Here is a 248,971-nt window from a genome sequence, read left to right on the forward strand (position 1 = left end):
TTCTCTGATCGTCTAACGGCGGAGCTGTATGCCATTTCTCCTATCCGTGGGGATCGTTAACAAAAAAAATTCCCCTCGGCCTTTAGGAGAGGGGGACACTGCTAAGCTAAGAAGTGTGTGAGAAAGTCGGGAGGAGGCAAGGAGCCCACGAGCAGGTGTTGGGAGTCGCACCTCAAGAAAAGTCCCCCGCATTTCCCCGAGGGGGAGAATGTGAAAGCGCGAATGCACGGTTGTCGGCCCGCTTGCGGCGCTTGCGCTCGGCACCCGGAGCCCACCGCCTCGCCGCCTTCTCTTCCATCTCTTCCATCGGGTTTGTAGAATCACGTGTACACCACGCAGTTATCAAGCCGCTATAACGCCGCTGAGTCGCCAACGCAACGCCGCTGACGACGTAGTTTGAATGCGTTAAAGATATAAGGAGCGTTCCTAAGAAATCAGCGTGGCTTCCGTGGCTTTTCACGTAGCGCGAAGTGTCTTGCAGTGCTGTGACATGTTTTTTCGTAAAGTAGCCATGTTACAAGTAGATTTTGAGAAAGCCTTTGAAATCGTCTGTCATGGGATCCTTTTTTCAGTTTTGAAGCATATAAACGTTGGAGATGTTATTTTAAAGGGCGTTAAGATGGCGTATCATGATTGTTTCACGCAGCTGATAATTAACAAAAGTGTTACCGAGTACATTCCAGTGTTGTCATCAGTGAGGCAAGGGTGCCCTGCTTCCCCATTGTTGTTTTGTATTTTTCTAGAGCCCTTTTGTTTAAAGATTATCAATGATAGTTATGTACGAGGTTTTGTGTTGGATGCAAGTGAAGTCAAGCTGCTAACGTATGCTGATGATGTGGCCATATTCTGCACAGACGAACAAAGTGTGAGTAGAGCTGTCATGATAACCAAAGAATTTTGTGACGTCACCCAAAGCTCAGTCAATTGGCAGAAGTGTGCCGGGTTTTGGCACGGAACCTGGGAATCAACACCGACTGTATTTGAACGTGTAAACTGGACCACCACGCCTGGGCGGTACCTGGGAGTACCGATGGAGAGTTATTTGGACAGCAATCAGTACTGGCAAGGCGAAACCCAAAGACTGCGTGACAAAGCCACAAAGTGGGGAGGCCGTGCATTGTCCGTCTTTGCAAGGGCCACTGTCTGCAACTTGTTTTTTCTGGCGAAAGTGTGGTTCGTTATGCAAGCTATTCACTGTTCCCGTGTTCATGTGAATAAGTTGCATCGTATTTTTGCTGTCTTTATTTGGAATTCAACATGGGAACGCACGAGCCGAAGTTCTCTTTTTCGAAGAGTGAAGCTGGGAGGGCTCGGGCTATCGCATATATACGTAAGACAAATTGTTAATCGTTTTATGTTCTTCAGGGACTCAAATGACCCTTTCTTGCGAAGTTTTTTCCAAGTTGCACTTGCCAATGCTTTACCGCAGTTCATCGTTTCTTCATGCAACGAGGAACGGCCTACAATTAGAAGTTATCTGAAAGAAGTAATTGACGCAGTTAGATTCCTTTCTGTGCGTTTTTCTTTTGATTATCTCTCAAATGTTTCCAGGAAGGGTTTGAAAAAAGATCTGAATGAAATTCTCTTTCCTGTACCTCTGTACCGAGCAGTGTACTCTGCAGGCCGAGGACAGGATGTGTTGTCCAGGGTGAAAGCTATGGTAATCCCAGCCTCTGTGAAAACCTTCTTTTTTAAATTGCACACCAACACACTCTCTGTGAAAACATGGATGGAAGAGCGAGGTCTTTTTGTTGCTTGGAACAACTTGTGCGTTCTTTGTCAAAAACCTGAAACTACAGAACATGTGTTTATAGACTGTTGGGATGCCATTTTCTTTTGGGACGTCCTCATGAGAACCCTAAAGGAGGAGTATCTGGTGACACCCTATGGAATCAGGTTCCTCAGTGTAAACAATGAAGACGATGTACCGCATGATATGATCATTCTTTTGGGATTGTATAGTATCTGGCGCTCTCGAATGGCGGTGCGCCATGCGGATGTCAATGCGCAAACTGTGAGCGCATATTTCAGGGGAAAAGTGAACTATCTGTGCGAGTTGTACGAAGTGGAAAATCCTGACGCGGGAATTTTGCCAGTGCTTCAAAAATTGACATGATTTGATGTTTACAATAGTTTCCGCCAGCCAAAGCATGGCAGGCGCTTTTTATTACATCGCTGACTTGTAAAAATGTTAAAAAAAGGAAATAAAGACAAAAAGTGGCTTCCGCGGCTTAGTCGGTAGAGCGTCGCGCTGCGGCCGCAACGTCCTCGGATCGAAACCGGGCGCCGGATGCTGTTATTTTTTTATATACGCCTCGAGCTTCGCGATCGCTGCGCCGCCTGCCGCCGCTTCTCCGCGGCGTTGACGGGATTTGCGCTGCGTGGCTGACAGGGGCTCGTGCAGTGTTTTGGTTCTGTTTTGCTTCTTTTCGCCTTTCCACACCCTAAAAAAACTGGTTATGGTGACGTCTATATGCAAATCGCACGTTTAGGTCACTTAAAAAGCAGCTGCGTCTTCGTAGAGTACGCGATCGCCTGCAAGAGCTACCCGGGGACGCAGTTCTGCGCGCTTCGTCGCCGCTCTTCTGGGCGTCGGCGACGGCAGCAACATACCACCCTTGTCACCTCCAAAACATCAGGCGCAAATGAATTCTACTGTCGCCTCGTTTAGACCTGATACTGGCACAATGAGAGGCTGGCTTCATTTTGCGGCGTGGACAACGAATGCGGCTTCGTTTCGCATATATACTTCGCAGAAAAATATGTTTCGGGGATGTGATTACCCAATCCCAGACAATAACTTATGCCTTTTATAAGAATATAAGCCATGCGAAAATGTTAAGTATATTCCAAGCCTGTGCGTCGTTAAATATGTGCCCGCACACGCCATATAGCAAGAACCAAGGCAAGTTAATGAAACCACGGAAAAATAAATACTGTGCAAGTACGGAATTAAGAAACAATAGCTCTAACGGAAATGAAAAAAAAAAAACAGTGCAGCTTCTGACATGCTAAAGACGTTCGTAGAAACTTAAGCCAGGTAGGGTTCAGTAGACCAACTATACGCGAAATGCACTGCTATTTCGCGAGACATCGGGGGGGGGGGGGGGGAGGGGGATGCTGTGTACAAATGTGGAGCGGAATCAAGCAATGAACGTTTTAGTAATCCCACACACAAATCTCGCGTTCACTTTCCTTTTATTTTTCTACTTCAACTAACAGCTGATCGTACGGTGGACGCATTTCTGGAAGTATACAGGGTAGGCTGTTCAACAAGCGATTAAAGGTGTTGGAAGAATGTGGTATGCGATAAGGCCCTCTGATTTCAGTTTCTGGTTTATTCTGCAGGCTCCCTGTGCCATATGACGATATTTCGAAGAAGCATTTAGTTGCGGACGCAGATTATATTATAAGACCATCTCCGCGCTGCTCGCAGAGGATATATGTAGCAGATGAATGTTTGCGGGCGCTCACCTCACGACAACACGACTCTGTCGTGTGCTGATCTCGGAGTATAATTATGCATTGTCCATCGTACTGTTGTTGAATATCCCCAAAATTAAGACAGACTGGGTTGTAAATGGTGGTGATCAATATCTGAGGTATAATATTGGCAAACGTAACTGGCGTGCTGTCAGGTATGAGTGCTCTACTGATTATGTAAGCACACAAAACCGATTTAAATCGTAGTGTATAACCGGTGGTTATCGGAGACACGGCTAGTAAATTCAGGTTAGTGTAACTACAATCGGCTACATACGCCGGTTCCGCGACGCTGGCCTGTGACACACACCTGGCGCTTATACTGACCGAATATACCACACTAAGATCGCGTCGGAAACATTTACACTCTCGTAAACACAGTACCCCATTTGCGAACAGAGCAACTGCTCCACATAAACATGGAATTCAAACGCCCGCAAACGGTAAATCTCAGTCGTGAACGGGCCGCAAAAGCAGCGGCGGCACTCGGGAGCGGGACGGAGACTCCCGCGGCTGCTTTCGAAACGGGCCGCTAGAGGGATTTCAGTGGCGCCCCTACAGGCCGCGCTCGAGGCGTATAGTGTAGTGGCCTGGCTGGCGTGCCGAGAGAGGGTGTTGCGAGCTGGAGAGTAGGCGAGGGGGGAGAGGAGGCGCTACGCGAGCGCCCTCACGCGTCGGAAATCCGGCGCCGTTGCTAGGCACGCTAGCTAGCTCCGTTGCTAGGCTGCGGACGGACGGACGGCGGACGCGTGATTCAGGGTCGCTTAAGAAGTGCATTCGCACTTAAAAATTGGACGCCATCCCGCCCTGTGAAAGTGGATGTCCAGCGAATCTGTTGTAAACCACAACACATGCTGATGGTGGAGGGTATGGCACGTTCCTAGTTGTCTCAGCAGCTCCTCTGGCGGAAAATGCTGGGCTCTGACGCACGTGCTCGGCGTCTATGGCGAGAACTGCTGGGTCCTGCATAGCTTGACGCATGCGCTAGCCTTCGAACGAGCTGCAAACCTAATATTTACCAGAACACATGGGGGGTTCCAATGTTCACCGGGACCTTATTATCTATCATGCGGTTTTCATGCTTATTTTCTGGTTTTTATTTACACAAATACTGAGCTCTATGCTGCACGCTCGATTATATAGCCGCACGCATGCGCTCGGCGCCTTGGGCGAGAACTGCTTGGTCCTGCCTGGGTTTTTGGTCAAAATTTTCCCAGCAACGAGAGGTTAACCGCGTCGCTGCAAAACGGTTCCCGCGGTCAGAATCAAACTTCCATCCCTCGAGTTATGAAACCAGAGTCTATCCTATCGCGCTATTATCGCATTCAGGGCGAGCAGCGTTTTCTTTGGGTTCGTATCGCAGGCGATGGCTGAAGTGGACTTTGGCTTCAGACTTTGGTAGTCTGCATTTTGGATTTTACGATGGGCTGACTCTGCACTTTGATTTACGTCTTTATTCATCGATAAAGCTTCCTTTTTAACCATTTTCTTTTAAGAAAGGGGCAGGCCTAAGGAAAGCTAAGTTAGAGCTAGTGAAGACCAGCAGCTCTGCTATTTCCCCAGTGTTCGCATCGCAATGGCGAAGGTGGCTGAATATTTTTGCTATTGCTTCTCGCTTTTGGTAGATATGCATTTGGATTTAGATAAAAGTGGTGGTTAATACCGGTCTTTTATTTGCTATTTAATGTAGGAATGTTGGGTGGTGGGTTTGTGTGCAGTTTATGAGCGTGCATTTTTCATACCAAAATTACGGGTATTCTCGCCTAACGAATCATTGTAAAGGTGGGCAGCACGGTTTTGAATTGACACTGGTTTGTTAACGGGCACCTTTCGGCCACGTTGCCACGGAGAAGTGGCGTATTCCAGTATAGCGGGCACATTCGTGTTGCCCAGAGTCTCCTTAGCATCCTGGGGTACTTTTTTTAAATGCGGAGCATTTCTTAGGCTCGCCTGGTCGTCCGTCGTTGATGGCGGCGCCGTCCACACGCTCACTGCGCACGCGCAACTCTCCTCCTTACACCCACAGCTCCGCGATACTACACTATAAAAAAAGAAATAGTTAGCGGCGCCCGGTTTCGATCCCACGACTCTCTAGCCACAACGGGAGGTACGCGGTGCTCTTCCCACTACGCTACAAATCCGTCGGGGCTCGTCGTTCATCGGGGCTCTCTCTGATTTGTCTATTTTTTGGCGGCAGGTTCAAATTCATTTCTTTTCTTCTTCGTCCTCGGCTCTTCGTTTGCCTACGTCATTCAAATACCTTCGGAGATTGCCCCTTGACGCGTGACAATGAAAGAGGGAAGAACGGAACAAACGACTCCGCAAAAGAATAAAAAAATATCACGGAAAAGGCTAAAGAATACTGAGACAAAATTATGAAGCGAAAATCGGAAGAGTTTTGTCCGAAACTTCGAGAGCACCCTTAGCACTTCTAGGCCACGGGCAATTTTGAGAAGTAGGCTAGATCCAAACAGCACATAAAGGGCAAACCAACGGGGCGAAAAACATTAGCCCATACGTTCCAAGGAAACGAAAGCTCTCAGAAGCATTAGAGAGAGTCTGGTGACAGGAACACCATTGCCCATATCCAAACGCAGGACAAGGGTGCAAGAACGCCATATTCGATCAGCACATAAACGCAGAGGGTGTTTTTGATGCAACGATCGCCGCAAAAAGAAAGGCCGGTCCAGGCACAGAGGAGATAACAAGCATAACCAGAAACATCAGTAATCAGCAACTACAAGAGTTAACCGAATATATTTATAACTAAAACTGAAAATGAGGCTCCATCCCGCAAGACTGGAATCATTGGGAAATGAACTGCTGCACTGGCTATTTATTTATGTTCACAGTCATCTGTGCAGTGAAAACATATGAAATGTACGCATGAAAATGTGGGAAGGGCGAGCCGGCAGGAAGCAGCGTGAGCGGTTACGGGAAGAAAAAAGACATCGAGTTATTTTGAAAGTTACAGAATGCAATAGTACCTATGAAAAATTCAAGCTTGTGATAGTTTGTACATACCTTTAGAATAAAGCTGCGCGTAAGACGGGACAAGAGGAATGAAGTGTTCAACACTTCTCTTTACTTTGCAAAACTCCATCATATCCATCCCACACTATTTGCTTCCCTCAACTGCCTCTCGTGCGGTTCTGATGCCACCGTGTCCCACGCCATGTGAGCTCGTAGAAATAATTCATTTCTCTCGGCAAGATCAGAAGACCAGTGGGAGGGAGCGCGGGGCAGCTCGGATTCAGCGACCCAAATCTCCTTGTTGAACCAAGCCATCTCTGTCGCCGTCATGCCCATGCCGGCTACCACACCGACATCTTAACTGCGTTTTGAAACAATTTAGTTCTCTCTATTTCTGGTTACGTCATAATCCTAACCCGTATAACGCGCTGTCACCCAATTTCCCGGAATAGTGTTTGAACGACATTTGTCGCAAAAGAAGAAGATCTGGCCCACTTTTCCTCTTTCCTTTCATGGCAAGAAATTGCTTCGTGGCTTCTTTCTGGGAGACCTAAGGATTTTGGAGATTCCGTGTACGCACAGCAACAAGTATCCGTGCACGCCAGAGAAAAGGTAAAAGGCATTCGCTGAAAAAAAAATTACACCATCTTGAGGATGCGAGGATGCGATGAGGATGAGGATGCGAAGCATCGTGGCGGTTCCGTGTGGTTCCATTGTGTTGCATTTATGTTGAGTGATCTGGTTTTTACTAGCGCCAGAGGGAATTCCGCGTCCGGGTCCACACCGGTGGCAAAGGCACGCAAGTGCTGTTGTGTTACGGTGAGTAGGAGGTGGTTCTCGAGGCGCCGAAACTCGTCCATCATGTTCTTGTCGATGTTGTATCTGTGGTAGAATCGGTAGCCTCCGTCAGCTTTGGTGAGGAAAGGTTGTTGACATTGGTGCACCGGCTGAGAGCAATGTACACGCCCTCCTCTTCGCAGCTTTGTCTTCTCGTTCTTCTTCTTCTTCTTCGGCGGTTCCCCTACGGGAAGATGACGACGGTGGTTGAACGCGAACCTATCTCGTGATGGATTCTTTGGTCGGCCAATCCCTAGGGGCATCCTGCCACAATCAGCATCAGAGGCGCTGCGGACGGGGCTGGTTGAGCTGCAAGGCGAAGTTCGAAGTCGTTAAGGCACTGTTTTCCGCTGACGGCCCCGATTACACGGAGGTACTTAAGCAGCCAGGCGTGCGGTTTCTTCCGCGAATATCCCCTAGTTTGTTCTGAGCAGCGACTTTCGGTCGCGTAGCCGAGCGCTCCTCGCTGAATACCCCGGTGGATGAAGGCCTTACATTGGAATTAGGCATGCCAGGAGGGAAACGGGCCCCCAAGGGAGAGTAGGTGCGCTTTCCGGGCAGAATTCCTCTAGAATTCCTCTACCTCTAGGCAAAATCCTTGGATGGTTTTCGGAGCAAGTGGTTGCCTTTGTCGCCGTGCATGACAGCTAGAGAATTTTTTTTGGGGGGGGAGAGGGGGGGAAGGGGGCTTAAGCTCCCTAAGCCCCTCGCCCTCCCTACGGCCCTGCTTCTACTCTCAAGAAGGATAACCGACAAAGCTGGCCACATTGAAAGTACTGCACGACACAACAAGCGTTTTTTTTGGGGATTTGCGACTAAGCAGGGTTCCTAGCTAATTATCAGAATAAAACATGGAAGAACTCAAGCGTTATTGCAAGGGATAACATGGGGCTGTCCGGTTTCCTTCCACATCGTAGGTGTCTTAGTGCCTGTGTAACACGCCAACCTAAACCGCTCGACCAGGGAGGGGAGCGGCCAGGCCCCATTTCCCCAAAGTTCCCCACAGCAGAACGACTTTGTCAAAGGTGAGCTCGAGAATCTGCCTGCGCATAGACTCCCCACTCCCGCAGCCCAGATGCACGCATAAACGAGCAACTGGTATTGTGCGCCTACTTAGACATGAAAGACGCCGGCTGAAGCGTCACTCCAGGACCCCTTAAAGAATCAAACAGAAAGGAAGCTGTAGCGGCGGCGGGGTTAGCTATGGTTGGGTTTTGCGTTAGCGAATTTATATGTTATCTCTATCGGCTCGCGTTATCTTTCAAGCGGCGAACTTGCTCTTCATCCGTGAGGCATTCGAAGCTACTTGACGAGGTTGAACTCGAGGCGGGAACGACGAGAGCACGTTACAGGCACCCGCTTTTCGTTGTTATCACGCCCAGTCGCGCTTCTTTGCGTCCGACGCTCTTTTAATTTCCACTCTTTGCCCTCCAACTGAACGACACGCGACTGTTGAATAGTGAGTTATACACACAACTGGTGATAACGGCGCCAGCGCCGTTATCAACCGATTGCGCAACCTGTGAAAGAGGCATCGGTGGTCGCAAGGAGTTTGAATTTGCGGAAGTATCAGGAGTATATGAAAGTACGAGGAGTACAAACTCGCCGGTGGCAATGAGGAGGAGGTCAAAGGCGCTGATGAGTAAATCGTCGCCTCCAGAAGAGAAACCCTTCATTCTAGCCATATTCAGCTCCGCTCCAAAAAAATAAAATTAGATAAAAGTCGTGCAGGTTCTCATTACACATGTCTTTAGAGAAGAGTAAGCTTCACACCCCAGCGGCTTTCTCAACCGCATGGGAATTTCGATGCCGATGTTCGGATAACACACTGAAAGGCTCACAACACGTTAAATAGGGCACATGAGTGCAGCAGCGGGCGTGCGCGAGAAGTCGCTACACCATGCACATGATGCGACGCTGTCGCGAATGGGTCGTAAGAAGAGTTTATTGAAAGAACACAAGGAGCACAAATGTTGTCAGGATACAATGTTTCTTAGTTCTGTAGTCTCGTATGCGTGTCTTTTGAACGACACTGTAACCAACAGCAATACAAACAATCCAGTAAAGTCGATAGAAACTCCCATGCTGCACACGTGAGAGCTATGTTAAGTGCACGCATTATTGGTAGGAGTATGGAGCAAAACATAACATGTCCGGGTTGTTTTATACTGCGCCTAGAAAGAGAACCAAAAATCAGGTGCCCGACCAGCTGTCGCACTATCTTGCCTCTGGTTAGAATTCTAAGCTCACTAAAGCACAGAATATGCTGGATGATATCCCGTCTAATCCTCCAACCAGACGACGGAGTGCACTTGGGACTTAAAGGAGTACTGACACCAAATTTAGAGGCCTAAATAACGATATAATTGGCTTCAGTAGTTTGTACAGATTACCCACAGAAATTTTTGGAGCGATCCGAGGCTGGAAACGCATCAAAAATCGATTTTAATTGCCCTGGCCGCGAACTATTACAAATCGGCAGCACTAGCGAAATCGCTTAGGGTGTGACGTCAGGCTATCCGCGATTTTGCGGCCGATTCAGCATGACGTCATACAGTTGTTTCCGGAACCGGAAGCGATAGCCTGCGCTGTTGTTGTGGGCGGTCTCGCTTCGATAGGAGGTTTGGCTTGGCTGCGGTACCGCTGTGAGCAAGGCTTGCGAAGTGCGCACTTCACGTTTCCGCGCAGGTATTGCCATCTCTCGACCGGTCGGCGCACCGCCCGCCGCGTGCCGCGGGGGGCCGGTCAGCGTATACGCTTGCATCGCGGCAGATATCTGATCGCCGCTTTTAAAATAAGCCCTGATAACAATCCCAAGCACAATTTTTCACCACACTAACACCTACTTTCTCGCATGTGGAACTTCATTTTAACGATCAGATTGATTCAGAAGAGCAGCGACAAGCGGTTGCTACCGTCTTGCTACCGTGGTCTGCGCCGGATCGAGCCGCTGAGTGTCCGAGCTGGCAGGCGCGGCCGGCGTGTGCGCGAACTGTTTCCGAAGGCAGGAAACGCTTCACGATTGCCTGCTTTATCCATTTTTTGCGATTAAACGCGCGGGATCTACAAATTCAGCTCAGCGATAGTCGTAGTTGACCATGGAGCAAAAACGGTGGGCGGAGCGACGCCGACGACGCATCGCATGCACGCATCGGGTCATGTGTCTCAAATTCACGCGTACGACTAGTCGTGGTGACAGTCGTAACGATCAGTCGCATGCGAATCGAGTGTACAAATCGTACATGTGTCCAGCGCTTTAGTGTGAACCGCGTGCAATCCGTAGCAGACGATGCAGCGAACGTCCCTGACGTCACGGAGACCATGACGTCACGGTCCGACGTCACGGAGACCGTGACGTCAGGCAGTCCGCTTGCAGGCTCTCCTTCGAACGGCCATTTTCCCGCGCGGCGACCGAATTTGAAAGTGGTTGCAATAAACGTGCTATAATTAATTATATGTTGGTGGCTGACGCCTTTCGGTTCGATTTTCGTAATTACTGGGACCATAGGTATTCTTTACAGCATAAAAACTGAAAGCGAGAAATTTCGTGTCAGTACTCCTTTAATACCTAGTTGCCCGGATTAAAATAGAGCTGCTTTCTCCATCCATACGTCTCTGTGTTTGGCGTTTGCATCAACTTTCCAGGAGCGGAAAGCTGCATAACCTGGCTTGCGACTTTACGCATGAGGCCTTCCAGATCTGTAGTAGAAGCGTGTTGGGAAAATACGTCGTAGACGGCTGACAAAAACCATGAACCCATCTCTTGGTCCCTGACTGCCATGTACTCCGGAAGAGTTGCGTGGGCGCAGTACATGTCAGACCATTCGGCTAAAAAACCCGGTGGTGCTGTGTCAGCAGCTGTGAAATGCTGAGCATTGTCGGTGGCATAGTTGTTGTTTCCTGCACAGAATAAGAATGCAAATTATGACGTTCAAAAGTGGGTACGTAAATACTACAACTTCGCTTGGAGCGCAGCCGCTACCAAAATTGAAAATGGTGATTAGTGTTGTTTGTGTAGGCGCAACAACTATACATCCAGAGGTTTTACATGCTTTCGATCTGCACCACTGCCTCGTGTATCTATAGAAGTAATGACAAACAAAAAGTATTTTGAGATCCGGGACAACATAAAATAATAACTAAAATATATTAGGTACGTAACTCTTTCCAGTAAAACGTTGCAGAAAACATTTACACAGACAATAAAAGAGAGTAGAATTCTGCCTGCCTAGACGCTAACCAGCATATCACTAGTATTTAAACCAGTAATCTCTCCGATACTTCCAATTATCGCCCACTTTCTCTAAAATATTTTCCTTTTAAGCTCCTTGAGCACATAGTCTATTAGAACATGGAAACTCATCTTGAAGAAATTTTTTTCTTTTCAAAAACCAGCATGGCCTTCGCCGAAGCCATTCCTGTGAATCAAAACTTGCCCAGTTTCGTACGGACCTTCGTAACCTCGATTTATTGGTCCAAACCTAAGTCGTGCTCCTCGAATTAATTAAGGTGTTTCATGGCGTTCATCATAACTACTTCTGTTTAAACCGTCCTCATTTAATATCGACCCGTTCATACTATCATGCATACGATTTCTCTCTGACAAATCGATCCCAATATACAGTAACCGGAGGTCATAGTTCTTCGACTAAAAACGTTATTTTAGGCGTACCTCAAGGTCCAGTGCATGTCCCTCTATTCTTTCTAAATTTCATTAAACGGACACGTAAGACAAAAACGAAGTTGTTCTGCATAGACTGGCATCCGCAGAAATTGAATATATCGGTCTCTGGGTCAGTACCCCGAAAACAACCGCGTAAGGAATAAAAAAAAAAAGAATCTATGTGCCGTCCAGCAGATCTGACGTTCACGGGGACTGAGCGGATGTGCCAAGTGTGAAGAAGGAGGACAGCGCACACACGCTTTCAAAGAAGTAGATAAAATTTTTCTTTGTACGTTCACTTTCATAAGACATAAACAGTTATGAATCTACAGGTAAAATTCAAGCCGTGCCGACATTCGCAAGCTGCGAATCCTTGGCGCCGGTGGCGGTTGAGTTGGTTATTGCAGGTTAGGCGAAGTCACATGTCTGTTATCTCCTTGTTTATATCATGGCTGCAGGTAGCGGGTCGGCATTCGACAATAGAGTCGCTTAGTATAATTACTAGAGAGGAATCGGGCGCTAGCATCCGCACGGCTCACATCAAGGCTGCCTGTGTCGTCATAGGGCATCCATTATGACGTGCGCTCCCCTTTTTGTCATCATTGCCGGGGATTGAAACGTTTTAATGGCGGTAAATTCAAATACCATGCCGCAAAAACGGAAAGAAGAATGTGTAATTAGGTCATTATAAAATAAAGTACGAAGTTTTAAAGCCAAAGAAATAAAAAAATAACACTTGCTCCTTGCCACTGTCAATGGCAAGGAGCAAGTGCTTCCCTTACGACGAACAGGAGGCAATCGATCACTGGTTAATTTCGCGCTTCGGCATCAGTGCGCAGGCCATGACAATGTGTTTGTTTGAAACCACTTCTTGATTTCTTGAAGTTGAATAAAATAAAATGTGTGCGTCAAACCACGTGTTTTGATACAGGGAGTTGTGTGCTGCTATGCTTGCGCTGCTGTGCGTACTTTGGTAAAATGATAATTGCATCACGTTATGCACGTTTTAGATTCCATACTGGCGCCAAGGCGCTTCTTAGTAGTGGTTTGGGCGCTCGTAAAAGTTGCAGGCTCACTTCTGGAGATGGGCTAACAGGAAACTCGCTTCGCAAAACATTCAACAAATGGAGCAATAAGGGTTACCATATCGTGCCGGAAAAAATTAGTGTTCCATGCTGTTCGAAGTTAATTAACAGGTGGCACCACATTGTTAAGCCTAGTGTATCGATGCGACTAAAACCCGACCATCAATAACGAGTATGCAAACCAAAAGAGCGCCCCTGTCGTCGTTCTCGCTGCGGTTGCGCTGTCCGCTAGACGTTTAGTAGGTAAACAAAAGCCCGACTTGCACATTGACATTGTTTTGCCACCATCTGACGTGCCATACGGCACCACGATTGACGCACAGAGAGTGGCAGGTGACAGAAGTGTGGGGTGGGCTAGTTGTCTCGTCGTATGCACCGAGTGCGCGACCAGTGGGTTCTGCGGCCGTGATGGTTCGCTCGGTAGGTTTTAGTTTTCCTGGCGTACCACGCCGCTGTCTCACTCGCTTCCGGCAACCGTTGACGTCACGCGAAACGCCATGCAATAGCGATGGGAATAAAATTCGGTTTTCTTCAAATTTTTTGCCAATTAAAGCATCTTTCACCCCGAATAAACCGCGAGAGGGCTTTGGGGCAGTTGAACTTAGGTCAAAGTCCAACTTGTTATTGGCTTTCAAGGTCCCTTTAATCACCTTCCTTCGGGTGTTACATCTTCCATGCGTCGTTCTGCAGAAAACTGCGTCTTTTGCCGCCCTATGCATGGTAGGTCTGACCAACTAGCACTCGAAAATGATTTTCCATCTCAACTTCAATTAATGTACTCTAACCACCTTTGTTTACCTAAATAAAACTACCTTACAATCATTGCCATGAATCAACATTGAACAAATAGTTTTTCCCTTCCTTTGCGCTCGGTATTGGAAACGATAACTTGTAAATTCTTCGCGATAAGCTTTTCGAACTGAAAGAAAAATTCATTCCAAGAATTAGTATCAGGTCATCGACACAAAGCACGTGGTTTCCCAACGGGGTAAACGAAGCCGCTGCAGCTTCATTTCATTTATTTCACCTTAAGGGACCTGAGGGTATTACATAAGGGGGGGCGTGCCGAAAGGTATGACACAGCGCTAAAATAATCACAAGGCAACAAAGAAAAAAAGGAACTAGTGACAAATGTACAGCAATATTAGCAGCAAATACAAAATTACAGTACAAAAATACAGCATTAACGAAAGGAAACACATAAAGCACATTTGATACGCAGGTACTATGAAACATGCTTCGCTATTTTACGCCGTTTCGCAATGGTTCCATCCTTCCGCGACTTAGTGCAGGCTTCGCCAGTTGAGTTAGGCGAACTCTACACTACTGAGGATGGCTCTGCATGCACCACTCACCGTGGAGAAGACGACGATCTCTTCGATGCATATGACGACAATTGCTGGCACCGCAACTATGAAAATAAACAATGATACTGAAACTTAACTTCGTGTCCGGAAATGCTCACCTACAAAAGTTTCGCCATTGAAGTCTAAGGCGTGAGATGAAGCTGCACGGCAAATACAATATTACGTGATTTGACACTGCCGATTATTTCGCATTTAAGGCCTCTTATCGACCTGAGAGGAAAGGTTAATATTAAATCAATCATCCTGTGCTGTTTTCACTCCATACTAGTGGCCGCTAAAATTAGCCATCACCAAGCCATACACCCGCTGTAGAGAACAGAGTGTGCGGTTTACGTGTTGACGGTGTACCACTGAACCGCAGCAGTGCGCTAAATGGAAGCGGCTACTGTGTATAAAAGAAACGAAGCCCTGGTTTTCATCAGTTTACATTCCGCCATCCTTTTAACCGCGCCAAGCCAACCGTCTGCTACCGACTGGAGATATAATACTATAAAAATGCATCCTACTTGGGCTCTTTGTGTGTGCTAAGGGCCACTTCAGGTATAAACCAAGCTGCAATAATTAAAAATGTCTTACGTTGCCGTTTTTACTCGAAATAAATGGTTTCCTTGGAGCACTCTGGCGAAGGTTTTTCTGTTTCTTATCACACATCAAAACAAAGGAAGCCAATGTTGGTCTTTTAAAAATCAAGGTGTTACTAATGAACGCCTGTTTTTTTTTATATTGCATGCGCCCCACAAATATGCGCTTGCTTTTAGTTGCCGTTTACACTCTCAACATTTCGCGTAGTGAGTTGCGGCTATAACGAACAGTTTATGTAGTTATAACGAATGATGCGCAGTTCGTCCTGCATAAATGTCAACAGCTTTCTTCGTTCCAACTGTTCAGACAGAAGGTGGTCGGGCCAACCTTTGGAATTTTCAATGGATAAAACAGAGGTCTCGTGGAGCCTTCACAGCTGACCCACAAAATGATGTACGCGACTGGATGATAGGGTTTCAATTTCAGTTTATTAGTGATTTTAAAAGACAGTGCAATGTAATATACAGAAGACGGGCTCAAAACTAAAACCTATAACGGGGCAAACGATGAGCAATTGGAAACAATGAATTCACTACAAATAAACAAGTAACACCTAATGCAAGTGAATGGCAGGAAAGTATACAATTCCTATCAATAAGTAGTAAATATATTCTAAGCAAAATCACAAGCAATACAACAACGCAAAGAATGAAGGGGAATGAGCTAAATATCGAGTGCTAGTATTCGTAGGACATTTTGACTACAAATAAAAGTCTCTAGATGGTAAATTACAAAAACAGACAATAAATAAGCGTAACGAATGTACTCGACTTTTGAAATATGACAACGTATACAGATATTTATACAAAGAGGCAGCTAATTTCTTAGAATAATGGCCGCAGAGGCAGGAATCACATTGTCACATTTTTTCCGCAGAGCAGGTAAGAAAGGAATTGAGGCTGGTTGTAAACCTGTTCACATTATTTTATTGTACAGGGAATCAGTGAAATCAAGCAATATTTCCGAATTTCCCAAATGAAACAAGCAATGTACAATACTATAAAATTCACCTGCGAACAGGTAGGAATGTATTCTCATGGAGTAGATGTTTTGCTTTACATTGCGGAAATCTTTTTGCAAAGATGTTCATCGCTTGGTTTTGTATTCTCCGAATTGATATATGCAAGTCATATGTGTTTGCCTATCCTGAAATAACGTACAATGTACGAGAATGATTGAAGGTAAAATACAGGGTAAGAAGTATTCTGCATTTTCAAGGGTTGGAAGAGAGATGTATTCCTGTGCAGCGCATCGAAGGGTATGCACAGCACTAGTTTGTGGTTTGAGGTGTAAGATTGGTGGTAGCAATGGCGGTTCACGCCACCATGCACACGCCAGTAATAGCTTGTTGATGGCCATCGTGTTCACAAAGGCCATAACATACATCTGGTACGACTCGTCACTAGAAAAAACAATTGTGCAGGTTTCAGCACACTAATAAAAAATTTAAATGTGTCGTGTTACCGGTGCACCTTTACTCAACTCAGCCAAGCTTGATCGCTCTCAATTTGTTTCGCCCTGAAGGAACGCCACCAGTCATGCAACTGTGATGTGTAAATGAATGGGTGCCTAAACCACTATAAAAGTGCGACAGTACCTTCCAAACTTCACTACACATAACGACCAGGGTTAAAATAAAGTTCTTTAGTCCATCCATCCATGTGAAGACGCGGCGTCTGCATGCTTCCGTCATGAGTCGAACGTTCCATCACCTTTTTTTGGACTTCCCGCATCAGACCATCCAGGGACATGCTGTAGGCGTATTTAGAAAACACGTCACTCACAGCAGCGAGAAACCACGATCCTACATGATTGTTCTTGAGTGCGACGTAACCTGGAATCGTAGCGTAGGCGATGTACCTGTCTGACACAAGAGGTATCCGCTTGCATGTTTGCCGGGAAGTCGATGAAGTCCGCCGGCGTGGTGAAAGGGGAGTATCCGATGTTTCCCGCACATCTTTAGTTCCGCAGTCCCACTGATCTGCATGAAAATGGTTGACTTTAAAACTTCCTGTAAAATTTATTGCACTGTATGATTGAGGAAGAGATAAGAAGCTAATAAACGTATAACTGTTTATTACCAACACGCCCGATGTGTGCTTTCACAAGGCCTGAAATGGATTTTTACAGGTAAATGTGATAGCATCAAAAACTTCAGACTTCATGGTATCTAAGTAAAATTTTTTGCCCCATCATCTACCCAGCTGGCCAACGCGCTGGAGGACATTGTTAACGAATGATGGCTTTTTGGAAGAAAACAGCACTGCACTACAACGTCCGTATGGGTGTCGCGGCCTAAATGCTCCCAGGTGCAATCTCACTGAGAATCTTGTTAATGCATTAGGCTTACTGATGCAGTGTTTGTAATTGCTTTGTGCGTAAATATTCCTAAAGTAAAAGAAATTGCGATGTCCGCGAGAGCACGTGTTGTATAGAAGGCACTGAGCAAGTTGCACTGAACAAGACGTTGACTGACTGACCGCACAAGCAGCTTACTATAGCCTAGCATTAATAACTGCAACGAACGACTACAATAGGGAAAGTAGCCCTTAAGTGCCGAAGTGGTATAATGTTTTATAACTTGAACTATTAAGAGTGCGAAAAAAGTACAAACATCTTTTGAAGTCATTGCCGTTTCTTTAAAAATCTTTAAATGTATCGTGACGTTTCATGTCTGTAGATTTCTCATACAAACTTGCCAAACTAATTTTTTGGTTGTACTGAAATATTTACTGATAATGATGATGAGTGAACAAAGACAAGTGGCTGAAACTTCTTAGACCACTAATATCTCGTCGCCTTTGGGAGTTGTCAAGATAGTTCCTGTATTCAGAAATCAATAAATTGATAAGCAGCTCAAGATTTGTGGGATTTTTACACATCCGATATTTGCCTTTGGAGCATTGCTTGTTCCCTCAACAAATTATGGCAAGTACATTATTCTGTTGTCTCATAAAGACAATTTTTGTGTTGAAAGACTACGGAATACAATGTATACAAATCCAGTTATTGATTTCATTTTCAACATTCCAAAAGCACTCAAACTGTGTTAAGTTGGGGAAGATATGGAAAATATTTGCTCTCATATTATTCGGTAAGAACGTTTTCAAAGGAAGTAGTGGTGCCAATAGAATTTACTATAGTGACGAAATATAAAGGCGTGCCGAATTTTGATTTTTGACGAAGCTTTGGATAATCTTGGACTAATAAATTCATGATGTCCTCGTCGCATCCTGCTGTGGTGTAACTTTGGGCTATCGTGTTAAAAAATGGCTGCTCGCTGTCGTTCGGTAGTGCAGAGCGCTGAAAGTGAGAAAAACGTTGACAGCAGCAACTCACGGATGCTTATCGTTCGAGTAAACCAGGTCCTTCAGGGCGAGCGATGCACGCCGGGGATAATGGTGAGGTATTTAAAAATAATCATGTCTCGACAATCCCCCCAAAAGTGAAGGAGAATGGGAGCAATATGTATTCAACGGCATCAAAACACACTGTCCTTCCTGACACCTCCTTCTGTGCCTTTCTTAAACCACCGTCTTTTGTCTCCTGTCTGTAGTTCTCGTATTTTATCGTTGTTTACCGATGTGCAAGAACCAACTTGCAAGCTATGCATTCTATTGAACTGCCGTTAACGAGCCCTTCAAGGCATCGGAGGGCGAAAGGATTTGTGGTGACGGTGCACAAAACAAGCACATTCCGTGGGGCCGTTCTTCAATGCAGTTGTTTGCATCACCTCCGCAGTTGATTCAGAAGACCATGAGTTGCATGCATTATCAGAAGTAAGACAATGTCACTTGCTTATCACCTTGTTCAAGGGCAAGTTACCTGGATCTTAGTGACGTGAGACCGAACGACGACAGGGTGAACTTCAGGTAACAGTTTTATTCGGTATCAATCACCTACATGGTGCTCACTAAACGACCGGTAGCCCTATGCCAACTGGTGCTGCACCACTAACCATCAATGGAGAAGGTTCTGTGGACCATCCCAAATACGCAGGTTCGATTCGCGGCCGCGGTGGCTGCTGTTCTGACGAAAGCGAAAATACAAACGGCCGTGTGTACTAGATTTCTGCGCACAGTAAAGAGCCCCAGGTGGTCAGACTTAATCCGGAGCCCTCCACTGCGACGCGGCTCATCGCCTGAATTGCGCTCGCCGCGTCAAAGCCTACAATCAGTCAATCATCAGTCAGTGGACCGTTCGTGCAGCTGCGAAGCATAGCTGCGAGCTATGGCAGACATACCAGTGTAAAATATTTCACTTGCCGTGTCTGACTTTGGTGGACGTAATTATATCTTGTGCTCCATTTTACTGCCTCTTCCATCCTATTGCTTTATCCACTTTTATTTCGCCATTCCGACTTTAGTAGGCACTGCATAAAGGGCTGTTTAATGGACTTTATCACTTAATTTGGCTCTCCGTAATGTTCCGAAAGAACTCGAAAAAATTCCGCATCTTTTTTAGCCACTACGTGGATAATATCACGATGTTGGTCACTGGCGTAGCGATGTACTCATGGAAGACACATTGCATCAGGGAGCACGTGTCGGAAACGCGAGAGCACAATTGGCGGGCCAGGAGAGATCATCCAAAAAATCGGAGCTTCTCGTTTTACGAGCCAGAGTGACCTTTTAAAATTCTTTTGAGATCTGAAGTTTACAGATAAACATCGGAGTCAGGATGTGCGAACGCTCAAGGTTCGTCTCTCATATTTCTCGCAAATATATCTTGTAGTTAGGATCGCACGTTGCTCAAAGGACTTCAGTATTTCGATGAACTCGATTACACCATGTTTGAAAAGAGGCCAAATAAGGCTTCTCCCGACTCCAAACCTTGGTGTTTAAAAGGCAGAATTCTTGATAATTAACTGTACTCTGAGAAAGGTCCATACATCTGCCAGACATGAGCCCGTCGAGGCGCATAAAATCGCAGAGGTACTGGTCGAGGCGCATCATATCAATCCGCTTCATCACCTCTGAATTGCAGCAACTGGTCAACGTATACCAGTTATGTTCGTATCGGGGCCAGAGTCTGTTCTAAATCCGTTCAATTCCTTTCGCCAATCCACGGCTGCCTCCGCTTGCACCCCCGACCGAGGAACATGCACCGCACATACCTCAAAGGTATTAGGAATACCCATCATTTCCGACATCATATACGTGGATGCGACAAAACACCGTCACCTCGAAGCCATTTTCCTTGCAGTCGCCAGCAACCCAAATGACCTCGGTTAACTTCCTAATGACTGCACCACCACCCAGGAAGCGGAAACATCCCCAACCGACCCATACTGTCATGAATTCGAAAACGGCCATCCAAAACTTTGCCGGCGGGTACATAAAGCCCGTGGCTTCCAAGATTTTTGTTCTGAATTCCCTGGGCTCCCTCGGAGATATAGTCGTGACCACGGTGGACACCGCTCTGACATTTGGGAAAGGTATGTGTTGGGAAAGGACCATTTATGCTCCCTACGTCCTCCAGCAGCCTCCAAGTCAGTCCAACATGGGCCAGCCGCCGACAGCAAGCTTTACCGCACCAGTGTGGTCTCCTCCCAGAAGGACCCAGGAGAAGTAGCTCTGCAACAAATACTATGGTGCAAGAATGAACTTCACCAATCGTCTAGCAACAGCCTCGGGAACCACCATCGTTTCGGGGAGCGCCAGCTGAAAATCTCGAAGAGTGTTTGGAGAAACGGAGCGCATTCGGATTTTCAACAGAGTACGCCCATCCTACGTTTTTTTTAAAACGATGAGAATACACTAACATCCTCAAGCCTATGCAAGACTCAATTTCTGAAAAAAATTCACTGCGGTTGTTCGAAATGAACGAGCTGAGAACTCCAGCACAGGTATTGTGTTACCCGTTGCAAAATTGAAGAAGCTGGAAATAGGCTTCCTGAGATAGAGCAGGAGAAAACGCAGCTCTTCCAAATGCCACGTATAAACCAGAATCTGTTTGCTGGGCTCTTGCGTCATCAGCCGAAAGCCGTTCCCGAGTTTGCGTCCAATGCTGCTGTGATTGAGAATACTCTGAAAGCGCACGCAATACAGCACGACCGCTATTTTAAGGTGTTTACGGGAAACCGGGCCGATGCTTATGGAGCATCAACGGATACCTTGCGTGAAGCTATCTGTAGCGTAGTTCGGGAAGATCTCCAGCATCTTTTCCCAACCATACCGCAACCACAAGTAACTACTGTTGGTCCGCTGTGGGTCCGGCTGCGGCATGATATGCAGGCGCTACAGTGTCTTCTGCTTCATTTTGCAGATGGCCATCAGTCTGGGAAACCACTATCGCCACTTGCACGCCCCTTCGAAAAGCCACGTTTGCAACGCGCCCTTCAATCAGCATCATGATCCCCTCGATGACAGAACATGCGCCAAATCATCAACTCTCTTGGACGTCAACGCTGTGACGTGGAGCTCACCCGTCGGCTGGTCCATGATCAGCTATCCAAATTAACCATGACGTGGGACGGCAGCGACACCTACCAGGAGGTAAACCGCCATAAATGCATCGTAGCCGACGCTCCCATTCAGTGGGTCCGGCAGCGGCATGATGTGGAGGCGGTACAGTGTCGTCTGCTTCGTTTCCGGTATGAATCCCATAGAAGTGACGACCGTTTTTGCTGCTTGTGTTGAACCCTACCTTCGTATTGCTTTTGAGTGTTCTCTCTAGTGTAAAAACGTTTTGAAGATTTTTATTACTTTTTTCTGGTGACGTTGAGACCGATGCCGCCCCCATATCTAAAACTGAAGAGATGTTATTAGGCATGGTAGCTGGTCAAACCCACATTAGCGAAAAATATTAGCCCTCACCGCAAGGATTGCAGCGTTTGTAGCACGTTTAATAAAGTTGGAGTTCAGTGTCACTTACAACAACGATCTTGTGAAACGTGTGTGGGAATTAGAGAATAAATTGGATGATCTAAGCAAATCAGCACACACACTTCATCGCAAGAACAGAAAATCGACCACGACGGTATAACTTTGTAATACATGGATTGCTGGAACCACGTGATAAAAAACGCCAGCACCTACTATCGTCGGTCCTCAATCTTTAACAAACGAAACCTAATATTCAATGTGACGACATCGAACGGTGTCTTCGAGTCAGAACAAGCAGAAGCAAAAATCAAAGCCCGTTTTTATCAAGCTACTTTATTTTCGAACCAAAAGTGACATCTTAAGCAAGGCCAGCAAATTAAAGGGGATGGATATCTACACCAACAAAGCTTTTTAGTAATGGTACAACAAATTCGCAAGGAACTATGGCAATACTATGGTGACTTAAGAAGAGTAGCCGAGAAAGTACGCATACAGTACGATCAGTTGATAGTTAACAGTGTTCGGTACGTATGGGATGACATCACCAAGTCAGTTGTTAAAACGTTTAGCACTTGCGTTCCCCGTAGCAATGAATGACTGTCCCGAAACTTGCGAAAATAATACTGCTGAATGTTAATGCCCGTACTTTGGGGAATAAGAATGTAGATTTCATTGGCTTATCCAGACCTAAGCCTCATCACTAATTTGTGTCTCTGAGACGTGGCTGAACAATACTATTTAAGAGGCTGAATTTCTACCCGCGGTGGCGGTTAAAGAATAGCATTAAGTTCTACCCATTAGCTGACCTTCCCAAGTATGACTCTCTATGGTGCAAAATCAGCATTTGGAAAAAAATAACCATATTAGGTGTAATATACCAGCCTGGAGGCGCAAATCATATTGTTATTCCTGCTGTTAGCCAATATATTTTGAAAAACAGGCCTCAGAAATGTAAACTGATTTTATGTGGTGACTTTTTTATACCCTATGTTTACCGGAGTTCACCGGAACCTATGTTGACCGGAAAGGGTATTTACGCACTGGTCGCGATAGGGCACCTTGTGAAGCTTTGATTTGTCTGGTGCCCTTTAGTCTGACCCAAGTAGTCGATGTTCCTACCGCGAAAATGCCGTTTTAGACCTTGTAATATAACATTAGGCTGTACAGCGGAATGGATTTGAATGTTAAACTGTGGATGGTGTGTCTTACAGCAAGGCAGTTCTTGTAAGCTTGAATTTTGCCTGTGAACCTGAGTTTCCGACGTACAAAACTGTTGTAGATTTTACCCACGCAGACCACAATTGAATTCTTGCAGTTCTAGCATCAACGTTTGATGATTGTTTTGTTAAATTGCAACCAATGTAGTCTGGACTTTGCTAGTTGTGCAGTTTTATAAGATTGCTGAACACTGCATTACACACATATGCCCCACAGAAGTGCCTAAAACGAAGCCCTCGACATCCTTGTCTAAACAGGAAAATTATATAGCTTACTTAGCACATAAAGTGACTTCGAAGGTATTGTAGAACTCTTCCAAACAACCAGAATATACTGAACTCCCTAAAACAGAGATAAGAGAAAAATCTATGCTGCCAGTAAATTCTACTATGAAACTTCGTCAATGACCTTTAATAAAACTACCCCTCTAAATTCTGGAAAACTCTTTATCTTGAATGCCCGACATCTTTCTTACTTATTGTGAACGCACAGCCCTTTTAGGATTCCTTAGCTATCTGAGTAGCCTTCAAACGTTATTTCAAAAATCAGTGTTTGGTATAGATGACGGCACCAGTCCTGCTTTCGGTCTTCAGAGCACATTGCCTGCCTTACCAGAACTAGAGATTAGTTACGCCGAGTTGTAATGTACTACTGAATATTCACAAAAATACTAGTGCGGGCCGTGATAACACCCGAAAAACATTTTTAAAACGGTACGCTGAATGGAATGCTGGGTATTTAACGGTCATTTTTCAGAGATCCCTTGAAACAGGAATCGTACCTTAGATTTGGAAAAATGTGAAAGTTGTTGCGGTATTTATTTAAATTGCGGGACAAGCAAGTAATTTCGAACTGTCGAACTATTTCGTTAGTCTGCACATGCTGCAATATTCTAGAACACAATATTCACAAACATGTACTTGCAAATTTAATTGAAAACAACCTCCTCTCCCGAAATTGACACCACTTTTTCGCTGGATTTTCGACAGTCTCGGTGTTATTGGAGCTCACGCAGGACACCGCTTCAACTTTAAAATACCGAGGTAAAGTGTAAGCCATTTTTATTGACTACTCGAAAGCTGTTCATACCGTTTGCCACAAAAATCTTCTACTCAAGATAAAAACCTCTCTGCACGGCACTCACGGCATTCGCTCGTTATCTTTGCTCTGAGTTGAAATAAATTTATGCAGCAGTTTGTCACATTTAACAGTTCACAGTCGCCATCCATCCCTGTCACATCGGGCGTACCGCAAGGCTCAGTCCTTGGGCCACTGCTTTTATTAAGTTATCTAAATGATGTATTTGAGATTACAAATAAAGAACACTAGTCAAATGACGTCTGTGCGCCGACGACTGCGTCCGCTATTCTTGTATCAGTAAATCAAGCAGCATGGGAAAATCGTGAAGAACCAGTATAAGCAGAGAGGGAAAGTTTTACAAAGTCGGGCGTACGGCGACTAAAAATATTGTACAGATTTTTTCTTATTACTGGACAGTGCCTAATTCTTATTGCACAGTCTTCGATTCATTATGTTTTTTTTTTCATTCTCACCGGGAAACCCTGGAAGTTCCTCCAACGAGGCGTCGGTGCCCCAGCCCACTCGCCGGCTCGCCGGACAGAAAAAGACAAAAATACAATCCCGGCCGCTCAGGTTTCGTCGAAGCTTCGAGCGCCTTCAGTAGAGTTGTTGTTGTTGAACACATTTATTTCACGTTTTGAAGCCAATCGAGGGCTGCTGTGAAAAAAAAGGGTAAACGGTTCGTCGTTTGATCACTGGCTTCGGCCGTGACGGGCTGTGGTTCTGGCAGTGTGTCCGAGCCGGGAACCGGTGGCAGGAGCTTCTGCACCATCCATGAACTCGTTTAGCGACCGCCAAAGTTCATTGGCGACCGCTGCAGCTGTACACGGGGGCGGTGCAGCCCAGATTTGAAGGGAGTTCGGCCTTATATCACCCGGGAGTGAGGCGAGGGCCCGATCTCTGGGAGCCGAGTACAGCAGGCAGAACCACAGGAGGTGTTCCAGGTCAGCCCGGGTTCCACACTGGCTGCACATTCCAGTGTTGGGCTGGTCGAGGGAACGGCTGCTTTCCTTGCTTCGGAAGCGCTGCAAGAGGTAGGGGGTAAGGAGGGTGCCAGTCTGTACCCGCCGGAGCATAACTTGCTGCCAGCGGGTAGCAGCCTTGCGAGGAAGTGGAGGTATAATAAGTGGATTGTCCGCGCTACGTAGAAAGCTGCGTCGGTGCTGCTTGGCAAAAGATACCGTTATTGCGGGATCTAGCCACTGATTGTGCGTCTCCACGTAGTCGGCTAACTGGCTGGAAAATCGCTCGGGTGGTTTCGACTGCCCGGATAGAAGTAAAGCGCGCGCTAGTCGGTGGGCCCGGTCGTTTCCTGGTATTCCGGAGTGTCCTGGGATCCAGTGTACATGGAAGTCGTGTCCCAGAGCACGGAGGTAGCTAACGTGGAGACGAAGTTTCTTGACAACGACGGTAGTAGTGCGAGTGTTCTGGCAGGCACGACAGGCTTCCTGCGAGTCCGTGTAGACTCGGTAGTAGTGATGGGAGCAATGTTCCCCCGTTTGGTGTTGAGCCAAACTGACGTGCTCGGGAAAATCTACAATGGCGCACAGTTCTGCAAGGGAACTGCTGACGGCTTCACAGGTGAGGTGGAGTTTGTTTCCTCGTGTTGTTGCGTCATGGCTTGTCCATGCCGTGGTGAACATTGGCTGCTGCTCCTGCTCACCGATTGCTGCATCTACATAGATGACATGGGTCTTGCGAGTAAGGTCGTTGCCATCGATGAGTGGTCTTGCTTAGGTGTCGTGTCGTTTTGCGAAAGCTTGTCTCCTTGCCATTTGTTCGTGTCCGATGTACTGGGGTAGCGGCTTGGAGTCTACGATGTCGATGTGCTCCCAGGGGGGAGATATTTCTGGGAGTGTTGGTAATGTCGAGGTGCCGAAACCACATTTTTCCAGAGTAAATCTGACTGCTTTGGTGGACTTTAATCGCGCAATATGCGTCAGTTTATGAGTAGACATTAGGTCCGCTATGTCACTCAACGCGCTGCAGCTTTTGAGAGCCGGAAGGGGCGTATATTTCGGAAGACCGGTTATTACCCTCCTGGCTTCATTATTTAGGCGCTCAAGAAGGCTTAGCTGCGTGCGCGTGATCGGATGGAACGGTGCTCCGTATATTATACGGGAGTGTACAAGCGCACGTACAAAATGTCGCAGTTTGTCCTCTCTGACTCCTCTCGTGCGGCTGGCGATCCTGCGTAATACTTGGATGACTTGTTTGGTGACACGAACTGTCCGGCCAAACCAGGTGGATGCTATGCACTGCTCGTCGAGAAATATCCCAAGTATGCGTATGGAGCGTTTTCTAAGGATTGCCCTTTTCCCAATTGTGAGGTGAACGCTAGCCTTGTCCTCATCCTTGGATGGAGTTTTCCTGCCACTGTGGATGACCACATTCTCTGTCTTCTCGGGTGCCAGCGTTAGCCCTATCTGCTCTGTGTAGCTTTCGACAGTATCCAGGGCCGCTTGTAGTGCCTGCTCTTGTGCACCTAAAGAACCTTGCTTTGTCCAGAGCGTCACATCGTCTGCGTGAAGTGCATGTTCGACGTTTTCGATGTTGGAAGCATAGCGTTAGCACTGTAAAGAACCGCCGACCATTCTACAAAGGAGAAAGAGGGAAGTTGTGCGGTTGACATTGGCTGGCTGTTTTTGTGTGTTGTTACCTCTTTCTTAGCGCTGCCGCGGTTATAAAAAAAGAGCCCACGTCGAAAGTCGAGATAACTTATTTATGTTTGGACTTTGTGAGGTGAGAATAGCTTCTGCTTGCGTGTGAACTGTCATCGGTAACCCGCGCCGTAGAGCCCTCCATCGTACTCCCGGGTCTTGGGTCAGCGTGGAGATGATCGCACGGTCTGGCCTACGTCGAAGCATCGCTTCATAAGTAGCCGAATCGCCTCCGTCAGCGTTGCATCGTCGATGAATATTGCAGGCGTTTGTCTCTGATATGCATCGAACTGTTTTCTTTTAGGTAACTCAATACCTCGTAAAATCCGTTGTTAATGCTCTTTGTACCCTCTGTATCTTTTCGTCTAACCGAGAGCGCTCTCTCGCAGTTGTATTTGTTTCTAAGGTACCTCTGGTGTAGTTTCAGATCCTCGTGCTGGTATCGTAGTTGGCGTGTTTACTATACGTTTTTCTGTTGTTGTTTTGTTCAGTGCTGTGTCTCATTCTTACCGCTCTCGCCAGCGAAAGCTGCACTTCAGACGGCCACCCCCCGTGTCACCGGCGCCCTGCAGATTCGGTGGGGTGCTTGCTCGCCCGAGTGGACTCCTCATATCTTCTTAACCAGCGCACCCTCTTAAAGAAGCGGTGACACAAAAGTAAAGGCAAAATGTTGACCACTTTGTGAAAAGTCAAGCGCAGTGTGTGGACATAAAGATTATACTGCGGCAGCTACGAAATCTTCAGGAGTGTCTGTTGTCAACAAGTAGAAGTTCAACTAAGGGTACAGAAGCAAATAGAACGAGAACAAAGGGAGCCATGCTGGTGTTTTTGGCCCAGTTTTAAATGAAACCTCAAGGTGGCGTAACTTTTTATATGCGGAGCATCTTAGGGTCGGGGCTATGTCCCTCCCTCCGCCTTGCGGTGTCCACACCCCCACTGCGCATGCCTGGCCAGACACCGCTGATGATGATTGTGGCAGTATGCCCCTATAGATTGGCCAACCAAAGAATCCATCACAAGTTAGCTTCGCGTTTAACCACCGTCGTCACCTTCGCGTAGGGGAACCCTGAGTAGTATGCGAGGCATTCGTCCTCTCCTCTCCTACGTTCCTCTCCTCTCCTCTCCGAAGCTCCTCTCCTCTCCGGGATTGCGCAACAAATGGCAACACCTGCGGTAGCCGCTGCATTCTCCGCTGAGGTCGCCACTGTAGTTCCGCGGTATGAATGACTCATTCCACACCCCTCATTCTCCTCCCGCAATGCCGCGATGAGTCAGCGTCAACGCCAGTGTCAGTGCCGCGGACAGCGCCGCGGAGAAGAGGGCTTGAGGCCCTGCCACGAAACGGCAGCGGCGACAGGTCGATACCGAACTTCGGGCTCGCGAAGCCGAACGAAAACGTCAACGCCGCCAAGAAGCTGCTACTGATGCAACGAGGGCTCGCGCAGCTGAACTAATGACAACTTGAGTCGACCCCATGGCTGTTCCGCATACTACCCAGGGTTCCCCTACAAGAAGATGGTGAAATTTGTTTGCCCGAAAGTTTACATCTGCCAGAAATACGCAACCGTGTGGCTACAAAGGAAAGCAATAAAGCTTCATCACAAACTTCGCAGTTGAAGAAAATGTCATCCTCGTCTAGGATCCTGGTGCTGGTCTTAGGATCTTCAGCCTAAGATTGTCCTTGTCCTGGCCTCAGGTTTGTGAAAGCTGTCTAGCTTTCCTTTGTAGCCTCCCCATTTCAGACGGGTGTGAAATTTTTAGACGCAGTGCTGTCATTGTAAGAATTTCAAATGCTGCAGGCATATAAATTGCCAGGTAACCCTACAGATCGCATTACATTCAACAAAGGCAAAGCGTTTTTGCAAATGCAATATCCAAGACCAATGAAACGAAGAGAGAAAGCTTTAAAAGCTTCAGAATGAGCGACCTGGCACAATTAAATTCAACACCAGCTTTCATACCTGAAAAGAAGATATGATAGTTGAGCATAGCTTCGACTTCGCTTCTGGTAATATGTGGGTGGTTTCGGTAGAGTTTCTTCTATGCCGCAAGTGCCCTCTTACTGCCCGCTCTGCATACATATACCCTGAACAGTTGAGGGCAACGGAGGCGACCTAATTCAGGGCCTTGAGCCGCCCCTTGTCACTCTTGCTCGGGAACAAAGTATTTGTAGCCGGTGTCTTTAACGATTAAGGTGGTAATGAAGACGTCACGGACTTGTCGCTCAGGTGGCAGAAGACGCGAACTTACACTGGCAAACAACATCGTTTCATTCACTAGAACGGGCCTGCATGCGGGTCAACGAGACACCACGCTGGATTTGTATTTTGTCACGGAAGAGGCAATTGAGCGATGGCGCTGCAGTGAAGACCCATGGAGGAGCGTATATGTTCAAATATGGTTTGTTCGTCTTGTTGACAAGGCGAATACAAAAGAACAAGGGAAGTGTCAGGTTTGAATAAAGATTGAATGAAGCCGCGGCCCTCGATCTTGGTAGAACAATCCGCAGAACAGCAACCATAAAAAAGTCGTGTACTGCCGCTCACAGAACCATCTCCTGGTGAGCTTGTGGTTTAAAGAAGACGAATAGCAGGACTATGCACACCTAATCAACGTGTGCTCTGCGCGGCTCATACACGAAGGCACAAAACACTCCTAACGGGACAGCGCTGGGAGTGTGCGTCCTTCATTAACCCCACAAGCTTCTGGAAGTTCTGGAGAATCTTTCTAACCGTAGCACAACATGGAAAGATCGGAGGCATTGACAAGTTGATAATGTGTTCACCGAATAATTACAAATATACCCGGTAGTTTGTTTATTGGCGCAGGGACAGGAAAGGACAAGGAGCGCCGATACAAGTTAATTCATTAAGAGTAGAGGAATGACCGGTGTAAACTAATTAATGTGGATGGGAGTGCAATTGTCTGTAGTGCGCTGACAGTGGAGGGCAACGACTCTCAGTTCACAAGCGCAGAATCTGCCGCAGCAAGTGACGATGAGCAGGGGAAGGGCGACGCACTATTACGTCCATCCGCTCGGAATTCATGACTGGATGGATTTCTCCCTCCTCCTCCCAGTTTTGTAGCGTAAGCTACAGTACGCTACCTCAGGCAGTATTCGCGTGGTGACCAGTTTTGCTCTTGAGCGCGCAAGCCGCCGGCACGGAGCAGTGGCCGGATGGCGAGGAGAGACAGAAGGCAGGGGAGAGATTGGCTAGAAGGGAAATGAAATGTGCGTGGGGCCCGTGCACGGGACGTGACGGAGGAAGGAGAGGAGGACGCCGCAGCCGGAAGGATAAGTGTGCGCCACGAAAGAAGGCCAGGAGGCCACGTGCGGCGCAGTGCCCTGTGCGGTGGAGGAAGAAGACATCCATCTCTGGTCCCTCGTGCAGCGGCAAGGCTTAAACGACGACGTAAGGCAAAAAAGAGGAAAAGCGATACTGTTGCGTACAGCTTCGCTGTTTTCACGTCTTACGCATTAGTGTGAGCTTCCTTCATGTTTTCTTTCGTTTTGAAGACGGCAAAGAGAAGCTTTTCCGCTACAATCGCTCGGGAGAGGAAGAAGTGCTACCTGTCGCTTTGAAGGACTCAAAGCCGACTACAATCACAAGACTTTTTAAGCAATGAAATGTTGACGCGCTCTCCTGCTTTGCGATCGCAGTGTATGTTGTTAATGATTGCTTTCATTATTTCGAACTGTCTTTATTTCAAACTCAGATTGCATCCTTTTCGGGTTCTGATAAACGAACGTTTATTGTACGCAATGAAGTTGGCTTTGCTGCAAGGAATGTTAGCACACCTAGAATACAAATGTGCAGAACCTTATCCTATCTGTGTTCCACGCGGTTGCTTCAACACACAAACAATGTTATGACGCGTTCTGGGCATGTGACGCTCTCAAACACAAGTCCCAAATTCCTGTCTTGAATAATATTAGCAGCCCGCTGTGTTATTAACTGTGCGGTCTCGATCGATATCACACGCGGTTAAAGTCATTACAGGACAGACTGCAGCATTCGTTTCTCGACACCTCGCACTTAAAGGATAGCAAAAGCGACCAAAAATTGGATTTTTCATTATTGTGCCAAAATATTCTACCACTCTTACAGAACGTCCCCACGAATTGGCATCCTCAGATGCGTCCCATAAAACATTTAAAAGTGGCGCTAAAGGTGCCCCTTGTGGCCGTGCCTAGTTACTGCAAAATTCGTGTTGACGCACAGTGGTAATTAAATTGTTATTTCTTCTTTAAAAACGCATGATAACATTTATTTCTATTATTACAAATGTAGTGCATAGTTACCTTATTCTTTCTGTAGTTCACTGTATGCCGCAATGGCGCTGCGTTAGTTGATATACCATTGCGCATGCATTGCGAAACGATTGTTTACATCAGTTCGGTCGCCCATCATACTGGTTGCGGGCACGTAATTGTTTTTTTTTTCGACATTTTCGAGTAATCTTTCAAGCCTAAAGTCCAGTGTGCTAGTAGCATTGCCTCGCGTTTCTCAGAATCCGTGCAAGATGCGACAATTTGAAAAAATCAAACCACAACTGCGAAAACTTTGAATAGCGATTGCTCAAAACACCATTACCGCGGAGAAAACAAACATTTGCTCTTGAAATATTTGAGTTTATGAAACCATTTTTTGTGAGGTCTCTATCAATGCTACGAGCACATTCGGAACCAGCATAAGCATGGTAGCGGGAATATTTGTTTTTTTATACACACTTTTTTCTCTAAAAATTCCAGAAAATTTGTGTTCGCGCTGTGTAAATATTTATTTTTAGATTACCCTTACAGTCACCATTATAATTTTGGTTCAGAAGAAAGTCTGAGGCTTTTAACACATATAGAAAACGTTTCAGCTGTGTACCTGCAAAAACATTCTCGAAAATATTCCTTACGCGGAGAAAAAAAAGTTAGAAAACTCTTGATTTTTGTCTGAAAAATTTTCAGCATGTCTGTATGAAATATTGTACACCGTTAGTAGGCATTTATTTTACATTCCCCCCAAAAATGTAAGCCAATTACCCGAAAAGAAGCGGTTAGCCTTTTACATAGTTGAACACCTACGTTCACTATGTATCGCCCTTTAAAACGGCTCGCGCTTCGAAGGCAGGTGCAGCCTCGGAAGTTATTGTTCGTAAACGCGTGAAATAGTCAAAATCCTCACCGTATAACCTCCACTATCTTAAACGATCGACTGCGGTTCACCAATCAGCCGCGGCAGGTGCGGTATTGAACCTGTAGTTATAACGCACGCCCGGATGCACACACATGGGCATATTATACATGGATGTTTTTGCGAGAACGCATATGCTTAAAAATGGGTGTGATTTGTAGAGTTTATTCACAGGATATAGTAAAACGTATTACCTTTTGTACAATATTTGCTTTAAATTCGTGCACAGGTGACGTAGGCTAAGCATGTGATAAAATATAAAATAAACTGTGAGCCACGACTTTCCAAGACCAAAATAACGGGAAAAAGCAAAAAACGGAAGTCACGTGAGCAGCTGGAGGCGCATCGCATTAGACTGAAGCGCACAATGCATTAGTTATACTTTGGTGATACTGTTCAACGTTGAGGTGCGATTCTTAGATAAATTCTCTCGATAACGCTTGTTGGCACGTCTATTGCGCATGTGTGGATTTAGCTATAAATGTACGATGCTAATAAACAGTTGGAAGTGTAGCCCCTGTTTCGTGTCCTCTTTCTTGTGTGTGTTTCTTTGCGCTAACTCAGTATGTTCTCAGTCCAAAACCAACACGCCCAGCAAAAAGTTCTCTTGATAAAATATAGCATAAGGTCACAAGACCATGCGCGTCTTGTGAAATTCTTCTGTGTCCCTCGTTATTTACGACGCTGTTACATTCCATCATGAATATGTGCCAACTCGCCCAACTTTCAATCTTCTTAGAATAAGAAGGTGTCCGAGCTATCATGCACCAGTGGTTTTAAAAAGGGCAATTACGTCAGTCCAAAAAACCTAGTGTGTAATGTTTCCAGTACATAGCAGTATCGGTCAGTATTTTTTTCGTTAATGAGATCTGATCAATTGTTCATGAATATTTTTCAACTAGGGAAGTACTGTCATAATCAAATATGGTAATCAGGAACTTTTAAGTACTCCCAAGGCACATCTGCAAACAGGACAGCCGGAAGTGGACGTGGAGGAGCCCGAATGGGGAGGATAAAAATAAACTTCATATTATGTGATAACCCTGGCGTCGTGTAGGATCTGGGAGTGCTCGGAAGGGTAAGGTGTAGTGACAGCCGTATGGTAAGATATCTAATTAGGGTAGATTTGAGGAGGAAATGTCACAAGCTAGTACGCAGGAAGTTGATCAATGAGCTTAGGGTAAAACGTAAAGTTGAAGAATTCGGGATCGCGCTGCAGAACCCATGTTCAGCTCTTTCAGAAGAAGCAGAGTTGACGACACTGGATGCCCGCGACAATCATACACGCATTATCACGGAGTGTTCAGCAGACGTCGGGGCATATGATGGCATGACAGGATACTGGTAAACTTTCCCAGGAGACGAAAGATCTAATTAAGAAATGCCAAACCATGACAATCTCCACCCCAGCTGACAGAATACAACTAGCGGAGCTTTCGAAGTTAACCAATAAGCATAAAACAGCTGAAATACGGAAATGTAATATGGAGACGATCGAATATGCTCTAAAGAACGGCGGGAGCCTGAAAGCAGTGAGCAGGCGTTTCGGCGTGGGGAAAATCACATGTATGCACTTCAAGACAAGCAAGGCAATTTAATCACCAATAGGAATAAAATATTCCTAGTGTCCGAGGAGTTTTTTAGATATCTGTACACTAGCCAGTACATCCAGGATAATGTCGAGTGAGAACGTAGTACAGAGGAGATAGACATCCCTCCAGTAACGACGGAAAAAGTAAGGAAGGCATTCAAAGAAATGAAAGGGGGAAACATCTGGAGAAGATCAGATAACAGCAGACCTCTTGAAATATGGCGCGAAAATTGTGCTAGTAAAACTTGAAAACCTGTACACGCAATGCCTAATGACCGCGAGTGTACCGGAATCTTGGAAGAACGCGAACGGCATCCTAATCTATAAGAAATGTACATGAAGGACTTGAAAAATTACACGCCGATCAACGTACTGTCAGTCGTCTTTAAGGTACTTACCAAATTAATCGCTAAGAGTATTTTTGACACCTTAAATGTCAGTCAATCTAAATAACAAGAAAGGTTTCGTAAAGGCTATTTGACAATAGACCATATTCCCATGATTAATCAGGTGCTAGAGAAGTGCGCGGAGTATACTGAACCCCTATATATAGTTTCCATGGGTTATGAGAAAGTATTTGACTGAGTGGAAACCTCAGCAGTCATACAGGCATGGCGGAACCAGGGTGTAGATAAGCAGTATGTAAGAATAACACAGGTTATTTACAATGGGTCCACAGCTACCATCCTCCTCCATAAGGAGAGCAGTAAAATACCCATGAGGAAGGACGTCAGACAAAGACACGCAATCTCTCCGAAGTTATTCACAGCATGTTGGCAAGAAGTATTCAGAACACTGGATTAGGGAGAAGTGGGAGTAAGGGGTAATGAAGAATACCTCAGTAACCAGAGATTTGCTGATGACGTTGCCTTGCTAAGTAACTCTGGGGACGAATTGCAAAACATGATTTCTGCACTGGACGAACAGAGTAGAGCCGTGGGCTTGAAAATTATTATGCAGAAAACCAAAGTAATGATCAATAACCTCGGGACAGCACAGCAGTTTGGGATAGGGGGCGAGGCCGTGGAAGTGGTAAGCCAATATATCTACTTAGGCCAAGTTGTTACCCCAGATCCCAACCATGAGGCAGAGATAATTAGAAAGATCCGAATGGGGTGGAGTGCATACAGCAGGCATTCTCAGATAATGAATGCAAAGCTGACATTGTCCCGGAAGAAGAAAGTGTGTGACAGCTGCTTCTTACCGGTAATCACCTACGGGGCAGAACTAGAGGTTGACTAAGAGGGTCCAACTTAAATTGAGGACGACTCAGAGGGCAATGGAGCTGAAATGATAGGTGTAACATTAGGGACAAGAACAGAGCGGAGTGGGTCAAGGAACACAGGCGTGTTAAGAATATATTAGTAGAAATTAAGAAGAAATGAACGTGGGCAGGGCATGTAATGCGAAGGCAAGAAAACCGTTGGTCATTAAGGGTAACAGAGTTGATCTCTAGAAAAGGCAAGCGTGGCTGGGGCCGGCAGAAGCTGATATGGGCAGATGAGATGAAGAACTTTGCTGGGATAAATTGGTCGTAGTTAGCACGGTAGCGGGATAATCGGAGATGAATGGGAGAGGCCTTTGCCTTGCAGTGAGCGTAGATAGGCTGGCGATGATGGTGATGGTGATGATGATGGGGAGGATAACAGAAGGAGCAGGAGGAGCTGGAGAAGAAGAAGGAGGGACATCTAATTGCGAAATTTTCAGCAATGAACCATTACGTACTCATATATTTAAAGTTGTAAAGAAAGCCTGCGAAACATCAAAAACATCACGTGACGGCACTCCCCCCCCCAGATCGTAGGGCAATGCCCTTGAACTGGCTCCCTCTGAGTGAGCGGGAATTAAAAAAACGAATGAACGTAAACTGAAATCGCGACCGAGTTTCTGCCTTAGTTGTCACAAGCGCCCGGCGAAACGTGTTGTTGGAGTTCTTTTCATGCATGCCATTACCAAGGTGATGCCTTGTCTCGTCGGGCGTGCGATAGACAAAGCAGTTGCTTTCAATCAGCTAATTGGAGGGCGCCTATTTATGAAGCAATTTGGAGCGCCGCCACGTGGTATTACTAATATTTCGCGGGCTTTCTTTATCAGCCAAAATAAATGAGTACTTAAATAGTTCTTCGCTGAAAATTCCACAGTTTGATACCTCTTGGGTTGCTCAAAGTGGCTCATTGACACATTAATTATTACAACAGTACTTCTCGAGTTATAAAATTAATTGCAAATAATAATATCTTCACAACACGAATGAATTTCACTACACTGGACACATTGCGCGATAGGTTTTGCTGTAGAAACTCTGTTACGCTATGTTTAAACCTTGGTGCATTCTAGCTTGGACACCGTGTAGATTTCCGAGCAAACCAAGGCCATATTGTCTTGTAGTGGCAAAATATGAGGGAAAAAGTGGACTTACTTCCGCGGCATGCTTGCACGAAGAAAATCTTTGGCTTGCCTTGAAGATGGGGGCAATTTTCATTGTTGAAGGGGTCGAACACATGACTATCTAGAGGTACCTTTTCATTTTCAATGTCATGTATAGCTCCTTCCTCTCCGTGGGACATAAGTATGACTACGAGGCACTGTGCGTCCTTTTGAGATTCCGCTTTTGAGACGTCGATGAAGAGACGTCTTGTTTCCTGCGTGATGCAAAGAGGGGGGGGCAGTAAAAACTTTGCATATGCTGATATGACCGAAGTGTGTTAAAAGGGGTGACACGTGCTACGGATTTCATGCTGTCTTTTGTGCGGTTGGTGGTTGTCATATTACATAAAAATCGTATGGACATGCGGGTGTTTCTAGAGCGGAGAGTCCGGGAAACGTTCAGATTGGCGTTTGAGAGAGTATCTATAGTAGGGAAAGCATACAAAGCGACAATCTCTGACAATCATTAAAAGCATCGTTATCATCCTAAATGCAAAGACACCTATGTGTGCCGCATCCGGGAATAAATGTGTCTGCTGATATTTTAGTACATAAGCAATAGTACGTGACGCCATCAATCAGTCTTATTGCTCCCGTCTGCCATCCGTCAAGTGTCCCCTTGTGCACTTCCTAGGTGATGAATTTATGACGGTTGAGAAAGACCTGCCGGCAGACCACCATTTCAGAATTTACGGTCTTGGACAAGCTGCAGTTTTTTTACTGCATTTATAAATATCAAAGCTGAAATCAATAACTTACAGCAGCTGAGAGGTCGGTTCTGACGATGACTGTGAAGAGAAGCTGGGTGAAGAGAGCTTTCATGCGATCTACATCGAGCTCGGATCCCTCCCTATAGTCTTCAGGCCTGTTGAAATTGGCGTTGTTGAGGATGATGCACATGCCTCTTGGATTCCGTGTCATTGCATAGATCTAGGAAAAACGACAGCAAAGTAAAAGACCTCCAAAAATGCCGAGCTAGTGCTCCACATGTCCCACGCTCCTAGGGCGGCAACTTTCGGAATGAACACAAGCCTTTAGATCAGGAAAGCACCACGCATCTCCGACAATAATCTTATCATCATGATTCAATAATGTAAATGCTATTGTAGAAATTGTCCCTGCGCCTCAAAGCTATCCCTTTAGTGTGAATGTAACGCAAAACCTGTAAATTGTTGTTATCCTTTCATTAGAGATAGTTTTCATTAGATTACCTGAACGGTAAAATTTGTCTTCGTCTGCCTGTCTGTCTATCAGTACATTTAGCCATAAGGCAAAGGTGCAACGATATCCGACCACAATGATTACGGAGAGAGGATCGTTATAAAAACTAAAACAGCTTGCATAGGTCCTACATCTCCACACCATTAAGAGCAAAAGAAACCTCACGGTAATTTGATGCAAAGTTCGTAAAAATGGCGTAGAAACCTTATCTTTATAGCGTGCACTTCGGGTTTATTTTCATAATAGGGTAACAATAAATGACGAAAGAAAAACAAACAATAAATGCCCATCGTTATTGTAGATTGCGAAGGTTGTGCCAATATAAAGAGAAGGCGACCCTTCGAACCCTCTAAACTACAGGCCAATTTCAATTCTGAGTATAAGTAGCGACATTTTTGAAGAAGTTCTTGCCAACAGGTACAACAAGTTTCTAAATAAATACAATGCACTCTGCCCACAACAACATGGTTTTCGTCAACACCGCTCCACTTCAACTGCAGTCCTGGCCCTACCGGAGTTAAACAATACGGGGCTAAGTAATCGTAAGCATGTGTGCGTCATTTTCCTGGATTTATCAAAAGAATTTGATACGCTCAATCACATTATTTTAATTAAAGAACTTCAGCAATATGCCTCGGTAACAGTGCATCACACATCTACTAGATTACCTGAGTGAACGCCAAGAGATAGTAATAGGAAAAAAACGTTTCAGCTTCATCAAAATGTCTCAAAGCCGGGGTTCCGCAGGGATTAGTTCTCGGGCCTCTGCTATTTTTCATTACACGTCAATTATTTTCCATCAGCGCTTCACACTAAAGTGAGTGAGCTAGAACGCAGACGGGTTCAACCGCCTATACTCTCAATACATCAAAAGTAAAGCAAAAAACGGCCAAAATACGTTAGGGGCGCTGCGATCGCAAGACCTGCAAATGTGGGGCAGTTATAGAATACTCGCTTCACACGCAAAAGGCCTGGGTTCGATTCCCAACAGCACCACGGTGTTTACCTTTCTTTTTTCAGTTTTTTTATTGTTCGCCAAACTATGAGTACATACGCTTAAGGGTTCCTGTGTAGACATTTAGTACTTATTATCGGTATACTTTGACAGTGAGAAAAATATTCAAGCTTGCATAGGAAATATTCATGCTTGCAAATTTGTAGTTTGCGATTATAAGAAAAAGGAGCACCGCAAATTTCTTAGCACCGAATACGTCGTATGCATATTTACACCTACCTATAGACAAAGAGTTTCATACAAATATTATTGTATGAAACTCTAATATTTTATGCCTATACATGCTTTTCTTCAATGCAACGTCACATTTGCCGAATGTTCGCCTCATAAGTTCGGGTTCATGCAGCGAGGTGCTAGTCAGAACCCGGCAGCGCTTTTCACTAACCGTTGAAAACCGAGGGTAGATAAGGCGAAGAAACATATATTTGACGAACTGATGCTCTACCGATTCATAAATTAGGCGCGCGGACTATTCGCTTCACTCCCGTTTTTAACATGTATGCGCTGTCTTCAAGCCACGGGGTACAGTAGCGTCCATGCGATGGCTCCGCGTCGCAAAAGTTCATGTAACCGACGACGCAAGATTTGGGGGTGGCAGCCGCATGGCGGCGCCGCCATCGCAACAATTCAGGAAATTTCTCTTCACTTTAGCAGTAATAATATTAAAGTGCAATTTTTAAGGTAACTAATTGTTTGCTTTCTTATTTTCTTGTACAATTTCACAAATACTTATTCGTTTTGTTTGTTAGTTTTTAAATTATCTGCGCAGAAGCTGAAATATCCACTTGCCACCACGTGGCGGTGAGACGATCACAAGACTTCAGGGGATTCCTATTCTGTTACGATATTTTTTCTTAATTTTTGCGGCTCGTTTGAACCACTCTGTGTTGTAGTTCACTCTAATTCACACTGCTGAAGCACTGATGTATGATGATGATGATGGTTGGTGTTTAATGGCGCAAGGCCAACAAGGGCACATAGTGCCAGAAAAGAAGCTATTTAATGGTTGGTGAGAACCAATACTAAAACGCGCGAGTAGAAGTGAAAGTGACGCAAAACAAAAGACAATGGAGATGGCTAGTGTATAGGGGCAGGATGATTACACGTGATATGACAAGAGTTGCAGAAACTTTACCTCAGCTAACAACTACTAGAAAACATTGGTTCGTCGGCTAAAAAGTATAATGGGTGCAGTGGAATGTGTCCTTTGTATATTTCAGAGAAATGTTTTTATCGTGGTGTGTGAAGTGCCTTGAATGTGATTAGTATGTGGACTACGGATAGGTCTCTTCCACACCTGCTACACATGGGTCGCGAAGATCCAGTGAGTAGGTGGGAGTGCGTTACATGTCTGTGGCCTAGGCGCAGCCCAGCCAGGGTGACTTCAGTGTATCTGTTGTGTGAGTCAGTTGCATAGCATCCCAATTGTAGTTTTATTACGTGCACTTTGTTGTCTGTTTGTTGAATGAAGTGTAGTTGCCATGTGTTACGAAGCTGTCACCTGATGTGTGTCTTCAGGTCGATGTAAGGTACTGTTGTTATGTCAACTATGGTCATAAGAGCAGCAGTACCAGCGATTTGATAAGCGGTCTCATTGCCAGGGATCCCACAGTGACCTGGTACCCAGCATATAAGGTTTTCTAAATTTGAAGCATATGTCGTCATTATAATCTTTAAAAGAACATTGACAACATAGTTTTTAGCCGAACATCCTGATGACAGTTCCTGCACAACGCTTAGAGAATCTGTGTACACAATAGACTTGGGAATTTTTTCTTTGATTATGTGATTTGAAACAAGATGCCACAGGCTTGTTACGTGTAAATACTGCTATGAACATTTATTGTTTTAGTAACGCCAAAATGTGGTCCTCACGTTGCACAAGAGACAGCAGAAGCAGTTTTCGACTCGTCGCTGAAGTATTCTGCGCACCTGCACTTGTCCTGAAGGAACAGGAAATGCTGCGGAATTGCACTCCTGGGTACTCTATCTTTTTCTAGTTGCGGGAATGACAGGTCGCACGATATAGATCGTAGATGCCATGGTGGAATTAAATTATGGTTAAGTGTCTTGTGCGTGTCTCACAGAGGGACCTTGAGTGCAGAAGCCTTCTCCCTAACACTGAGAGAGAAAGGTAAGGAGATAGATGGCCTGCTTGAAAAGAGTTGCAAATTTTATGTATCGTTCAAGAGAGGATTAAAAGGATGGTTGGTGAGATATACGATGTTAGATGCATACAGCAAGTCAACATACACCCGCTGATGCCCTAGGCACTATTTGTCACACTCGACATACAGACTCTCGACAGGGCTAGTGCGAAAGCGCTGCATGAGAGGCGAAGGCCAAGATATATTACTGGGTCGAGCATTTTAAGGGCTGTTTTTGAGGCTGACCCATATACGACACTGCCGTAGTCAAGCCGAGACCCTACCAAAACCATGTAAAGGCGCAGTAGGAGTTGTTTGTCGGCCCCATAGGATTGGTATGAGAGGACCTTTAGAATGTTCATTTTTTTCATGCTTTTGCGTTTGAGCTGTTTGATATAAGGAGTAAATAAAGGCTTTTCATCGAATAAAATACCTATAAACTTGTGCTCCTTGTTCACAGGAATCGGCACGTTCTTAAGAGTGATGTCTGTGTCTGGGTGGAGCCCACCCTTCCTACAGAACACAACACGAGAGCTCTTTCCAGGATTAATTTTAAAACCATTCTTGTCTGCCCAGCCGGAACGTTTCGTGACGGCGACCTGGACTCGACTTTCGTAGGTGGACATATTACATGATTTAAGGATATCTGGATGTCATATACATACATGAAATAAGAGATTGTAGGTGGCAATTTAAAGAAAGTTCTCCTTAACTATGAAGAGCATGCAGCTAAACACTCCCCCTTGCAGCACGCCATTTTCTTGCACATGAACTTTTGAGAGTGCACAACCACCTCTCACTCGAAACGTTCTGTCTGACAAGTAACTAAAACGGGTGTATAACATGTTACCCGAAACACCGAATGAATTGAGGTCACTAAGGATCCCGTATTGCCAAGCAATGTCGTAAGCCTTGTATCATAGGTGTTGTATCATAGTATATGTGATGTTGTTTGGGCCTGGAGCGGAGGGTTTACATTGTGCTCATAGCAACCCTCAGCTCATGCAGTGAAAACTCTGAGTTATAAGAGGATGTTGACCTATTGTTTTACAGCCAATTGTTTGTGTTTTATGAAAGTGTTTGCTGTGCTGGACTAGACACGTGTTGGAAGTGTTGTGTGAGTGTGTCAGCCTGTTCTTCGAGAGTGTCCCTTGTTGTGCTGGCCAGAGGAAAGCTGTGTGTTTGCTGTTCATTGAGTTCGTGTATTCGTGTCCATACGTATTGTGTGTCTATGTAGAAGTTTATTGATGTTATCAATGTACGCCAACTATCTCGTTTTGCCTCATGGCGCTCACGTTTTCCTAACGCCTTGGCCCGTTTGAAAAAAAGCAGGTTACCCGACGGGGGGTACCGACGGAGGATACCCCACGCCTTGTTCTCGGCCTCTCGCGCTCGCCTAAAGTGCTCATTCCAGAGTCGTGGGGAATGGACTTTTCGGGGGCGACGAGGATGTGCGCCCTGAGGACTTGGGTAGCTTCTTCAACGTGTAGGTGTCCAATAGATACGTGGTGTAGTTTGGATGTCTTTGTAAATGTATTTCTGTTAGCTGTTGCTTCATTGAAACTGTTTTGGCGAGATAGACGGTGTGGGCCTTTACCTATATATATATATATATATATATATATATATATATATATATATATATATATATATATATATATATATATATATATATATATATATATATATATATATATATATATATATATATATATATATATATATATATATATATATATATATATCTAAGTGAGGTGGGGAAGTGGTCACTGTAGAAAAGAAGGACGAAGCGGGCGTGAGCACGCGCCGCGATCGTCATCGGTAGTTGTTCGAGGACAGCCAATAAAGAAACACGTATCGCTCCGTCTAGGGCTCTGGGCCGTGACTCGCGGTAGGTTCCGCGACATCTTTGGTGCCGATCAACCCGGGAAATCGCCCTTCGGAGCATCATCCGCATGGCTTCGTCCATCGACCGCCTTCGGAAGGCTCGTGGCGTCGTCAGGAGCGGCGTCACGCGAGCGCTCAACCAGCTGAATGACCTGCTGCAGCAGCCGTCTCCCGACGCGGCTACACTGAGCTCCCACGTCGAGTACATCGTACAGCGAGAGCCGGAGCTCACCGCCCTCAACGAGAAAATCGCCGATGCCACGGATGATGACGGGCTGGAGCAGGAGCTCGAAGGAGCGGCCGAGTATACCCGCAAGATATCCTACGCCGTATCTCAAGCACGCTTCCTCCTACGAAACGCCCAGCAAGTGCCCAGCGCGACCGATTCCAGCGCCAGCGGATGGACAGCCGCTCCAGTGTCTGCTCCCACGGGTGCGTCAGGCGGGCACACGCATGCTTCACGTCATCGGACGGTTATGCTTCCCAAGCTCCAGATCCCAGCGTTTTCGGGAAATCTGCATGACTGGCAAGCGTTTTGGGATCATTTTAATGTGACGATCCACGAAAATCCCGAGCTGCCGAAGATTGAGAAGTTCAAGTACTTATTGACATACTTGATCGGCGACGCCAAACGAGCCATTGAGGGAATCCGGCTTGCTGACGCGAACTACGACCTCGCGGTGAAGACCTTAGTTCAGCGGTTCGGCCGACGAGACTTGCTCATCAATGAGCACATTGATCAACTCATGGCAACGAAGCCGATCAGAAGCTCAATGGACATCGAGAGGCTCCGCGAAATGTACGACAAGGTGCAATTCCGTGTGAGCGCCCTCGAAGCCTTGGGAGTTCCGCGAGAGCAGTACGCCGTAATCCTGAACCGTGTGCTCCTCCGATGCCTGCCGGATGACCTGACTCTAATGTACCGGCAGAGGGTTAAGGAGACGGACAAGGGGCTAACGGACGAATCCGCGACGCGGCAACAAGGAGCTGGCCAGGTGAAAGAGCTAATGGAATTCCTAAGAATTCAAATCGAAATTCGCGAGGAAGGAAGACAAGGACAGCCTCCATCTAACGCAGCTCGTCGATCCGTCCAAAACGCCGATTTGATCTCCCCAGGACAACCGGAGACACCCGTCCCCTCAGCGTCAGCCTTGGCCGCGAAGTCCGAGTCCATAATAATACCGGCGTGTCCCTTGTGTGACAGCCATGGTCACAAGGTGGCGGACTGCCTAGTTGACATGTCGGCGAACGAGAAGAGGACGCGATTGCGCAACGCTCACTGCTGTCTTCGGTGCGGCCGACGCAACCACGTGGCGCGTCAGTGCAGAGCTTCCCGCAACCTGACCTGCAGCAGTTGTAATCGGCGCCACCTAACCGTCCTGTGTGACTTGTTCAATCCGACTGGCAGCAGCACGCCCAGATCAACACACCAGGTACAAGCTAGAGAAAGCGCACCTGCCGTCATGACGGCTTCGAGCGGACACTCCGGGGCAACGTCCGTGTTGCTCCAGACGGCCCGAGCCTTGGCAGAGGGTATACGGCGACGCCTTGTTGTTCGAGTGCTGTTAGACACTGGCAGCCAACGCACCTTCATTCGCCAGGATGCGGCTAGGGCCCTGAAATGCACGGTTCTCGGCACGGAAGACCTATCCTTAGTAACGTTCGGGACTGCGAAGTCACCCAAGGTTCTACGGTGCCGGCGAGTACAGGTGACGCTACGCGGACAAGCTCGTGGAAGGTCGGTCGTGTTGGAAGCTTTAGAGGTTCCGAAGATCTGCTCCCTTACGAGCCCGGAACTCGACACCGCGACCGTAAAAACCCTTATAGAAAAGCGGTACGACATAGCCGACGCCTTCCATCCGAGCACATGGAAGGCAAATGAAATCAGCGTACTGGTTGGTTCCGACGCCTACTGGAAGGTGGCCACGGGCAGGGTGGACAGAATCAACGGAGACCTCACAGCGGTAGAAACAGTTCTAGGCTGGACCGTTCAAGGAAGGCTCGCTTCTACCGCATGCCCTTTTACCAGTGCCATGTTCCTGTCGTGCACCTCACCCGGACATTTGGACTTTGACGCGTCTGCCATGTGGCGGCTGGATGCCATTGGCATTGATGACCCGAGTCACAAAAAGTCGCTGCAGGATAGCCCGATGGAAACGTTCGAGCGAAAAATCACCCGTATCGAAGGCCGGTACCAAGTACCCCTCATGATCCAGGCTCCTGGTTTACCTCCTGGCAGCGACAATCGTCAGCTCGCGGAGCACCGTCTGCGAACGCAACTGAACCGATTCCGGGAACAACCTGAGTTGATCGAGCAGTATGACAGGGCAATTCGAGCATATTTTGACGAAAACCACGCGGAACGAGTTGCGGAACAGCAGCGTCCAGGCGATAACTTGTATTACATGCCCCACCATGCCGTCATCCGAAAGGACGCAGTGACAACAAAACTCCGAGTAGTGTTCGACGCTTCTTCGCATACAGCCGGCCAGCCATGCCTAAATGACGTCCTTTGCAAGGGCATGAAGCTTGGGGTCGAAGTCGTTCAGCTGCTCATGACTTTTCGTTGTCACCCTGTTGTCATCGTCGCAGACATAAAAAAGGCGTACCTGCAGTTGCTGATTCGACCAGAAGATCGCGACGCGTTGAGATTCCTCTGGGTGGAACGACTGCCCACGCGAGATAATCCGGCGTCCCCCATTGTAACCTGGAGGATGACCCGTGTACCGTTTGGCGCGTCATCCAGCCCATTCCTTCTGGCTGCCACGATTCGCCACCATCTCCAGGCCTGTCGGGAGCAGTACCCGGAAACAGTAGCGCTGCTGGAAAGGGCATTCTACGTGGATGACCTCATAATTGGTGTACCTAGCGTCGGAAAGGCAATTCAAGTGTACGAGGAAGCTCGCAAAATATTCTCCGAGGCCGGAATGGAGATACGAAAATGGGCATCAAACTCAGAGGAGCTCGGACATCAGTTTGTGCGGGACAACGTCGCAATCGAAAATGAAGCGGGAGACGCAATCAGGATGAAGGTGCTGGGAGTCCCATGGGAGCGTGCTGGAGACTGCATTTACCTGTCGACGAAGGACGCATCAGAATTTGCGGCAGCCAATCCGTCAGCCAAGCGCACCGTGCTGCAGACGTTTGCGAGGATGTATGATCCCTTGGGATACTTTGCACCATTCACCGTAACGGCCAAGCTTGTGTTCCAGGACCTCTGGAAAAAGAGCCGCTCATGGGATGAACGCCTTCCAGATGACGAACAAGCGCGATGGAACAGCTGGTGCGTCCAATTAACAGAGTTGAATGAGGTCCAGGTTTCACGGTTCATGTTCTCGCACTCGTTCGATGTGGAGGGTTCAATTGAGATCCACGCTTTTTGCGATGCAAGCCCGCGAGCTTACGGCGTTTCTCTATACGTCCGAAAGCTGGGTGACAATGGCCTATATGACACCAGATTGTTAATTAGCAAGAGCCGAGTCGCCCCTATCAAGCCCATCTCCCTGCCTCGGCTAGAGCTTCTTGCCTGCGTTATTGGAGCACGACTCGTACGTTATGCCAAAACAACTGCAATTCTGGAAGACTCCCCCGTCAGTTTGTGGACGGACTCTCTTGTCGCGCTGCACTGGATTACTAGCGCCGCCACAAAGCGTGACCAGTTCGTAGAACACCGCGTGGCCGAAATACGACGACTAACTGCTCCTACAGACTGGAACCATTGCAGCGGGAAAGACAACCCGGCAGATTTAGTCACACGAGGTATATCGGCGGCGGCTCTTCTGCACTCAACCCAATGGTGGCACGGACCTTCGTGGCTCCTAGGTCCAAAACAGGAGTTCCCTGAAACGCAGATTGATCATGTTGACCCGAAGGAGCTCGCAGTGTCACAGGGAACTTTGGTTTGCCGTTGCGATGTCACAAAGCACGAACAGCTACTGAATGTAGAGAATTACAGCACCCTCAGGCGCCTTTTGCGGGTCACGGCCTGGATTCTACGTTTTCTGCAAAATGCCCAGCGGCGAGGGCCATCAGTAAGCGGTCCCCTCACAGCAACTGAGATAATGAAGGCCGAACGCTACTGGATGCGGCACGTACAGCTGGAGTTATTCAGCACTGAAGTACGCGCACTGTCAGTCGGTCAGACCGTTCCTTCTACATCAGCGGTGCTTCGACTTTCACCCTTCATGGATGACGAAGGTCTGCTCCGCGTAGGAGGCCGATTACACCAATTGAATTGCAGCATCGACGTCAAGCACCCGATTCTGCTACCTGCGCGGCACAAGTTTACGTACCTCGTTGTTTTGGCGGCCCATCACCACACTCTTCACGGTGGAGTCGAAGCCACGCTCACGGAGACACGAGAACGGTTCTGGATTGTGAAGGGACGCCAAACCGTCAAAAGGGTGCTGGCCCAATGTCTGATGTGCAGACGCCGGAGGCTGACTGCCCAAACCGCACCGTTTGCTCCATTGCCAAGCGACAGAATCACGGCAGCACACCCGTTCTCTGTGGTAGGCCTGGATTTCTGTGGACCACTCTCCGTGCGTGGAAAAGCTCCTCCGGAAAAAGCCTACATTTTATTATTTTCATGTGCTGTCACTCGTGCCATACATTTGGAGCTGACGTCGGATATGACAGCGGCTACCACGCTACTGGCCTTCCGTCGGTTCGTTTCAAGACGCGGCATACCGAACACTGTTTACTCTGACAACGCTCAGTCGTTTCATAGTTGCGCTCGAGCATTTAAGGCCGCTGCGTCAGCCCTTCAAGAATATACGACTGGGCTCAACGTGCACTGGAAATTCATCGTTGAGCGAGCCCCTTGGTGGGGTGGTTGGTGGGAGCGTCTCATTCGCTCCACCAAGGACGTTCTCAAGCGTTACCTTGGGCGCAGTAGCCTTACTGCCGAAGCTCTGTCCACCACCCTTTGCGAAGTGGAAGCTGTTATTAATAGCCGACCTCTAACCTACGTCGAAGACCACCCCGATGAAGGAGTGCCACTTACGCCTTCCCACTTCCTGACAGGTAGGCGTGCGATCTGCATGCCCCAAGAGTTAGCGGTGACCGAGACGTCGTCCACCCCAGCTGACCTACGGCGACGAGCACGCTACCGTCAAAGGCTGACGGCTGAGTTTTGTCGCAGATGGAGGAACGCATACTTGCTGTTACTGCGTTCAGCTCACAGCCGTCCCCAGGCTACTTCACCGCAGCTGAAGGTGGGCGACGTCGTAATAGTGCATGACGACAACGCTCCGCCAATGCAGTGGAAACTGGGACGAGTGACAATGCTGCACCACGGCGTCGACGGCGTCGCTAGAGCGTGCTCGGTGCGGACAGCAACGGGTCACGTGATAAACCGCCCAGTGCAAAAACTTTACCTGTTAGAATCAGCTGCCTAATCATCTTGGGCCCTCGGGAGGATGTAGAAAAGAAGGACGAAGCGGGCGTGAGCACGCGCCACGATCGTCATCGGTAGTTGTTCGAGGACAGCCAATAAAGAAACACGTATCGCTCCGTCTAGGGCTCTGGGCCGTGACTCGCGGTAGGTTCCGCGACAGTCACTATCGTATAGGCGTATAGGGCAGTGCCGACACCCCATTCGAGAAGAGGAAAGAGGACTGCGGAGCCAATAACCAAGTCAGGAAATGAGTGCTTGTTGTGTCCTATGTTATGGTATGCAGGCTGTTTCTTATTGAAAAGGCATGCTCACGAGGATGTTAACAACTTCCCTATCAGGCAACCTCTGGAATCTGTGAGAGAAGATCGCCAAAAAGAATTGTGTGCATTAATGTCGCCTGTGAGGATGTATGGTTCCGGCAGCTGGTCAATGAGTGCCTCGAAGTCGGAGCTCGAAAATGCAAGATCGGGAGGAATGTATATATAGAGCATACCGTTATCAACCTAATAAATATTATTTTGCCGATTGCTACAGCCTCAAGGACGGTGTTCAAAGTGACAGCGTGGCATGCTAAGGATTTCCAGGCGTTTATGGCCGCACCGCCCGAAGAGTATGTGCAGCCATCCCTGTCGTTTCTGCATACCAGTTAACTATTCCAGAAATTTGTATGTTTGGAATTCAAATGAGTATCTTGGACACACATTACACTTTGCTGATTAGCATGCAGAATCTCGTACACGTCGTCAAGATTATTCAGAAGGCCTCTGCAGTTTCACTGCAGAGTCCTTATGTGTGCAGAGGCCTTAAGTGTGAAATATTAAGTGTGCAGAGCTACTGGAGTGTGACTATTTATGTAAGGTCTTTCGGGGCTTGTACTCTTGGAAGTGGTTTTTTACCCTCTACGTAAGTTTGGATGAAGCGACCCGCTCCTTCAGCTTCAAAACAGACAGAAAAGGTCCCGAATCTATCTCGTCAACAGATTTGTTGGGAGTAGCCGGCGGACCAGACCCCTTTGGTCTGACACCTGTCCCTGTGACTTTCGTTGGAGCCGCGACCGCCGAGGGCATCAGGAGCGCTCCGGGTGGCAGATGCGATGCGGCGGGGGTGGGACCTGCCCTGGGTGTATCCGTCTCCACCTCCTCCGTACCCTCGCGTGTGCTCTGGGCCGGTAGAGAAGAAGCAGTGGATGCAGCGGCATCCCCAACAGACGTGGTTGCCACCACAGCCTCTGATGACTGAGCGAGCGGTGCAGAGGCGGTTTCGGCTGCCCGAAGCAACCTTGGGGGGGGGGGGAGCGGGGGGGGGGACCAAGTCCGACCGGACGTACTGGGTGCCCGCCGAAACCAGACCCCGCTTCAGCCCCCGGCGAGCCGCGTTGGCGTACCTCACAAGAGGGAAAGAGGCGAACCTCTTTCGCGCCTCTGGGAAGGTGATGTTCTACTTCAATTTTCAGGCAATGATTTGTTTTTCTTGCTTCACCTTTTCACAATTAGTAGAAAAGGCAGCGTGTGGTCCCTGGCAGTTCGAAGAGGTGAATCTGTCGGATGCACAATTGCCGGTTCGGTGATCATGTGCTGCACATTTTCACGGTCTTTGAATGCGCCGACTGATAAGGTATAAGGTATACCAGTTGCAAAGGATCTTTTACCTTATCAGTCGGCGCATTCAAGGACCGTGAAAACAGGTATTGCTTCAATGTGCCCTGAGTCTTCTCTTATGAAGTCGTGCTCGCCCAGAATGGTGGAAAGTTTTAAAAACCAAGTGTCCCGGTCAGACGATGCTGGCTTTCCCTGTACGATCGTGGCAGCGGTGAGTGAAACACTCGTCCAAAAGACAAAAGGAAGAACGCGCAAGAAGGTTTCAAAGGATGGTGCGAAGTCAGTGGTGGTTTCATAACATGCATAAAGTCGCCAACAATTTAAAAAAAGTGGCTAATAGGTACGGAGTACCTGTAGTGTTCTTTGCTTCTGTGAAGCTGGGACAGCTTTGTTCTCTGACTGCAAAGGAGAGAACCAAAAGGAGCGGTTGCGCCAAAAAACATTCCAAGCTCTTTGTGAAATGCGCGAAAGGCTTCGTTTACGAAATTACGCTCACATGTGGAAAGGCCTATATTGACCAAACTGGACGCTGCGTGAACGGTCGTGCAGGGGAGCATGAGCGTACATTGGGAGATATAGATGCTAGAACTAATTTGACGGAGCATTGCAGAAATTGCTAAAAAAGGGGTGCAGGGGAGGTTAAAGGAGCCATGAAGAGAAAACACGTTTGGTTCATTCAAAAGATTGTCTCGTTAGAATCACACTGACACCACTTTTAACGTAAACTTCGCTCAAATAAGCTACATAATTAGGAAAAACGGGAATGGTCATGCGACCCACCAGCTCATTTCCCGCAACAGAACCTATGTCGTCACATGAGCTAAGCTCTGCGATTTGCGGAGGCTGGCAGAAGCAGACGCAAATTAGGTAGAACTTACAAACTAGACGAACGAGCGATTTGCGCTTAAATTTTAGGCACATTCTTTACAAAGCAATAAGAATGATGGGACAAACAGTGGAAGTTACGAAAGCACATGTAAACATAGAAGTACTGATGCGTTCTGCTGTTCGTACTGCGCACAGCATGCTTGGTTTAGCTGCACAGCACTACGGGGCTTGGGGTTGTCTCAGACGACACTGGCCGATTGACGGAAGCAACGGTGTCTTACGTGACCCCATTTGTCGAGCGGGCACTGTTTCAGGGAACGAATATTTTCTCCCAGAACAAAAACAAGCCAGGTTTAAATGCGGGCAAAAACAAACCAAACGCTTGCCACGGTATGGTGGCGCCATCTAGGTTACGGAACGTAAAGAAACGCGGGAACAAACCAACACCGCTGTACAGGGTGGAGACAACCTTTGAACGGTCCCGTGCCGCCGCAATTGGGCCAGAGGGCTCAACGCGTTATTCTTTTCGTTTCCCACGAGACCTAGCAACGCGAAACAGACAATATGATTCAAACTTCTTCAGTAAACCGCGTTGCGGCGATAATTTTAGCGCGGTTTTGACACAATGACTTGCCTCGGCGGCGAGGGAACAACAGAAAATGGCGGCGCCAGCGTATACGTGTCTACCCTGTACGGCAGATGCGTGAATGAAGGTATTCTAGGCTGCCGAGCGGTCGGTTCCAGTGATGTCACTTGGGACCACCAAAACGCACGATTGAGCGGGAAAATCAAAATGTTAACCTAAATTGTTTAATTTCTCAGTGAATAAAGCACCGTTTGTATCCGGACAAGCGCTGGGGGCACTATAAAACACGAAATCTTTCGAATAAAACCAACTTGCATTTTCTCTTCATGGCTCCTTTAAGATTCTTTGCCTGGGCAGCAGGGATGTCGCGCGTGAGATAATGGAAGCCTTCTTGATAAATAATGCGCACAATTGCGTGAGTGACGCATCTTTGGCTTTGTATAAAAGAGAGTCTGAATTGTTAAAATCTTGTCTGTAGGATTGACGATGAACATGTTCTTTCTTTGGCGTTTTGAACATCTTTTTTCGGCGCTTGAGCTAATTTGTTTTATATTTGGGGGCGTAAGCCCTTGAATAAATTAGTTGTTAGTTGCGCTCGTCCTCTTGTCTCCTCGCTGTGTCGTCGTTCCGCGGAATCCTCATGGCGTTTCAAACACGTCTATGTATTTACTTCATGTTACGCGAGACTAGCCTTTGGCTACGGGTCCGCGCAGTGTTATGCATACTTGTTGATTACTTTTTGCTGAATAAAACTGAAAAGTGAAAGCGGAAGGTCGAGTTTGGGATGTTACAGGCACAAGAAAAAATTGTAAAAAGACACACTGACGCTCTCCTAAGAGAATGCGCCCGAGGAGTTGGGCGGTGCAATCTTTCCTTTTTTCGTTCACCTCACTCGCTACCATTCATCATCATCGTCAGAGAAAGTTGGCTTTTCTGCATTACGTATTGGCGTAAAACGGCATCAGTAAGGACACTGAAGGTTCGCTTTAGTAAAGCAAAAACCATGAACGGCCGCCTTATGTGCAGCTCACTACGGTGTGCCCGGGTACGTTGCGTAGATTTGAAGTCGATTTCTTATGCTGGGATGGAACGATCCTTTCTCTTGTTTAAGCCTAGCCGCTCCAGATAAAGGCGTGAAGTGAAGTTTTCTCCTTTTGATGTGCGCCTGCACTGCTCCGGTTATTTGTGCGCAACGTCGGAACGGAGGACTCGGCGACGGCGGCTGATGATACAACCTCGTGCTTAAAACAACACTTTGGTGCTGAAGCAGGTGCTTCTTGAAGTTCAGGCTTCGCTTTTGTAATACAAAGGACGGAATCCCTTTTACAGCGAAGCTGCATGGGCCTCGTGTTCCACTTACAGCATAAAGAGCTCCTGGTGTACTGCCGGTTCAATTTACTGCGATGTTGTGCAAGAACTGCGGGAGAGATATTTTTGCCAGTGGTTTTAACGTCTAGCACACCAACACCACCCACTGCCGGTAATGCGTTCTTCCGTGGAAGGTGAAGGCGGTGGCGTAGACGCGTCGTAAGGCTTATTGCTCTCCTTATTGACATGCCGGTTGCGCTGGTGGGAGATTTCAAATAGGTTGGCGTATAATACGGACAGTAAGATGTCCACGAGGCGAGCGAGGAACGGCCAAAATGTTCGTTAGCCAGAAAAAAACCAAGTTCTTTCGCAATTCGTTCCGCTAATTAGCTGCTAGATCACAGGCAGAACGCCAAAGAGCAAAGTACAAACAAGCGTGTTTTGTTTCCTGCACTCCTTGGGCTGCGCCCAGGGTTGCTGGTTTCTTTTTCTTCACAGACTGTACGGGAAGTGAAGGTTTTTCCGAAGTTTGTCCTTGAAGTTACCGACTTCGTACCTACGTTTTTGGGATGGCGCGTGCAGTTTGAATAGCGTAGGAACACAGTATAGGTAAAATCGCCAAGCTGGCTACAGAACCGTAAGTACGTGCCTCGGGCTCGTGGTCGCCAACGTCAATTGCATGCGTAGTGCGAATCAAAAGTAGTTTGAACGAAGACAATGAGTGCCGGGATAGGCGCACTACGAAAGACTATTGAGGTCAAGAATTGAGTCTTCCACCCTCCACCCGATGAAGCTCTGATGAACAACGAGGTAACTGCTGACCGGTTCTGCGGTGCTGGGTGCACTGAAATGAAGTGCTGGCACCAGCGGATGTGCGTGGGCTTTCTAAACACAAGGAAAAATGCCGCGCGTAGTCAAACGTCACAAAATGTCCAGAGATGCCACGCTAACATCGACCTCATTTTTCTGTTATAAACAGTTAGGAAGCTCGCTACTGAGAAATGCAGGTGACCGAGACGGACAAGCCAACAGGCTTTGCCGTGCTTTCGGTACCATGACAACACACCGGAAGCCCATCATCATCCCCAGCTACCCAGAATCTTGCGAGGACGGTTTCTTTGAGCTGTAGCTGAGGCTTGGGCAGATTGAAAAAGCAGCAATCACATGTTAGGGAAGAGACAAGCCGTCCCGCACTATAAGGTAAGCAATAGATGTGGCATAATGGCAAAGTGTTCAGGCTCGTGCACGTCGATCCGCGAACATAGCGAGGTATTGCAGCACACAGAACGAATATACTGGATAGAGCTCACTTCACAAAACATGACAACGTTGTCAGGAAGACGGCAAGGCCAAGCTAGACTCGCCAGATTCCTCCTACTCTAAGCTTCCCTTTACAAAAACCAACCCTTGTAGACGTTCTGCAAGAAAGATTTCAGAGAGTGCAGCCGGCTGAAGAAGAAAGAACTGGAATGAAGGCGACAATAGACCAATACTGATAGGCAGCAGGAGGAGCGACAGGCAGTGATTACCGCTGCAAATGCGTGTGAAAAGTGCCACAGAGGCGGTGTCTGGTTAATAGGGTGGATACCAAGTACAACGGAAGTGGAAAAATGCCGTGTTGTTTACTTATAAACCGCGTGCGTAAGTGAACTAGTCCCCCCACCCTCTTAGAGGTAACTTACATACGGCAGTCAAGCAGGGCCTGCTGGCCATGGAAAGACCAGAAAAGAGTGATAAATGGGCTGCGTTGTGGGCTGCCCGTATTTGTTCAAGTGGTGAAAGGCATGGCTGCAAAGGTAAACAAAGTAATAAATGGCAGATCAACAGAACTTCTATGTTTCCCCGTCACATTTCTACAAATTTATAAACGTTCCCAGTACCTATTTAACCACTGGCCTGTTTAAGCTTTGAGTTCCGCTGTAGAGCCTTACCAGAAAAGTCAGCCCAGCTGTGCGCCGCCTCGCTTTGCCTAGCAGCCACCTGCTCTAGCTGCGCCTACCCAGCCTGGCTTAGGTACCACGTACATGGTCATGTAACATCACGCAAACCTAGGCACATGACCTAAGTCACGTAACATCCCGCAATCCTTGTCCCATGACGCCAATCATGCAACAACCGTGTCCAACTTGCGTAACTTGGATGCCACATGTATGACTGCGTATTATGACATAAGTCACGTCAACAAAATCTCGTGACATCAAGTAAAGCTAGTGACAGGACATGTCCCCGCCAAAATCTGGTAATCTTATGTAAAGCTGGCAACGTGACATGTTCCCGGCAAAATAACATACCGCCACGTTAATCTAGTCACGTGAAATGTTGCCACCAAAAGCGCGTAACGCTATTCCCATGACTTGGCCTACTAACAAGAATTCTTCACCAAAGGCCTCCGAGAGCACCGAGTCACGTAACCTCATCGCACCCCACGGGATTGGGGCGCAGCGCGCGCCATGTGTGTTCTCCGTTTCCCTATCTGCGACCGACAGACGGCAAGTGTGAAGGCAGAGCCTGCCCATGTCGTCACAGGTGAGTAAAAGCCCGAAACAGCCGGCGCGGGAACAAAGCTCTCGCCTCCTCTACACCATGCGCACGTGGTGCTGCAGTGGGAACACCGAAGAAAGCCCTAGCGCCCGAAGAAGCAGCGGCTTACCGGGAAGAGCACACTAAACTCCGCTGTTGACTTCTGCCTCGCCCCACTAGTGGAAGCTATGCATATATTAGATGCGATGCTGAGAGGAGCATCTCTTGCCGGCGGCCCTGTCCTGCGTGCGTCGGCGTCCGCGTCCGCACAGCTGCGCCTCTCCCCCGCTCACCCCCTCTGCTCTGTCCGATAGCGAACACTCTCTCTCTCATCATCTGCGGGCGCGTGGCGCAGCGCACTCTCACTCCGCCGGTGGGCAGCGCTGCGCGCGGAGCTGCACGCTGTGCGCATGTTCAGTACTCTCTCTCCCGCGATCTCCTCTCCTTCGGGTGCGCTTCGCATATACGCGGAGTGCCGCGCTCCAGCCGGTCTCTCATTCGACGGTCGTCCGCGCTACGCATGCTCTCTCTCTCTCGCAGTACCCGACGATTGCTCACGCAATTCGAGTAATCGACCCAACGGAAACGCACAATGGAACCCCCTTCAGCGTCGCATCACACCAGGGTTCCCGCGAGGGGAGGTGGCCGTTATTTTTTTATTGCAATATAGACATGCAGTAGGCTCAAACGATCAACACTAAACAAATAAATAAAATACCAAACCACGCACTTGAGTTATACAACTGCGTACCCTTCACAACTGAATGAACAGCTTTAGTAAAAATGATATGAGTACGCGTATTTGCAGTATTTTATGATGTTAATCAAGGTAAAAATGAAGCAGGACTTATTATGTCAGAAATTGCAATGAGGTATACCCGTGATTCGAACATAGTGATCGGAATATATGGCTGCCATTGAAACGAGGTTTATTAAATGGCAAAGTGGAAACTTCGCTCGTAAACACCGCAAACTTTGAACGATAAATTTTTCCCCACAAGATGCTATTAAACTAGTGCGTCTTTATGATACGCTCTAAAATATTTTCATACACTCCGGAGTGCACTGTTGTAAAAAATAGAATACGACAGATGCAACCACTTTCTGCGGAAATCACAGACCCAGATAATTTAAGGAAGGTATAAGTGGACACTTTTCGAGGAGGGGTTATCTTGATGCACGTCACGAGCCCTTCTTACCCAAGCACTACGTACATAATCGGCTGCACGTGTAGGTTAGTTCAAAAGTTTAAGAGTAGAGAAAAACAAAGTGTCCTAGCACAAATTTTGTAAACCAAAACAGGAAGCCTGTGCCACACCCTGCGTAAAAACACTGCACCATTTTGTGGCACTTGATAGAGTCCTCTGTTCCAGGGAAAAGTCTTGAAATATATGTAATTAACCGCGTTGTTAAGAAGATAATAAAAAAGAAAGGAAACGGCGGCTAGCAACGTTTTGTGAATTTTTTGCTATCTTCAAGGTCACCAACGTCCGAATTGCTAACTCATACCAAAACACCCGCAAAAACAGACACCTACGTGTTTTCGAAATTGAATATTTGCGAACCAGAAAAAATCGCGTATACAGTTTGTGGCAACGGAAGGGTACTGTCGCCATATTCAACTCGGGCGGAGTAGGTGGTGGCTAATTACCCGACCACCGTGCACGGGGCATAAACAATAAAGCAAGGCACGATGCACTCGATACCAGCGGAATGTGGCGGGGATTAGGACAGTGGCACGAGACAGTAAGTTTCCTAGCCGGGACTTTCGTAACGCACTTTAGGAAACCTCGTTCCTCTGACGAGTATTCATCCGTCGTTGTAGCCATGGTCGGCTGTGTGAACTCGTAGTGTGAAACTCGCAAGGTTAATAGGCGAAGCAAAAAAACAGAGAGAAAACGAGAAATACAGGCGCCATTTGGCACCTGTTTTGATTGTTTCTAACACTATATCGTGCTGTAGTATACATATATAGCCACAAAGTCCGATGACGTCTTCCTTCCTCTCGGGAACATAATCCATGAAGGGGTTAGGAAACGCCACCATAAATTCTGTTCGCGTTCGCATGAGTGAGGTTACGCTTGTTTAGTAGAACAGAATATGCAGTCATCTAAATAAAAATTGTACGCAGATTTTATGTTCAAGTGTTAGTCTACAACCCTTCTCTGGTGTATAAGTTTTTCCTATACGTTTTCGTTCGAGTGCGCATCGATAATGTAGGACGGCTTCTGCTTTTAATGAACCATTGTTATTGCAGGGTATTGTTTCGTTGTTAACAAAGTGTGCAGAGCTTGGTCACTAAACGTTCACAATTTTGCCTGTGATGCGAGTCAAGAGGATCATGTGTATGTGCATTGTTGGTTGGCAGAGTTGTAAACATCGCAACTGATTGCAAACATGCGAATATTCATCAACCACCCGTCTACACAACTAGAGTGACAAATTAAAGTATATCGGCAACAAAGCAAGCATCACCTTTGGTCCTTTCTTCAAAGTCTTTGCCTTGATGACTGGCTCATTTTGTGGCCATATTTCTTCCACGGGCAATGAAGCTGGAACTGAAAAAGAAATAATTACTTCTTTGTCTCCCCTTTTCAGGGAGAAAAGATAAAGCACGATGAGCCACAAACCATTGCGCAGGCAAGCTGCGAGAGAAGTGAATCAAGTCCAGAACACGTTTTATCAAGACGCGTACATTGTTTAGAGTGTTTAAAAAAAAAGCAACCGAAATATCGCACGAAGGGATTATCCATGCACCCCTCCCAAGGCAGTCACAGAATCGCTGCACACATCGGTAAGAATTTCACAATGTCGCGGGAGATCGGACGCAAATATAACAAAAACATTTTAAAAGAGATGAGCATTCATTGCTGGGACGATGGGTACAAATAGATATTTATTTAATGTCCTGTGGTAAAAACACTTCTCAGCAATCCATGTCGGCCTCATAATTACTTCTTGTATTCTAGTGTGCCGTTATTACTTCAGACGTCTGTGTATTTTAGATTCACTGGTATTGCATGTTGTAGCCGATATTGATGTGGTCTCGCAAAATGAATCTGAAGAAAAGACCTAAGGAAGTTCTGAGTTCATTTTGCACTGATGGATGAAACGTTTTTGCAGTAAAATTGCTTAAACATTTAGTTTCTTCTTTTTACAAGGCCTACCCGAAGTACGCGCCCTGTGGGTCAGCTGAAAGGCAGTGTATTTTATAGTGAGGACCCACAAGAAATTTCTAAATAAATAGGCCGAAATAGTATTATTGTGGTGCTGAACGTTTTGAAATCTAAAATTTGGAGCAATGCAGTGTCTAAAATGAAACTACTGGGCTTATACAAACCAATCAGGCGTTTCACATTTGTCAATAAAAAACCCATAGAAAAGTAGGAAAAAAAAGCAATTGTTATGGTTTTATGTGGGGACGGATTTTCGGACACGCCTTCTCATCAGGTGCAATTAGAGGTATGTGCCCGCACGGCTCACTGCCATGGTTCCCAGCATTCTTCTAGGCAGTATAAGCCAGGCTGGCAGATCTACGAATCCCGCTTTTAAACGTTCTGGTGTTCCATAAAAATTAGTTTCTGTTCGTTTCATTTCCTTTCCTTTGTATTATTTCAGTTTTATTCATTTTAAGGAAGGGACACAAATTGAAAGCCCATTTTCTAGTGTGGCTGTTAGTGAAGTGAGAAATGGTTTAAGTAAAAATGTGTTTGCCTCAAATATACCTCAAAAAATGAGCGCCCTTCTGACTGACTGATTTACCAACTTCCAGCCGAAGCTCCTTAACCGTGATGCTTAACATTTCAGGATTTCTTATTTACGATGCAAATTCACCGATTTCGTAAACTGAACACCTAATGATCAATAGGGAAAATGATGTTTTCGCCAATTAGTCATTATATCACTCACACCTGGAGAACTTCAAGGGTCGTTGGCTAATACATGTAGGCATTTATTATTCCTAATAAGAATTTTATGGTTTTGAAGATTGAAGTTCGAAGTTTATTTTGGCAGAATGGTGTACATGGTGCTGAGGCTAAAGGCGACATAAATTTCCCAGGCCTGACCTCTGGCTCACGGTAAAACTGGTAGCATATGATCGTTTTCAGCATGAAAACTTTTTACAAATAAAGAACGAAAGAAAAAAACGAAGAAAGGGCTAATCAGACAGGAATACAGATTCATGCAATAGCCAAAACGTGACGCGAGAAGTAGAACACTAATACATACATTGTAACCAGGAATGAAATGTTGCTACTCAGTTTCTAATTTGAATGAATATAAATAAACAGATGCAAAGAGAGCATTAAGGTAGCAAATAAGTTCACGACAAATTCGCAAAGTAAAGCTTAAATCACTTTTTAAATTAATATAAACACCCACCACAATCAATCAGGCTTATTATGTTGGGATGATAGTTTAAGAGATTTGGTATCTGCCATTCTAACAACTGGGTACTCAGCTGAAGCATATGGTATCTTATTCCTTGGAACACACATTCTTGAACACAGAATTCCACCCGCCGCGGTGTCTCAGTGGCTAAGGCGCAGCGCGGCTCAGCACGCAGTCGCAGGTTTGACTCCCGGCTGCAGCGGCCACTTTTATAAATAAAAAAGTCGCTTCTGTGTACGAGATTTCGGCGCACTTTAATGATCCCCAGGTAGTAAAAATTAATGCGGAGCACTCCACTACGACGCCCATCATCGCCTGCGTTGCGTCGGCGCGTTAAACACAAATTCCAAAGTCCATCATATATACACATTCTTTGTGCGTTGAGCGCGTTAGCATCACAAAAGCCATGCAAAAACAGAATTGCCAATATTGTTCTCAGCAATATCACTTCTCCATATGACGCAAAATTTGTTCTGGTCTTGTGCTGGGTTCCAGGCCACGCTTTGATCGCTGGCAATGAGGCTGCTGATGAGACGACCGCGGCTGCCGCATTCAGGAACACATTAGACATAACAACAGTACCACACACTCACTTCAAGCCACAAATGCGACAAAAACTTCGTACCAAATGACCAGCGCAGTGGATTGAACCGACAGATAATCAAACTACACGTAATAAAGCCACACTTTGGACACTACACGACTTATTCACACAACAGATTCACTGAAGTTGCCTTGGCAATGTTACGGATAGGCCACACCCATGTAACACACTCCCACCTGCTCACAAGATCTCGAAGACCCCTGTGCAGTGGCAACGGAGATGGCCTGTCCGTAATCCACATGCTCATCCAATGCAGGGCACTTGACGACAGTATGCAAATCCTTCCCATAACTGCACCGACAGCAAATCCAACTACACCAATCATACATTTTAGGAGACGAGGCCATGTTTTCCACCAAGCGTTTTTAAGTTCCTTACTGATGTTAAATATTTAAATCTCATTTATTATCATCCATCATAACGACCCTGCCCTTTACACCAGTGATCTTTATTCACTTTTGTTTGATTTTATGTTTACTTTTACTGGAATGTTCATTTACTCTTACAACTCAGATGAACTAACTACCCTTTGGCGCTCTTTGCCCTCATTCGACCTTGCGAGATCAAAACCCAAACATCATCAATATCGTTAATATATAATAGAAGCAGAATTGGCCCCAATATAGAGCCATGTGATACACCATACGGTATTTTTGCCTGTCGGATTGAACATCATGAACAGATGCGAATTGTACACGGTCTGATAAGCAGCTGCGGAAAAGCTGAAGCGCAGTTCCCGTTATATCATATTATGACAATTTAGGAAAAAATATTGTCATGTTTAATTGAATGAAAAGCCTTATTAAAGTCTCCGAAAATTCCCACTGAATAAAGTCGGGTTTTTATGTTGGAATGAAGAACATCCCTAATGTTAATTAAAGCATGTTCAGTAGGTTTTCGTTTCTATAATGTGTAATAATTTACGGAAATAATTTCAGCTTTTGAAGATAACCGGATAGTCTAGAATTGAGAAATTTCTCGATGACTCTGCATAAAAGTGGTACCACTGAAATTGTCCAATAATACGATATTTTGAGGGTTCTAAGCATCCCATTTTCTAAGCACTCATCGCAAGGTGGATTTCAGACGCGTGAGAACAGATGCGCGTTGACGTTGTGGGATGTCATTCATTAGGTGTAAAATAAAATCACCTCAGGAACAGAAAACGACCTGCGGGGGGATACTGAAAGCGGCCGCCCGAGCGGAACAACGGACTCGAGTGGTAGTGAGGGTGACTGAGCATCATACGTCAGCGGTGGGCTCACTGTCTGTACCTATGTCTCATTTGAATGTTCGACAAGCGAAGCATTATCCTTTGCGTCCTTCTCCTCGAGATACGCTCATGAAACAGATGGCAGGGACGCGGGAGGGGTGTGGGGTAATTCAGGTGTTTAGAATATAGCCCCCCCCCCTCACTTTGGGCGTTACGATTGTGGAAACAAGAGGATTTCTAGTTAATTTTATCAACGAACCAACTTTGTGTAAAAAACGAATTTTTCTATTTTCATGTTATCTGAGAAGTGTCCCGTTGACAGAATTAAATTCGCTACGTGACTGAAGGCGTAAACAATCAGGTCTACCACATCTTAGATTGGAGTGACCTTAGTTCTATCAAAGCCGGAAGAACGATAATTTTTGCAGACTAGTTCGTTTTATTTCGCCAATGGCACCAATTTTATGCTACAGAACGACTGTTGCTATTTTAGTGTTATCGGGCAAGATTCCGGTCGACAAAAGCAAATTTGCGATTTGACACAACAAGCCACCAGTCAGGTCTGTCACAGCTTTGAATGCTGCCGCCTTAATTCGATCAAACCCGGAAGAACATTTGTTTAGACTGTTTACTACATTTTGTTATTTCAATTGTAGTAGCAGGAGATAGGAATAATGAGTTTAAAGAGTGCTTGGATCCGAGGTACGTAGTGCGGAAACCCAGAAAGTCAAGAAGCATTGGTTGAACAGATTAGCGTGGGCTTTTCCACTGCAGATATCTTGCCCTAGTTCTAGTTATGCCCTTACCAACCACAATTCGCCATTATGCACTGCGGAGAAAACTGGGCACATTTCCACATTTCCTAATACATGTCCCACCGATTCGCATACACCATTCATTTGTGGAGATAAATTTTACTAGTACAAGTGCACAGAAATATTCTTAGGTACTGCATTTTACGATGCAGCGAAAAGGGTGACAAGGACTTTAAAGAAAACGCTTTCGGAGTGAAAACTTCTGATCAGCGATATCAGCGTCGCGCTTGTGTGCTTGAATCAAAACCTCGGGGTTATATTCGTATCACGCGACAGGGAGTCAGTACAGCTAAATAATTAAGAACTACACACCTGGTAGAAAATAAAGCAGAAAATATTTTTTTTTATTATTTCCTCATCATAGCGCACGCCATTCAGCTATGGCTGGGTGTTGCTGATTTAAGTAAGCACTCCAATGTCTAAAAACTACTTTACGTGGTTCACCTGACCAACACCGAAAAGAAAATATTTCGATGTGGTTACATCACTTCTTTTTACGCGTTTTCTGCTACAGATGCTGGCCGCGCAAATGATAACAACTTTCGCAATTTTTTTTCTAAAAACGTGTAAACGGCTGAACGGGATATGTTTAAACTACATTCCTTAAAGGTACACTGAAATGATTTGTAAACAATGCGGGATTACGAGCGCAAATTGTAGCCCGGAGTCCCTAGGCCCTGTTTCGACCACTCTGAGCACGTGTACGCGAATTTATTTAGTAGAAAAATCAGTTCGAAAATGCTGTCTTCCTCTCTGCACTCTCGCCCATTTTCTGTGGAGTTTTCGTGTGACGTCAGCAGGAGAGGAGCTGGCAATTGGCTGCGCTACTGCACGGCTCGCCGACCTTCCGCGACCGAGTCAGTCGGCCCAACGTTTAGTCCGCCGGCCGCCGACGGGTCGTCGCAATTCGCTCGATCAGTTGAAACTAAGCCACAACACGTTTGGGAATGGAAGAATGTGCCTTTCTTTACTTCGTTAGTTTGTACACTGTATCTAGCTCCAAGTCAAGGTCGCTTCACACAAGCGCTGCACAAGCGCACATGCGACGCTTCGCTGACTGGTACGCCAGTAGAAAAATATAAGGCCTCTTGAAGGTGGAGAAGAGACAGCGAAGTCAATATAGGTACTAAGGAAATAAAATCAACTGATATTTTTACCGTACATCGTAAACCTAGGGTGCGGGAAGCACTTTTTTGCGCACGGCCAACAAGCACAGCGGTCAGCAGCACGACTACGCATCTGCGAACGCTTTTCCGTCTACGAAATGATTCCTAGACGTGAGCTATTGTGGAAACTCGGGGGACGCTTACTGTACGAGCGCAATACAACAAATAGTCGCCTAAGCTGCTTGAAATACTAAAACTAAATAAAAGTGTAAACTGGTTATACATCATATACCTTATATTTCGACTGTCGGGTAGCCCTCGCACGTGGCTTAGTGGCCTGGAGTGCTAGGTATGTCATCGCAAGTGTTTTGCCTGTCGCAAGTTCGAATCCTCACGGGCACTTGCTTTTTTTTTATACGTTAACTTTTTCGTTTTTCGCCGACGTTTTCTATACTGAGTTCATTTTTTTTGGGGCCGCAAAGTTCATTGCTCCACGAACTAGTCCACAGAACTCGCGCAGGATGGCACTGGCACGCTAGCGAGTTCTCGTTGGCGTGCTGTTGCCATAAGCACCGACTGCTTGCGGGCAGCGGGCACAGGCCAGAATCAACAGACCCTTGGCATGGTGCGAACACGCTTTTTACGATACAGGCATGAGTGATGAAAGCTCCAAATATGGGGGAAAAGCGCATGTATTTGAGCGTCTGCGGGGACGCCGAGGGCGTTCATGCACTGCGTAGGCCTCAGCTAGTGAATGATACGATTCCAAGCCGTCCTGGGAGGCTTATCTTATGCATTTTACAGCCGACAACATGGCTGAAGCGCGGTACTACGATTACTGGGATATTGAGAATGCCCATCCAACGACGCTATTGGATGTCAAACATGTTGTTTTACAGAACCGAAACCGAAACCGAAACTTGTTTGATTGCTAACCTTGGGCATCGTCCAATCACGGTGCCCCCTCCTCCCAACGTCACAGCTTAGTTGGTGCGGCCGCCGCAAACCGCGCATGGCAGTTTTTCTTCTTTCGCGCTTTGTAAAATAATTACGGATTTGTCAACCGGATAAATGATGAAAAGTGTGCTAATTTGAGCCAGTCTACGCAGTGCAAGCAAAAACGGGAGCTTGACAAATTCACTTCAGTGTCCCTTTAAGAAGTGATAGGCGCTTTGACGTCTAATCAACAGGCTGACAGCAACGTAAGCCGATGCACTTGAAATATGGTCGTTACATTGGTGTTGAGGCGAAGGGGCTCAGTAAAGCTCAGTTTCTTTACAACTTCCCAGGAATGTTAAGCGGACACTTAGACAAAACCGAAGTTGGTTTAAATAGATCGGTTGATGGCCCCAAAAAAGAATATAGCAGGATGTCTGCAAGGCAGTGACATTAAATTATTCTTGTAAATATTAAAAAAAATGAAGTTCTCAGTCGGCCATCAGAGATTACGTAAACAGCGACTGTGCGGATGTGGCAAGTATCACGCCACGAACAACAGAACTAGAAGTGCACACGCAAGTTCTCGAAGAACGAAGTTCTTCGAAGAAACGGCACGATCCGCCCAACTTCGCTGGTCTTCACGGCGAAGACTTCGAGGAGCAGCAGGACGGATACGCACGTGTAAGCACGTTCAATAGGTGGGACGATAATCAGACAGTGTTGAACGTTTCTGTGAAGCAGGTTGCCGAGACGTAATATTTAAACCAAGAACACGAAATTACCGACTTGGCTGGCTTCATAACGGAGATGGGAAATATTGAAGCAAAGCTTTCTAGCTCTACCATCCAACCGTTCTTTTGTTGCGTGAGAGACAACAAACTCCCAACGTGGCGGAGGCAGCGGCGAGTTGAGGGGAAGGAGGGCGGAGGGTTTCACTCACGGAGCACACTAGAAATGGCGCAGCAAATTTACCGAGTGCTCCCCGCGCGGAAGTGCCTCCTCACCGGCGGCGGCGTCGGTGGTGCAGCTTTATAGTCTGAATTAGCAGCGGTTCTTTTGGGCATGTTACGGTGCAGCTGCGTGTCCATTGCGCGTACCTTCCCACGGCTCTATTAACTTGTTCAACAGCACAACCAGCTTAATCCGCACCCGACGGAATAAGTGGTCGTACAGCAAATATACGTTAAGGACTGGTTAAACATACGTTAAGGATATATATATATATTGTCACGATGCAAAATACGACGCAGTTGTCTTTAAGAAAAAAGACATCCCCCTCGCGAGGGGCACGATCAAATGCACAGCATTTCCGAGGGGGTGCGCCGGCAAGTCGTATCTCTCGATCGCGGGACCCGTGTCGCCATCTTTCGGAGGCGCGGGACAACTTGTGGCGCTTTCGAAACAAACCAGAAATGAGTGAAGGATATAAGGCGCGTTCGGTGCATCGAAATCTGTGTCGGTTTCGTGGCTCAGTCGGTAGTGCGCCGGGCACCTTGCGTTCCGCCCGCGGCGTCATGGGTTCGAAACCGGGCGCCGGAAACTGTTGTTTCTTTTATAGTGTAGTGGCCTGGCTGCGGACTACGACAAGGCGCGCCTGGGGACTACGACAAGGCACGCCAACGCCGCGTGACATTGTGAGTTACTAAAATGCTATGCATTTAAAACAAGTTCATTTGCGCGAACTTGTGCTCCCCTAACAACTCAAAGAACATACAAGCGGCGAAGAGCAGTCCACAAAGTGACGTGCGCAAGCGAGCGTAGGCGTGTCGAATGCCGCGGCGTCTGCTCAGCACGATTTTATCTTTTAGCGCGTGTTTCTCGAACCGTAGATTTATAGCCACAACATTGTAGATCCAAGAAGATTATTCTAGGCTGTTGACGTCATTTGCAAACGCTCTCGCTATCAAAAGAGAAAGAGATATATAACACGTGCGGCATTCAAATAAGGAATGGAACACGCGCTCCCCTTTATACACACAAAGCACAGACTGGCGCAGCCGGGTGGTAAAAGCAAAACATATATAAACAAACCTAATGAATGGTTCGCAGCATTGCCCTCCTCTAAAAATGCATCGACCCGATGCTAAAATAAAGGTTATTCCGAACAAATAACACAAATGTCCCTTATAACCCGTGGTATGGTTTCAAGCGAACCACGTGGACGACTTCGGGCCGTGTGCGTCGTCGGGATGTTCAGGAATCACCGTCGGGAATCACCTCGTAGCTACGTTGGCCAACACGTCGGAGAATCTGATAGGGTCCGAAATACCGTCGTAGAAGCTTCTCACTGAGTCCGCATCGTCGGATGGGAGTGCAAACCCGCACACGATCCACTGGGTGGTAATCGGCGTCAGGGCGTCGGAGATTATAGCGTCCGGCATCCACTAGCTGCTGGTTCGTTGTACAAACTCGAGCAGCTGGTGGGCCTCCTCCGCACGCCGAAGATATTCTTGGACATCGGCGTTGAGGTCGTCGTCTTCTACGTGCGACAGCATGGCGTCAAGCATCGTAGTCAGCCGTCTTCCGTAGACAAGCTAGAACGGTGTCATCTGCGTGGTTTCTTGGATAGCCGTGTTGTACGCAAATTTGACATACGGGAGAAGTTCGTCCCAGGTCATATGTTCAACGTAGACGTACATGGACAGCATATCCGCAATCGGCTTGTTCAAACGTTCCGTCAGTCCGTTCGTTTGGGCGTGGTACGCCGTCGTTCTTCGGTGGTCCGTGTTGTATTAGCGTTAGGTTCCTGGTATCAGCTCCGCAGTAAAGGCTTTTCCGCGGTCCGTAATTATGTGTTCAGGGGCTCCATGTCGCAGCACAACCTGGCTAATGAAGAACTTAGTGACTACTTGTGTACTCACCCTCGGAAAAGCGGCGCTCTCTGCGTAGCGCTTCATATAGTCTGTTGCTACGACAATCCACACGTTCTCGGATTGTGACGTAGAGAACGGGCCCAGGAGATCCATTCGAATCTGTTGGGAGGGCCTCAATCGGACGGCAATCGGCTGCAGAAGTCCGGCGGGTCTCGTGCTGGTAAGTTGCTTTCGAAGGCCCTAGACACGCGACGTTGCGTCTTTCAAGGTAATCGATGATGACGCGTAACTCGGGGTCGGCACACTGCTAAGCGGCTAGGTCGCTCTCCGTCACAACTCCGAAACACGAGCTGTCTTCATCGGTATCTTGAGGTGGTGGGTTGACATGGGCGCTTGACAGACCGTCGGCATCGGAGTGTTTCCTACCAGTTTTATACACAATTGTAACGTCGAAGTCTTGTAGGCGCAAGCTCCATCGCCTACGATGGCCATAGGGGTCCTTCAAATTGACCAGCCAACACAGCGCATGGTTGTCTGTCATAACCTTCAACGGTCTATCATACACGTCTGGGGGAAATTTTGAAATATCCATATAATAGCGAAGCATTCTTTCTCGGAGGCAGACTAGTTTTTTAGCCGCCGCGGTGGCTCAGTGGCAAAGGCGTTGCGCTGCTCAGCATGAGGTCGCGGGTTCGATCCCGGCCGCGGCGGCCACTTTTCTCATGGAGGCGAAAAGCAAACACGCCCGTGTGTACGAGAGTTTGGCGCAGGTTAAAGATCCCCAGGTGGTCAAAATTAATCCGCAGCCCTCCACTACGGCGCGCCTCATCGCCTGTGTTTCGCCGGCGCGTTAAACCCTACAATGAAATCAGACTAGTTTTTCTCCTGCTTTGACACACCGCGGCTGGCATAGGCGATTACCTTTTCGCAACCGCTTTGCTTTCGGACGAGGACGGCATCAAAGCCTATATCTTTGGCGTCAGTGTAGATTTCCATTTCGGTATTTTTGTCGAAATGAGTGAGCACAGGCGGGCTTTGCAAGCGTTGTTGCAGCTCCAAGATTTCTTCCTTTTCAGCGGTTTCCCACCTTTCGTCAATAACGTGAGAAGTTTGCGTGCGAAGTCTGCGACGAAGCGCCGGTAGTACGCGCACAATCCGAGAAATGTTCGCCCGCCCTTCTTGTCTTTCTCTCTTAGGAATCACGCTATCGCTGAACTTTTCGCCGAATCAGGCAGGACTCCCACGGCATTGTCGACATGGCCCAAAAGCTTGATCCCTTCGTACGTGAATCGGCAAATTTCAGGCTTTAGCGTTAACCCAGACCTACGAATTGCCGCGACTACAGACTACAACCTTGCAAGGTTTTCGTCGATATTTAGGGCAAATACCACAACGTCGTCAAGGTATACGAAGAAGGTGTGCCCCTTCAGGCCAGCTAGCACAGTGTCCATGACTCTTTGAAACGTTGTTGGCACTGTGCACAGCCCGAAAGGCATAACCTTGAACTCGTATAGGCCGTCCGGGGTTATAAATGCAGTCTTCTCTCGGTCTCTCTCGTCCACTTCAATTTGCCAGTAGCCGGTCTTGAGATCCATCGATGAGAAGTACTTGGCATGGCAGAGGTGGTCGAGGGCGTCGTCGATTCGTGGCAGCAGGTGCGCGTTCTTTTTGTTGATTTTGTTCATCTGCCGCTAGTCAACGCAGAACCTAAATATGCCATCTTTTAAATGCAGAGCATTTCTTTAACTCACGATGTCACCCGTTCTAGGCGTCCGTAGTAGTCCGCATCGCTCGCAGGTGCGCCCGCACGGCGCGATCGTGGCGTGATAAAAGCGGGTGTCAGCGAGGCTGGAACGCACTCATCGCCGCGCTCTCTCGTCAGCCCCGCTCCTCGTCGCCTACTCTCCGCTCGCATCGCGCGCTCTCTCCGCGGTCGGTTCGCGCCCAACAGGTGGGGGCGCGCGCGTCCCGGGATCAACAACATCTGTGGCGTGATCGGGACGTCAGCATCGCGCGCGCGTAGCGCGATCGTGGCGTGATAAAGGCGGGTGTCGGCGAGGCTGGAACGCACTCATCGCCGCGCTCTCTAGTCAGCAGTTGCCACAAGTGCAACAACATTAACGTAAAGCAAGCTACTTAACGTCGTGCGCCCCCGGAAATGCTCAGCATTTGATCGTGCCCCTCGCGAGGGGCATGTTTCTTCCATCAGGAAAACGGCTACCGCAGGCGGGAATCGAACCCGCGTCCTCGGGCACAGCAGCGCAACGCCTTACCTTTCGGCAGTGGCTGCGGTGCAACTCTCTGCCTTCTGCGTACAAGCGTCTAGCAAAATAGCGAGTAGGCTTTTTCAAAAGCGGGAACAGCAGTTCCTTTGGGGATCTGTCGATGTTCATCAGCGAAGTTCGTTAGCTCGTCCTCTGCTTTACCGCACGCTAGTGACACGAGGGCCCTGGCGACGGCGATTCCGCAGTCCAGAAAAAGTGGACTCATCATCTCGGCAATGCCATCGCCACTCAATGGGTCGCCACATTTAATATCAAAAAGGATGCAGGACCTTCGTGGCAGGTTAATGTCGTCGTCAGTAGTGCGCAGGTGTGCGCGTTGCTTTACAGTACTTCCCGGTGCTGTCACTTTTGCAGATAAACTGACTAGTCCTTGTGGACGTTGATGACTGCATCATGTTCGCGCAAAAAGTCTATACCGATTATGAGGTCTCTACATGACTGCGGAAGGACAACGAACGTGCCGACAAAATATGTATCGTCAATGCTAACGGTACATTTTTGGGCGGCTCTCCTCTCTCTCTCCTCGGCTGCGCGGACTCTAGAGCGGCCGGTCGCACTCTGCCCGTCACAACCGGCGGCGGTTTCGTTCGGAGAGATGGCAACACTGCAAGCCAGAAACAAAATGCCCCCAGACGCCTCCGGGTGCGCGAAGTGGCGGTACTCTTAAGCGTAGCTTATTTTCTTCATGAGTACCCCTGGAGCAGCCAGGGGCTTTTCGATGGCTGTCCAATGTCGGCATTGAGCATGTCTTCGACTAGTGTCCAGATGGGTTCTAGCTCCTGTGAAGACACGCGGTACATTGACTATCGGGTAGATCGTGCTCCATCTTCGGTTATAATAAGGTGCTTCGCTAGAGGTGTGTGACGTAATTTTGAGTTTATAGAAGAACACTCGCTGTAGCGACGCAGCAAATGCAAAAATTTGTCTCGAATTTCTTGCGGCAGCGGCGGGTTAACTTCTAAAGGATGCGACCGCTTTAAAGCATCTGCGCGTGCGTGTTCAAAGTTGGCGACCGTGATCACTGGACTTGTTTCTCCTGTTTTTTCGAGGGACGCAATTTCAGCGCCCTTGTTTAGATGCTGGTACTCCTCGGTTAAATTAGTGAGCAAAACGTGGGATTTGCATTGCTTGAAGCCGCACAATTCCTCTTGCGACGGAGACACCGTGGTGGAGTAGCAAACTTTGGTCACTCACTACGAAAGCGTCGATGCCGGGAAAAGCATCCTCACATTAGACGGTAGTCATCAATCTTCCGCGGGGTGGCAGGGTGACGTGATTTTCGGCGATTCTTACAGGAACACGGTGTTCGGGTTTCGGTACCGGCGTCGTAGGGTGATCGGAGGCAAACGTTACGTACATTGTTTGCAGATAAATTATTGCACCATTGCCCATCAAAAAGTCCATTCAAAGAATTAGATCGCAGGTGCAGTTGGGCAAAATGGCGGACACAGCAGTGTACGCGGTGGCGTCTATGGTTACGCACGATAAGCACGTTTCACTTGGTGATACGAGATGTCCTCCTGCTGTGAGTATCAACGGACCGCCCCATTCGGCAGTCAATGCTTGGCAGTCAAGAAAACCTTTCCGAGGTTTTCTTGACTGCCAAGCCTTATTTCTGTCTTATTTTCAACGAGCCCCTTATTTTCTATTCTGATTCGCTACATGCATAGCGAGGGCCTATGTTCTGGCAGTCTTGGTGCCATAGGGAGCTTAAGAGGGTTCAACGCTGGTCGACCACTCTCGACATGTCGTAGACACTCGAGTCACGGCCGGGGGGCTAAAAAGAAGGTCCCCTTCACCCCGAGAAGTCGGAGTGGCGCTGGCTACCACCCCCAAGCACAGAACAAAATTACATTAACGTAACTACCACGAAAAGTGGAGGGGAAAAATAGCCCCCCCGGTAGCGTAGTGGTTATCGCACCAGACCGGTATTCTGAAGGTCGTGGGTTCGGATCCCACCTGGCGGGCATTTTTTCTTCACTTTCTTTCTTTCCGAATTCTTTATCTGTTTCAATGACCTACCATATATATATATATATATATATATATATATATATATATACACTAGCGGTAATAACCGGCGGTGCCCGGGTGGGCAATTATATTAAAGACAGCAATTGGTATTTGTTAGTCGCCATATTAGGCTACTTCATTCGGAAGTGGTACACATTCGGAAGCGCCTTCCTGCTGTCAGTACATGGCTCCTACTTCAGGCGCGTCATGGTAATGTGAAACGACTGGTGCTCGTGTTTTACTCCAACTCTCGCTAAACAAATTGCACCAAGATGGCGCGTTTGAGCGAATGAGTCAGTGAGTGAAAACGGTTTTATTGAGCCGGCGAAGTGGGAGTGGTTCCCTATTTCAGAAAGCCATGGGATGAGTGGGCAGCCTTCAATCTGGAGGAAGTATTGTCAGGACATCCAGATCGCTGATTGTCACCAGGTTCTCCCACAGCTCAAGGTTTGGAAAAGTGGATGAAAGAAGGAGGAGCTTGGTTTGCTTTCGCTCTTAATATGATATGAGGAAGAGTGCCAGGTTGCAGCCACAACTTGAATTCGCCAGGAGATTGCGATGGGAACACATGATGGAGGCCGGCTGGGTGAGTGGTATTCTTCCTGGTAGGAAGTGCTATCTCAGAATATATGAACGATGCTCATCGGGACAGTTTTATCAGAAGTAACATGAGCTTCCCGTGGGAGGCGCGACGTTGCAGGAAGTCCCAGCAGATCCCGAGGGCTAACCTTTGCGTTTTTTAATGGTACATCTTCTCTTTTACATTTATGATATATAACAACTGCTCCTAGTGGAGACGCGTAGTTGCCGAAGGTGTCAACAGATGGCGACCGCTAAGGGAACGCGGGAAAACTCAACTGAATTTTACGTCCAAAAGGATGCAGATTAAAAAATGTCGGTGGCCTTCTAATCCGCATCTTAGGACAAAATCCTGAAAGTGGTTTTCGGGCAATTAAATGGGCAGCATTTTCAAGAAAAAACAAATGGGAGATATCAACTGGCTGGGTGATTATTTGTGAAAGCGTAAAAACACAGTGTTTTCCCGAAATCCCGCTTGCCTCTATTGGGAGGGTGTCATTTAAAAATGTTGTATAACAGTGTTGAGATAAGTGAGTAAGTTGCCTATCTCAACAAAAACCAGTTCGATATCTCCGATGGCGGGCGGTAAAAAAATTAATATGTGAAAAACAATTTTACCGCTTTTCATTCTCTCCATGGTGGAATTTTTAAAATTTTATGAAATATTGACCTCCAACACCGTAATCAGAACGTGCCCTTGCAATCTGTAGCCGTTTGAAAGAGCAGTTTGGCTAGACGTGTACATAACCTGTCGGGCCTTTTTGGCTCATAAGCCGTGTAATTTGTAAAAAACAATTTGACCCTTTTAGCGGCGTCGCAGAGCGAAATCCTTACAAGCAGTTCGGTGCATTTGTGTGAGTAACATATTCTAGAAAAAATCAGTTGGATTACTGAATCGGTGAATGATTTATTTAAGAATCTTTAGGAACACCGTTTTAGATCCGGAATGCGGAATCACCTCGCTGGTGTAGGTTAGGGCGAAATCCAAAAACTACTTTTTAGGTATTCTTAAGGGCTACCTAAATCAGCCAAAAGCGCTTCGATATGTGAATGGGTGACCGAGAAAACCACGAATTCGCAAATCCACAATTTCGCCCTTTTCTTCGGTTCGGAGGGCAATTTCTGGAAAACCTGCCTTTGTGAGCACCTACTCAATGACGCAAATTAACTTGTGAAATTTCAAGTCTGTAGGTCTAACAGTTTTGGCAGGGCGTTGATGAGTCAGTCAGTCAGTCAGTCAGTCGGGCACTCCTTTTTATAGGTATAGATGACAACTGCTCCTACTGGAGACGCATAGTTGCCGAAGGTGTCAAGAGATGGCGACCGCTAAGGGCACGCGGGAAAACTCAACTGAATTTTACGTCCAAAAGGATGCAGATTAAAAAATCTCGGTGGCCTTCTAATCCGCATCTTAGCACAAAATCCTGAAGGTGGTTTTCAGGCAATTAAATGGGCAGCATTTTCAAGAAAAAACGAATGGGAGATATCAACTGGCTGGGTGATTATTTGTAAAGTGTAAAAACACAGTGTTTTCCCGAAATCCCGCTTGCCTCTATTGGGAGGGTGTCATTTAAAATGTTGTATAACAGTGTTGAGATAAGTCAGTAAGTTGCCTATCTCAACAAAAACCAGTTCGATATCTCCGATGGCGGGCGGTAAAAAAATTAATATGTGAAAAACAATTTTACCGGTTTTCATTCTCTCCATGGTGGAATTTTTAAAATTTTAAAAAATATTGACCTCCAACACCTTAATCAGAACGTGCCCTTGCAATCTGTAGCCGTTTGAAGGAGCAGTTTGGCTAGACGTGTACATAACCTGTCGGGCCTTTTCGGCTCATCAGCCGTGTAATTTGTAAAAAACAATTTGACCCTTTTATCGGGGTCGCAGAGCGAAATCCTTAAAAACGGTTTGGTGCATTTGTATGAGTAACATATTCTAGCAAAAATCAGTTGGATTACTGAATCGGTGAATGATTTATTTGAGAATCTTTAGGAACACCGTTTTAGATCCGGAATGCAGAATCACCTCGCTGGTGTAGGTTAGGGCGAAATCCAAAAACTACTTTTGAGGTATTCTTAAGGGCTACTTAAATCAGCAAAAAGCGCTTCGATATGTGACGGGGTGACCGAGAAAATCACGAATTCGCAAAACCACAATTTCGCCCTTTTCTTTGGTTCGGAGGGCAATTTCTGGAAAATCCGCCTTAGTGAGCACCTACTTAATGACGCAAATTAACTCGTGAAATTTCAAGTCTCTAGGTCTAACAGTTTTGGCTGGGCGTTGATGAGTCAGTCAGTCAGTCAGTCGGGCACTTCTTTTTATAGGTATAGATATCTCGTATTTCCAACGCCGGCAGGGTTGCCCCGTGGCCGAGTGGTCTAAAGCTGAGTTCACCATTTTTGAGCCGTAACGTTCATTGCTCTATGAACGAGTTCTAACAACGCGCGCAGACTGACACTGACGCGCTAGCGAGTTGCCATAAGCACCGACGTCTTGCTGGCAGTGGTCACAGGCCTCAATCAGGAAGGAAGGAAGGAAGGTAGGAAGAAAACTTTATTAAGAAAGGATGGCCCGAAGCCGCAAGGGAAGGGGAAGGGCAGAAAGGACGCTAGTAATGTCCAGCCATCGACGCCGCACAGACAAAGCTCCAGAGTGCTGTCAAGGTGTCCTTGACACGCCAAGAGGGCAGGATCCACTCTTCGTAGGAGTGAACCCACGCCGGGCGGTGTTGGGCGCGAAGCACGGCAACGCCCGGGCAAGACCAGACGAGGTGCGGAAGGTCAGGCTTCGTTGTGCCATGGCATGCGTAGCAGAGCACATTGGTGCCCAAGAGAGAAGGGGAGGAACTGGGAGCTGATCCGGTCTGTGGAGGTCCTGCGAGGTCTACAGAATGGGAGTTTCCCGCCGATGTTGACGTCGGAGAACCTGCCGGCGGAACGTTGTTGCCTTGTTGGGATTCATTGCCCGAAGGGTCAAAGTGAGTGTGCCGTCCTCGCCACCGTGCGAAGATGTCAGCGGTTATGGCGAAGCCAGAACGGGCCCGGTTGACAAAAACCTGGGCGCCGCGAGATAAGCCAGGAGGCAGAGGATGCGGGTTCTGGGGTACTGATGACTGGAGGTGAAGGCGCCGGGCATGTCGGCGACGCTGGCGCTCCTCGTCAGGATCGAAGTGGGCTCCGCTGGCTATGGTCTCCCCGGTCTGACGGCGGTACGACGAAGATGCCTCGCTCGCCAGCCTGTGGGCGCTTTCATTACCGGGATGCCCCCCATGGCCAGGGATCCACCGTACTCTTACGGGCGTGTGGAAGGTGTTGTGCAGAGAGCTGCATGATTGTTTAATGCAGTGTGCTGCAGAGTGTTTCCGTGGAATTCCTATAAGGGAACGTAAGGCCTCGGCACAGTCAGTGAAAATGTGCACACGGTGGTACGAGCGCTTATTGCATGCCTGCAGAACGGAACGTGCTAGGCGTAGGCCTTGTTCAATAGCGCGCAGCTCAAGGGTGGTGGTGTCAGGAATGGAGTCGACGATGTAGGCTGTAACGCTGCGTTCATTGCTGTCTGCCGCTACAGTTGCAAGTGCCACAGCAGCCGTGCGAGGTTGCCAGGAGGCGTCCACGTACACACGTAATGTCCGTGGATCCGCAGCGTCGGTGGCTGCGGTGGTCTGCACCAGTGTGGCACGTTGCGCCGCATAAGTAGCCCGAGCAGTTTTCCAGGGTGCTGGTCGCCGTTCTGTGATCAGCACATCTTCCCATGGGCGAACGTGTGGAGGGATAGGTGGCACATCTAGTAGTCGCTCACCGTCGTGACGTAGCAGGCGGCGTCCCTGCAGTGTCTAGTGGCGACGGTCGTTGGCGCCTGCTATGCGCGCAGAGAGGGCATCCCCAAGCGTTTCATGAAAACGGGGGAGCTCAAGAGTGGCTGAGACAGCTCAAACCATTGTGGCGACGTCTCCTACACATAATACGTCGCATCTCTGGCACTTTCGGCGGTGCTTCGCAAGATATCGCTCGACGCTTAGTAGAGACAGTGCTGGTATCTAGAGCGGTCTACGGCGCCATGTGTTACGATCTCACAAAGTACCAACTTCACCAGCTAGAGGTCTTGTATCGGGAGGCGCTGCGGGCTATTACTGGCCTGCCCCGTCACACTCGCGTCGAAGAGCTGTACCGTTATGCTGGTTTGCCTGAATCAGGAGACCCTTGCCCTGGTGCGAACACGGTTTTTACGATAGAGCAATGAGTGAGGCAAGCTCCAAATATGAGGGGAAAGCGCATGGCAATTGACCTTTGGCGGTGCGGAGGGCGTTCATCCACTGCGTCGCATCGCCTAGTGATTACTACAATTCCAAGCCGTACTAAGAGACTTATCTTAGGCATTGTACAACCGACAACATGGCAGAAGCGCGGTGTGACGATTACTGAGATATCGAGATTGTCGATCACATAACGTCGGATTTCAAGAACGTTGTTTTACAGAACCGCAGCCGAAACTTGTTTGAATGCTAATCGTGGGCATCGTCCAATCACGGAGCACCTCCTCCCATCTTTACAGAGTTTAGTTGATGTGGCTGCCGCAGACCCCGCATGGTGCTTTTTTATCTTTCGAGCTTTATAAAATCAATACCGACTTGTCAACCAGAGAAACGATGAAAAATGTGTTAATTTGAGCCAGTCTACGTAGTTCAAGCAAAAACGGGAGCTTGACAAATTAACTTCAGTGTGCCTTTAAGAAGGCAGCTCTCAAGGCTGCACAACGACGTGGGAACGCGCGTGGTTTGGGCGGCAAGTACAGGCAGGGCGGAAGCGTGCACAATTGCGGTTTCAAACAGAAGAGAAAGTACACACCAAGGTATTCAGTGCGTGTACTCGCAATTACATTGACAGCGTACTCGCTGTTACATTGACGTTCTCTCCTGTTTACGAAAAACCACATGAAAATTCTGCAAAATACTGAAGCTCCAAAATTATAAAGTACAGAAGCCAAGAAAGATACTGTAAAAGCCTAACTTTGCATAGAAGGAATTTAATTTATAACTTTTAATGGTGGCTTCAATGATCAGTACTTGATAAACAGAAAAACAGAGTTTTCTAAAGCATCACTCACCGGTTGATACCTTTTCGACGATGAACCTTCTGCAAGAGCGACAGCTAGCCATCCGCCGACCACAATCGTCACAGAATACGCAGCTGTCTTTTGGTGAAGTAGACGCATGGTCATGCGCTTCAAGGCATTTCTTGCAGCTTCCCCTGCCTGAATCTCTACCAAAATCATAGAACCAATATTAAAATACACTCGTGCCTTTTCCTTGAAGGCTCAGCACTGCGCAGCCATTTTGTGTTTCCTTGTAAAAAAGAAATTTATGTGGGCGTTCAAGTAAAATATTAAAAAAATTGATATGCCACCAGAACGATTATGAATGGTGTCACTGCCATTCAGTTATTTTGTACAAAACGTTATCCCAGTGTTTTGTTTGATTTCTTTTGCAAGCTGTGCGGCCACCTCAAAGACGCTGTTATAACAATGGAATTTGCTGATATAGAGTTGAACAGCTTCTTTGTAAGTTTACAAATGTAGCGCGGAGCTCCTTGATTTTAACAGCGGAGCTGTTTCAGATCGAGTATTTTGGTCCGTGTGCTGCAGGTTGTGCGTATTGCGGGCGGTGGAGCGGGATCAGAGAACCGCCGGCGGGATCTATCGGTGACTCCGGAAACTATCTAGCCGGTGGTTTTAAGACGCACCCATAGAGGATGGGGTGGTCTCCAAGTAGAGGCTCTTATCTCCCCTCCGCTACTGGACGGAAATGTGGGGAGAATCTGGCCGCTCACGTTTAGCTGCTGGTTTATTTACACGAACCGTAGAGTTTGCGCGAAATGGCGCTGCCGTTCTCGCGGGTTCGCCCGTTTCCGTTCGGCCCTGCGCAAAGGAACCGTAGCTACACTGTTTGGGAAGATTTCCCACTGGGTGAATCTGGGTTTCTTTTCCCTAAATCCATCAGTGGAATCTATTATGTTTGGGCTAAATTCACCATTCAGCAATAAAAATAACCATCCAGTTAAGTGAGCTGTTTCGTGTTTGTCCAAGGAGCTGAAGGCTGCTTTGTACATGACGTTTTCGAAGCACAAATATATGCGTATAAGTTCTATTCTTGCTAAACGAAAATTTAGTGTCACCCGCATCTTTATGCATAAGTAGAACACCTGGAATCGAAGTCCTTTAGTTCAAATAAACATACGTAGAAATAAAACTTCTATAAAAACAGTTTCTACATCTTGCTTCTGAAGAATATATTCACCGTTCTGTGCTCTACCTCATACTGGACGACTAAGAAACCTAACTAAAAAAACGACGGCGCGGATGCCTATGGTTTTGTTCAAAAAAGAAAATTGGGGCTGAGAACATTTATAAGATATAACCGTTAACGCAGGGACTCGTAGAGTACGTACTAAGTACCCGGAGGCTTGAGTTAAAGTTTATCTTAAGAACGGGCTAAGTTTTTTTACGGTTGAAACTCCGTGTCTAAAGCTTGGTTTGTTGCCATTCTAATAAAAATAGAGATATAATATTAGTAGCCTTGGGTGTAAGAGCAGCGGGCACAAAACCATAGAATTACTACTTTATAAGGCATTTAAGTGGCGCTCAAAAATTGTGGACATACCCGCTATGAGGAGGAAATAAACCGAGCACTTCCACAGCTGGCTCTTGTAGATTGCAGGCAATGTTTAGAGGAGTTATTCCTGCCACATTGCTGGAATGGATATTTCCTCCACTGTGAACAAGCCAGCACGCCAACTGAAGTCGGTTGTCGACGCGGGTGTGCCCATGGTCTCGAAGTTTCTTCTCAACCTGCATCGGGCATGCCATAAAATCAAATTCACAAAGAGACGGAGCACACCAGAAACATTACTGCTAATACTGCATACTATAGGATATTCGGCCAAAATTCTGTTGTGGCGGTAATATATGAGAATTTCATACACCTCGTTTCTGGACTCTGATGGACTCACTACTGCACAAGAACACCCAAACCATTTCTAAGAGTGGGCTGGACTCACTAGTACGTGGGTTTGATTCCCGGCCGCGGTGGCCGCTTTTATGATGGAGGCGGAAACCAAAAACACCCGTGTGTTCGACCTTTCGGCGCACGCGATAGATATCTAGGTTCTTGTGGATGCAAAAACCGGGAACGCCCGTGTTCTGCAGATGTTGGCGCACGCTAGAGATCCCCAGCCAGTCGAAATTAGTCCGGAGCCCTCCACTACGGCGCGCTTGATTGCCTGTGTAGCGTCGGCATGTTAAACCTCATAATAAGAAACGGAAATATCCCCAGGTGTTGAAAATAAATCCCGAGACCACCACTACTGCGTGTCTGATCGCCGCATAATCCTCGATGAAGTCAGTAGTCATTGCAAAAGATTTTAGTAGTTTTTTTCACACCATTGATCCATATCCTGCCTGCAATAATAAACGGCCTACTTGTTATTGATCCCCAGTTACGTGTACTCAAAATTTAGCGTTCTGTCAGGAATCGCCAGTTCTATCAGTATGCAACGCTCTATATCCAGGTAATCCGGTTGCTCGAGGCATTTAGAGCTATCCCCACTTTACTTCATTGATCTTTCATTATTCCGCGAGGCGCATCCTAAGGCCTACTCGAAAAGATGACAAAAAGATATCTACGTTGGCGTGGCTCAAAGGGACACTGAACTTTTCAAAAATGTTTTTGTTTGCATTGTATGAGTGGGCTCAAGCAAACAAAATTTTCGTCGTATAGTCAATCACCGCAAAGTATGGACTTTTCAAGAACCAAAAGAACAATATACCGTTCGATATCTGCGGTGGCTTCAACTACTACAGCAGCATCACCGAACGAAGCAGCAAACTCTTGCGTTGTGATTGAACGAAGTTTAAGATTTTAAAGTTCGTGTATAAACACTCGCGTGTGTGTCAATATACCTTTTTTTGTTCACATACAGTTATAATACTCTTGGCAACAAGTAGATGTTTCAGTATAAAGTTCTCGTAGTTTATTTTCGGAGAGTTGTTTTACCCGATTTGATATCGGTTCAGTGGAACACGTCTGTGACCTCTGGCGTTGCCGGCATCGTATAGTAGTGATATTTGGCGACCGCCATGGTTTGCTATCGCCACGTCGTCTGCCACAAAAAAGGCCCGATAAACATCGGGCCTTTTGAGAATGAGCCGAAGCGAACGCAGTGGCTGAACGCCATCCGCTTCATCGGAGTTGCTGAACTGGGAGGCGTTTTTCGCACATATACGGATCGTACCTGCATCCTCTGTCAACTATCCACCGTTTCATACAAGTGGCGCTAACACAAGGTCTACTGGTGTTCTAATCCATTAAGAAGCATCCTGCTTGGATGAGCCCCCGCTGCGACATGCATGGTACTCGCGTAGTGATCCATAAAACTTAATAATTGGGCCATGCGGGCCACCTTCGAAATAATGTGTGTGTATACGTTTACATTTACTTCATCACTTCGTACATTGGTGTTTACTTGTTGAATTTTAGCATGCTTATCTCGTAAGCTGAGTATATCTTGAGTACCTCTCGTGCAGTAAGTTTCTTCATTGCTCTATAAATATCTAATCACCAGCAACTGCGTTTTTTAGGCAAAAAAAGCGATTGCAAATGTGTATTCGTGCTGCAGATTAGTCTGCAAGTTTACCCAGCGAAAAGGGAGTTCTCGTACTTGCGTTTAACGCTGTATATTGACAAGCTTCGCCTGATTTCGTTTTCTAATTACCCAGAAACTTATCGCTCACTTTTCTCTGGCCTTTAATAGGCCTTAAGACGGTTTAGAACTGCCGGCCTCTCCTAGGCATACAGCAACCGTTTCACAAGATGCAAGCAAGCCGGATGTCATACGCATACAATAAACAAGGTACACTGGTAAATTACCCAATTACAAAGTATTTGGACCCCTCCACCAATACAATAGCGAGGACAAGAAGCAATGTACGGGGACAACCTTAATTAAAAGAAACACGACCATCATACAGCACGACACAGGCCTTCGTACAATTAATCATATATAGACAGAAGTCATTCCCATCAAGAAGAGATGGCAGTGTATTTATTATATACATAGCAGTCCCAGGAGCAAGCCTAAATCCTCTCGGCTATCCTGAACAGTATTGGAAAATCACCATGAAAAAAAATTGCGGTCACTGACCAAGTCAAAAGAATAAAATTGACGTTTCGGATCCCCTACGGAATCCTTGTTCACAATGAGGCGAGGCAAGACGTCGTCGCGGTTTCCATGCTGTCAAGATGCGTCGTAATGATCGCGCGTGGATACCGGGCATATTGCCCTCTGTCCGGTTGATTGTATCTGCCGTCGTTTGAATAAAAAGTGATTCAACGAGGAGCCTGGTTGTTGCGTTTCTTTCTTTGGCGATGATTGTGGCACCGTCCCAGTCAATTTGGTGATTATGGGCTTCCGCGTGTTCTGCGAGAGCATTTGCAGTGACGTTCTTTTTGTGTACGTCACGCTGGCGTTCTTTGAGGCGTCTCGGGAACTTTCCAGTTTCACCAACGTATACGCAGTCGCAGTCGCCACACGGGATCTTGTAAATGACACCAGGGTACTTTTCTTTCGGGAGCTTGTCCTTCACGTTCACTAGCTTGCCACAAAGTTTTGCACAGGGCACGTGGGCAACCCGCAAGTCATAATTAGAAAATACCCTGGAAAAGGCTTCGCTGACGCCAGCGACGTATGGGATTGCCGCCCTGGAGTGGAATGTTCGCCTCGGTGCATCTTTGGCAGGATGCAAAATTCGGTGTTCGTTTGCTTGATGAATTTCCGCGGGTACCCGTTCTGAGATAGTTCTTGTTGAATCTTCTTTAGTTGTCTATCTAGTTGCTTTTCCCCGGTGCAAATGCGCTTGGCGCGGGTTACCAAGGAGAAACAACAGATGTCTTGAGGCCAATGAGGTGGCAGGAGGCAAAGTTGAGGTACTGGCCTGTGTGGGTCGCCTTCCTGTGCACAGAAAAGGCCCTGCGCAAAACTTCGTCGATTCGTGGATTCGTCGATTCGTGTCACTAACGTCAAGGACCAAGGCGTTCAAGACACACCTGCAATTTAACCTGACGTGCAAAAGGGAGAACCTAACGCCAGAATCATTACGCCTTAAGACGCCGGATCAGACGACCAATGGCCACCAGATAATTCGGCAAGCGCAGCGAAGGTTGCTGCAGGCAAGAATTTTGGAATTCCGACAGAAGTTGCGGGATCTGGAGACGGAAACATTATTCGCCCGACGGCCGCTAGAGCACCTGATACCTGATAAGTTCTGTGACGTACAGCTACACGCTAGCTTCAGCTCTACATGTAAGGAGCGCGAATGCAAGAGTTCGCAGCAGATGAAGCTGGAAGCGTTACGCCCAAAGGCCACGGAAGAGGGACGGAGCAACGTCGTGAACCTCTCCTCGTATGAGCCTACCTAAGCCGAGTTGTTCGTCATACAGCGAGGCCTCAACTTCAACACGGACACTGCACCAGACCCGATGAAGGTAATCAGCGCTGTGGAAAAAGCCGTCTGTCAACTCCCGCCAATCGTGCGGGACGAGGCCCGCACTCGGGCAATTGAAGTGCTCTCGAAATGGCGAAAACAAAGGTGGTCCCGCACAGGATTCCAAGCTGCCGAAAAGCGTGCCATACGAAGCCTTCAGACAACAGCGATGTGGTAGTCCTTACAGCCGACAAAGGAAACGCCACCGTACTTCTAAACAGGAGTGACTACAATACGAAAATGATGTCTCTACTGAACGAAGGCCCAACGTACGTGGGTTTGCCCAAGGACCCGACAACAAGCGTGTAAAGTAAGCTTCAAGGGCTTCTTGCTGAACTTTTCAAGCTAGTGCCTCCTGAACAAAAGAAGCTCTATTACCGACTTCTATGCACCAACGGTTCAGCCCCCGCCATTTATGGCGTACCTAAGATACACAAGCAAGGATGTCCTCTCTGCCCAATAGTGGACTTTACAAGGTCGCCACTGTACCGCCTTTCTGGATACTTGCACCAAGTGCTGAGTCCCGTAGCGGGTAAAACATCGACACACTTCCAAAACGGATCCGACTTTGTTGAGAGAGTGCGACATGTGACCTTGAGTCCCGACGACGCTATGGTGTCGTTTAACGTGACATCCCCATTTACCAGCGTCCCTGTCGACCTTGCTGTGACCGCTCGCCGGGATGTTTTGAACCGTGACAGCCCACTCGCCGACCGCACCCCCTTTGACGTGCCTGAGCTCTGCAAGCTGCTCGACTTCTATTTCAGCAACACGTATTTCACGTATTGCAACAAATTCTACAAGTAGGCCCGCGGCACGGCGATGGGAGCTTCAATATTGGTAACTACAGCTAAACTTGTGATGGAGGCCATAGAAGAAAAAGCTCTGAGTTCTTTCACGCCCGCCCCAAAAGTTTTCTACCGTTACATGGACGATTGCTTTTGTGTTCTCCGAAAGGATGACGTTACAAGATTTCATCAATGCTTGAATTCCGTGGAACCCAGTATCCAGTTCACTGTTGAACAAGAAGAAAATGGTGCCTGCCCTTTCTTCACGTTCTCGTGAGGCGCACAGATAATGGACTCACCTTTTCTGTGCACAGGAAGGCGACCCACACAGGCCAGTACCTCAACTTTGCCTCCTGCCACCCTGTTGGCCACAAGACATCTGTTGTTTCCTCCTTGGTAACCCGCGCCAAGCGCATTTGCACCGGGGAGAAGCAACTAGATAGAGAACTAAAGAAGATTCAACAAGAACTATCTCAGAACGGGTACCCACGGAAATTCATCAAGCAAATCGAACACCAAATTTTGCATCCTGCCGAAGATGCACCGAGGCGAACATTCCACTCCAGGGCGGCAATCCCTTACGTCGCTGGCGTCAGCGAAGCCCTTTCCAGGGTATTTTCCAATTATGACTTGCGGATTGGCCACGTACCCTGCGCAAAACTTCGTGGCAAGCTAGTGAATATGAAGGACAAGCTCCCGAAAGAAAAGTACCCTAGTGTCATTTCCAAGATCCCGTGGGGCGACTGCGACTGCGTATACGTTGGTGAAACTGGAAAGTTCCCTAGACGCCTCAAAGAACACCAGCGTGACGTAAACAAAAAGAACGTCATTGCGAATGCTCTTGCAGAACATGCGGAAGCCCATAATCACCAAATTGACTGGGCCGGTGCCACAATCATCGCCACAGAAAGAAACGCAACAACCAGGCTTCTCCTTGAATCACTTTTCATTCAAACGACGGCAGATACCATCAACTGGACAGATGGCAATATGCCCGGTATCTACGCACGATCATTACGACGCATCTTGACAGCATGAAAACCGCGACGACGTCTTGCCTCGCCTCATTGTGAACAAGGATTCCGTAGGGGATCCGAAACGTCAATTTTATTCTTTTGACTTGGTCAGTGACCGCAATTTTATTATGAACTTACCACCTGACCAGACGGACTTCCGTCGAACCCTGGACTACACCATGAAACAAGCTGTCATTATCCCTGCGGACTTCAGTGCACATCACCCGACCTCGGGATACGAAAAGGAAACAGCCAAAGGCAGAAATCTTTGACAGGGCCACAAGTAGCAGGACGTAGACTAGCAACTGACCCGAGTAACCCTACCAGACTAAACAACAGCGTCTGTAGAGAAGACGACCCTGGATTTTACCTTTACCAAAAGCATCGGAGGGTGCATTGAATGAAATAACACAAAAAAACATTTCGGCAATGGCAATTATATCGTAAAAAACACCGTGAGCGCAGGCCCAGCCCAAAAAAATGAGGGAAATAGAATACGTTTATAGAATGAGATAGATTCAGAGAAATCAGGATGAACAAAAACAATGTTGGCGGGTCGAGTAACAAGATAGTAAACATGTAGGAATGGATGGAGCCATTGAAAAAAGACATCAGCGATGCAAATAAGGCAATTCCTGAAGAAGCACACCTCCAAGAAGTAGATGTTAAACTATTACATATGTGGGGGCTAAACAAAGGCTCACAAGATGTTGAGCTAGCAGACATTCAACCGACGTCTACAGATGCGAAAAGCACTTCTCAACAGGTAGATAGAAGACTACGCCAATCAGCTCCCAAGATAAAACTGGGACAGCACATACAACAGAATGGATCCGCAAATGGGAAAAGCCGAACCTGGAACATCTTCGGTCATCTCATTGATCCTCAGTAATGTAAGACTGCCCCGTCACAAAGCCTTAGCAAGAGCATACAAGGATATACATACGCAGACGACGACCTATTTAAAGAAATTAAGCACAGGTACATCATTGGGTACCCAAAAATAGATAACAATCATAGGAATGGCTGCTTAACCCAGCATTGGAGCAACCGATCACAATAGCACAAGTTAGGGATGCCATACCACATCTCAAGAAAAGATCTGGCTCTAGACCCGACAGGCATAACGAAGAAAATATTTAGATACCTGGATAACGACCTTATTTCAGCATTAACACAATATATGAGTCAGGTATGGGAGACAGGCTGCATACCGAAGTCATGGAAAATTGCCAATATTTTCTTCATACCCAAACCAGAAAAAAACTGTACTAGAGAATTTGAAAACAATATCACTCACCGCCTGTTTGAAAAAACTGCTGGAAGAAGTTATCCTAAAAAGGGTGAATAGATGTAAGCAGGACAAAGATTGTATCCGCATACTGTGATAGGATTTAGAGCCAACCTGTAAACACATGACGTACTACTAAAACTTCAGCATCAAGTTGGAAATGGCTACGGCAGCTCACCCGAAGATACCAGAGCCATCCTAGGACTGGACCTAACCAAAGAATTTGATCAAGTTCGACACAAGACCACTCTACAAAACATTGAAAAATTGGGATTCGGCGACAGAACAAACGACTATGTAGCAAACTTCCGAGCAGTCATAACGGCACAACTACGAGCCGGAAGCATAGAATAACAGGATTGAATAGGAGAAAAAGGTACAGCGCAAGTCTCCGTGCTCTCTCCCTTCCTATTCAACATCGCTGTGGTAAGACTACCGGAAGAATTAAGCAAGATCGAAAGCCTACACCATACTATCTATGCCCACGACCTCATACTCTGGGTAACTGGGGCCGTGATCCAAGACAACTTTACAGACAGCTATCGATGTGGTAAAATCGTATGTGCAATCTAGACGACTAGGACATTCCCCAGAGAAATCTGAGCCCTTACTGTACATGCCAGGCACAAATACACTGAAAGCTCAAAAGACCCCATGGATAGAGCTCAGAACGCCCGGCAAGCCTATACCAGCAGTGTCCACGATCAAGGTGCTAGGACTCAAGATTTAGGATAATGCGTACAATACGGAAGCCATAAAGCCATCAAGAGCGGGCTGTAGACAACAAGACTGATATCATGGGTGGCAAACATACACCAGGCACTCCAAAAATCAAACTTAATCATACTGATACAACCTTTATCCTCTCCAGGGTGGTATATGCCACGCCCTACTTACCACTAAGGACGGATGAAAGAACCAAGATGAATAACATGATTCGTAAAGCTGACGAGCAAGCCATGGGTATGCCCATTATGACACCCAATAATAGCCTCCACGCACTCGGCCTGCATGACACACTAAGCGAGTTAAAAGAGGCCCAGCAGACATCGCAGCTCGAACAACTTACCAAGAGCCACACACGAAGACACAGGCTAAGAAAACTCAACATTGGCTACGACGCCCAACGCGTATGCAAACAAGAAATCCATCCTGAAATCCGGACACAAATCTATATCCCTCCGCTACCCCGTAATATGCACCCAACTCAAAATCAAGGAAGAAGAATGGAAATAGCCAACGCCCTCCATAAAAGCTTCCGAAACCTTCCCGTGGCCGTCTATGTAGGTGCTGCAGATTACACTAATCAGGCAGCCACGGCAGCAAGGAGAACACCTGACCTCAGGAACAGTACTTTGCACCACGACAGAGATTGGAGAAGCAGCAGACCTATCCTTGGTCATCGTCTCGACCCAAGCTAAGTTCATAGCTAGCGACTCCAAGACGGCGATAAGCCATTTCGCTAAAGGGCACAATTCCAACACCGCACTAAACGTACGCAACAGCAACGGCACAGCCAACATCAGAAACATTCAACAAGTTTAGGACCCAGCACACTCTGGTCTACCGGGAAATGTGAACGCTGACCAGATAGCCCAAAGACTCGCACACCAGGCTACCTCTAATGAAACCACGGAGCCATTCACTCACCACCGAGGCAGAGCAGACAGAGATCCTGCGGTAACCTATAGAGAAATACTTTATCATTGGAGATAAGGCAGACATTACTATTCGGAAGCGCACAAAACCCTCAAAAAGCAGCAGGCCACAGCTTGGATATGGATTCAAAATTGACGTATCCAAACCCAGTCTTACATAGCTATAACTAACCAGCCATACAAGACCACAAGTGCAAACACTGCAAGCAGAGATCGAATTCAGCACACATCACCTGGTCCTGCTCCAAAACACATTAAACTGATCACAAACCACTCGCCATAAACACACCCGCGCAATGGGAGGCAGCCTTGCTCAGCTCGGAAGATTACATCTAGCTACACGTAGTCCGTATGGCCGAAGCCGCCGCCAGGGACCAAGGACTCCTGGCTGATGGCTGAGGGGGAATCGGCGGGGACTCTCACGTCCCACGCTCCAAACCCTTTACGAGACAATAATAAAGGTTTTTTTTCCTTTCTCTTGTTTACGCCTCGCGCTAGAGAGCTTCGTGCGTCAAATACAATACACTTTACAGCAATGCTGTATACCTGTACGCCCCACCGGTTTCATCTCCCTTCGCAAAAACGCCAAGCCGCCAATAATACACTTATACACTGCATGCTTCACCCCTCGCTAGATCTGGCGTTAGTTCATCGAACACTGCCTGGCTTCCGTAGTAGTGCTGCTTAGTTCTTTTTTATTATTAAAATCTGAGCCCTAGCGAAGATGAAGCACTTGCGGAGTGACGTGAGGCCAAAATCATGTCGGTGCATTTTTATAATGTTATTCGTTGTAATGCAGTGTCACAGTGCAAAACTGCTGGAATATTTTTGAGGGGTGGAGGGTGGAGGGGAAGAGTTCAAGGGGAAAGGGCCAGCCTTGAGTGAGTAAATAAAGCTTTTTGCGTGTTGTTGAACTGAGAATGCCACCCACCTGCCCATTTCCTCTTTTGCCCATTAAAATGGTTTTCCTATTCCTCCTCGTTTCTCTCTCTCTTCTTCTTCTCCTAGCATAAAGAAAAATTGTGCACCCTTCCGTCTAACGACGACGATGGTTGACCACGAAGCTTCCTCGTGACGAATTCTTTTGTGGTTGCCTGAGTTTGGACTGTGTTTTCACTTTGTCGAAATGGAGCGATCGGCAATAAAAAAACAAATGGTGCAATCGGAAAGACGCCGGCTGAATAACGTGAGGGACCCAGTTCCGATTCGCACCGCTGAACAGTTTTTTTTTACTTCACCTACGGTTGTTCATCATCATCGTCAGAATTGTTCTTCCCTGCAGAGCGTTTTCGCTTTACTGACCTCACCAGTGAGAACATTAAAGCTTTGCTTTAATAGATATTTCAGTATTATCCGTTTGTTGAAATTACGGGGAAAGATTTTCCTTCAGGTTCAGCTTCGGCATTCTCGCAAACAGAGACTGATCTTACACATCTCCTTACGTCTGCAGACGCGTACGTTAGCGGAGTAATGCCGGTGGGTTTCTAGAAATCGTAAAATATCAGGTTTTTATTCTTGGAATTTTATTTTGTTACAGAGTGGTGTAGCCACATGTACTTTCTATTGTCCCTCGACTTGGGTAGTTTTTAAGAATGGTAGCCCAGGTCGAGTTATACCTCATGACTGAAGTTTAATAAAGAAGACTTGATGATTAACACTGTCATGAGCTTTATGAGGTCTAACAAAATAGATCCCACTATGTTTTACGAACCTGTGGATTTTGTAGTAGTCAGTCCGAAACAGCACAGGTAGATGAGTAGAACTTCTCTTTCGGTAACCGAGTTGTTTATTTTAAGCACACTAAACCTGACAAATTGTCATTCATGTAGAGTTAACAACCAATTTTGTAACTCGTACGTCAGAACAGAAAGGAAGCGACCCGCTGCGGTGGTTCAGTGGCAAAGCGTTGGGCTGCTGAGCAGGAGGTCGTGGGTTCGATTCCCAGGCGCGGCAGCCGCTTTTCTGATGGAGGCCAAACGCAAAAATGCCCATGTGTTCGAAATTTCGGCGCACGTTAAAGATCCCCAAGTGGTCAAATTAATCCGGAGCCATCCACTATGGCGTGCGTTATTGCCTGCGTTGCGTTGGCGCGTTAAACCCTACAATCAATCAACAAATCAATGAATGAATGAATGAAAATGAATGAATGAATGAATGAATCAATCAATCAATCAATAAATCAATGAATCAATGAGTCAATCAGAAAGGAATTGAAATTCGCCTGTATCTACCAACTGTTTACTTTCGCATGTCTTAAAATAAGGATGTGCAACCGCTTTTTTTAAAGTAAGGGGACCCGTGTTTATGCATAAGGTTGATGATATGACAGAGTTCTGGGAACTAATTGGGCAGCAAGTTTATATGTATTAGACAAATTCCAACTAATCCAGGCCCTCTATTTTGATTGGCAGTCATAGAAAAAAACTTTATTCCTGTTTTTGGGGAAAGAATCACTGCTTGGTATGGCCCAGAGGAATATGCGACTGCGCATGAGGATGGTGATTGGTGTAATGGAAGAAAGAAGCGTAGTCCAATGAAGCACTACAAATTACTTCGGGGTCGAAGGCGGTGGAACTATTATAGGTAATTTTGGTTAGATGGACATCAGCAGGTGTCTTGTGACGGAAAGAGTTGATAAGCTGCCACGGCTTGTTGGAGTTGTTCCTGGTCTCGTAAAATTCATTTTCCTAGTAGTTTTTGCCTTGTATATGCAAAGTATTCATTAGGCTGTAATAGGTGTAATAACGTTTAGCTACTCCCGTATTAAAGGGCTGATGGTTAATAAGGTACATGTTTTCTTTCCTAAGGTACATGTTTTCTTTCCTAAATCCAGAGCATGTGCGACTAGTATGTTTTACTTTTGACAGAAGGCGTGTTAACTCAAAAGGCGAGTAAAACTGAGGAGCAGAATTTATAATGCCGCTTTACATTCGAAGTTAGACATAAATGGCACACCCATTTTTACAGATGGTCTGGTTAAAGGAATAAAATATAAAAAGTGATGTAAAGTGGATGGTATTTTGTATGTGGGCTATATTTTTGAATGCAATAAAAAAGAAAAAAATGGGTGATGTCAGTGTCAAAATCCCAAAACACGGTTCCGGTGATATGGTGGATAACACGTGATGAACGAGTGGTCTGGCGTGGTGAGGTAGTAAGACACTCAATGAGAGATTTGAAAAGAAATATAGTAATAAAATTACTGTAACTCGTCAAAGCGCTTTCAGTGTCATGAAACAAAATGTAAACCTAAACGAACGGAAGTACGTTCTTATTTTCAAAACGTAGGTTTGATATCTTCTTCAGACGATGCAACAAATCGCCAAGGGAAGACAATGGTGAGCGATACATGCAACCAGGTAACTTCTGTTCATTTTTAAGGAAGGAGCGGTCAAACTCTCCCCCCTTTGACTGGCAATGATTTACATTAACTACCATATGATGTGTGCGCGTTAAAGCGACGTCTCAGAGAAGTAAAATCGCGAAACTCGTATGACTATCAGATTACAACGACAACATTGAGCGTGGTAAGAAACCAGTCATGTTGTCTGGCTCAGAAAGACAAGCCTGTGATATGCAGATGAAATTGAAGGAATGCTCACCTGAGAAAATAAAGATATTGATCGCATCTATATAGGGCTCCTGCTCTGGAGTTATGGTGACATGCAGCGCCCCCCGTGTCCGACGCGTCTGGGTAGCACACAGGCAGATGACCCTCACCGCTCTCCATGTGTTTTCAATTACAAGCCAGTGCGAAAGTTGGTTGGACCTAATTTATTCACGTTGTGGTGCGTGTGAATGACTGCATCATAAATAAAATAGTCCTTAAAATAGTTCAGGAGAATTCCAACTGTGGTGTATCACCGAATAAGGCGTTGTGCTGCTGAGCACGAGGTCGCGGGTTCGTTTCCCGGCAGCGGCGGCTGCTTTTTTTATGGAGGCGAAGAGCAAAAACCCCAGTGTGTACGAGATTTCAACCCACGTAAAGATCCTCAGGTGGTCAAAATTAATCCGCGGCATTCCTCTACGGCGCGCCCCTACGCCTGCGTTGCGTCGGCGCGTAAATCGTAAAATCAAATGAAATCAATCAGTCAATCAGTTGCAGAGGCTGCAAAAAATATTATCGGCTACATGCCGATTTATCGAAGTTCTTTTGAGCGAGCTGCCCCGATTGTCGGGACGGTGGTCAGTATCGCCAGGTCGGGTGGTCTAACGGGGTAGTTTCAGATTAATGGCAGAGGCCTTTGCCCTGCAGTTGGCGTAGATAGGCTGGTGATGATAATGACGAATTTACGAACGCCAGGGTAAATGTATACTAGCGATAGGGTGAGGCAATAGCGGCAAATAAACAAATTAAGCGCAATAAAAGGACGCGAAACACGCGCCGAATGCCAACGTCCGCTCTGCAGAGATGTGCACTACTATATTTACATAACACAACACCGCCGCATACACGTTGCGTGGCCCCAATGTTTACACACAATGTTTAATGACTGTGTTGGATATGTTCTACTGCAGGGGTCGGCAACCAATGGCCCCCTGGATGAGTGTGGCCCACGGGCTAAATAGGCCCGCAGGGCTGTATTATGCGGCCCGCAGCAGCACGTTGGAACACAGCCCTCCCCCTCCCACTAAAAATCTCAACATCGACCTGCCAGTTTTGATCTCATATGTGGTTAGACAGCGAGACAAGAGCACAGAAGTGATCTCGTCCAGTTGCATTGTCCCCCATCGTCACACTGGGCCTGAGTTTTGCCAATTATTGTCAAATAATATTGGCAATTCACTGAATTGTTTTCTTTGCCGTCAAAGTCCACTCCCCCTCCAACACTAGTTGCCATCCACCCCTACGCCGTGCCGGGTTCATGCAACTCCGCCCTAGACCTGAAAACGTTGCCGAGCCCTAGTTTATTGAGTGCCGACTGAGTATAGGATGCAGCAGCGTAACAAAACAAAGTGAGAGCAAACAAGCAAACAGCGCGGCCATTCAGTTAGCAAGAAGACTTTGTTTCATGGCCACGAATATCGGAAACATAAAACAGATTTCACGCTTCTGACGATCGCTCCGTTTTGCCAGTGAGCCACGCAATAAAAATGTGCAGAGACATCTACGTTTGCATCCTATATTGCAACGCGCGATAGCAATACTTCGACTCACGCGGAGCGTGTTCTTACGCAGCTGCTGCATTTCCGATCTATGCTTCATGAGCACGAAAGGTTATCGCAACAAAAGCCTAGCAACCAGGGTATTTAATCGTCGTGTCCCAAGAGAGACAAAGGCTCTCTGAGCTTCTAGGGCTTAAAATGGGGGCGTGAACGGTTGCAAATGCGAGGTGTTGGTGAGTTTGAAGAGGAGGAGTCGGTGTCACTGTCAAATTGTTTACTCTGTGACGTCTAGACCGGGCTGAACAATATTGCTTTTTTAAAGAGAGAGAACCAGGGAGAGAGAGAGAGAGAGAGAGAGAGAGAGAGAGAGAGAGAGAGATAGATAGATAGATAGATAGATAGATAGATAGATATAGAGAGAGAGAGGGAAAGAGAGGGAGAGAGAGAGGGCGATACTTTTGTTAAGGCAGAAATAGTTCTGGTTTAGAAAAATGGGGCAACGAGAACGTTGTTAGCTCAATGGGGGAACCTAAGCCTACGGCACCAGATGCACCAGCTCCTTTTCTTGCCCTCTCAATCAAGATCAGCACTCAACATCAGCTCGCGCTGACCGTGAGGTAACGAGCTGGTTCAATCTGCCTGCCATCCCTCGAAGAAGTGGAATGTGTTATGTCATTTGTTCTCCCCTGCCTATAGCCTTGTGGATGGCTAGGTTGCGCGCAAGAGTGTGGATGTTTCCTCTGTTTTAGCAGAGTTCTACGTTTAAGTCATATGTTCCCGCCGAACTTGTTAACGCACCTGGATTTTTAGATAACTGTGTTAATTTATCATTCACAATGTTTGTGATTATTCGGCATTGACACCTCGTTGTAGCAAGGGGAAAGACTTTGTTTCTAGGCATAGGATAAGGATTCCTTCTTAACGTTTTTCGAAGACCACAGTGTGGTAGTCGTGGTCACAACAAGCAATGTATCTGAGTAGGTGGGCCTCTTGCATGGTGCATTGTTCGCTTCCAGACCATTGGATCCGGCTGTCCAGCTGACGTTGTTAACTATCGGCATTATCGATGGGAATATCGTACCAAAGCGCTTGATATTCTGCCTCCATAAAGCTGTATAATGCCCTTTAGGACTCTGTTATGACGTTACGCTTCTATTTCATAATTCCGCTACTCAGATAGCCAACTGGGAGGCTCTAACTTCCCTTTTGTTCCTGTATGTTGGAGGGTCGTGCAGTCACAGACATTGTAGGAGCAATCAACTTTCGTACAACCCGAAATAGGTGTATACTTAAGCGTCATGATATTGAATTTCACCCATCATGCACTTGAGCCTGCCATACTGCCCCTTCTTGTGTAGGATTGTATCCACATTTTTGGTATAGAAGGATTTTTATGCAGGGTCGCGGGATCGGTCCAAGTCTATCAAGGCGTGCAGTGGTTTCCTTTCACAGGGGGGGGTGCTTGTCATTTCTTCTCTGTTTGGAGGTACCTGTATGTCTTCAAAGGGGGTATGATTGCCCGTCCTCACTTTGGTTTTACTTCAGCTATCTAGAAGCTAGGAAAGGGGTTTCTCCGATTTTTTTATACGCGTTAGGAAGACACGAGTTGAGGACCTATTCACCATCAATATCAACAACATCATGTTTAGGACGACTGCAGCGTGAAGGCCTCTGCGTTTGACCTTCACCCGCTGTTGTACGGCGCTTCCCGAGTGCATTCTGTTTTCCGAAATTCTTTTTCCACCCCTCCATTGAGTAAATGGCCGCCCCGTCCTTCTATACCCATCTATGTATGTTCATTATTTTACCCTTGTGGTAGACCCTCTGCTAGTTCGTCTCACGGTCAAAATTGTGTGGTTGAGAACTGCCCGATTTGCGGTCCTCATAAATAGTATTTTTTTCACTTGCTTTGTCCTGGGTAAATTTGTGGTACGGCAGCCTCAGTACTATTCTGGTCATGATGAGTGGCTGCCCGAGTTTTCTCGCTTCTTTTCTCTTTTTATGCTCTTCGATTGGTTGGACGTTTTACTTCTGGGGAATATTTGGTAAAGATTTTCTGTTTTTGGCGCTTGTGAGCTAAACCACCCTCTGGTCTAGAACAGCGTCGAACATTCTAACGTGACGGTTCCCAGGATGGACATTCGTGCCTATTTTTAGGGTAACTTTTATCTTGGCCGCGTGAGGCCATCTGTCCTTTACCAAACCAAGCTTTCAGCGGAGACGTCAATGCGGGAATATTGAAAAGTATTTTGAATACTTATGGTATTAGACGCAATATAGTGGGCTTTAGTTTGGCTATTTTCGGCTTATAATTTATGCCTTCCTTGATTTCTGAGAGACCAGCGTTAACCCCTTGTCCCCTGTTTTAGTTACGTCACCCACTGTTGGTGCCGGCATAAGTCCGGGAGGAATACACGGCGCGCTGGCTCAGTGGGTGCTGAGCCCAAGCACGTTGGCGAAATTCCCTGCCGCGGAGGCCGTTTTTCATATCGAAGCATAAAATAAAAACGCCTGTTTGTTTAGATTTTGGCGGACATTAAAGATCCTAAAGTGGTGAAAATTCTTCCGAAGACTTCCACAACGACATGCCTCGTAGCCCACAAGCCGCCGTGGGCATTAATTACCGGAAATTTATAGTTTTGATCTTGTGGTGGAAACACTTTGGTGTAATGGCGTAAGTTGCGAGCACGGCAAGAGACCATGTCTGCCGAGCATGCTACCACCCACTTGGTATAGAACTAACTTCACCGCGGAGGCGCGGCACCTGGTAAAAACGCGTGCCCTTTCTGTCGTATCTGACGTTGTATCATTATCCTCCTTTCCAAACTTCTGTTGCCGTGGCGCCAGATTACAGGTAGAGCGGAGCCCTCGAATTTTGCTGCCTCAGTCGTAGCTTCCGGGTGGTAGCAGTTACGTATTTACGTGGACGCCTGATGAGCACGGCTGATATCAGATGGCTAGAAGCCACGCGGGAATCGAAAAATGAGCCTAATAACGCTGTCGCGTTAAAAAGGCAAGCACACGCTGCACCACGTTTTCGCAACAGCGACACTGACCAGCAGTGTTTAACGAACGTGCACCCGCCGCGGTGGCTCAGTCGCTAAGGCGTTACGCTGCTGAGCACGAGGTTGCACATTCGATTCCCGGCCGTGGTGGCCGCTTTTGTGATGGTGGCCAAAAGCAAAAACGTCTGTGTGAACGAGATTTCGGCGGGCTTTAAGAATCCCCAGGTGGTCAAAATTATTCCGCAGCCATCCACTACGGCGCGTCTCATCGCCTGCGTTGCGTCGGCGCGTTAAACCCTACAATCAATAAATTTAATGATCGTGCACTTACAGGCGCGCAGTTGAGCAAAAGCGCGGCCCACTGCAGCCGACGATCCTGGGGTCCACCGCACTTGCTGATTTTAGGCACGATCATCGCCTATTGCGTTACTTTGTTTTCATCCGCTGCTGTTGACAAGGCATTGTTCAAAGTGTATTAGCTTGAACAAGAAGCTCTAACTTAAAATGCCACGTCACACGACCATCGGTGGATGAACCTGCTAGTGGCGGAGCGCCGTGCACACCTAGGCACTTTCGTCGACGTTGTAAACACATTTAGCGCTGCAAATCTTTTTTCCTGATGCCAATTTGATGGCCGGGAGAGATCGGACGCGTAGGAGATGGGCTGCAGACCATGTCGCAAAACAATCTGGAGTGCCGAGCTCATTCTGCTTCTGTGAACACAAGATCTTAGGGAACCTCCGCAGCTTTGTACTAGCCGGAAGTACTACCCGGATGTTGGTTATGCAGCGCCACCTGGGCAGCGAAGGAGCCCTATGTTTACGAAATGTACGCTCATTGAAGTGAATGAGGGAATATTTTATTTTGGTGATTTACGATCTCACGTTTTCTGAGTAAGCAAGGCAATGAAAGAAGCAAGTTTTATGAAGTTTACTTAAGGGAAGTGCAAAGAAAAAGCTTACAATACATCACATCAGGATTCGAAGATCAGAATCGGTCGATATAAAATACACTCTGATGTCTTCTTTGCGGGCTTTCATTTGAAAGTTTTTGGTGCAAAGGTGGTTTCACTCCGGTTTCATTTCTGAGCAGTAGTGCCTCTGAAGAAACCTTCATGTTGTCAAGAAGTAAATGGTAACACACACGGACTGGAATGTTAGTTCCGCACCAGAACACCCAATCCTGTCAGTGCGCAGTCTGGCGCTTGTAACCACCCTGATGAACTGGTATTTTATCATACGACAGAAAGCGAGCTACCATAGCCTATCGGCTTGACTTGGAACAAACATGGGCAAGCGCACTGATATCGGCTGGCAAGATGGGGCACTCGACAGCATGGCATATTTGTCTCAATATGGTTTCGCAATCTCTACCTAGCGATAATCTCTACCTAGCGCAATCTCTGCCTAGGTCTCAACATTATTAATTTTCGAATGCTGGTCGAGATCAGCTACACTTTTCTGAGCGTTTTATAGCGTGGCAAGAGCGCCTTTGCTCCATTGTGTCGAGTTATGCGCTCATAATTACAACTTTTTCACAAAGCGAAGCACGGTCACCCAGGGCAACATCTCGCAAATCGAATTTAACTCGATAGGCCAAATCATCCTTCATCGCAACATCTCGCAAATCGAATTTAACTCGATAGGCCAAATCATCCTTCATCGTGACCAACTTTTTATTCAATAGTTCCTGGAGAGATAAAATTTTTTTCGCCAGTTGTGCTAGAGTCCCAGGCGGCACAGAAAGTGTGTCTCAAGACCGGCCCGTCTATGGCCGCTTTCTGGCATGTCCGGCCAGCATCCAGGTTCTGGCCGCCATTGATCGTACGATAAACGGCCAACATTCGGCAACCAGCGCTTCGTTATTTTTTCGGCCGCCAGTGTTCAGACGCTCAACAGCAGCTGCCCGGGTGCCAGATATTCAGTTCATATTTGGCTGCCCATGTTAAGAAAGAGAACGGCCGAAATACGGCCTTGGGACATCCGTTTTTTCTTGTGGAAGCGGTGTTCAGCCGAAGCATGGCAAGCGACCGGCTACAGAATATCCTTATTCTTGTGGCAGTTGGTGTTCGAAAGGAGACCGGCCGGAGCGCGGCTGCCGCGCATCCGCTCTTTCAACGGTGAACCACGTGTCGGGAGGCAGAATATTCGTTTTTTTCGGGCAACCGGTGTTATAAAGAAGACCGGCCGACGTACGGATTCAGAATGCACGTTTTTCATTCGGATAGTGGTCCTAGGCCGAATTACGGCAAGCGAACTGCCGCAGAATATTTGGCAACCGGTGTTTAAGAGGAGGACAGCCTACGTAATGTCTGAGGTTATACGTCATTTTTTCGGAATGCGGTGTACAGCCGAACAACGGCACGCGTCAGGGCGCCGAGAATTCATGCACAGACGTGTTTGGAAGGAGACCGTGAAGAAAAAGCAGTTAAAAAGCCGAACGACGCAGACACGGTTGGAATTAGCTCGGTGTTCTTGCGTTTTAAATGAACGCGCTTCGTTTGTTAAGAAGTAATGAGTGCTGTAGGTGAACAGGCAAGGAGGAAGGACTCACTGGACATTACCAGGGAACCTTTTAGGCCATCGGAATGCCATTTATTGCCAAATGAATACTGTGCCACACCGACGGATGAGCTAAGCCTCGCCAGTCATAGCTGCTACCACGCCTCGCCCGCCGGCTTCGTCGACGCATCAGATCGAGGCTATTCGCACCCTCAAGAAATGGAGAGCATTGGAGACATCAACCCGGCAGAGATGTCCGACCCTAGGTGGCGATGGTTCATCAAAATAACCAGCCTTAAAGGGCGTCGAGCAAGCGGCCACCACGAAGGAGCTCAACCGGCGCCATGTCAAGGACTCGCCACCAAAGAAAAGCAAGGGCCCGTGAAAGCACAACTTTGCGGCTATTGTTCTTACAATATTACTGCGAAAAACAATGTTGAACTATTTTTTTTGGTGATAAACCTACAGGAGGCTAAGCTCGTGCATCGGCAGGCTCAACGTCGTTCCCTGCACTGTTACTTCATTGGTTTTCGGACTGCCTATTTAAAAACAATCGTTATTTTAAATTTGCGATAACAACACGGCTTTGACAGTGATGAAGCCTAGATGTTAATTTAGTTGCGGTGTTTGAAGGTGAGCTTAGCTACACTTCGGAAATGACTCATTTAGTTAAACATAATCTCCAGCATCCAAGCAAACACGCATTTTGTCACGTTTTTCTTGCCCAACGCAGCTTCTTGAGTTCACTCACGATTTGGCTCTAGCAATAGATAAGCTTAAAGTAGTTGACTGTACTTTCTTGTACTGCAAAAAAAGCATTTGGAGGTGTTCCATATCAGCTTCTTGTTTTTACATTGCGGGCTATAAACTGAATGAATCGGGTATTGCATGAATAGCCCAATACCTCTCTCGAAGACAGAAGTCGGTCGCTCTCAATGGTTGTTCGTCCGGATATGTTCCCGTGACCTCAGGAATTCCCCAAAGCTCAATCGCGGGCCCTCTTTTTTGTTTTATATATATATACGTTTTTACTATTCGCTCTAAATTTTTGTTCGAAATGTTCGGGACGGACAGTGTAGTTTACAGGACTATAGTGAATGAATGTGATTCCGAATACCTGCAGCATGATTCGAATTTATAACATCCTGGTGTTCTGATTAAGGAAAGTTGTGGAATGTTAAAAAGTGTTTTAACGTCACATTTACTAGAAAACATTCATTCCAAATGCGTAGTATACCGTAAATTACGTGTACCGTAAATTTTGCTGCTTTAAGAACGTCCGGGGAATATAAGTAACTAGGAGTTTATTTAACGGGTGGTTAGAGGTGAAATAGCCACGTTCACAACATAAAAGTTACTCCTGCACGTATTTCTGTATTTCCGAGAAAAATTTCAGCGATCCTCCATCTAGATAAAAGAACAACTTTATTTCGCTCATGTGTGCTCGATATTGTAGGACGGATGTGTTTTCTGGAATCCCTACACCAAAGAGCTGGTTGATACGCCCGAAAACATACACAATAGGGCAGTGCGATTCATATTAGGTAATTGGCACTGTCAACTTGGCACGAAGAAAAATAAAAGTAAACTTTAATGGTAAGACGTGAAAGATCACAGACGAAACCTCAGGTTGAAATTTTTTCGTAATATCTATCATTCGAAAAATGGAATAAAAATTGATTAGTATATCGAAGCCCCATTCTGCTTATCCCAAAGTGGGACGTCTACCTTAAAGCAAATTATTAACTTTCTTTTAAAGGTGACTGCTTGCGCAATTCATTTCATCTTAGATCAATATGAGAGTGTAATTATCTTCCACGTATGGTTATATCTACGGTTTGTAATGACAATATTCACCGCGCTTTTTACAATTATTTTGTTATTTGGTGTCAAATTTGATGCTTAGTGTTATGTATCATCTCCCTGCTGTAATGCATACAAAAGCGAAGCAGGTAACAAATAAATAAATAAATACATAACCGTGCGGAGCTGCAAGTTCGCCTCCGACGGTTTGAGAACCTTACACATTCAAACTTCACTAATAAAATATTTATTGTTTTATTCGTTGCAGTATGCAAGGTTTGCTGTATGAATAGTACCAATGCTATGTTATTGCTTTGAAACAAATTATGAAACTGTAGTCTTACGCCTTTCCTTGCGCGAACACAGAGGGATAAAACTGCAGCCACCTGAAGCAGGGCGTCATTCGCAATGCGTCTAGAATTTTTAGCGCAGTGCGACATTACAGGAACATTCTTCTGGGCTATTAGGCGGTGTGCACCTAACTCATGAAAACAACATGAAAAATAGATTGAAAATGAAAGTACTTGTTCGATCTCTCCTAGGATCAGCCCCGTGAAAGATCATCAGAAAAGTTAATCGAGTAGAAAATTTCTTTTCAAGAAAAATGGGCAGGAACTGGACATACTATTTGTGGGAAGGAAATTATATTGAATGCTCCTGAGTGTTTTGTGGTGTACCAAAACACTTCGTAAAGGCATTCGCGCCGGTTTTGTGTACAAGATAACTGGTAAAGCAACTGTTGTAAAAATAGTTTATTTAGTCTGAGCATGAAAGTGTTCAGGAAGATTGTCCTTAGAGAATATGGCTAAAAGAGAATGGCTATGGACCTTATTGGACCTTATTGGGCTATGGACCTTAGAGAATGGCTATGGACCTTATTGCCAGTTTTTTGTTCGCGTTTTTGATAATTGTTGAAGTTATTGCACAATGGAGCTCAAGATAACTCAGGCGTGGTCTGCCCGACATAACTCACTTTTTTATTTGGCTCCAGTCAGAGGGTTTTAAAATTTTTCTGAGACTCTGCAATATATGCATCGCACTCATCTTTGTCATAAAGAGCTGTTCGTCACAACGTTACGGTATGCTTTTTTTTAAGCGCAGGTAACTCTAAGCTAGGCTTCAGAGTGCGCGCACAGGCTCTTGATTACGTATCTTGTAGTCGAGCCTTCACGCGCTGAGCACTAGAATTCTGTACAAAGTTTTTCAAGGCCGAATATGAATAAAACAAAAGTTTTTCTTATGGTTATGACACTTCCTAATGCCAGAATTCAGCAGATTGCAAACCGTAATCTCGTGGTGACCGTGCATAGGTGCTACGGCCAAGGAGGTAACCGCATCATTACCAAACGCACGGCACAGCCCACGATGCTCACAAGATGTTGCTGCGCGTCACCGCCTCAGAGGATGCCTCGGACAACTTGAGAATACCTCCCTCCGACTGATGTTTTTGCCATACTTTCCTCCTCTTCTTTCCAACTCACTCCATCTCGTCTATCTTCGGAGCCCTCTTCGTTAGCTTGGTTGCACCGAGGCCGACGGCAACGCAAACCCACAGGAGCGTGCGCTTAAAATCTGCGCTATAAAACTTATATCAGATTTTACTACTAGTGGCTGGAATTTAACTGAATGTGTTGTATCGGTACACTTAGCCAAATGGCTAAGATGCATATTAAGAGAAACCTAGCTCTTAAAAAACAATACTAATGTAGCAGCAAATGGTCAAAAGGAATAATAAAGTGAGATAGAGCAGTGAGTGGGGCTGCTAATAGCTGCCACAAACTTCCAGCAGTTCCCTCAGAACCCCTGCGACTGACGTCACACGAAAGTCGTTCCACTTACTCTTTTCATTGCACATCCGGTTGGCATATCCTTGGGGCTCACGGGCTGCTCGTTCACCTTTTTCAAGCTCATGTGCAGTGTCGTGTTTCCGTGCTGGTCGCCTTTGTTTACATCTGCGCCAGCAAGCAGCAGTAGCTCCACAATCTTCCAATAGCCTTTTCGGGATGCGATAAGAAGCGGCGTCTCGTCATGTTTGGTGGGAAGGTCCACCACACCAGACTGCTGCATTTAAATAAAAAGCAATACAAATAACATTAAAAATAGGCATGAGCAAGGCGGGAAAGTGCTAGCCACACGTTTAACGTCTACGGCCGGCAGTTATATTCGTTTTTTGCACTACTTTGTATCAGTTATAAAGAGGAACTATTTTTCCGCACTAATTTATTCGTTGGACCCCTGCACAGCCGCGGCATGGGCGACAGAAAAGTGTCCCTGTGAATGAAAATTTACAGAGCTAGTGAGAAAGTTAATGTGCTCTCTTGTGAGAGCTGCCATCTCTATCAACGGCAACCATCAGGGAGTACAGCACTACGATGTTCTGTATTTTTCTGCTATTCTTGGTGAGTTTCAAATGAACGCAGTTAGAGGAGTATGCCTCAAGGTTTGTTGCTGTCCTGAGAAAGAAATTACAGAAAACAACAAAGCCTACCTACACGAAAGCTGGGTGGATGTCTTGGCGTGCGTTGCTTTTGTCAAGAGTTCCAAATTGAGAAAAAATGCATTTACGTAGCAACACAAACCACTCTATTTTAAACAGATTATCGTTACAGAAAAACATTACTTCTAAAGCCTCAGATTGTCATTAAGGAAGTCTTGTTGCTGGAGAATTTATAAATATATAGCGGCGTCTTATGCTCCGGCTGAATTCCAACTTTACCTTTATGCCGGAAGCCCGAGCAGAGAAGACACATCGTGCATTGGCTTTTGCTTCGATGGTCAGTTCTAGCGTTTTCTTCGCACTTTGACTATAATGAACAGTTTCCGTAGCTCTGTGAAGTTGGCCTGAGCAATTTGAAACCAGTTTTGACGCCATTACGCCACCCTATCATCAGATATCGGCCTTGGAAGACCGCACCACTGCGTCTACAGCACCTAGGCTTAACACCGCAACGGCGGCTATGACTGCAGCTGCCGCACCGGAGCACCCGGCGGGCGGCCAATCACCCTCGAAGGCGATGCAGAGCAACCAAGCAGTTAGCATGGAATACGACGAACTCAGCGGCTGAACGATCCAGCAGCCGGGCCCATGGAAACAAATATTAAACGCCCGACGCCGAGCCAAGCACCCCGACTACACATCTGTGGTTGCCCCATCGCAGCGCAAGCCTACCAGCCCTCCCCGAGCTTCGCCTGCACCCCGACTGCCTAAATCGGACTATAAAATAATCTATCGACCTCGCGACGGGCTGCGCTCGGCTTCGTGGAGCCATCGGAAAATGGAGGCGGGCCTGGAGGTGGCCAGTAGAATTCCCGAAGGCATTTCTAATCATCAAGTGATAATACAAGTGCAAGCAATTTAAAATCTAGTTATAGCAAGTACGCCAAACGAATACTGCGCGGACGCACTCCACCACGTAACCGCGCTTCAACTGGGTGCAGTGACGTACAAGATACTGTCATAATTAAAGCATTTCCTGGGAACAGTCAAGAGAGTGATTCATGGCCTAGACACCGGCAATACAACAGAACAACTACCCTACAATCTCGAATCAACAGGGCCCAGGATCGTGCAAGGCAGAAAGCTTTGGCAGTCGTCATCGGCGGTGGTAACGTTTTAAGTGCCACATGTGCCGTTTTACATCCGAGCGCACGGACTGTACACTCGCTGCAGACCATATCATCGCTCTGTGCAGTGCTGTATGCTGTGCGGCGATATCGGACACCGTCGCGACGTTGCCCGACACCAGAGGCGACCGTGTGCGCCCAGTACCACAAACGTGACCCTGCGCCTGAGCACGCATGCGCACCGAAATGCAAACTGTGTGTACTCGAGCATCTAACCGCAAGCAAAGAGTGCCGAAAAAAGCTTCGTCCGCCTCCACCACCACTTCCCATGCGCGAACGCCTTGCAAGGAGTGCGGTAACATACCAACGCCAGCCGCAACAACAACCATTAACCCAACAACTACATCACCAGAAGGTTCAATACAATGCCCCACGTCAGCATCAGCCACCACCACAAGTAATCTGGTCTTCGATTGCTGCTATCCCAGTAAGGGTACCTTAGGATTTTCTGTCATTGCCTGAACAACAATACTCCGCTGCAGACTATATTCGAATGCAACAACTAGAAAAGGAAAATGAGCAACTAAGAAAACAATTACAGCTACAGGCAGCCCGCATGGAAAAACTAGAGCAACGCATTGAGAACTCCTCAATCACCTGGGCACGATCAAGATGGTGCCAGCGAAACACGTAGCTCGTACTGCGACCACACTGGAGGTGACGCAACAGCCACCCAGCGTACCAACACCTACAGAGATGGATATAAGAAGGCTTCAAACGCTGATCAGTGATCTCGGAAGTAAAATTGAACGTCGTATTGCAGCAATCGCACGAAGTCAGGAAGCCGCCGAGGAAGTGAAGCGGAAAAATCGCAGAAAACGTGGGGACTCTTCCACGAATAACCCGCCCACGCGAATGACAAACCATGATGAATTGGAACCTTGCTAGAGTGGGTAACGCTAAAAGCCCCTAGAATGAGCCAAACACAATAAGGCAGTGAAATTGCCGCTCGTATCACAGAAAGAAACACTCATTATCACTTTTTGCATCTCAATAGAGATCGACAGTCATTGCATTGCAAGAAACGCAGATAGATGAGATACAGCTCAGGGGATATCAAACATACACTGAAGATTCCAAGGCAAGGACGGCTATCCTCATCCAGGCAAACCAAACAGCTCAAACACATTCTCTTCCCACCTCGTTGGAATATAAATTCGTCGAACTCCTCCCGCCCAGGAGACTAGAGAAAGCTTCTTCATCCTCAACACATACAGTCCTCCATCTGCACCACTCGGTGAGATTAGCCTGCATTACTGATTGGCGGAAATTTAGAGAGACGACACCAGCAGGTCCAATTGAAGAAATTGAAAGATGGAAGGAGTTGATGCTAGAAGCCGCAAAAAAAAAAACAGAATAAAGAATTCATATTAAAGCACGACTGTCCGGCCATAAATGCCCACCTTATGCACCTTTGGGAAGCCCAGCGGAGTCTCAATAAACGGCGGAAGAAACGCAGAACAAATCGGGAGCTTCGTATTCGTATCGCTCACCTGACCCAGAAAGCCACCGATTATGCAAGACAACTCAGTCAACAAAATTGGTCTCAATTTTGCACGACTCTCCAGGGCACCCTTGAAACTCGTCGCACGTGGCATCTCCCTAGCTCTCTAATGGGTTGCAAGGAAACTAAACCAGCCGCGTCGCATCAACTAAAACGCCTCATTCACAATTATCAAGGCTCAGAACACGATCTCCTGGAAGAATTACAGAAACCGTGGGAAGACACAAGTGACAATGCCCCAACCCATGAACCGTACATGGGTGGCTCCAACCAAGAAATGGATGCTCCATTCATGATCGCTGAAATTAAAGTGGTGGTTCAAAACTTAACCCGGAATACTACACCAGGAAAGGACAAGATTCCAAACAAGCTGCTACGAAATTTGGACACCAGGGCGTTAGGGGCTCTATTGGAATACATTGACGAACATTTTATTGCCGGAACACTCCCATCCCAGTGGAAACACACCGACATTATACTGATACCAAAAACCGGTAAACCACTAGCCCCAGCAAATCTGCGACCCATTCCCTCACAACTGGTGTTGGGAAGTTATTAGAACACATGGTACAAAATCGCCTTCCCCCTTTTATCGAAGATAATGGGCATTTCCCAACAAATATGTATGGATTCCGCCCCCATCTATCCACACAAGATATTGTGCTGCAGCCTAAAGAAGAAATAATAGACAGGCTTTCCAATTCGCACAAAAGATGCATACCTGCTTTGGATATCAAAGTGCCTTTGATAATGTTAACCACCAAACCATTCTTCGTGGACTAGCATCAATTGACTGTGGCCAGAGGCTATATAACTATGCTGCGGCCTTCCGGACAGCACACAGGGTAATCATCGGAATAGGCCACCTCCGTTCAAGAATATTTAAAACAATACCAAAGGGCACTCCACAAGGTTCGGTTACATCACCGCTCCTATGCAACATAGTAATTAAAGATCTCCCTCGAATAATCAATGACATCCAGCATCTACGGCATGCGCTGTACGCGGGTGACTTGACCCTTTGGGCCCCCACGGGATCAATGGGGGAGCAAAAAGACGCCCTTCAATTAGCCCTTGACAAGGCACACGAATACTTTCGAGTCCGAGGCCCACAATGCGCCGCAGATAAGTTCGCTCTGCTTCCTCTAATATCTCGCAAAGCTACGCAGAGGAAGAAACGCATCCCTGAGCCCGAGCTCACAATACAGGGCAAACCAGTTCCCAGTGTGCCCCATCTGCGTATTTTAGGGCTTGTAATTCCCAAAAAATTTATCAGCAATGCATACAATTGCCGCTCTCAACCGCCTTCTCAGCCAGGTAATGCAACTCATACATCGGGTGTCGAAAAGAAGGTTTGGTTTGCTGGAGGCCGATACCTGCGCATCATACAGGCACTGCTGATCAGCAGGGTCGCATATGGCACTCCCTATCTTGCCCTTAAAACAACGGAGAAAGCCAGATGGAATACTAAAATTAGAACACCTTAGAAGATCGTATTAGGATTACCATCAAAGACATCAACGAAAAGGTTGCTCCAACTGGGAATACATAGCTGGGAGGAGATAGAGGAAGCATTACGAACCTCTCAGCTTGAAGAACTGAAGCTTACACACACGAGAAGGACGACTTAAACACAGCTAGGATACGCGACGCCACCCATGCAAGACCACAAGATACGTGTTCCATTAGAGATTCGACAGCACATCCGAGTTCTACCGCTACCAAGAAACATCCATTCCGTTCATAACAAGGCACGCCGCATCGCTAGAGCTAAAGCCGTCAACGCCAAGTATGGAAATAACTCAACAAGATTCAGCGACGCAGCCGTATATCCAAATGAACCAGCACACGCCGCTGTGCGTACAACCTCAATGGAAGCTGCAGAGGAAGTTGCGATTGCCCTGGCTGCCACGACCAGTAAGGACTTTATAACTATACTAAATGACTTGCAAGCGGCATGTCGAAGTTATCAGCGGGGGCGCATCTCTACACCAGCACTGACCATTACGAAACATATTGCAGAGCTACCTGATATTGAAACCGTCTGGGTTCCTGGGCATGAATCCATCGACGGTAATGAGGTGGCTCACACCCCTACCCGCGGGATTGAGCCACCGGGCCATTACCCGAGACAGAATGTTCTCTTCTGACACCAAAACGGACCTACTTCTCAGGTATTCAAGCAGCCTGGAACATTATAGGCTCGGCAGAAGAATATTCCCACCACCTCATCCTCAATTAACCAAAGAGGCCACCACTCTTCGGCGATTGCAGATAAATTCTTATCCCCACAGCACCCTCCTCCATTCCATCTACCCGACTCAGTATCGCTCCCTTTGCAATTTCTGTCCAACGCCAGGCACCCTGTACCCCCAGGTATGGGAGTGCCATCAAACTCCAAACCTACCCCCAATCCCCTTCCCAACTTTTGAGCAGTGGATGCCTCGTCTGATCGATCCGTACCTTGGACACCAGAAATAACTGGACAAGAGCGCCTGGACGGCTAGTCGCAGCCTGGGTATCCCGGAATAAGGATGCCCTCCACCGTGCGAGTGCCCTGCCATCAGCACTTACACTGAATAAATGTTTATTCTCCTCTCCTCCTCTCCTCCTTTATGCCTGTTCGTGGATATCCAAAGGCTACATTAAATTTGCACATAACAATACGCGGCTAGCACACTAACAGTATATGTGAAGATATAGGATGCGCGGCAGATTAAGAGGCAAAAAATAGGAGAGAAAAAATTCGATATCGGCCGAAGTTAGACATAGCGGTAAATTGCAAGCAGAAGTTTGTCCGACTGAAAACAGCGAAAGTGGATTCGCTTTATGGAACACAGACGTATTGCACATAATACGGAGACGCCTTATGTGCAACCTGGGCCATCCTCGATTGTAGAGCTCTCCAATCAGGAGGAGCTATTCGCAGATATGGCAGCGGGAGAACGCCGTATTCTTGTGTTACGGGGAATTTGAAGTGTGTGTGGCTAAATCTCATCTTTGTAAATTCAAGAATACGTATAAGTGTGTTTGAACGCATACATAAATTGAATTAGGCTTGATGGTGATTGAATTTGTGGTTGTGAAGGGGTGGGGGGAGGCGGACAGGTACAAATTTGCATGCAAGAGAGTGAGAGTAACCTTTTTGTTGTGTCATGTCGGCGCCTCTCATCGATAGCTTTGAGACCGAGTCTGTCATGCCAATAATTTAGTTATGGAGGAGGAATCAGGATAAGTTGTGGCGGCTGCTTAGCGGCCAGGTGAATTATCTTTCAGATTAAGGTGAGCTTGTACACTTCCTCCCAGGTATTAATGAGCGGGTTCCCACGCTACATCTGCGTTAAGAATGTATGTAGTATGACACTTACGAGAGCAAGCGCCACTGAATACTGTTGCATACTCATGGTGAGTTTGTAATATCGACTGATTGTAACATAACACTGAGTTTGCAAACTACTGCCAACTTGCCAGCTTACTGCGTTGACGCTAGTGGTACAGTAACCCTGCGTGCGAGGTACCTTCAAGTTACCGGCATGACTAAGCTTGTTTTTTGGGGTGGTGGCGTCTGTGTAGACCAGTGTGGGCGGAACCCATTGCCTAACAGCCTATCTGTGGACACACTCCCAGTAAAACTCAGCACTTGTTTCGCCGAAGCTGTGATGCTGACGGTGAATTTCTCATTTTATTTGTTAAATATTACACTGCGAATGGCGCTCAGTAAGCCATTCTTAAATGGGAATTTAAAACATCCCCAGTGTCTCTGTGTGAAACGCCCATGTGTCACTTGGTAACTCTTTCGTTTATAAGCAGTACCTCTTCTAAAATTTAGTGAACATCTTTATTGGGTCACTTTGCAAAGCAGGTTCATTAGAAGCCCTAAATGAAGTAGGTAATAAAAGTGGTTTCGTTACTTTATATGTTTTAGTATTAGGGAGACAAGAAAAAAAGGTGTATAACACCTTGATAGCTTTCCCCCCTAAAGTGAAACACAAAATGACACGTTCAAGGTTTAAGCGGCGTACAGTGTAAACCATTCGCCGTCGCCCTACCCCTACCAATCGTCGAGCGCAATAGCAACGCTTACTTCGCACGCATGAGGCCCCCTAGGCCAGATAGCTGAAACTAACAGCAGCAACATATGGAGGTGATGTTCCACCATGATGGAAGAAGGAAAATCCTCGAACGCCGCAATAATTCACCGAAGACCATGATCCACGACGTGCCCTCAGCCCCACGACCCGATCTAACCCTGGCGTGAATTCTGCACACGACGACACCCACATGGCGCCATGTGGCGCTTAGAAGACGACGACAACGACGACGCATAGTGCCCGACCGTCAACACGAACAGAGATATGACGCCCCGACGCGCCCGGAACTCGACGAAGGACGCATCCGACGTCCAGTTGCCCATCTACGGCTTTGATGTAGTGTCCCTCATATACACGGGATGCGACTAGTCCGTAGTGAGCAAATCATTCGCATCTAGGCTGAAGAAAATTACGACCAGGCGGGACTGTACACACACACGCACTCAAGGAGGAAATCTCGGAACGCCAAGTGTAACGCACACATTACGCGTCACCATAGACGGCACAACGTACCCTGCTGCGTTCATCATTTTCCCTAACTGATCCCGCTGCATGAATCTCGGAATGGGCATTTTGATGAACAAAGTTGCAATGATTGATCTGCAGATGAAGTAGATAAGTTTTTCCCCCTACCTTTCCATTGCGCCGGAACCGAACACCAGTACCGTGCTGCTCTAAGGATAGCCGATGGTCATGTCACCCTGCTACCCCGTGCAAGCTTAATAACCACCGTCTACTGTGAAATTCGTGTCATAGACAGTGACCAAAGTTTGCTTGTCGGCCATTGCGTCTCCATCGCAAGAGGCATTCGCACTTTGTGCAATGCAAATCCCACGTTTTGGTCACTAATCTTATGGAGGAGCGCTGCAATTATCGACGAAACGCACGAAGCGGGTGACGTTGTTGTGGCCGCCGACTTTGAACCCGCACCCGAAGATGCCTTCAATCTTCCCAATCCGTTCGACGAGAACCAGGCACTGCAGAATGAAAAACGGAAGAAATTATTGGCTTTGCAGTGTCGCTGCAGCGAGTGGGTTTCGTCAAACTCAAAAATACAGCAGACACGTCTACCGAAGCACCAAATAATATCTGACGATGGACCCCGATCCACCCAACCTTCACTGTACCGGCTGCATTCACACGACCGGGAAGCCTTCCGGACCCAAGTGGAAGATATGCTCAGCGAAACATCATACAACCATCCAAAGGACCATCGGTGGCACATTAAGGTTTTCTGTTCACTACAGGCGACTTAACAGAATGACCTCAAAGGACGTGCACCCCCTTCCACGAATCGACGTCGCCCTCCCTCGACCACCTATTCTACGCAAGTACTTCTCATCGCTGAATCTGAAGACAACCTACTAGCAATTTGAAGTGTACGAGAGAGACCGAGAGAAGACTGCATTCATAACCCATTACGGCCTATACGAGGTCACGCTGGTGCCGTTTGGGCTAAGCACGGCCCCAGGAACGTTGCAAATTGCAATGGATACTGTGCTAGCTGGCCTGAAGTGGCACAATTGCCTAGTATGAGACGACAACGTTGCAGTATTCCCACGGACTTTTGGCGACCACCTATTAAGGTTGGATTCTGTACTCGAGGCCATTTCTACATCGCGCTTAACGCTTAGGCGTGAAAAGTGTCGGTTCCCGTATCAGGAATGCAACTTTTTGTGCCATGTCGTCAACGCCGCAGGAGTCCTGCCTCACCCGGCAAAAATTTTAGCCATAGCGAACTTCCCAAGACCGAATGAAATGAAGGACGGGCGGTGATTTCTCGGACTTCGCGCATACTACCGGCGCTTCGTTCAAGTTTCGCACGCATTGCAATGCCCTTCACTGGATTGAGGAAGCATAGCACCTCTTTCAGCTGAGAAAACGCCAAGAGAAAGCATTCTGCGAGCAGAAACAACGCATGAAAGGCCCAGCCCATGCTCGCTCATTTCGACGAAAACGCCGAAACGGAAGAGCACACGGACGCCAGTAATATAGGCTGGGGTGCCGTCATCGTTCAAAACCGAAACGGTTGCGAAAATGTAATTGCCTGTGCTGGCCGCGGTCTCTCGAACGAAGAGATGAACGACTCGGCATCTGACAAAAGCGCCTCACTTTATATGGGCCACTTCCAAATATCGCCCATATATGTACGATAGGCAGTTGAAGGCTGTGAGAGAAAACCATGCGCTGTGTTGGCTTGCCAATTTTATGGGCCCCTCTGGATGTCTTTGGTGGTGGAGCTGCTGCCTGCAAGAATTCGACGTTACAATTGTCTATAAATCTCGCAGAGAACACCACCACGCCAACTGCCTTTCTCGCGCCCCCCTTCGACCCACCACCAGGAGACTCCGAAGAAGTGAGCGCGTTCTTTGGAGTCGTTACGGAGAGCGACCAAGCCGCGCAGCAGCGTGCTGACCCAGAGTTACGCATCAAGATCGAGTGTCTCTAAGGACATAACATTGCCGTGCCTAGGGCGTTCAAACGCAACTTACCAGCATTTAGCCTCAAAACCTCTGTCCTCTGGAAGAAGTTCACCCCCAAAACGAGAAGAAATTATCTTCTTGTCATCTACGCGGGCATTCGTGACGAAATTTCGGAAGCCTGCCACGACGACCCGACTTCCGGACATATCGGCGCAGCAGGCAGTATTGGAAAAATCAAGGCGAACTACTACTGCCTCCGCCTTACGTGCGGAGCTGCCGTGACTGCGAGCGACGAAAAACGCCACCGACGAGTTCCGCCGGGCTTTTGCACCAGATCGCCATCCCAGCGAGGTCCTTCCAATGGAATGGAGTGGACCTTCTCGGCCACTACATTTTCATCCGAAAACAAATGGATTGTCGTAGCGACAGACTTTATGACAGGCTACGCAGAGACCGCCGCTCTTCCGAGAAAACTGCTGAAAATGTCACGAAGTGTAAACCAAGTTCTACACTGACATGGAACCCTTGAAGACCGCGGAACTACTTTTGCTGTGGAGCTTATGCAAGGAACCTGACGTACAGAAACACGGATTACCGGAGAACGATGGTGCCCCTCCCCCAAAGGAACAGACTTACGGAACGTTTTAGCAAGACGATACCAAGTATGCTGTCTATGTACGTTTACGTGAAACGTGGTACTTGGGACGACGTCCTTCCCTATGTCACGTTTGTGAACAACACGGCAATCCAAGAAACTATGCATGTGACACCGTTGTAACTTGTCTACGGAAGACGACCTACTGCGATGCTTGACGCCATGCTTTCGCACGTAGAAGACGACGGCCTAAAAGCCGAATTCCAAGGATACCTTTAGCGTACGGAGGAGGCCCGCAAGCTCGCTCGAGTTGTAGAACGTACCAGCAGCTGGTGGATGCCAGACGCTACAAACTCCTACGCCCAGACACAGAGTACCACCCAGTGGATCGTGTGTGGGATTGGACTCCCATCCGACAAATTAGAATCAGTGAGAAGCTTCTGCAACCGTATTTCGGGCCCTACTGGATCCTACAACGTGTTGGCCAACTTTCCCACCAGGTGATCTCCGATGATGATTCCGGAACATCAGGACGACGTGCGCGGCCCAAAGTCGTCCACGTGGTTCGCCTAAAGCCTTACAATGCAAGACGACGGACTTTTTGCTTTGATGTACCGGGTTGCTGCACTCTTAGACGGGGGGGGGGGGGTAATTCCACGAACCATGCATTGGAATTCCGAATTTATGCTTTGTTTTAACCTTCCGGTTGCGCCGGGCTGTGTTATCGGTGTACCAAGTGAAGCACGGGTTCTCTCGTTTGGTAGGGAGAATGTTTTCCGTAATTTGACTAGCCCAGAAAAGTCACCTTTGATCTACACTGTTCTCTATGTAATTCTAGGGTTCGAAGAACACCCGTGCCGAGCCGCGGGATTTGTGTCGCCGACACTCACCAGCACACGTCACTTTGTGGACTGCTGCTTCGCCAACTGTGTATTCTTTTTAGTTGTTAGGGGAGCACAAGTTCGCTCCAATAAACTTGTTTTTGTCTTTCCAGGCAGCTGCATCATGTTTGGGTTCATGACATTATCATGAATAAGAGGAAAACAACAACGAGTAGTTTTCCCAATATTAAGAAGGCCGCAAGGCACATTACACACATTTTTGTATGAGTCCAGGAAAAAATGAAAAATGGGAATAAAGGAAGAGTTACTTGGAAAAAATGATTTATGGAAGTTTCTACGCGTAGGCCCAGGAAAATGCATGAACTACAATGAGAAGCGCTTCTATGATGTAAGAGAAACTGCTTTGTAGGGAAAAGAAAGTGCGCATTGTGTTGTTCGGCGTCTTTCTGACATTAGGTTTTTTTTTCAGAAACAAATTTCGAGAACCTTGAGGATTCATTTCAGCCATTGGGGCCGGTCATTTGTTTTTCAAAAGCTATGTTTCCAAATTTTATTAGTTCGTGCGGGACACGGAAAAAGTTTTGCTGTGAGAAGGACAGTTGCGTAATAATGTTTTCTTGTTGATAACGACCTTTTTGTGTGACTTCAGCAAGGCGGTATGAATACAAGTGATGTATTTTGTTTTTGCTATTTTTTAGAAACAGCTCGGGGAAGGGTGGTTCAAGGAGATGTAGATACATTTCTTTAATTTTTGTTTTTGCAGGGCTTGCATTTTACAGTGCGCAACACCATTTTCTATAACACTGATTTCAACTTCAACTGGTTGCCTCTGAAATCTGCGGACTCAAACTTGTCACAAAAGACGTTGAGGTCGAAATATATGGTGAAGACTCTAGAATGACAGAATAGTCTTCTTCAAATGTTTTTCGGCCGAGGCAAGATAACGCTATAAGTACGAAATCTGTGTTATAGACAAGGGTGTTGTCCTCTGTACGTGTATTTTTACTGTGGTATTGCCCCACACAAGAGAGCAGCAGTTAATGCGGGAGTAAAATATCGTGTTATACAGAATTATTTTACTTCATTGCATAAAATAGTTTTGTGAATGCATCTTTATGGAACTGTTATTAATATTTCTAATTTGATATGCTGAATAATCTTGTACAACTAGATCTTTTCTCTAAATGTGACCCCGGATGTTTTATGTGGGATTACTGTCTCTATTGATGAATCGTCTAACTAATGCTATGGAAAGTAGATACTTCTTTTTGGCGACAAACCACCCATAATCTTATTGCTGTTTACTCTAACGATATGTTACTTGCAGAGGTGTAGCAACAAATCTTGTTCGGGAGGGGGGTTCAGAGCGCACCTTGGCCTCCTCCATATGATTTTTGAAGGGAATAAAATTTGAATAATAAATGCAAATATATACGTACAATTATAAGTATAAGTATATACGCATCTATAAACTAAAATACATAACGAATGACTGTCAAGAACAAGGAAAATAAAATATTTTGTGAAATATTGATCCACACGTTTTGAATATTGTGGCAGAATAGCTGTCATAGCTGAATTTTCCTGTTTTTCTTGATAAAGAGAAATAGCACTTCAACAAATACAAATATATATGGCTTAACAAACATGAAAGCAAAAAACATTGAAAAACAAATTTATTTAAATCTGCCAAAGAACGAACGGAAAGTATGAATGTGAAAAGCACGAAACCGACGACTTGTTGGTGGATGTTTCAGATTGTTGTCGCTTTGACAAACATTTTTTTTTGCACAAATGCGGGGGTTTGGGACAAATCTAACTGTTTTTTATGCCAATATAATGTGTAGTATTACATTCTACTGCGGATAATCGCACCAAAGTTGCTCGCACGAAAATGCTCAAGATGTACAGTGCGGTTGAACAAAGCGATGAGAATACATGTTGATCAGAGCAGCAAAAAAGCCACCGGCAACAAAGTGTAGAATTTTTCAGAATATCCGTTTACGTGGTGCCACTTTACTTTACAACCGTTGCTTCGGCGGCACCCGTGCGCAAAATGACTGTTTTGTAGCTGTGGCAATAGAGGTTCTTGCACCACTAACGGCGCCGCAGGCGCAAATTGAGGAAAATAAGTACAATGCAAGGAGCGCGGGGGGGGGGGGGGGGGGGCGTAAGCGAGGTGAAGTCTGAAGTCGTTAGCGCGGAGGTTTCCTGCGGCGGCGTCTGGACTGGTGGATGGGTAACCACGCCCAGTTCACTTGGTGCTGTTAAAATTCCACAGAAGTCCATCGAAATTAGTTTTATGCTAGCAAACTGGACGACGTTAACCGGTTCCCAACTGACAGCTATTCGGGTGGCCCTTCCATTCATCCAGCGGGAATCGCCAGAAAAATGGGCTCTGCTCTGCCACTCAACACCCGCTCTTCAGTGAATTCAGTCTGCCCCCCACCGTGGCCCATACCAAAACTTGTGTCTAAAATTTGGTGCTTAAATGACGCAGTATTAAGGCATGTGCATGATATTGCTCTGTCGTGGCTCACAAGCCATTGCGGCCTTACTGGAAACGAACATGCGGATAGAGCTGGTCATAGCGCCGACAAAAGTGCCACATTGACCTGCATCCGTCTATGAGGCACTGATGCAGCAAGGACGCTGGGGTCCGTTGCCCGCGAAGTCACTGTCGCTAAGTCGAACACTCCAAAGTTCTCGGACGCTCCTCTTCACTCCGTCGACCACGATTTGCAGCGCCACCTACCTACAGACGTGCCACGCTCGGACGGAACCTTATTTTGTCGCGTGTGCCTAGATGTTGCCTTCTTCGGTGCTAACTCCTATACTATTGGCATGGCCAAGAGTCCTGCTTGTGATGTGTGCGCCAACGAAGAGACAATTGAACACATTCTGTGATATTGTGACCGATTCAGAACGCCGCGGCAACAGCTCTCCACCACATTTCGCTGACTCGATGACAGCCCCTTTACAGACCAGAAAATTTTGTCCGTCACAGGCGGAAAAAGCGCAGAAAGCCTTCATTCGCTTTTTGAAACACACGGACCTTTCTGAATGATTGTAGGGACATTACTACAGTGTAGTACCCTTAGTTCGCCAATTGTAACAGTGTACCGCCTTAGTTTTGTGCATTTTCTTGTTTTGTGTGTGTGCTTTGTACAGCCTCTCTAGTTGTCAGGATCACGCCTTTTGTTTTTTGTTTTTAAATTTTATTCCCCTAATGTTCTCTTTAATATGTACCGCTGTCCTTTCTTTCCCATTCATCTCCCGTATTGCTTACTCCCGGAGTAGGGAGCCAATCGGACATTAACCTGGTTAACCTCCTTGCCATTCCTGTACTGTTCCGTCCGTCCTTCCTAGTTGCATGGAGGTACTCAATCAGCCAAGCCTGCGGTTTCACCCGTGAAATTCCCCTGCTTTGTTCCGAGCAGCGCCTTTTCATGGCGTTGCTGAGCGCGATCCCGCAGAATGCTCCCGTGGATGTAGGCCTTCCATAAGAGTTAGACATGCCAGGAGGAGAGAGGGGGAGATAAATGTTTATTAGGAAAAAAGGAGGTGTCGCGATTTTTATGGCAATGGTGCCCTTCTTTCAGGGCCCGAAACTTTTCTGCTCCTGTCCGGGCCATACCTCGGCAAAGTTGGCGCGGCTCACTGAAACTCACTCACAATTTTTTTATTTCGAATCACCACTCACTCAAACTCAGACTCAATGCTGAGCAGCACATCTGCGCTCACTCAAACTCAAACTCACATTGAGCTCAAAACTCAGAACTCACTCGGACTCAAAACTCAAAAGGTACTCAGAACTCAAAATGTACTCAAACTCAAAATGTAATCAAAACTCAAAATGTACTCAAACTCAAAATGTACTCAAATTCAATTCGGACTTAAAACTCAAAATGTACTCAAAACTCAAAATGTACTCAAACTCAAAGTGTACTCAAACTCAAAATGGACTCAGAACTCAAAATGTACTCAAACTCAAAATGAACTCAAAACTCAAAATGGACTCAAAACTCAAAATGTACTCAAACTCAAAGTGAACTCAAACTCAAAATGGACTCAAAACTCAAAATGTACTCAAACTCAAAATGTACTCAAAACTCAAAATGGACTTAAAACTCATTATGTACTCAAACTCAAAGTGAACTCAATACTCAAAATGTACTCAAACCTCAAAATGTACTCAAACTCAAAATGTACTCAAAACTCAAAATGTACTCAAAACTCAAAATGTACTCAAACTCAAAATGGACTCAAAACTCAAAATGTACTCAAAACTCAAAATGAACTCAGAACTCAAAATGGGCTGAGAACTCAAAATGAATTCAGAACTCACATGGCCTCACAGAGATTGAGACAGTCACAGAGTGAGAGTGAGAGTTTGAGAGTGTGAGATTGAGAGTGTGAGAGTGAGAGTGAGAGTGTGAGTGTGAGTGAGTGAGAGTGTGACTGAGTGAGAGTGAGAGTGAGAGTGTGAGTGAGTGAGAGTGAGAGTGAGAGTGGGAGTGGGAGTGAGAGTGGGAGTGGGAGTGGGAGTGAGAGTGGGAGTGGGAGTGAGTGTGAGTGTGAGTGTGAGTGAGAGTGAGAGTGTGAGTGTGAGTGAGAGTGAGAGTGAGAGTGTGAGTGAGAGTGAGAGTGAGAGTGTGAGTGAGAGTGAGAGTGAGAGTGTGAGTGAGAGTGAGAGTGAGAGTGAGAGTGAGAGTGAGTGAGAGTGAGAGTGTGAGTGTGAGTGTGAATGAGAGTGTGAGTGTGAGTGTGAGTGAGAGAGTGTGAGAGTGAGAGTGAGAGTGAGAGTGTGAGTGAGAGTGAGAGTGAGAGTGAGTGAGAGTGAGAGTGTGAGTGTGAGTGTGAGTGAGAGTGAGAGTGTGAGTGTGAGTGTGAGTGAGAGTGTGAGAGTGAGAGTGTGAGTGTGAGTGAGAGTGAGAGTGAGAGTGTGAGTGTGAGTGTGAGTGAGAGTGTGAGTGTGAGTGAGAGTGTGAGTGATAGTGTGAGTGAGAGTGAGAGTGTGAGTGAGTGAGTGAGAGTGAGAGTGAGAGTGAGAGTGTGAGTGTGAGTGTGAGTGTGAGTGTGAGTGAGAGTGTGAGTGAGAGTGTGTACCTTTTGCTGTATACCTTTTGCGATATCCTCATAATTATAACCAGAAAGCATTTTCATATTTGTCCCACGTGACCCCCTCGACGAGACCTTTAATTTGATACCCCACACACCCTAGCAGGGTCATATGGAATTCATACCAGTCAAACTAACCATGACTCATGACTGTAACCAGGACGCATTATTTAGGTGTCCGACATGATTCCCCTAACTGGAACCTTCAATTTGACGCCCCACATGCTTCAGCGGCCTCACCTTGAATTTAACCCCATCTATGACTCATAATGACCATCTCATGATTCGAACTACGAAGCCTTTTTTTTAATTGTACCACGTGATTCCCCTCTTCAAGACCGTAAATTTGATACCCTACACTCCCTAGCGGGGTCACTTCGAATTTTACCCCAATATAAGACTCGCCATGACAATCTAATGGTTATAACCATGAAGCATTTTTGTATTTCTCCCACGTGATTCGGCTCATCAAGACCATTGATTTGATACCCATCACATCCTAGCGGAATCAATTTGAACGTTAAACCAATCAATGACTAACCATGACTATCTCATGATATAGCCCTACCACATTTTTGTACCACGTGATTTTCCTTATCGGAACCGTCAATTTGGTACCCCGGACACCCAGTGGCATCATTGTGAATTTTAACCTAATTTATGACCCATTTTGACTATGTCATGATAATAATCAGGAAGCACGTGATTACCCTCATCGAGACCTTTAATTTGATACGCCCTAGCGTCATGAACCGGAATTTTAACCGAATCTTTGATTTACCATGACTACGTCATGATATATCCATATCTCATGTTCGTCCCGAATGATTCCCCACATCCGAGACCTTGAATTTCATTCCCCACATGCCCTCGCAGCGTCATTTTGAATTTTAACCCAATCTATGACTCATTATGACTGCCTGATGACTACAATCAGGAAGCATTTTTTTTATTTACCCCGCGTGATTCCGTTAATCCGGACCTTTCATTTGATACCTTACACGCCTTCGCCTCATCAGTTTCACTTTTCACCCAATCTAATGTGGTCATTATTCTGTCTTAAGGGGCGCTGCCCAGTCAATTCAGCTAATTCATTTGAAACAGTAGAAAGGACAGCCCCGCCCCCATTTCCCCCCGGCTCTCACCTCTTCCTTTGTGACCCCTAGTATATCAAGCCGTTAACAGTAGCAGGCGAACAACCAGCACGCCAGCGCCGCCGTGTGCTTTCCCACCACCCTTTCCCACGCTCTTAGTGGATTCGTCAGGAGGAAAAGTTAAGACAACCCTTTTTTATGACCTCACCAGTCAATTATCAATCACGCGCCCAGCCGCGAAAATTAGGTATACAGCAAGTGCTTATGGCCATAAAAATTCAACAAGAAACTAAAAAAAATCAGACACCACCTCCCTCCCAACCGATCATGCAGATCGCGATTGGTGCCATACCCGCAGGTAACTTGAATTCCGAGCCCACAGTGACGCATGAAACTTAACAGCCAACCATAGCTGCCTGCTAGGCTACTCATATGTACTCAAACTCCAAATGGACTTAAAACTCCTATTTACTCAGAACTCAAAATGTACTCAAAACTCAATATGTAATCAAACTCAAAATGTGCTCAAACTCAAAATGTACTCAGAACTCAAAATGGACTCAAACTCAAAATGTACTCAGAACTCAAAATGGACTCAAACTCAAAATGGACTCAAACTCAAAATGTACTCAGAACTCAAAATGAGCTCAAACTCAAATTGTACTCAGAACTCAAAATGAACTCAAACTCAAAATGGACTCAAACTCAAAATGTACTCAGAACTCAAAATGGACTCAAACTCAAAGTGTACTCAGAACTCAAAATGGACTCAAACTCAAAATGTACTCAGAACTCAAAATGGACTCAAACTCAAATTGTACTCAGAACTCAAAATGGACTCAAACTCAAAATGTACTCAGAACTCAAAATGGACTCAAACTCAAAATGTACTCAGAACTCAAAATGGACTCAAACTCAAAATGTACTCAGAACTCAAAATGGACTCAAACTCAAAATGTACTCAGAACTCAAAATGGACTCAAACTCAATCGGACTCAAACTCAGTCGTGATCACTCGGCTCAAACTCACTCAAGCTCAAACTCACCATGCCACACTAGCCTCGCGCTCACTCAAACTCAAACTCACGCGTGAGTTTGAGTCCAAATGAGTCTGAGTGAGTGGACTCATGAGTGAGTTTGCCGACCTCTGGTCCGGGCTCGAAGAATTAAGTCCTTCTGAATCCCAAAGTCAGAGCTGGAAGCAGCTACCTCCCGTAGCGCGACCGTGTTTGTGGTGTCGTTTCCTGAAGGCCAGATGATAGAGCAGGCCCAGGTTGCATGAAATATGTTGAAAGGGTTTCCGCATTTAGTGCAAGCGTGTGTGTGCGTTTGAGGGAACATTTTGGATAGCCGGGATTTGTTAGGGTAAGTGTTCGTCTGTATTTGCCTCACTGAGCTTCTGTGCCAGTAATATTCTTGTCCAGTTTGGGGAAATGGGCTGGTTCTCCTCTTTGACAGTGAGGCATTCGCCAAAGGCACTCGGGAGGGGCTCCAGAAGGCTAGGACGGTTAGCCGCGCGGTTTGTAAGATCTGGCGCAGCTGAACGACCCTCTCGTTTCCCTTCAGCTCCTCGTGTCCAGCAGTCCAGACAATGCCAGGAGGGAAGCGCCCCCCCCCCAAAAAAAAAAAAATTCACAGCATATCCACGGGGTGAATGATGATGAGTGGGCGAAGCTCCTGATGGGAAATCATCGGCAAAACCGTGACTCTTCAGTGAAAGTTCGCCCACTACATCTGTGTCCGAACGTAACGTCTAGAAAGTCTCGCTTAAACCGCGCGTCGGCATCTTGGGGCTGAGCTCGCCTGATGCGTTTTGCAGACGCCTCACGAGCTCTCACTGCATCGGGGTCTGCCTGCCGATACGCGCGCTTTCTCGCCGCTTCCCGTTCTCTGACGTTTTGGAGATCCTCTTCGCGCCGCAGCCGTGCCGCTTCGCGTACGGCAGGGTCCTCGCGCCGTTGCCGTGACGCTTGGGCCTCTCGTTCTCGAACGCTGGGATCTTGGCGACGTCGTCGCGCAGCCAGACGACACTCTTCGGCCTCCCGCTCTCGTACGGCAGGATCTTGGCGGCGGCGTCGCGCAGCTTCACGGAGCGCTTCTGCCTCGCGGGCTCGCACATCTGCAGCCTCATCCATCGGGCGACTCCGAGCGCGCGCCAACAGCGAACGAATTTTATTACAATGCTCCCCGCCATCTAGTAAACAATCCAAGAACTAAACTAGAGGTAGCCACGCCATCTAGTAAACAATCCAAGAACTAAACTAGAGGTGGCTATATACATACGTCGAGGATGGACAGACCCACGCCTTAAGGAGCTTCGCCCCTAATAGGTGCACTTTCCGGACATGCATTCTGGGGTTCTAGACTAAGCTGGTTTTGTCTAGAACCTCCAATGTGCCTCCTCCATCCTTCACATGTTGGAGACACATTGTTCTTCAGCAACTGCAACAGCTTTTGAGAGGCTGACATGATGATTCCGTTACCATAGCCACTTTTCTGAGCCTCCATAGCTAAGTAACAAAACTAGACTCGATGTTTTAAAAAACAAATCTTTGATTATTTGACTTAAGGCAGTTGACAAAGTAGCGACGTCATTGTCGTCATCTTGATCAGCTACATCGCCATTAGCGGTATCAGCCAGCTCGCGCTCAGAAGACACTTGGCACCCATCTGGAACAGCACCCTGTTCTGCGCACTTTGTTCTTACCGCGGCACAGCCAGCGCAACCAAATGAAACGTGGGTTCGGACACAATACCTCGCCGGCTGCCTCCAACGACAATCCAGTGTGCTACAGCTATGCATACTCAGCATTGCTGGCTATGGTGACGGAGTCATTGTGTCAGCCTGTCAAAAGTTGTTGCGCTTAGTGAAGAAAAAGTTTTGTCTTGCATATGGTGGAGCGAAGAAAAAAAAAGAAGTAAACATTTGCTGTTATCGCTTGTCGCCAAACTTCATCGCATCGGTTCAGGAAATTCGGGAGCAAGTACGGCGTCAACGTGGCAAAAAGACATGCCAAACGGTATTTCACCCTCCATTAATTAGTGTTACTAAAAAGGGCCGAGAAAACCGATACGGTGTAAAACATGGGTAAGCAATCATTCCTTGCAAATCGAATGTTGTTTGCTGCATCTCCTGAAGGTCAGTGGCTGTTGTTTTGGCCGAGCGGGGCGTTTTTCAATTTTCACATACGAATTGCAATCTACTAAAGAAATCTACTCAAGTACTGTAATTTGCTCAAGACAGGGTGTAAACGCTAGTTTTCGACGCAGTGCAAGGAATGCTGTTACCATCCTTTTATTGATACGGCATTCCTGTTTTGAAGTTGCGAAAAAAGGACGGTGAAGGTGGCGCGCGAAAGGGTGACTCGTTCGTTATGGCGACTTTTTGTCACGTCGTGACGAAGATGGTGCGTATTCAGTAGAGTAACTTCCGTGACTCCGTGCACCGGCACAACAGGTTTTATCGGGCTTCTTTTTATATTATTTTTATCATTTATTTTGTTCGCCCATTGCCTTTGAATTTTCGCGTACCTCCACTAAAAATATAGTTGAAGTTGAGCGCACGTACTCCCTTTCTTGTCCTTCTGTGTTCTTGCGTGGTGAAGGTGAAAATTTACCATTTGGCGGGGTTTTTTACATAACCTCCGATAGAGGACGCAGTTAATCGTAAGGTGTACGTGCCGACGCAACGGACACGACAAGGCGAGCTATAGTGGAGGACTCTGGAATAATTTTAACCTCCTAGGAATCTTTAACGTGCGGCGAAAGCTCGTGCACACGGCCATTCTCGCTTTTCGCCTCCATCAGAAAAGCGGCCGCTGCGGCCGTGAATCGAGCACGCGTACTGGTGCTCAGCAGCACAACTGATTAGCCACTGAGCCACCGCGGCGGGTACAGGGCAACGTGATGTCGCAGGGGCGGCTTCTCTCCCTCCAGCTTCGGGAGAGAGAACGGAGAGATCCTCCAAGTGCTTACGTGTAGCTGCTGATTGCGTAGCGCGAACCACACAATTTTCTTGGTGACACCGCAACGGTTCTGCGGCGTGGGCCCCGTCAAGTTGAAGCGTACAGAAAGAACCAGAGCTCATCTGTTGTTCTGGAACAGCACCCTGTTCTGCGCACTTTGTTCTTACCGCGGCACAGCCAGCGCAACCAAATGAAACGTGGGTTCGGACACACTACCTCGCCGGCCGCCTCCAACGACAATCCAGTGTGCTACAGCTATGCACAGCTAAGTATGGTCCGTATGCGTTTCATTACAAACAAAATCACGTAATATACGACTATTGCAAGCCATTCAACGTTTCGTGTGGCGTCATTGAGACACAGAAACGCATGAAATAAAGAATTGACAAGCGGGAATAGAAGGGTATCCCGAGGAAGACATGAGAAAGCGGTGCGAAGCATAACTTCGTAAAGAATTGGGTTATGTGAAACGCTGTCGACAGGGTAAGAAAGCGAATATTGAATAAACAGTCGGATTTTGGTCGTCTCTTAATGCGAATTGCTTCAATTATCTGTTAAACGGTGGCTTCGATGCATGAATACTTAGCAAGCACAGGTTACCCAGACCGATGGAATTTCGCGGGACGAAGCATGCTGCTAGACGAGCTAAGAGAGCCTTGCGGAAAGTGACGATTCTAGGTGGTACTTATAGGAAACGAAAATATCGAATATGTGCCAGTGAAAATGGGGCCGTATTGAAGACACTAAGTATTTCACCAAATCAGGTTCCATGTTCAAATATTTCTGATGTTGTATAGCTCGTCATATAATCTGAAGGCTCTGTGTTCACTTCAGTATGCATTCGAATGAGAGCCTAAACGTTCTCGATTGGCAAAGTAGCAGCACTATATTGATTGATCCTTTATGAGGTTTAACACGCAGACGCTACGCAGGCGATGAGGCGCGCTGCAGTGGATTGCTTCAGAATAATTTTTACCACCTGCGGATCTTTAACTTGCGCCTCGAGCTCTTACAAAAGGGGCATTTTTTCGCCTCCATCAGAAAAGCTGCCGCCACTGCCGGGAATCCACCCACGTCTTGTCGCTCCGGATTTACTTACACCACCTGGGGATCTTAACGTGCACCGGGGGGCTAGGCTGAAAAACGCCTTTCCTACTGAGCCATTGCGGCGGGTTTGCCCAATGAAAATTTGCATCTGTAATGAAGGTAAATCTAGCTTCCCAGAAATGACATTTTATAACATTCCTTTAATTCTCTTCCAGCCCAAATAATGCCCAAAACTGCGCATAATCTCTGTTCGCCCAAGCAGCTTGGCCAAAATATTCCGTATCTGTTGTGAGATTGTGCCTATCCTTGCGGATAAGGATTAAACGTTGGCAATGACTTTTTTTTTAATTTAAGAAAACCATTCAACCGAAAATAAAAAATAACATTGCGGAATGACACTACCACTAATGATTTTACCCCGGCAAAAATGTGTGCAAATTGTTATATGTTGGGAACGTCGCAACACTCAGGTGTGTGGAAAACAATCAGAACAACCAAGGCACCTTTGGCTTCAAAGAACGGTAACACCTATGCAACAAAGTGCCAGAAAATTTAAGGCGTGCCCTTCTGATCATAGGATTATTTATAATGAAATTTTGTTGACCTACCTTCGTGAGCAGGGTCTCCACAATGTGGTAGTGGCCTGCGAACACTGCGAAATGTATGGCAGCATATCCTCCTTCTTCTTGAACATACGCAAGCTCACAGTTCTTCCACAGGATCATGTCCACAGCTCTAAACGAAATGAGAACAAAGTAGCGTAAGCCACAACACATGCGTTTTCGCTTTCATTAGGCTTGAAGTATGAATTAGTCAGCGGGTTTGGCTTGTGCCATAGTTAAGAGAAATTTTACAAAAAGTGGACAGTTTAGGGAATTCCGCGAGTGTAAATATTGGGGCGACCGAAATTTTAGTGCACTAAAGGCATAGAACATAGATTTAAATCCATGTAACTACAATAGTGTTGAAAACAGGAGGAGTTGCAGAGGTCAGGGCGGGAGCACGATGTAAGAGGGAAGCCTAGAAGTCCCTGTTTGAGGTATTGGCTTTTCACACTGCTCCTGACAATCTGAGAAAATATCCCAGATACGGTGGTGGTAATATCCCACGATATCAAACCATGACGGAGGCATTGAAAGATCCCCTAAATCTTTCGAACCGTCACTTTTGTCTAAGGAAATAAAACGGCAATTTTGCGAAATATGGAGCACAACAAACTATTTGAAGTGAACACCCCGCTGGAAATGGAACAAGCTCTAATTCAACGGGGTCAAGGAAACCAATTTAAAGGACAATTGGTATAGATGGTGTGAAATATTTCAGTGGAACTTTAATGGCTTAAGAAAGAAAATGTGAGATTTCCGTCAATCTTTAGTGCAATATAAATTCCCTGCATTGTGCATTTCAGAATCCGGCACAGAGCCAAACTTTTGTTTTGCAAATAATGTTTTGTACACATCACACGGAGATGTTGCGCCAATCCGGGCAATGTTGTGTGTATGGAAAGATATACCACCTGTGCTTGTTGCATCATCGTCTACCTATGCCCCAGATTTTTTGCGGTGCAAGGTGGTATTTAGTAACGCAACCATTACAATAGCGAGTGGGTACAATCTTCCGCATACTATAATAGCTTTGTCTCATCTTAGCGATATCTGTTGGCTAGAGAGAAGCATCATTATTCGTTGCGGAGATTTCAATGCTCAACATGAGTTATGGAACAGCAGCCCCAGAGGCAACTCTGGAAGACAGATAGCCAGACTATTAGACGACTAGGATTATAAAGGGATAAACCACAGCTCATCGACGTGTCTGCGTGGCCGTTGGTGTAGCAGTGTATTGGACATTTCACTTTGTTCGTCGGACCTGACTTCTGGTGCAGATTGGACTATGGATGTAGGTACCAGTGATAGTGACCACTACCCTATTTCCATCCGCCATCTGATTCTCGGGTGTACACTACTTCGCCACACAGAACGAATAGTAAACTGGGCTGCCCTCAAACATTTCAACACCGAACACCTCGAGAAGGTTTGCCATGCAGACGATTTCACATCTACCCTCAAACAGCCCCTAGACCGGGCGACCCAGGAGGTGCCCGTGCCACCAGGGTACAGAGGCATCGACGGAGAATACGAACGACTGCGCGCCATTAGGAGAGGAGCTCAAGGTTAGTATCCTAGGTTTGGATAGACTGACCATCACAACAAAGCCAAGGGTATTCTCGCAAAGGTGCAAAAGCAACATCGAAAGGTGTCTTTAAAAAGTGGAACGAATGTTGAGTCGTTGTGATCTAACGACGACGCGTCGAAAATGTGGATTGTTGTGCGCACTTTTCGTTCTCCTGGCACCCAATTGCATCCTTTTTGCTATTTAGCGGCATGTGTTAGCGTTGCTGATGCCTCCATTGGGGAAGAATTTTGTGCAGTAATAACCTTGGCTCGTCCAGGTGATAGCGCGCACCAGCACCCTAATACAAAAAGCCATGACTTCAGACTCCTATTACTTGAATGAAGATTTCTCATTAAAAAACTGAGGACACATATGAGGCACCTCAAACACTACCTGATCATCACCTCGCGGGTACTAGCAGCCCGTCACCGGGCGACATTCGCAAGGGTAGTAGCTGCCCACAAAACCTGCATGTCATGGAATGGTACGCTGACGATGCGAGAGCTCCTTCCGCTGTGGTGTGTGATGCAGCCCCGAGTGGGCCAAAATATACCAGGAGTAAAGAAATAACGTTATCCTCGAATACGAGCCCTGCAACAGAGCTAACTTTGACGCACCTCCACGCGACACACAGTGACCGAAGCCATGTATGCTCTGATGGCTCGGTAACATCGTCGGGTTCAGCCGGCGCCTTTATTATATTGCGAATGTAGCTGTCCAGGGAATTCAAGATAACCAATCCTACAACCTCTACGGCTACAGAACTTACGCCCATCCGTAACGCTCTTCACACCATCGAGCAAAGTTTATGCCCCAAATGAGCTCTCTTCGGTGAATCAAAGCATGCACTTCAGTCACTGAAGTCAGCATTGTGCTGGGGACTTCACGAACAGCTCCTGGCAGATATAACAACAGTGTACGACCGTGCTGCCCAGGCGGGTCTTGATGTTACCCTGCAATGGCTTCACAGTCACTGCAACATTGTCGGCAACAGTGCGAACGCGGCCGCCCGTATGGCGCATCAAACAGCGACGACTGTACTCATTCTATTGTCTAAGACTGACGCATCTAAGGCCCTCCGCATATTGCCCGGGAAACAGCAATCTGAATGGTTTACAGAAGAATTTACATGTGCAAATATTGGTGCTCTTAACCCGCAGCTACAACGTCCCGTTCCACTAAGCCTACCATGGTCTGACGCAACTCTTTTGGCGTCCGTGGCTGGGAGTGGCATTCACAAATGTTTGCTCATACCTAATAGGAATAGCAGGTAGTGAGGAATGAGAAATATGCGGCACGCCGGAGACGATACGCCACGTTTTCTGCGAGTGCCCACGCTACTCGCCTGCAAGAAAGAAGCTGTCGTCAACCACTGAGCAACCTGAACTCTCGGCGGCCAATTTCGGAGGAGAAGGTTGTGTCACTCGCCTTTTCTGTTATCCGCTGAGAATGTGGCTAAATAACTCTTACGCCCTCTACGGGCGACAAACCTAAACACCTAAACCTCGTATGCCAATAACTGAATTTGCTGTAACTATTCTACATTCTTTCCTTTTTCTTTTTTGCCTATTTCTTCTTCACTATTCTATTTACACTGGCATCTCCCTTTTGACATCCCTACAGTCACTGGAAGTAATTCAAGCCAAATTGCGACGCGTAATTGATGACGTTTCAAGCTTCCATAGTCAGCAGTACTGCCGTTGACAATAAAAAAATTGAAGGGATCTAATATATGCCTAGGTGGAAGATCATTGCAGTTTGTGAGAAACCACAGTTTGCTCGGCATAATAGTACATGGGAGGCTCTCCTTGTCACACCATGGGCGCACTCAGGAGACCATGGTGAACAACATCGTTCGCGTTTTGGGTCACCTAGCGAAAGCCCATTGGGAACCTCCACGTCTGTTCTCCCTAAACTGCACGGCGCTTTTGTGAGATCGCTATCGGATACTTTTTGGCAGTTCTGAATTGTTTACCATATTCCGGAGAAAAAAAACCCAAATAATATCGAGAAGTCTCCGAGTCTGTTTGAGGCTCCCAAAGTAACGTCACGCCCCCTTGTGATGGCAGAAGCACGGAAGTGTTCTACTGGGCTATTCGGGCTAAGAGAAATAGCACGTCACCTATTCAGAATATTCTCGTAGCATGCTTGCCACCCACTTTGAGACGCATAAAGGACACACACTGGCCCCAGGATCTCTTCTATGCTCGACGACTATAGGGCCCTCCTTCCTGAATTCAGATGTACTGCTATAGACGGGACAACTGGGATAGTTGGTAACTTTTCATCTCAGTGGTGTAAGCGCTCACACAACCACGACGTAAGAAAAAACAAACAAGAGCAACACGGCACTAACTCTCAACTATTTGTATATTGTAAAGAAACGCAAGAAGATACTTACAACTGATCACGTGGTGCGTTCATTTCGCCGACGATAAAATCATGAAAGTCAATTTTACAAGGTATAAATAGACACAACTTGATATTTACCTTGCGAATGACAGATTGTGAAAAACGGGCCCCATTTAGTATCTTCTAGCTGGCTTGTGAAACTACTGAAGATTTTTTGGTGCACTCTTTTATGAGCGATGCCCGCACACAATTTGTCATTCACGAGATAGTTCTGCAGTTAATAAAAGGCGCGAAATATTATGGGGGCGAACGACAATAAAAAGAAGTGTAAATAACCTGTCAGTATTCCGTATATGCACAAGACATCGCACGGGTTAAAAAATTTGCGAACCCGTATGACTCAAACATTGTTTTTCCCGGCACCAAACAAACTGACCAAGTTATGCGGCAAAACAGAGAGAATGTTACCTTCAACCTAGGAGCCACCAAGAAACGACGCATGCCAAGTGATATATTCCGCCCCCTTTGTGTGTTGTGCAACGTGTGTTATTCATCTTATACCGATGACTTCTGGCCACACTTACGTAGGCCAAAACGGGTACTGCCTGAATATACGTCTGCAAGAACATAAAAACGCTTAAATGCTTAATATGCTTAAATATTTATAACAGACAAGTAAAGTAATACCTTCATCTGTGCCAATCATTGCGATCGTAGCGGTTTCTTGGTATGTTGCTTCGCTCTCTTAATGCCCTGGAACTTAAATAGTGGTTTTATCTTCGGCGAGGCGAACGCACCACGTGAAAAGTTCCAAGTATGCATTTGTGTTTCTTTCCAATGAACCAACAGTTTTTGTCCTTTCGTCGCTGTTGCGTGGGTGCTTCCATTACCAAGACGAGCTGGATTCAGAAGTTGGCCTGGTGGTTAACCTCTCTGGCTGTTTCCGCAGCCTAAGGCCTCATTCAGACATTCGTCATCTTCTCGATTGATTGTAGGGTTTAACGCGCGGACGCAATGCTGGGGATGTGGTGCGCCGTAATGGAGGGCTCCGAATTATTTTAGATCACCTGGAGATCTTTAACGTGTGCCGAAATGTCGCACGCACGGGCGTTTTTGCTTTCCGCCTCCATCAGAAAAGCGACCGCCGTGGCCGGGAATCAAACCCGCGACCTCCTGCGCCGCCGCACAACGCCTTAGCCACTGAGCCACTGCAGCGGGCCCGTCAACTTCTCCTCCACGCACCGTGACGTCAAAAAACCGCGACGAGACGTTACGGAGTAGTGTTTGTATTGGAGCTCTCCGTCAGAGTACAGGGTGGTTTGCCTAGTTTTCAGGTTTGCCTACAATTGAGCGTGCGTAATATCAGAAGTAAAGAAAATGTCGTAGCATATAGGACACAAGGCGACGAGATTGCTGTCACGCAAAAATAAATAGATTAGATTTAACAGTACAAAATTATGTTTTCTGATTTGCTGGTTTACTCTGGGGCATGTTGCCGTCACGTTGATCAAACGGAAACGTAGAGCTCCGCTTTCTGTCGCCGTCCCACCGCCTTCTGCTTGAAGCTGTCGCTTATAAGGGGAAACGGCGACGTGACGCTGAGGTGACCGAATGAAAAACGGCTGTGTGAACGATGCCGAACATCATGACTGCAATTAAAGGCATTGGTATAAAATCGGAATACAATGCATTGTCCCAACCAGTGATGATGCATATGTACAACACTTATGTGTACAAGCAACATGTGTACACGGATGGTTTTTGTAATGCACGTAGCTCAGCTTCCGCGTTCACAGTGCCTGCATTAGGTGAGGAGCACATGTTCCGACTGTCTCACATACCATACTCGACAATTTAAAAACTCTGTCCCATCCTAGAGGCTGAGACGTCTATTGCCACAAGGCCGTGGAGTTCTAGGAGGGTTGTCTGCTCTGACTCAAACCCGGCACTTGTGCTACTAACAAATGTCAGGGCGGAAACCGGTACGGTGTATTGGTACTTACGACTGCCGAACATCTTGCAACAGCCCATGATAAAGGACGTGTCGTATATATTTTCAATGGGTACCCAGTCACAGCGGCATGAAAGGCAATTAGAGAGCAGACAGACTCGCTAAACAATGGCATGACAAAGGTGACAAGCTCGCCGTGCCCCTGCTCGGCGATTATATAAGAAGCACCATGCAGAATCTAAGGGAGCAATTGTCCGAAGAGGCGTGATTTGATCAGGACACGAAGTGGTCACTGCGGTGCATATTAGACTCAGCCCTACAGCTCAAACTGAATGTGAAGCTGCGGCGAAATGTGACCAGTCTGTTCCATCGTATGAGATTGGGCGTTGCCTATACAAATGCGTTTCTGTTCAAAATTACCTGTGCAAACTCGCCAACCTACGCATACAGAGCGACTGAGTAAGATGTTTCCCATGTGTTGTTATACTGCCCAATATAGTCCCGGCAAAGACGTGAACTCGAGGATTAAACGGCTGGACGCCAGAAAATGTCCGCGCCACTAAGTACACTTTCCCTGTGTACAGGTCCTGTGTACAGGTCCCTGTGTACCTGTACACCGCCTGTACAGGTCAATACCAATACGGTCAAACGCAACAAAACAGTCATTATGTACGGAAGACAAGTTGATTTTGTTATTTTGTAAGGTCAAACGTTTTTGCGGACCAAATTGTATGTCCAGTGCCAAAAGTAACGAAGGCACAAACCTTCCTAGGTTTTAAGCAGGCTACTATGACTGCCCATAAGGTAAGAGCGGAAAGAGGCACACACGTCGGGCTGAAAATGTCGAGGAAGGATAGGTAACCATGAGGGCATCTAAATAGTAGTTTAATTTTTTGTATATTTTTTTCCCCTCAAGGCTTCCCAACAGAAGGGGCATTAGGTGATAGGTGGGTATACAAGAAATTGGCAACGAAAAAATTGTTTGTGTAAAAACATAAAAGAATAAAAATGGAAGAATATAGCTTAAGCTAAAGAAACAAAAAATGTAGCTAATCACGTACAGCAATAGGGATGTTTGCTAGCGCACCACTACAATTTTGGCTGCCTAGTCAGTATCGAATGGCAATATGATGAGAGAAACGATGCACGGCACTTGCGTTGCTCAGCTGCAATAGTGGTCACAGATGGGGAGAGCTAATCACCAGGCGAGTTAAAAATGTCAGCAGGGATAGGTGAACGGGACAAAGCTTCGGAATCGAAATGCTTCGTATACCGGTCCTCTAAACGACACGTAATCGTAAGCGTCCAAAATAGTTGGATTTCTGCAGGGTGTTTTTGTGTGAGTCGCCTTGGGTTCGAACAAGAAAGCTTTGCTTTAAAAAACAGAGCGCACTCCAATGACGAAATATTTCCCCTTTTCAACAACATTAGCAAAATATTAATATGTTCCTGACATGAGTCAAGAAAATGCATAATCTTTGTTGTGTTTGTGTTCTAAATTTCCACTGGAAACTGTCGAAATTGTTTTCTACTAGTAACGGTTCCCGAAATTCAAATCAGAAGGTAGGTCTAGACGTTGTTTCACAGTCTCGGGAGGTTTCCCTTGAGAATATATTGCAAACGATGCTTGGCAAAAAAAACTCTTTAGCAAGGTGCCTGAGAACGTCAACTCGTAGTTGAACTACCAGTGATAAAATAAGAGGACGTAGCAGTAAGCGCTAATTTTGCAAAAATGCTGGTCCTAAAGATGGCTACTTAAAATATGAGTATTTCTCACAAGAGCTTCTCCGTTTATTACTGTTTATCTCACGTGAATACGCGAGGTATTTGTCAGAAATGGAGTTCGCAGCAGTGCGGCTAGCCCGCCTCATAACCCCTATTTTATTAGCCGTGGAGCACGCGCTGCAAATACAATTCAGTTGCACGATAAGCTTTTATCCGTCCATTTGTTTGCAGCACCTGGAAGAACCACCGGTTACACCGACATGTCATATTTTCTATATACACTCCATCCACCAACAGGCAATAGGTAAACAAGACATTAATGCGTTTTAAGTAAGAAAACATGCCCTGGGGATTTCGTCATATCTTACGACAAGTTAGGCCCGCCGTCACACTGTATTCTAGTGACTGCATTCTCGTTTAAATATTTTTAAATAGAACTCTTTAGGCGGCACTCACTCCAGAAAATATTATGGCGAAATATTGCTTTACTTACGGGTCGTTTCCTTTCACAGCTGCCATATGAAGACAGTTAAGCCCATATTGGTTCATAAGACTAAGATCCACTTTTGGAAGGCTGAGCAGCTCTTCTACGATCCGCGGGAGAGCGTGGGCAACAGCGACGTGGAGAGCTGTATTTCCGCTGTCGTCCTGCAAAAAAGCAATCCATATACTTTGAACAAAATCTGTAGGTATGCGAGCTAGCTCATGGTCATTTAGATTCGTAAGAGAACATTTTTTCGTAAACTTTTACTAAAGCATCTGCGGCCTACAAGCACTGAAACTGAACACAGCTTGGTAGTGCACATGCATCCCAAACAACCGAAAGGGAGGCAATTAAATACACACCTGTGCAAGTGTTCTTTGTGGGCATATATATATATATATATATATATATATATATATATATATATATATATATATATATATATATATATCAAGGAAATGAGGGGCTCGTTGAAATAAGACAGAAATAAAAGTTCGCAGACAAGAAAACCTCGAAAAGGAAAGGGGAGGGTGTGGTAGGTCATTGAAGCAGATAAAAAATTAAAAAAAACAGAAAGTGTAGAAAAAATTCCCGGTAGGTGGGATCCGAACCCACCACCTCCAGAATACCGGGCTGGTGCGATGCTACCGGCGCGACTATTTTACCCTCCACTTTCTTGGATATATATGTTAAGGAAATTTTGTTTCCTGCGCTTGGGGGTGGTAGCCAGTGCCACTCGGACTACTCAGGGTGAAGGGGACCTTCTTTTTAATCCCCGGGCCGTTACTCGAGTGTCTACGGCATGTCGAGAGTGGTCGACTAGCGTTGAACCCTCTTAAGCTTCCTATGGCACCAAGACTGCCAGAACAGAGGTACTCGCTATGCATGTAGCGAATCAGAATAGGAAATCAGGGGCTCGTTGAAATAAGACAAAAGTAAGGGTTGGCAGTCAAGAAAACCTCGGAAAGCAAAGTTTCATTTCGTATCTTAATTCTTCGCAGGCGACCATTAGGTTCTCATGCCAGTACTCGAATAAACATGTGAACTTCCTATACACCACTGTTGTTCTTGGCAATGGTAAACTCAAAACCACGCTTTATAGGAAACTAACGTACAGACAACAGTACCTATACTAAACTAGTCATCACCCACGACACTGCAAACAAGGTATCTTTGTAGGACAGGCTACAAGACTAAGAAGAGTATGCAGTGATAACACAGACTATATAAAACACGTTACTTTACCAAAGTCCACCCTGGAAAGCAGGAATCAACCGGTCAGCTGGCTGGATATGGTTCACGAAAGAGCATACAAGCTAGCAGGAGACGAAGTGCTCAAGCAACAACGTCAAAACGAAAGCGCCCGACCACCAGCCTTAACTCTTTCGCTACCGCGCCTATCAAAATCGATCAATTTGATCGATACTTTTGGGAGCGCCTTTTTATAGCGTTCCAGGCGTTTCTCAAACAAGTAAAACTGTTCGGAGTTAGATCAGAAAATGGCCTTTCAAAATCAGTTTTGTTTTCATTTTTGCTACGGAAAAAGGGATTTTTGACACGCTTTTGAATCACCTGGCTGTGAAAAAGGGGCGTGGTCATCGCGCGTCACGGCTACCAACGAAGAATGCGTGCAACTCGTAATTAGTCTGCACCAGCTCCTGTTTTTTGCTATCAGGGCGTGAATGGGGAACTAGCAAACGATTTTCAATCGTCAGGTTTGCGCTATGACAGTAGTAATCCCAGAAATCGGCTGAAAATGTCAAGCAGTGCCTGGTTGCAAAGCTACTTTACGATTTTAGGCAGTTTTATTGCCTTTGCGCACGTTGTTCTAAGTACTGTGGTAGTTCTACTTACCCCAATACCATTCGCAAACAGTTTACAACAGTTTCGGTTTCGTTTCAGCATCGCGAAATTCATATTTAGTGCTACTACGCAGTTACCCAACTTCAAGGCTGCCTGCCATGGCGCCCGAAGCGTCTGCGACTGATCCTCGAACAAAGCATGGCGCTCCTGATTTCCCCCCACTCTAACCCGCTTTGTGCGATAATAACTTCAGATGCAAGTGGAAAGGTCACACCCAGTCGGCAGATATCTGTTCCGGCGAGGACAGCGCTTCAAACCGGCCTCACACTGCCAGCTGTTCGCCTTCCAGTTTCGTTTCCATGCGAGGGTATATCCGGGTGTCCAATGTTGCTGCTTAGTTGAACTGTCTATTCGGACGGAGTCTTCAATAAGTTTTTGTACTCTTTCATTTGGAAAATGTTAGGTGGCGCTGCAATAGAGGAGGCTCGTTGTGCTGATCTTTTTCAGCGCGCAACTGCTACTCGGCCAAAGATCGCAGGGCACGATTCTAGCTCATCGTACCTCATTTTTGCGAGCAAGGCTACAATTGCGAGTAAGAAGATGATAATAAAGCTCAGCCTTATGTTTTGAGAGATAACTGACCGTGAACGACAACAAGCGTCAGCCACGGCGTTCCGTTTTCAACTTCATGCATGCTTTTTCCGCATCGCGTGCTTGTCTCAACAATTGTGCTCGCTGTAATTGCAAAGTCAGCCATTGACAAGATGTTTTTACGTTATGTGGTGGCAAATTGGTGCCCCTGATAATGACAAACCGCCAGAGTTATTCCAGGAAACCACCCAAAATTGCACATTTTGAATTGGAGGTTGGGCTTCACCGCATGACAGGAGCACCGTGCATGCTAACATTTTTTTTTATATCTGACAAACTGTTCCACGCAAGTCGACATTTTTTCTTGGGCGTGTTTTTGAAATGTTTTCCTACAAAATGTATATTCTAATTTTTTTCTACTACCGGTGGTTTGATATACACAACTCCTTTTTTATCATTTTTTTCGACAACTTGACAAAAATTTTGGTTTTGATATTTTTTTTACAACTATGATATATAAAAACCTTTAAAAAACTGGTATTATTTGAAATGCCCTTAAATAATCTGCATTTTCTGCTCCTGCAATTAGTGCCTAACCAATTTTTTAGCAGGAAAAAAAATGTTTTCTTGGACCCCTAAAATTAGCCAATTTTCCGGCGGTAGCGAAAGAGTAATCAAATGCTCAAACGCGCTCCCTAACAAAAACAACATCCTGCGGAAATATTACCCCATTCTAGCCAGTAATGACCGACTTAAAAAGACGTTTTCGGAAGCCCCAAGAGTTACCTAGAGAAGAAAGAAGAACCTAAAAGACACTTTAGTGCATGCCGAAATTGGCGCTTCCCCGGAACCAGTCATCAGCCCTTGCCTCCGCCCTAGATGCAAGACCTGCAAACATCTGCAGACGAATTGCATTGTCAATAGCACTGACAGCCATTACGTTCACAAGATTAATTCAAACTTCACTTGAAATTCTTCTAACATTGTGTATATGTTAGACTGCTCATTATGTCAAAAGCAGTAAATTGGGGAAACGAGTCAACCTATGAACTTACGCCTGAATGGACATCGGGCCGACAGTTATAACAGTGCCTCCATAGCACTCGCGCAACACTTCAGCCATCTGAACCACAATTTTGAGGATCTCAAGCTCTATATTCTGCAGTCAAACTTTAATTCTCCAAGGAACTGCAAAAACAGAGAATCGTACTTAATACATAAATTCAACTACCTGGAGCCGGCAGGAAGCAATGCTTCGAAAGGCAGCTTAGAAACATTAAAGTATCTGAATCGAACAGAAAAATAACGCTCTTACAAAAAGTGGGCATCTTCCATTCGAAACAACCCGGCCTCCCCATTCCCAAAGCTGTTACCTGAATACAACTTCTGTGCTATTTTGCTTCCCTTTTTTTCTCCTGTCTTGCTCCTAGCCGATTTCTACATACCACGCGCACCCGCCTCCTTTGACCTTCGACATGTCGTCTTATTACCTGCTTCACATACACACGCAAAAAGGAAAAGGGTAACAAGAAAGAAAACAGAAAAGAAGTCCTTGAATCTACCGCAAAGCTCCCCGTGGATTGTACCTGCGCATACCCCTTCTAATATTTTGCGAACACTGGCCCCCAGCCGGTATATCTTCGGACTATACGGGCTGTTGTTTACGAGTTTCCTCTCCTACACACCGTTCAGTAACCTCGAAATTGCACCCCCAAGACGCCCCGCTCGGCTCCAAACTTTGAGGTCGGGAAGCGCCACCGCAGCCCAGCTTAAACAATTCGTCCCTGTTTCCCCCGACCATCCCGTAGTCTCCCTATTTCTCTATTGCGAAGTCCGGTCGCAAACACCACACCTCCGTTTATCTCTTACTATTTCGCTCCTTTCAACCGGCCGTTGACCCACTCTGCTCTCCTCCTTCCGGCCCCGCTCTTAACACCTCGCCACTCTCTCTCCAACTCAGTCGGTGTCTATAAAACAGTGTACCAGACATGAACCCTGATGCCTTGAAAAAGACAAGTCCCCTTGTCGAAACGTTGGCAGAGGTCCGAGGCCGCTACCTTCTCGAATGTATACTTTATATATATATATATATATATATATATATATATATATATATATATATATATAGACATATTTATATATAAAGTTAGGAAATGAGGGACTCGTTGAGGAAATACCGAAAGATAGGTCGGCAGTCTACAACGCCAAAGGAGGCATAGGGGTGTTGTTAGGTTTTTTTACTACGGTTATTGCAGTTAACATTTTTCAAGAAACGTAAGAAAGAAAGAAAGAAAGACAAACACGCGCCCAGAGTGGGGACCGAAAGGCGTGGGTTCGGTCCCCACTCTGGGCGCGTGTCGTGGGTTCGGTCCCCACTCTGGGCGCGTGTTTATCTTTTTTCTTTCTTTCTTACGTTTATTTCAAAAATGTTAACTTCTTTAACCGTGGTAAAAAAATCGTAACAACACCCCTATGCCTCCTTTGGCGTTGTAGACTGCCGACCTATCTTTGTATATGTATTTTCATTCATTTTTATTTCTACAAACATGGGTTTACAGAGGACTGAAGAGATCATCTGGGCCCTTAGCAGTAATGCTAGTGCCAGGCAAATGCAGTTGATACATTTATAACATTTCTAGCACTCAGTTACACTACATGTAGAAACGAAAGAATACAAAAAAAGCAGACTATAGCATATGCAAAATATACGGTTTATAGCATGACAGAAAGAAAATATCTCGTAAACAAAATGAAACAATACTCGCGTTCAGAGTTCATCAGATTTTAAACACAGGAATTATACCAGAAAATATATAATTGAAAACACGTTACGAAATATAAATGATTTCTTGCGTACACAGCTGATTATAAAGTAAAGTTTCGGCGATTAAATAAGCGATGTAAGCTCCTTATATTACACGTACTTTTTGAGTGTACTGGAAAAATTCTGACTTTGTTTGACATGAACTGGTATGGTATTCCATATTTTAGTTCCGACACATTGCAGTGTACGTTTCCCATAACAGTTATGCACCGGGGGAATGTTGAAATTGTGATCCGATTGAGTTCTGGTATTTCTGACTGGTGTTATAAATATTGATGATGGTAGGGGGTTATTGTTTGATATGATGTTCCGGGTAACAAAAATCTATTTTGAAATCGCGTGCAAGAAAAAAAGGCGTTATTTCAAGCTATTTGAAGAGTGGTGCCGAATGAGCCGTGCATGTGCAAAACGTCATAATTCGAAGCGCGCATTTTTGCAATATGACAACCGGTTCAAGATACGAGTGATATGTATTGCCCATGTTTCCACGCAGTAGGTCAAGTGGCAGTGAAAAGTACCGAAATAAATGGCTTTTAACGTCAATAGAGGAAAATGATAGCGTGCCTGATAGAGGGTGAAACAAGCACGGCTCAATTTGCTGCAAACTATTTTTATGTGTTCCTTATAGTGCAAAGACGCATCTAGGGTGACGCCAAGATATTTACAAGTTTGTACTTTCGTAATTTCTTCTCCGCCTATCTTAAGTGTTATGATATTATTGATTCGTTTAGCTGAGGACGAAAACACGACGTAGTTAGTTTTGTTTACATTAAGCGTTAATCTGTCGTTGGAAAACCACTGTTCAATGTTTACAAGTTGTCTATTAGCGGTTTGTTCTAATTTGGAAATATCCGACCCAGGTAGTAGGACCGCAGTGTCGTCAGCGTAAATTATGGTTTGCCCTTCATCTATGGAGTTAGGTAGATCGTTGACGTATAATGCGAATACAATTGGCCCCAAAACGGATCCCTGCGGTATTCCGAGCGTAACCGGTAGGAATTCACTTATTCTATTTTCTATATGCACTTCCTGCGTACGCTCGTGCAGATAGCTTTGGAAAAAGGCAATTGAAGGACCTCAAAAACCCTAGCAATTTAGCTTTTGAAGAAGTATACTGTGGTCAACCGTATCGAAGGCTTTTTTTACGTCCAGAAATAACCCGATGACATGGTTCCCGCTATTCAAAGAGGTGTTTATTATATTTGTAACCGTTGCTACAGCCGTGGTAGTGGATTTACTGGGACGGAAGGCATGCTGGTGAGGCGCTATGATGTCGTATTTTATTAGGAATGCTAAGACTCGTTTAGCTATAAGTTTTTCGTACAACGTGTTAATAACACTGAGTACGGAAATAGGCCTATAGTTTTCTAAAACGTTGTAGTCACCACTTTTATGTACAGGGGTCACTTTAGCTTTTTTAACAGGTGAGGGTATACCCCAGCAAAAAAGGCTGCGTTAAATATTTTCTCTAGGTATGTACTATGCGCCTCTGCATTTGATTTTAGCATTTTCACCGTTACCTTATCATATCCTGCTGCTTTTCCCGTACAAAATGAATAAATTGTTGAGCTTATCTCGGCCGCAGTGATGTCAATGAAAGCAAACGAGTTAGCAGTTGGAGCTGGCAGTCTAAGATGGGTTAGAGGAGGTAGTCGCAAGGCCAGATTGCGGCCAATGTTCCAAAAATATTCGTTGAAGCAGTTGGCTAGGTTTATCGGGGATGAACCGTAAAGAGCAATATGAGGAAGGTTACGCGTGTTGGATTTTTCCTTGATGACTGAGTTAATTACCTCCCAAAGCTTTCTTAGATTTTTTTGATTGCACAAAATCATACGGGTATAATACTGCTTTTTATTGCGGCGTAAGGAAGCTACTACTTTGTTTCTTAGGATTTTATACTGATTTCGGTAATAGATGTTGCCTTTGTTCGCTTTATGTTTTCGATACCAGTAGTCTTTTGTGCGTAAAAGTGCGAGTGCACTGGCTGATACCCAAGGATGCATCGGTTGTTCATAGTTTTTTCTTTGGCGGATATGTGTTGTTTTCATGCATTTGGTTACTGCATTTAAGAGTCATTCATTTATATGGTTAACGTCGGTTCCATTTATAATATCACTGCTTGTTGCGCACAAGCTATCGCGCAGGGACTGATCATCGACTCGAGTCATCGGCAGATAAGGTGACTTTGCTCGCTCGTAATCCGAAGGGGCAAATATGAAGATGGGGTAATGGTCGGTTATATCGGTCTCGATAACGCCTGAAAACCTACTTGATGTGTCGAAGTTGCACAAAATGTGGTCTATAAGTGTGCTAGATGTGTCACTCACACGAGTTGCAAGTTTAATGGTGTTAGTGAAACCGTAGCATTCGAACAGTGTTTTATACGCTATGCTACGTTTTCCAAATAGGTCGATGTTCATGTCCCCACACAGCACTGCCTTTCTTTTGCTCGTTGAAATATTATGTGGAACGTTCTCGAGTTTGTCAACAAAAAAAATTGATTTTAGAGCTTGGTGAACGGTACACAACACCCACAGTCGTTCCATTACTAAGTTCAACAAAAAGCATGTCATGTTCTGATGGTAGCAAGCTATTTAAGGACGCACATAATTTGAAATTGCAATTATCCTTTATGAATAGCAGCACCCCTCCTCCTGTAGTTTTCGTCGGACGACTGCGACAAACGACTTTATATCCAGGCATGTTGACAGATTCACCAGGTTTGAGCCATGTTTCTGTTAAAGCTATGACGTCATATTTGAAAATTAGAGCGCCTAGCATTAACTGAAGGCTGTTTATGTTCTTATTAATACTGCGTATGTTGCAATGTAAAAGACTGAAATTGTAGCTCGAATCGTAACAACTGTTCAGACGGCTGACTGACAGCATGCTGGGTAGTATGAGCGGTGCTTCTGACTTAAACTATTTTTGCGAGATCGGTTTCTCGGGCGATGTGAATTACTGGGGAATTCTCAGTCTTGCGCACAAGTATTTTTCCTTCTCTGACCCATGAAACTTTCCACCCGCGTTCTTTCCGCAAGTGTATGGCTTTCCCGAGCACCACTTTTTTTTTTCCACACAGAGATGTTCGTTAACCTAAATGGGTGTGTCCTCGGAGAAACCAAAGTTGATCGCTGTGAGCCTTTTCTTCCTGGCAGCCTCTAGCACCTTGCTGCGCGAAGATCGGGAGACGAACCGAACAATAATGTTCGGCTTCGCTTTGTCTTTCGACGGCACCGTATATATATATATAAGAGAAGGAAAACTTCGAACAAGGTAAAAGCACGATTGTGGCCTTCGTTTCAGCAAAGAGAACTTGTTTTCCTCAGGGAACTTGCTCCGAGGAAAGCAAGTTCTCTTTGCTGAAACGTAGGCCACAATCCTGCTTTTACCTTGTTCGAAGTTTTTCTTCTCTTGTGTTCTCTACCATCTTCAAAGTTCTACTACTCCCTATATATATATATGTATATATATATATATATATATATAGAAAATAAGGGTTGGCAGTCAACAAAACCTCGGAAAGCAAAGGGGAGGTTGTGGTGAGTCATAGAAAGAGATGAAGAATTTTTTGAGTCGAAAAGAAAGTGGTGAAAAAATGCCCGCCGGGTGGGATCCGAACCCACGACCTCCAGAATACCGGTCTGGTACGTCTCACTTCTCATTTCCCATTTTCTGATTCGCTATATATATATATACATATATATATATATATATATATATATATATATATATATATATATATATATATATATATATATATATATATATATATATAGATATATATATATATATATATATATATATATATATATATAGTTGAGAAAATGGTAGACGCACGCTGAAAAACCAAAACAGTGGTTTACTGACGTTTCGCCTGGGGGACCAGTCTTCATCTTGAGTAACATACAACTTTGGAGCACGCACGCTTATGTAGGTGCAGAAGGTGTGCTGCAGTGCACCCTTGTTAATAACATTGGCTGGTTGAGGCGAGGGAACAGGGAAAGGAGGGCACTATAAAAATGGCACAATACATGACGACAGAGCCTTTTCTTTTTTAAAAATCCCAGCAATATACAACTTCATTCATCAAAAAAAAGACAGGGTAGGGAGCTGTTCAAAAACACTTTTCATACGAATTACACCAATAAATGAATGGAGCACGGAACGTCTCGACACACGAAATGCAAAGTTCAAGACCAACAAATACAGAACGGATGCCGCCGGTGACACATCCATTCCTGAAAACACCAACTACCGATGGCGTGGTGAATGTCAGGGCAGTTTACAAGTTCACAGAAGTCACAGAAGAGCGCACGTCGAAACGTCAGTAAACCACTGTCGAAACGTCAGCAAACCACTGTTTCGGTTTTTAAATGCATAGCATTTTAGTAACTCACAATGTCACGCGGCGTTGGCGTGCCTTGTCGTAGTCCGCATGCGCGTCTTGTCGTAGTCCGCATGCGCGCCTTGTCGTAGTCCGCAGCCAGGAAGAAATAAAATACCAGTTTCCGGCGCCCGGTTTCGAACCCACGACGCCGCGGGCGGAACGCAAGGTGCCCGGCGCCCTACCGACCGAGCCACGAAACCGACACACATTTCGACGCACCGAACGCGCCTTATATCCTTCACTCATTTCTCGTTTGTTTCGAAAGCGCCACAAGTTGTCCCGCGCCTCCAAAAGATGGCGACACGGGTCCCGCAATCAAGAGATACGACTTGCCGGCGCACCCCCTCGGAAATGCTGTGCATTTGATCGTGCCCCTCGCGAGGGGGATGTTTTGTGCCTCCGTTAACCCGGCCGTGTGCCGCGCTTTTTTGTGTGTGTGTTTTATTTGTTTGTAGTGGACCAATCGGGGCTTTGAGAGCTGATGTCACCCTGATGTCAGCCCGGATATCCGCCTGACATCATGTGCACTCTCGCACCAGCAGGGGCGCTGCCCAAATCCTATAAATGCTAGGCACCCCATTACCGGGGGTCGGATTTTAATTGTGCGTCTACCATTTTTTCAACTATTTCTTCTGGCTCCTCGAGAAGTTTCTTTTACTGCCTATATATATACATATATATATATTCTGCAGTGAGTATGCAGTGATGACAGTGAGTACGTAGAGGACCTAGACCTAGGCAAACTCAAATCCAAATCCACCCGTATGAACAGGAACCACCCCAAAAGCTCCCTCGATCAGACGTGCCAACATGTGTCGAATCTCAAAAGGGGTGACGTGCTGAACAAACATCGACAAAACGAAAGCGCCAGCCCGCCTGCTCTAATAACTAAATTTTCAAACGCGTTCCCAAACGTAAACTATTTTACCGGGAATACCGCATTAGACATTGTCTTGCATATACCTTATCCAAAGACTATGGCCCCTCCCTCTGGTCTTTACCTGGTCACCTAATTCCTTTTGTTTTCATTTCTTAGCTTCCAGTTTAGTATGCGTCCACATCCCTGCAACCTTCGCGTTTAGTATTCCATTTTATTTCTTTATTTCTTTTTGTTTGCAACGCTTTGTCTTGTGCCCCGCACGTCACCCTAACTTTATCTTTTCGTTTTTTAGTTTCAGGACAGGCCTTTTCCAGGAATGTTGCCGTGTACGACACGTACCATTTCAGTTGTCAGGTTATTGCTTTTTCTTTTGTGTGTGGGTTTGTGTGGTTTCCCTCCCTGTTTTTTCTCCTTGACCTAGTGATGACCCCCCTTCTCTACCTGCTCTTTTGACTTAAGGCTTGCAGATAGTTTCGGATAAGGACCCCACTTTCACCGCCTGTTCTGGTTCCGGCGGTTCTGAGGACCCCTTGGTATGCCTTGCGGCGGGTCAACAAACACATTCTCGTCCTTTCTCTTCAAAAAAAAAAACGCCCGGAATATCAACCCCCCTCCTGACTTCTCTGTGACCTACTTCGCTGCTCAAACTATACAAGCTTCTTTCTCCCTCAATATCTCCTGCGACACACTCCCAAACTAATCCGCGATCTCAATTGCACTTCCTTCTTTCCTTCTCTCCTCTCACCTGGGGACCTACCCCTACATAAAGCGTGCTAGGCAGGCGAGAGGTTTCCCTGACGAAGGCAAGCGTTTTTAATGAAACGTTAGCAACCATCGTGCTTCTACCTTGTGCGAAGTTTGCTTTTCTTATCTATATATATACATATATAAATATATATATGTATCTATAAATACACACACACACACACACATATATATATATATATATATATATATATATATATATATATATATATATATATATATATATATATATATATATATATTTATATAAGTAATCTGGAAGCATAAAAATTCTCACAGAGTGCGAGAAAAGAGCTAAATCTCGGAGATGGATACACACGAGAAAAACAAAAAGTAATAAAAGGTTACTGACGTTTTAAGAAGAGGAGTCCCTTTCTTCAAATTACAAAGTACTCTGAAAAAGGTAGTCCTCTCCCAGAAACCTCAGTAAACTTTCATTTTTTGTTTTTCTCGTGTGTTGCTCTCTCCACTTACGTTATATATATACTTATAAAAAGAAGTGCCCGACTGACTGACTGACTGACTCATCAACGCCCAGCCAAAACTGTTAGACCTAGAGACTTTAAATTTCACGAGTTTATTTGCCTCATTGAGTAGGTGCCCACTAAAGCGGGTTTTTCAGAAAATGCTCTCCCAACCGAAAAAAAGGGCAAAATTGTGATTTCGCGAATTCGTGATTTTCTCGGTCACCCATTTACATATCCGAGAGCTTTTTGCTGATATAAGTAGCCCTTAGGAATACCTAAAAAGTAGTCTTTGGGTTACGCCCTAACCTACACCAGCGAGGTGATTCCGCATTCCGGAACTAAAACGGTGTTCCTAAAGATTCTCAAATATTTCTTTCACCGATTCAGTAATCCAACTGATTTTTGCTAGACTATGTTACTCATACAAATGCACAGAAACGTTTTTAAGGATTTCGCTCTGCGATGCCGCTAAAAAGGTCAAATTGTTTTTTACAAATAACACGACTGATGAGCCAAAAAGGCCTGACAGGTTATATACACGTCTAGCCAAACTGCTCTTTCAAACGGCTACAGATTGCAAGAGCACATTCTTATTACAGTGTTGGAGGTCAATATTTCTTAAAATTTTCAAAATTCCACCATGGACAGAGTGAAAAGCCATAAAATAGTTTTTCAGATAATAATTTTTTTACCGCCTGCCATTTGAGATGTTGAACTGGTTTTTGTTAAAATAGGCCACTTATTAACGTGTCTAAACACTGTTTTACAACATTTTTCAATGACCCCTCCCAATAAGCCAAGCAGGATTTCGGGGAAACACTGTGTTTTTACACATTCATAAATATTCACACGGCCAGTTGATATATCCCATTCGTTTTTTCTTGAAAATGATGCTCATTTAATTGCCCAGAAACCATTTTCAGGATTTTGCCCTAACATGCGAATAAGAAGGCCAGCGATATTTTTTATCTGCGTCCTTTTGGACGTAAAATTCAGTTGAGTTTTCCCGCGTTCGCTTAGCGGTCGCCATCTGTTGACACCTTCGGCAACTACGCGTCTCCCGTGGGAGCAGGTGTCATATATCATAAATGTAAAAGAGAAGATGTACCGATAAAAAGCGCAATGGTTAGCCATGGGCATCTGTTGGGATTTCCCACAACCCCGCGCCTCCCGTAGGAAGCCCATGTTACTTATGATGAAATTGTAATGAGCATCGTTCATATCTTCTGAGATAGCACTTCCTACGACGGAGAATACCACTCACCCAACCGGCCTCCATCATGGGTTGCCAGCGCAATCTCCTGCCGAATTCAAGTTGTGTTTGCAACGTGGCCCTCTTCCTCATATCATATTAAGAGTGCAAGCAAACCAAGCTCCTGCTTCTTCCATCAATTTTTCCCAACCTTGAGCTGTGGAAGAACCTGGTGACTAACAGCAATCTGGATGTCCAGACAATACTTCCTCCAGAGCGAAGGCTCCACACTCATCATATGGCTTTCTGAATATAAGAACCACTCCTACTTCGCCGGCTCAATAAAACTTTTTTCGCTCACTGACTCACTCGCTCGAGTGCACCATCTTGGTGCAATTTTTTTGGCGACAGTTGGAGTAAAACACGAGTGCCAGTCGTTTTACATTACCACGACGCGCCTGCAGTTGGAGCCCATGTACTGACAGCAGACAGGCGCTCCCGAGTGCGTACCACTTTCCAATGAAGTAGCCTAATATGGCGACTAACAAATAAACGAACTTGTGTTATACCCATTGCTGTCCTTAATATAATGGCCCACCCGGGCACCGCCGGGTACTACCACTAGTAGATATATATATATATATATATATATATATATATATATATATATATATATATACAAAGTATAGTCCACTTATAACAATATCCAAGTAGCAAGGAAATCCCATCGTTATTAACGGATAATTGTTATATAAGCGGGTTGCGAAATAAAAAGGCGGAACAGAGCTCAAAAGGTTTTTTTGTATGCCATATGGCAAGGACGTACTACTACTAAATTGCGGAAAAGAAGCCACAGTTGGTCATCTTTGCTGCGCGTGAAACTAGTGCAAATCATTTCCAAGAGCATCTATAAGTGCTTCACCTAGCTGATGTAAATGTGCTTGGCGAAAAGAAATTGCCCAAGGGACTACACCACGCATTGGGCTTCCTACAAAACTACCTGAGTAGGCTGCGGAACCGCGTCATTAGAGTCATGACTGTTCCGTTTTTGGTGCACAATACAACCGGATTCAATCGTTATATCCAATATCGTGGCACTGGAGCACTGTAATAAGCCATTTATTTTACCATGGAAAGAATACAAAAGTTGCCGGTTCCGTAGCTGTTCATCGTTATATCCGATATATTGTTATAAACGGTATTGTTATCAGTGAACTCGACAATATATATATATATATATATATATATATATATATATATATATATATATATATATATATATATATATATATATATATATATATCTATATATATATATATATATATATTTGCGTGTGTGTGTGTGTGGTTGTGTGTTAATCAGCAACAGAATGCAGACGACGCCGAGGCAGCGTTCTCTGTTGGCCACGCCAACCGCCCAGAGCCGGTGTGCGCCGTTCTTGCGTGTCTCCATCACCCTCATCGTCATCATCGAGATCACAAGCATGTTGATCACCGCCTAAGCCGCGAAAAAGACGAGGACGTGCCCCTTCGTGAGCGGGTATTCTTGGTGTGACTGCTACCAGGCATCAGGCACAAGTTTACCGAAATACACCCTATTTTCCTCTGTCCTACTGCCCTTGATCAGTTGTTGCGCCGTGACACTGGTGGAGGTGCTGGGTATCTGAGCGTATGATGCCCAGGTCTCCCTCTGAACGACCTGAGAGACTTCCCAGCGTCCGCACGCCCGTACATGGCTGCAGCCGCCGCAAGGCAGGCCTACGTCCAGAAAACGGCGGCCTGCTTCATGCCGCACCAAGGTGCCAGGTTTCTGAACCAGAGACAATGGCTCATTCGGCACCATCTTGCCGTTGGACGAGAACAGCGCCTAGCCCCACATTGCTGGCATCAGTGTGCACCACAGTGGCTGCCTCCTCGTCGATGTGGCCTAAAACAGGTGTGGTCTGCAGGCAACGCCGTAGCTGCTGGAATGCTTCTTGTTGTTCAGCGGACCGGACAAATGTAATGTCATTGCGAGTAAGGCGTGTGAGAGGGGCTGTAATGTGGGCGAAATTGGCGATGAATCGCCGATAATATGAGCAGACTCCCAGTAAACGGCGAATGGACTTCTTGTCACTAGGTGTTTTCAAACGAGAACCAGTTGAAAGCTTGTCAAGGTCTGCGCGAATACCAGCGCTGCTAACGACGTGGCCGAGAAAAAGCAGCTCCTCATAGCCGAATACCCACTTTTCTGACTTGAGTATGAGCGAAGCGGTTCGTATTGCCTCGAGGACGGATGACAGTCGCTCTAGGTGTTCCTCGAATGTATTTGAGAACACGACGAAGTCATTTAGGTACACAAGGCACGTTTGCCACTTCAGGCCAGATAGTACAGTGTCTATCATACGCTGAAAAGTCGCGGGACCAGAGCACACGCCGAAAGGAAGAATCTTAAATTCGTGCAGTCCATCGGAAGTTACGAAGGCGGTCTTCTCAAGATGCCGCTCGTCAACCTCTATCTGCCAATAACCACTCTTCAACTTCATGGATGAAAAGTAATGATCGTGCCGCAGGCGGTCATGGGAGTCATCTTTTCGAGGCAACGAATATACGTCCTTTTTCATCACCTGATTGAGTTTGCGGGAGTCGACGCAGCATTCCGAGGTGCCATGTTTTTTTTTCATCTGATATACTGGCGACGCCCAAGGGTTTTTCGAAGGCTGATTGACGTCATCAGCGAATATCTCTGGCACCTGCCGCCGTATCGCGTCGCACTCCTTTGGTGACACACGGTAGGGTTGTTGGTAAACGGGGCGCTCAGATTCGTCCGCGATAAGGCGGTGTTTGGTGAGCGGATTTTGATGGACGCGTGACGCTGATGAGAAACAGTCGGTGAACCTGTGCAACAGTTCCAAGACATTTTCTCGGTTTTGTTTGCGGTAAGCGCGCGTTAACGACAAGTGGAAGCTTGCTCGTCGCCTTGGGAGTCGGGTCACTCTGAAGCAAAAAGCAATCCGTCGTGTCGGGCACGTCCACAAAGACTGCTACGGTAGATTATTCAGCGATTTCGTGACGCTCGTTCGAAAAATTCGCGAGCAGAACCTCTGTAACACAGCGCGTAATGGTGACCAATCCCCGCACGATTGCGATGCCATGCTGAAGTAGAAGCGGGCCGACAGCTTCCGCAATTCCGTCACCACTGGAGAGTTCGTCGCACTTAACGCGAACGAGCACGCATGACTGTCGGGGCAGGCTAATGTCGCCTATGGTGCGCAGACGTACGCATTGTTTATGACTTTCCGGGGTGGTCTCCTTCCAAAAAAAGCTGACGAACTGCTCGCGGATGTTTATCACAGCATCGTGCTTCTGAATGAAGTCCATCCCCAGGATCACGCCCTTACAGAACTGCGGAAGGATTACGAAGGTCGCGACTTAGTCACTGCTCCCTATGCTAACTCTGGCGCTGCATGTACCCACGGGTGTCATCAAGTGCCTGCCGGCCGTTCGATTTTGGGGTCCATCCCGTAGTATTTCACTTTTATTAGCCCGTCCACGAGCGCTGGCTCACCATTTAATAACTTGCTCGAGTGTCCACAAGTGCCGTTACTTCGTGTCCGTCGATTGCGACTGAAAAATCGGCACTCGTGACAGAGTCGACGTCCTTGTTTGCCGCCATAACATCGTCAGACTTCGATGGTACTGGGAGGTTTTGTTTGCTTCCGCTGCTAGCAACCTTGTCTCCCAAGGTTTCTCCCTTTAGTTCACCCGCCGCGGACTTGAAGACCGCCTCGTCGGGGACCCTCCGCAATCGCAACTGGTGGGTGAAGCATAGCGGGCTGGCGACGGCGAATGTGAAGGACGACTCTCCTCGGAAGACTGACGCGTAACGAGGTACTCAGCAATGCCGACGGGCCGTTCCCCAAAACGAGGACGGCGGTCGGTCGGTTGGAATCCTGGTAGCCCGATCTCGCGGTAGGGGCAACGTCGATAAACATGCTCTGGCTCGCCACAGTGATAGCACATGGACAGGTGGTCCTCGGTGTTCCACACGTCGGTTTTGCGGACTTGCGGACGAGGGGGGAATTTCCCGTTGAGGCCAAGAGCCAGGAGGTTGCTGTCGGGAGTACGGCGTTAGTGGCACTGTCGCCGCAGTGAGCGCCGTGGGCAGGTGACAGCGGAGAGCAGTCGCGTAATTCATTTGGGGCATAAGCTGGCGTCGGGGTTCAGAAGCGGGAATTGCTTGACGAATTTCTTGCTGCACAACATCCGCAACCAAGGTGACAGCTGGCTGCGACAGCGCTATTCCTATCCCGCACTTTGCCAACTCCTCATGAGCAACCAAGCGGAAATGTTCGCGCAGGTTGTTGTCGTCCATAGAGGTGGACAGTGATGGTGAGGACGGGCTCGGAGTTTTGATCGCCCTTCAGGCATACTGGCGGCACCGCTCCTGCACAGCTCGCTCGATGGCAGTCGTCGCCTTAAGAAATGTTTGCACAGTACGCGGCGGGTTGTGGATAAGGCCTCCGAAGAGCTGTTTGATGCCGGGCATCAGATACCGAAGCTTTTTGGGCTCTGTCATATCGGCATCCACATGCCGGAACAGACGGGCCATGTCCTCGACTAATGCCGCGATGCTTTCATTCGGATTTTGTATGCGTATTTCTAGTTGGTTTTGTGCATGGTCTTGGCGGTCGCTGCTGGCGAAGCTGTAGCGCACTTCCTGACGGAAGTGCTCACAAGCCTCAAACCTTCGTTTGCGGTTTTCAAATCATGTCCGCGCCCCGTCTTCTAACGATAAGTAGACAGTCTCAAGCTTATTGCTGGTGTCCACTTGTTGAATTTGGCGATGCGCTCGAATTGGTCCAGCCAGTCATCTACGCCCTCGAAATCAGTTCCGTAAAAGTTACTGGGAGTGCGGTGCTGCAGAAGCGTCAGCTGAGGTGACAGTGACATTTGAGCCATATATATATTGTCACGAGAAGACGATGAAGAGGGTAACGCCGCGCGGCTGGGTAATACCACCCAAGACGACAAAGAAGGTCTGTGGGTGCGTCCTGCCTGCACGGGCTCTGGCTTGCCCGCCATGTAAATAATCTGTAAAAAGATCGTTCATCATTCTTCGCCATACTTCGTGCCGTATCTTCTACCAACATGTTACATTTTAATGGAGTGTGCGGTTCCCTTCTCCTCCTGACCACAGCTTCGCACCTCATCGGCCTCGTCGCAATCATCGAGGAGGGGTGGCCCGCGTCGGCAGCCCCACCCACGCCGATACCAGCACTCCACGACGTCCGCCCGCCCTCTATCTCCACCCTGTTCCGAGCCTATCCAGAGCCGCCATGACCCGATGACGTGACCAGACGACGACGAAGTCTTCCCAGCCCAGTAGTCCGACGTTGGTTACAGGTACCTTCGACGGTTCCCAGGTGCCTGACGAGGTCGTGTCGCGGGACAAGGCATCGCCCACACCATCATCATCCTATGTGGCGGGAAGGGCTTCATTGTACATTGTTATCCCATATTTCATCCTCACCACATCGTCTACTACAGCACCAAAATGTAACGTGGCCGTAGCACAGACGATACCAACCATGGCGAAAAATGTTGAACGATCTACTTACAGCTTATTTACATGGTGGCCCAGCCAGCGCCCGCGCAGGCAGCGCGCACCCACCAATCTTCGTCGTCTTGGGCTGGGATGACCGAGCCACCCTGCGTTGCCCTCTTCATCATCTTCTCGTGACAATGCATGCCACCCGGCGGGCATTTTTAGATGCGGAGCATCTTATGGCCGAGGCTATGTCCCTCCCTCCACCCTGCGGCGTCCACACCCCCCCCCTGCGCATGCCTGGCCAGGCACCGCTGATGAAGATTGTGGCACGATGCTCCTAGGTGTTGGCCAACCAAAGAATCCATCACGAGATAGGTTCATGTTCAACCACCGTAGTCATCTTCCAGTAGGGGAACACTGAGTAGTATGCGAAGCAGCCATGGGGTCGACTCGAGTTCCCATTAGTTCAGCTGCGCGAGCGCTCGTCGCATCAGTAGCAACTTCTTGGCGGCGTTGTCGTTTCCTTTCGGCTTCGCGAGCCCTATGTTCGGGATCGAGATCTATATATACATGGAGCAGAAAAACTTTGAAGATATCACAAGAAAAGAAAACTTCGTCAGGGCAAGAACCTTGCCCTGACGTCTCTTGCCCTGACGAAGGCAAGTCTTTTTGCTGAAACGTTGGCAACAATCGTGGTTTCGACCGTGTTCGAAGTTTTCTTTTCTTGTATATATATACATACATATATATAGGCAGAAATAAAGGTTGGCAGTCAAGAATGCCTCGGAAAGCAAAGAAGAATGCGGTAGGTCATAGAAACAGATGAAGAATTTTGAGAGAAAGAAAGTAGAGAAAAAATGCCCGCGTGGTAGGATCCGAGTCCACGACCTCCAGAATACGCGTCAGGTGCGATGACCACTACTCTACGCGCGGGTTTGATTCCCCTCCACTTTCTCCGGTATTTCTCTTAAGGTAAATACCTTAACATGCATTTATGTAACGTAAACATAAAGGTTAATGCGGCTGCAGAGTTGCACAAACCAAAGGGCCTTAATGTGAATTAGTACAGACTGTCATACGTAATAAAGGTAATACAGGCGGTTTTCTCGCGGTCAGGGTTGTCAATGGCAATTTGACACTATCCACATCGTACGTCAAATAATGGGTAACATTGTGTACTGTGTAGGCAAACCAAAGCGTTGCCAATCGGATGAACACGGTACATGTCCTTTTTGCTTTTTTAAAGTGTCACGAACGAAGAAGAATCGCGCGGTTCTGTCTTCTTTCTTGAATACAATGACGGGTGAAACGCACTGTCTACAAGAAATTTCTATAATGGCGTTGCGAAGCATTTTGGCGACTTATTGGAGGAGGCAAAACTCAGCAAGGGACACACGGCAGACCTATCGACAAAGAGGTCTAACATAATCCTGTTGATGGGACGCCTGACTGTGGGAGACCTCCCTCAGGGACACGATCACCCACGTCAAAGCTGTTCTGGAAGGACGACAGCAACTGGTTGAGGTCCGTGATTGGGCTGATGACAAATCCGAGGCTATCGACAGTTTGGAACTTAGTGAGGCAAGTTTGTTTTAGTGGCGGCTGTGTGCTGTTTTGTCGACGGCATACTGGGAAACATCCCCATCAACTACGGCACAGGCGTTAGCAAGGTATCTGCCTTGCGGTATAGGTGGAACCAAGAAACCGACGTTTAAAAATGATAGCTGAAGGTTACCCTTAAGATCCGTTGCGGCTGTATGAGGAAACATCACACTGCGAATCAAAATTACGTCAACAATTGGGAAAATAACGCTGTCACCGTCAAGGAGTGAAGGAAATCACACTGTGGGCACAGAAGTGGCAGCTTGCGCGGAAAAAGAACATGCGTAGCGAAGCAGAAATGATGCTTGATCTTGCCATCGTCAGCTATAAAATCAGCCGGCTCCAACTGGAAGAAGGCCGTAGAGCAGTTCATGAAGGTACAATGCTCAGCCAGAAAATCAACTCCAAGTTAAGGCCATGTGAGCACATCTTAGGGAAAGCGAATAATACTGCAGTTTCTCGGCCAGCGATGGTGACATGAGCTGTGGATACTCCGACAACGGTAGGCACCCTTCAACTGGCAATTCGTACAGCAGGAGACCGAGTGGGGGTAAGCACATTTGTTAGACGACCACAAAACCTCGAACTCACATTGTAGATTTTCGTGCCCGCGTCGATAAGTGCGGTAACAAGCACATCGCCGACGCCAATGTCCAATACATTCCGCCTAGTGGAGAGCGTGAGGGGACAATTTTCGCTGTTCGTCTCTATTGCATCATCACCTCCGGAAGGTTCTTCCAGCGCATTTACCCTCAGGCGTCCCTCGATGGTCTATCCTTGCTGCTTTTTTTTATTTATTGCATACGTTAACGACATCATTAGTTGTTGCGCTCATTGCAGAGTGTAAGAATATGCAGACGACAGGGTACTTGTTTCCATACGTAATAACTGTGAACTAGCACTGGAATACCTTCAGGATGACTATCTGCATGTAATGCGGAGGCAAAGCGATAATTTAATCAGAATGAGCAACAATACGTCACGACTATTAGGTGTCCATAATCCAGCGAAGCGTATTCCTCACCGCGTTCCAATTTATTTGCATACTAGTAATTGTGTACAATGTGCATGTACACTGGTTGCTCAACTATCTACTGCCAAATACTTGTGTTTATTGTTAGATTTGGATATGTTCTTATTACCCATGCAACGCACGTAAGTACAGAACTCAGAAAGGTTGCTTGCCTCCCGCTTTCTATTTAAGCATTCTATCCGGTATACAAGGCAAATATCCTATGCACTTGGTTATAGCGTTAACGTGAAAAGCTGGGTGTGGTGGTAGATAATCTAGGCAAAACAGTGCAAAAAAGCCAAGGACAGGGAAAGATACACGACAGGAATAGCGCAGTCCTTGTCGTGTATCTTTTTCTGTACTTGTCTTTTTTTGCGCTGTCTTGCCCAGATTGGTTATAGGGTATTGCGGTATGGCATTTGTAGTTCATAGGTCTGGAATGTACGGCGAGTCGCAATTAAACTTTTTTCAGTTGTCGAGAATTCCCGATTTCTTGTGTTGTTTAAACAAACAGTTGTCTTGAAATGTATTTGGGCCAATGAACACTGTATACTGTACACGCCTCGACGTGACATACGCTTGCGGGATCTCTGTGTTGTGCCGAGGGTTTGCACTAATTATATTGAGCAAAAGCGTATTTTCCATATCTGTTATATCCTTAATTCCCTTCCCTCCGAATATTTTCTCTTTGCAGCCGTGCTCAAGTACGGGACGATGTTTTTCTATTAGGTTGATGAATGTTGAATGCTTGAAGCTGTTGAATAGATTTTCTGGTGCTTGGTTTATTCCCTAACTATTTTTTGTACACTGTTTTTACTTTTTCCTTGATTTGATATATTTTCATTTACAGACGACCTAATGTTTGTATTGCTGCGTCCATGATGCGCACCAATTGCAGGGCAAAGCTGTACAAGCTGTTTTCGACTTGGGCTGGCCGCTCATGTATTTAGTGCTGTGAAATAAACATTATTATTATTATTGGCGCCGCCCGATGGCGCATAGCAAGGATTGCTGTCTTCTGTGCTCCTGGGATTTTTACGGTAAGCAGGAGTTTTTCCGCTGCCTTTCTTGCAAGAAACGCGTGCACGCGAAGTGTGTTGTATGTCTGGACGCTGAGCTTCAGCTCCTGAGATCTGGTGCTCGGCCGTTAAAGTGCAATATCTGTGAAACGGCTGAGGTGGCGGCTAGGCCTAGCGTAACCAGCGACGACATCGGCTCGTCCGCAAGCAGGGCTTCTTCACCCTGCTCCCTTCGACGAGACTCGCCGGCAGTCGTCGAGAAAGCCCCGGCGCCGCCATCCTAGCCACTTGACGTTGGCGCGGAAGCTGCCGGTCTTCGCGCACTCCTCATCGACGCGCTGGACGGCATTTCTTTCCTCAGCGACCAAGTGGCCCGGCTGCGGGAGCCCTCCTACGCCGGGAAAACGTGCAGGCTTTCGGCCGTCTCTGTCAGGGGAGGGAGGGTGACCACGTCCATTATGCGAAGGTGGCGGCCTCCGTGCGAGCAGAGGTGTGATCCTTCAGTGCCCAACTACTTCACCACCCTGCCGCCTTGCAGGAAGAAGTGCGTCACAGTTCGGGGAAGCCTTCTTTAGCCCAAGCTGTAAACAAGGAAGTGTCGCCTTCGGCTACGTCTGCTCCGCTGCAGTCGGTGTCTTCGGTTTCTCCTGCACTGCCTCCTACTCCGTCCCCACTTTCCCCGGTGCATTCTGTGCCTGTGCTTGACAATCTCCCTCCTACTGTTGAGAAGAAGCGACGAAGCCGGGCATGTGTAGGTGCATAGGACACATGTGGACCAGTCGTCGTTCCGCGGCCGAAGCGCCCCAAAGCAATGTTCGTTTCAAAGCTTCCTCCGTCGACCACCTCTGCTACTCTTAATGCCCATCTGTCAACCTTAGGTGTCTCGCCCTTGAACTGACGACGACGGAAGACTAAATTTGACACGTACGCATCCTTTTATATATCCCTGAGTGGAGAGTTTTTCGAGCGCTTGAATTACCGCGCTGTTCGGCCGAAAGACTGCCTCTTTAAGAAGTATCGAGGCATGTTTCGCGAAGGCATGCTTCACAGCTCTGAGCGCATTACATAAGAAAAACAATGATGACTAGAACAGATGTGTTTTATCGGAATGTGCGAGGTCTTCCAACTAAGGCGACTGAATTTCTTGGTAATTTTGTGGCTTCTTGCATTCCGTTGATACAGTAAAGCCTGCCTATATCGAACAGCGCGAGGATTGTAAAATGGTGTGGTATAAAAAGATTCAATATAGAAAGTGAAGCAAAAAAGAACCTATATGAGAGCAATCTTGCCGGCGGAGTCACGAGCTAACGCTGAGCTCTAACCACCATGCAGTTCACTATTGATACGACGCTTTCTCGGAAGAATACAATCATTTTTTGGGGCGAAAGAACTGCGTGAGTGAAGCCTGCTTCTTTGAGCCCAAAGCGTTGCTGGTGACTGCTTGCTCCACGGTATCTAAACAGTCGACAAGCCCAGGACCGCTGCCCTCAATGGCACTGCAGTATCGCCCAGCAGGGCCACATCAGCGACGGCTTCGCTTGTGCTCGGAAGCGGTACGGAGTCCTCGGTGTCTTCGACAGGGCGGAGACAACCATGGATACAAGCAAAAAACGGCGAACCCAGCGAACCGAGCAAATGCGAGCAGCGAGTGGCGGGTACTTGAAGTTCGGTGACACCGCAGCCCGCAGCGACCAATGTGGCGCTTCCGGCTCCAACGGAATGCATGCGTGGAGCTGGTCCACTCAGCCACGGCCGGGTAGCACGAGCCCGAGCTCGCGCGGGAGTCGCAAGCGACACTCGCGCCAGTCACTACCGCTGCGCGCCGATGTATGGCGGGAACGCCTGCCGCATGCCTATGGAGAGCGAAAAATCCCGCGCGGGAGAGTTCGACATGTCCATTGTGAGCAAAATCGCGTTTGATATGAACAGTTTTAACTGTATGTAATTTTTACCAGACTTATACAAGCGTTCGATCGAGGCAATAATTCGATATATCCGTGTTGGATATAGGCGGGGTGTAGCTATATCTGAAACTTGGTTGTGCCCTGATATCCTAACCAGTGATTATTTACCTCAAAATTACCATGTATACCGTAATGATCCTGCCTTAACGGGATGCAAGCAAAAAGGGGGCGGTGTCGTTCTCGCCGTTAACAAATCTCTCCCGAGTGTGCTGCGTAGCGATATTGAAAACGCAGATGAGTCTTTATGGGCCGAAATTCGTCTCTCTAAAACTGAAAAACTTCTAGTTGGTGTTTTTCACATTACATTTACAAGAATTATTAGGCCATTTTTTCTTGCAAATGGCATACACTTGCCACGGAAGTCTGCAGTATGCCGACAAAAATGCTTCAAGAAGAACTATAAGAAAGCGTTCTCATTGGAATAAAAATCAAAACGAATAAACTCAAGTAGAAATAAATAAGCATGCCGAATGCGCCCTCTTCGGATTGAATAATAAAATGCTGGACCAAGAAGAACAATTTAAGTACCGCGGAAAGATTGTCAGTTCTAACCCCAACCACGTGAGAAAAATCCTGGGCAGGGTAGGTATGAGATGGGGTACACCTGCCCGGAACTCCCAATAATGAAAAGTAAGACATTTCTATCACTCAACAAAATATTGTATAGCCGATTAATGGGGCTGGTGATGACATATAGAGCGGAAACTTGGCTCCTTAGTTAACAACTAGAAAGAAAACTTAGGCTGGCTCAACGGCCCGTGGAACGAATCATGATAGGAGTATCTTTTAGGGAGACGAAACGGACTCCTGGATCAAAGAACAAACTATAGCAGAAGGTTTTATAGTCCACATAAAAGCAAAATGGAATTCATCTGGTGGCGTAGTTTCACAAAATGACAGACGATAGACCACCAGAGTAATCGCGCGCATACCGAAAGACGGGTATAGAAAAAGGGGAAGGCCAATGACTAGACGGAGAAACAAAATAAGGAAGTTTGTATGCAAAGAATGGACTCAGGCTGCGCAGGATAGGAGCGGTTTTAGGTCAGTGAAAAGGCCTTCCTCCTTCATTAGACCTAAGTAGGTGGTTGATAACTCGTACAAACCCAATAAAAGTGCTTACCTACCTGGATGTTGGCGTTCAGCACCCTGTGGTGTTTCTTCAGTTCGCGAACGCAGTTCACGAAACCTTCTTTAGTTGCAAAATGGAGGGCTGTGTGATGAAGGTTATTAGTAGCGTTGATAGTGGCTCCAGAGCGCAGTAGAAAGTCTATCATTTCTGGTTGGTTGCTGAAAAAATGGACAGAGAAAATCCTGAGTACTATCAAAAATATTTTGGGAATATCTTCAGGACATTGCTGGTTAATATGGCTGGTGGGCCTGTCATGTTTTCATATTTTGTTGAAATGTGTCGGTCTTTTGAAGGGTGCTAAGGGATGTGCAATAGCAGCAAATCATTTGTTATCTCGAGTTTAGTATTGCAGTGTTTACAATACAGTACTTTTTCTGCATGCCGGTTAGGTAGCGAAATACGTACCATTAGTATTATTAATTAAACATAATAAGAATAAAATAATTATTATTTAAATAAATAAATTAGAAACTTTAAAAACAGTTAAGTGTGCTTTAGTAGTAACTTCAATGAAATCAATTTTCCCAATGAGAAATGTTTTAGTTCACAGTTCTATATTCCGGGATATACTCATTTGAATATAAGCTATAGACTTCAAAAATAAATCTATTATGCTTCTGGGAGTGTAGTTACTTCGCTGTATTTTCATCACCGGTTGAACGTTTTGCTGTTGTAGGTGGTCTTAGTAGAGATTGACGAAACAGCTCACTTAGTGAGCGGTTTAGAACGCCTCAATTCACTGAAGTGAACCTGGTCATTTGAACGGCTGAGCGGTTTATTGTTTCTGAAACATGTATTACGCATACTTCAAATTATACTAAATAAAGTCGGGAACTTGTACTTGTTACGAAGAGCTTCCTTTTGTTAAAGCATCAGGCTTATTTGTACAGAAAAGAAATGGCTTCATCTCATTACGAAAGTTTTTATGTATCTTTGTGGTATTTCAAGTCACGCTCAGTCGAAATCTCAACAAAAATGTAAATTGCGTATCAACTCTAGCTCACAAAACTCTTTCTACCAGCGAGCTGGGACGCGAAAAAAAGTATCCTGTAAACAAATATCCCAGAGTGCAATTTTGCTACATGATATGTTGACTGTGGTTTATGAAGAACACTTTGCTCAGTTTGTCCAAAGTGAGATGGTTCCGCTATTTCACACCGATAATAGACCTCGCGAAACCTGCACACAAGACCCCGCTAAGTCGGCCAGTACACCTCTACTGGCTCTACCGGAATTCGCTGACACAATTTGTCCAGAGCTACATGGAGTGGCTCTCCAAAAACCCCAGAAAGCCGTGAACCACCACTCCCAAATAGCGGCTCACAAGATCCGGCTCACAGCTGTCTCGGACGCCCTGCTGATGCGAGAGGAGTGAGGGAAAGAGCTGGAGTCCCTGAGGCAGTGCAGTTGCTTTCTCGTGCCGATAATATATAGCACGAAACTCGCATCAAAGTTACGGCTCATTCGAGGATCCTGCTCTTCGGGTCAGTTGGCTCAGTGGCTAGGCTGTGGTGCACTCGGTTCGACCTAGTTTGACACGTATCACTGAGCTCTTTCCCTACCCAGCAACCACCGCTAACGTTTACTGAGTCACGGCTCATTAGTTTTTTTTAAAGATCGGGCTGGATCCTGAGCGCCGCATCTCTTCTTCTCAGCCTGCCAACAACCTCTTGACACCATTAATTATGGTGCTTTGAGAGAATGTATTTATTTGGTAGGTGTGATTGCAGCCACCATTTTAATTCTCATTTGTGGTCACGGCCACAGCCGAGATGAAAAATACGGTGATTAATCAGACTGCCTGTAAAAGGTACAGACATAATAGCCATTGATTTACGTTATGAAAGGAAATACAGGCCCATGTTTTGATAAGCCGACCAAAAGCTTGGTGCCTAAACACAATAATCGATTTTCTCCGCTATCAATATAGCGGATTGCTTGCAGGTGCAGGGTATAAATTTTACTCAATTTAATGAGATCGTGTTCGAACGCACTGTTTTCATGGTTTGTGAATACGTATTTAAAGCGCACTGGTTGTCTTGGTTTGGAGGTGTGCTTGTAGTGGAAGACGATCATCAGGAAGCAAACAAACTTTTATATGTATAGTATTATAGCAGCACGCATTTGAATGATCTTACACTCTTGTCAAAGCACAAAAAACAAACTGCTGTGCACTTTGTATACAATATTGGGCTCAACCACGCCTATTCGTGTGACTGCGTTGATAGAATACTCACTATTGACTACAAAAGGCTTTTAAATAGCTTCAAACCAGTACGTCATCGAACACGTTTCAGCAATGAAGATTAGTTGTATATTAAGGACGCTTGAAATGTCGTGCCGCATCAGGCACTTTGTATATCCGAATGTGGGGCAGTAAAGACAGCAGGTGCTTTGCACGCTGGCGCTAAAACACAGTATAAGTACGGCAATGTCTCGACAGCTGCAGGAATTTCTCACTGGGTTTTTACAGCTCTGTCTCAACTACCCTGTTTTTTAGCTTTTTCCCGTCTCAGTAAGCTTTCGACTCTAGAGAATATTTTTGCAACCTTCAGCCCAATACCTTATTAGCAGGAGAACAGCAAAAAAATAAAACGGTCGGTTCCAAATTAAAAAAAAATGTTTGGCACGCTTTATTACAACGTTCTTAATACAGAAATACGAACAATGGAAACTTTTGAGAGAAATTACGGATTGTGCGGGAAAACGGAGCACAGACATGATGAGAGGGGTTTTTGCTTCTACCGCCCCACCCTGTGTGTGCTCTTTTTTGCGAAAAGACACTTTTTTAAAGAAACACACCAACTTGCACTGCAACTTGCCCGAAGCAATGAGATACTTCCCGCCCAGTTAGGCGACTCTATTGTTACACCTACGCAATACCTTAAATGTGCCAAAAAGGGAAATATGAATTTGTGCTGAAGCAAAACACTATTGGATAAAGTATACGCTACGTCAACTTACCCTACTGGATAAAATATAGCTGTAAACTTGTCTTTTATAAGACTGCGCCTTCGCAATGCATTAGTCCACGTTGCAGTGACGAATGTTTTAAAGGAACACTCAAACTGTGAAAGACATTTTGTTTTAACCGAAAGGTCATACGTTTCGCAGCTCTCTCAGCTGTTCGACGAGCAACGATGCGTTATTTTCTCCAAAATACGTAAATAAATCTGGATTCTCCCTCTCCCGCTGTTCTTCTATTTTTGTGACGTAGACGTGGCGTCACAAAGAAGGAGCGAGGCACAGGTGCGATCTAGAGAGTAAACGGTGGGCTCTAAGTGCTCTCAAGCTGGCAGCCGAAGCTTTTATGTCAAGTCCTGAACGACCCCTGATAAGGTTTCTGCGACTTAGAAAGCTGGGTTCCACTTTTATTATTTATCACCCGCAAAAGGAGAAATGCTTTCTACCGCTCCATCGGCCGGTGTGCTCGCTTGCACCAGGCACCGAGACCCCATCCGGCACTCCCGCAAAGGGGCCCACCTAGCGAGCGACCTATGATGCGCAACAGCGACCGTGAGGAAGGGTGGCCAAAAAAGTCCCCCGCATTTCCCCGAGGGGGAGAATGTGAAAGTGCGATTGCACGGTTGTCGGCCCGCTTGCGGCGCTTGCGCTCGGCACCCGCAGCCCACCGCCTCGCCGCCTTCTCTTCCATCTCTTCCATCGGGTTTGTAGTATCACGTGTACACCACGCAGTTATTAAGCCGCTATAACGCCGCTGAGTCGCCAACGCAACGCCGCTGACGACGTAGTTTGAATGCGTTAAAGATATAAGGAGCGTTCCCAACTCTGAAATCAGCGTGGCTTCCGTGGTTTGGAAGTACCAAACCAAAGACGTACAGGTGTTGCAAGACGCGGCTAATAGTAAATAAGGTTGTGGGAGAAAGCATAGAAGTACAGCGCTCTGTACGCCAGGGATGCCCACTTAGCCCGTTACTTTTTTGTTTATACATTGAATCACTTTGTTTAAGTATTATACGCAGCGACAGCGTACACGGATTTCGGCTGCATGGGGCAGAAGTTAAACTCTTAGCCTATGCGGACGATATTGCTGTTTTTTGTTCAGATGTCGAAAGCATCAATGCGGTAGTGGAAATCGTCAAACAATCCTGTGAGGCGAATGGGAGTGCCGTAAACTGAAAAAAATGCCTGGGGTTTTGGCATGGAAATTGGCCATCAACCCCTAGCACCTTCGCTAACATGAATTGGGTCAGCACACCGGCAAAGTACTTAGGTGTGCCTTTGGAGTTTTATAAAGACAGCGATCCGTATTGGAGGAAGGAAGCCGAAGTAATGAAAGAAAGGGCAGAAAAGTGGAAAGGGTGGAGCTTATCAATATTTTCAAGAACGACTGTGTGCAACTTATTTTTTGTAAGCAGACTGTGGTATGTCCTTCAGGTTCTTCACTGTTCCCGAGCAAATGTTCAAAGACTGCATCGTGTATTCGCTGTGTTTATATGGGGGTCAAACTGGGAACGGACAAGCCGGACAAACCTGTTTCGTAGGGTCAGGGACGGAGGTTTGGGACTAGCACACTTGTTTGTACGTCAAATTGTAAACCGTTTCTTGTTTCTCCACGATGTTAAGGACCCAACGTTAAGAACTATCTGTCAATGGCGCTTGGGTAAAGCGTTACCGGATATTATAGTCACGTCCAATGTTATACCTGGCGGCCTGCATGGTTTTATGAGAGAAGTTGTGCTGTCATGCCATTTCTTGTCTGTTCGATTTTCTTGGGAATACTTGTGTCAAGTAAATAGGAAAAAGTTGTATAAAGACGTGTGTGATGTAGTCCTCCCTGAACCAATGTACCGGTTGATTTATAGAGTAGGTAGGGGTAAAGATGTGCTTAAAAGAGTTAAGCATATGCAGGTACCCCCTAGCGTAAAGACTTTTTTCTTCAAACTGCATACTGGAACCCTCTCTGTTAAGACGTGGATGGCAGAAAAAGACTTGTTCGTTCCATGGGGAATTGACTGTATCATATGCAAAACAGCTGAAACTATTGATCATGTATTCATCGATTGTTGGGATGCTGTGTTCCTGTGGGATGTGCTCCAACGAACTCTGAAAAAGGATCTGCCTGTAGATGCCCCAGGCATACAGTACTTGCCTATTGAAAGCGAGGATGGTATGCCTTACGACCTGATCATGCTTGTTGGATTGAGCTCTATTTGGAAAGCAAGAATGGCCGCAAGGTAGTCTGACATCGATGCGCGAAGCGCGAGACAGTATTTTAGAGAGGCAATGAGTGAATACGTGGAAAATCAAAAATATGTGTCGAATCCACCCGAATGTCTTGCAGACATGGAATTGTTGGTACACCTAAGGGACTTTTAAACACATGACGTCAACCAAAGTCAGGTTGACGGCTATCTGTGAATGAATGTCTGTGTTCTGTATGTGCCAAAGCAGGCAATAAAGAAAAAAAAAGGCTTCCGTGGTTTAGTCGGTAGAGCGTCGAGCTGCGGCCGCAACGTCCTCGGATCGAAACCGGGCGCCGGATGCTGTTATTTTTTTATATAGTGTAGTGGCCTGGCTGGCGCGCCGAGAGAGGGTGTTGCGAGCTGGAGAGTAGGCGAGGGGGGAGAGGAGGCGCTACGCGAGCGCCCTCACGCGTCGGAAATCCGGCGCCGTTGCTAGGCACGCTAGCTAGCTCCGTTGCTAGGCTGCGGACGGACGGTGGACGCGTGATTCAGGGTCGCTTAAGAATTGCATTCGCACTTAAAAGGTGTTCCCGTAAAAGTTCCGATACCACACCTTACGCTAAAACACAGATATTTCTGCAACAGAGAGCGCTGGTATTGTAATTGTAGTGATTTCCGCCTACAACGGTTACCCGAAAGGAACATTCCTAGGTCTTTAGACACCGAAAGAAATCAGAAGCGCGTAGTTCGGCCTACGCCATAAATGCAAAGAAGAAAGTTCGTAATCCTTCCCAAGGCCGTCAACCGAGTCCGCACCATACGCCTGGTGTGCATCTTAAAATACGTGCCTCATTGCTCAGATGCAAGCGGAGCAAAAGGTTTATTCTACCTTGAAAATTGAGGTGTGGGGATCCCCCTCGTGTCATCCGTACTAATAACGATATTGATTGTTATGCAACTCGTAACCTATTCTTCCAATGCATCTGCTTACTTCGAAACAAAGGTTGCCCTTATTAGCTAACTAAAGGTATCGGGCACTAATGCAAAAAACATCGACGTTGAAACGTACTCCAAGTTGCAATGGCAAGTACGCCTTTTGGCTAAACGTCGCATTGTAATTGGCGCGCGCATTACAATTGGGCCCGAAGACGAAATTGTCTGTCAATGTCCCCGATTTAGTGTTAATGCCTGCAGGAGCTAGATAAGCATGTTTTTGAGGCACAGGGAAGTTTTGCTGCCAGAGTTGCGTGCGTGAAATAAAACGTCTTGTACAGGTATGGGGCGTCTTGTTGCTTACAACTGCATGGTAGATAACAAATATATTCACATAAAAATAATATTGATGGTAATACGACAGGAATATTAAAAATGGTCAGCCTACTCAGGTCCACCCCAACGCTCCTGCCTTATGCTGCTCGAGTCTGAAGTTTACCACCGAATTTCTTTATTTTATCCCTCGATCGGGTTAAAGGCCTTCCCCTTCTTCTGTAGTACTAGTAGTGTGTTTGTGTTTAATGGCGCAAGGGTATCTGTGGCTAAAGAGCGCCAAGACTCTGTTAGGTGGTATTTCAATGCCATGTTTTTCCTTGAAATGTGTATAAAATAAGCATGGTTACGGTACGGCCTAAAAAACTGTGTATATGTGTGTAGAGGGCCCGTAGACTAAAAAAATGCTTATAATGGCTGATAAAAGGAACAATGGTAGATACATAGTGGTGCCTGAAGCATCAGAGCATGCTGCACAGCCAGGCTCCCTGTCCGCAGAAGAGAATCTTCACAAACTCTCTGAAATATGGGAGAGTCTAAGCTCTGAAGTCACGACCGGTATGAAATGAGTTTTAAGAAATTGAGCTCTGAAAGATAAGTTAAAAGACATTTGTAAGAGAGCGTCAGTTCGTCTCCTAATAATAGTTAAGGGGGCAGTGGAATATTGTATGCGTAGATTTAAGGGAAGGCTCGTTTTCTGGCATCATTCAAGGACACACATTAAGGTAATACGTGGAGAACAGAGAGCCCTTCCCCACACTTGTAAAAACTGGTGTGAGTGTGGCATTCAAAAGATTGCGTGTGTGGCGTGTGTGTGGCCTATTCGCCGTTTACAAATGGATACCTCTGTGAATATATCTTGTTTCACAGTGAGATATATACCTAAGTACGGTTTAATTGTGTATAATTTGTCATTGGATTCTTTGTTTCTTTGCTTCTCCCACATTTCACGAAGTCTCCGTCGAATAGCTGGTTTCATGTGCAGATACGGGACCAGAGGTTCACCCACGCCGTTGCGAAGACCAGCTGCCGTAGCATACCGGTCGGCAATTTCGTTTCCCAGTATACTTGCTGTGCCTTCGCACCCGATCTTCTGGACCCATCACTTGATATCCACTCTGTTACGTTGATTGTCTTTTGGTTCTCGGTTTGCCTCACCACAAGGCCAGCCCAAGGCCAATTTTATTCTTTACTTGAAGAATTATATCATGTACTGGAGCTCGTTCCTTATTCCAGGAATCTCGTTTCTTGTTCCTGTGTGTTATTCCTAACAATATTTGTTCCATGGTCAGTTGAACCGACCTAAGTTTGCTTTCTAGTTGTTTAGTGAGGGGCCACGTTCAGCTCCGTATGTCGTCACCTGGAGTCTGCACTAGTTGTAGATATTTCTTTTGAGTGGTAGAGGCAGTTTACTTTTAATGATATGGGGGGGGGGGTATTGGCCCAGTGCTGCTGAACCAACGCATATTCTGTACCGGAGTTCTCTCTCGTGGTTGGGGTCAGCACTAAGCATCTGTCCGGTGTAGTTATTTTCGCTGACTTCTTTTACATTTCGCTTCAAAGCAGGAAAGGGCGTTTTGGCCATGCGTATTCCTCATTACTTTAGATTTATTCTTATTTATTTTTCGCTTCCGGGCCGTACTTTCTGATTATAGTTTCTCAAGCATTGTATTCATGTGTTCTGCAGTCTCACTCACCAAACTGGGTTGTTCGTAGACCTAAAATGGTTGAAATATTCCCCAATTATTCTTAATCTAATATTTTCTCAGTCAAGCTTTCCAAATACCCTTACCCGATATACGTGAATAGTTTTGACGAGATGGTATGTCCCTGTATTACTCCCTTTCAGATAAGAAATTTATCGCTTTGCTTGTGGGGGTTTTTCCTACCCGAGTATTCCTTATATATGTATTCTAGAAGTATTGTGCAGGTTTCCTCTATTGCCCTGTCAGTGCTTCTAGCGTGACTGCGGTGAGTACGGAATCAAACACTTTTTTATTATCTAAAAATACCATTTAAGGGTATTTAGTGTACTCGACGAATGTTTATTACTTGATTGACGACATGAATGTGAACCATGGTTGAGTACCCTTTCGTAAACACAGCCTGCTCTCTGGGTTGTTTGGAATCCAGCATGTTACCTATGTGGCTAACTGCAACCACGGTAAACAGCTTGTAAACAACTGAGAGTAGGCGCACGTGACTGTAATTTTTGAGGTCTCTTGGACTTCCCTTTTTGTGAATCGGAATGATGTTGGCATATTTTCAGGCTATCTACACTTTTTGAGACGTCAAGTCTTCCAGCATTTCGAAAATATAAAACAAGCATTTCCAGTACAATATCGCCCCAGATCTTCGAAACGGTCATGGTTTTGTCATTGTCACCTCCAGCGTTTCCTACGAAAGGTACAACGGGCATAAAATTATTTTTTTCAAATTTTACCCAAATGAAGTTACCTACGCCTTAGAATCGTTGGCGCCTTAAGATCGTGCAAATACGGCAATGATTGCAGGATACGTGACAATGACGTAGAATTTATGCAGATAGACAAAGAGGGAGCGGAGAATCAAATGACTACGATGCACTCACCCGTGAGCTGCGTAGTGAATCGGCTTGTTTCCGCTTTCATCTTCACTTTCTAGGCTCATGTGGTCGGCCGCAATGTGTTGGAACAAATTCTTGTTTCCAGAAAAGCAGGCGGAGTGCAGACATCCTTTGCGCAGCTGCGGTAAAGTCTTTGACCCGAGAGGTTATTTTGCTGAAATTTCTTGACGCAAGCAGACCCTAAATTGCTTGAAATTTCATGAATCTGGATAGACCTTAACATCTTTCGAATAGTTCAAACTGTCGCATTTGGATCCCATACACGAGCTTTCTTAAGGAAGCTAAACGAGATGTTGTCAATCTGCTAAGTGAATCGGCCATATAAGAAGACAAATAATGAGATCTCAGTGATTAGGCAGTGAGATGTCTTCCTCCCGTCATAGCACATTATTATGATTGTGATTTTTTAGATACGAAGTGTGCCGTATGGAACTGGTGCGTGCTCATAGCGGGAAACAGACCTTTGGGTAGTTATCAAGGACAACCAAGTAAATAACTACCACTTCACGAAACTGGACACCTTGAATTTGGCTTTCATCTAAACGCGCCACATTTGCAAGCACTCGTGCAAGTTCATATCTGCAGTAACAGTAGGATGCGGGCGTACTTTTTAAACTATTTATTTGTTCTTTATTTTTAGCGCCACCTCTTACCTAAAACACTGTTTTGTTGTCTTTGTGGTAAGGAGGTGTTCAAGCGTTTGAATTACCTAGGTTTGTAAAATAGAAACAAGGTTAGCATTCATGGCAGCAGCGGGAATTACTATACCCAAACCGCTCCTTCACAAACAACTACCATGCCAGTACATTCCGGTTTCTGTGCAATATTTTGACCGAGCATAAGAAACAGAGTCATTGGCTGTAAGTGTAAGTCTGTACACCCTGTTTTAAACGTATTCCAAAATGAGCTAACGTTGCAACCTCTGCTGCTTCTAATGAACAGCAGCCGCACTTTCTTTGTACAACTGGCCCCGCTTCGTCAGACGCATCTTAAGGCATGCCACTAAGGCGTTAAAATTCAAGGCTAACACGCTGAACCCAAATCATCTAGATGCTGAAATTGGCAGGGAAGTTGTGATTGCAATTACTGACCTTCTCGGCGGCAGCTGCCATTGCAACTGTGAAGTGAGTTCCTTCGATAAGAAGTTCCCGTTTGTGGAAACTCTTCATCTATGTGTGCGGAGGTTCTTTTCTGTTCTAGTCGCAGTCGCCTAGGTAAAGCCCTGAAGAAGACCCTAAATTTGCTGCGAATTCTGCATGAAAAAGCCATGTACCCACTTTGCTAGCCTGAAGTATTTGAATTCTAATTGTGCAAATCTACCTAGGAAAGGCAGACAAATCATGATTGCTGTGCTGGACGGATTATGATGTAAGCCAGAGGATAGGTTTTTGGTGTAACATGATGCGGTATCCCCAAAAACCTATTTGTAATTACCTATTTATTTGTGGACGCAACAATAAAAAGGTTACTTCTAAGGTCTTTTCAGGGAAGAAATATTATCTCTTCAGCACCTGTGTGGTCAATTTATTGCTTCCCACTAGTAGACTCGACAGTACAAGAATAAGAAGGTTAATTCTGCGAATGCCTTAAAAATAAAAGTTCCCGGACCGTTGTAAATAATGACAACCTTTGAGGTTCGTGCTACTTATAACTAACTGCCGCTTTTATTCACAAACATTCTTTGTAAAAACAAATTATTCTGAACACAGCTCATATGTTACAAAAAATGTAAGCGGGGTCACACAATTATTTTCTCTCCAAACAAAAAACACCAAATGGTCACGAGGTAGTGTTTAGTCATCAAGGTACATCCAAATTACCAACACTCCTCTTGCTTTTTGCGTTACATTCCGGCAAGCATGCAGACCGGGAGATGGGTTGTGTAGAGTTAAAGCACTATTTTATGAACACCAGCACGAAGGGGTGGTGTCCAATAGAGGAGAAAAAAATTCCAGAGTTTTTAATTGCTACTGAAACTTCCAGGATGAATCTTTAGAGGTTGGCGCGGTGCACCAAACATCACAGTAACTACTCCTACGTGAGAAACTTGGGATGGCAAACAATCTAGTAGTGGGCTGTCTCCAAACGTAGCATCATTCGGAAGCTCAACATTCACGTGTTCAGCGAAGACTGTTTGATAATCACAAAAGAGTGTTCAAAACATAAAATGTGTTGTTATATCTGTTCTTCTAATTCATAAGTTCTTGAGAGCTCACCATGGCATTCTGGAGGCTGAGAGAGCAGCGGATACTGGCGTCAACAATCTCCGAAAGAATGTCGGGCAGCGGCGTTCCTGCATCTACCAAGAGGGAAAAAAAGAAAATTATGTCTAAGCTAATTACGAACACTACCTAAATGTACCACAAAATACAGCTAATAACCGTTCATAACAGTTTCAAGGCTGTTTCTGAGTCGCAGTTTTCTCCCACAGAAAAGTTGGATGGGCATGTTGGAGCGAACGCTCCAGTCGAGAAGGAATTTAGCGCTGAAACAACGGTAGCGACGAAAGGACAGTGATGTCGCGTGGGCAAAGACGACGCAGCTGTCTCATAAAAACAAGTTTATTGGAGCGAACTTGTGCTCCCCTAACAACTCAATGAATACACAGGCGGCGTAGCAGCATTCAACAAAGTGACGTGCGCATGCGAGCGGCGGCAAGTCGAATGCTCCGCATCACTCTCAGGGAGTTTATCACTCGGAACGAGGGTTTCTCGAATAGTCGAATTGTATCCAGAACACTGTAGATCAAACAAGATTATTCTATGCTGGTTACGCTAGCTAGAACCACTCTCCCAATAAAATTACATAACACGTGTGGCATGAAGAATGGAACATGCGCTTTACTTGGCCCAAGGATAACACAGATAACATAGGCCGGCGCCTATGTTATCCCAATTAAAAAGGCGCCGTTAGCAGGGGTTGTCGCAAACAAAACATAAACAAACAAGCCCAAAACATGGTTTGTGGCATTACCCACCTCTGAAATGGCAGCGACTCGATGCCAAAATAAACTACAGTCCGAACAAACAACAAAAAAGTCTCTCATCTTGCGTAGTAAGGTTTTAAGCGAACCACTTGGACGACTTCGGGCAGTGTGGTCGTCGTGATTTTCCGGAACCACCATCGATGATCACCTCGTAGGTAAGTTGGCCAACAGATTGTAGAATCCAGTAGGGACCGAAATACTGTCGCAGAAGCTACCCACTAAGGCCACGTCGTCGGATCGGAATCGAGACCCACACATGATGTTCTTGGCTGTTCTCGACGTCTCGGCGTCGAAGGTTGTAGAGTCCGGCATTCACGAGCAGCTGGCCCGTTGCGCAAACTCGAGCGAGTGTGCGGGCCTCCTCCGCACGCTGGAGGTATCCTTGGACGTCGGCGTTGGGGTCGTCGTCTTCTACGTGGGGAAGCGTGGTGTCAAGCATCGTACTGGGCCGTCTTCCGTAGATAAGCTCGAACGGTCTCATCTGCGTACTTTCCTTTATAGCCGCAAACGTGGCATACGGAAGGGCTTCGTCCCAGGTCTGATGTTCCATGTCGACGTACAGAGACAGTATATCCGTGATCGTCTTGTTCAGATGTTTGGTACGTTTGTTCGTTTGGGGTTGGTACGCCGTCGCTCTTTGGTGATCCGTGTTGCTGTAGCGTAAGATTCCTTGGATAAGCTCCGCAGTGAAGGCCGTTCCGCGGTCCCCGATAAGGACTTCAGGGGCTGCATGTCGCAGCACAACATCGTTTAGGAAGAACTTCCTGACTTCTTGTGCAGTCCCCCTCGGAAGAGCGGCCGTCCCCGCGTGGCCCGACATGTAGTCTGCGGCTAGGACAATCCACTTGTTCTCCGATTGTGACGTAGGGAATGGGCGCAGAAGGTCCATTCTAATCTGCTGGAAGGGCCCCGATGGGGTGGCGATCGGCTTCAGAAGTCCGGCGGATCTCGTCGATGGCGTTTTTTGTCGCTGGTAGTCATGGCAGCTCCGGACGTAGTGGGTGATGTCGGATGCAAGGTGGGGCCAGTTGTACTTCGCCTTCATTTTTCAAATTGTGCGGGCTGTGCCGAGATGTCCGAAAGACGGGTCGTCGTGGAACGCTTCCAAAATTTCGTCATGAAGGTCTGCGCGGATGACAAGAAGATAATTCATTCACGTTCCGGGGCTGAAATGTTTCTTCACGAGAACTGAGTTTTTAAGGCTGAATGGTGGTAAGTTGCGTTTAAACACTTTAGGCACAGCGAAGTTGCGTCCTTCGAGGTAATGGATCATGACGCGTCAGTCGGGGTCGGCACGCTGCTGGGCGGCTAAGTAGTTCTCCGTCATGATTCCGAAGAATGCGCTGTCTTCATCGGAGTCTTGTGGTGGCGGGTCGACGGGGGCGCGGGACAGGCAGTCGGCGTCGGGGTGCTTCTTGCCGGATCCGTACGACTATACAACTTACTGCTCATTAACATTTCTTTATCATCATTTTAAATTGTTATATTTATTTTTAGCCCCACGGCCCTGCTTTCTGATTGTAGTTGCCCAAGCATTGTTTGCAGGTGTCCTTCAGTATCACTCAGCAATGCTATGTTGTTTGGAAACCTCAAATGGCTGAAGTATACCCCAGTTATCCTTAATCGTATTTTTTCCAAGCCAAGCTTTCTACACACCCCCCTGAGGCATGCTGTGAATAGTTTTGACGAGCTGGTACCTCCGTATCGTACTTCCTTCCGGATCGAGAATTTACCGCTTTGTGTTTGGATGGGTATAGGGCCCATTCATTCTTGTTATATGTCTTCTAGAATTCCTATGTAGGTCTCCTGAAGTTCTCGGTCTTTTAGTGCTTCTAGCACGGCTGCGGTCAGTACGGGATCAAATGCTTTCTCATTCTCTATAAATGCCACGTAAAGGGATTTAGAGTGTTCGGCGAATTTGTCTATCACTTGACTGGCAACATGGATGGGATCCAGGGTTGATTAGCATTTCCTAAACCCAGCCTGCTCTCTGCATTGTTGGGAATCCAAGCTGTCACCAGTGCGCCTAACTATAACATTGTGTACGAAATGCTGGAATTAAAGGAATACAACTTCCTTAGTGAGGTCGGTCCTCAACCGCGAAAATGAAATCCGGCGCAGAATAGGTACGGATAGGGGCACACTCAGCAAGCACTCCCTAATATTGAAAAGTAAGTTACATCCTTCATAGAAAAGAATAATGTACAACCAGTGAATACTGCCGGCTACGACGTACGGGGCTGAAACTTGGCGCCTTACAAAACAACTACAAAGCAAACTCAGGTCGGCTCAACGGGCCATGGAACGAGTAATGTTCGGAATAATGTTAAAAAACGAGCAACCTTGATCATTGAACAAACGAGTCGAATATATCACAGTTGAAATAAAAAAAAAGAAATGGACTTGGGCTGGGTATGTAGTGAGGCAAACCGACAACCGTTGCACAATTAGGGTAACAGAGTGGACAACAAGGGATGTATCTAAAAGAAGGGGACGTCCAGTAATCTCTTGGGGGGTGAAATAATGAAATTCGGGGTAGACTGTGGACCCGAGCAGCGCAGGACTGGAGCAGTTGGAGGTCATTGGGAGAGGCCTTCGTTCTGCAGTGGACCTGATTAGCACGGAATAATAATATTATTAATAATATTATTATTATAAATTTATTTTAATATTAATATTATAGCTACTAACCATCTCCTCTCGGTACTAAACGGTGGTGCTCAATTAGGTGAGAAAGGAGCAATGCCGGACAAACATGACAGAACCAGGGTCGATGACGTGGGACCAATTACAAAATCTAGGCGAGCAACTATAATCAGAGGGCTCCATTTAACCAGCTTTCACTAGTTTTTCAGTGACTCACGCGATTGAAACAAAATAATACACTTCTGGGGAAGGAAAAGCGCAATGCGGTGATTTCCACGGCTCATTATGGTGTAACCACGGTTTCAGCGGGAATGCTTAATTCACTTTTGAGAAGCTTTAGGTCAGGGCACGATTCCTTTTTAAAACAGTGCAAAATAAACGTCGTAGGGTTCACGGGACGTGACCAAAGGGTATAGACAGCAATAACCGGCTTTACACAGTCAGCCCGTCACCGATGCTGTCGGCTCACAGGGAGAGTTTTTCAAAGGACGTATGCTTCTTGAAGAGGATGAACAAGGCCAGGTCGTGGGTGCGTGAGAACCGCAGCCGGTACTCTGAAGCTGCGAGGTCACGTACAAATGTGTAGTTGATCTGACCATGATACACTTTAGTGATTTGCAGAACTTTCGCTGGGTCCGGGTGCGTTTATTCTTGATTAAACGCCCAACATAAAAATAGCGTGAGGGACGCAAAAAGTTTTGTTGCCTTCTAATAACTCGCGTGGCATCGGCACAAAATACAGGAGGAAACAAGACGCAAACGCACATCAACGCTTGCTAGCAAAAGGCGTTATTTTAGAGGTCAACGTACGTATCGTGGGGAGAGATACATAGAATGCAAAACAATACGAACTCCAAAATTTATCGGTGAACTGGCTGTGAATATATTCTCATAAAGCGTTTTATCTTGGGACTTGGTTTAGCGGACAATACCCTCGCTGCGGCACTTACGCTTGCAGTGTTATACAGTAATTCATCGTGGGTATGTTTTATGTACGCATACTACTGCGCTTTTAATCTTCTCCTGTATTCCTTCTTTCGTATTTTCATTTCTTTTTACTTGTACACTCGTTCCAAAGTTCTATTAGGTTATCCAGGGCAGGACGAATGCCCCTCCCATCGACGTGCAACCGCTGCTGTCCCAGACCGTTTGAATGCATTGTTTCCCTCCGAATTTCCTTATTTAGTCCCAACATAGGGTGGTTGGCCATTCTTTGTATTAATACCGGTTTCTGGGTGTAGCTAGTACCCGGTTTAACCAGTATCGCAATCTGGGCAGCGAGAGCCCGAGCATGACCGTGCTGTATACTTATGGCGCGAGCGCACGTGCACTGCGAGTTCTTTTTAGGCTGGTTCGGTGGCCGTCTTCACGTGGGCATTGTGAAGGAATGGCTTTACAAATTCACCCGAATCGTCTTGGGGGTGACGAACCCGCGGTGCGCTTGTCGCCGCGATGCGCGCGCTCACATGCGCTCAATCTGCTCAAGTGGCGTAAGCCCACTTCGCAATCCAGGACTACACCGGGCGAACGGAGCCATGAACGCGCTTACGTGCGAAAGAGGTCTTCTGTCTCCGCCTGGCGCCTTTGTGTTGGCCTAAAAGCTATGCGGTTGATATCGTCAAACAACAAACTGATGGCATGTAAACCCTTATGTCTTGTAATTTTGTGCTCACGAAGACTTTTAAAAAATTACGTGGCTTTTGTTGTGCCGTTTATCACGGGTACTGACGGCCAAAAAATAAAACGACATGGCGTAGTCAGCCAGACACAGAGAGACAGAGAGTTGCTTTATTGGAAGAGAAACGAAATTCGGCCCAGCCTATCACTACCTCTCGGCTTGAGGGGCCCTCAAGCCGAGGAGAATAGACAGCAAAAGTCTAGGAGGAGAATAGACAGCAAAAAGGATAGACAAAAGAAAGGTAGAAGGAGAATAAGATGACGGTTCACAAGCCGCGCAGGACAGACAGAGCTGGCAGCATCATAGCCGGTGTGGGAGTCGCGTGCCCTTGAAAGAGTCAAGCATGGAACGGAATGCTTTTTTGCGATTTGATTTCTAACATTCTGGAGGCAAAAGGTTCCAAGAGGTTCATGAACGCAGTCCTTGTTTCGCGTATGACGCTCTAAGGGGTGATCGATACTGCGAATGTTGCAGACGCACGCACAGTGCATGCACGATTGTGTATACTGCACGGAAAGTGCGGGCGGGCGGGTGAACTAGAGGTGACAAACCTGTGACTTCTTTCCGCGCAGCGATGACAGCCGATTCGCAGACGAAGAAGGAGAGCACGGTCAGCTCGGTCAGTCCCCTCAAAGGAAGCTGGTGTGCTGGATTGCCAGATTCAACTCGGGAGTCGGGGTATATGGCTTGGACATCCCTTCCGATAAGTTACCTCCAGGGTCCTGATTGCCTCACTTAACAAACTGGGAAGAAGATGCGCTTCTTTTGCCACGCAATCAGCCTCCTCATTTCTTTTGATGCTTACGTGAGCAGGTGGCCACTGCAAACAGATGCTCAGGCTTTTGGCGCGGTGGCTGTGCAGGTATTTGGCGAGACTGTACGGCAGGACAGCTGAGGGGGCCCGGTCGCGCCTCAGTAGTGCAGCCTATACGTCACAGAGGATGGCTACTTTTCGATTAATTAGATTCTGCTCGCGCTTCTTAATGATGTCTGCAGCCAAGTGAATGCCCGCGATTTCGTCCGTTGTAGTGCTACTGGCTACTGGCAGGTTGCATTGCCTGACTTATGCGAAGGTGGTCGCGATGGATGTGGCACCCGCCACCCTTTGTCTGGAAGCACGGAGCTATCGTTGAATATCAGCACATTCCCCTTTAGGTTCTCCAAGCAGGTCGATGCTTCATGCCTTAATCAACATAGTGGAGTTATCTTCTTTGAGGTCACGTGTGGTGGATTAGCCCTTACGGTGATCTCATGCATCACGGGGGGTGCAGTGGGTATGATGTGATACGTCGGGGCTGGCCGATCACCGTTTCGAAGGTGAGGAAAATTATACCCATTCGAGAGTGAGGCCATTCTCTTAGCGATGCGAGAAGGGCGCCTCCGTCTAGACCCCTATGGCACCGCTCGACATGATGGAGGACTCCCTGTAGGGCGCGGAGGGTGAGGGGCCAGGCTCCGGCTTCAGCAAGAGTGTCCCCGCATTGCGACGAGTGTGGCACGCAGAGAGCGGTCCGAAGTGAATACCTTTGATCAGTCTGCAATTTCCTCTACTGTGCTGGCTTCGTAGTTACAAGAGGCATAGCGTAGATGACTTCGGGAGGTCGATACCGTGCTCTAGGGGAGGTCGATACCGTGCTCCAGGGTTGAGGTGGGATATCATGGTTGCAGACTTGGTAGGGGAAAGCCGTAGTCCTATTGCCGTGATATATACCGAAACCGCTTCCAGTGCTCTTTGCAGGGATTTATTCATTTGGCTGCTCTGAGGCTTTAGACCCCAGGTCCACAGTGCAACATCGTCAGCATAAACAGAGATACATACACTGTGCTCTAGGTCTGTGGGTCTGCTGTTAGGCAGGTCCGACAGCGCGAGGTTTAAGAGAAGTGGACTAAGCACTGCATCTTAGGGCACTCCTTCACTGACACCTCTTGGATTGCTATGGAGGTAGTAAGCCAGAGCGGGAGAAGTGCTGGAACACCGCACAGCGATCGTGCTCCTCATTCTCAAGCCGAGAATGCTCCGAGTGGCGCCAAATTTCGCACTCACGCTCGTGCGGGTTCTTGTCATGCTTGATAAATTTCTCGTGCAGCGTTCGATCGCTCAGTTATTGACGTTGGCGACGCTGGTAATGGTGCATCTACGTTAACCCAGCACATGGTGCTATCGCACACTAGCGGTCAGCCACATTGCATTAAACACTGGTGCTGTGAAGGAACAAAGGTCCGTTTTGTCTTTCAGCGAAGCCCTCTATGGCTAAACTCCAGCAAACCATCTCTGACTGCAGAGCTATGTACACAAAAGTCGCGCGTCAACGTAGCCCCACCTCATGAAATTTATGGAATATATCCCTGGGACTTGGGATTTTGTACTGACAGCGTCCATCGTATTTACCGTTGCAGAAGCAAGGCGAGAGGGGAAGAGCGTGGAGGTGGTCGTAGTTCCGAACAGGGACTTTTTGTGGCACGAGCAGCAGAGGAGTGTCGTTTGTCAATAAAATTCGCAGCAAACGGAATAAATATTCAACGCGTCTTTTCCGTTCCGAGGAAGAATGGCGAGAATAGAAATAACATCGGTGTTCAGTTTGAAGAAAATGTGGAGATGCTCAGGCCACTTGAAAAGCTAACATAGCAACATTTCGGCTAGTTCCATCTTTACAAACTGAAGCTACTCCGATCATTCCATTGTTGAACATTAAGCGCAAAGTATGAAACACGGACGGGAAAGGAAGACACTAGCGTTTGGGAAAGTGACGACGACACCGTGTCGTGGTGCTAGCGGCTCCTGCTTAAATAACAATTAGTGCAGCGTCAATCAACTGGTATCGTTGTGTAATTAGTACCAGAAGATCCGGGAAGGTACCGCGCACACGCTGATACCAAGTTCAACCAAGTGGTACGTGAAATTCGGACTTTTTTTTCCCGATTTTCTCGGAGCCGCGGCAGCATCCCGAGCCAAGCCTAACTGCTCGGCCGGGGAATACACGGCAAGCATAGGCCGTCAGGCCTTGCGAGCCGAGGTATAGGGGATGCAATGGAAACGGCCACGTCGCCTGACCTGTCACCGACCCCTAGTTCTGACGACATGGGCCGGATGTGCGTCGAGGTTAACGGCGAGGAAATGGCATCAGAAGACGACGCGGCGGCAGCGGATTGGACGGAAGTCGTTCACCGCTCCAAAAAGCCGAGGAAGGACAGCGTGCCGGTGACTACGCAACAACCGCGCCCGAGGACGAAGACGTTCGCCAAGAAGGCAGCAGCTACGGCCACGGTGGCGGCAAGAATGCCCGATGTACTGCCGAAAGAAGATACCAAGATCGTCGTGCGGCCGCGGGGCTGCTTGTGTATTGCGAAAACACCCATCGCAGTTATGGCGGCGGCGGTCACCGCGGCGGCCAATATCCCGGGAAAAGAAGCGGCGGCCGACACATTCCTGCCAAACAACGAGCAGAATATCCTGGTCGTGAGTACCCCTGATCTTTCTCGGGCACGCAAGTATGCCAGGATTCAGGAGATAAAAATCGGAGAACAGGTGCACGAGGTGGGAGCGTACATGACGGTTCCCGACAGTGTGGTGAAGGGAGTAATACGAGAGGTGCCAACGGAGCGCACGCCAACAGAAATTGACAAAAGCATTGTAACCAAGAGAAACCCGACGGCGGTAGGAGCGAAACGAATTGGAACCTCGACCACGGTTATCGTGGCCTTCGAGGGGGAAAAGTGCCTGATTATATTTTCTAAGGGCCAGCAGTGATGAAGTGTAGCCTCTACCGAAAAAACTTCGATGTGTGTAAAACTTGCGGGAAAGTTGGACACAGAAAGGATGTATGTCCCACGCCGAAAGTTAGGGTGTGCTTCGACTGCGGGGCAAACAACCCGGGCGAAGGCCACGCCGAGGTTTGCAAACCAAAATGCAGACTTTGCGATGGCCAGCACTCCACGGGCGTCAGGGGCTGTAAAAATAAATTTAAGACGCCGTACGTCGTCACAAAGAGGCGACGGGAGAGGAAAATTGCTGAACAGAAAAAGATGATGCAAGAACAAGAGAACCTTGCACCGCGCAGCTTCCCGGCGCTGGGAAATGGCGATAGGGCAAAAAGTCAAGAGCGGGCGTCACGGTCGCAAAGCCGCACAGCCGGAAAGGTTATCAGTGGGAGCAACAGCCGAGCGGCGAGCAAAGGACGTTCTAAATCACGGGAAAGAGTGAGCTGGGTTCAGATTGCCGGAGGTAACGGTGGCGGGAAAGGAAAGGTCGAGATGCAGTCGCGCGCATCGTGTAGTTGGAGCGCCGAGAGCGAGGCAATCAAGACGATGCGGAAGATGATCGAGGTGCTCCGCAAGGAGAATGCGCAGCTGCGCGCGGCACCCGAAAGGAACAACAGACAGATGGAGGAACTCAAGGAACTCATGAAGGCTAACGCCCGCCAGCAGCAAGCACGGCAGCCACCGGCGCAGCAAGAGCCGCAAGAAAAGCCAGAAGAAGAGGAGATCAAGGTGTCCGCGAGGCAATCAACAACGTCCTCGGAGCCGGCGATTAAGAAAACTGTTGTATGTGCTGCTGCAACACCGCCTTCTTGCTTGCGAACCCGTTACAATTCCAGTTCCACGCCGTGAGGCTCTTCGCCGTTGTTCTCACTGTCTTATTTAGTTGCGATCCATGCTTGGATGTTGTTCATTTGTTCCGTTAGTTGACGAACCGCCGCGGCGGTCTGGTGTACTACTTCCGAGATGCTTTGGCACGTCTGTTCTAGGCTCGTTACACGAGCCGTCAGCTGCGTCACGTTGCCTTCTAGCGTGTCTATTCGCTCAGCGAGCTTACGTTCGCGGAGCCGGCGATAAAGAAAAGGGCGGTCGAAAACCTCCGCGAACGTAAGCTCGCTGAGCGAATAGACACGCTAGAAGGCAACGTGACGCAGCTGACGGCTCGTGTAACGAGCCTAGAACAGACGTGCCAAAGCATCTCGGAAGTAGTACACCAGACCGCCGCGGCGGTTCGTCAACTAACGGAACAAATGAACAACATCCAAGCATGGATCGGAACTCAAATAAGACAGTGAGAACAATGGCGAAGAGCCTCACGGCGTGGCACTGGAATTGTAACGGGTTCGCAAGCAAGAAGGCGGTGTTGCAGCAGCACATACAACAGTTGGCGAGGAAACCAGACATTATAATGATGCAAGAAACCCTCGTACAAGAGACCCGACTTCCCGGGTACAGGACGCATGCCAGCCCGCCCAGCCGAGCCGCAAGCGGCAAGGGACGAGGCGTCTGCACCCTGGTGAGGAAGGGACTCAACTGCGTGGAGAGGGAAGGCATCAAGAACTCACTGATCGAACACACGATGATCGAAGTAATAACTGGAAGGAAGAGGAAGGAGAGTACATTTTTCGTGAACATTTACAGCAGCCCAGCGCACAGCAAGCAAAAATTCAAGTCAGTCCTACACAAGGCTTGCAAGACCGCCGGAAGCAAAGACAACCTAGTAATCTGCGGCGACTTCAACGCTCCGTGCCAGGCCTGGGGCTACGCTAAGACGTCGGCCAAGGGACGCGATCTCCTGACCGACGCCACAGACGCGGGCTACACCCTCGTAACGGACCCGGCGCACCCGACGCGGATCGGCAACTCGGTCAGCAGGGATACCACGCCGGACCTCACCTTCGTCAGGACGCCGAATGGGGGCCGACAGCCCGAATGGACCAACACCGGCCAAGACCTGGGCAGCGATCACTTTATCATTGAGGTGACGGTGCCGCTCAGGGGGACATCGGAAGAAAAACGGGTCCACAAGATCACGGACTGGGACCTCTACCGAAGCCTGTTACCGGCCGAGGAAGAGGAGATTCGGGACGTGGACGAGTGGACAAACAAAATTTTAGAGAAAGTTTCGGAGGCAACCAAGGAAATTGAGACCGGGGAGGAGATAGACAGAATTGACAGCCGCCTTGCCCATTTGCTGGAGGCGAAAAGATCAATTCAGGAACGGTGGCGAAAACAACGCACCAACCGCAGACTGAGAAAAAGAGTGGCCGAGCTGAATCGCACTATCGGAAAGCACTGCCGCACGCTTTGCCGGCAGCAGTGGTACGAGACGTGCAACGCAGCCGACGGCCAAATGCACAGCGGAAGAACATGGACCATGCTCCGGCACTTGCTTGACGAAACGAAAACGAAATCACACCAGAGGGACAGCCTAGCCAAGATCCTAAACAAGGCACTGCGCGAGCTAGGAGAAGAAGAAGTGCGCAACCGAATTAACAAAAAGTACCTGCCAGCAAGCCCCGAGGAGTCGCACCCAGACTATCGGGGAGCGGCAAATGAACAATTAGACAGGGACATCGAGGTCTGGGAGGTGCGGGCAGCGTTGCATGAGCTCAACTGCCGATCCGCTGCGGGCCCGGACAAGATCACCAACAAAGCACTCAAGAACCTCAACGAGGCGGCGATTGCGAGCCTGACAGCCCTCTTCAACAAATGCTGGAGGGAGGGTAGGTTACCCAAAATGTGGAGGACGGCGAAAACCATCCTCATCCCAAAACCGGGGAAGACGCCCAGCATCGAAAACCTCCGCCCCATCTCCCTGACCTCGTGCGTCGGGAAGGCGCTGGAGCACGTCGTGATGAACCGCTCGCAAAAGTATTTGGAAGACAACGACTTGTTCCCGGAGTCGATGATCGGCTTCAGGAGCAAGTTGAGCACACAGGACGCAATGATACAGCTCAAGACTGAAATCATCGATGACAAGACCAAGACGCGTGACAACAAGGCCATCCTGGGGCTACACCTGCTGAGTGCATTCGAAAAAGTCAAGCACGCGGCGGTTTTGGCCCAAATCAGCGAACTGAACATGGGAGTCCGGACGTGCAACTACGTGCGCGAGTTCCTGTCAGAACGCACGGCAGAAATCCACGTCGGCGGCATCACGCTCGAAGAGAAGAAGCTCGGCAGCATTGGGACCCCACAGGGCTCGGTGATCTCACCGCTGCTCTTCAACCTGGTGATGATCGGGGTCGGCCGGCGCCTGAAGTCACTGGCGGATGTGCGCCACACCATCTATGCCGATGACATCACGTTGTGGGTCCCGGGTGGCAGCAATGGGCACATAGAGTCGACACTACAGCAAGCAGTGGAAGCCATCGAGAGCCAACTTGACGGATCAGGACTGGTATGCTCCCCGAGCAAGTCAGAACTCTTGGTGTTGCCACCGAAGGGCGCAAGAAGGAAGACGGCGGAAAAGGAAGCCGCGGCAAAAGACAAGATCATAATCCGAACCAGCAACGGACAGGTGATCCCGGAGGTCGGGAAGATCCGAGTGCTGGGCATGTTAATCGAGAAACGTCGCACGAACGGCGAAACCATCAATCGCCTTTCGGCTAAGGTCACCGCGGCCACACGCCTCATAAAGAGAGTCGCCAACAGAAAGGCTGGCATGCGAGAGGACAGCCTGCTCTGGCTAGTTCAATCGTTCGCCATAAGCCACGTGGCGTACGTCGCCGCCTTCCATAACTGGCGGTTAGACGAACGAAACAAGATCAACGCGATGATACGGAAAGCCCACAAGGCCGCACTCGGACTTCTCGACTGCACGAGCACCGAGAAGTTGCTGGCCCTCGGCGTGCACAACACGCTCGAGGAGATCGGAGAAGCACAGCGAGCCGCCCAAATCGAGAGGCTCAAGGAAACCAAGACGGGCAGGGCCATCCTCGCTAGACTGGGTCTAGACCCCGGTACGAGCGAGGAAGAGCTATGCGAACAAGAAGACGTACCCGAAAACATCAGGAGAGGAATGTGGGTCTACCCCGTTCCAAAGAACATGGACCCCGAACACAGCGGAGAACGGCGGAAGGCTCGAGCCAAGGTCATGGTCGAGATGCACGCTGAGATTCCGGGCACGAGGTACGTGGACGCGGCAGAGTATCGAGGCAAGAAGACGTACGCGGCGGTGGTCATCGACGCCAAGACCGGCTCAACAGTCACCGCGGCAAGTGTCCGGGCACGTGAGGCGAGATGTGCCGAAGAGGTGGCTATAGCCTTAGCCATCGCGGACCCACACACCAGGACCATTCTGTGCGACTCTAAAGGGGCCGTGCGGAACTTTGCCAGAGGGAGAGTGTGTAGTAGAGCAGTGAGGTTGCTCGCCTCTCTGGACTTCGCGAACAGGCACGTGACAGTGAAGTGGTTCCCCGCACACGCGGGGAACGAAGTGTCAGAACAATATGTGAACCACAATGAGACGGCGAACTCTACCGCGCGAGTGTTAACTGGCCGCGCGGCTGGAGCGAACCCGTCTGCAGAACTGTGGGGGGAAACCAAAGACAGGATGGGGACATATAATGAAATCACGACATACTATAGGATGAGAAGAAGAGAAATGGCGCCGCCGCACCCCGGCCTGGCCAGGGAGCAAGCGGTGGTACTAAGGCAATTGCAGACGGGTTCCTTACTGACCCCGGTCATCATGAAGCATGTGTGCCCCGAGCAATACGAGGACGATACGTGCAAAGTGTGCCGCAGTGGGCGGGCTACGATGGCTCACATCCTCTGGGACTGCTCGGCAAGACCTACAGAAGCGTCAATGGAGACAAAGATCCCGCCGTGGTACCTGACCGCGGCGCGGAGCAGTGACAAGGACGTACAACTACAGGCCGTCCAGCAGATCCTGGCGGCACTTGAACGGCATCGCCCGAGCGAAAGCCGAGAGGGCCCGGCCGCCCAGCGCGGGCAGGCCGGAGGACCTCGACGCTAGTAGCGAGGGAGCTGCCTAGTAAAGAGCCCAGCCGGAAAGACGTAGGGCCGCGTCACAGCACTTCGGTAACAGAGGCCGCCTGCAGGCGATTTTAATAAAGTCTACACTCACTCACTCACTAGCGTTTCGTATGAGATATTAAGCCTTCCGGCCTAATAAACAATCTTCGAGGATAATGGTCCGTCCCTTTTGTTTCTCGCCTGCCTATACCTCAGCGCCGCAGGCACGGCGACAGCGTGTGCAGTGTTGTCCGAGCGTAGGGCACCCGTAACTTAAACATGAGAAAAATGGCAATAAATTTTATTGATCTGCGTATGCAGGAAAGTTCTAGACTGTATTATATCCAATTTTATGGAGATGTATATTGAGGGCACAAGAGCCCTCTCTCAAAATCAACGCGAGCTGCGCAATAATCGACTCTGCGTACACTAAAGAAATAAAAACAAATTACCGACAACTTCACACGGGATTGAAATAGTAGGGCTTAGACTGACTCATCTTGTTTGACGTCTCTGAAACCTTTGAGGAGGGTCCTTAACAAGGCTTTATGTAATAAATTAGTGCTGTTGGCGATAACCGAAGCATAATGCAATACACCGCGCCAACGTATGAGTCAGATAAAATATGAGGAAATAAACGACTGCCTATCCGAATCCACAAAGGCTACCCGGGGAGTGCAGTATGGTTTTTATTAGGAGCGATATTGTTCAGACTTTTTATTGATGGTACCTTTCTTATTGCACATAGGAGGACTACAGAACATCTTTCTGCCGGTAACTGCACAATCTATCGATAAAGACACGGTCACTCTAACCAGAATTCACCTAATGGCATCCGTAAAGCTGTCAGAACATGCAGGGGGATTCGTAAGTTTGAATGAATCAACATTAAACGGTTTCTCTTAGCTTGACAACCAAAAGAAATGATATGAATCTATAGCTATGAAATGAAGCACCTGAAACTACCACATAAAATAAATATTGGAAGTTTATAAAAGTGCAAGTGGTCTAAACAGCTTAAACGCGCTATATTTCCTCGGTTGGCCAATTGCTCAAGGTGTACAAGCTCCACCATTGATAAAATTGGAAAAGTTTATATATAATAGGCTGATTATCTCTAATTTCTTATGGGCTTACTCACCTAATTATATCACAGCCTCCCAATGCTTTTCTGTTCACAAAACAGTTTCGTAATGCTATTTGGCGAGCTTCATATGTTTACCAAAGTCCCCGCGCTGCGCCGCTAAAAGTTCGGTGCAGGCGGCCTGTGGTGTTCGTTGTTTGATATACCTATCTGTACTTACTACAAAGGGCAAGCCATGTAAACTGCGAGGCCTCAAATAGGCTGCGTGCATGCTTGCCCATCTGGCTGTAGAAGTTCATAGAAAAAAAGGCTGCTGGTTAGCTCAGTTAATACTGTATATGGAAAGCGAAAGCTTGGCGTAGCATCGTAAAATGTTGGTTTTACTATGTTAACCATTCATGTAGCTCAAATTATTATCCTATTCGTTCAATGCCTGTCTTTCTCTACGGTTTCAGGGCCTGCTTAGGGAGTGTGCTGAGCCGAACGGCTGGCCTGGCAATATCCGAGGGGTGGTCAGACTCCGCTTGCCGACGACGGATCAAATAGGCCAGCTCCCGCGCAACATAGAAAAGGCAGCTAGGGGACCACCAACTGCGAACGCACTCTACATCGGCTTCAGGAAACGTTTTTATTTGTGGAAACGCGATGGAATACCGCCACCGCCTTTGCCAACAGTGGCGCCTAGGTTCTACCCGAGCATCATGGATCCTTGTTTCGTGCTCCGTTTGTGAACTGAATTACTGAACGAACATTCAAATTGCCGACCACGCAGGAGACGCTAAACATAACCTAATCCCCCCTCGAGTTTGCCACAGGCCGGGCGCCGTAGCAGTTGCACCTACCTGCCATAACCAAGTGGCAACCGGATTAGCCGCATCACGATGGAAAGCGAAGTTGAAGGAGAACCCATCTCTCCAAACAGGTTGTTCTGCCGGGATGGCAACATACTTTGGCAGTAGCAAGCTACCCACGCCGACACCAATGCCTCGATTCAGGCAAGTCTGATTCCTCACCAGGTACCCATAGAAGCCAATGCTCGAATAAGAAGAATCCCCGCAGGCGAGCAGTATCGCTAGAACAGCTACCACCAACACACCTCAAAGCGGTAATGGGTCCGCGCAGTGTCCTAGCCCTGGATAAAATACCGGTGGCAGCCCTGGCGGATACTATACAGACCAAAGCGGGCACCGAAGCTAATAGCCCAGAATAGGTACGGTGTAACAGCAAGGCTAACTTCATCGGGGTAAGCACACCTTGCAAAAAGCGGGCAACCCAGTACGTTCCACTAAACTCCCTCTTCGATCGAGAACGCGGATACGAACTGGCCACCTATGTGCCGCCCCTTCCAACATCTCACTCGTGATAATCTTTATGTACGGGAAACAGGCAGTGCTGATCAAATCTCTGACAGTGTACTTGCTGCCAACCCTGAAATAAAGATTCGGCATGTGAGGCAGTTCGGAACGTCAAACATGGTTGAAATCCTCTTTGGCCGACCTGGCGTTTCATACTGCATGAGGAACCGAGCAGTCATCCCCCACCGCACGCCTCGGAGATGAAAAGCCGAAGCGTGTGCCAGCTTCTGGTGCCTGGATACCGCAAGGACGTCTGCCCGCAGCCGTCACTGCCCGGTGCTGTGCCTCTTGAGCATGACCAATGCCCCTAGTGGGCAACCGTGTTCTCCCGAATGTAGACCCTGTAGAGGGACCCCATCTAGCAGGCAGGACGTACTCCCCTCGCAGGTTCCTCCAATGTCGAAGACCCGCCACTTACGCCCAAATGGCAGCCAAGGCACAAGATCTGTCAAAGAAACTTCCGAACACAAGCAACTTTCTACCTCCTTAGGCTATTTGATACGAAGTGCTGCACACACAAGAGCAGAGACAAGGGCAAAGCCAGCAGGTCAAGAACCTCTCGGTGGAAAGCGCTCGCTCAACAAGCGGTTCGAAGCGAATCTATGAGCAACAAGTGGGCAATCCCAGCGCGTCTTTCCAATCGGCCACTCACCCCCATGGTAACACTCCCATCAACTCGTCACCATTGTCGTTATCACCTGCAGTGGAACTCCCCGCATTATCCACCCTTCCTTCCCCATCTCTATCCCTTGATATCGCTAGGAAAGAGCAGGCAATTCGGTAAAGGCAGTGCCAAAAAAAGAAAACCTTGCATGGCTTCCGCAACAAAAGCAGATGCAGTACCAGCATCATCCCCTTACAAATGAACAACAACTAGTACGCCTTCGACTGAGGGCTGCCTTCCTATCTGGAATGTGCATGATAATCGCTTTGAGCGTCTACAGCGTACGCGTGGAGACCACAAGGCGGAGTGCACGCATATTCCTTAGACTCTGCTCAGCGTACAGGCGGTCATGCAGGCCACTATTAGGGGCATGCGCTCACAAATGCACAATTGCAATAGGGATATTATTACTCCGATGAACCCCGTACTCCCCAAAATTTTGACATTACCTATTGGAACGTCCACTCAAAAGCTGGTAGAATGGCAAGAGAATTGTCGAAATTTTCACCATAAGAGGGCAGAGCTCCCCCTCCAAAAAACAGACAGAACTTCCACCCATTGTCATCGCGCTATAGGAACGCGGAAGGCGAATAAAATGCATTAGTTATCAGCCATTTAAGACAGGATAAACTAAACACTGCTATTCTAGTCCAGCGAAACATCCCAGCACAGCAAATACAGCTCAATCACATGAACTCCCACACTAGTTTACCACGTTATACCCGAGAAACGCCCCCGCCGGAGTTTACACGTTCGTAGTGCATACAGTAGCCAGAAGGAACACAATCATTACAACGCATCACTTGTCATGGCACGTACGCAAGCAGCTTCAGGGGGAGCACTTATCATCGTAGGAGACTTTTATGTGTCTAAAGACACAAAAAGGAATATCATTGTAATAGTGAAGCCAGACGCAACACCTCACACTAGAAACCCAACCGGACTTGCCCATGCAGGTGGGAACGAGCACACTACGGGACAAAACCCCGGACCTCACTCTCAGCCACAGAGTCAGGGGAACGGTATAGAATAGGCTCTAACATACATTTGGTAATGATCATCATATACCGCAACTTACCACAGCCCTACCACACCAATCACGACCCAAACACACAGAAACCACCTATACATTGGCAAGTCTTCCGGTAAACAAAGCAGGAGGCAACTATTCAACAGATGGACCGATCTAACCATTGTGACGGCGCCAGACATCTTCTCAGCGATGTCCAGTAGGATCAAGAAATTATAGACCCGGAAATCCCATCACTAACTGTGGGAAGCGCTTCAGAGCCTTAAAAAGGGTGGCGCACACAAAAACACAATAGGAACCTTAGAAAGCCCATAGCTGATCTCTCAAAAGAGATCGAATTATACGCTCAAAAACTAGCCTCGGAAAGATGGGAGGAGCTATGTGACCGGCGACGAGACGTGCTTGGAATGAAACGCGCGTGGCCTCTCCTTAGGCACTTCCTTCGACCCTAATCATTTCAAACAGAACAGGCATAAGAAGTCACTCTCTTCATCAATGAAGCAGGGGACACCACGAAAGCAGTTCGGGAAAAACTTACAACTATGTAAATCTCGCAAGGCGACAATTTCCAGCATCCTGATTATGCCCGCTGAACCAACCCTACTCTGTATGAAGATTACTGAGGCTGAGGTGCGGGAAACATTGCATGAACTACGTACAACCTTATCCCAGTTTCAAGACAGGCTTAATAAGAAGATTTTACGAAATGTATATGACTCCTGCGTAGCCTGCTTAGTTTAAGGTTTTCAATTTCCATTGGAATAGGGCCACGCTCCCTGAAGAGTTTCGCCATGCCTACATTACATTCAAACCAAAGCTGGGCAAGCCACTATCTCTGGAAAATTTAAGACCCGCCACGCTAACCTCATATATTGGGAAAAAAGTAGAGCGGGAACTTATACCTAGGGTAAATTATCTCATCTAAAACACGCAAGCGCTGTCCCCCAATATGTACAGCTTTTGAGCAGGGCTTTCCAGAAATGATATCCACTTGAGGTCAGATTACATTCTGTAAAACCCACCAATACCGTATATCATAGCTGCCTTAACCGAGGACCTAACCAAAGCTTTCGACAGAGTTACCCATCATACCATCCTGGGAGGGCAGAAGTGCGTAGGACCAGGAGCTTGCACCTATAATTACGTGCGCGCCTTTCTCACAGAAAGGACGGCCGCCCACCGATTAGGAAATCTCACACTGCCGTATACTCAGATTCCATCGTGCGGCACTCCCAATGGATCCGGGACTTGCTCGCTGCTCTTTAAGCTAGCTGTGGCTTATATGGCAATGACCATAGAAAGGATACCGGAGTTGAATTACACACTTTCCGCTTGGACATCACGATCTGGGTTAATCGAGGTAGTGATGCTGAAGCTGGTTATCCTGCAGGCTGGAGCAACAGCCATAGCTTAGAAGCCGCAGCATAGGCTTGAATTCACTGTTTACCAGCCAAGTCCTAATGGTTAGTCCTCCCACCCTAGAAATCTAGATCGCCACTAGCCCCCTCAATCGCGATTCAGGTGGGGAGTACAGCCACACCACAGTTAATGCATCTAAACATACTTGGGCTGCAAACACAGCGTACATCAGGAAATTATAGGCTTATGTAGTGCAAATAATGGGGCTTCTCAAACGACTTGTAGCACGACGACATGGCCTTAAAGAACAAAACAGGTGGCATTTAATACAAGGATTCCAAAGAAGCAGGAATACTAATGCGCTGCCATATCTTAGCCTTACGAAAACAGATAATCGGAAAGTGTATTGCTTAATTCGGAAGGCTTATCGAACCGCTCTCCAAATATTCCCAGCAGCTTCCCCTGTCAGACTGGACAGCCCAGGCGTGCACAATACGGCTACAGAGATTACCGAAGCACATCGTACGAGGAAGCTTAGCCGCCTGACGAAGAGTACAGGCGGCAAAGCTATTCTAGGCAACCTATGGATTCGCTACCAACAAAAGCCCGAGTCATCGAAAGCGTGGCGAGAGAGAACCGAGAGAGAACTCGCTTTCTCCTTCGAAACATGCACACCCAACATCTTTCCCAAAGAAGCGCGCAACGACCCCCACATTTACAGCAAAATACATAATCGATCCAGCCGCGCTCTGTGTTGCAGCAGAGGATCGTCACGTGGACGCCTTTTCTCCCGCGATTCTCACCCACTCATGGCCTTCACCATCCAAACCCGTCGCCCTCAAGTGGTGGAAGAAGCACCGATAACACCTACATTCACACATAGTCCGACCGCCAGATTCATAGGCTGAGATTCGGCAACGGCCGTTCTAAACTATGCCAGAGACCAGATCTTGCCACGGGCCCACCAAAAATTTATTCAAAACCACCTACTGATACTGTAAAATTGATCTGGTTTCCAGTCCGCAGGGGTATAGGAGAAAATGAAGTCACACACACAGCAACCCGAGCTCTCCTCTCCCGGACCTGCGATTCCACCACTGCCTCCAATAGAGCCAGATCCACCCGTGATAGGTTACTCATGTGCAGAAGCATCACGGAACATTACTGCCTCTCCTGGCCCAAATACGCTTCCGCCCACACATTCATATCAGTGAAAAAGGAACGCCTCTGGCGTCATCTTCAAATGAAATCCCTGTCCTGTTTACCCAGATTTCATCATGTTCACCCCTCCCTGCGTCCTACAACACTCTGCCAGCACTGCGGAGAACGGTCAATATCACATCATCCTATATGAGCCTGCACATATGACCGCTTCCCTCTCATCACCTCCCTCGACCAGTGGGAAGCAACGCTGGTTTGTTCAAACCTGGTCCTCCATACGTCGTTCACTGGTTTGGCAGCCACAGGCGCGAAGTTCTGCGGTCTTCGGCCACCAAGTTGCGCTAACTCTTGTTTAATTAAAAATTTATCTGTCCATCTCTCCCGCGAAATGCTGAGAAAAGATGGCCCGGCCCCACTCTCATTCATACTCAAGGTCGTATGCAGGTGGCGAGTCACTTGATAAGACGTGAACGAGCCGCGGAGAGCGCTTGCGCCTAGCTGCCAGATGGAGCAGAGGTGAAAGCAGCCATCCGCGGAATTCGTTCTGCCGAGTCACATCATGCGTTTCAGCATACGGAACAGCTACAGTCAAGTAAAGGTCAAATTTACTTCGACAGCGAAACTGTGCTACGAGATTAGGAACACTTGGCTATGCAGTTAAACCAGGATATAACAAAGTTTACGAAAAGGCAAATTTTTTTGTTACATGCAGGTTTTCGTTACATCCAGATTTGGAGTTAGGGTTCGCCTGAATGAAGCAGAAATAAATACAAAATGCAAGACATTGGTGATGGTGAACTCACCCTTGAAAGCTTTGTGTCCCTGTTAAAAACGGCGTGATTTCCACCTGCTGCATTCCCACGAGCTTAGTCACTACAGGGGCCTCCAAAGATGCATGGTCACTGACCCCGTAACCACGAACGTACCTCAAGTATCACTTTGTGTTTTGACACTTTTGTGTGCATTAGCATGTTTCAAGGGCCAACTTGGCTGAAAGAATGCCTTTTCGCGAACTTTATGCTCCTGTAGCAGCCCCGAATGTCGGCTACTGGAAGCAAGAAAGCAGACGTGGAGCTGGTTTGCAGTTTCACGACAAGACTGTTTATTTTCAAAAGATGCGTACGCTACGAGCGTCCACCGACGAGCAAAAGCAGAGGAACCCCGCGTCCTTCAAAAGAGAGAGGAAAAAGGCCCCCCAAGCGAGCAGATGGCATGGGCGCCAATACTAATAGCAGAAGTCGGCCGCACAACAAGTTATACCTCCCCCGACGGCGACGGTTGAAGACGGCGGTGAATGACCCCCGAAGTAAGTAGGCGGCGCCCTCGCCAATACGCGTTTTCCACAAAGGCGCACTGTCGTCAAGCCGGCGACAGACCAGAGAGAAAAGAAAAGCCCTGTCTCGCGGGAGCCGCACTTTCGCTGGGGTGCCGGGCGGCTTCTGCTACTGAGGCTCCCCCTGGATTGAGGAGCGTTTAAAGAAAGGCAGCAGTTATCGGCTGAATGGCGAAAGGTCAGAGTCCACTGGTTATCACTGAAAACGTTCGTGAGAGGCTGCATGAACACAAACCTCGTACGGCGGAGTGAGGGGCAGCTTCGTTGTGTCGTGTCACACGAACATATGTGCAGCTTTTCCACCCAGTGCTGGCGATCGAGTTTCGCTGTAAGTGCAGCTTTGAGTTGCCTGTGCAAGCGCTGAACCATTCCGTTGCTGGCGGGGTGGTAGGCAGTTGTATGCTGCAGCCTCGTGCCGAGGAGGGTCGAAAGCGCAGAAAAAAGGTTGATCTGGAATTGCCATCCCCGGTCAGTTGTTATGCGGGCGGGGCAGCCAAAACGGGACACCCATGTCCAATAAAGGCCTGCACGATGGTATCAGCTCATGTGTCCGCAATTAGTATAGCTTCGGGCCATCGGCTGTATCTATCGATGCATGTGAGCAGGTACCTGAAACCTTTGCAGGGCGGTAGCGGTCCCACAAAGTCGAGGTAAACGTGGTCAAACCGCGACTCAGTAGTCCGAAATTTCTTTAGTGCAGCCCGAGCGTGGCGAGTCACGCTGACACATTTCACATGTCCGGGCACAACGCCGCACGTCCGCGTTGACTCCGGGCCAAATGGGTGCCTGATGGAGTGGAAAGCGTTGAATACCACGCGGCGAAAATTCAGTGGGACGAAAGGTCATGGGGCTGCCTGGGAGGAATCGCATGTTATCGTGCCCTGGACATCGGGAAGTGCAGCCTCTGAAAGCACGAGTGAAGACCTCCCCACCTTTCTGTCTTGTCAACTAAGTGTCCTCCCGCTGAGCCGGGGCCATCGCGTCGAAGTCCAGGACCTTTCTGCCGGAAGCGTTGACGCGAGACAAGGCGTCGGCTGCTCCGTTTTGGACCCTGGGATAGTGAGGGATGCTTGTAGAAAACTCAGAGATGAATGAGAGCTGACGAATTTCCCGTTCTGAGTAGAAGGAACTGTCGTTGTTGAATACGTAGGTGAGGGCTTGTGGTCTGTCAAGATGTAGAACACACGACCTTCGAGGATGTAGTGGAAATGCTTAATGGAACAATAGATTTCGAGCATCTCCCTTCTAAAAGTTTTGAACCGTACTTCTGCAGGCTTCAGGCGTTTCGGAAAGAAGCCCAGTGGTTTCCACTGGGCACCCTCCTGTTGCTGCAGGAGTGCTCTGACCGATGTGGAGGAGGCTTCCACCATGAGGTGTGTAGGAGCGTCAGGCAGTGGATGAATGAGAAGGGTAGCTACGGCCAGCTCGTCCTTAGCCTTATGGAAAGCGTTCTGGGGTTCTTCAGACCAACAAAATTGTTGTGCCTTTTGGTCGTCTCTGCACAGCAAGTCGGTCAATGGCTGGAGTACTCGAGCACAAGACGGAATGAACCGCTAGTAGAAGTTTAAGATCCCGAGGAACTCTCTCAGCTTGTGGAAAGATGTTGAAGCAGGGAACTTCTTGACGAATTCCACCATCAATTTCAATGGTATAATACTTCAGCAGTGATGTGGTGGCCGAGGAAGAGGAAGTTAAGAGTCTCGTCACCAAACACGCACTTTTGAGGTTTCAACACCAGACCGTGCTCATCCAGACTCTGAAATAGCTAGCAGACGTGCTGTTCATGCTCGGTAGAAGTTCTGCTAGCCCCCAAAATGTCATCCAGGTAGCCAAAGACGATAGGAAGACCCCGGATGACCTCATCAATGAACATTTGGAAGGTCTATGCTGGATTATTCAAGCGGTAGGGCATGCGGCCAAACTCAAACAGTCCGAATTGGTTTGTTGTAGCTGTTTTAAAGACGATAGTCTTTCTTGGGCTACTTAAACCCAGAAATTTTGGTCTGTCTGTATGTCTGTCTGTCTGTCTGTCTGTCTGTCTGTCCGTCTATCTGTCTGTGACTCGATTCAGCCACCCGGCCAAAGCAAAACAATGCCTGCGCAGTAGTCTTATATACTCATACCTAAATCTACGCGTCTATGTCCGGTGTAATGTTCATACTTGTAAACATTGTTGAAGAAGAACAAGACATTACGCAAATATGAGACAACAAATAAATACAGAAGTGATATTTGCAGTGTTCCTGTATAAAAAAATCAAACATGCCTGACTTTTGCGAAATTAAATACTTCATCAACTGCAGAAAAAGAATTCACTCCACCGTCGCCTGCTGTTGCCCACGCCACTATAGCTTCTGACGCCATTTTAAGGAATCAACCGGCAGCAGTTACGCAAGGTTCCACTAGATAGGTTCCACGTTCTGCTTTCAACGCACGCGGAGTAGGGAAACGCGGTTCTATAAACGTTGAAGTAGGGCGCCTCGATTAACGAGCGTGTTCGCCGTACGGCAGCGTTTGCATCGAGACACCCGGTTTGGAGCAGTGGAACGCGGGAAATTTAAAATTATTTAAGCAAACCTTTGGCGTCTTTACCTTGGGAGGAGCCCGACGCGAGAGGAACAACATGAGAGGTGAGTGGGAAAGCGAAGGGAGGCATTAACTTCGCAAATGCCGATAAAGACTATCGTCTTTTGACGGTAGTTGCAACGAAAGGAGCAGATACGCGGCCAATGTTTTGGTATGTCCTCCGGTGCGACGGCAATTTGGTGGTATACCGCTACAAGGTCCATCTTGCTGTATATTTTTGTACCTGCCATGTGCGCACTAAAATCGCGAATGTGAGGCAGAGGATACTGGTCTGGCGTTGTCGATGCGTTCAAGGCTCTGTAGTCACCGTACGGGCGCCAGTCGTCCCCGTCGTCTGTAGACACCATGTGCAGTGGTGATGAATGGTTGCAAGACGAAGGGCGAATAATTCCCAGCTGCAGCATATGCACGAACTCATTGCGTACAGCTTGAAGCCTGTTGCTGGACAGCCGTCGTGGCCGGGCAGTCACTGGCGGCCTGTGGTGACAATGTGGTGAGACGCGTTTTGTTACCCCGGCTGTTCCGTGTTGTGGGGCTTGGTGATAGAAGGAAATTCTGCCAGGTTGTGGTGGTAGGCAGATACTGGCTGGAAAGCGCAGATGCTACATGAGCAGATGTTTGACTGCAAACCACCTACTTTGAGGGATGTGTTGTTATCCTTGAGGCAACGGTCACATACGCTCAGATCCAGTTTAAAGTGGCTGAGAATGTCTGCTCCGATTATGGCCAAATTAACGTCATCTACCACGAAGACCTAGTTTTTATTAACCGCCTACTGCGACGATATGTTCTTGCTACGTCGACGATCCTCCGGGGTTTCCGGGACAATAGAGATTTCGGCTGGCGTGTCGACTAGCAGGTGCGAGTTTCTTACACGGTCGACTATGAAGAACAGGCGGCTGGGTGCAGGGGCGATGTCGTAAGCCACCGTAACGACTGGCCGGAGCATTTCCCGGACACAAGCAAGGTTGAGTGCAGCGGCTAGAACCCGTGCCGAAACGACGGTGGTACCAGCAAACTACGGTGGTACCAGCGACGGTGGTACCAGCAAGGGTAGAAGAGCTTGGCTATCTTGAATGGAATTGGTTGCGTCTTTTCTCACCGTGTTGGGGAGCGCCAGACAGCAAACTTTGCTGCATGTTATCGGTAAGTTGTTGCACTTTCTCCTCAAGCAGCTAAGGGCGTGCTGTTTCGTGATGCGATGCGTAGAGTGTTCCATGATGCGATCGGCAAGTTGCGCCAGCTGATGAAGGCACGTCTCATCTGAATCCGCCAGAACCACGCGCAGCTACTGGGGCAGCCGTTGCAGAAACATTTCACGATGAAGTGGGAGCTGACCGTCCTGACACGGGTGCACATCGAGTAGTTGCCGCATCCGGTGAAGCACTTGGGAAGGTCGTTGGTCTTCTAGCTCTTCCCGACATAACAGCTGCTGAAGTCCGTTTTGATCAGGCGCCTCGAGGCGGTCCAGCACCGTCGTTTTGAGGGTGTCGTATTCCCATTCTGTGGGTGGTGAAACCAAAATGTCGTCGATAGCATCGGCGATTTCTGGGGGAAGGGCTGCGATGACGTGAAGGTACTTCGTCGACTGCGAGGTGATGTTCCGGAGCGGAAAACGGGCCTCCACTTGGCTGAACCAAGCTGTGGGATTTTTAGGCCGACAATTTGGTAGCTTCAATTCTGTGGCGAAGACTGCAGGCGTTGAGGCAGCAGTGTTGTCGTCTGAGCTCACCGCGGCGTGTTCGTTATAGCATTGTTCTGGTGAGCAATTTTGTAGCAGCCCGGAATTTCGGCTACTGGAGGCGAGAAAGCATACGTGGAGCTGGTTTGCAGTGTCAAGAAAAGACTTTTTATTTTCAAAAGATGCGTATGTTGAGAGCGTACCCTGACGAGCGAAAGAAAGGGAACCCCCGCGTACTTCAAAAGAGAGAGGACAAAGGTCCCCCAAGCGGGCAGACGGCAAGGGTGCAGAACTAATGCCAGGAGTCGGCCGGACAACAAGTTCTGCCTCCCCCTACGGCGACCGTTGAAGAGGGCGGAGGAATGACCCCCTAAGTAAGCAGGTGGGGCTGTCGCCAATACGCGTCTTCCACAAAGGCGCACTGTCGTCAAGCCGGCGGTAGACCGGAGTGAGGAAAAGCCCCGACACGCGGGAGCCGGTTGCGCTGGGGTGCCGAGCAGCTACAACTACACTGTTTTGCGCACTTGAATGTACTAGCTTGGATACTGTACCGGGCCGTACCGTTCGTCGTTATCGCCGCCGTAGACGCGTATAAAATACGTTTGCCTTATAAAGACACATCTTTTCGTTTTCAGGCAGCAAAATACATCATCGACAACAGTGAAGATGCCTTACTACACGCCGACAGGCCCATAGCACCTATCCACACCGCAGTCACACGTATAAACGCACGGTAGTTTGCGGTGCGGGCGAAATTCCCGAAGTTGGCGCATTTCTCTGCCCGAATTTTTCGAACCAAGTGCCGAAGTAGATTATAAACAAGCAATTACCTTGAAATAATGGGTTAGAGTTCTCCACCACGTCGAGAAATCGGTATGGTATGCGCCACATTATGCCACCACGGAAGTGCACAATGGCGTCCCCCTCAGTATTTGCCTGAAGAACGTTTCCAACGTCCTGAAGGCACTTCATGTCTCTCATGACATTCTGAAAGGCAATGTACATCAAACCTTTTTTCACACGTTCCGGAAAACACGATTGTTTTAGACAGTTTTAAACGTGAACATTTGGTACAGGGAAGTTCGTATTGTGTAACATTAGCGGCCCCTGTCCAGCGTCTGTAGAAACAACTAGGCTCCTAAAAATGGCAGTCGCCGCAAAGACTACCACTAACAGTTTAGTGGCGAACCACCTTAGTGGCTTGGGCTGTCGGCGTCTCTGGTAGTCGTCGTCTCCTGTCGTCACGGCAAATGAAGTTGTTAAACGATTGTCCAAAAACAAGCGTAAAGTGAATAACCACCGTTCAAAATAGAGTATCAAGATTTAGACTAGATTAAAATGGAGAAATAGTCAGAATTTATTTGCAAGAATAAAAGAAATTTGTAAATACTGTATCAAAATTCGTCTCAAACTACAGGTTTCCTCCTGTAAAGCATACTTCTTAGCATGCCGTGGCGTGTGACACGAACACACCTTACGGTCAGCCTGTGTCTCAATTAAATGGCTTAAATCAGGCTCAACGTGAGAGAGGGTGCCACCGTCTCAGCAAGCGCGGGATCGCTCCTCCCACAGGAGCTTTTCCGGCGCCCAATAAGCGCGTTCCTTGCGGCAAAAGAGAGGCAACGGCGCATGCTCGCTCCAGCAACGCCCTTTTCCGCTATGGTCGCTTGCCCATTAGCAGCGATTTTGCTGTTGTAACCTCCCGCGAACATTGCATGCTTCGCCCTTCGAAAGTTTCGCGTGACCGGAGATGGGCCAGGATTTTTTATAATTGAAGGAGAAACTAGAAAGCCACGGCAAAGAAAGCAAGTCCATCCTAGGAACTACGAACCGCGATTTTAATATCGCTAACAGCGCTCTGGCGCTATTCCTTTATTTTACTGAATGTGTGCCTAGGGAATGCGTTCTGCCCTTCGACATAAAAACTTGTGCTGTACTTACGTCGTCAGTGAGCAGGAGAACATTCAGCGCGCTAATAGCAGATGTGACCATTAGGGGATGAGCTATGCGTGTGTTTGCTAATAGCGCTAATATGGGCGGTTCGTCAAGCCTGTCTGCGGCATCAATAAAGACCGGAAGACAAAGGAGCAGAACGAAACGAATCACGGTAATGATGAGGGGACACTGTTGCATCACGGGAGACGGACCATTAACGCCGGCATAAAAAAGATGGCGCCTTAGCAGGTAGAACATTTCTTCATAAGATGAGCCTAGTACCATCCACAAAATAGTGGTTCATTTAATTACATTGGTGTGACCTATACCGTAAGCGACTCTGGGCCAACTACATCTACAATATCTATAAAACGCGGTCCGCAACGGAAACGAAATGCCGAAGATACGCGAGGGAGCAGGAACACTCAAATACATCAAAATAGCTGCAAACTCATTGCTAAGCCATGTAAAATTGACTGCCTCGAAGACAACCATTACCGGAGCAGTGGAGACGACTGGAAAAATAACCTGTGGTGTGACCTCTAGGAAAACAAGCAACTGCCATGACCTACAGTGGCGTCTACGTCAACAACAGCTGGGAAATAACTACGATAGTATGGCGCTGCAGCAACAAACGCCGGAAAAGCACTATCTTGTAAGGAGCGAATAAAACAAACACGCCATCGTTGCACACCGAAATCAACATGGTGCGAAAACAAGTAAAGTGGCTATGGAAGTGAAATGAAAGCTTGTTTATTCCAAATATTTAAACTGTTTTAGTGCCCTAAGCACTTGTTCGGCAGCGAACCCTGCTTTGTTCAATAAGAAACCAACAATTTCAAACAAAATTTGGTTCTTCGACAGGTTTATATATTTTGTGATGTCACAAACGACATATTCATGGGATGATCCTAAAACAAAGCTTAGGAGGTGCTGCAGCCATATCACAGGTGGCACTTTCGTTACGTTTTTATTGTCCGCCTTTTTAGCCCTCATTCACACAGCCGTCACCTTCTCCGTCACGGCACCGTCACGTGAAGAAACCGCGACGGAGACGTAAACATGTAGCGTTCGTACTGGAGCTCTCCGTACAATTACAGGGTCGTCTGCCTAGTGATCAGTTTAGCCTAGAATTGGGCGTTTTTTATTTGAAAAGTAAAGGAAATGGTTTGTGCTCACTTTTCGGTAAATTTAGCCGTAAAAATTTGTTTTCTGATTAGCTGATTTAGCGCGGGGCATGGTCCCGTCACGTTGACGTGACGTAAACGTAGACCTCGGCCTCCCGCCACCGTCGCACCGTTTTCGGTGAGAAATCGGTCGAAAAACGGCGCCCATGACGGAAGATGTTGACGTGACGGTGACATGATGGGGTGAAAAACGGCTGTGGGAATGAGGGCTTAGGCATCATTCACATAGCCGTTTTTCCCCCGTCACGTTACCGTCTTCCGTCATGGGTGACGGTTTCTCGGGCGATTTCTCGCCGTAGATGGTGCGACGGGGACGGGAAGCCGAGCTCCACGTTTCCGTTCTGTCATTGCGACAGGAACACGCCCCGGGGTAAACCAACGAAACAGAAAACTTATTTTTGCATTATTGCTATTATAGTAACCTTGTATCGTAGACATCATGACATGTTTTTGACTTTTCAGATCAAGCACACTCAATTCTAGGCTAAACTGGTCACCAAAGACACCCTTTTACTCTGACGGAGGGCTCCAGTGCGAGCGCTACTCTGTTACCTCTCCGTCGCGGCATTTTGACGTGACCGTGCCGTGAGGGAGAAGGTGACGGTTGTGTCAAAGAGGCCTCAGGTGAAGCTGCAATACTGCACACGAACCACCCTTTTGGGAATGTTCATTTTTCTGCTCAGTGCATAAAGAACATGAAAGCTGCAACAATTGATAAGGGATCTCTAAACCTTAGGACGACCCGTCACTCACCACATTATCAAAACAGTACTACACTACCCGGGTACTAATGACGACCTGCTGAAAGGCCTGACCAGAAGCATGAAGCCTGTGCGGCAGCATCCCAGAGGGCCTGGGAAACCTATAGTGGTATGGAAACGTTAAATATGACAAAGACATATCGTGCGAGGAGATGCGCCAAACACTGAATTATATGGAAAAAAAGGGCACCTTGAGGTGATATGATAAATTAAAAAACCCTGAGATACCTATTCGATCAACGTGTACGCGCACTAGCTTACCACATACATGTGAGCGTTTGGCGGTCGGGGAAGGTATCCCTGTACAATGAAAGCTCTCCAACATTACCATTATTCCTAAACGCGACAAAGCCCCTACAGTGTTTGTGTGTACAAAAGCAAATGGGTGTTAGTGTGTACAAAACCACAGCGGATCCCTATGTCTGGAAGCATGCAACGGGGATGCCTTGGGGACTAGAAGCGCGCAACTCTAGCTTGTCGTATGTTGGTTTCCAGAAAGGCTAGGGTGACAATAAGCACCTCTTCTTGTCTTGCTGCTTCACAATCACATTAGGACCATTATTTATCTTCTCCTATTGTCTTTTCGCAGGTACAATGCGTTCTCCTTGGAAAACATTGCAATTAATTTCACTGTTTCACTTTCATCTTTGTTACTGGGCTTCTGCGTTTTGTACTACTTGTGTGGTACTTGTAATTTTCTTTCGCAGTTCTCCGCTTTCTAGTGGTTTTTTTCTTGTTATCATTGCCTTTTTTTCTACTGCATCCCCGCGCCCTCCCGCATTCGTAAGCTTCTGGCCCTTTTTTGTGCGCAAATAACGTCTTCTTTTGATAGATGCCAATTTATGTTGTCGCTTTTTCTGCGCATCGTATGCATATGTTATGTCCCATACCAGAACTTCCTAAACGCAATTGCTGAGATTCTTTTAGAATGAAATATATTTGTACCTACTGAAAAGTGAAGGCAAGGTTCGAAAAAAAAACATTAAGAGCTTTTGGATGAATAGATCCCAAAAAAGTCAATGTAAATAATTGAACGTTCAAGCGTCAACACGAAGTGATATGCAGTGTCTAAATGTCTTTAAAAATGCGGCGTATGTTTAAAAAACGAGACGCAAGTAGTAACATTTGTGAATATTTAACGAATACAAAACCAACTCATGAGGTATTTTTGTTCATAAACGCAGTGATATTTTACGCTATGAAAAACAGCTGCTTAACCGGATATTAAAACACTACTTGTATTTATTGTTTAATTTATTAAGAAATAAATGTTTTGTAACCTAATTTACTTTGAAATAGTATCACTTGGAACAACTTTCCCCCACGCTCCATATTTTAGGCAATTGATGATAAAAAGATTTCTTTCTGGTAGTTTTGAGCCGCAATTTCCTGTCCTTGTCTTGCAGTATTCTTTCAAGAACGTTTTTGATACTTGTTATTAGGTTTGCCGGAATTCGCCTTAGTTGTACGTGTTTTCGTAACAAAGATAGAAACTAAACTCACGTTGCCTCAGGTGTGGCGTCTGATAAAGCAAAGATACAAACTTTATTTTTTCTCGCACGTAACTATAGTTTAAGGGTTACGCACTAATAAATGTCGCCCGTGCTTCCTCAGCCCATTTTCAAACGATTGAGTGAAATATAACAACATGCAATGTCCTTATCTCAGAATTAGTCCCAAAAATATCCTTCGGAAGACTGTTCTTAAACCACTGCCAAATCTTTTCTAAACAAAGATAGAAACTGAACTCTCTTTGCCTTCATTGTGGCATCTGATAAAGCAAAGATTCCAACTCTGTTTTTATCGCATGCAACTATAGTTTAAGAGTTGCGCACCAAAAAAGGTGGCCCGTGCTTCATCAAGCTACTTTCAAAAGCCTGTTGAAATATAACAACATGCAATATTCTTACCTCAGAATTAGTCCTAAGAATATCCCTGGGGTGACTGTTTTTAAACCATTGCCAAATCGTCCGGAAAAAACCCGGACGCTTAATTGAGTAATGATGCATTAGCCAGGGTATGAAGTCAATAATGTCCTCTGTGACCACAACTTTATCTCCAGGCGCACATGGTGAGAGCTGAAATAAAGGGTTGAGAATTGATTTTTTTGAGAGATACTTTAAAATAACGTAACATTCGAAGACCAGTGCTCGCGCAAACGCACACCTGCAAACATTCCTGCCTGCCGTCACTCAATTTCACTTTAGAGAGGGGTTTCTTGAGCCATTTTACAAGATCGCACACTAAAAATGCGCTTTAAATCACGTAAAAAAATTAGGAGCACGATGTATGAGTGGAGTGCCTTGGCTCCTGACGTCAGCTTAGAGACACGCACCGCTGTCATCTACTACACCCCGCTTGAGTGGGACTAAAGATTCTCGACGCAAACTCGCCCGGTTGCATACGGACGCGTTTAAATACATCATTATTTTGCGCACAAAGGAAACACATACTGAACTGAGCCTACATTTTTGGTCACCTTGGCTTGGTCATGTCGGCGTGTCCGCATACCATGAAACGTAATGCGTGTAAAGAACACTTTTGAGCATTTTGCAAAGATAAAAAAAGGCGTTTACTTATGCATGCAAACGGATACCGATGATTTAAGAATGGCAGTTGTTGCAACCGTGTCATCCCAGCGCTGACACCAGTTGTTGCAACCGGGAGGGCCGACCCGAGCCGAGCTCTCTCGCCTCCGGCATACGTGTAATAGCGTGGTGTAAAGCGAGCGGCCAGCCGCTGTTGCAGCCGTGAAGATGTCCAGAAGCCGTAGGCTAACGTAACTGCTTACTTCATAGTGAGAGGTGAGCCGAAGCCAAAGAACAATGCCCCGACGGGGGAGGTAACAGTAGAGGACTTGAGCAGAGTGACAGCAATGATTCGCTGCTCAAACAGGAATGAGTTACAGCGCTTGGGCGGCTTCTATTTATACCCAAAAGCCATAACGGTCAAAACGCCAACAAGCGGCAACACGCCACGAACGTCACGGCCACTTACAACGCTCTTTCCAGAGTTCGTGAGCACTCGATAGCATCGGCGCACGTTGAGTCTGAGAGAGGGGAGGAAAAAGGACGCCGCTGCGATCGCGGGGCCTCTGTGTCCTTGAAGAGCGTTCAGACGAGCCTCGTCGGCAGCCGCTGAAGTTTTGAAACCCGCCGAAAGCGAAGCGTCTGGCCCAGGCTTGTCGAGGCATGAAAACATGAATCACTTACAAGAAGGAACCTGTTTCAAAGGCGCACGCAGTGGCTTCGCCGCACAGCCGAGGAGTGATGCGGGAAAGTACGGCGGCCAATTCCTAACACAGTACCTTTCGGCAAAGCTTGAACAACCTTCAATTAGAGGGCATACAATTTTCATTTGTCGTTCACTTTGTTGGTTATTAATTATGAGGAACTGTCTTGCTCATGTTTTAACGATTTCTGATAGAGACGCCAACGCCCTGAATAATATTAGCAAGGGGTATATCGAACTGTGCGCACTTTGCAAGGCAACGGATTCACATAAAACTCTGTAAAATAGGCATGTTTTCTCAGGAATAGTAACAAGCAAACAAACTTACCGTAAATATTAGCTCGACCGTGTTTGAATAATTTCAAGTTTTTTGTAACGAAACGATAAGTGTATGGTAAATCTTTTGCGAGCAAGCATGATACCTCAACCGAGCCCAAGGAAACAGCATAGCCCGAGTGCAGCAGACAACAATTGCGAGTACTTTTAAACCGGCGTCACAAAGACAGATTTCGAAGCGTTGCCTATGGTCTGGCTCACCAGACATAGGAGCTAGAGTCTCTGAAGCAGTCTTTATCCGTGCGTGCCCGTTGATACATAAACGTGCGTGTGTGGCACAAGTGATATAAATCAGTATTCCTGTGTATACATGCCAAGGCGAAGCTAATGACTGCATTAGTACTTCCTCTTCATTAGTTCATAAGACGTTTTGATGATATCGCACACCATTTTCCCAATTTCCTCAAAAAGGACACCGCATTCCTTTGTGGCAGTGATCGGTCTCACGCCTTTACTACGCTGATATCTCTTCTTACTCCTTCCATCAGCCGCTCCTAGCTAAGTCCGAACGGAAGCTAGTTCGGACTTCACCTGCGACTTTGGGCTGAGCTGGCTCAACCGTAGTCCCGTCACGGATGCGTTATTGCACACTCGAGCCACTACCTAACCCCAGTTGAGCAAAATTATACAATAATACGGGAGTGACTCAGTCTTATACTTGCTGAGAGTAAATTTCGCTTATATACCTACACAGCCAACCGCGCTCTTAGCGTGACGGTCCACCATGCTATCTCCTGGATGGCATCCTTATAAGATCTTACAAGGCTAATCCGAAGGCGGACTCTTCATCTGCAAATGTACTCATGCTGAGTAGCACACAAATCTGGCCGCCTACATCAGAACTCAGAATAACCTTTTCTTTCCCCGGCCTATTCTGCCTAGCCTACAAGCTCCCAGAAATTTGCCTGCTTATTTTTATTTCTTCTTTATTCCACCTTGCTAAAGAGTAATGGGGATATACGTAACAATGCCAGCCTGAACATCTACCGCTCCGGTTGTTCAGTGCGTTTATTCCAGCTCACGGCGGGTGTCCTCTATCGTCGGAACATCTCCCCGGAAAGCCCCTAGCTGCTTCCCGTGGTCCCTGAGCCCCATCGTATGGATGTCCTCAAACGTTTTTATGACCTGCTGAGAGCATGCTACTGCGGGCTTACTCGACACTTGACCGCAAGCGACAATGGTTTTCCCGGTAGGGATTTTGCATCTTCATTCACTCTGCGTGGGCGCCTGCGACACGTGCCCCCGTACAAAAATGCCCACGACTTTTCTGGCAGCCCTCTTGAGCCATCGATAGACCCGACGAACGGTTTTTATTTGCTTTATAAGTTTATTTAAAAATCCTGGAACGCTTACGAGCACGGACAAAAAGCGCAGAAAAGGTTTGACAGTACCTCCGTTACCCCGAGAAGGCGTTCAGTTGAAATTGCGTCATGCTAAAAATCCACACACTGAATTTTCAGGACGCAGCTGCTCGTGGAGAGAAATTGGTAAAAAACTTTTTTGATAAAATAAAAAGGAAAACATTATAAGGCTGTGAAACCTAATAGGCCGGGAAACACGTACGCACTATGCGTGAGATAAAAATCAAACAAAGAAAAAAACTTCAAGCAGTTCCACTCAACGTGAAGCCACTCAGAAGTGCAGAGCAGTGATTCGCCTTAGGGCAGTGGCGTCGTACTCCGCTCTTTGCTACCACCCCTCACGCTAATCCCCTTTCTGTCTCACTCCTCACTTGACAAATTGAACACAGGTTTGTTCAGTGAAATTCCATTATCCGGCCTCCGCAGTGGTCGCGTGCCTAATCTTGGGGTAGCTCGCATTATTTATTGTTATTTTTTTCTTTCTTGTTCTGCCTGCAGCAGCACAAGCGGGAGTTCTGTTCTTTTTGTGCTTGCTTTCATCTCGCATGTGCTAGAGCCTGTCTTCGTCAGTTGCGGCGGCCACCCTTTTCGGCGGCCACCCTTTTTCACTGAATATCGGGAAAACCAACCGAATGAGCATTGCTAACTGACTTGACGCCGGAACTGCCGCTTACTAAAATAGATTTTGTCTCAAGTGTGCCTGCAGTTTTCTTTGCGCTAAATAATCGGGACATGCATGACAAGTGGCAGCGATTGCGGGAGTTTCGAACGCTTCTGCCAATATCAACATCTCGTTCTAATATCTTTACTTTTTGTCGGACCGCTGATCCGCGGGACAAGCGGATGTCTATTCGAAGCCTCGGTTTGGATGCTTGACGCCGTGTAACATTGTGCACGCGGGTGAGCTACGACGGCAAGTCTGGTGCCTAAACGGCTCTGCACTTTAAAAAACGCTAGCGCGGTGCGCGTAACACCAGAAACAAGTATGTGTAAGATTATTCCACGTCGCTTTAGATCTCCTGGGCTTCCTTCCTGTGTCTATTACAGGCGCTCGGCGGATTGCTCTGGTCAGGTGACTACGCCGCACGGTACCCAATCACGCGCGCCCTGCCAAATAGTTTCGCTACCAATGTCACCGATTTCCTCCTGTACGACGTTGTCTTACATATTGGCGTTCCTCACCAGATATTGACATACCAGAGGCTATTCTTCCTATCGTAAGTGGTTGATGACATCCTTTGCTCCTGCGACACAAAACACAAGCAAATACTGCAAAATACCATCCGCAAACTAACGGCCTTGTAGAGCTCCTTTGCCGGAATATGTCTAGAATCTTATGTGCGTTTCTGCGCCCCTCATGACTGGGGCGTATCTTCGGCCAATAGTATAACTCATTCCCCCACGATACTGCAGGATATTCTTTTCTACCTCCTCTTCCAGCGAGAGCCAATAATGCCGCTGGAAGCACTACTCTTGCAAACTCCGCCGCATTCTGGATACGTACGAGACGCCGTCCCAAACGCTTTATTTTGCCCGTCAAATGGCGCGTGCCCGACTCTTTTTGTCGCAGTCCCTCCAAGTTTCGTTACGAACGCAGACACGGTACACCCCACTTTACACCTGCGACGCTCGTGCTGCTCTAGTGCCCTGCACGCAGTGTGGGGAGTTCTGAACTACTTGTCGACCGATACTAAACGCGTAACGCATACTACGAAATTACCGCCATTTCTTCAGGCTCCTCTCAGCCTGTGCAAACTTACAGCGTCCCTGTTATCCGCCCTAAGCCATGCCGCTCTGCACTTGCAGCTCCACCATGGCAAGCACCGAGACAGCGCTTTTACAGAGAGGGGCTAGTGTTACGAGTCACCTTTATCTTGCGCAAGCGGGCATTTCGTGTGCTGTACCGCGCTGCAATGATCATGTCGAGGAAGACAAAGCACAAGACGCGTCAATCGCCCGCGAGCCGTTTCCTTCTTCTGCTAGGTAGATGCTCTTTCATACGTAGCACCCCACTGCATAGCTGCACATACGTACTGTAAATATGCCGCTTAAATACTGCCTTACTCGTATCAATATTCTTTACTGCAGGATGTTACTCATAATAAGGCATATGAGGAATGTATTACTACTTGGATCATCGTGTGTGAGCGGCGTGCCAGTTGCTGTAACTACTTAGCAGCGAGTGAATACACAACTCGTGCAAGCATGACGAACGCGGGCCGACTTTGGATTATGAGAAGCCAAGAGTGCGGGTTTTCAAGCCTAATTTTTGTAGTTCTATCAGCGGCATCATAGGTGTACAGAGAACAACACATTAGTCTACATCACTGCTTTTGTATTTCCAGCTGTGTGGTTTCTTAAGCATACACTAAAATGTAAACAGGTATAATATAGTTTGTGGCTTTGCTTCGTAACTGGCTTCTTTTGTAAACCTTGAGCGAGTACTGCAATACGTAAAATGCAGCAAAACCGATGAAAAAAATGTTTATTTTGATTGACAGATGATAAAAACACCATTGTGCGAAAGAGATGCATTTCTTCCTCTTTATGTTTGTTTTCGTAGGTCCAGGTTTAGCTGAACATATTCGTATGCAATCGTCGGCGATTTGTAGGGGCCAATCCATTTGTTACAAAATGAATTAAATTTTCGCAATACCTGAAGAAGGAGCATTTCAATTGTTTTATTAGTTTTAACACAATAAATTATCATAAATGTTCGCACTTGTTATTCCGAAAAAAACGGTTAACTCATACTTCACCGACGCTCCCGACAAACTATGTTGGTGTGATTTGCGCCAGTGAAAATGTTTTTTCGCATGTATATAACCTTTAGGTCTTATTACGACAATTAATTTAAAAAGAAGTTACGCAACCATTAAACTGCACCTGCATGAGGTATTAGGAAAGTAACAACTATTTTGCAACAGCTAACCTGGCCCGTTTAAACTACGGGCTATCGAACACGATTATTTTCACCTAATCCTCCGGCGATGCAAGCAAAGGGAAAATGGCAGAAATGATGCTGATGTTACTGCTACCGCATGTTTCTATTTTCTATGTAAATAAACAATTTGATCATCATTTTTGCCCACATTCACTAAAACGTTCCAAGCCAAGTAAAGTATGAACAAAAAACAAAACTGTACTTTTACTACGGTTCGCGTGGCGACACGAACGGCTTGCAATGACGATTTATATTGACGCCAGCGTCGATTTCCCCTTCGTATATGCAAGAAAATCTATACTTCCTACGTTAGCTTTACTCCTTCCAAAAGGATGTCAGAAAACTGCACGGCATTGTGAAGTCAGAGCCCAGTTTTCTCCTATGCGTAGTTAAAAAAAACATAGTTTCGCCGTTACCCGATGTAGCTAGTAGGAGATGAGTTCCCTGTTAGTCACAAGTGTGTTTCGCACAATGCACGGCTGAAACGTGCCAGGTATTTTTACGCTACGACTGCCGCTTCATCGGCTTTTAAGAACATATTGGTAGCGTGTCTTGCAGGGGCGAATATATAGCCTGTAAATAAAAAAAAAATGTAATTGGCTTTTTAATTCTTTCGTGGAGTGGGCTACGGACGACATTTATATTTTTATGAGAGCGCCACTTTAAATATACTGGTTGTCTATGAATCAACATTAGTAATATAACACCTCGCGCAGTCTTTTTTTTATTCCAAATAACTAATACAGCCGAATACGTATTTGGGGAAGGCAACGTCTGTTCCTAAAAATGGTCAATGAGGCAAGGATTGTGCTTTTATTATATCGCCGCGAACCATGTATGGGTTTTGTTTATTCATTGTTCGTTTTTACTGCCGGGCCACGCCCGGCTGTGTTATCTGCGTGCCAAACAAAGCGCGTCTTACAGTCTTTACTTTTATGCCGCACGGGCTATCACATTCAAATAAGCAAACTGTTTCGCCGTAACGTCGCTAGCCTAGAAAAATCGTCTCTGACCTACAATCTTCTGGATGTGAATCGACGGTTCCAGAAACACTCGCGCCGAATGATAAAAAGCCTGCACAGCAGACGCCTCGGCATTCGATTCTACGACGCTCGCCGACGCAAGTCTCTTTGTTGACCGCTGCTTCGCCACCCCTGGATTCTCTTGAGTTGTTAGGGGAGCACGAAATCGCTCCAATAAACTTGTTTCTCCTTCAAGACAACTGCGTCGTCCTTGGCTTCGTGACATCTGGTAGAGGTGCGGGGTACTAAGCCTTTATGCTCTCTACGACATCTGGAAGCCGCCAAGCAAGCCCAACCAGAGAAAGCCGCCGACTGCAATGATTGCTACCCGAGTTCGGTCTTCTGCCAGAATGACCCAAGAAACGGAACGCTGCCAATCATCCTGCACGACGTCGCCAATCATCCTGAAGCAGCCCCGAGAACCGCCATCCTTCCGGGGAGCTCCCGCTGAAGACCCCGAAGAATGGTTGGATAAGCTGTAGCGCGTCCGCAACTTCAACAGGTGGGACGACGAAGAAACTTGCCGGCATGTCTTCTTTTACTTAGAAGATGCTGCTCGAACTTGGTTCGAAAACCATGAGAGCTCGTTGACCGACTGGACTCAATTCTAAAGGGAGTTCCTGAAGACCTTCACTACCATGTTGAGAAAAGAGCGAGCTGCGCTTTTGCTTGAAACTCGAACGCAGCACCCGAACGAGGGGATCGTGTTTTTCGTTGAGGAGATGAAGCGACTTTTTTCGCCGTGCCGACCCTGAAATGACCGAAGAAAAGAAGCTCAGGTGTCCAATGCGAGGAGTGACGCAAGAGCTTTTTGGTTATCTAGTCCGTAACCCTCCGAAGACAGTGGCGGAATTCGCGTCTGAGGCGGCCGCGGTGGAGAAAACGCTAGAAATTCGAACGAGGCAGTACGACCGCCCAGTCAACACACTGTTCTCGGAGACCATTGGTGCCGCAACTGTAAGCTCCGATACATTGCGCGAGATCATCCGAGCAGTGGTCAAGGAGGAGCTTCAGAAGCTTTTTCCAACGACGCCGCAACCTCAAGTGGCTTCCCTGACTGACGTCATCCGAGAAGAGGTTCAACAGGCGCTGGGGACTTCTACGCCTACAGAAGCACCCCGTCAACCCCAAGCGATGACCTACTCCGCAGTTCTTCGTCAACCCCGCCCTGCTCCAACCCGTCGTCAAGAGGGCGAGCCATACCGCCGTCCAATGCCACCCGCCCGATGCTTTGTAGACCAATACCAGACGTCAAGGAAGACCGACGTGTGGCGAACGCCCGATAATCGCCCGCTGTGCTACCACTGCGGAGAGGCCGACCACATCTACCGTCGCTGTCTCTACAAGAGGCTCGGTTTGCGAGGGTTCTACGTCGACGCCCCACGCCCCCGATACGGCCAGCACCCTGCTGATATCGAAGAATACCTCTCCAACACCAACCGAGGACCAGCCCGCTTCAACCGTTCACCGTCGCCTTACCCGTATCAGTCACCACCGAACCGCCGCAGCACTGTTGACTTCTCACGTGGAAGGTCCCCCAGCCCTAGCGGGGGAAACTAAATCAGCAACTTCTGGAGGTAAAGTTGCACAACGGCGGAAAAATGAAAACCCTCCAACGACGCAGCGACTAGCTGAAGACCATGATTCAAGACATGCCCCGACCCGGACGACCCAATCTAACCCTGACATAACTGCCGACCACGACGACAGCAAAACGGCGCGACGTGCACCCGACATCACCGAACCTGCCGATGAGAATACAACGAAGACCACGACGCACAGTGCCCGACCGTCAACACGCAGAAGCCGAGATACGACGCCACGACGCACCCGGAACTCGAAGAAGGCAGCGTCCGACGTTCAGCTGTCCATCGACGGCTTTGAAGTAGTCGCCCTCATAGACAAGGGCGCCGACTACTCGGTCAAGAGCGGACCTTTTGCGTCTAAGCTGAAGAACGTTATGACCAGATGGGATGGTCCGCACATTCGCACAGCAGGAGGCCACCTCGTGACGCCTAGTGGAACGTGCACATCGCGCGTCACCATAGACGGCACAACGTACCCTGCGACGTTCGTCATTTCGCCTAACTGCTCTCGCGACGTAATTTTTTGAATGGATTTTTTGACGGACAACCGTGCAATAATTGATCTACAGACCAAGTTCATAACTTTTTCCTCCGATCACTCCATGACGCCGGAACCGAACCCCGAACACCGTGCTGCTTTAAGGATCGCCGATGATCATGTCACACTGCCACCCCGCGCAAGCTTGATGATCACCGTCCACTGAGAAGATGTTGTTCTTGACGTCGACGCTATCGTGGAGAGTGGCCAAAGGTTGCTCCTCGACAGCGGTGTCTCCGTTGCAAGAGGCATTGCGCGCTTTACGCAACTCCAATCACAAGTTTTGGTCACTAATTTCAGCGAGGAATACCGGCATTTAAACAGGGGCGCTGCAATTGCGTACCTCAAAGAAACGCAACAAACAAGTGACGTGAGCGCGGTTGCCGACTTTGAACACGCACCCGAAGAGACCTTCAAGCTTCCGAATCCCTTCGACGTGAATCTGGCGTTACCGCAAGAAGAACGGAAGAAATTATTGGATTTGCTGCATCGTTATAGAGAGTGTTTTTCGTCGAACTCAAAACTACGTCAGACAACTCTGGCGACGCACCAAATAACAGCCGAAGATGGAGCCCGACCTACCCGACAGTCACCGTACCGCGTCTCTTCACACGAGCGGGAAGCCACCCGGACTCAGGTCGACGACATGCTCCGCGACGACATTATACAGCCGTAGATAAGCCCCTGGGCTGCCCCGTCGTACTCGTGAAAAAAAAAGACGGCACATTAAGATTCTGCGTTGACTACCGGCGACTGAACAAAATCACCAAAAAGGACTTGTACCCCCTTCCCCGAATCGACGACGCCCTCGACCACCTGTGCCACGCGAAGTACTTCTCATCGATGGATCTGAATACCGGTTACTGGCAAATTGAAGTGGACGAGAGAGACCGAGAGAAGACTGCATTTATAAACCCGGACGGCCTATACGAGTTCAAGGTGATGCCGTTCGGGTTGTGCGCGGCGCCGGCAACGATTCAGCGAGCCATGGACACGGTGCTAGCTGGCCTGAAGTGGCACACCTGCCTCGTATACCTCGAAGATGTTGTGGTACTCTCCCAGACTTTCGACGAACACCTTTCAAGGTTGCAGTCTGTAGTCGAGGCCATCCGTACGTCGGGGTTAACTCTGAAGCCTGAAAAGTGCCGCTTCGCGTACAAGGAGCTCAGGTTTTTGGGACATGTCGTCAACGCCGCGGGAATCCGGCCTGATCCGGCAAAAACTTCCGCCATAGCGAACTTCCCAAGACCGAAAGATAACAAGGGCGTGCGGAGATTTCTCGGTCTATGCGCATACTACAGGCGCTTCGTCACAATCTTCGCCCGCATTGCAGAGCCACTCACTCGCTTGACGAAAGATAGCACCCCTTTCAGCTGGGAAAATGCCCAAGAAACAGCATTCTGCGAGCTGCAACAATGCCTGCAAAGCCCCCCTGTGCTCAGGCATTTTGACGAAAACGCCGAAACGGAAATGCATACTGACGCCAGTGATATAGGCTTGGGTGCCGTCCTCATACAAAAGGAAAGCGGGTGCGAGAAAGTAATCGCCTAAGCCATCCATGCTCTGTCCAAGGAAAAAAGAAACTACTCAGCCCATGAGAAAGAGTGCCTCGCGATTATATGGGCCATTTCAAAATTTCGCCCATACGTGTATGGAAGATCATTCAAGGTTGTGACAGACCACCATGCGCTGTGTTGGCTCGCCAATTTGAAGGACCCCTCTGGCCGTTTTGGTAGATGGAGCTTGCGCCTGCAAGATTTCAACGCTACAGTAGTCTATAAATCCGGGAGGAAACACTCCGATGCCGAATGCCTGCTCCGTGCCCTCGTCGACACCCCACCACAAGACTCCGATGAAGACAGCGCGTTCTTCGGAGTCGTGACTGAGAGATACCTGGCCGCCCAGCAGCGTGCCGACCCCGATCCATGCGTCATGATCGACTACCTCCAAGGATGCAACATCGCCGTGCCCAGGGCCTTAAAACGCAACTTACCTGCATTCAGCCTGAAAAACTCCGTCCTCGTGAAGATGAATTTCAGCACCGGAACGAGAACAAAATATCTTCTTTTGATCCCGGCAGATCTTTGTGACGAAATTTTGGAAGCGTGCCACGAGGACCCGTCTTCCGGACATCTCGGCACAGCTCGCACAATTGGGAAAATCAAGGCGAAGTACTATTGGCCCCACCTTGTATCCGACATCACCCACTACGCCCGGAGCTGCCGTGACTGCCAGAGACGAAAAAGGCCACCGAAGATTCCCGCCGGACTTCTGCAACCGATCGGAGTCCCATCTAGACCCTTCCAACAGATTGCAATGGACCTTCTGGGCCCGTTCCCTACATCCTGATCCGAGAACAAGTGGATCGTTGTAGCGACAGACTACATGACGCGCTACGCAGAGACCACCGCACTTCCGAGGGGGACTGCACAAGAAGTCGCAAAGTTCTTCATAAGCCAAATTGTGCTGCGACATTGAGCCCCGGAAATCCTAATCACGGACCGCGGAACGGCCTTTACTGCGGAGCTGATGCAAGGGATATTACGCTACAGCAACACGGATCACCGAAGAACGACGGTGTACCACTCCCAAACGAACGGACTAACGGAACGCCTGAACAAGACAATCGCGGATATGCTGTCAATGTACGTCGATGTTGAACATAAGACTTGGGACGAAGTGCTACCGTACGTCACCTTTGCGTACAACACGGCTATCCAGGAAACTACGCAGATGACGCCGTTGCAGCTTGTCTACGGAAGACGGCTGACTACAATGCTCGACGCCATGCTTCCGCACGTAGAAGACGACGACATCAACGCCGACGTCCTAGGATACCTTCAACGTGTGGAGGAGGCCCGCCAACTGGCTCGAGTTCGTACAACGGGCCAGCAGCTGGTGTATGCCGGGTGGTACAACCTCCGACGCCGAGACGCCGAGTACCACCCTGGGGTTCGTGTTTGGGTTTGGACTCCCATCCGTGGACGCGGACAAAGTGAGAAGCTTCTGCGACGGTATTTCGGACGCTACCAGATTCTACGACATGTCGGCCAACTTACCTATGAGGTGATCCCCGATGGCGATTCCGGAACATCACGACGACGCACGCGGCCCGAAGTCGTCCACGTAGTTCGCTTGAAACCTTACTATGCAAGATGACTGACTTTTTTTTTTTGTTCATTCGGACTGTGTTTTATTTTAGCATCGGGTCGATGCACTCTTAGAGGGGGGGTAATGCCGCGAACCATGTAAGGATTTGTTTATTTATTGTTTGTTTTTACTGTCGGGCCACGCCCGGCTGTGTTATCTGCGTTCCAAACGAAGCGCGTCTTACATTCTTTACTTTTATGCCGCACGGGCTATCACATTCAGATAAGCAGACTGTTTCGCCCTAACGTCACTAGCCCAGAATTATCTTCTGTAATCTACAATGTTATGTATGTGAATCGGCGTTTCTAGAAACACTTGCGCCGAAAGATAAAAGCCTGCAGAGCAGACGCCGCGGCACTCATTCGACGACACTCGCCTGTGCTAGTCACTTTGTTGACCGCTGCTTCGGCGCCTCTGTATTCTTTTGAGTTGTTAGGGGAGCACAAGTTCGCTCCAATAAACTTGTTTCTCCTTCAAAACAACTGCGTCGTCCTTGGCTTCGTGACAATATTTTGTAGTTATAAAAAAAAGTGACTGCAGTACGCCAGCAAGGGCGATTACCACAGTTGATGTTGTGAAACCCTTTGCAGTAATTGTTTTTGATAGCAAAGACGAATCATCGAACAAAATACTTCTCGAAAAGAAAGCTTAGAGTCTAAGAAATCTACATTCAGGAAAAATAGAACGAAAGATCGCGAATCGATGTTACTGCTGCAAGTGAGAACACTGGCAGTCCTATGTCGATTTGTTGCAGCCGAAGATTAAGCAAATCATTCTCGACAAGCGATACTCGTTTGCACAAGGGTATTAAGTAGCGTACCTCCAATGCTTTGCGATGTAGCCTGAGGACTGGTCAGTATTAAACCAATTGGGTAACAGTTTTCAGCAGACGATGGTTCTCAAAATTTGTGTATGGGGTTTTTCAGCATTGCGTGAATTGAATTGAATGGAATTGAAAGGCGGTAAAAGCTTTATTGAGACCCTTCACGCTTGAGCTTCCCTCCGCTCTGCTGGCGACTACAATTTTATGTATTTCGAAAGTACCCCATACTATTGGCATCTCCTGTTCAACATCCCGCGCCAGGCATGGGCCGGGCGAGAACAGTGAAGTATTTTTAATCGCCAGATTCCCTTTGGTTTTAGACATTAAAAGAAACTTTCCGATACGTTCGGGTGTACAATTCCGGTTGCAAACTGTCACAAAACGTAACTGCGTTTATTCAAAAGGTCATGCCTACTTCTCAGTATCTTGAGTTCTCTAAGGACGCCTAAAGAAAACGTGACGTTACTAGAATGACCGCAAAAAGGACCAGCGCCATTATGCTCGGAATTTTATCGTGCACAACCTTTTATATACGATGAAACCGAGGTGGTAAACTGATTTTGCAAACGGCTCGCTTATGTGCTACAAAATGCATATTCTCCAGATTGCCTTATACCGCACTTTGTTGTTTGTTGAATGTTTAAGATTTCGCATGATGATCTAGTTTGGTCTACGAACGACGAGAATCTTCTCATGCGAGTCTTAGTTTGGTGAATAAGCCTATTCAGAGTTTCATGTATATAAAAGCTACAGTCTTTTTATTGTCCGTGACGCGACTCACTGCATGGTTTTTGCTTATGCCTACGTTGTGCGAAGGCGCTCAAATTTGTTACGTATTGTTATTCTCCGCGACCTTCTCTAAAACAAGTGTTCATAGATAAGCGGCCGCTTTGCTACCTATTATTGCAGGTCGTGGTAATACGGCCACTTTAGTAAACAGATTATTGTATTCGAGCCAAACAGATGCCTGACGGAGAATTCTTACTTCAGGCTTCTTCTTTGATCACAAATTGTAAAGACTAAGATACTGCCCCTAACCTTATACGGACCACTTTGTTTCACAATAAACTTTTTCTGAGATATCCCAATTAAAAAATAAGGTGTTTAATAATCATTAGGATTTAACTGAGACCTTCAGTGGTTGCGAATATCATACAATGTAATACCTGTGGACACAAAAAAGAAACCTTGCTGCACGTTTGAGACACAACGTATGTAAATAGCAGAATGTAGTACACTTTTTTAGAATATGTAGTAATTAATATTAGCAAAACAGCTGGAAAACTCCACCTCTTTAAAATGTTTAAACGGTTATCAAAAAACAGCCTATAGCTAAGTCGGAGAAACAAAAAGATGCTTAAGCTCTGTTTGAAGAGCTTATGTTGCCTAATTGGATGTCAAACGTTTTGATAATTATGCGAATCAACGATAATGTAGCACAATCTTCCCCAGCTGTTGTGTTTCTCAACGCTTTTGCTTTTCAGAATTTATATCAATGCTGTTTTTTTCTAGTCAATCCAACCAGCCACATTTTAGTCATTGCGCATTCTAAACCTTCCATTGCCAAAGCAGTGCTCGCTCGTGGCCACATAACAGCCACCGCGGAGTGAACGGAAGGTGTAAACAACCTGATAGTGGCACCTAGAATTTGGAGAGACTTGCTTCCTTCTGTAGCTTGCTTGATCATTGTAGCTAACTATTTTTCTGCACAGAGCAAATAGCTCGCATTGGTGCCTTAGAACCTCCTGGAAACATAGCTTTCTCCTAAAACACTCCTTTCATCTTGTAGGTGTGCAAGAATGTGGCCTCAAATGAATATTAAGGCTAGCAAATTATGTTTTTATGACGAACCCCTGTCTAACAAAACTGTTTATATGCCTACCGTGCTGCTGGACCACATGTCGACTTCCATCACTTGTTGCATAGAGACTTTCAATATCTCAAGTGCGGAAAGCAGTCCAGGTATGGTTCCATGGGAAGCAGCCTTTGTGAAGCCTGCCCCTAGAAAACAGTGCGCGAGGATTGTTAAAAAAAATGCAACCAATGAGAACCTGCGAGGTACGTCCAGCCCGAAGCGTGCCGGGCTAACTATGAAGCATCTGCTGGGCTTAAAACCATCCGAAACCATTTCGTATTGTCACGTTCCATCTGCGATTTGAATTAACCACCCCATTCTACAGTCCGCCAACTCCACAAGCCCCGCCACCATATTTATCAGTTAGGTAAATGAACTGGTGAACAAAATGCTTGACGCGCTTGTCACGATTGAATATTATCAACAAATACTATCCCGCTTCACCAGCAACACTGCCACAAAAACAGAATGAATTACCGCACATAACATACGACATCTTCATAGACACCCTCTACTCATACTTACCCTCTTCAAAAAACCATTGCGGAGAAGGCACCCTTCCACCTTTTTGGCACCGTGATGACGTCCACCTCACCCCAAATGCGAGAAAGCCCACACTTATGACAATCTTCAGCCCCTTGTCCTGACCTTATACCTACGCACCGTTTCGAGCACTTCACACATTGCTCTTGTATAGTGTTCCTGGATGACAATACCATTGGCTCTAACATTATATTTGGGTTACAAGCGCTGCCATCCACCCATCATGTATGTGCCTGTGCCATTGAGATAAAATCATAACTTAAGCCAAGCCTAGAGGTTCTTCACACTGGCGTTATATGTACATGGTATTCGAGCGACATCACGCTTGGCGCAATCGTTCAATGCCGCAAAACTTCCATTTGCTGGGCGGAAACATTCAGCTTAGCCTAGACACTTCCAATGGTACCATAACCCCTTCAATTATTCAACTCGAAAGTTATGCTGTCTCAATCCCCTCAAAAAGACCCTCCTTCCGCGATACGATGCTTCAACCACACATATCCCCATTTTTATGAGAGCCCGCCTTTCATCCACCCCTATTGGTGCACACGCGTTCGAAATTTGGAATCTTATGTTCAGGACAAGCGTTGTATAATCGTGGAAGCACCGAGACATTCTCATACCGGCGACGGTTTTCGACTTCACTAAACTTCAGCCACGCGCTTACCCTTGTTCCTTCTTAAATTTACGCTCCTCTTTGATAGAGCATCCCTACCCGCACCTTACCCAGAGAAAACCAGAAATACGTCTTCTATAATCACTTTTTTACCGTTTCTGCCGTGTTTTCGTACCTATCTTTTCTGTGGTGTTTCAAAGTTTTAAAACAATGAACTTTGAATGGAATAATTGTTCAATAATACCTGCCGCGTGACGTCTGATCTTGACTGCACGTGATTACACTTCCACACCCCCAGTGGAGAACCCTGACTCTTAGAAAAACTGTAGCTTGCGCCAATCTGCTTGGTGACATCGTTCGCGCCAGAAGACCAAGAAACCAAATTGCGGATAAACTCTCGTACACGGTTGAGCACCACAGGAAATGTTTGAAATATTTTCCGCAGAACAAAAAGAAACGAAAGTGAAAAAAGCGACGCGAACGTGATGGTGCAGCAAAGGTGTTAATCAGGAGGTTTTCGCCTGCAACCTTGCTCAGCAGAGTTGAGGGCCCAAACAGTTTTACTATTGCAGGCAATTTTGTCGACACAACATGGCCTTTTTGGCACCCTCCACTACCCTAGTTTCGTTCCGACACATGAGCGTCGAGTTAGTCACCAACTCCTAATTTATGACCCCCTGCACCCATTCCTTAGCGCAGAACCGGGGTGCGGTTGGGGGTGACTACAAAGCTTGGTACGTTAGAAGACGTTACAAGGTTAATTCTCCCAAACATTTGGCCATACAGCTGCCTGTCTTGCTCCGTACCAAATACCACAAAATCAGGAAATTCGTACATACTCTACACTTCACTTCTCCCCGCTGGCGCGAGGTTTGACTTCCGAATTTGCTTTATAAGTATTAACAGAAACATACAGTTTATAGCACAAATATTTTTCAAATCGGTCGATTTGAACCTTACATTATTGGCAGCTTTTTAAACCGTATGATTCTTTCGCGTGCCCCTCAAACGCCAAGAATTTCTTCAAAAATGCATATTCAGCGAACTGAACTCCTTTTATCGTACAATAGCGCAAACCGATATAATTGGTGCGAGGAAACTCTAAAAATGAGAACAATCAAAAAGCAAACAATCGAAATTATGAAACGAAAGTAAGGGAGGGAGCAATATGCACGTTGTGCACTTGCTGACACAACAAAGACAAAAATTCGTCGGAACGTTTAATGTCCGCGTGCTTGGAAGGTGAAAGCCTTCGAATACAAAAAGCGAAGACTTGCGCGGAGTGGTGAGGGCCGTGGTCCAGGGCTAGTAATTATTTCCCTCTTAAGATTGTGGCAGTAAAAGCAAGTTGACCGGAAAGCATAATATAAAAATAAGGCGGTTATCGGCCGTGCACCATAGATCCTGCATTTGCAGAGTTGGCTAGGGTGCAGGGCCTTACCTTCGGCGGCCCTGTGTGAATGGCATTCTAGCCGTCTTTGGCAACCTAACCGTAGATTCAGCATAAGTGAGAATTACTTGATAGCAAGCGCCTTCTGGCCATGCTTTGGCAACCTGTTCTTTGATATGGCAGCGCGCTAGAAGTGTCAGCACGACAAATTACGGAGTTGTCGCGCTGGCATGCCTAAAAACCAAGTGCCAAAGCATTTTTGTGGCACCAAAATATTTAGTTAAATATCTGGGCAGTAGCGACGAAGCTAACACTTCCAACCTAGTGTTAGTTTCCAAAGTTTCCAACCCAGTATCTTGCAACGTTTATAACCCCTTCACCGAGTGTTACCTGTAAAACAGTCAAAACCCACACATTCTTTTTACTCATGTGTTGCTGGATGCTGTCCTTGCAAACAGGGGGCGGGAGCTGATCAAGCTTCCAAGAGGTGCTATTTTTTCGCCCCCTCACGTACTACTTGGAACATGAAATAAAGATTATTATTATTATATTGCGCAAATGTTTTCTACAGTTTTTTACTAGTCCGGCCAAGTGGACGCAATATTTTAGATCTGAGCAAAGCATCGACAGGGTATCACATTGAGATCTTCTCTATAAACCTAATCCACTTAATATCCCGCATTTTCTAATAAAATGGATTGTCTTATATCTTTAACATAGGAAATAATTTGTTCATGTAGGTGGTCACGTTTCAGATCTTGGATCAGTTAACTCCGGGGTGCCTCAAATAAGTGTTCTGGGGCGTTTATTATTTCTGGTAAACATAAATGGCATAACTTTTTGCGTCCATGAAAGCGTTCGTATAAGTTGATTAGCGGGCTATTGTATTTTGTACAGAGATGTTTAATCAACTCATGACCAAATGACCCTTAACGACAGTCTGAATTCAATATCTAATTGGTGCGACTTTTTGAAAAAGCAGCTTAACCATACCAAAACAGTTAGCCCGCATAACTAATAAAAAAGCCCCCTTATGTTCAATTACTCAGTAAAGGGTGTAGAAATTTCACACCAATTCTTTTAAATATCTGGGTATAACGTTTACAAATAACCTAACCTGGTCCATCCATATCGAAAAAATCTGTGCATCAACTTGGCGAAAACTCGGCTTCTTGCTACCGAAACTGAAAAGATCCCCCTCTCATGTTAAACTTCTCGCATATAATACGCTATTTAGGCCTCGCCTCGAATGCGAGTGCATCGTTTTGGACCCATACACTAAAAACGTCATTAAAATTTGAACAAATCAAGAGGCTGGCAGTCCGGTTCCTATATAATCGTTATCGCTGACATGACTGGCCATCCACCTTAATGGAAACAAAGAACATCATGACTCTACAGAGCACCCGAAAAATAACAAGACCATAATTTCTTTATCAGCTCTGGAACCGTCAACTTGCCCTTGACGCCGCTCGTTATCTTCATCTTTTCCCCCAGACCCAATAGGACCTATCACCCTGGTAAATTCACATGGATGTTCGCACGCGCGAACAAATTTAAACATGCTTTCTTCCTCCGTACCTTAAGTGATTGGAATGCCTTGGCGGCCGAAACCTTCTTAAAAAATAATGTTCTTCACTTGATTTACCAGCTCGTGGAATAAAACGTAACACCGCCTACACCGCGTGCTAGGTTTTTCATTGCCAGTTGTATAAGATCTGTGTTACTGTCTATGATCATTGCTCCTTTGCGTCGCTTTATTTTTTATTTTTTTCTGTCTTGTTACCTACATGCTTATGAGCAATATATATGAATACTGGATTTATACACCTGTTCGTGTTGTGTTTTTTTTATTGTTCATCGCTTAATTTTTAGCTTTCAAATCTTATTCTTTTTTTTTCTATCTATCCTTTCTTTCTCTTTGTTTACAACAGGTTTTCCTCACGGGTGCCTAAACAAACCACTCCTACTCTGACCTCCTGAGGCCTCCAGTATTGTATATATAAATACTAAAATAATTCTACGTTATGATTTTTATGGCTAAATAATGGGGACTTGCAAGACCAATGCCAGCCGTTCTAAACGTGTCGTACGGTTCTACCTACGCAAAGTCTTGTTGAAATATTTTAGTAACTTCTGGCCGAAAGGCTGATAAAATCAAGGGAGAGACAGATGAAATAATTTTCTAGAGACTTTGATGTTTTCTTTCTTATTACGTGCATTGTAATGTTATTGGGGTGGGCTTCAAGTGTGTGCTTCACGCGCACTGCTACGTAAAGGCACCTACGCAGGGGCAATCCATCTTTTGCGCAAGGGAGCCAATGTGCCTTCCGCAGCAATTTTCACTAAAGAACATGTAGGTGTATCTACACAACACAACGTATGTATGGACGCGGTGTCGTTGCACACCGTGCAGCAGACTGTACCGTCTCTATGTGTCCCCCAGACTTGCTGCGTATGTACTGCGCGCTGCGGTGCTAGCTAAACGATCTCGGTAAACGATCTCCGCTATTGCGGCGGAAGTTGGCAGGAGAGGGGAATATAAATAAAGGTTTTTACCAACTAAAGCAGGAGAGGGAAGAAAGAGGAATGAAAGCGATAGTGCGGCTGTAGTGACGAGATTATTCTTTCCCGGGAACGCCAGGATCAGCACCGCTGTTTTATAAGAGTTTACAAGCATGAAGCTGAATGTAACTTTTTTAACCACCAGACACACGCAATGTTTTGCATTTAAGTAGTGCAAGAAAGACTATAGTCTTTAAAAATATGTGACATGCCACAAAATATCACGAAGCAATTCACTTTGCGGGGCGGCTATTAGGGACATTTTGTGCAACACACTCTTCACGAGCTGTTGAAAGCATTATTTGGCTACTCACTGAAGTCTTCGTATACGGGATGTGCAACGAAATCCAGGTGGATGCGGCTGAAGCAGCCTAAGCCTTTACCCAAAGTCACGGATACTCTGTTTGGGTCTGCGGCACTATCTTGCAGCACGATGCATACGCCGCCACACACCTGCGAAAAGCAAATGGCACTTTAACCTCCATCGGTCGTTTTTGCAAACAGATAATTCTGTAACAATCTACAAGGCTGAAATCTTGCACTGTGCCAGAAAACGTTTTTCGCAGTAGCGGAAATGAGGACCCGGAAACGTTGGTTTATATGAAAACCATAATGTTCTGCAAAACTCCTACAACACCCTACACTTCGACAATTCAATGTACCGGTTACGAAGTAAAAAAAAAATCTTAACAGAGACACTGTACCCTCCGACTATTTCCAGACCTACGTTTTTTCAGTTTTCAAAGTGCGGATACAGCTTTCTAGACATGGCTAGAAAATCGTGCGATTGTGAGCACAGTTTTAAACGCGTGCATAGTTACAACCAACCTTTGTATCCGTGTTTATGCCAGCAATCGGTGTTGCAGATGAATGGGCTGCTTTACTCGTCTTTCTGCTTCGTGGGTAATAGATAATCAAATACACTTCTTACTGTCTCATCGCACGTGTAATTGGCACACATTGCATAATTCTACCTACTTCTGAATTTTGTGCACGTTGATTGTTTGATTGTGGGGGTTTCACGCGCCGACGCAACGCAGGCGATGAGGCGCGCCGTAGTGGAGGGCTTTAGATTAATTTTGACCACCTGGGGATCTTTAACGTGCGCCGAAATCTCGTGCACACGGGCGTTTTTGCTTTTCGTCTCCATCAGAAAAGCGGCCGCCGCAAATTTTGTGCACGTCAGCGAAAGAAAAATTATAAATATTTGAATGGGCGTGCATAACAGTAATGCTTCGATGGGCATTGTTAAAAAAATATGTCAAATCAACTAAGTCCTAGTCCGCGCCCTGCACAAAAAGGTCATTTGATTTGTTCCTAAACGCTAAAAAATAAAATTTGACATTTTGTTCGGATGTTTCTTTGATAAGTTTGCATATGTATGTGCAATTCTACAACGTATGGAGCTTTCATTGTTTTATCATGTGGTACTGGTTTTGGCACCTATGATGGTTTATTTACAGCACAAGCTTTGCAAGGATTTTGTAGAAAAGTGTGTTAAAAATCGAGATATCAATGCGCGCTTTTAATTTAACAAATGTTTTGATGCCATCACTGCAAGGAACATTTATGATCGGTGGATTTGCATTCACAGCTACTGAGAAGGCGCGAGCGAAATTTGTTCTTGGGATTTTCTATAGAATGTGGCTATGTTTCTGTATGCTGAACGAATGTGTTGGCGGTAGGTTTTATTGAGTGCAACAATATTACCCGTCACTGGATCAGCGTGGCAACCTGGTTTTAGAATTATTTTGCCCCATAGACAATCTTCCTTTATCAACTTCAAGAAGTGCTTAATAAGTACTGACACTTTATGCATTGCAGAAGGTGCCCATCAAAATGTAGTCTTTCCAAATTTTCGAAATAGCTCCATCACTTTGTTAGGACGTGGTGCAGCAGTTATCATCGTTTGGTGTACATTTGGGACTATGTAATGTATTCTCTAAAAACAAGTTTTAACGAACAGTTGCCCTTTTGTACGTGCACAAATTTACATATTACCCGACTGAACTCCATTTCTCGGCTGGTGTTTTCGCGATATGTCTGAGGTCGCTTCGATCGCTAAGATGATCGAGCTTATTATTTTGGACTATTCTAGCTGCTGGCTTTTGATCGGCTAAGTCCGCAAATGGTGCTTTTTAACGACGTCAATATAGCAGTCTCTACTATCCTCACTGTCTGGGTTTGGTGGACCCTGCTAAAATAAGTTGCGGGGGATTGGCGTAGGGTGCTCTTTGCGGGCGAGGCACGGACACTGAAAGTGGTCAACTTTTATGAGGATACAAAAAGCACGGCATCCACCAGTACTGGAGAACTTGTGACTGCAGGAGAAGCTGCAAAAACATTTTGACATCTCAAGTATCAGTTAGAAACAATACGTTTTTATTGTTGTTTTACTGAGTGCAACTTGTTCCATTAGACTTAGCGATCTCAATCTTAGGTATATTTGTTTTTTTTTTGTTGAATATCTGGTTTCTAGCTTTCTAGACAGCTTTGCTAGAGCTTCTTGAAATATGAAACTTCATATTTGCTAATTATTTGTTCCAACTTTTAGCAGGTTGTATTTTTTAAAGTTCCAATTGACTCGCCTCCGGCGTATACTGTCATTACACTTTCTACATCTTTCCTTTGCAATCAAGGAAGATAATTCTCTTTAAAATGGTTGAGCTACTAGTTCGAGTATATATTCAAACCACTTTTGGAATTTCATTCAAATCTTGAGCTCCGCATTTGTTAGAGTGATGGCTTCAATGCCGTTAATATTATCAAAAAGGCATAAATGTGCTATCGCTGGCTTCAACTGAATACTTAACAGCAAGAAATGTAGGCTTAATGCGCTCATTTATGAAGAGTTTTTTCTTAACTCAGTACGGTAGAATAATAATAGCACGCACACCTGTCATTAGGGCAGTGAAATAATTTGAACATTGGCGGGTGCAGAATAGAGCACTGCACGGGCCTGATTTTAAGGCCCGAGCCCGGCCAGAGCGCGCTTTGTGCAGACCGAGCCCGACCCGGGCCCGGGCTGCAAATTTTTTTCGCCTAGGGAGGGCCCGCATTTGTGCGACCAGGCCCAGTCTTAGACGCTGAAGAAAATTTGTTTATTGTATTTGGTCGAGTTTCTTTGTAGCGGGAAATCAAACTGAGCATCTAGTCTGTACAAGCACGTCCTGAATTGAAACGCAAAAAAATAACGTTTAAAAGTGCACGTAGTTTAGCTTCGTCTGCAGTTCACGCCACATGGACGTAATAATAGCTCGTATTCTTACACGAGAGACACCATCACCTTTGATGACCAGACTCTTGGCAACTTCACGTGGTTGTCTAGGTCACAAGTTGGTAATAATAAAATTTCTTGCTCCCCATTTGAATCCACGAGTATGAGCGTGCGTTCAAATATTTTCCCTGGTGTGGTTGTTAAGCGGTGGCGCTTCTCTAGCACGCGAGTTTAATTTCCAGCCACGGCAGCCGCATTTAGATTGGTTCGACATCTAAAACACACGTACATAGACGTAGGTGCACAGCTCCGGGGTGGCTTAATTAATTCCTTCCCCGCTAGAGCATCCCTTGTAACCGTATCTTTGATATGTTATACACCAAAATATAAAATCTTGTTGCAGTACATGAAATGTCATTAGAGTTACAGTATATTGACTATCAGCCCTAAAAAAACATGTTTTTAAAACAATGTGTACAACTGACATCAAGAAGCGCGTAAAAGTAAAAGAATATCCATTTTTATGCTCTTTTCTACACTTCACGCCGGATCTACTAACGGCGGGCTTATGAATTGAAGCCCGAACCCGGACCGGGCCCGTGGCATCGAACACGAGCCCGGCCCGGGCCCGCGGCACTGAGCCCGGGCCCGGCCCAGGCCCGCCAATAATCGATTTCAGACAACCGGGCCCGGCCCGTGGGCCGGGTCGGGGCCGGGCTTACGGGCCGGCCCGGGCCCGTGCAGTGCTCTAGTACAGATTATCACTGCATCCGAACACGGCCACAGCAGCCACTCTGTTTCCGGAGGTGGTACCTTATTTTGTGGGGAAAGGCAAGCTGTTCTGCAGTTATGGTACAGACACGCTGCTCGCAACATTCTGCGATATGTTCAAGGATTGCTGGCGAAGGCGCGCTAAGTATAAACTCAATGAGTAGTTTGAGTGGTAAGAGTCGATTGCTATTTTTCGGCTCGGGTTAAGGTTACTCCTACGACTCCTAGGGACCTTCTACAATAGCTGTGCTGTAATTTTATAGTTTCAGCGAACATGAAACTATACAATCAAAATCAAATACCTAAACGTGCGTCTTTGGCGCTAAGGATGCCGCCGGTGACCACTGTATTAAAAATTCGCATTCTCGAGGACGTAAGAGTAAAACTGTGAACTTCTGCGTCATAAAATCTTTACACTTTCTGTGAGGTAAAATTTTGCTATAGAATACTGTAACCAATAGAGCGCCACGACGGGTAATACGGTTCTATTTCCACTCAGGCTGAATAGTTAAAACCTTTTAAAAAACAGAGGCAAAGATTTAGCTACAAACAGCTATCACAGGAACCGCATGAAGGTTTAATCGCAACCGACGGAAAGAACTTGAAGGTATACCTGATATTAGAAGTGTCTGTTAAGGGACATACCTAGAGCAAAATCTATCATCAAAAATGCAATTCATTACAGCATACTACTCAGCAGTGATGTGCCGCCGGATCTCTGCGTAAACTCCCGCTTTTACTTTATAGTGGCCGCTACAGGTAGTTTTCCCTATTGGAAGACAGTGGCAGCTGTTACGGAATCTTCGCATAGAGGAGTACCTTTTCGCAAGACTGAGAAAGAGCCCACTTAGCCAACCTCTGTTTTCTTATAAAAAACATTGGCAAGCAACGGAGGTAAACCAGGCTGCACTAGACAAGCACCAGTCGTGACGTCTGGGCAAATCAATAAGCTTGCACCTTAAATGATGGTATTTTTATACCAAGGTTTTACATAATCATTAGTATCCTATACCTACCCCACATCTGCAGCCTGTCGCCAAGGCACGCGTATTGTTGTTTTTATTTGCATTATTCGATATTTCACATTGCTCACTTCGTAAACAACAGGCATTTTATGTTTTGTTGCACATTTAATGCAATTCCGGATACACTGATGATGATTCTGATTCTACGGTTTAACGCGCCGACGCAACGCAGGCGATGAGGTGCGCCGTAGTGGAGGGTTCCGGATTAATTTTGACCACCTGGGGATCTTTAGCGTGCGCCGAAATCTCGTACACACGGGCGTTTTTGCTTTTCGCCTCCATCAGAAAAGCGACCGCCGCGGCCGGGAAACGAACCCGCGACCTCGTGCTCAGCAGCGCAACGCTTCCGGATACACTGCCCCTAGCTTTAAATGCGACAGTTCCCGCCAAACGGCGTGGCGTGAAGTGCGAGTGCAGCCCAAAACAACGTCGTCCTTTTAAACATTTTCATTGTTTAACATAAAGTAACTTAGGTGAACCAAACGCGACAAAATGATATCATGCGTTGGACTTAAAATCCCGTTTGGGGCCGCAAAAAATCTCTAGGTCTTGTGAACAAATGAAAAACAAATGCGGCACATGACTTTACGTAAGCATTCTGCCATTATAAAAAATAATATTGCATGAACAGAATTTTCTTCTTTTTCTTAATATTGTTTGTTTATTAGCTGTCTTTGATACAGCTCTAGCAGGTAAGGCAAGATGCAGTTAAAAAATGTTTGCACATCGGATAGCTTGGCTTAATATGCCGTCGATAATGTCGGCATTCTGGCGAACTGGCAATGTACCACGACCTCTTATATCCTCTCCAACGCCTTATTCTGTTGCCTTTCTTTCTGGTTCTATCCTAACAGGTAAACTAATGTTAGCGCCAATAAATTTATCAACTCGCGTCTGTACCGCTCGTACGCAACCGGTTTCGTTTCTTTTTGCTGCACCCTCCCTGAAAAGGCTCGAAAAGAAGTTTTGTATTTACTTTCATCTGTCGTGTTTTATACAACGCTTTATCGCGCTGTTTATTGGTAACCAAAAGCCAATCTTACACAAAAATGCTAAAACCAGTTAGCGACCGATGTTTTGCCTGAAAATTGCGTAATATTTTATTTTTGAAGAAATGTTGACATGTACGAGACATGCCAGCAGTCTGAACAGTACTGAAATGGCTTTCTTTGATATTCCTCATGCCGAGCGTTCTTTAGAATGTTTGGTGTTCGGGTGATCCGACTGAGAGGGACACCAAGATGTTCGCTTTGAGGCACCCCAAAACGTTATCGCATTTAAAGAGCGAGGGCACATACGCACTTGGTATCACTTGCGATCGTGAAATGTGTAATGCCCAAATGAACACCGGGAAGTGCTCGTTTCACTTTAGCACGGCGAACACTTGTGTCTTTAGTGTTGCTGTAGAGTTTCCGTGAACCGTGGGAGCGAATTATTGATAGCTGCCGAATGCCGCAACCGCATCTACAACTCCACTATCGGCTTTTAGTTGGCGTTTTTTAACTAAGCTGTATTTACTTTGATTTTATCATTGCGAATGATGCTGTGGTGCCCTGGAACACATTGAAGTAAATTGGCACTTGTACCTCGGTTACAGAAGCAAAAGCCAACAGCAAACTTCGCCCCTTTTTTCTCAAACTGATTGTTTATTGCGTTTTGACAAGCAATCAGATTACGAAGCAAAAATATCCATTCTACAAACAGTGAAAAAGTAGTAACCCTAACATTTACACCTCCATTATATTTGGTGCCAACAAGAGACTCATGTTTAATACATACATCTCTCTTACATTGCCAGAAATCAATAAATCACGCTCTGGCGATGACTGCAAATATTACACTGGTGTAAAATATTGCACTTTTGTTTTATACCTTAAAATCATAGTCTGTGTACCTCAAGCAAAGTTAAAAATCGGAACTTTGCTCGAGGCGAAACTTCAAAATGATATTTTTATGAACACATTCAATTCAGGCCCGTTATATGAGGCGCTATTAATCATAATGTGCAAGCATATTCAATTTACGTTAGCCTCCTTGCGTAGCTAACAAAACTGCGGTTGAGAGATTGACTTTGCTTAGTTTTTCAGATAATTGCTGTTTCAGGTAAATGATCACAAGTTGAAAGTTGTCTGTCTGCTCACATCTGCCTCCGCATTGTAGCCATCTTCGTTCGCAAGTTTTAGGTTTCCTTCACCACGGATATCATCCACCAGCTTCACCAGGGCTCCGGGCACAAGCTTGGGCACCTGAAAGCGCAAAGTAAGTTGGAACTAAAAAAACGTGCGAATTCTTTATTTCGACTTAGAATACCACAACTGATACATTTGTATACTTCAAGTTTGTAATGGTAAATTTGGAGACACAAGATGCACACAAATCTCGTTACTACGAACCCCACATTCACGAATTTCTTAAATTTTCTTCGAAATCACCGCCGGACTGTGTATATTTTCAACGTAAAAATACTTCAGAACTATGAATTTCACTATAGCGCATATTTCGTAATGACGCATGAGTTTTTTTTTCTCTTTACAGCTGAGGAACTCCAGTATTACGAATTCGGCTAAAGTGAGAGCGCCACAACTCGTCGTCCTTCTTTACTATCTTCTTTACCGTCGTTGTCCGGTCGTCCTTCTTTACCGTCATTGTCCAAGTCGCACTCTTTTTTTTAATCACTGTTTCTTTGTGTGTTCCCCCAAGCGCGGTAGCTCTCACCCTCACCTAGTTGCGCGCCCATTGCTTGGGACACCACATAGGTGTAGTTTAATGTACAGTAGCCTAGCCAGCAAAGCTGCCCTTGCCTCTTTTCTCCCTCAATGCTTTGGGTGGGAGTCGGAGGCCGGCCGGTGCGTGCTCGTTATTCCCGCTATTCACGTGTGGCGGCAGCTATTTTTTTGTTGTGAGTGACCTTGCTGTGAAGTTTGTGCCAGATACAACGATGAATACCACTAGCGGTACAGCCAAGAAGCGAAAGCAGTCATCGTCACGACGCGAACGAAGAAGTGTGTGTGTCACAGAAAACAGAAGTAGATGATGTAGTATCGAAAATTGATGTTTTCGTGCACATGAACGACGTCCACACGTTCCTCGCTCGGTTCAAAGCTGTACCAGATAAGGTATTGCGCAAAGTGGAATCCATCGTGCCTGCTGCACTCGCCTTATGGAAACAAGTGACCAGGTAGAATACTGCTGCTTTAAAATGAGTGCAACATCTTGATTTGGGAGTTTGTCTACACACGTGCACACTGCCAAGGTACGTCATTTTCACTCCTAGGTTTGAGCACTGGCTTAAAACCGCAGGTTTATCTATACAACAATATTTTGAAACATCCATCGACTTAAGTGCTGCCGCGTGATTCGTTATATCGAGGTTTCGCTGTATGCTTTTTTAGAGCACACAACTCAGGAAATGTTTATTCCTAGATTTGAATAAACGCACATATGCTCAAACAGTGTCGTAAATAGTTGTTGAACCTTTATTTCCCGGAGGACAGGCAGATATATGTCGAAGGCGGTGATGGCGGCGATTGATGGCGGTGAAGGAATGATGGCGGTGATTGGGCAGGCTCTGTGTATAATATCATGTAGTATAACTTTTTTTTTAAATAAGACGTTGCAGTGTAGACATTGTGGTGCCGAAACCCAAAAGAAAATCATAACTGTGAGTGGTCCAATACACATTGATTTCGTCTGCATCGTTGAGTGATAACACTCAGCTTTCACGCCGAGTTTTTCAGTGTACTTGCCACGGTATTAACCACGTGATTCTCATTACGGAAAGTTTTCTATTTGTTATTGTTGTCAAGCACCAAAGTTTGCCGTAAACGTATTATTAAATATGTGTTATGCACAAAACGGTACTTCTATTGTTTAGAGCGAAGCTGTCTAGGAAATTGTAATTTTTCATCTCCGCAGTTTAAAATACCAAAAACTTGCCGAGAAATTTTCCACACGAATTCAACACTCAGCAAGACGGGTGTTGTGTTTATTATGTCAACGCAACAAACTTATTGCCAGAAGGGTGTAAAGCTAGAAATAATGATGTTGGAAACCAAAAAAAAAGGGCGCAAAGAAAAAGGGTGCAAGGAAGAGTGTGTAAGGAAAGACCACCAACTAAAGAGTAAGGGTGTGAAAGACGACCAATTTTCGCAGTATTTAATACTGGATTATACGAGGGGGCTGAACATTTTATACCAGCCTAGGAATGTTTTGTAGCTCAGGATCTTTAAAACAATGTGAATTGGCATAATTTGTTGCCAGCGGAGTTGTTTAAGTTTGAGCCAGGTTTTGTAGCGTTTGCAAAAAAATATCAAGAAAAAGACTTGCGCCGCCACTAAAGCGTTCGGCACCGCAGATACGGCATTATGACAGCGAAGCCGGCTTTCGATCCTTTTCGAGTATAAGCTAAAGGGACGCATGCGTATGCGTACCTTTTCAATAATATTTTAAAGGTAACAGTTTTTTGGGGGGGAAAGCAAAACACAAAAAAATGCCGCAGCTAGCCCTAGTGGTGCAATGGTGGAGAAACAGCGGAGGTAGAATCAGCCCAACTTGTTTCCCCCTTGGATGCGCTGTCAATGTGGGGGACACACCAATAGCCGTTTTGTTATTTCAAATGTTCAAATTGACCTTTCACGTGACAAAGCTAAACTCGGGCCATGAGGTGTAACGTATATGGAAACGAGCGATGATTGCAGACCAACAATTTCTTGTTTGCTTTTGAACAATTATTAGGAAGTAGCGAGGACAGTATGAGGAGACGTCTTGTATTTCTAAGTGAAATTATCCATGCATGCATGCCCTAATCAATCAAGAGCTGAATAAATTTTGCACAACCTTTCAGCCCCCTACGAAAAACCAAGGGCGTTGATTTTGTCAACACCCTCATCTTCGCACAACAATGGCGTAGAGATACGAATAACGGTGTTGAGATCCAAGAAAAAAGAGTGTAATTGCCTCCCAACACCTGTTATGAACTTCGGATAAACGGTTTTTGGCCAAAAAGGGTGCAAAAAAGTTTAGTGTGCGGAGAACGCAATATTCGTTTTCTTGCCTACATTATCCGCGCAAGGGTTCTGGTCATATTTCACATTGCCTTTCTGGCACAATGCTATGTCAACTGCACAAGCGGACTCGTAAGTTTGAACTACTTAAGTTTTTGAGAATAATTGAAACAAAGGAGGTTTTTGCTGTTACTTAGAGCTTTTGTACCGACATAGGAATTTTACTGCACTAGTTTAGTGAAGGATGTTCTATTCTTTTGAGTATTTTTTCGGACACTTTTATGGCGAATCCACAGTAAAAGGTTAGTCCTTGTAACAGAAAATAAAGTGGTGGTCCCGAAGAGGGTCGCAATTATTTCAAAGCTTCTACACAACACCGCAAACAAGCGTAGTGTAAACGTCAACTACACGCTCCCCTGATGATAAACTTTATTTACCTCTTTCAAGTGCACCGATAAATTGCTCAGTGCCTTTCTATAATTCATGTGGTTCATCTAAAACGTTGCGCTTTTCATGCAGGTCTCAATACACTTACGTAATATGAATACAATACACACATAAACTCATTGATTATTACTTTAATCAGGAGTTTTCACGGTTGTATCGGTTAAGTTAGCTTTATCGGAGCCACAACTGCCTACTTCGCGGTTTTCCACATACCACCTGCATTCAAAAATCGAAGTAGAGGAGGTGGAACGCGGAGGAGAAGAACTAAATGTAATTAATGTCGAACTCAATGGTGCAGGATCGTGAGGGCAAGAGGGTATTGGGACGGTGATGGACGAAATCTTCTTTGCCATAAACGAAATGTTTTGTGTTCAATTTTTGCAGGGCTTCTGGAATGATGTTTCGGTTGGTGTTTTCTCCCGTCCTCCTTGAAGGGGTACCGGGACCACATCTTGGTCGATGTCTGTCCCACCTGAACAAGCGAACACCATTAGTTGCCCCTTTATGTCTTCAGGGGAGGGAAGACTTGTGAACGCGCAGCCAGGCTTCATGCGCTCATATATGACGCTCCCGTTTGACTGGTGGGAGATGATAAACGGACACTGAAGTGGTTTGTAAACATTGCGGTTTTCCGAGCGCACATTGTAGCCTGGAGTCTGTAGGGCATGTTTCGCCCGCTCTCGCTGCGTTCACGCGACCTCGTTCGCCAGAAAAATCAATTCGAAAATGCGGTCCTCTTCTGTGCACCCTCGCCCATTTTCTGTGGGGTTTTCGCATGACATCTGACAAAATGGCTTGGCTTGACTACGCTACTGCACGGCTCGCTGACCTTCCGACAGCGTCAGTCGGCCCAGCGCTTAGTCCGCCGGCCGCCTATGGGTCGTAGAAATCCGTTCGCCTGGTTAAAACTAAGCCACGACACATTTGTGAGTGGACAAATGTCTCTTTCTTTAGTTGATTAGTTTTTACGCTGTATCAAGCATGAAGTCCAGGTCGCTCCACACAAGCGCTGCACAAGCGCAGATGCGGCGCTTCGCTGACTGCGCTAGTAGGAAAATCTAAGGCCAAATGAAGGCGGGAGAAGAATAAGCGAAGTTATTATAGGTGCTACGTAATTTAAATCAACCTACAGTTTTACCGTACAGCGCAACATTAGGGTGCAGGAAGCACTTCTTGCGCTGTGTGAACAAGCACAGCGGTCAGCAGCACGACCAAACATCTCCGAACGCTTTGCCGTCTAAAATACGGAATTGCTAGACATGAAATATTGTGAAAAATTGCGGGACCCTTACTGCACGAGCGCTATAAAACAAATAGTCATGTAAGCTGCTTCAAATGCTAAAACTAAACAAAAATGCAATCTGGTTATACATAAGATATCTCAAATTTCCGACCGCAGCAGCGCTGATTTGTGGCCGTGTGGTCTGTAGGGCTAGGTAAGTCATTTTGCAAGTCGCATGTTCGAATCCCCGAGAGTACATCCTTTTTTTAGAAGTTGGTTTCTTCGTTTTCGGCCGATTTTTTCTATAAAGAATTCACCATTTTTGCGCTGTAACTTTCATTGCTCCACGAGCGAGATCGTAGAACATGTGCAGACTGACACTGACACAGTAGCGAGTTCTCTTGGGCGCGCTGTTGCCATAAGAACCTTTTGCTTGTGGGCAGTGGGCACATGCCAGAATAACCAGACCCTTGACCTTGTGCGATCACGGTTTTACGATGCAGGAATGAGTCAGGCAAGCTCCAAAGATATGGAAAGCTCATGACATTTCAGTGTCTGCCGTGACCCGGAGGGCGTTCATTCAGTGCATAGGCCTCGGCTAGTGATTGCTACTATTCCAAGCCGTCGTGGAAGGCTTGTCTGCGCATTTTACAGTCGAAAACGGGAAACGAGCGCGGTATGGCGATTACAAAGATATGGAGAATTCCCATTCAACGATAACTTATGGCGCCAAGCATGTTGTTTCACAGAACCGACACCGAAACTTCTTTGAATGGAAATCTTGGACACCGTCCGATAACGTAGCACCTTAATCGGACGTCACGGCGCTTAACTGGTCCAGCTGCCGCAAAACACGCGTGGTAGGTTTTCGTCTTTCAGGCTTTATCCCCGATAAAAAATGAATCGTGTGTTTACTTGAGCCAGTCTACACACTCCAAGCAAAAACGGGAGCTTCACAAATTCACTACAGTGTCCCATTAACATCGATGCCTGATGGCGAGATGCGACCTCAGTGTTGTCCTACGTGGTCTAACGACTTGGTTATTATGTTACACAGTCTGAGATGCAGCCGAAACGTGAGAAAAACCGACGGCTTCATGTTTGTCAGATATAATGGACCAGTGCTTCCAACTTTCATTCCAAGGCAAGATGTGTGTTCATTCGAAAATTTAAAAAAAAACGTGTTTCATGAACTCCCTGAGCTGCGCCCAGATAACCTGGTCAGCCACCTTCACACAATTAAAACACATTGCATATTTTTTTTATACTGCGATGGATTTCCTTCAAGGCTAGTAGTACCAATGAGCACCCTATTCCTTACAACTCAAGAACCAGGAACTCGCCACAGAACAAGAGCTAACCCATAATTTCTCAATGCTGGCTTCTTGGTAGTACCGCCAAATCTCTACTACGCTACATTGTTCAAGATCATTCATTGTGTCGCAATGAGCTTTAGTCAAAGTGTAGGACGAGTTGGTAGTTCACTTTAAAAAATAGCTACAGTGCGAATAGAAACAAACCCACAGAAAGATGACTGAACGAGCGCTCGTACAGTCTTTCTGTGTCATTGTTTCTATTCGCGCCGCAGCTATTTTTTTAAAGACCTTTAGACGTAGGTGCGGAACATCGTTAAGAAGAACTTGAAACGGGACGACAGCAGAGAAGACACACACGATGGCACTAACTCGGAAATGATATTATGACGCAATAACACAACTATATAACAGAATGAACACATGCCCAGGTCAGCCCCTCCCAATAAACTGGGCGTGCTTGTGAAAACGTTTAGGTAGTCGCCAAAGCAGCGCCTGTCTTATCACCTCGCTTGTTCCCTGCGTTGCCGCTGCGGTGCCAGTCACGTGACTATGGCAGTTAAGCCGATGTTTCTATTGCCCAGCGTAGGCTGGGTCGTCTAGGGCTGTGGTTCCGTGCAAGCGAACGACGTGACCATGGGGGGTGGAGGGGTTAGTGGCTGTTATAGCTCAACAACTAGCTGTCTTTACAGGAAGAAGGACTACTGAAACATACGATGCACGCAAACGAAAGCGTTTTTTGTGTAGCGCTTCGTTCCCCATTCTCGCCATCAATAGAGTTCCGACTGCCAGTTTTTGTGCCATTCATGATGATTTCACCCATGCACTAGATATGACTAGATCGCAGACCGCGGTATGTCAAGCGAAGGAAAACGTGCTCGAACCATTACGTGGATACTATTCGCGTTGCCTCGTGATTACTATGTTTAAAGGTGTTAAACTGAGCCATGCTTCCGTATTGAATATTGGGCATCCTCGATTTACCAGTCCTGGACGGTCCGCGGGCAGTCCGAGGACTGCGTTCGGACCGGGAGCCCCATAGAAATACATGGGACAATCGGGCGCCGGATCGCGTCTCGGGCAGTCCGCGGACAATCCGGGACTGATAATCGAGGAGGCCCAATATTGGAGGCTAAAACGAGCACTAATCGAGGGGTACTCAAGATATTTACTTTCTTCCGGCCGTTTGGAGTTCTTTAGGTCGGGCAAGTTAGAAACGCGTCGTACTGGCCGAGTATATTATGAACAGAAATTTTTTTCTTATGAAAAGTGTTTCGGCGTTACCCAGGTTCCCCATCTCACCCGAAACTCAGCGGCAGTGAAATACGCGAGACAAGACAGGCGTTCTTACCTTAACAAGTGCTTCCGGCTCAATGGTGCACCGGATTGTTGTTGAAAAGGTGACATCTACATCGCCGGTTGGCATCACACATTCTACACGACCAACTAATTCGAAACACTGAAAACAGAACAAGCAAGCAAACGTCATGGGTGAACATTATTACCTATCACCTTTCTTATTTGCATCAATAAATCTCAAGAAGCTTTATTAAGAAGCCTGAGACATGCAGAAAAATTTAATGAGGAGGGCAAAAATACGAGCCGGCTAAAGGTCCAGCAGAACTTCAAAGAAAATTTATTTCCTAGTGCACCCTAAAATGGGCGAGACCGCTTGCTATCCCGAATGCATTTGCTTTGTTTTTCGGTAAATGTAAGACCTGCATTATTAGAAGGTCAAATGCGAACATCGCACAGCCGCGCCCCACGCCCCCCGAGAAAATACCGTAATTTCCAATTACGTATAAGGTCTGAATCCCAGAAGAAGTAAAATAAAAGGCCAGGATAGTCCGAATGCAATGCAGACAAAATGTTTAGACTTTTTTTTTGTAGCGCCTACATCTCGGCACGAAAACAAAATTGTTCGAAGAGCACAATAATGAATTTCAGAACAAGACAATTGTGTAAAGTTCAGATGGAACCATTGTTTATATTGGCGACGTCCGGCGGATGTGGAAGCGGGAAGAAATAGGACTTTCAGATGATGCTTCCTTTATTCATATACAGAAAGCTGAGACAAATACAATGAATTATGCGCTAACCTTTACAGACTTTTACATAGCGTAGCAAAAAATGGACGAATTCCAAAAACAGTATTCATCTTTATTAATGGCATTGTTTTTGTCGACAAAGTAAACAAGACAAGCGCTTAGACGAAACCCATAGGTATAATCGTCGCCTGGTATTAGGTTGCACGGCGGCCAATGGAAAACCCCACAAACCCTACTGCAAGACTCTGGCCAGCCAGTTTCTATAGAGGTCAACCTCATCCACCGCTGCTCTGAAGGGCAGCACTTCTTGGGGCATCTTTCAAGTTTTTTTTTCCAACTTGCTATTGTTATACATTTGTGATGCCTTTTGGTTTGTTACTGTTTCACACAGATTTTTATTAACCCTAACAAACACAATTAACATACAACGAACGCAACCTGGCGCTAAGGTAAGCATAATAGTACAGTAACATTAGTTTGTTAACACTGGCTCGAGTACATTTGCGCGCGACATAAAAAATATTTACGTAACGATTGATTGTATATGACGTTTAACGTGTCTACGCTACTCAGGCGATGAAGCGCGCCGTACTGGAGGTCTCAGGATTTGTTTTCGACTGGCTGGAAATCTTTAACGCGTCCCGTTAATCTCGACGCACGGTCGTTTTTGCTTTCGACCTCCATCAGAAAAGCGGCCGCCGCGGCTTGGAATCGAACGTGTGTCCTCCGGCTCAGAAGCACAACGACTTAGACACTGAGCTCCGTGGTTGGTTTTTTACGTAACCATCATCCTCATCACCAACCTATCTACACCCACTGCAGGGCAAAGGCCTCTCCCATTATTCTCCAATTACCTCGGTCCTGTGCCAACTGTGACCAATTTGTCCCCGCAAACTTCTTGATCTCATCTGCCCATCTAACTTTCTGCCGCCCCCTGCAACGCTTGCCTTCTCTAGGGATCCACTCTGTTACCCTTAATTTCCAGCGGTTATCTTGCCTTCGCATTACATGCCCTGCCCACGTACATTTCTTCTTCTTAATCTCTACTAATATGTCCTTAACACGCGTTTGTTCCCTCACCCAGTCCGCTGTCTTCTTGTCCCTTAATGTTACACCTATCATTTTCCGCTCCATTGCCCGCTGAGTCGTTCTCAATTTAAGTTGAACCCTCTTAGTGAGCCCCCAAGTTTCTTCCCCGTAGGTGAGTACCGGTAAGATGCAGCTGTCATACACTTCCTTCTTAAGGAACAATGGTAGGCTGCCATTTATTATCTGATAATGCGTGCCGAATGCACTCCAACCCATTCTTATCCTTCTAATTATCTCTGCCTCGTAGTTTGGATCCGGGGTCACAACTTCGCCTAAGTAGATATATTAGCTTACCACTTCTACTGCATCGCCACCTATCTCAAACCGCTGTGCAGTCCCGAGGTTATTGATCATTACTGTGGTTTTCTGCATAATACATAACCATAGTACAGACCAAATGTTTTGGCTCACCAATGACGGATCCGAGTTGGGACGCTCTGCAGTGCTAAAGTGAACCTTCGAGATGGCGGCCCTTGATGCAAGAGCCACGTGGTCTCCCTTTTGAAAATTGTATATTCTGCGTCGAAGACGTTCTTCATCCATGGCCACGATGCCTGGCGGTAGAAGAAAAGCGAGCTTAAGAATTTCCTCTGGGGGTTTTTTTAACACACCATCTAAAAAGGTGTCTTCGGTGTTTTTAAAAATAATTACTAAGTTTAAAACATATGGCATGCAATTCCTTTCCTCATAAAAAATATAAAGAATACTATTCAGAACCTACATAAACAATTAGGGAACACGGCTTGTGCTGAGGAAGAGTCTGAGTAGGCTTTTATACGTGCCCATTTGTAGCCATAATATATACATAAAGCACACAAATTGTTGCGGCAGGAATACTTTAAGAAAACCACGTCACTTAGACCGGCCTGGAAAGGAATAATCACCATTTGTTAGCGGCACCTTGAAATATTATTCTACGGAAAACATTCTGTTATCTGAAAAAATACAGAGCTTTTTACAGAAATGCCAAACCTGGAGGCAATTTTAATAAAGAACATCGGTACCTATAAACAAAATGCATTGTGTAATGACCAAGCCCGATATTCTTCGATTACCTGAGCCGAAAATGCTTACGCTTAATTATTTGAACACGCGAAAACACGAAAATACGTATATTATGCAATAAACTACAGGCATCATAAGAACTTTCAGCCTTTTTTACTCTTGTTAGGTGGTACCCTCATTGAGGACAGACCCCTTGCCGCAGTAACAGAGGGATGGATTTAAAAAAACTACCCAGGTCACTTTTTATGGTTTGCGAAACCAGTCCTCGGGCACATAAACACGTTCGACGGCTCTCCTCGATAGTACCATAATGCTGAGGTTGCTTTATTTTGCTTAAGTTGGTTTTGTGTACAATTGAGAACAATATTTGCTATTTATCGTCTCTCTGAGCTTCTTGGTTATGGAAGGAATGTGCTATCAACTTGAACGCCTCTAATTCAAGTGGGCCATAGACGGCGAAAAATGATATTTTTAATCCAAATTTTGCATATCTGCCTTCGTTTTTTTTTTTGGCAATGATCAAACGCCTATGTAATTTATTGTTTGACTCGAAAACAGGTTAAAACTATTTTAAAACTTCTATCTTCTTGTCATTGATAATATTTAAAACCACAGGAGCTTTTAAATATCCGAAATTGTCACTGATCAGTAAAGGCCAATATGGTGAACAGGATTGTAAAACCAATAAAATGTCTAGACAGGACTAAAACAATACTGAGAAATGTTCGTAAACGCCTTCAGCTCACATTTTGTGCGTTAAGAGCACACGAGTGAGTAAATTCGGAAGTGTACTGCCAACTTTATTCAGTCCTGTATTGCATCGTTTACGGTAAAAAATTAATTTGAAGTACTCATACTGCTGAATGAATAGTCATGGAAATCACAAATTTCATAAACTTGGTTGCATGTTTTTAAGAGACAATTTTTTCGTTCGTTAAATTGTTGTTTTAGAGTTACCGCAGTGCTTAGCGGCACATTTCTGTAAGATCGTTCAGGTAAGCGAAGGTTTGCTTAGAATAGTGAGAGGTAATGTGCCCGGTCCAATTTTTTGTTGAGGTGTGTTCGGGTAATTTTTCAAAGAAAGGAACACAACAAAACGCTCAGCAGTGCAAGATGTTTCGTCACCTGTGTTTCGTCACCCCTTTCGTCACCTGTGCCCTGTAGATTCGGTGGGGTCGTTCGCTCGCTTTAGTCGACTCCCCACATCTTCTATCAGCGCACCGAATTAAGGAAATGGAGACACATGCCGAATTGTTGCGGTGTATGCGCTTCTGTCGGGCGGTGATGTAGCCTGAAGCTAGCACATCAGGATGGCTATGTTCCGCTGTATCACCTTTCGAAAACGCTCAACTACGTTTTCCTTCTCCCGACTCACGGCCGGGCTACAGCGGCGGCGTCCGCTCTACAGCCCGGCCGTGGCCGACGCTGCTGCCGCATTCGGGACGCCGACCCCGCGAATTCCAGGTAACTGCCGGCATAATGCCTGGTTTCACTCCTTGTAGAGCTACGTGTGTGAATTCAAGTGACGTCGCACGAGCAATTGTTCTGCGTGTTTTAAAGCTTTGCTTTCCAACCAACTCGCATGGTGGGTTGGAGCCAATGTTTTTTTCTTATTGATTACGAAACTACACATTACAATATTTCTGGGCTCAAAAGACGTTTTCTTATTACTCGCCCAAGCGCAGTTGTGCTTTGAAATTTGACCCGATAGTGCGCGCGACCAAAGTGCCTTTGATATAAAATTGAGGTACATTTCCGCACGTACCGATTTTTTTCGGCTAGGTGTACTGGGCGCCTTGCTATTTATCTCCCGCTTTATTTGTATATGTGTTCATAAGTAAAACAACGATTTTAAGAAAAGTAATATCACATGAAATTGATTACTCTAGGGTAATTTCTGTTTTCTTTTTCTATGGCTGCAATTGCAATCGGTTGCTTTTCACAGTGAAATGATTGTAAATTTATTCGGTTACTTATTTTCAGTAATGTCTATAAGCCTGTCAAGCACCTCTGCTTACACCGCAATAAAATATGTGCGACGAAGAGAACAGATCTCCAAAAACTCAACTGCAGAGTCTGAAAAATAAATAATCCGAAGTATGTTTGCTACCACAAAAAAACTCCTTATGTGATGCACCTTTTTCCTTCTCCTAGTAATCTGTACAGGCAGAAGCGGGGCGCAGTCGCGGCATTGCTTCTCCAGCATGCTCGCGCGTCGTCGGTGCCAGCCCAATAGCGCTACGTCACTCGGCCAGCCTCCCGGCCTTGAAAGCCTTTTTTAGGTGGCGTTGAGAATACCCAAACGGCGCTAGATGCTCTCTCCGGTGGTGAGGTACTACGAGATAACCAAAAGAAGGAAGAGTTCGCCGAAGATATATCGGAGGATGAAAGGACGGCAAAAGGCACGAGACAACATACCCCGCGGCGACGCTTGACGAGAAAACGCCAGAGTATATAGTGCGCCTTCCTGAATTCGCTGATCCAGCGATCACTTCGTGAGACGCAGCAGGTGTGCGGTGCCTCCAAAAAACCTGCACTTCTCTCTGCGCGCATTTCGCATTATGGAGTGTCGTAATCGTCAAACAAATTTTTATACCTCTTTTCTAACCGCTTTTGTGACTATCCTCATAATAAAACTGCAGTAACACATTTAAAATGAACCCCGAAATGCAAAGTTTGGCTGGCCAAGACCATGCATTTTTCCTGTCTTTAGAGCTAAAATAGAACGCATGCCTCAATCACTACAGAAACCAATGGATTCTTCCTGGCGTTACAAATTAGAAGTGGTTTTGATAAATTACTTTTATTTTCGTTTGCCTCAAAGTATATGTGTTACAGTGTATCGCGCGCAATTCTAAAAGTACCGCAATGACCAGCTTTGGTGTGTTGGGGCTCCGCAAAGCTTTATACTAAGTGCAGAGCACTTCAGGGGCTCGCCTTGTCGTCGTAGCTCTCTCGCTGGTCCCAAATAGACCCACACTGCGTCCCGTCGTCGCTGCGTGACCCAGAGGCTTCGAAAGCCAAGCGGTCTGTATAGTCTTAAGCGTTCGAAACCTGTAAACCACTGGCGCTTGTGATAAATCTCCCCGTACATTCGAGGCAGAAAAATTGCTGCGTATCTGCTACTTTCGTTGCAAACCTCGCCGAAAGACGACAGTCGACTGGCGCCTGCCAAGTAAAGATCTTCCTTCTCTTTGTCGCCCACCCCCCTTGCTTGCTTTTCTTTCCCGTCTCGTTCCCTCTAAAATAACACGCTAGGAAATTGCTCCAGTCAATTTACATTTACCGTGTTCTACAGCTCAAGGTCGGGTGTATCGATGCCAGCGCTGCCGTACTGCGGAGGGCCGCGTAAATTGAGGCACTCTACTACAACATTTATAAAATCACGATGCCCTACTTTACGAGCGTTCCAAGCGCAATGTGGATCCCATTTAGCGGAACCCTTCGTTCGTACTGCGGTTTGATTTCTTAAATGCCGCCAAGAGGTAGCGCTTGCAACAGCAGGCGAGGGTCTTCTGGCGTTGATGTAGTATTGTATTTGCGACAGGAAAAACAAAGCAACCATGAATCTATTAAGAAAGGAACACAGCAAATATCATTTATATATTGATTTTCTGCCTTATATTTTTGTAATGTCTTGTTCTTGTTCAACAAGATTGCCAAGTATGACCACCGGCACCGGACGTGGATGTTTAGATTTGGCTGTGAGTGTGTAAGGCTATTGCGTAGATTTTATTTCTCTTTGGCCGGGTGGCCTAATCGAGTCAGAGACAGACAGACAGACAGACAGACCAATATTTCTGTGTTTTCGTAGCCGAATAAAGAGTATCGTCTTTAATATACGTAATTAAACGGTAGCGCCCGCATTCATTTAGTTAGGAACGCTCGTTGGGTTCCTATTTATTATAGTAAGCAAAACAAAAGTGGCAGTGCAACGCCGACACGCGCGGGAGGCAAAACAAGCTAAAAAAGAACAGAACTCCCGCTGGCACTGTTTCAGGCCGGAGGCGTGTGCGCACTGCGAAGGCGGGGAATTTGAATTGCATTGGGTGGAAGCAGTCAGAGGATAACGGCGCTACAGCCTATTATGGCTAATCACTGCTTTGCAATTCCGACAGCTTTTACATTGAGTGGAACGCCTTTATTTTTTGAGACTTAGGGGACAATGATGTTTTCGTATAAACCTGAATCATCTCTGAAAGTCACGACTGGCGGTCAAGATATTTTGTTTCAAGCGAGTGTACCACTAAAGGTCTATTTACTTGAACTGTTAATTCTGCCATTCGAAAAGTGAACATGCTTCCCAGCTAAAAACTTGCGTTGTATTTCTCCTGGTATGATTTACAGTGAAGGTCATTGATTTATTCTAAGAAGTTTTCCTTTGGTTCACTGCCACACCAGGCTTCTACGAAGGAGGGTAAAAGAGATATTTCTGAAGCACCACTTTATTGGACACTTTTGCTAACAGACTGAATACTAGAAACACACCGGGGTGTACAATTCTGACAAGTGTATTTTGAATATATTTATGCGTTACACTAGCTGGCTCACTTACGTACTAATTAGCAGCTAAAACGCATCCTACTAATTTTTTTGGCAATAGTTTTATCAAAAGTAGTCCGAAACAAAACTACCGATGTCCCTAATGCTCCTATTTACGGCGCCTTGCCGCATCATTTGCGTTGATACGCCTTGCTCCGCGGCAATGGCGAACTTGCGGTAATTAGTCCTGTAAACAGAGAAGTTGTTCTTAGGTGGACTATTTATTTGCGATGCCCTGACTAGCACGTACGCCAATAATCACCAAGCCTACATTCAAAAGGCACACAAAGTCATATCGCACTTCGGGGGATACAAAGGAACATATTGCTTTTTTTTTTCGGCGACCCACTCACTCACTACGAAGTAGCTGCTGTGTTGAATACGCTGTTGCGAAATAAAGTGCAAGTACAACTTCTCGCTTTTGCAGCCGATGTTCCAAATGGCAGTAAAAGCTGAGTGCAGGAATATGCACCCCGGCTTACCTGTGTACTCGCTTTCTTGCTGATCTATACAATGACGAAATACATATCCTTGCCGAGGCCGTCGTCGCAGTGCACGCCAACGCTGGCACCGCAATAAAGGCGCGCGCAAGGCGGCAGGAGAGACGTTTTGAGATCAGTGTGCCACGGAAGTGGAAGCTATCCCACCCTGCCAGGCGCGCGATGGGATGTATTAGCATCCGCTGACTCAACCGGTAACGGAAAAGGCCTCAAGTGACTCCGCCTTTTTCCTGCCTGTACTGGTGTTGGCGGCCCCATTTGCGTGTTCGTCCGTGCCTTATCTTGTAGCGTATGTGCCTCTGGGGCAGCGATGAGGAACTAACGTCTTGCAGAGGCAACTGTAGAATGTAGCGCACGTAATTGCTACACTTTCAGTTAGTTCCTTGTCGGACACCCCAGTCGCAGTCGGGAGTCCGGATCAAATTAAAGAGCGCGGGCTCTTTAAAGCATACAGACCACGCGCCTCTTTCGTTTGCTTGTTACAGAGCACACGCACGCACGACAGAGCACACACGGCTAGAGCACAAGCCTTTGTCGGGTGCTCTGTCGTGTGCTCGGGGGTTTTTCTCGCCTTCGTTCCCAGCGCTATTTTCTGTAACCTTGAATGCACAACTTGCCGAGGCTGCACTCAAAAAATAAAGCTGCTCATAATGCGACTCCCCAAAGGTTCTGCAACAAGATGGGTGGTTCAACATGCGCCCCACCCCTCAGGAGGCGCTCGTTCTACTCCCTAGGAGCGCCAAGGCGCCATGCCACGTTATCAACTGGACGGGCTTTTTGCGGGCCACTACACTGTAAGAAATCGGGGGAGTAGTTGAAGAATCCAACAGTCATTGTACTACTGCAAGCGTTGGCGCGCTCATCTCGAAAGCTGCGGGGAGTTGGATGCAATGTTCGCTCCCATGAGGAGGAAGAGCAAAACTGACAGCGTACTCTTCTCGTGCGCGGCGGAGTGCAGCCCCAGTTCCGCTCCCGCACCAGTGAAGAGTGAAGCTGCAGATCGTCTTCTCTCTCCAGTACGAAGAGTAAAATTGCAATTTTATTCTTGTCCAGTGCGGGAGTAAGCATGGAGGTGCACTCCTACCATTTACGCACACTAACGTATCAGCGATGCTTTATTTGCATACGTAAATAATACATAAAGCAGTTGTGTAAAAAGCGCCCGAATACTGCCAACGCGCGTTTTTAACGTGCAAGGATATGAATTCGTGTAACGATTGCTCGCAGCGTTTAGTGACATGAATGCAGCAAGCTTAACAAAACTCAAAAAACGCATGTCTCGAATTCGTTTTGTTTCTTTTTGTTTTTCCTCTGCCATGGCTTCGTTATCGACATTTAAAAAGTTGGCAGGCTACGCATCATAAAAGGTCACCACGGAGGGAAGAATACGGAGTCACGGCGGTTGACGCCGCGACTCCGTAGTTCAGCCCGACCAAGATACGGCGCACTACCACGGCGGATTTCCCGCCACGCGATCTCGCGTCGACGGTGAAAACCGACACAAGCGGTGCACCCGCAAGGACCGGGCGAGCGACGACTGATCGCGCCAGACCGTGATGCCCGCCAGCGCGGAACACAGGGCTGCGCTTTGTAAACAATGGGCTATACAAGAAGTGGACTTTCAAACAGACGCTTCATCTAACATTGGAAGTTCGACCTGCCCTTATCGTCATACTTGCTTGAACACAGTACGACGCGTGCTCGCATCGAATAGGAGAAACTAGGTTTTGAGGATTAAATGTGTAATTATAGAGAAAACTGAGGTTACAGTGCACCAGCACAGAAGAGCACGGGGAGAAAACGTCTGACGCGGTGCGCAGGCGTGGGCGACTCTCCTCGGGGAACAGGACACACACGCCCCACGCAAGACTCCAAAGCTCTCACTCGTTGGTATAAACGTCCGGCCGCGTTCGCTGCGACGGTGGTGGTTTCAGGTGTTTCGAGCTCCGGGCTTGGCCCCTCGGCAGGCCGCCGGTGTCGGTTTTAGTTTTCTCCTCTCGGCGCCAGCAATCTCGGCGCGAGAATTATCCGAAGCTTCGGAGACGGCTTGCACAAAATGGGAAGTTTGACTTTCCCTTATCGTCATACTTGCTTGAACGCAGTGGGACGCATCCTCGCTAACTGCTTGCTACCTTTGCGTCAGCGTTAGATCACGAACACGTAAGCAAGCCTTATATTAGTTCATTCGTGCGTGCGTGCGTGCGGGCGTGCGTGGAACTAGTTTTTATTTCGGACAGACATCACAGCTGCGGCGGCGCAGTGGCCGATACCGGAACTATGTGCACTGTGTAGCAATGCGCGCGCAATTGGTCGGGGCAGACGGAGTGCAGTCGCTGCCTTTGCAGGCTTCGCGCCTTAAGCTTGGAATTTCGGGATGACGACCTTGGATTTATCTACCGGACGAAGAAACGCTGGCGGGAAGTGGAGGTGAACCATTAGTTAACCTGGTATTCTTATCTTATGTATTTAGCGAAGCAGAGTTGCTCTCTAACTTCGGTCCGCGGAAGCGGTTAGCCCTAACGTTTTCGTGACTCATTTTGACCGTTTCGTAGATTTGAAGGGCGGCTTTTGTACCCGTATGCAAACAGCGTCGATTCTTGCACCATTTCAGTCCCTTTGATTCGTGAAGTGTTGGTATCCTAGCTGAATGTTTTCGCAGGTAAGAAGCATGGTCGCGTGAGTAGTCGCAGCGCTTCCCTGTACTCATAGGTCGACGGCTAGGGTTAGAGTGGCTGCCGTGCAGTAGCTGTGGCTACCTGCACGGCTCCGAAGAATTGCGTACAATAGGCTGAGTGATAGGAGCGCGTCTAGCGCGTGGTAGTCACTAAAATTACAATAATTTTAGTGACCGCCGCGCGTACAGCAGCAGACTGAAATGCTGTTCAGACAGGTTTTTTGCGTTTTGATTGAGGGCAGGATGGACGGAAAAGGGACTTTTCGGGGCGTACGCCCCGCACTGTTAAGGGGTAATTACATGCGTCTAAGGCGATGAGCGACGCGAGAAAACTCTTTCAGTGTGTACGGCAAACCGGTATTGTGGGCGACACAGATAAGCGAAATTTTTTTACACAGGCCGCTGACGGCGGCGACTGCGGCAGGCGACGGGCCGTCGCCGTCGCGGGCTTATTCCCTCACAGAAGCAGCCCACAAGCGAGCGGCAGCAACGACGACGAAGGGCATTGGCAGCAATGCATTACTTTTTTTCGTTTGTCGCTGTCGCCCACACTGTTTGTTGTACCCATTACATTAGTTTTTTCGCGTCGGTTGTCGCCGTCGCTGCATGTGGTTTAATGTTCGAGCGTTCTGATCTTTCAATAACGAGCCTATTGGTACTCATCAAATGTTGCGCTCTGCAGCGTGCGTGCAACGAAGCGTACTTGAGAATGAAGATAAACAGTAGCTATATGACCCATTAGCAACTTTTCCACGCTGGTCTTGTGAACGTATAATTGGCCGTACGTTGAAGTCGGCCGAGAACAAAATCCGATGCAAATTATTCAGGGATTATAACCTTACAAAAAGAGTTACGTTTCCTTAAATTTTGTGCAATGTTGCTATACCAGGAACGATAGCGGGGTAAACAATTAGCTACGGACACGTAAGCACTAATGGGTTTGGGGCGCAGTGCGTAGGCAGACAGCTGTAGGGCGCGCTGTCTGACATGACATTGCCCAAGTGGCACAATGAGCATGGCTGCATCCAAGGTCACCACACATTCGCATCGACTGGTTACTGCGCCAAGCAGTATGGAATTCCAATACGGGTTCAGTGCGTGCTCTCGGCGCAAAAACTAATCTATGACCCAATAAACTTCATTTAACGTTGTCAAACTCGTTAATATTTTTTTCATTGTAGAACTTATCTTTGCTGTCCCCCTCTTTCTGCCTATGTAGGAACCGCGGGAAGACGCTACTTGCCCGAAGATTTTTTTTTTGAGAGAGGGAGAGATCCCCGAGGCGTCAGCAGCAGTGGCCGTCGCATTCAAGACACTTCTCCTCACACCCTTGGACATTGTGGATGGGTTCCCATTGCTGCTGTCTGTGTTTTGGCCGTTCATTGTGTAATACGCTTCAAAGGAGAAGCGCGCCTTCTTTATTCTGTAGACGTTACTTCGGCTCAAGCACGGTGCCCTGGTCGGTACTGTTCTGAAGGCCGCCACCAACATTATGAAGCAGTCAGCTCGAACGTGTTTGTTTTTAATAGCAAGTTCTGCCTTTTTAAATCTTACTAGCGCATCCTCATTTGGGAACCACCCGCCTAAAAAACCCAGTGGGAATGTTTCCTGCGGTTTCCTATTGTCCCACCAACATATATCTGTTGCAAAGTTGCCGTGTCAATGGCTTTCTATTTTTGTGTTGATTGCACCTTGTAATGCGTTAATAGTAATCCACGCTGAATTGTTTTAGTCCCAGAATTTTCTTTCGCAAAATTTATTTGTAAATATTTTTTATGTGTGCTAAATAAGAACTGGCTTTTCCAGTCCATGTGAAGCACTCACTGATGTACTAAGGCCATTTTGTTTTATGTTAATACTGTTAACTATTCTCCCACTGCTGTATTTCTACTGACGCTTTTCGTGCTAATGCCAGTACCTTTTTGTTTGTGGATGTTAATGTCATTTTTCTTGTCATAATTTAATGTTTGTATTTCAGTGTTTTCAATTGCTTTGCTGCATTTTTATTTGTGAATTTTTCTTGGATGTATCCTAAATAGGCGCTACGTCTCCTGTGTGCATGTGGAGTAGGAACCGTTTTTATGCCGTGATATTTTAATTCCCAATAAATTGCATTTTGTGTGAAATTGCAGAATGAACCGATTGTTGTGGTATTTTTCTTTTAAAATAAAGTCTGCGCTTGTTTTTTCTTCTTTTCCATGTTTCAAAATAGCTTGTCCTGTTTTGTTTGCTTGTAACTTCCTATAGTACCATCATGGGGAAGGGGGAGAGGAGGGGGGGGGGTGTCTAGTAGCAGGCGGAGCGAAAACACGCTGCCTCGCGGGGAATAGCAGAACGCTGTTGAGGCGTAACGAGATGCTTTCCAAGAGAGAGTAGTAGCACCCGTCTGCAGTATCCGGGAACGCCGCCAATAGAGCTTATTCACGGCTAAAGGGAGTGACGGAACGCTGCCTTGGTGATGGCATTGCGATCCCCACACAGGGTTCAAGTACTCCGCTTTGAAAGCAGCAAGTAAATCCCACGGGGAGTATTTCGCCTCTCGTTTGGCCGCCATGCGCTACTCCTCGGAAGAGTCGCCCAGTGCTTCCAAAGGGAGTGAAATATGGGACAAAAGTTTTTACTCCCAGACAGAGTGCCCAGCACTCCTCGAGTTCTTAGAGTGTATATAAACTTCAGGAAGAGCACTAAAGCGGCACGTGCCCACTTCGTTCATTATCGTGTCAAGATGGCTGACATAGCCGCGAAGCCGCAGCCTTTCTGCCGTGCCCGGAAAGGCCGGCAATCGCATGGCGCGAGTGGCATCGCTCGTTCGAAACATACTCTATCGCAGCAGGCTGTGAAAAATTCACTGCGCGACGCAAAACAGGGCTCTTGAAGACTTTTTTGGGAGCGGAAGCGAATCAAACTGTTGATATGATCGAGTTAGGTAGACCGTCGGGCGCAAGCACCGGCAACGACTATAATACCTCGTTGAGGGCCTCGCGGCTCACTTTGACGTCTCGATATCACAGCGGGCGAACCGCATACCGTTCCGAAGTTTATGTCAAGCAAACACGGAATCAGCGATCGACTTCGCGCGCCGTGTGCAATACGTGGGTCGACAATGCAACTTCGGCTCCGACGAAGGCGCGTCACTCGTGGATCAATTCATCGTGGGCCTTGCGTCCGATCGCACGAGGGAAGGCCTGATCATAGAACGCCCGGCACTGACGTTCGACAAAGCCATCCAAGTCATCCAAAACGTATGTGAAGTCGAGGACCTGCTCCAACGAGATCGAGCAGCCAGAGAAGAAATAGTTCAATTCGACCACTTCTATTTCAACAATGCGCCATCCGATTTCCACGTCGCCAGTTTTGCCCCACAATCTCAACAAACAGAAGTACATCACCGTCACGTCCTGGGCTTAGTTTAGCCCAGAACAGTGCTCGACGTTCTCCAGCGTGCGGCTGCTGTGGCAGGACGTGGCGCCGGCTTCAACAGTGCCCTGCTTTGGGGAAGACGTGTTTCCAGTGTGGTAAAATCGGCCACTTCAGGAATGCCTGCCGGTTGCCGCGTTCTGAAACCACGCATCCGTCGTCACCTTGTGTGAAACGACACACCCGGCCACCGTTGTTGAACATCGAGACCCCACCCGACGACGAGAAAGCCATAGTCGTCAACCAGATGGGCCAACACGCAAATTCAACAAGGAAGGGATTCTACGCTGATGTCAAGGAGAATGACACTTCACTGTCCCTTCTTGTAGACACAGGCTCAGCTGTCTCGATTTTATCAGAAGAAATTTTTCAATGTCATTTTGCATCCCAAATAGCACTTGAAGCTCCACCCAAAATTCTT

The 248,971-nt window shown here is 46.7% G+C and overlaps 1 protein-coding gene across 4 annotated transcripts; it reads right to left on the reverse strand.

Annotated features, from left to right (window-relative positions):
* Positions 1-14,283: 14,283 nt before the first annotated feature.
* LOC144147094 (uncharacterized) lies at positions 14,284-242,562 on the reverse strand. 4 transcript variants are annotated; one of them, XM_077679144.1, is made up of 20 exons: positions 242,442-242,562; positions 236,824-236,966; positions 234,627-234,734; positions 227,432-227,536; positions 220,592-220,730; positions 215,191-215,309; positions 200,228-200,395; positions 195,265-195,421; positions 168,349-168,431; positions 166,118-166,263; positions 157,110-157,272; positions 131,953-132,107; positions 123,868-123,994; positions 100,793-101,011; positions 77,908-78,095; positions 76,356-76,510; positions 56,963-57,045; positions 36,739-36,909; positions 35,972-36,194; positions 14,284-16,971 (listed from the first exon to the last, which is right to left on the reverse strand). In XM_077679144.1, exons 2-20 carry the CDS (start codon positions 236,953-236,955, stop codon positions 16,601-16,603), a joined length of 3,012 nt encoding a protein of 1,003 aa, XP_077535270.1. In that variant the 5' UTR covers positions 236,956-236,966; positions 242,442-242,562; the 3' UTR covers positions 14,284-16,600. The 4 variants fall into 4 exon arrangements, with proteins under 4 accessions (XP_077535270.1, XP_077535269.1, XP_077535272.1 ...); XM_077679143.1 differs by having other exon boundaries at positions 100,793-101,014; XM_077679146.1 differs by having other exon boundaries at positions 16,818-16,966; positions 100,793-101,014.
* Between the last annotated feature and the right edge of the window lie 6,409 nt (positions 242,563-248,971).

The sequence above is a fragment of the Haemaphysalis longicornis genome, unplaced genomic scaffold (genome assembly GCF_048455015.1).
Source record: "Haemaphysalis longicornis isolate Haplotype H1 unplaced genomic scaffold, Haemaphysalis longicornis Haplotype H1 scaffold_7, whole genome shotgun sequence".
Lineage (NCBI taxonomy): Eukaryota > Metazoa > Arthropoda > Arachnida > Ixodida > Ixodidae > Haemaphysalis > Haemaphysalis longicornis.

Coding starts and splice junctions, on each gene's coding strand:
- LOC144147094 (XM_077679143.1), bottom strand. CDS start 236,955: ATGGATGAAGAACGTCTTCGACGCAGAATATACAATTTTCAAAAGGGA. Junction 157,273..166,117: donor ATTCACTACGCAGCTCACGG/GTGAGTGCATCG, acceptor CCATTTTTTCAG/CAACCAACCAGAAATGATAG. Junction 78,096..100,792: donor CCGGATGTGCAATGAAAAGA/GTAAGTGGAACG, acceptor TGCCCGATGCAG/GTTGAGAAGAAACTTCGAGA.